Below are 262718 nucleotides of genomic sequence, written 5' to 3'. Positions count from 1 at the left end.
TGATACAATTAAAACGAATCTTTAACAATTGGGGTCACGCGTATTCATTTCACAGTTGACTTTGTGTTGCCATTTCATTGAACAGCTAGGTTACTATACTATAACGCGCAAAATTTTAATGGTCCTTTAGTTATTTTCGTTTATTCAAATACATTTAAATTTACATATAACAAGAAAAAAGGTACACTAATTATTGTAATCCTACTAATATTATAAATGCGAAAGTTTGTATGGATGTTTGTTACTCTTTCACGTAAAAAACCGATTACAATGAAATTTAGCACACATATAGAGGGTAACTTGGATTAACACATAGGATAGTTTTTATCCCAGAAATCCCACGGGAACGGGAACTATGCGAGTTTTCCTTTGCAAACGCGGGCGAAGCCGCGGGCGGAAATCTAGTTAATAATAAATATGGCGATTTGTTGATATGTACCTCTTTCTAATGATACTAAACAAAAAAAAACAAAAAAATTGATTGTGTTCTCTTGTAAGAATAGGTATTTTGTTAATTTCTCAAAACTATCACACAGGTATTCTATAGACTTCTTGTACGTGTTACTGTATCCAAATTCGTAAAAACACACAAGACAAATACCGAGAGAAACACAATATATACTACCACATAATTCAACAACCCAATATTGCTATGTTAACCAAAGTTTAGCATCTTAACCATCGTTTAAACAAAACCCCAAGTAAACCATATACATCAATATTACCTATATAATTATATTTATTGCACACCGTAACAAGGGAGAAGAGAAATCGGTGTAACAACGGGTCAGTGATAGAAAGGTAATCTAGATTCTGTTTAGGTGTTGAACACGTTCAGAAGATAGGCGGTTACACTTTTGTTCGACCGTTTCGTAACATGTAACTAATATTTAAACATACATAAGATGAAATTTACAATATCGACCATTGAATAATGAATAGAATGCATTAATCACGGTATTCTTAACTTCTATAAATATGTTTTTGTAGTACTGTATTTAGTGTACACTAAAGAATATTACATTAATTTAATAAACAGCATTGTTAAATTCATAACATTAACATCTAGTCTCATCTACATTGAGTAACTCTAATTAAAAAAGTGTGTGCGTGTACTAGTGTACACACGTAAGAAGTGAAACTTCTTTATGACCTTATTTTTCAAAAAATAATCTACTATATGCAACTTTACAGAAATACGTCAAATCACGCGTGGTTGGGATAAGAAAAAGATGGCGCGTAACGGAAAAATGTCACGTGTAACGAAAAAATGTTACACTAAATTTTTTTCCAACCTTAAAACTAACAATATTAAATCGCTCCCGCTCATCACCATATTGCTACCTAACAAAGTTTCTCAGAACGCTCGATTGACTCAATAAAAGGGCACTGCCGTAGACCGACGGGACAGATAAAAACTATTTCGCGTATTTGTGATTCATTTAATATTAACTTGATATGCGGAAGTCGGGAAAACATATACCTGTGAACATCTCTATATATGTATAGAATATAAATATATAATACAATCGATATTTGTCGTAGTTTGTATGGATTGATTTTGAGGTGTAAGTTGAGTTTTTTTTTTTTTTTATAACATTTATTTCAGGTAACAGACAATAAATTGTACAGACCCATAGAATAAATACCTTACAGACTAACATACATATAACATTTTATAACTAAAACTATTAAGCACTACACTATATACAATTCACGGCACTGGCAGTGTCATATTTCGTTTGTTATTTTGTCTTGTAACATCAGGTCATGTACATTTTTGTGAATTTTTCAACTCATGCGAATGGATCATTTTGAGAAATTATAACAAAACATGAGTAACAATGTAAGTTTAAATGCCAGTAAGAAGTAGATATGGTAAATTTACTTTTTTTTACAGTTAGTTTCAAATACTTTTAGTTTTAGTACTACAGTCTACAGAGTATCATGGCAGTTATTCTCTGTACAAATGAGACTTTCCTGAACTAAATTCCAAATTCCTTACTCTATTTAGAGAATTAAAAAGCACATCATATATTATTATAATTGAATCAATAAAAGATATAGAATAAGATTTGCTAGAGTTGCAGACAATCGAATTCTAGTTTGAGTTTGAGCTCGAACTAGAGATTGAGTTTGAGTTTAATATTTAATCTATACGCAAACAAACCGAATACCTACTCCCGCATCACGCCACATTATCACCAGGAACCGGAAGTGCAACTGTTGTAATACGATAACATATACAGTTATTTTTATTTGGCGCTTTAGAGTTAACCGACTTTGATAAGGTATGTTATTGTTTATTTATTAATTTTGTGGCATATATTTATTTGAAAGACATAATTTCAGGATATGTTCGGAATGCTTAAGAGACTCACTTTTAAACTATTTTTGTTTCTGTGTCTGACTATCGCATCTACTACCTACATCTATCGTTTCATAGATGATAGATCTGGTAAAAAGATAAACTAAAAAAAGAAAAATCGTATTTCCATTCAGTTAAAAGACGTCTTTTATATAAATGTAAGTTGAATCAGTACATATCAGTTATACTGACTACTTTTATCTTTATATCAAGTCGTTCTCATTCACTCTCAGAATTATGTATTTTCGTAGTTAAAAATTTACTTCTGTATAAACTGTGTAAATAGATGAAAGCTGTAAAGAGACTATTCTCCACAACACAGGGAATCCTAGTGTGGAGATAAGTGCATTGTATTATCTACAAAATGTTTAAGTAACAATAAAGATTTTTGTATTTTGTATTTTTTTTTTTGGTTATCAAATTTAAATAGCACATACACCTATTTATTAAACCTACTTTATCTAAAAGGTGCATACATACTAACATACATACATCTAGATTCTATCATCCAAGTTCCAACATCCACATTATCCACGTGAGACGACATGCCATACAACTAACGGTTGATAAACAATTATTATCTTCGAACATAATATTCCCACGTCACACAATCACACATACATACATAATACATACATGCTGTGTTTATAAAACTATCGTCTTTCGTTGTTACTTCGTATGTTCTTAATTGGGATTCTCGGAATTTCGTGATTATCTCTGAGTGTTTAAGTTTTAAAATAAATAATGTTTTAAAAAACTGAAACGTACACGAATACGATCAACTCATGAATTAAATCTGGCTGTTTTAACTGGGCCAAAATCAACTCAAAAGGAGTCATTTAATAACAATTCAGTTTGTAAAGTAATTTTTAATTCAATTAGAGCCGATTTTTTAATCCTTGTTTAAAATTTATCCGTCCAATAAAGTCATGAACATATTAAAATGTCACCTGTAAACTGTCATATACGGACAATTAGAATACATTTTTGAAATGGTAGTTTAATACGTTATTCGATGAATAAGTTTTAACCATGGATTGAAAAATCAGCCCTTCATTATATAAGAATAATATCAGTTTTGTAATTAATTTTAAAAATAAATAAAAGTTGCTCTTTTCATTTCAAAAACTTAAAAAATCTCCATCAATAAGCAAAAACAACGTACATAATACATCTAACATCTACATCATGTATATCTAACTTATAATAATAAAAATAATATCTCGCATTGACCTCTCCTTGCGGTTTAGTGGTAAGTGTATCGGTTGGAATGAGGCTACTGGTTCAATACCGAGTTAAGGTCAATATGATTGAGAATTATAAGTAATTACTAAGACATTGGAAACATGTTATATATAGATATTATAATATTTATTCGGTTTTGTGTGTAATCTATGGATTAATGCCCGGTTCCTATATTCAACGGATCGTCATAGTATCAAAGCTACTATCCGTTTTTCTAGAACTAACTACGAGTCGTTATTACCGTTCCACAATTTTATTTCTTGACGTGCTATCGACGGACATCCGTTGGTCATAAAAATACCGAGCCCTCTTCACTCACAGATGTGCGTTTCGTTATAAGCCAAATTGAAATTAAAATAACACAAAATTCAGGACAAAATAATTTAAATATACAGCCGAATTATAAACTTTAAGAATAAAGTTTCTTATTAATAAAGAACTAATACTAAAGAACTATATATTTGTAGACATCTGCGTGATAATTTTCCTTCTAATAAACAACCTAATGCGTTACACAGAAAGCAAAAACGGAACGTTTTTCTCGCGCACGCGTGCATTGCTTGTCAGTTGTCAAATTATTGTCATTCATTGTTGATTGATGATTCATTGTCAAGTTTTATAATTAAAGAATAACAATACAACGACCACTGTTTATATATTTATTAAAAATGGATATTACGCCGGTAAGTACGCCTTTATATTTCTTCTTTAAAATCGTCTGCCGCTTACTTTTTGCTTCGGACACTTTTAAAGTCAAACATATATTTCTGTTACAGAAATCGAAGAAGGCTATGAGTAAAGACGAGATTGCTCAATTATTATAACCAGTAAGGAGACTAATGCTTCTACGAATAAATTAAAGGATGAATGTTGGACTTCGTTGACCAACACATTTAATGCAAAAATTGGTCAAATACCTACCAGGAAAACTTTTTATTTTCAGCCAAAAAATTCAAACATAATAAGGATGATGGACAAATATTATGAAGAAATAATTGAAATACTGAACACACAATAATTGAAATACTGAACACACAATAACTAATTAATTTTTGTATATTATTATGCAATATATCTAGACATACGGTAGAAAAAGAATTTGTTAGGTAGTGCTAAATGTAAATCTTATGTAAAAAATTTATTTAGTTCAGAGAGCCTATTACAGCGTTAAGGAATATAATATAGAAGATGATAATCGATGGAGGGTTGTCGTGTAAGAATCACAGGACAGTTCTTTGGCATATATTATGTAGTTACATATTACTATGTAAAATTAAACTGTAATAAAGAAATAAAACTTTTATTCCATTTTATTATGTACTTTTATTTATTTTTTATTATTTACAATACAATGTTTAAAAAATTGATTTCTACATTGCAAACATAGACATACATATAAATATACTAGTGGTCCGCCCCGGCTTCGCCCTTGAAATACTGAACACACAATAACTAATTAATTTTTGTATATTATTAAGCAATATATCTAGACACACGGTAGAAAAAGAATTTGTTAGTGCTAAATGTCAATCTTATGTAAAAAATGTATTTAGTTCAGAGAGCCTATTACAGCGTTAAGGAATATAATATAGAAGATGATAATCGATGGAGGGTTGTCGCGTAAGAATCACAGGACAGTTCTTTGGCATATATTATGTAGTTACATATTACTATGTAAAATTAAACATAGTTATAAAGAAATAAAACTTTTATTCCATTTTATTATGTACTTTTATTTATTTTTTATTATTTACAATACCTACAATGTTTAAAAAATTGATTTCTACATTGCAAACATAGACACATATATATACTAGTGGTCCGCCCCGGCTTCGCCCTTGGTACATGTTTATGTTTTCTTTCCATAATAACCATCCTCGTACTTCAAGGAACATTATAAAAAAATAATTATCGAAATCGGTCCACCCGTTCACGCGTGATGCCGCGGCCGTGACCAAGGGAAATAGGTCTGCCACTGATATCGATATTGTGCCTAAAGCATAGAACCTCAGCGTCAACAGTAATTGATGTTATGGAGATACCCCATGATTCCTGAAATGACAACATAAATTAGGTATGTAATAAGGTTAGACGTGTTTGGTATAATATTAATGCCTCCATTAAACTAACCTGGCTCCTTTTATTCGTACGTCTGGATAAATTTCAAGAAGTAATTGTTCAACAGATTCTTTATCAAGTCGAAATCTCAATTGAAATTCGTGAGAATCCAGGGTCGCAAAAAAATCCACTCCTTCTCTATAATATATACTCTTTCACGCCCACTATCTTCTTCCGAAATTCGATATAATATTAAACACTTCTCTATCACTATCTGAACTCCACATTTCGATACTGAAGCGGAAACAATGAAATAGTAAGAATTTAACCGCCCGAAATCGACGGGTAAGCAAAATGCTATACGAATAGTAACTTTGACAGCATAATGACATTAAAAATATTTATAGGAACGCGATAAACTGACTTCTCCATACAATATGCTTACCGTTCGTTAATAGTAACCCTCCCATCCGTCAGTAGGAAGCCGTCGGTAAGTTGCTTGACGAGACGTTTTTTATAGGAACGATTTTCGCTTACGCTTGGTTAATTATACTACTATTCGTAACTAAAACGGATCGTTTTTCAAATATAGGAACCGGGCATTAAAAGACCAGCCCCCCTAGCCAAGTGGCTTTCTGTTAGCGTAGCGTTCAATAGAATAGACTACGAATGTATGAGATTGACGTAAGCTGTAGTCTATACGTTTGTCTACAGCTTACGTCAATCTCATATACATTCGTAGTCTATTCTATTGAACGCTACGCTAACAGAAAGCCACTTGGCTAGGGGGGCTGTTCAAATAATTTTAAACCTAGTTATCAATGTTAGAACTTATGAAAATCATTTAATATTATAGAAATAGATATAAGCAGCCTTCTAAATTTTCGGGTTGTCTGGCAGAAATCGCTTACAGCGATAAGACCACCCTCTGTACATGTTATTACTTGTATACCTCTTAGTTTGTAATCCTGTATTCATTTTTCATTCATTCATTCATTTATAAGCAACTAGCTTTCCGCCCGCGGCTTCGCCCGCGTTTTCAAAGAAAAACCCGTTCCCGTAGGATTTCCGGGATAAAACCTATCCTATGTCCTTTCTCGAGTATCAAAATATCTCTATACCAAATTTCATGCAAATTGGTGTGATTGAGTAACAGACAGACTGACAGAGTTACTTCCGCATCTATACATATACATATAATAAATCTGTAGAAGGGTCAATTCTGTACATTGAAAATATTGAAAAAATAAATAGCAGGGGGTGTTACTGGATCGATACCAAACCCAAATATGTGATTAAAAAAATTTTTGTCTGTCTGTCTGTCTGTCTGTCTGTCTGTATGTGAAGGCATCACTTGAAAACTAGCGGTTCGATTTCGATGAAACTTGGTATAATTATACCTTATTATCCTGGGCGTAAAATAGGATACTTTTTATCCTGGAAAAATACGTAGAAAAAAATTAATCTTAATTTTTCAGTTTTATCCATAGACGTTGTTCCGTAGAACCGCGAACACACGTTGCGTATTATTATAGGCCTAGCCGTATTTGGGAATTGGGTCCAATTATTTATAAGATGTTATTGACAGAGGTACTCAAAGTGGAGAAATAACCATCCACGCGAAGACCGACATCCGCGCGGACGGAGTCGCGGGCGGAAGCTAGTTTATAATATTAGTATGGATTTAAGGAATGATTGACATTTGACGTCTCAAATCTTAAATCCACCAAGACTTAAATTTTTTAAACTACAGTGTGAAATTAAACTCGAAAGTCGAAACCAAACATTAGAAAATATGAAATAAAATTGAAGCTACTTTTTTCGTACTAAAGTTAAGTACTTAACACAAATTTTAGTTCATATTAGTATATTATAATCTTATACAAAAAAGCAAATTTAAGTAATTATTTTTACAGTAAATAGGTACCTACTACAGATTGGCAAAAAATTACTGTAATCTGCAATATCATTCATACTCATACATCAAGCTAAAGCAAGTTAAACCACACTCCATAAGACTTAATCCGAGTTTAATTATCATCCAATATTAAACCCTTGATTGGCCGCTTCCCGTGCCATGTCCGGCCACACTACCGTTAAAGAGAACAAATCAATTGCTCATTTAACTGTACTTTCCTTTCAATTATTGTTTTTAGTAGCGGCTTTCAAATTGTGTACTTTTTGAACGAATTTATCGAGTAATTGACGATAGAAATACGCTTGCATTGGTCTTTTGTTGAAGTTAGTGCTGATTTACACAGGGTCAGTAACTGACTACAAATTCGAGGCAAATCAGTGCTGACCCGAAAAAAAACCCTGTGTAAACAGATTTGAAGTCTCTTCAGAGGCTTAAAGTCTATGTAAACAGTTAAAGTCAGTCAGTAAGTTAACTGTTTACATACTGACTTGTCTACTGACCCTGTGTAAATCAGCACTTATACTTCTTTTGGCGCGATGGAGAAAAATGATGAGAGTGAATTTTTACTAAATTTAACAGCATGAAGTTAGTTCTAGGTGGTATGAAAATTGATACCTATGTTCAAGTTGTATATTCTAGTATTTTCTATACGCCAAAGAAGTATAACTTCTAACGCGTGTACATAAGTACACACACTCTTTTTTGTTTGTACACGCTAATCTTAGGAAGCACGGGCCGATTTGAAAAATTATTTCACTATTACATTCATAGAGGCACCGCGGGGCACAGCCAGTATTCCACATCAAACCCAGACGAATACAGGGCAAATTTAAATTCAGATATAAAATAGAGAATAATAAGAAAGAAAGATAATAGAATCAATGCGATAAATTTTTACTGCGAAAATTCAAATTCAAATTCAAATTACATATATTTATTTGCAAGAATGTAGTTACAGATTCTAGATGTTTTAATTACAATGTTATGTGGCTAATACATTCTACCCATTGATTGGGTGTGCAAATATTAAAAAAGAAAGTTAATTAGTCTAATTATTTAAATGTACACACAATTCAATTTTCACAATTACGCGAACGCACTACGACACACACACAACCTTAACTATACAAAACTAATCACCATCCATACCAATCTAGTGCCCAATTTAGAATCTAGGTAACCTAACAACCCAGTACAATGAATTTCGCATTGTTACCACAACAATGTGCCTCAACGCAAACTCAAACTCAAATGTTACGTGAAATATGATCTATTGTGATTCGTCTTTACCATTGTGCGAGACCTTTCGACTTTCGTTTTGCTATTTTTACGTTTTATGATTTATCTATAATAATATTATAAAGCTGTAGAGTTTGTTTGTTAGAACGCGCTAATGTCAGGAACCACTGACCCTATTTGAAAACATCTTTCGGTGTTAGATAGCCCATTTATCGAGGAAGGCTATATAATATATAGTATAGGCTATATAATATCATCACGCTAAGACCAACAGGAGCGGATCAACGCGGGTGAAGCCGCAGGGCGCAGCTAGTCACAGATTATTATAATATGTAATACTTTGCTAGTAGTTTTATCTAATGTCCATCTAAATTCATTAAAATAATTAAAATCATTAAAGACATAATTATTGTAATTTGAAATTATTGACATTCTTTGCCGGGAAAATTGAAAACATGGATCGTAGTGCAAAAATATAAATGCATAATCTGTTATATTAATATGTGCTAATGAATCACCGTTCGCTGTTTATAAAATTGGCACGTATTGTATTCACCAAATCTCTTATTTCATTACAAAACCCACAACATAATAAACAGGTGGCTAAGATTGGGAAATTGCAACTATTTATACTGTAAGTGATAACATTAAAAAACCTTGTTTATTATCTATAGGTACTAATATTGTGTAATATTGTACTTATCACAAAGCTGAACCGTTTATTTGTTTGTTTGAACGCGCTAATCTCAAGAACTACTGGTCCGATTTGAAAAATTATTTCTGTGTAGTGTGTTGGATAGCCCATTTATCGAGGAAGGCTATATGCTATATATCATCACGCTAAGACCAACAGAAGCGGAGCCACGCGGGTGAAACCGCAGAGCGCAACTAGTAGAGCGTAGCTAGAAGGTAACATTGGTCTGACTTCTATCTGCGTAACTACCAAATATTTTATACTAGCCGCATGTCTCGGCTTCGACCGAGTTCACCGCAGATTTTAAAATACAATATGTTCGTATGTAACGGACAACGGTGTAGCTTTCTAATGGTATGAGTATTATCAAATGCGTTTTAGAACTCTTTGAGTTAAATCACAACAAATGTACAAACAATCAAATCTTTCCTTCTTATAACTTTAGTATATACTAGCTTCCGCCCGCGACTCCGTCCGCGCGGATGTCGGTCTTCGCGTGGATGGTTTATTTCTCCATTTTGAGTACCTCTGACAATAACATCTTATAAATATCTATTGGACCCAATTCCCAAATACGGCTAGGCCTATAATAATACGCAACGTGTGTTCGCGGTTCTACGGAATAACGTGTATGGATAAAACTGAAAAGTTAAGATTAATTTTTTCTACGTATTTTTCCAGGATAAAAAGTATCCTATTTTACGCCCAGGATAATAAGGTATAATAATACCAAGTTTCATCGAAATCGAACCGCTAGTTTTCACGTGATGCCTTCACATACAGACAGACAGACAGACAGACAGACAGACAAAAATTTTTTTAATCACATATTCGGGTTTGGTATCGATCCAGTAATACCCCCTGGTATTTATTTTTTCAATATTTTCAATGTACAGAATTGACCCTTCTACAGATTTATTATATGTATAGATTACCTATATAGAAGGAAACAAATACTAAACAAAATGTTACCTGTAGAGTGTAGGTATAAGATTTTTTTATACATATATGAAGGTAGTTGGAATAATCCATACTAATATTTTAAATGCGAAAGTAACTCTGTCTGTAAGTGCTGATTTACACAGGGTCAGTAGAGAAGTCAGTCGCGGCGCCGAAATTCGGCGCCGCGACTGACTTTAAACTGTTTACTTAGACTTCAAGCCTCTGTACTGACTTCAAATCTTAAATAAATAAATAAATAAATAAATAAATATATAGAAATAAATATATAGAAATTACTAACAAGTGGACCTATGTTGTTCTATTAATAAATAAATTATTATTATTATATTATATTAAATAAATAAATAAATCTGTTTACACAGGGTTTTTTTTCGGGTCAGCACTGATTTGCCTCGAATTTGTAGTCAGTTACTGACCTGTGTAAATCAGCACTTACTCAATCACGCCTAAACTACTGAACCAATTTGCATGAAATTTGGTATAGAGATATTAAGATACCCGAGAAAGGACATAGACTACTTTTTACCCCGGGATATAGGATAGGTTTTATCCCGGAAATCCCACGGGAACGGGAACTATGCGGGTTTTGCTTTGACTTCGCGGTCGAAGTCGCGGGTGAAAAGCTAGTTTTAAATAAACAAAATAATTACCTACACAAATAGGTGCATAATAACTTTCCTGTCCGCTAATCCAATGACACATACATATATAAAGGATGCAACATGATGTAACAGTCAGGAAAAATATATATATATAGTAAAGAGGAAAAGATCGTTTGTCCATCGAGGTTATCTACAGTCAGTCTGAAAGGGATTTATTGCGTGTACTAGCTGGTAGCCCGGGTTTGCGTGGGCGGAATGATAATTAAACTAACTATAAAGAGGAACGATTTGATAGTTTGTAAAAGTTGGAAACCTACACCAGAAAAAGCTATTTTCAATTCTTGGCTGATTTTATTGCGGTTCTGGAACAGTTGAAGACAAGACTAGGGTTTTTTTATGATGTCTTAAAATAATATTACTTCCAGAATCTAAAAGTGATGGGCGATGGCGCAGGACGACATAATTAGTATATCTGCCATTGTAAAAATTGCAGAGCTATACACTGGAATTAGCTTCTTTAAGAGATCATGCAGGTAGCCGCTCTAGTGATATATGATGTACTAGCATACCGCCCGCGGCTTCACCCGCTTTGTCTAAAACCTAATAAATTATATACTAAAACCTTCCTCTTGAATCACTCTATCTATTAAAAAAACCGCATCAAAATCCGTTACGTAGTTTTAAAGATTTGAGCATACAAAGGGACATACATAGTGACAGAGAAAGCGACTTTGTTTTATACTATGTAGTGATTAACCACCGATCTATAGTTACCTCCGTTTCAGACCTATACAACGTATGCTGTAAAATATAAAAAAAAAATTATACTTAACATACAGAATGTATTTATTCCAGCCATTATACCTATACCTACTATAATCCAACAAACTTAACATAGTACAAAAATGTGGCGTGATCATATTATGTACCGTAATTTAAGATATTTTAACCGTAACTACATTGTTGAATGAAATAAATAAATAAAAATAAATAACACCACAACATTAGTCGGAATGTTAAACATACAATTCGTTCCGACGCAACATCGGCACGCGTGACCGTCGACGTGAGAAACTGTGCGGCAATCGCGTGACATTGAATGTATTGTGACGTGATATGATGTGATATGATGTGATGTGATGTGATGTGTTGTGACGTGAAGTGACGTAAAAAATACAAAAAAAAGACGTGTGGCACTCGGGGACTGTCGCGGTAAAGCTATAATATCAAGCATGCCTTCAAGCCACACCTCCGATCGGAGTGGGGAGCGTGAGGTTTTTTCGTTACGGAATTCTGTCCCCGCGCTCAATACTCCAGTCAGTTAAAACAATCAATTCACAATAATTCCAAAAGTTTTCTAACTTCGGTGAAGTGAATGGTACCTACATTGGGGCGACAATAAATCTCATTTTGCAACCTTGTCCGCAGTCCGGATAGATGCAATGATAACGCTACAGAAGATACTGTAGAATTCAAGAAGGTACTGACTGACAACAAAAAAATCATAAAAAAGTACATCGCCTTGGACTTGGAGCATTTATTCTCCGGAACACTTTAAAGTTTAAGCTTAACCATACATTATCTACTATATTAAATCAATGATTGATATACGTACCAAATATTAACATGACAGCTGTCTCTGATTTAATCGTATGCAACATTAATTAACCACAAATATTGCACTATTAACTAATACTAAGTGCTGATTTACACAGGGTCAGTAGACAAGTCAGTCGCGGCGCCGAATTTCGGCGCCGCGACTGACTTTAAACTGTTTACATAGACTTCAAGCCTCTGTACTGACTTCAAATCTGTTTACACAGGGTTTTTTTACGGGTCAGCACTGATTTGTCTCGAATTTGTAGTCAGTTACTGACCCTGTGTAAATCAGCACTAATATCAGTGATCGAAATACGACTTACTAATTCTACTATCACCTGCATAAGTGCAATACTTATCATTATGAAACATACTTGAAATAAAAGCTGGACAAGTGATAACTGCGTTAAAAACAACCGAACAATCAAACTTGCACTTGCAACATTTACATATACAGACAAAAATGCTCATAAAATAAAAACTACTGGGCCTATCCGAAAAAAAATTTTTATGGGACCAACTCGACACCATCCCGCATCGAACAAAAAAAGAATCATGTAAATCGGTTCAGAAACCTCGGAGTAATCGGTGTACATACATAAAAAAAAAACATACCGGCTGAATTGTTAACTCCTCCTTTTTGTTGAAGTCGGTTAACAAACAAGTAACAGATTGTGAAAAAGCTATCTGTATTCTGTTGAGCTTGACTTGCAAGCATCTAAAACATACGTAATTCAAATTAAAATTATATTTATTTGCAATGTAGTTACAAATTACAGATGTTTTAATCACAATATTTTGTGGCTAATACATTCTACCCATCGATTGAGTGTACAAATATTATAATTCGTGCGTAATCTATGTAGAAAGTAGTAGAATAGAATATGTTTATTGTCACAGTTTTTTTTTACGGTTTGGCTTAGAAGCAACCGATAAATATTTTATTACATTGAGACCAAATATCACATTATGGTGTTTTAGTGTTTTTACTGAAGAAATAATCATATTTTTATAGTTAAAGATAAATCAATATTATATATTTCATGTCAAAATTATCATCATAAAACCATCATAATACAATAAAACAACATTAAAACTAACAAGTTTGACCAAAACACCTACCAATTAAAGATTAGTCATTGCTAATAAAAAACACATTTCAGTGATAGCGAAAAAGGTGTTTTCTCCATTTAATTAGCGCCGTTTCTAAATAAGGACACGTCCGTGCGCTTCAGCCGCCAACGCGCGACTGACCCGACCTTATATGTTTCATGCGATTGTTTAACATTCTACCCACATTACAAATAAAGCGTAGGTTAAGCTTTTTAGAAAGGTGTTTCTAATTCATTTGAAAAACAAATGACGTACCGTGACCTTTTATTGTCAAGTGGAAAATATTATAAAGTTTTAAAACTTCGAAGTGCTTTATAAAGTTGTATTCTGTATTTTTAAAATATTCCAATTTTTCCTCGTATTAAGGGCACAAACAAATTAAAAGTCTAAGTAAGTAGTCGTCCAATTAAAATCATAAGGCATTATCTATACACACAGTCTACATTTACTAATATTATAAAGAGGAAAGGTTTGTATGTATGTATGTATGTATGGTTTTCACGCATAAACTACTGAACCGATTACAATAAAATTTAGCACACATATAGAGGGCAACTTGGATTAACACATAGGATAGTTTTTATCCCGGAAATCCCACGGAAGCGGGAACTATGCGGGTTTCCTTTAAAAACGCGGGTGAAGCCGCGGGCGGAAAGCTAGTAATATTATATAACGACTAGGTATTCGTAAATTATATTGCTACTAATATATATAATGGTACGTTCAGACGCGTGGCAAGCAGGCTGGCAAGCAGCCCGGCAAGTAGCCTGGCAAGCAGCGCGTGTGCATATGGTACAAACAAATAAACACGGGCGCACGCACAAACAACATGTTTACATGCTTTTGCCCATGCTTGTGCTCGTTGAACGTCACTTTGAACGCAAGCGGCTGAACGCGGCACAATACAGACATTGACATAGTCTTTGCTTCTAAGGGCTGATTTTTCAATCATTTTCAACTTATTCATCGAATAACGTATTGAACTACCATTTCAAAAATGTATTCTAATTGTACGTATAATTTGACAGTTTACAGGTGACATTTTAAAATGTTCATGTACCTAATACTTTATTGGATGGATAAATTTTAACCAAGGATTGAAAAATCGGCCCTAAATATTTTATCGACTCTCATTCAACACCAAATACAGTAAAGCAACTCAACCATATCCCAGTACAATATAACATTATAAAAACGCGAATCAATCACAACGTACAAAAAACTTATTTACTTACAACAAAGACACTGATATTTCCTTACAACCGAAACATAACACTGTACCTATTCTAAAACTCAAACATTTTATTTATCCAACTAGACTTCTTTTAGAAGCACTTTTGTATCATTGAAATACAAAGATTCATATTTCAAAAACAGAGAAGAACCAGCAATTTGTATAGTAACACCTTAGATATATTTCTCACCAAATACTATTTTATATTGTCACATGTTCAAAAGCTCACCAGTTCAAATTTTTTCTACAATCTACAGAGATGACTGCGCAAGAATCTGCGCAACAGCTAAGATACCCTATGCACCAAATACTGTTTTATTTATTTAACCAGATCTCTTTCAGAAGCACTTTCCAATCTTCACAACCCACAATACCTAACAAAAATTAACCAGTGATTCAATTAACAATTTCTACAGAGACCGAGCAAGAAACTCCATAGTTACAACTTACCATACCTACCTACATAGTACATACAACTGTAACACCCCCTCCACACTACTCGCGAAGTTGAACGAGGTTAGACGAATAGAATAATGTAGAGAGGTACTTCGGCTTACTTCGTCCAACTTTACCTCGCCTCGGCCGACTTCCGTTTGTTGTCGGTTTTTGCGCCCGAGTCAAAGGACACGAAGTTACCTGAAGTTCGTTCTGAATATGAACGTATGCGTTCCTCGCGAAGTTGAACGAGTGTGTAGTGTAGCACCGCGGACTTCAGTCAACTTCGGCCGAGTACTTCGCCGAGGAACTTCGCGAGTAGTGTGGAGGAGGCATTACGATAAAAATCCATCACGGAAACGGTTAAACCTTGAACGTATCACAGTAACCGCGGTACGTTTGCGGTCAAAACCGCACCGCACTCCGTCCTACTATATCAAAGGAATGTATGAAAAACTGGATCATTGGACACATAGTTACTGGACATGGCACTATTTTTTCTTGAGCTGAATAACCGGCATATTCAATGAAATTTTGACAACCCTAATTAACTTTGATATTAAGTTTTATAGCATTCTAATGATTTTTTTTATCGCACCATAAAAGCTATGTTGCTTGGTCACAATCTCGCCTGATGGTAAGCTAAGATGTGGCCTAAGATAGAGCGCGCTTCCCTAACATGTACCTACCTGTTCACTCTAAATTCATAAATGAAAAAATTTTAAATATTAGGATAAAATATATATTACGAGGTGCCTTTACGTGGCGAAAGATGCAGGCTCGAATCCTGCCTCGTGATCGAATTTTTCGATCGAAATTTCTCAAACTTAAATAGCAATAGTATAACCCTAATATTTTTTTTTACTAAAATTATCTGCCTGAAAATCTCATCGTTACAGGCCCAACCAAACTGAACATATAGGCCAACGTAGGTACTAAAAATATTTTTATGTACAATTCGTTTCCGGAGCGACAAACAGACAGAAAATATCACCATAATCATCATAATCGTTGATATGTACCGTATATCCTTTCGAATACGAAAATCTTTTATTCCGATATTCCAAACAGGCACTAAAAATGTTAAAATTAAACCACACGATTGACAACTTCCTATCTTACTTCCTTCGACCATTATACACGCGCATGTATGTGACGTTTGTTGTATGTTTGTTACTCTTTCACGCGAAAACAGCTGATCGGATCTATTTGAAATTTGGTATTGCAATAGATTATAGTCTAAACTACTTGACACACGCAACTTCGAAAATAATATTTTTGGAACATTTTCTATGCTACCTTGTTGTTATTAGCCTTAGGGTGATGTTATACAATTTACATATCTAAAGCCTATACTATACCTATAGCTTTCTTCGATAAATGGACTATCCATTATCCAACACAAAAATTATTTTTCAATTCGACCCAGTAATTCCTGAGATAAGTGAATTCAAAGAAACTCTTCAGCTTTTAGTTAATACTAATGTATAACCTAACACATAGTAAAAAAAATTCCCGGTAGGTAGTAGGTACTTCTATTGCACAAGCGAAGCCGCACTACAAAACTAGTTTATCTAAATCCAAGATGGCCGCCGGCACACGATCCCGTAAATAGGACGTGGACAACAGGAAATTGTTTTCCGTTATTAAAAACTCATTTCTATGTAATAAACCTTTTTACAGTAGGAAAAGCAATCATTTCACTGCTAGTGAATAGAACAGTTTTTGTATCAAAGTACCTACGTGTGAAAAATCTAATTGAGTAGTTAGCCAATTTTTATTTTAAATAAAAAGTGTGTGTGCCGAGCACACGTCTCAGAAGTCAGAAGTGAAACTTCTTCGGCAAGATTCAAAGATATCAAATTTATTTTATTTATTTATAATAATTAAAATCGTCGTCGTCGTCATCGAGTAATGACGTGACGGTATTGCCATGACGCAACCTTGAAATTTTACTCTAAACGCGCCTAAAGAAGTTTCACTTCAATAAAAACGATAAGCAGGCAGGTATAACTATTCTAGGATTTGGAACAACAAACATTTTATATATATCTATATGTTATGTAAATTATAACAATGATATGAGCATTGAATAAACAAACATTATTACCTATGTATATTGTAATTTGTAGTACATTAATAGATTAAAAATAATTGGACTATATCTACATTTGTTTCCTAAAAAATTTAGTTTTGACTCTAGCAAAAAGTACTTTATATTCTTGTCCAAGATGTCATTTTTTATGCATGTAAAATCATTCTCAAATTCATGTTTCAGGCATCTCATAAAAAAAATAGAATTACGTTTACAATATTCAAACTCATTCAAACGAACATTTATTTATTCAATTAGACTTCTAGAAGCACTTTTGAATCGTCATTACCTACGTGGTCATTACAAATTTTTAACATTTACCACCCTTGAAATTAGTACTTAACTAAACATCGATTTGGTACGATTTGTCGTGCATAATTCATACGAGTATTACTAACATAATTCATAATCCTACCAATCTAAATGTACTACCAAAAAAACTCTTAAAATAGGTACCCTGCATTTAAACCAACCAAATTGTACTTCCGCCCCACTAGTTATTTACAAACACTAAAACAATATATTATGAAAACATCGAAACCACAGGCAGATATCAAAACAAACAATTTGAACAGAGTCGTGTTGACTCTAGTGTTATCAATAATGAATATAGCATTTATATACATATATTGTATAGTTATTAGTTATTATATTATGTGGTGTGGAAATGTACCGGTATAATAATCATATTTCTATAATTATTCAATTAACAAAGGACTATGGTAATGGATAAAAACTATATACATATTTTGTAAAAAATAGTCGAAACTGAGAGAGAAAGTTATCATTAAAAAATATTGCTTTTGGATTGTAATAACTACTAACTACTTATCTAATATATAAAAATCAATGCCACTTTTCGTTGTAATTCCATAACTCGAGAACGGCTGAACCGATTTCGATAATTCTTTTTTTATTATATTCCTTGAAGTACGAGGATGGTTCTTATGTAGAGAAAACGTTAATATGTACCACGGGCGAAGCCGGGGCGGACCGCTAGTATATTTATATATCTTACATGTCCTTTATTTTAATGGTTGCTTAGAAGAGATTGCTTGGATTGAGATTAAGCAATAAGGCCGCCTATTGTACACTTTTCAATTTTATGTATTCATTTATTTTAAATTTCTCTTACATGTACAATGAAGTGTCATAAATAAATAAATAACTATTTATTATTCTATTATTTCTTTTTTTTTATACCACAGTCCACAGACCACAACCGACAAAGGAGCGGGTGAACTGATGAAGGTGATCACCGCCGCCCATAGCAATTGCAACGTTAGGTAACCTTGCGATTGTTTTGCCGTCCTGTGAGGGACGCGTAGGCTCTTTTTTTGAAGGCATCCTTATCGTAGGTAGATGGAAACACCGAAGATGGCAAGCTGTTCCACGATTTTGTTGTTCGGGGCAGAAAATGACGTATTTCTATAATGTTTATCGATTACTCGAGAAGATTATTTAGTTTTGAGGAAAAAATCTATTTAAATAAGATTTGGTCAATGTAATTGTTTTTGCAGATGGACACCGTTAACGTTGTTAAATATTTGCACATGTTACACAGAAATTACACCATCTTTTGAATCCTTTAAACTCTATTCTGACCTGAACATAAACCTACAGAACACGAAAATCCTCAACACAGTGTAAATGTGACCATTATAAAAAAATACATACTTCTACGACCTTTATCGTCATTTTACAGTTAACATTACCACGGTTAAGTTAAACTGCATCAGTTAACATAACTACAGTTAGTTAACATCTGTACAGCCACCTGTCTTAAAAATGCCATGATTAAACGAACTATATTTTTATTTGAATATTCATAATATTTTCTGTACCGCATCTTATTTTCTTTAGTTCAGATAATTTATGGTGATGTATTAATTTTAATTGCCGTTTTGCTTGATTTATTTCCGAAAAAATTTTTCTTTCTTTATAGTGTCCTGTGTACCACCAATCTATATTATCATTGTAACACTAAAAATATATCAGAATAAATAATTTCATCGTCATCAATAATTTTCTCGGACAAATAATAGTAATTAATAAATAATCAAAAATAAATCAGATTAAAGAACATTTAAAAAATAAACCAACGTTATAATATCACGATAGAATTACTGGAGAAATAAATTGTAGAACTCCGAAAAACGTAGCCAATTTGTTAAAGTTACTTTTTTCAGTCCAATAAAAAACTGCATCATCATCTAATAAGAGAAATACTTCACTTGTAAAAGGACCGCATTGATCTCAATATACACAATAAAAGAACCCATCAAAAATAATACAACGATTACCGACCACAGCACAATGCATTCCACACATATACGACACAATAAACTATTGTCAAACTATTATATCATAACAAACAGTCGTATGATCTATGGATCAATGATCGATGCGTCGACGCGTGCGCACGATCCACGATTAACTAAATAACTAGATCTCGCAGGGGAAACTGTAAACAACGCGAAAAAGGGACGGATATCGTTGCGAGAGCGGGACGTACATTGATTTGTTTATGCGGTGTCAAAGGACTGTTTGTATAGCGGGGCATAGATTAATTAATTTATTAAAACAGATACTTCCTCTGCGTTCAACTAATTTGATTTTGATTTGTTTAAAATATCTTGAAAGTAGATGTGGAATATGATTTTTAGAGTATCTACACTAATGACTTAGACGAAAAAGTGTACACTAAAATAGTTAGATGTAAATTGTAATAAATATAATTGAAATTATGTTCAAGAATTCGAATTAAAGTATCAAGTGTAAAAATAAGCATCTTATATGTCAGAAAAGGCCATTGAGTAAGATTTCATTCGCTGATTTTCAGAGGACGCGTTTTGACGTATTGACAGTGAAAGCGGTCAGGCTCCTTTTTGATAAATAATGGATGAAACCTTATGGCTATATAGGCATGTGCATAAATATAGGAATATGTACTCGTGTTGATCAAGAAATTATGATTACATAAAGGTGTGTATGTATGAAGATGTATTAATGAGTCTGCGTGTGTAACTATATACCTTTTCCCCTGTAAATTAATCACTAATAATAATAAACTATCAAAAAAGAGGGAGGATAGTTAATAAATCATATGAAACTGAATCAGTTTTAAAGCTAAACTCGGACATGAAAGATGTATTAATGAGTCTGCGTGGGTAACTAACTATATACCTTTTCCCCTGTAAATTAATCACTAATAATAATAAACTATCAAAAAAGAGGGAGGATAGTTAATAAATCATATGAAACTGAATCAGTTTTAAAGCTAAACTCGGACATGAAAGATGTATTAATGAGTCTGCGTGGGTAACTATATACCTTTTCCCCTGTAAATTAATCACTAATAATAATAAACTATCAAAAAAGAGGGATGATAGTTAATAAATCATATGAAACTGAATCAGTTTTAAAGCTAAACTCGGACATGAAAGATGTATTAATGAGTCTGCGTGGGTAACTATATACCTTTTCCCCTGTAAATTAATCACTAATAATAATAAACTATCAAAAAAGAGGGAGGATAGTTAATAAATCATATGAAACTGAATCAGTTTTAAAGCTAAACTCGGACATAGTCGCGGGCAAAATATAAGTTGACAGAAGAATTAATACATCATTACAAACACAACATTGACAATAGTTCTGTAATTTATACTTAAGATTAACTAAACTTAATCCGTGCTTAGAGGTAACTGGAAACGTTCTGAAGGATAAGCTGCTGAACTTTAAAAAGAAAACTTGGAGTAACCTTATATCTTTGATGAAAGTTTTATCGAGTTCTCCAGCGAAACCTATTCCCGACTAACCGTTACCTAGTTTTATTCTGAAAATTAGAACTTGAAACTTGGCCTGAACCTTGGTTTGCGTTTTAGAGTAGTTTTAGAAACCATTTCCATTATCATTTTTTAAATTTGAATTGAAGAATATTCACGTGGTATCTAGATAATTTTTATAAACTATATATTATAGCAACATACCAAAGTGTACATTATAAACATTAATACATATAATAAATGCATGTATGTTTTATAAGCCACGTGGTGTTTGTAAAAAATCCCTCTATAACTTAAATTACACATCACGAAGCTCTTTTACATACATTTCATATACATTTGAGTCCCTAACAAAACTTCATTCCTTTCAATTTACATGCAAGATCTTTTCAATACTTTGAGAATGACGTAAAATGAACAACTTCCATACAATTTTCAATATTGAAGCACGTATTTTATGCACTATGCATTCGTATCAAGTATTAAAGTCTAAACTTTGAAACATGGCATACATAAGTAGGAAAAACTTCACTCAGTTCTAAAAAAACATTCACATTACATCCATTTGAAAGGTACGCAAGTCAAGTTATAACTTATAAAGAGTGCATTTCTAAACATTTTAGTATAAGTTACAACAGGGCTGTCCAAAGAACGTTTTCTTATTAAATCTCAAGAACTAAAAAATCTTTCTTTTGATTTATCTTTGATTTGGTAAGGCACAAATTTACACAATTGAAAACAACCACCATTCTAAATATAATTTTTATATAATAAAATAAAATATAAATAACTTGTTGCCAACCCTACACCAGCTCTCCTACAGACAGCCCTGAGTTACATTAATCCAATAACAAAAGCATATTTGAACCGTTCAGTACTACTGCAATGCAGCTTCGCTTATGACGAGCTCAAATTAAGGCCAACCTGTATAAACTTTGAAAAGCTATGACCACTCGGATTAAGCTTTCACGCGTATTCACATATCTTTACAATACTAATACGATTAATAAAGCTATTTTTTTAAACGAAAAATGAGTCAATTCTTACTCCACCTATCCAATAGTCAATGACAGAAAATGGCGCTAAAGACGCCACTGCTAATGAATTAATATTTTCCTCAGTTTAAATATCATTTCTACAAGCTTAAATACAATGAATACTTCATCATCATCATTCCACCACTGGTATAAGTTCTCTTTAAGTTTATAGGCATTTAACACAAAAAGACTGTGTCACATCTGGTATAACTAATCTATGACGTCTACCACATGACAAGTCATTATTGAGATATTCTGCGTGTAAGTTTCAGACAGTTAAGTACCGCTAAGTAATCAAGTGAAAGATATTAAATCTTACATCTTAGTGGAGATAAAAACTACTCAATCGTATTAAAAAAACTGTTTACGTAATAATTCTGAAATAAGACTATTGAGTACGTCTACGAGGAAAAGGGATGCTTTGAAATTGTAGCTATTTTCATAGATAATATAAAACTATACTTGTACTATTATTATATTATATACTAGATAGTTTTAGAAATAACGAAATACTTAATTAGGGACGTTACAATAAATTTAACCTAACGATCTTTATTTTGGCAAAATATACCAATAGGGGTGGAAGGTTAGGGACTAATATGTTTTAAAAATAATTTGATGTGATTATGTAATTGTTATAAAGCATTTACAAGCACTCATATTTCAGGAGTTTTTTATTGGTCACATAGACCCCTAAAAAGCGTAAACAGTAACCACATTACTACAATCTCAACACTAAAGTGACAACTTAATTGCTGCAGCGCTTTAGATAGCGTTTATCAAGCGCTGATAGTGCTTACTTCATTAAAATATTTTTAACTAAATTCTTTTCTGTTTTCACTTATAGGTTAAACTCACTGTTTGACGTTTGTTAAGACGTATCTAATGGTAAATATTAAATAATTAATATAAGTAGTAAAAATTTTTTTAAATACAGGTGTTGTCCAACGTGCTGGATTATGGAGTCTAAGCAAATCCATACTTACTAATATTATAAATGCGAAAGTAACTGTCTGTCTGTCTGTTACTCACGCCTTAACTATTGAACCAAATTGCATGAAATTTGGTATAGAGATATTTTGATACCCGAGAAAGGACATAGGCTACTTTTTACCCCGGGGGAATAGGTTTTATCCCGGAAATCCCACGGGAACGGGAACTATGCGGGTTTTTCTTTGCCTGCGCGGGCAAAGCTGCGGGTGGAAAGCTAGTATAGTAATATACTAAGCCTGTAGTATAAGCAGATAGTCTGACGATGTTTATAATTACCTGCAACAAACAAACATTATTTGTAAGCAATTATATTATGATTAGGGATTACAAAATAGGAAATATATGAATCTGTTGAGTGTTTACTAAACCTATTGAAAAAAATAAATATTTTCGCGCATGCAGAAAACATTGAAACACGTGACGGAAGGTGGTCCACCATATACATATTTCATTTTAATGATCATATATTAAGTTTGCTTTTCCACCAAATAATGTGCGAGTATGTGTAGCGAAGAATGTGTTTGTAAATAAACAATATTATAGTATCGCTTCAAACTTCAAACTAAATGAAAAAAAAATGTGTGCGTGTACACACGTAAGCAGTGAAACTTCTTTATGACCTTATTTTTCAAAAAATAATTTACTATATGCAACTTGGCGAGATCTGGGAGAGGCCTACGTTCAGCAGTGGACGGGTATAGGCTGATGTGATGATATGCAACTTTACAGAAATACGTCGAATCACGCGTGGTAAGGATAAGAAAAAGATGGCGCGTAACGGAAAAATGTTACACTAAATTTTTTTCCAACCCCGATAAAGAAGTTTCACTTCAATTATATGATTGGTCCACCGTGGTTCCTCGTTACACATACTCGGACATTATAGGTGGAGAAGAACCCTAATAAACATTAACATTACCATCAAAACATTTGCCTCTCACAGCCCAATTCATAAACTACCCGCTTTTACACCACAGAGTATAGTGTATAGGCAGATCGGAAAAGCCTAGGCACAAATTGGGTCGCCGACTGCCCTACATCCGACCTTATGAGAGGCTGGGGTGAAATCATTTTTAAATTACATCGACACTTGAGCCACAGTATAGCTTTTTACGAGGAATAACTGCGTTATTTTGCTGAAGTGAATTTTAATGGGTCGTTATTTTAACGTATGTAATGTTTTTGCGGCTTGTTTTATTTATGTGTAACTATTATGTATGCTTATCAGTTCACCATGTTATATCTGTTTTACTGGTCGATATTTTTATAGGCAATAAGTTATTATAGATGAAGCAGTCCACAGATATATTTCTATATTGAGATTTGAGACGTTTTTTCGCAATCTCAACCGGCAACCGAACCCATTTCCCCTATATTCCAGGCGTACTGTCCTAATCGTTATGATGTAAAATAAATATATACATGTAATACGAACGATAAGAAATAGTCTAAGTACACTAGTAAATAAATAATTTCTTCTTTGAATTATACTAGAATTAAAAGGCTAATTACTATTCTACACAACGCATACCCTTTTATGAAATAGTGTCCACTTACTATAGGGCTATCACCGAATAGAAAATAAAAATGCTAATTTTTAAAAAGCCACACATTCAACACAAATATTAATCGTATGGACGCTAGTATAAATCATTCAAAAGCCCTTCTAAAAGAACATTAGTAGAATTAATAATTAAATATTTCAGTTCAACAATATTTTGAAGTATAGTCGAGCCAATTTAATAGGCAACATTTGACGTCTATCAATTTTATCTTCGAAGAGATGTAACTTGTATAAAAACATCGATTATAGTGAATTAATCGATACGGATTTGTAACATTTGTCAATCGAATTTATTAATTTATGATGATTATTATTCACAAGTAATCAATGCATTCGATTCTAGATGTCAGATTTCGATTTTTAGAGTAACATCTCTGGTATTTAAAAAGAAAAAAGGTTTATTGACATAAAATTGTAGCGACGTTAGTTCTTCAATTCAGAAATTGTTAATTATGTTTAGAATGGTTTATCAGTAAAATGAAATCTTAAAATTACTTGTATTGGTCATTATTATTATAAATATGTAATCGTAATTGAAAAAAGTTAAGCAAATGTGCAGTTCTAACAAAACGAATTATCATGTTATTCTATGTCGTCGTTACTAGGTTACGTTGTTGAATTTTGTTGAACTGTCAAATGTTGCCTATTAAAATGGCTCTACTATAAGAGCTGCCAAAAAGTATTACAAGAGCATCCTCTCTTCATTTGAAGTGACAGCAGCCCTAATTTTAAACAAGTAGCAGCCCTAATTTGGAGCGAGTGTCAGCCCTATCCAGAACATTGCACCCGCGGGCCGCGTAGCAACAATAGACCCGACTTTAAATATACAAGAATATTTCTAAAATATACAGAGCTGCCAAATTGTATTAAGTTCGTAGGTATCCTTAATTTGCAACTGGCTGCTACCAGAGCCCTAATTTCGAGCGAGTGCCAGCCCTATCCAGAACATTGCACCCGCGTAGCAACAATGGGTGTAGCATTAAAAATACAAGAGCGGCAATCGCCGGCGGCTACGCGCTGATAGCGTAGCCGCGGCTAGAGCCAAGATGGCTGAATCGCGCTTTCAGTGGAAATGAAAACAAATAAATAAACTAGAAATCATCCTTTCAAATACGTTTATTCGTAACAACTCGGTATGTAAAGATTTCTACTGATAAAAGAATTTTTAAAATGTAATTTTTGAGTTAAATCGAACAAACATATAAAAATATCTTTAGGTATAATTTATTTGTATATTAATTATTTGTATGGTCTAGCTTCGTTTTTTTTTAAATATAACCTCTTATAACTCAGCAAAGATCTTTCTTCGTGAAAATAATTTCTAAACTCAACCAAATAATTTCCTTCCAAAAAACCAACCAACCCAAAACCCTTTAACAATATTAGCACCGAAACACAAATACCATCACACTACGCGATCAAACATCTGCCACCTACACAATAAGGTTTCCCAAATATTTTTATTTTTTATTTTTTTACATTTTTCACAGTTGGCGGGTGCGCTCGCGCAGCGCCGGCTCCGGTGACACCATCTGGTTCATGAGGTCTTGTGTTCTAACATACGTATGGTTAAATTGCTAAGATTTCTTTGTGAGAGAAAAAAGGTGACCCTTTTGTTAAAAAAAAAATGTTGGTAAAAAACTAGAATATTATTTGACTAGCATTATTTTACAAATACATGAGGGAGGAGGTCAATAAATTATCAAAAATAACTAAATTACTTCAATGTTTTGATACCTAGAGGGCATTATATAAAAACGATTACATAATTTCAATTCTCGAGCCAACTTTGAACCATAGCTAACTTAGTTTCTAGTTTTATTTACTCGAATCACAAACATTGGATAAACAGATAAACGCTGTAACGTCTATCCACATTAAAGATGTTCATTTAAATTTTAAGATATCTCAGTTTAAAACTAATTATATTTTTTATTTTTAAACCTATGTTAGCTATAATATATAGCTTAAAATCCATCCTACCCTACTTCGTTCAAACATTCGCAAAACAACAACACTTTACACTCTCACGTCTCACGCGGTCTATGAAAAAACAAAACACAATCACCAATCAAATCAATAATTACTGACCTATAAGCGTACAACCTTATACAACAGCATCCGTATGCAATAACAATAACTTGCCATAACACCCACCAATACCAAAAAAAGTCCACGACAGGGTTGCCACCTTTTCTTAAAGATAAAAATAGTATATTTTTGAAAACATTGCAAAAAATAATGCTATTGGGAAAGTCAAGGAAAGTTAAAGTACACCTATATTTTTGGGAATATTTAATTATTTTCTATGTCCGGTCCGCCCCGGCTTCGCCCGTGGTACATATTTCGCAATAAAAGGTAGCTTATGTCCTTTCTCGGGTATCAAAATATCTCCATACCAAATTTCATGCAAATTGGTTCAGTAGTTTAGGCGTGATTGAGTAACAGACAGACAGAGTTACTTTCGCATTTATAATATTAGTATCTATGGATTTACTATTTGTTATTGGACTTTCAATTACGTATATCATTCATACTATTTTATTTTTCTATAACATATATGTATAGTACAATAGAGTTAAATATAACGCGATACTTTATAATATTATAGTGAACATACTATATAAATTATATAATACAGTACAGGTGGCAACCCTAGTCCACGCACACATTTGCATACAATACGTGTAAATGTCACTTGGAAGCGAGTGCGCCACCTTCATTTGGTCGGTTAGCCTACTTCCATATAAGGCCGTGTGCACAATAGTTTAAACCTTTAAACATTTATTCATTGATTTTATTTTTATCAGCTGTTTTAAAAAATATATTTTATTTCTTTAATTGCTACTTTCTTAAAGGGAAAATGACACATTTCAAAACGAAGTACCTTATTATATTTAGTAAATGCTATTTACACCGGCCAATCGATAACGATGTTTATATTTTGTTTTAACCTTGAAAACAATAAATTGATGCTTAAAAGTTGCGGCTTCATTATTTTAAGGACATATATTTATTAATTTTCAATGGTAAAAACATGAAATATGCTATATTAATTGTGGGATATTAAATAGAATTGTAGATAGTACATAATGTTCAATCGAATTTAAATAAAAATTACAACAACAAAAATCTTATACATTTTTTTCTATTAGTTACTAACACCGGAAAGAATTTATATTCGCAGTAGGTACTTTATTCATGCATATTTAATTAATAAATTCCAGTAATGTACCACGTTTTAAACCTATTGCTTAAATTTGGCATAACCCTATCGAACAATACAATAAACTAACCTAATACTTAGTTATGTCGGGGCAACCCGCAGTACATGCATGTGATATCGTATTTGTTAACGCAGCATAACTACGGCCACCCTGCATCGCCTTAATGCATTTTGTATAATTCTTAGAACATAGATTGCAGCGTTGCATTTTTGTTTAACGATAAGTTTATAGTTTAAGTTTTCATTCTGGATGTAGAGAGCACATATTAAAGACGTTTAAATTAAATCTTGTCTTTTTAAAAAACGTCCTTCGGTCCGTCGAAATTTGAGTGGCGCAGCCGGTAGGATACTCGATAATATCCTGCTGCCGAGCTAACACTATAGCCTATAAAAGGATCTGTGATAGTGCGGTGCTTGTACGAGTATCCTCGAACCAAATAAATAACTCTCCCGCGACGCGTACGCGTAAAACTCAATCGCTGAAGTGAAACGCGTACTGTGACCTCAAGGACGAGCATCCAGGATCATAAGTGAAGGACATGGGAGCGAGCAGTCTGTGAGTAAACCTCTTCACTCCTGTTTTTCACATTCCCTGTTTTCACGAAATCCCCGACCCAAAATAGTCGGCCTAATCATTACGATTATTTGATTTTGTTCGTTACAATTATCGTGATAAGTCGTAATTTTTAGTGTTTAATTTTAAGTGTTAGTTATTAGTAAAAAATAGTGTTATCTTTATTATATTTAGAGTTTTAATCGCTAAAACTTTATCTTTATTACATTTAGAGTTTTAATCGCTAAAACTAACCAAAATAACCAAAATGGAAGAGATTAAACTCATACCAAGAGAAATACTATGTATCATCCCCAAATTTGATGGAGATGAAAAACTGTTAAACCTATTTATCAATAAAAGCGAATACATTATAAGATCATTCCAAGATGCGAACAATAACGCACAAAACTTATATGTATATCATGCCATAACGAGTAGGCTTATCGGTAAGGCAGCTTCACTGCTTAGTGATTACCAAAATATAACTTCATGGACTGAATTAAAGGAAATACTTACCCAACATTTCGGAGACCCGCGATCGGAAGAATGTATCGCACTAGAATTAGAAGGGTTAAAAATAAAACAAGGTGAAAGTTACATACAGTTTTGCCACAGAATACAAAATGTTAAAAGCTCCCTATTTTCAAAAGTAAACCGCCTCACGGATGAAGGAGTTAAAGCCGCGAAGATGATCATATACAATAATACTGCGTTAAATGTTTTTCTGTACAACCTCCCGGAGGACATGATCCGGATTGTTAGATTAAGGGGTTGTACAAACTTAGAAAATGCACTTAGCGTAGTTACAGAAGAAGTAAATTTTATACAACAATATAATGCAAAGATTAGTAAGCCAAAACCTATAACTCAAAACACTTTCCAAAATCCATTAAAACCTAATTTTAGTACGATGCCTTTAAATCAAAACTTTAAATACGGCAGTCCTCAACAGCCAATTGGTTATAGACCGAATTTCGCTCAACAACCTCGACCAAATTTAATGCAACCACCTCGACCAAATTTTATTCAACAGTTAAGGCAAACACCACAAGCCCAAGGCTATAAATTTGGCACACAATCTAATAATAACCACCAATTGCGACCTTTTCAAAATTCCGGTTATCAACCAACAGACCAACCTCGTTTTAAATTTGGCATACAACATGCCCAGGCACCGAACCCCGGCTTAAATAGCGATGTATCAATGCGTACGGCACCTTTGAGGCAAAATCTATACTACTGCGATGAACCAAATTATGAAAATTACGGTAGCTCAACTTTCGATTATAACGAAGACACCGCGAACGAGTTATACGAATATCCGGAAGTAACTGAATGCAATTTTAATGACAATAATGAATTTCCCGTAACCGGCCTCCGACAAGACAGTGAAATAATAAATTTAAATTATTGCGACAGCATCTTAAAATTACCACATATTATAATTCCTGAAATAAAAGCAAAGTTTCTCATAGATACAGGAAGCAGTCGTTCCTTTATAAGCCCGGCCAAAGCAGAAGAATATTTTAGAGATCATAAACAGGATGAACAATTTACAGTTGTTAGTACCCATGCGCAAAGCACTCATGATGAGGTTGTAGTAATTCCGTTATCAAAAACTTTTAGAAGCTCACTTTCCCACAAATTTTATGTATACAATGTAGACAGTAAGTATGATGGATTAATCGGATCTGATTTACTTAAGAACCTAGATGCAAATATCGATATGAAACACCAAGTTTTAGAAACATTTAACGCCAAAATACCGATTATTTATAACCCTCCGTTAAAAATCACCTTAGAGCCTCGATCAGAAACTAGAGTATCAATTCCAACTAACTTTCAGAACGGTGACTCTACATTAGATTTTCAGACTTTTCGTGAAAGCGTTCGTATGCCAGCAGCAATAGTTGACGTGTCAATGAAAGTTAATGTAGATAAAAAGGAGCGAAATCTTCAAAAACACTTAACCGATGCAACAGACGAAATAGTAAAAGTTAGTAACGATCAGGCTGGAACATGTGACCCGCGACCCCTGACGCCGAATACAATTTCGTCTGATTCAGACCGAACAGTGCCTATTACTAAAAATAATTGCCCGAGATCCCCATATTCGATTCCGTCACTCGATAGTAGTATAATAACCGCGGAAAGCAGCACCTTGACCGCGTCTAGCAATAATAGCGAAAATACAGATACGGTTCACTCAGCTCGCGATCTTGATACGGAAGGCATACTGATTCTAGATGAAGCTGTAGATTTTAATAAACAATTAACCGAACAATTTGTAAAAGATCACCACAAACGTACAACATTTTTATACAAATATCTTACAGACAAAATTGTTCATAAGACACAGGTTATTAAGGATAAGCATGGCGGTGAAAATGATTTTAACATAGACATAGGAGATTCAGTTTACATTAAAGGAGTTAACACGGGACGTGCTATAGATAAGGCTAGGTATCAGAAAGCGATAGTCACGGGACCGATCCATAAAAATATTGTGCCAGTAACGACGCACAATCGTGAAACTAAAGTTCCCATTAAAAACATTAAGCATCCTCCACAGGTTACTAATTTTGGCGATCCACGTGATCCAAAACCAGGGTCTTCAACTGCACCAGATTAAACGGAACCCCGGGATACTACCTCTCCGTGAAGGCTATGCAGTCGTCAGCAATGACACATGGAGAGTTATTAAGGTTTTAGATTTAAAGTTAATATATGACGATTTAGAATTTAATATAAATAGTTATCTATCATTTAGGAATCAGGTGCATAGTTGTATTGATATAAAAGCGTTAGGTTCCGATTTTATTATAACCGAATTGCTAACAGATTATCATATGAATTATACTATTGATAAATTTGAACAATTAATTCCGTCTTCTAGATCTAAACGTGGTTTATTAAATCCACTTGGTTCAGTTATAAAAATTATCACCGGTAACCTCGACAACGAAGATGCTATAAAATTTGAAAACACTATTGATAAATTAAAGACTAAACAAGACTCTATAATACATAAGATGACAATAGTTACCGAGATGGTTGATTCGTTATTAAATGTAGCTGAAATATCTAATAACAATTTCATTGCAATCCAGAATAAGCTAAATGTAATTGATTCGCTTTTAAATGACACAAATTTACATCAAAGGACTAATGAAATTATACATACATATTCTGCATTCTTACATAATTTTATGTCTCTTTACGTTAGATTAAGTGAAATAGAAACTGCTGTAGCTTTTAGTAAAATTAAACTTTTACACCAACCCGTTGTAGATACTAAGGAATTATTACTTTTATTAAAAAACATTGAAACTAGCTCTAAGTTGCCATTTCCAGTAAATTTAGATAATGTTCTTAAAATTGAACAATTAATAGAAGTACAAACTTATGTAAAACAAAGTCAAATAAAATTCGTAATGACTATTCCATTAATTACTGACGACATTTATTCATATTTTAAAATAATACCTTTACCTATATTTAACGAAGAAAAAGGTCAGACTTCCCTTATCCTACCCAAATACCCATATGTCCTTGTGAAGGGGTTGAAAACCATGCCACTTTCACAACCATGCAAAGAAATAGATGAAGACCGGTTCCTATGCCCGGAAATACTGACATCAACATTATATAAAGACGATTGTTTAGCTGATCTTTTGCGGCTATCTACAAATGTTTCCAGTTGTCAGCCGATTCCCATTTCCATAGATGACGTGAAAATCGACAATGTTCTGCCAAATAGATGGATACTATACGTAAATGTGGAAACAGTACTTACCAAGGTCTGTGAAAACGAGGTAACCCAAGAATTCCTTCATGGTACCTATTTATTGACGTTAGACGAGACTGGCTGTTACGTGAAAATCGGAGATATAACACTAAAGAAATATGAAGTAAATGGAATTGATATTATATACCCAAGTTTACCAAAAATTATATTACCAAATTTGATGAACTTCCCGACCGACAGGAAGCCTGTTAACCTGAAGGGTGCAAATTTAACTGACATAAATATGGTTAGGCATTTAATTGAAAATAGTGAAAATAGTGAAAACCAGTTTAGTAGTACAGTGAATAGTGCCGTCGGAGTGATTAACATTATAACTTTTGTATTAATCGTAATTATAATTGTAATTGTGGTAGTAATTAAGTCTAAATTAAGAAAAATATGTATTCAAGAAAATCCTTCAGATTTTCTTGAAACTGAGGATGGAGGAGTTATGTCGGGGCAACCCGCAGTACATGCATGTGATATCGTATTTGTTAACGCAGCATAACTACGGCCACCCTGCATCGCCTTAATGCATTTTGTATAATTCTTAGAACATAGATTGCAGCGTTGCATTTTTGTTTAACGATAAGTTTATAGTTTAAGTTTTCATTCTGGATGTAGAGAGCACATATTAAAGACGTTTAAATTAAATCTTGTCTTTTTAAAAAACGTCCTTCGGTCCGTCGAAATTTGAGTACTTACTATTCATAAAAAAACACAAAAAATACACCACAAACAACGCACATCATAATATGTAGTATGTACGAACCTTTACCACCTTTACGCACAATTACGTCACCGACCGTCTCAATTTGGCCGGTTAATGCCCGCGAACGGACGTACACATTAAATCATACATACGAACCAACGCGAACGTGGTCACGGCCTAACTGTACATTGTGTTGAAAGATTAAAGATATTGCAAATTTAATTTTCTTCTTTGTATTGTTATAAAAACTGGGCCACAATATCATGTTTTTTTAGTTATAGATATTGGTCCATGGTTTTAGTAAATTCGTGTAATTAAAGAAATTACAACATTTAATCTAAATTATAACCCCATATTCTCCAGGTAAACTTTCGATTTTAACATTTTAAATTTTCAATACAAACAAAATAAATCTAAAAAAAAACAAACCATATATACCTAGGTATTATAATATTCTAGCTGCTCCGCGCGGTTTCATCCCGTGGCCCGTAGTGTGATGATATATATACTATATTATACCTTCCTTGATAAATAGGCTATCTAACACCGAAATAATTTTTCAAATCGGACCAGTAGTTCCCGTGATTAGCGCGTTCAAAAACAAACAAACTCTTCAGCTTTATAATATTAGTATATAATATATAATATGTACAGAAAACTAAAACTAAAACCTACTGCTGTGAACCTTATAAAAACTACTTACACGCCCGTTGATCACGTCTTCATTAATTAATTAGTTATTTGCTATTTAATCTGCGCCGGCGCAATTACAACTTAACTAGAAGCAAAGAATACGTAATCCAAACTAATTATGGAAACAGATTTTTTGTTAAATTACGATTTTACTTAACTGATTCTAAAAAAATTTTAACCATTTGAAAACTAAATTTTAACCGTGTCACATAGGCTAAAACAACATTCACATTCACCGTCATCAACTATAAAACTACTAATTACTATTTCTTCTATTTTCTGACTAGACCACTGCTCCACTCCTGATGGTCTCAGCGTGATGATAAATATAGCCTAGTCCTCGATGAAAGGGCTATCCAACACCAAATAATTTTTCAAATCGGACCAGTAGTTCTTGAGATTAGCGCGTTCAAAGTTCAAACAAACAAACAAACTCTTCAGCTTTATAATATTAGAATAGATTTAAGAGAAACCGTGTCTCCTAGGGCAGATGCATGTCACATCTGTTTCACTGATAACATATCTTGTATGTGCAAGCAGGTGATCAAGTCGAGCTTTCTTCAAAAATTCAACAGGAACTAGTTAATACTTAGAAAACACAGAATCATATTTAGAGAGAACATCAGAAAATGGTTATTAACTAATTAGGTATCTACCTACGTAGTTCGTCATAAAAAAATGCATAGCTATGTTGCAGGGTATATCGTAGATACTTTAAAGTTTAAAGTGTTCCCTCCACGTATCGCTTGGCTACATATATCGTGGTTCCCGTTAGTATAACAATTCGGATTTGTCGAATGTGTGTTTCATCGCGATACGTGCAGTGGAACGCGGGTGAGAGACGTCAGTGTGTGAAGGTCCGAATTTCGACATCCAGACCATCGTAGTAAGTCATTGATTGATTCTGACATCATTAAAAATGCTTCAATATTTTATGCGTCATGGTGTAACATCTCATTAACATAAATCAACTTTCGTAATATTACAAAAATCGTTCCAGACGACGTCAGTAAGGCAAGGTTTACGGAGCCAGTCATTGCATAATCCAACTCAATCTTATTCAATCGATGTAAAGATCGTCATGGTTGTAAAATGTAGGCCATAGACAAAAATGAGATTGTAATAATTATAAATGTTACAAGATGTTATTAATTATTTTTACCCTTTTACACACATATATTACACTAGTGGTCCGCCCCGGCTTCGACCGTGGTACATATTTCGCAATAAAAAGTAGCCTATGTTCATTCTCAGGGTCTAAACTCTAAAGATTGCCTGTGCCAAATTTCATCAAAATCGGTCCAGTAGTTTATGAGCCTATTCATTACAATCAAACAAACAAACAAAGTTTTCCTCTTTATAACATTAGTGTAGAAGTGTAGATCAAAGGCGACATAAGATAGAACAGATCTTCATTCATAACCATCTAATCGTCCAAATTCGACATATATTTTATAAAGCATGCAAAATTGCAAATTTTCTGTAACAGACAATACAAAAGGAATATACATCTAGATAACTATTCAAAAGCAAAAGATACAGCTGCATTTCATCCTAGTTATTTCATATTACAATGGATACAATTCTACGATTCTCCCTACGTACCTACATTGAAATCTATCCTGACATTGAGAAGATATATCGCAATAAGGAATGATATGAATTTCCTTATTCATAGTTATATTGCATAACTACTCTATCAGAAAAGATAAGTCTGGATAGATGTACCTTAAAATATATAACCGTCTTTATGAAAATCTTTTAACTTGCCTTGATTTGTCACTAGATATTTTATAACTGTATTTTATGTCATCTTATCTTTTTTATTTATTATCGAATCATTATCGATACTGAAGAAACCAATTAAGTTTGTGTGTGTCCCTTTCAAAACATCCTCACCCTACATTCAGACGCAGGACCCTTCAGGACATTTTCCTGTTAACCTAACACGATGCACTTGCTATCATTTGACTTACCACAACATTTTACCAACGTAGACTAAAAATAAATGCATACAAAACTATCATGCCACGCTTCACACAACCACAATCCACTATACACCTCAAAAGCAATTCGCGACAACGCGTCACCAAAATTCAAACGTCACCTACCGTAGACCGTAGTGCGAAGCTAAAAGTCGTGTACATTTATTGAACAAAAGGATGTACAACGCTGGACCGTTTTGTGGACAATAGACGAGTGTCGGTTTTGGTTGGAATAACTGTTCAATTTTGTTACTTTCTTTGGACAATAGTTAAACCTTGATATGTATCATGTAAATGGATGGAATATGCATCTTGAATTTAAAAGAATAAGATAAGAAATAATAACTAGTAACTAGTAACACGATATTCGAAAAATAACTTTTATCTATTAGGATGGAAAAATCAGCCCTTATTGGGAAACGAATTATATTTTTAAGTAAGTAAATTAATAATTTATCTTAGCTAGAGAGTTAGAGACTGAGAATCTTTATGTTATAAGAGGAATTTACCTATATATATAGGACCTATTTGAGAACCAACATTTTTTGGAAGCCGGAAACAAATATCTACAACCACAGAATATCCACAGAATAACCTACGCTACAACTAACAAATGAATTATGATATTGCAATTTTATCTTTCGTTTCCCAATAAATCGTCACCTTAACCCGTCAATTCCCAGTGTCACCTGTAGGTGACAGTAGTTTAATATTTTTTTTCTACCACATGACAATTAATTTTTGAATTCTACCATGTTTGTTGCAAAGCTTATTAGTTGAACTATTCATGTTTTTTTTCTGGCAAAGCTAACTTTATGATTTTTATCAAATTTGCTTAGTTGTTTCGCGCGTACTTGAAGTAGTCAGAGTTTGTGTGATTCCTTGAAGTGTAAAGTGATATAAAAATGTCCCGACAGTAAGTATTGTTTTTTTTCTTATTGCACATAGTAAATGAAAGTATTATCTATAATATAAATATATTTTATGATAAAAATAACTAATAGCATCTTCACTACAGCACTGAAAATATGCCGTGTCACCTGGAGGTGACACTGGGCATTATAATAACTTTATTATTCCGAATTCATTGTAAGTAATACCAAGACTGTTGTTTATTTTCTTCTTATTGCTATGTGGTGATATTGTTTTAGAGGTTGTTTACGTATTACAGGTTGACGTTAGATGAGATTGCCTAGGAGTTGCAAGCCGGAGAAGACCCAGGCGATATTATTTTGTTTCCTCCTGATGATGGTGTGGGGACTGACGAAGAAAGTGGAGACGAAAATGACGCTAGTATTTTTCATTTTTCTAGTCGCATGCTTTGAGCACAATTAGAATGTAAAAATAAACCTTCCGTTTTTGGAGAAAATTGTGTACATGACGAAGAAGAAGTCGAAATACCGAAGAAAAAAGATCTCTTTTGATGAAATTATTGCCGTCATGTGGCATCGTCACCATTGTATCCAACTAACACGGATTGGATCCTATCATAAAAGTAGATTGCTTTAGATTTGTGGATAAAAAACATGTTTTGGCATAGAAGCATCTTACCAAAATGCATGGCTGATCAAAGGGCTGATGGCAACTAACTGGACCTACTAAGATTTCCAACGGAATGTGGTAACCGTAATTCTGCCTATATATTCTCAGTACAAATGAGAATGCCCACAGAAATGAGGAGAGCTGGAACCGCGGACGACCATTCGGTAGTTGATCTCTCACAGTGTAGATGCAGGTACGCACGGTACCAACGCACTAGAAAAATGTGCGCCAAGTGCAATATCAGTTTACATATAAAGTGTTGGTACATGTTCCAGAATAAATAAGTAATGTATTTTTTCTACTTGTTCATAAATAAAAATTATTATAATAATTTATTTTTATTCCCAACAAAAAAAAAAGAACAACCTCGTTAACCCTTTAGAGTCCTAAGTTAAAACAATGCCCAGTGTCACCTGTAGGTGACACCCTCATAAAAAAAAATTGGGGGGTAGTATTTTTTTTTGTTTTTTGTTTTTGTCTTCGCCAGATGTATTTTAACTATTTCAGTAAAAGAGAAATGCAAAATTGCTATTAACTTAGACATGGGAATTGAAGAGTTAATGTCCAGTCATTCACTAACTCGTCAAGTATAAAAAAACACCATACTAATCTTAAAATTAAACAGTATTACTTATTTCCCGCTAAAACATCTCACCATGCGCGCGCGCAGTGATTCAAAGCGTGAGCAAACCCGGGTGACTCACGTCGCAAAAGCGTCACATAAAACGACATTTTATTCACAAGAAATTCCGTTACCACACTTAGACATGAGTGAGACTATACTTGGTATTAATTTTATTTTTTGCAAAGCTTAACTTGCTTCGCTCGAAACAAAATGATGGCTTAAACGACATTCCGACAGGAAAGATTTCCTATAGTTATTCGGCATAATATAATTTATATCCTACAGGATTAAGATTGATAAAGAATACATGAAGAAATGTTCCTTATTCTTTAACGCAACAGCTGATCGGATCTGATGTAAATTTACCCGGAATCCACGATTCCATCCACGCGTTTGAGCAAAATAACTTGTCTAGTTGTCTCTATCTGCTACGGCCTACAGAATTCAGATTGGTATACCAATCGATATAACGACCATTTCGTGAAATGATCAATCATTTCATGAAATGAGCGAATCTACGATATGGCCACGACATAGATACAAAAACAAAATCGTGTGTATAAAACATTTGTACATATTCTATGTGTCTATGGTGTTACATTTCAAATATGTACTGTCCTAATTGAAATATTCATGGAATTCTTATTAGTTAATGGCTTTCCTAGAAATATAATCCAAAAATTAGCTATAATTCCGATCGTATAGCTGTTTGTGAATGCTACTTGACTTTTAACGAGGTTATTTATTATAGTACCTTTATTCGACTGTCAACTTGCCTAAAAATACGTCAGTACCTACTTACAAGAATATCTAAGTACACAAGAAATATCTAAGATATTTTTTCGCATTGATCGCGAAAATCGCATCGCCAAATTCGATATAAAATAAGATGTTAATTATTATTAATTATATGAAAATTATCAAGAAATTAAGACGGATAGAACCTAGCACATTCCATGAGGTTCATTCGTTTCCATAAGCTTCGTTAATTTTTCATTCCTTGGTGTAGTTAAGACCAATGTAGACCACAGAGTCAGTGTAGAGAACTGTGCGTGTCCAACAGTCGATTACACGGGTCGATTATTTCAATTTCCAACGTCGATCACATGGCGGGAAACAAATGAAATAATGGTTGAAATGCGGATGTCACACTTGCTCGTCATACCTACCTACATCTTCTATCATTGCTTATTCCTTGGTAGGTATCATCAGAGTATATTTACGTAATGACATAAGCTGTAATATTAGGTACCTAGTTGGTACTTGGTTGGTTGGTACTTCACTTCAAAAAGATCATAAACAAAATATAATTATAACCAAAAAAATATTATCTCGATTATCAGCAACATTAATTAATATAATTATTACGTCTGTCTCTCTATCTGTATCTTTGTTCATGCATCACGCTAAAACTATTGCATGGAAACGAATGCAATTTTTCATCGATTTATTATTAGAGGTCTTAGGTACTTTAAATTTAAAATACATTGAAGATCATGTGGTGGATTTTTTTTAATCTTAAACGGAGACAGTTACATACAAAAGACTAGTGTTTAATAATAATAAATGTATGATTTAAAACTAATATACCTACTACTTTTGTATTCTAATTGAGAAATTTTCTGTGTAGCCGACGCTAAAGTGCATTCAGATGAATTTTGCAACAGAGATAGTTGAGAGACCTTGTAGAGAGACATAACATGGGCCAATGTCGCAAATATAACTGCTAGTTAGTTAAGTGCTTTCACGTATTTTTAACCGACACCAAAAATGCAAATGAAAGTTTTGCATCACGATCAAATCGTAGGTACTGATTTATGTGATGCTTTATTATATTTTCATGTTTTGTTCTTCTATTCTATTAATAGTAAAAATAAAAAAATGGTAAAAAATAAGCCCCGTTATAATTTTGCAAGAGTCCAAAAAAGATACAGAACTATTTACGTGTAGACGAGTCAAGAACAAAATATAATGACATAAAGACATTATATAACGATTGTATAGGTATATCCTAGATTGCAAATTATAAACTACATTCACAAGTGTATAGTTAATTAATCACTCATGCGTAATACGTAATCATTTAATAATCCAATAATTGCATTGATGAAAGATTAGTCATTGGAACATTATGATAAATTATTATCGCACCTCCGTTATGAATGGGAATTTTTATCTTTATCGTTGTTTTTCATTTAAGGGGGGTTAGGCGGTCAGCGAAAATTCAGCTATTCGGGCCTGAGGTAAGCGGTGAGGGGGTCCGCGTTTAGTATGGAATCAACGTGCTCGAAACTAAAAATCGTAAGCGCCATTCACATTTTTATCAAAAAGTGAATGAAAATATTTAACTAGTACTTTCAAAATCTAAAACAGTCACGAAATCGACAAGGTAAATACCTATGTATTTGTGATTTTATACGAATTATTATCGTAAAATACGGTTGTAATGAGCATTTATATGATATTTTAGAAGTAACTTCAGGATTTTTTTTTATCGAGCAAAATTTTTCCAATCGTGTTTTGGAAACAGTCATCCCATCACACATACGTTCTGTAATACATATTAGAAATTCCAGTGCGAAAAAACTTCAATATTTTCAATTATAGCTCATAGAAAACAGTCCATTTTGCCGTGTTCACCTACTAAGGGCCCTTAAAATAAACAGCTCGTTAGAATACTTGAAGAAGGACTATGTCTAAATAGAAAGAAGCTCCTCTTTTTTTTAAGTGCGTAGAACACCTACGTTTAAAACATCTACGTTTTATTTCATGTAGGCAGGTACCTATATTTTGAATTTTCATTAATTTCATCCTACCTACATTTTAAATGGCAAAGTTTATATGTTTGTCATTTCTTACACCAAAACTGCTGAACCGATTTTCATGAAATTTGGCACATAGAGAGTAACTTGGATTAACACATAGGATCACGAAAATTCCAAGGAACGGGAACGCGGGAACTATTCGGGTGTTCCTTTTACAACGAACAGCTAGTAAACACATAAAGCAAAGAAAATAACAAGAAAACCACCCCACACTACATACAAACCTATTTAATTAAGAAAAATAATGAAAACAACTACGCCGCACGCGGTAAACTCATTAACGGTCGCGTCCTATAGGGCGATTTGAAAATATAATTGTCACCAATTGTTGCATGCGTGTAAATTATATTTGTCGGTAGGACGTAGTAATTTAGGTGACAATTTAGAAAACGCTGCCAACAACATATTTTATAGTTATTGTGACGTCACGATCGTTGCTTACTACGAAGCTTCGTGAAGCAACTAGGTACTTGCTTCATCCCTACCGAAAGAACTAGGCATAATAACTTACATAGTAAAATGCCCTCTGTAATATAATATTTAAATGCTTAAATTGCTGAATGGGAATGGATAAGTTTTTTTAAAGCAATAGATTCAAGTAATAATCATAATAAATACGATTTCGTAAACTGTCGCCTAAATAATATAAAAATATGATTGTGTAACTAATAATGTATATATTATCTATAATATAAAAATGAATCACAAAATGTGTTGGTAAGCGCATAACTCGAGAACAACTGAACCGATTTCGTTAATTCTTTTTTTATTACATTTCTTGAAGTACTAGGATGGTTCTTATGGAGGGAAAACGTAAAAATGTACCACGGGCGAAGCCGGGGCGGACCGCTAGTAACATGATAATAGTAAAATTATGAAAGTGAGCAAAAACAGGGCAATAAACTAGCTATTTAACAACGCATACAATTAGGTATTGCATCTTCCATTCACTTTTAAACTTCAGTTAGGTATATCATCCTATTTCGAAACTAAATCAACTTCACCAGCAACAAGTCTCACCTTCAGTCATAAAGAATGCCATACAAAAATCAATATCCGTCCCTCACCTTTCAAATCATTATTATACCATTACTAGTGGTCCGCCCCGGCTTCGCCCGTGGTACCTACATGTTTAAACTATCCTATCTCTCAAGTTGGATCGAACTGCACATGGTGTGCGAATTTTATTATAATCGGTTAAGTGGTTTAGGAGTCCATTGAGGACAAACAGAATTGTGACACGAGATTTATATATATTAAGATAATGTCAAACTTAGTCATATAACTGAGGCCATCCTCAAATAGCATAAGCGAACTTGCAATATGCACTATCAATAAATTATTTATAGAAGATTACCTTGAAAATGACGAACAGCGACTTATACGGCTGAATAATTTAACGTACATTAAAATGAGCATATCCGGTGAGAAATGTTAAACTGAATGGACGCAAAATGTTTTATTGAAAAAAATACGTCAACCTTGATATTACTAGTCCTGCAAGATACAAGATATATGCGTAAGTATGTTTCGATAAATTTGATACAAAAAGTTGGTCCATAAAAATTTAAAATTATTCTGATATGTCTCGTCTTATTACTTAGTACTTTGTGAAGCTACAGTTTTTCAATTTACTTAATTGAAAATTTTACACATTTGTAATGAATGTATTATTAAACATCTAGTTCAAGTAACTACAATCCTTAATCCTTATAAAGCTTTTTAACAGGCCACAGCTGACATCACATCATAACTCAATATTTAAATTATATGAAGCTTTTGACTAAAAGCTTTTGAACATTTAAATCAGCATTTTTTAATGTGGGTATTGAAAAATTCAAACAGTATATGGGTCTTCAACTATTTTTCAAAATTTCATTGAAATTGCTAATTTGCTTTCGAAGCCTCTGCAATTAAAGTTAATAGATAAACTTTTGCATTAATAATATTAGTGAATAACATTATAATCTATATAATAAAAATTAATCGTTAAATGTGTTGGTAAGCGCAAAACTGGAGAATAATATTTTTTATAATATTCCTTGAAGTAGAAGCCGGTGTGGACTGCTAGTATTCGTATAAATTATTTTGGAAGATAGACCATTTACTAAAAAAATAGATGATATAACTTTAAAAACAATTTATTTAATGTATTACCTGTTAAATGAATACCCAAGAGACATTAAATTGTATTAGAACACAACCATTTGCTAAATTAAGTCATAGGTTAATTGTATTGTGTAGGACATGACCTAGCATAACAATTAATTAATGATAACAACAATGGAGTAGTTTCTAATTTAATTTTTTAATCTATTCATATTAAGGTCGCCTCTTCAGCACAGTAGTTAATGCATGAGTGTAGAACGCACGGTCCTGGATTCAATTCCCATTTGGAGACAAAGACATGATTTTCAAGGGCGACTATGGAGTTTCTTGCTGGTTCTTCTCCATAGATACTGCTTTCTGAATCGGTGGTAAATGTTAAAAATATGTTATGACGATTTAAAAGTGCTTCTAGAAGAAGTATAATTGAATAATTAAATGTTTGAGTTTGAAGGAAAAAATAATGTCTTAATCTGGCAGGACACAAAAGGCTACTTGATATTAAAGAAAATTGATCAGTGAAACAGATGTATGTATAATGCATCTGCCCCTTGGGTGGTGCCCACACTAGGGGTGAAGACACAGGACATCACTATATTTGTATTTAGGAAATGTATTTAGGTAGGGTCATTGCGCTGGTTTTCGTCCAATTATAGGAGTTGCCAACTTTGTGATACGAAATAAATATTTTGGAGCACCCTTCCTTAAACATATAATTTTTTTTTTAAGTCCTTATATAGTCTTCTTTAAGATAATATTAAGGGAAAATAAATCATTTTGATGTATCTTTTTATTTAAATTATTTTCTGCAAAAGTAGGGTAAATGCTAGTTTTCGTCCAAAAAAACTGGTTTTCGTCCTAGTGTAAGCTAGTTTTCGACCACCGTGTAGAAAAAGGAGGGTAGGTCAACTATTAAGTTTAAAATCAATTACAGGTAAATATATACGTTTATTTAATTAACATTACAATTTCTCACTACCCAGGTTTAGTTTTACTTGTGGTTTTACTAATAATAATCAATATAACTAGTCAACACTGAGATCTATGTAGCACTTGGCAGTCCTTATAGGCGTTAGTGATGACTGTATAATCATTCGTAATAAAGAAAGGAATGCGTTCCTTACAATGTAAATGAAACAAGTAATAATTACAGGACTAAGAAATAACATAAAAAAACAGAAATATTCATTCTAACAACAAAAATTTTCATTCTAATACTTTGTTTATCAAATGAAACGTACTATAAACACACAGCCATAATAATAAGTTTTAGCTACAGAATCTTCAGTGTACGCAGCGTCTTTTTTTTCTAGATTTCTTAGACTCCTTCGAGGCCATCTAAAAACAGTAAGATCTTTCTGAGGATACGTTGAGTAAGTATAATAAAAAAATACTGCATTGGCAAAACAGACCTAGAATAAAAGATGATACTCAAGTGAATGATAATCAAGAAAAATACAGTGTATTATGTCTGACCTACCCCCATTTATGCTACGAATAATTGACTCTACTTCACATAAGGAGAATGATACATGACTGAATGAATGACAATATTAGGTACCTACAACACTCTGGCCCTCACCAATTATTTATAAGGAAGATACTGAATAGAAAACTTTTCAATACGTAAAAATAGACGAAAAGTAATGCAAAAGAATGGCTATATTTAATTTTTGGATACTCCAATACTCATTCATGGACGAAAACTAAAACATTTAAAGCTAAATTTAGTTTTCGTCCACTTCTTTAAATATTTTTTTATTTTGGCAGCACTGACATAGCAGTGGACGGAAACCAAAAAAACTAAACTAATAGCAATAAAGATCACTTCGGGAGAAACTATTCAGTATTTTAAAGGTCCGATAAAGTAAAATGACCCTAACAAATATTCACGTAGCTGTTTGAGTTTCCGTCCACTTGGACGAAAACCAAATATTTTGAGAATTTGGTAACCTAGTATCCGTCCACTTAATATTTCGAAGAGTATTATAAAAATGTATGATAAACACTTATAATTGCGTTTATTATGCTTATAAATAAACATACGTACCAAAAACATTACGTAAACTAGCTAAAACAGTGATTTACCTTACCATGAACTTTTCTCGCCGGCAAATTTTTCTCTCGCGCGATGACATCTGCAAGGCACGTATGCGAAGCGGCCACTTTTACGTTAATTTTTTGAACTCTCTTCTTGTCAAATCAAATTTTAATGTTGATAGTACTGTTGCTTAAACATTATGGACCGTAAAAAGTGCAAACTTGCGCGGGAAGGTAGGTTTGTATTCAAGTTTTACGCACGTGATTGTAGCAGGTCAGTCAAATGGACGAAAACAGAAGCTGGACGGCAAACCAGCGCAATTACCCTATTATGTTATAAAAAATTAAAAGGCCAACAAAATAGATATCTACCCAGGAGCCGGGGCAAAAATATAGCGTATAAAAATAATGTTTTGTTAAAATTCTATTGTCTAAAGTTCAAAACAGTCATTACATTAATAACTTGTACTTTATTACACAAATTATTCATAGAATAGATTAACTTGACAATGTATAATTCAATTTGGAAATAATGTTTTCCATGAAAATGAGTACATAATGCAATAATTTTACAATGTAAGTACGTATAGATAACTGATAAATATGTGAAAAATTGGCAAAAAATAAGAAAAATGTTAAAATGTTTGTTTTCAGTTACAGACTATTCTTTATATATTTTATTTCTATTTGTTGCATATTGTAAATCGTAATTAGTTACGAAAATTACAATAATTACCTATAAGCTCTTATCAGTTATTCACCTTCCCTATCCAATGAAAATGAGTTCGATTTGATAAATACAGAAAAAATAATTCGGTTTTTAAAAGCAACGAGGGCGTTAGTCACACCGACTTTCCCTTCTCATTGGGCTCACCCTAATTCAAAGAAAAATTACGTGTCGTCCTTTCAGAGTCATTCTCATAAATTGATCCCCAAATTCAAGGTCAACTCTGCATGTTCAGCCCTAGGGAGAAACGAAAATAATCTATAAAACCAACGTGTGGGGTACATTACCCATTAACAGAAACAAAATCAATAATAATTGCAATCGGGTACTATTTTCATTCATTGTATACCGTAACAATGTATTTACTAAAAACACCGAGCTTTATACAATTTCATTCATAAAACTATAATTATGAGCATAATTACTTGATCGATGTACCATGACAGGGATGTCTGTTTACGTTATATTAACTCGGTCATAAACCTAGCTAGAGAACAAACAGATGGACGAGAAAGGGTAAATATTAAAGTTTAATTATAGATCGACGCGTGCGAGCTTATTAAACATTATTTATTTGTTTTCGTCGCGAAAGCTCTACGAAATGTACATACCTCATTTTTACTATGTATCCTTTGTCAGAATCAATTTTGATGCACTATTGCACAGCACGGAACAATTGTTCACTTAAAAACAGCATATTTTCACAAACACACGCGAACATTTCAAAATTATCGACTCAGATACACGGCTGGCACTTTGAAGGTGGCCATTTTTGTCAAAAATCAAAGCACTGTCTGTTTTTTCGTTTACGTTCCGATTTTCACACTTTTCGGCGAATATTTGTGCGAGAGGACGCTAGCACTGCAAGCCGACGACAGTAGCGAATTAAAAAAAATCACCGAGATCTGCCGGTCATACACCTCCTATTTAGAGTAACATCCGTACAAAATGTTACATTATTTTTAAAATTCACCAGCGTAGCTATATTTAACTTTATTTCACATACTAATTATCTTGACTATCATAAGGAAATTAACTTCGATCTCATTTGCAAAATGTAGATTTAATTTAATATAAAACAGGACATTTAATATAATTTTCGTCCTTATTTAGAGCCTCTTTAACGGGGTCGCGTTATAGCTGAACAATGACCGACCAATCAAGTTTGAGAGGTTAATAGTTGAAACTGACACAAAATCATACAAGTGCTGCCATCTTTTGTATAACTGTGAAATTATGAAAGTTTTTTAAAACCTTATTTTTTAACAGGGCTGCCATAAACATAAGCCGTTGCCGCTTTCTACGGCAGTTTAGCCCAACAAAATAGGTTTCCAAAATTTCAACATCATCATCATTTGGAATATTATTAAGATGAATATCAAGATAAGTAGAAAAACGACGTGTGGCACTCGGGGACTGCCGCGGTAAAGCTATTGCATGCTATGCCTTCAAGCCACACCTCCGCCCGTCGTAGTGCGGAGCGTGAGGTTTTTCGTTACGGAATTTCTGGATTCGGTCCCCACGCTCAAGGCCCGCGATGGAAGCTTTGCAATAGCTTAAAAAAAAGTTATCCTTTATACCTACTTGCAAATACTTTATTATCGTTCTTATGAAGTTAAAAATATACCAATAATGTTATTCAATGCTAGTCTGTTCATAATTCGCCAAACGGGAATCTCAGGAAAATTTCAACTTAATCTATTAATTGCTTGGGCACTTTTTCCAATTACAGCACTAGAGCGCAATATGCGGCATAATGCTTAACGTTGAATGTTTCAACTACAGCAACGCTTTGCACAATCGAGCACTCTTAATAGTAATGTTTTCGCGTGATGTGTGCAATCGATTTATCGTTAGTAATATTATTAATTGTTGGAAAAATTCGGCATTGTGTGCCACTGAGTCGCGTCTGTAATTGGAAAACTACCAATATTTCCCTAGATCTCATTAAACTTTATGTGTTATGTGGTAATATTAGTAGGGCTAATGTTATGCAAATGTGGCAAAATTATTAACTTCTCTTGATGACTTATATATCTATTTACAATGTCAGAATATTCTTGTTAGAAGGTATATAGGTGAAATGTATAATTTATTTTCCCAATGAATAAGCATTACTTGCAAAGGAAATACTATTTATGGCAGCCCCATCCCATAACGACAGTCTATTGACTCCTTTGTTAAATGTCAGCTTGACAGTTGTCATACGCAGAGCTTTCCGAAAAGAGATCAATCTGTTTTTCTTTTGATAAATAGTTCCTTTTTCGAAAACATAAAAATAATGGTGGGCGCTATGCCTGTAAATTTAATACCAAAATTTTGTAACGGCGCGATGGATAGTCGTAACGGTTCCGATGAGAACGAAATTCAAGTGACCATTGGTAGTAGGGTAAAAAGTAATGACGATTTTGGTACTGTGAAATATATTGGTGAAGTTCAGGGATATAAGGGGATTTGGTACGGAGTCGAGTGGGATAATGTTGAGCGCGGAAAACATGATGGATGTGTTGATGGGATCCAGTACTTTAAAGCGACGACGCCTGGAGCAGGCTCTTTCGTGCGCCCGAACAAAATTTCTCCCATGAAAACTTGTGCAGAGGCTATACAGAATTATTACGGAGATCGCGAGGTAAAATCTAATGTAAAACTAGACTTTTTAATTTGATTTCACTATTAAAGTTAATAAAACTTTGTCATAATGTTCAATACACATACAATTGAATTATGAATCATCCACACCCACACAAAGACTGTTTTGATAAGTGTTGTTATTGTTTTATTAACAACAACTGTTAACATTTGATTTATAATGTAGGCTAAAAGTATGCCACGAGTTAAACTTTGTTTGTTTTATTATGAAAAAAAATAATTAAAAAAAAATTAAGGCATTTAGTCATATATTTGGCTCGTGTGATGCATAATAATTTCAATTCAACATGAATATACTTGCCCCCCAACATGAATATTATTATTATAAAAGTTCAAATACCGCAAATAACTGAAATTATGAACTTGAACTTATATATTGTTATCTGTTTTGATTCACGAGTTAATACTTAAAACAATTTTCAATAAACTTTTTTTAGATGTTCAGATAATATACACACATAGCTATAAATTATGTTTTTAGCTGACATGTTTAGGGTATATTAAAAGTAAATCTAACTTTCAAACTCAACAATTTATTTACTTGATTAGACTTCTTTTAGAAGCACTTTTGAATTGCCATAACATATTTTTACCATTTACTACCGGTTTAGAAAGCAGCTATTTCTTTTGGAATGTACTTATATTTTCTTTAATTCTTATCTAAAATATCTTAAAAGTGAATAAGACAAAACAATGAGAATATTTATGAATGTCAAGGTGGAGTAGTTTTTGAGTAAAATCATAAGAAACAAACAATTATTAATAATTAAATTGTATTTGATATAATAATAGTATTTAGTTTAGATTAGTTCTGTCAATAATTGTAATAGTAATTAATAGTAATGTAATAGTAATTGTACACAGACTGCTTAAAGCAGTTGAGACCGACTGCTTATGCAGTTGCGAACGCTTCAAGCCGTCGACTGCGGTTGGTAGCAACAGTTCGAGCAGTCAATGACCGACTGCTCAAGCAGTCTATGTACATCGCTCATCCGTTAACTGCTCGAACTGCCCGTGCATGGCAATACTCTTTCAATAAATTGTGGTAGAGCTTCAGGTTATATACTTAAAAACAATTTCCAAAAAAAGAAAACCCAGCTTTCTGATTTAACAGCACTGAAATATTTTGTTTTTTGACTGCTCCTTTTAACAAAATTTATTTTAATTGACGTAGTAATCTGTAAATTTACAATATAATTGTATGGAATTTATAAATTTGGACTATTATTAATTTAATTATTATATTAGCAAATAATTATGTTGATTTTGATCATATTTCAGGATGAAACAGTAGCTGCTCACCGCAGGACTGTCATCAATGAATGGAAGCGAGAAATGGGCGCTCCGTTTATCGAAATGGTTGGCTTTGAGAAGATTCATCAGAAACAGTATGTGAATTTAATTAGCAATTTCAAATAGCATAGGGACTATTATATACAAAAATAATCTTTAAATTAAAACCAACCATTCCAGCAATTAATTTGTTGAATAAAACTTTTCAGATAGGTATACAAATTTAAACTATTTCAACCAGCAGTATTACAAATAATAAATCGACTGTTATCTTTAGGCATAAAATGCAATTTTACAACTATTATGTTAAAATATTTTTGATCATAAGATCAAAATGATTCAACAATCTTGGTTTCCAATTTTATGAAGAACTAGCGGTCCGCCCCGTCTTCGCCCTTGGTACATATTTCGCAATAAAAAGTAGCCTATGTCCTTTTCGGGTATCAAAATATCTCCATACCAAATTTCATGCAAATTGGTTCAGTAGTTTAGGCGTGATTGAGTAAAAGACAGACAGACAGAGTTACTTTCTCATTTATAATATTAGTATGGATTAGTTAAAAAAAAAGGCATGAAGTCAATACAAATCACATATATTTTATTCTTCACAAAACGTTTCAGAAAATTCGACCGCCTCCTCGAAGTGTGCGTCCACGATCAAGCCATAGCGAAAGCGGGCGACGTGTTCTCTCTATGCCCCAATGTAAGGAGCTTGGATGTGTCGCAGAATCTGTTCTCGAATTGGCGGGAAGTGATCACGTTGAGCGCTCAGCTGCCGGATTTGAGGGAGTTTGATGTTAGGTGAGTGAAAATACATAGCTTGACCGCAGTGGCTGTAGGGCAGTGTAGGTATGTGCGGTGAGGCGGGGAGCGGGTAAGGAAGAGCACGAATTAGAAGTAAGAAAGAAACGGAACAGTCGGTACTCTCCCCCGCCTCGCTGCGCACTTACCTATACAGGCCTACAGCCACTGCGGTCAAGCTATAGCTGTGTCCTGCGGTTTCATCCACGTAAATTTTTTCCCTTTTTATCCTAATGTTCCTAATCCTTATGAAATATCAGAAAAACATAGTCTAAGTTAGTTCTTATTACATTGGTTATCTGTCAGTGAAAGTCCCATCAAAATCGGTCTAGCCGTATAGGAGGTTAGCTGGAACTAACAGACAGATAGTAGTTATTTTCAAGATTGTTGAAATTGACCGAATACATAACTTCTTTTAATCCTAATTCGTTAATCTCATCTTTTAATTTTTATTTTTAGCGAAAAAAAACAATAATTTACGAAACCTTTATTCTTATTACAGTAAAAACCGCATGGCCATCGACATGCCGACAGAAACGATGATCCAACTATCGAAAAACTTTGCAAACCTTGAAAAACTGAACATCTCTGTATGCGATTACGAATGGTCCGACCTCCTTGCGCTATCCCACCTCTGGCCGAATATAAACGAAATCATAGCCGCATACAATAGAATTAAAAAAATAACACCGCCACATGACACTTTGAGCACATTGACAGTTCTGCGGTTAGATGGCAACCCCATAGATTGTTGGCGGGAAATTTTGAATCTGGGCTGTCTGTCAAATTTGACAGTTCTAAGTTTGAACGATTGCTTCATTGAGGATATTCGGTTTAACGACGACCCGGGAAACGCGAAGGTGGATGTTTTTGAAAATTTGGAAGTGCTGTTTTTGAACAGGAATAGGATTCGTGATGTAAGTATAGACTACATATTTAAAAAAAATAAACATTTCTTTTTTCATTTACTTAATTCGAATTATTTCAAAGTTTAAAAGACTTTCTTACATATACTTAAGTATATTATTGTATCCATATCATAAATATTTTATAATAATTCTTAATTTCTTAGTAATTAAAGAATATTTTTAAAGTAGGTATAATATTATAAATGCGAAAGTTTGTGAGGATGTGTGTGTTTGTTACTCTTTCACGTAAATACTACTGAACCGATTACAGTGAAATTTAGCACACATATAGAGTGTAACTTTGATTAACACAGGATAGGTTTTTACCGAAAATCCCGAAGTTCCCACGGGAACGGGAACTGCGGGGTTTTCTTTGAAAACGCGAGCGAACCCGCGAGTGGAAGGCTAGTCCTACATAAACCAATATTATTTTCTTTACCTGATTAAAAAGTATTTTTAATATACAAATTAATTTTCAGTGGCGGTCAGTAAGTGAATTGGACAAACTAAAGAATCTCAAAAAGCTATATTTCTTAAAGAACCCAGTGCAAAATACTGAAGATTACGACTCTGCATCACAACTGATTATTGCGAAAATTGGAAACTTACAGGTAACAAATATCTATTCTAATGAAATGTTTGTTTGTTTGAATGCATTAGTCTCAAGAACTACTGGACCAATTTCGAAATTCTTATCTTTACTTCTATACTAATATTATAAAGCCGAAGAGTTTGTTTGTTTGAACGCGCTAATCTCAGGAACTACTGGTCGGAGTAGAAAAATTATTTCGGTGTTAGATAGCCCATTTATCGAGGAAGGCTTATATAGGCTATAATATATCATCACGCTAAGACCCACGGTTTTAAAATCGGGGATTTTTTTATGCTGGGTGATTTCCTTTTACTACTCGGGCGAAGCCGCGGGCGGAAGGCTAGTTGCAATATACAGTATGTGATCCCTGAGTGCTATAGCACTATTAAAAATCTAATATATTTGTACCTATATCATCTGTGCCCCGTGGTTTCTCCCTCTAACAAAATGAGCTGAAACTTCGGCATTTAAATCTGTTTAGTGGTTTTTGCTTAAAAGCGTACAAACCTAATATTAAACGTGCTGATTACCTTCTGCCCTGGTTGCCTGGAAGAGATCACTACTAAGTGATAAAGCCGCCAAATATACTAAATTGCTCCTTGCTTCTATTTTTGTATGTTCTAGTATGTAGGTCTGTTTAGTTGTATTGAAGAGTAAAATAAATATAAATGTCTGATTAATTACAGGAATTAAACGGATCAACAATAACGCGGGAATTACGTAGAGGAGCGGAATATGATTATATGAAACGGTACGGCGCAGAATGGAAATTGGCGCAAAATGACGTTAACATGAAGAAAGCATTCGATTTGGAACACTGTAGATTCCAGGAGTTAATTGATAGTGAGTATTTTTAAGTTTTTAAGCAATTGCATAGCTTCTATCGCGGGCCTTGAGCGCGGGGACCGAATCGAGAAATTCCGTAACGAAAAAACCTCACGCTCCCCACTCCGACGGGCGGAGGTGTGGCTTGAAGGGATAGCATGCAATAGCTTTACCGCGGCAGTCCCCGAGTGACACACGTCAATTCAAATGTAATCCAAAGCAATAATCCAAAATTAAATGTTGGATTACCAAAATAAATAAAAAAAAAAAAAAATGACGTGTGTCACTCGGAAGCTCATAGGCTTATCATCACGCTAAGACCAATAAGAGCTGAGCACTGTGGGTAAAACCGCGGAGCACAGCTAGTAATAAATAAAACGAAATACTTAATATAATTCACCCTAAAACATAACCTTGCAATTTTTTAATTTTCAAATATAATATAAATCGTATTTTTTCCAGAATACGGCATCCCAGATGACAGTCTTCTCGTGAAACAGCAAAAAACAGTAACACTCACATCCCAACTATTAGAAATAACACTACAAGATGAAAACGGAAAAATCATCAAGAAAAAATTTCCCTCAACTATGGCAGTTCAGAAACTGGTAACACTAGCGCAAAGGCTATTCGCAAAAGGTTTTACGGGATCACCTAAATTATATATAATGGACGACCAAATGCAAGGCGCGGAAATACAACTCGACAATGTCATGAAAGATTTAGCATTCTTCTCAATCAAAAATGGCGACAAAATTATTGTCAGATTCAGATAATGTGCAAATTTGAATTATGGTACTAGCAAGTAGCAACACTCAATATGGCTGCATCGTTATTATTGGCGCGTAATTAAAATATTATTTCAAACTTAGCTTTGTAAATAACCAGAAATTGTACCTGTATTTATTATTTTATTTTGAAAATAAATGTCCTATGTATTTTTAAACTTTTATTTCATTTGCTAATAAATGGTGATGCATCATAGATTATACACTTGTGATGCGTGATGTGTACTGATTTTCCCGCCAAAACTTCAAATATTATTTCAGCTATACTACTACAAAATAATAATGATTACAAGTTTAAATATTACTTGTGTGCCGACCGTTAATAATTTGTTGACCTTCATAACATTATTAAGGTTATGATTTTCTTTTATTTTCAAATTACCTTGCACAAACACATGTCACCTTGGAGACAAACTTATTGTTTCAATAATTTGTGAATGAGATTATCATATTGATCGTGATATAGTTAAAGCGTCAATTGTATTATTAAAAGTTGAAAGAATTAAGAATTATGTATAAAATAACAAGAAAATAACGATTAAAATAAAATAAATTTTCAACAATCTTTTTTTTAATACGTTTGTCAATGTTTATTTTGACATAACACTGGCCACCTAGAACTCGATCGCCATTGGTAACCGTTGTGTCAACAAAAAAAAAGTATACACAGGAATGGCGGCGGGCGACAAATTCAAAGTTGATTGAAAATTTTGTGATGAAAATCAGTGATACTATCGCCAATTTAGTGTTATAAGTTATTAAATATGGGTAATTGTTGGGGCGTGTTCCGTCGGCGTCGAATACGTCGTCATATTGTGCTCATATTGATAGGTTTAGACAACGCGGGTAAGACGAAAACTGTGAATAATTTAGCTGGAGAAAATGAAGATAAAGTTTTACCCACGGTTGGTTTTAAGGCTGTGAATTTAGTACATAAAGATACGCCTGTAACTATTTACGATTTGGGAGGCGGGCCGCAGTTTCGGCAAATATGGTCGCAATACTATAGTGAAGTTCATGGTGTTATATTTGTGATAGATTCAAGCGATTATTCGCGCTTGGATGAGTGTAAAGTAGTATTGGAAGAGGTATTATCGCACGATAAAATATCAGGTACGTTTATTGTACAATATATCCCTTATCAGTGGTGTTATGGAGAAATAATTGGATTTGCCATGCCGCTAGCTTTCATATTAATTAAAAGTATTTTTAACATACCTACATTATTCAATGTAATCGAAGAATTTAATTAGTATACTATTCTTTCGTTCCTTTTTTCATTATTTTTTCATTTAATTTAAATTTTCATTTAAAATCATTTATTGACAATTCGTTTATTATTAAGCATAGAAAATATTTTTCTAATTAGAAAATTTCTATGTATTATCTAGTTTCTTTTGATCATTAATTCATTTACAATAACATAAATTCTATAATACGCCTGAATTAACTGTGATAAAGTTGATTCATTATTTCTTTAATAATTTTAATTATAGGGAAGCCTGTACTAGTGTTGGCGAACAAACAGGACAAAACAGGTGCTTTGGATGACATTGATGTGGTGGAGAAACTTAATATTGAACCGTTAGTTAATAAGTAAGTATGAGATATTATTTATTTAATTCTTTGTATATTTGAAACAATATGAAGACGGATAAATTGTTTTACTAGGTACAGTGATGTAGTGGCATTTATGCGTAAAATAAACTAAATATTTAAAATAAAGTGTCTCATTAATTCAATATCCACTTGATTTGGTTTATTTTTATTCCAATAGGAATATTTAATGGGAAAGTTATAAATATGGTAATTTGGACTTTTGGATGGTAACAGACAAACTGCATGTGCAGTTTTGTGGGACTTAGACTTAAGTTATTGTTAGTAATAATTTGTAATAATAATTTCAATAAAACAAATAAAAAACAAATCCTAATTCGAAAATAATTAATGATTAGCATTTTAATAATGAAACTTTTTTAATCAAATCAATTCATATTAACACATAATATTCTAAATTAAAAATTAAAAAAACAATTATTTTTCAGTTTTCCTAAGATCATATTATGTAAAACACTGATCATTAATCAATAAGATATTATATTCCACGATTAGCTAACAAAGACAGATATGAAGACGCACATAACTATACACAAATGTGCACGTTTTGACATACGCACACATACAAACACACACATCCTCGCACATAAGTACACGCAAACACACTCGAAAACGCGCGCGTTGTACATTTTCTATTGTACATAAGTACTATTCAATACACATCTTTGTAAATATATTTTTTTCTGTGCGTGTGTCTAAATTTAAAATCTCTTTACAGATACAGATGCCCGACCCTAGTCGAGTCGTACACTGCGGAAGCGACGCCATCAAAATCTAAAAAGATCGATCCCGGCCTCAAAAAGGGCTACCACTGGCTGCTAAACTATATAGTGCGACGTTACGGAGATATAAACCTGCGCGTACAGACAGACATACACACAGAACTCGAACGCAGGCGACGTATGACGAGATCGAACAGAGGTTCCCAAACTTTCACAGCGCTAAGTGATGATATAGCCACACAAACTGGCTTTGAGAACCCCAATTTTGAAATACCTAGCCAAAAGGATAATGGGCTAATTGTCGTCAAGCCGATAAAAGTTAACAATGATTCGACGATCACTATAGAAAGTTTAGATTCAGATAGTACGTCCGTTAAGCCAAAATTATCTCCGTTGTTTGGGAAAAAGGAAGCAGAAGGCAGTAATTCTAGTGAAATTAAAGTGGAGTTGGAAACTAGGAGTGAATTTAGGAAGTTATCGCCGATTGTTAGGAATAGGGGTGTGAATCATATAGATTTCAAGAATCGGCCGCAATCCAGCCCGACGTATAAGAAAAATACGGTAGTTATTATAGTCTTTATTATAATTTTTTAATTTATCCAAAAGAGATCAGTACCATAGAGATAGGGGTTAAATTTTAATCTCAAATTATGTATTTGTTACGAAAAGTGACGTGTATTTAAAAAAACTTCTATCATAATAATTGATGTGTATTTGTGTGGAAATCTCGAAGAAATAAAAAGACATACTCAGTATAGCATCAGTATATTTATATGTCTATGTTTTACGACTACCCTCAACAATTCCAACATTTAAAATATTTGAGGGTAGTCCAAATCTAATCAGATATCAAATTATTAGTGACTTCATTAAAAGAATTACATACATTATTTAAATTGTCGCTTCTTAAGTTACAATAAAAGACAATTATTTTAGTTACAAAAAAAACATCTAAAATTAAAATATACAACCCTTTCAGCTACCACTCAGCAAAAACTCCTCGCTCATGGAAGACAAGATCACAAAAGACAGTGTCACAGAAGGGACACGAACCCTGGACTCTAAGAAGCATCGTGTTTTGGTCAACGATGTTGAACTTATGCAGATGCATCGAGAGATTGTGCTCACTGAACGAGGTATCATTTTAGTTCAATAATCGGTTTTACAGAAATTAAATGTTTTTCTTCTTTTTCATAATTCAGAATTATTCAATGCTTAGCTATTGCCCGCGGCTTCGCTCGCGTGTTGAATGTAAATTATCAGATGTCATACATTTCAAATTTATAATATAGCGCCATCTATCGTAATTTATAATTCTCTGATTGATTCAAATGCGCATTATAATCGATCTTCTTAGGAATGAGATGTTTCATAACTGTACAAACTAAAAAGTAGCCAATGTCACTGTCATATCTTCTATCTAGATACAAAAGTGAAATTATAAAAAAAAATCCGTTGCTATGGTTTTATGCCTGTTAGAGTTATCCCATATTATTTTCATACAATCTAGAAAATTTTGCGTTTGTAGTACATATAAAATTACTTCATGAAATAGGGTAAAAAGGAGGACTAAAAATGTTATATTAAAATTATTATGCTGATATTATCGCCATTTTAATGCTTTCTAATTGTTAATCCAGTCTGTAGGTATTTATGCTCTACAAAAGGTGGCTACCTAAACAATATTGTTTCAAAACATTTTCTACGCCACTTTTTGTAGAGCAGAGGCTTTTACATTTCCCCACAGACTGGACTATTTGTTAATTGATACAATACATCATACAAACTGTTTTTTTTTGCAACCGTTTCGTTTTGAAAATGAAAATGTCTAAACACGTTAAGAGAACTATCATAATCTATCTAATCATCTATCACAGAATGCACGAACCGATTTCTACGGTTTTGCATTCGTTGGAAAGGTCTCGGGCTCCGTGAGGTTTATAGCAAAGAAAAGGTGTCTCTGGTGGCGAAACGGATTGCCCGGTTTGCTAGTTGTCCTTATAAAAGAATATCGAAGTTGTTTTGAATTTATATATCTAAGTAATAATATATAATTGTTATAAATATTATATATATCGATGTTGATTAAAATTAATTTAATTAAGTTCCCTTACAAACTAATAACGTTTATATTCCAGAACACCCAAAAGCTCTATCGGACACAATATCAAGTGCCCCGTTCCCGCTGAGCGCCCGACCCGCGTCCGCGTCGCAGTGCGTGCGCAGACAACTGGAGATATCCTCGCAACAGAGACGGAGACTCAGCTTGAGATGTTAGTGCCCGTACGACCCGACACTAAAACTGTTTAATCTACACCAATCACACTACGACCCGACACTAAAACTGTTTAATATACACCAATCACACTACGACCCGACACTAAAACTGTTTAATCTACACCAATCACACTACGACCCGACACTAAAACTGTTTAATCTACACCAATCACACTACGACCCGACACTAAAACTGTTTAATATACACCAATCACACTACGACCCGACACTAAAACTGTTTAATCTACACCAATCACACTACGACCCGACACTAAAACTGTTTAATCTACACCAATCACACTACGACCCGACACTAAAACTGTTTAATCTACACCAATCACACTACGACCCGACACTAAAACTGTTTAATCTACACCAATCACACTACGACCCGACACTAAAACTGTTTAATCTACACCAATCACACTACCACCCGACACTAAAACTGTTTAATCTACACCTAAATACACAGTGAATAAATATAAAAATTTGTGCGTGTACTAGTGTACACACGTAAGAAGTGAAACTTCATTATGACCTCATTTTTTCAAAAAATAATTTACTATATGCAAATTTACAGAAATACGTCGAATCACGCGTGGTAGGGATTAGAAAAAGATGGCGCGTAACTGAAAAATGTCACGCGTAACGAAAAAATGTTACACTAAATTTTTTTCGAACCCCAATAAAGGAGTTTCACTTCAATAAAAAAATAAAATAAATATTTCAGGACAATTTTCAAACACGACACGATCTGGGATCAGATCACTAAGCTTTCGCTTGTGTTATGGAAACCAGATGGCTGATAAATATACATATATAATTTTAAATAAATACTTGTATAGATAATTAACACCCAGACACAGATATTGACAAGGGTCTATTCTTGGTCCTATACTCTTTCTTACATACACAAATGATACATTACCTCTTTAAAGTTCTTTATTAGCTTCTAAAAATTGAAATATTAAATTTAATAATTATAAAAATACAATTATGAATATAACAGATATGCAACGCAACAAAACAAGTCCGGAGCGTACGTCCATGTTGTTATACGAACCGACGAAACAGAAACAACTGGATAAAGGGGATTTTGAACATGCCGCCACCATTAATTGAATGGTAAGGTAATCTCATATCCATACTAATATTATAAATGCGAAAGTAACTCTGTCTGTCTGTCTGTCTGTTACTCAATCACGCCTAAACTACTGAACCAATTTGCATGAAATTTGGTATGGAGATATTTTGATACCCGAGAAAGGACATAGGCTACCTTTTATTGCGAAATATGTACCACGGGCGAAGCCGGGGCGGACCTCTAGTTTACTATATATTTGATTTTATTAGCCTTATGTGAATTTTATTATTATGTTCATAACAATAATTCTACTAATGTCACATTTTGATGATATCTTTCTTATAACCTGCTCTATCTGCTAGTAAAGTCCCTTAAAATCGGTCCAACCCTTTCGGAGATCTTTACATTTTTATCTTTAACTAGCGGTCCGCCCCGGCTTCGCCTGTGGTACATGTTTACGTTTTCTCTTCATAAGAACCATCCTCACACTTCAAGGAAGTATTATAATAAAATAATTATCGAAATCGGTCCACCCGTTCACGCGTGATGCCGTGACCAAGGGAAATATGGATTTATTTTTATATATAGAGATAATTGTTATTTTACCGTTACATATTTTAACTTTGCAGATTTTTTAATTAATTTATTTGTGTATCACTAAATATTTAATTTTGTATTTTTTTCAGATGGCGTTTACTACAAGCGAAGTCTATTAATTATTTTTAATTTTTATTATAAGGGCCGATTTTTCAATCCTTGATTAAAACTTATTCGTTGAATAACGTATTAAACTACCATTTCAAAAATGTATTCTTATTTCTGTATTTGACAGTGTACAGGTGACATTTTAATATTATCGTGTAATACTTTATTGGACGGATAATTTTTAACCGAGGATTGAAAAATCGGCCCTAAGTCAAAGATTTGTTTTCTGTTTAGATGATTTTATATAAGAGTAAATTTTTTGTTTATTTTAATACAGGTTGTTCCAAAATTCATGCAAAAAATTGAGCTTTTTAGAAATTACATATTATTAAATTCGCATTATTTGAACATTAAAAGTTAAATTTTGGGACACTTTTTATCTATGTTTTGTTATATTTGGGACCAATAATAATTTTATACAAATATTTTTGTTCATACTATAAAGATGTCAGAAACTAGAAAAAGTAAAATCATTGTATTTTCAAGACGTTATGAATCATTTTTGAGATCAAAATAAACATCCAAATAATTGTTTGAAAAATCTTTCACACTTATGTATTTATTAAATATGTTAAAACAGGGTATTGAAAAATATTCACAAAACAAAATTTATATTTGTATTGAAGTTGAAAGCACATCGAATTTTTACTATATAGTAAGTTTAATATTATATAAACTACTATTTTAGAAATTTATGATCAATATTTTGTATAAGTACTATAATTATTATTATTGTAAAAGAGGAAAAATTTGTAGTGATTTAATAGAAAAATAAATAAAAATAGTACAATTATTATTATATCTAAGGGCTGATTTATCAATTCTTGGTTAAAACTTTCGTCGAATAGCGTATAACTACCATAGTTATGATTGAAAAATCGGCCCTAAATGTATAAGATCTATTTCTGAAGAAATAATAGAAATTAATATATAACCCGAGTAAAGCAAGGGCCTATAATATGTATTTATATATTATATCTATTAGTTAAGAAATACAAATTTGTATTTCAAAACGTTAAAAATGTAAATGTTTAAAGAATATATTAAATAGTAATTTAGTTTTGTATTTTGAATACGAAGTTTATTAATAAATGATTAAAAATATTTTGTGTTTTATTTTATTCTTCCCTATTTACACTTAGGTGAGAGATAATTTTATCATTACACAACCAAATACCTACATTAAAAGAGACATCATTAAATTATCTGCATAAAATTATCTTGATAAAAAAATAATTTACTTCGATAAATATTCGGTTTTTGTTCATGAAATAGACACATCTCAGACTCACATGAAACATTATTTCTTTCATTTACCAGAAAAACATTATAGATTTTTAAACATACAGTGCACACTGATAGACACAATATGATAAAAATGAAAAAAAAAAAAAAAACGCTTTTTTAACGTTAGCACACGCTTTAATCGCACGCAGTATCTTATAAATTTACAATCCCAGACAAATTGTATGATTTCGCCGTTTATAAAAACTCGCAGTAATGTATCATGCAAAGAATTTACTTTCTCACACCTCCGTTTTAAATTTTAGTTCTTGCCTAACCTGATCAAAAATTCTCGATTCCAAATTCTCTGCTTATTACATACCTACTCCGTTTGTTAACTGACGACGCCGAATCCTAACGGCAAAATTAATAAAATTATACAATTTGCCTGCGACTGTAAATCGATGAGAGATATTGCGTACGATTTGAACGAACTCATTCAGGGCAATACAAAATTTCTGCCTGTAAACACGATTCGCTTCTTTTTTTGCAAGAGCGCGTGTGTGAACTCGTGTATTGAATGCAGTACGACCGGATCGGTTTGTAGTCGCAAAATCGTATTTGAAGTTCAGCAAGGTTATCTTTTGTCGTGTCTTGGATTTTGGAACTGAATGCATTTGTGAACGCTTTCATTGATATACTGGTACGAATTCTGCAAAAAAAAACGATTCAGTTGAGAAAACCGCGACATCGTCTGAACGTAGGGTTCTGGGTTGGGATGAGTAGTAGTCATGATGAGTAACTCTTTAAAAGCATCAAATTTTTAAATTTTTATCCCTTTGATTCATTCGTTTGAAGTTACGTTACATTGTATTGAACTTGAACGTGCAAGAAACTTTTTTATGGGAATAGTTAAAAACGAGTAAGTACAATAAGTTCAGGATTTTTTTGTAAAAAGTCAATTCTATGCCTGAACCGGATTTTATGTAGAGAATGAAATGGAATGATTTAGAAATAACAGACTAGCTTTATTGGCGCATGTTTGTGGTTCTTGTTGGAGAAGTGGTGCATTGTTGAACTTTACTACTTAGTTATTCTTATTTCAACGACTGTATAGTTTTTTCATCTCATCATAATTAATATTATGGTACTTGTAACTTGTGATATTGGTTTGGTCAGTAGTTTGTTAGTTACGCCTTTTGACAACTAATGTGCCGCACAATATTGTGACTATTTTTTTTTTGTTTTGTAATCGTTTTATGTGTGGTATTTATATGATGAGGAAAATAAATTCTTTCTTCCTTTCTAGTTGAATGAGTAGAAATCTTATATAGTTAGTTCAACGCATCACGACGTGAACATGTTATGACTAAAATTAGGTATCGAAGAAAATAAAACACCAACATTTTCTACACTCATTTATTTCACAATATAAATATATTATACAATAATTAGTACTGGCAGTGTACCTGTCACAATTTTCAAATAAATATTTCACGCTGCAACATTTTTAAACTTGTCAAATACATTCTAACCGTTATTTTTTTTTTGAAATTAACAAAATAATGTGACACTGGTTTTGACCGATACATAAATTGGAGTTGCCACAAAAAAAAAAACTTATTTAACTACATTTCTATTGCATTATTGGGTTAATCTATAAATGCTAATAATACTACTTGTATCAAAATCTATGGCAACTAGGATACAATTGGATATTTTGGCGTTTTCACATAAAAAGGTAATCTCAATAGTCGTTCGTCTGTTAAAATAATAACGAGACATTTTTAATAATGCATTGAATTTTGAAAATGACTGTGGAATCTCGATTTTAGTAAATACATTGGCTAAAGTTTAAATAAATTGATTTTAGTAAATACGGTCATGGAGATTTTTATTGGAATTGGTGTATTTTGATCTAAATTTTTATTTACAACTGAGTGCACCCAAAAAATTATAGTTTAGACTACAATTTCGAATCTTACTCGATTTTAAACAAAACTATACACAAGTTTTTTTTAAAGAAAGATCATTTTAGCAAACGAATGAGATCTTCATAATATCAATAAATAATCTTATACTATATTTACTCTAACGGTTCTCTATATAATATGCTGCAGCCAACAGGTTAAATCAGCCGTTTCATGAATAGCCTAGGCTGTTGATTAAAAGCTTATTAATAAATTACCTAAGCGATATCAAGTTTTTTTTTATATATTATAGCGTACTATTATAGCGACGTATCGATTAAAATAATAAAGAGCCCAGGCTATTTACCAAACGGCTGATTTAACCAATTGGCTGCGATATACACGTACAAATCCACCATATTGAATATGCTGTCTCGTTCATTCTAGTTAAAACTGACATTAAAGTGAAAGAGACAACATTAGCGATTTAATACAGCGAACCGTAAACTTATAATTATTTGTGACAAGAATAATATAAATGAATAAAAAAGGACGCGTGAGCATTTAATTTCATTTCAGTCTAGGAACTTTGGATCAAATAAATTGGAATAAAGGAAGACATTTACAAATATTTCATAAGACAATCAGGTAAACGTGTGAGATCACTAATCTAAAATAGGCTTTAGACAGAGAATACTATAGACTTGTATTTCATTGTAAAATAACTAGAACAACGACGTGTGTCACTCGGGGACTGGGGCGGTTGCGCTATTGCATGCTATGCCTTCGAGCCACACCTCCGCCCGTCGGAGTGGGGAGCGTGAGGTTTTTTCGTTACGGAATTTCTCGATTCGGTCCCCGCGCTCAAGGCCCGCGATAGAAGCTATGCAATGGCTTAAAAAAAATTGTGATGCTTATTTTGTACAGGCTTATAAGGTTATTAATTTTTATATTGAACAATTCAATTTTTTTATATATTTAAAATATATGTCTTGGTCTGTTAATGTGTGAGTAAGAGCAATTATTATTAGCCAATGGTTGGCTAAAATGTTTTTCTAATGGTGCATTTACATCAAGCGATGCTAATTCTAACCCCACTATGTCAAATTCATATAGTGTAAACAGGTGTAGGGCATTATTTTAGTTGTTCTTAATGCGTTAGAAAAGATTCTATGCAATGTTCTCATAATGAACAATATTGAATACGAGTTAAAAGATCACGAAAGAATTCTCTTGCTCTAGCTTTTGCTCTATGTTCGTTTGATGTAAACGCACCTTAATAGTTACTACAGAATTTTAGAAGATTTTTTTTCAAGTAACAATAAATTGCTATGAAAAATTAAATATTAGAAACATATTATAGCGAGCTTTAGAAACTTAATAACTTTTGTTACTAAAACAAAAATAACACAATTTTACATTTAGAAATTAAAGACTTTTTAACGGATTTTAAACGCGATTTAATCATTATATTATTTTCCCATACAAATTTTTAATATATCTTTAATTTCTAAATGTATAATACTCGCGTAAAATCAAACCCTAGAAAATACAATTTTACATTTTTTTTGTCTATGATATTCTCTATCTATTCATAGCGAGTTGAAAACGTCTAAATAAGTTGTATAATTGACCTATTTTTTTCTAATTGGACAAGACTGGAATGCGTAGTCGCAAAAGTAAAACTAAAAATACAAGATTAAAAAAAATTGTGCTAAAGAGTTCTGTTACATTGTCATTAAACAGGGTCACTTGTAAAACACCAGCAACCTCGCAGGACATGATAGCTAACATCATAAGTAACAACATTTGTTCTACGACTTTTGGCATAACGCAATAAATTATTTTATGATTTTTTAAGTTTTAATTGTACTCTCCTAACATTTGTAAGTCTATGTTCTATTCATCGTCGATCGGACGACGCTTCTTCCCCCTCTCGTTCCTTGTTTACGTAATTTTTGCGAGTAGAGTAATATTCAAACGGAAAATTAAATGAATATTTATTTTTCTATGAAAATAAAATGTAACAAATTATCAAAAGTCGTAGAACAAATGTTGTTACTTATGATGTTAGCTATATTGTCCTGCGAGGTTGCTGATGTTTTACAAGTAACCCTGTATAAAAAAGTCATATTTATACATATTTATATTTCTTACTTATAACTAATACACAACACAAACTTAATACATGCAATAATTACACTATTGTAAAATAAATAGGTATTTAATAATCTACTTTTTAAATTAATATAATATAAGAAAAATTGTAAATTTATTTTAGATCTGTGATTTTAGACCTGTATAATAAAAGGGATTACATATTGTGCTAGTAAATAAAGTTATGGTATGAATAATTTAAATGCTGTTTATTTAAAAATTGTCTATACGAAAAAATATTTCAAGATAACAACAATCAGATATTTAAAAAAAAATGTGTGCGTGTACTCGTGTACACACGTAAGAAGTGAAACTTCTTTATGACTTTATTTTTCAAAAAAAAATTACTTTAAGCAACTTTACAGAAATACGTCGAATATAATAAGATGGCGCGTAACGAAAAAATGTCACGCGTAATGAAAAAATGTTACACTACATTTTTTTCCAACCCCGATAAAGAAGTTTCACTTAAAAAAATTGTAATTCGAATAAATATCAATAAATTTAAATTTGATGGGTGTTAAATAAATTGTTTTTTTTTTTTTGCATTTTAGTTTATATTGTGATTGTTTTTTTTCTATTTTGCACCTATATATTTATACACTAACTACGAATTTTATGTGACGTCATAGATTTACAATACATTACATTTATATAATCCATTTTTATGGAGAATAATAATATTTCACAAATTTTTACAATGTTGACAGAATCTCATATAATATGGCAAATTACAAATGTGATTTATTTTGAGCAAAAATCCATACAAATTTATTGGCAGCCTTTTTTGACACTTTTTTTATAAACTCCACTATGTGCGACAAATAAAAAAATGTATTTAATTCGCTAGCAGCAATTAAAAAGTACCATAAACTTCGATTTATCGTAACTATTTTTTAAATGGCAATGTTTTATAGCAAAAAAAAATGGCGCGAAAGAACTGTCAACGTCACTTTGACAAGCTGCCAACAGATGGCGTTACCCGTTTTCATTTACCGCGAACTATTTTGTATCGAAGAATCGTCATCAGCAAAACTAGCTCTATTCCGTCTATCGCATCTTTTTTGGTGCTGCCGAATAAACGCGCTAAGTCGATTCAACAAAAACTGTTTATCGTGACCTTCTAATACCAATTGATTTTTCAAAACTGTCACCATATGCCTATTAGCTGTCGCTACTGCCCAATAATAATAAAGAAATATTAATAAAACCGCGAAAGCCGGTACGGCGAACGTTGACGTGCCCAAAAGGAATATCGTCTCTCGAATAACGTTCGGAAACGTTTCAAACGTTAGTACTACGTACTCCCAAACCGTTGTATAGCCTCTAAAGGGTCCACAGTTTATGGAGGGCATTAATTCCGCGATAGAATACGCGACTGGCGCTATAGATATAACGAAACCTAGTAGCAAAACCGACATGAAAAGTGACTTGGATTTTGACGCTTTATACACTATGGGCGAGGGAGTACTATTCACTAAACACGCGAATTTCTTCACATAGAATATTAAAAAGCAGAAAATAGTCCCCATTATTGGTAGGAACGGACAGAAAAACGCACCCATCCATATAATAGTCTGCACGTACACGATATCTAACACATGCTTTGGCAGATAGAAGTCCTGAGTCCCGATAATTTTTAAGCAAGTGCTATGCGAATGCCGCGCTATAAACGACCGTGGGAAGTTAATGAAAAACGTCATCACAAATTGCACAGCAAAATCTGTGAGGATCAGTTTGTACAATTGCTGACCGACATACGTTTCCCAGCATTCGAGACGGTTGTCGTCAGTAAATACTGAGCACGTCACTCGATTCGGGTCAGTCACTTGTATGTAGATCTGACTGAGCAATACTGCGAATGAAGACAATCGCAGCAAGACGGTTCTCAGCAAAGATATCAGTATTACGTGCGCGGGATTGTAGTTTTCATACTTAATGAGGTGTCCAAATATTTCTGGGACTATTAAATTTAGCCCCACTATGCATAGATACGGAACAAATTCCAGAAAAGTGTTCTGGAACCTTCCAAACGTGTAGTTTTCCCTATACAGACCTAGGGTAAGCCTTTCCGCGCTTCTATTAACGAACTCACTTTGGGATATCTGTTCGTCTAGCATATCTAGGGAATAATTGAACGTAAAATATATCAAAATACCGGACGCAACTAATATTATGAGCACTAGAAAATTGACTAGCAAGCGTCGTAAATGCATCAAGATATGGCTCTCTTTACTACGCAGTTGTTTCTCTTCGTTGAACCTTTCTTCCTCCAAGCACCCTTTTATTTCATTATACAGGGCTTTGTGCTTAATTTTGGCAGATTTTTCATTGTGAATACAGAAGTCCCAGCCTCCGAAAACTAGATTACAATACATGTAGAACTGCCCTTCACTCTCCACTAATCTTTCTTTGAAGCCCTTTGCCCCAGTTTTCACTATAGCTATTAAGGAAAAAAGTGCCCAAGATATTGGCACTAGAATATATGCCATCGGCATATTATAGAACATTTTGGCTTCCCACAAGTTTCTTAAAAAATACGAATATATCTGATTACTGTACACCCCGTAGAACAATATAGTTCTCTCCATGCTCCCAGTTCCCTGAATTAAATCTAACATCACATTATTTCCCGTCACATTTCTGCTAAAATACGCCTCAGAACAACAAATGGTCGAATTATTGTAATCTTCAGTGCAAATTAGGGTATTTTCGACTAGCAACACTTTGGGTAAAATTAGGAAGAAAATTACGAATAGAGATATGGCAATGTTTAGGAAAAATAGCCATCGTAAGAAGAGGAAATACGCGACAACCCCTGTACCGAATTTCCCCTCGATTTCCCGTAATGCAGATTGCCATAATTCCAATTTTCCCATTATTTCGGCGAAATTTATCCTAAATCGATGCCAGACTTTCCTTTGACGCCATTGAAGTTGCTCGAAACCTTGTAGGCGTAGTTTTGTTGCATTCTGAAAATAAATATGTATTTTATTCATTATTATCAAACATCAGGAAATCCATACTAATATTATAAATGCGAAAGTAACTCTGTCTGTCTGTTACTCAATCACGCCTTAACTACTGAACCAATTTGCATGAACATTGTATACAGATATTTTGACACCCGAGAAAGGACATAGGATAGGTTTTATCCCGGTAATCCCACGGGAACGGGAACTATGCGGGTGGAAAGCTAGTATTACATAAAAATTATTTTAATTCATTATTATCAACTATCAGGAAATGTTACATAAAAATTATTTTAATTCATTATTATCAACTATCAGGAAATGTTACATAAAAATTATTTTTATTCATTATTATCAACTATCAGGAAATGTTACATAAAAATTATTTTTATTCATTATTATCAACCATCAGGAAATATTACATAAAAATTATTTTCCTTATATGCTGTTATATATTTAGCTTGCATGATTTATTCCAATAAAATGAAATACGGCTGTACCGATTCAGATGAAACTCATTACACAGTTTTAACCACTGTGATTTATAACGATCATGCTATATAATATTAAACTCAAGTAAAATATTTGTTATATTTAATCTTTAACGAAGTTACTTAATATGGTATTAACTAATTGTGTTAATTGTATATGAAATCTATACTAATATTATAAAGCTGAAGAGTTTGTTTGAACGCGCTAATCTCGGGAACTGGTCTGATTTGAAAAATTCTTTCAGTGTTAGATAGCCCATTTATCGAGGAAGGCTATAGGCTATATATCATCACGCTAAGGCCAACAGGAGCAGAGCCACGCGGGTGAAACCGCAAACGTATACAGGGTTAGTTTTCAATGACCGGCCAAATTTTTAGAAATGGTTCAGAATCGTTACCCTCGTAACGCCCAGGCTATTTTTACCAAACATGGGCTTGCAGCCCAAGTACCTTTTAAAAGGTTCACATGGTGCAGACCCGGAGGTGTTGAAATCTAAAAAAAGTGCCTTATTATTTCCGTATGAGCGTGGGATTTTTTCTGCGTGTAAATGTATATCAGTGGAAGGTTTTGAGACACTAAATAACCCCAAATTCGTTATTCTTTATTTAGGCATATGGGCTTTAATGTATTACAAAACTCGATTTCGCAAAAGTCGTATTTTTTAAATTATTGATTAGCGGTAAACAATATAGGGTTTATTTTATAATACAAAAAACAATGAACATAAATATTTGGATTAATAGATGTCTTCCAAAATTTTAATGACCAAAAAGATATCTCACACTAACAATCTGAGAAAAAAATATTAATTTTTGAGCAATATGATCATTATTTTCTGTACTTATTATTTTTAAAGGCTAGTTTATCACGTGTTTTAGGATTTCTATCAGAAGAAATCCACTTCCAACAGATGACAGAAGCAAAAATTAACAAGTTTCTAAATTGGAGCCAAAAACACGATAGCAACCCATATACCTTTTAAAATCAGAATAGTAAATTGATATATTTCTATAGAAATTTTAAATAATTTTGCAAATAAGAGTTGGTTTTTAATAAAAAAATATTATTTTCAGATTCTTCAGAACTTGAAGAGCTTTCTTAGTTTTGGTTTATGTTGAAATCCTCATCTCCAAATACATAGTTCATACTCTTCTATATCTGACTGATTTAATTCCTCCAAAATTTTCTTCGATATGCTCGTCTCTCATTGGGTTACCTGAAAAGGATAGGTACTAAAATATTCTGTTACGGACTCAATAATTTACTATATATTATGAAGGAGAAAACGGTCTAAATCATAAGTTGCAAAGGCAAATCAAATTGATTAGTGGTTTATTCCCTTATACCTTTTAAAATCCAATAATATGTTAATACTCTTATACCTTCTAAAAGGTATCCAGATTTTACAAGGTTATTTCACACGCATATTCTTTATTTTCGCGTAAATCTAAATGTAATTATAATATTTACATATTTGGCAACAAGCAGAGTAAGATACTCTCAGTTAAAAACCTAAGATTGCATCAATAATCATGGATTGAACTTACCACGTCCTCTAGTCAGTCAAGATGGCCAGACTTTTCGCCGGAAATTAGATATATTTTCTTTTTCTATTGACACTATTGCTTAACCATAGACAAAAACATACTTTCCAGTAGCCGGATAAAAAACAGTAATTAGATTTGGCGCGTAATTTAAAATGTTACGGCGTTTTCAAATCAGATACTGTCAGATACCTTTAAAAAGGTACCGTGGGCGTTTATGTCATAAAGTTGGATAACAGCTTGGGCCGGTACCACTATCGAGCTGCATGCCTTTTATTAGGTATCTGGGCGTTACGAGGATAACATTTTAGATCTAATGAAAAAAAAAATTTTTATTTTTAAATTAGATTTCATTCCTGTCCGCCACTAAAAAGTGAACGTGTGGACATTACAAAAGCACAATTCAGTTCAACAACCTAGATAGGTAGAAGTTGGCACACACATAAATTTGGCGATACGCGCACGCACACAAGTGCATTGATTCTGGCGGTGTTTACGATTTAGGAAATTTTTAAGACAATTTATTTTATTTTATTCGACAATAATGTTTCAAATGTACCTTTGGTTTAATATCTAGATCATAATTTTAAATTTTGGCTGGTAATTGAAAACTAACCCTGTATAAATAAAATAAAACTTGAACTTGTCTTTTATTTACTTAACTCAAACTCAACTTAAGTAACATACCTGAAGCCTAGCCTTAAGGTCTCGCTTTTGGTGCATCGGTACCGGCATAGCTTTGATCTGCATAATTTCTTCCCAAGTACGTTCTTCGTTCGACAGGTTTTCTGAAATTAAAAAATATAGAAATTTTACCTGAAAATAAAATTTGTATTATGTTTCCTAAGACGTCCGTAGTCCATTATGAGAGAGTACATCGCCTTTTTCCCCGTGAAGTCGCTAGATGGTGCTAGTTTTAAGCCCGTCACGTGGTACCGCCGCCAGCGCCGCGAGTGGTGGGGACAAAACTCACCACAGTTCCGGCAAGCCACCAGAAATATCCTCATTGTTCGTCTCATAAATGATACGGTAGCACTGGTGCAAAAATAACACCAGGAAGACCTTATCTGGACTACGGACGTCTTAGGAAACATAATACAAATTTTATTTTCAGGTAAAATTTCTATATTATGTGTTCCGTTTGACGTCCGTAGTCCATTATGAGAGAGTTGTTTGTTATCTCCTGGTGGCTTGATAAATAAAACGCAACAATGTGATAGAGTAATGCCCCAAAAAGGTTATAAATATCCTATAAACAAAGTATATACTTAATGTATAAAATCATGACTTTGATAATTATTGAAAATTTGTCTCAATACCTTATACATGGTACATAATACATCATAAATATACTACAAGTACCTATATCTTGTCAACATTTTAATCAGTATATGCCTTTCAACCTGAGTAGGCTGAAAAATCTCGATTGTGATTACTAATGACTTCTATTTTGATTAGCATTATATACACTACGACAATATAATAATAATTCCACCATGTGGCGGAAACACGGGGGTTCGAATCCCACCTTGTGATCGAATTTATTATATTCTTTAAAAAATTTGTATGTAAATACTAAATAATAATGTTTATAAACATCTCTCTAGTTTACTTTTGCAAGAATGTCATTAACTAGATATTTTTCCAAATAGATTGATGATGCTACTATAACTATGTAACATCACCCAGATTTCGACCTCGACTCGAAAACAGCTCGCTTTACCCTGCCACCTATGATAGCCGCTGTAGCTGGTCTCACCGGATGCTGTGTAGTAATAAACAAATTAGTCAGAGAACCTCTTATGGATTGGAAATGCAAAGAAACGTTCTTATGTGCCTTGAAACTGGATTTATATTTACATAATAATTGCTAGTATGTGGAAGAATATGTTTTGAAGCCCAATGCGGAATGCGAGGTTAAAACGCGTCTTCACTATCGACCCATTGTTTTGAATTGTAATGTAAACAGGAATAAATAGAGAACACGTCCAAAAGCTAATAACAGTAATCACATAGCTGCGCGATAATAAATGCAAACAATTTTTTGTTTATTTTATTAATCACATAGATAAATAATTATTATGCTGATTTATTTGAAAATTATTTCGATAAGAGTTCTTGAATAATCTTCCTTGCCTTCCGGATTTGTAATTTTGAAAGATTTGTTCTAGCTAAGGAAATACCCTGAGGTAATGTTTGCTTAAATGATCAGATGAAATTTTTATATAATTTTATTTTAATACAAACTGACTGATTTTATGTATAAGAATAGTGTACTAAACCGTCAGTTATACATAATTTAGCTAAGCATTTAGCATCCTTTTATAGCCTGGTCAGTAGTTACCAGCAGTCTATGTATGTTTATTTTTTTTTTTTTTTAGCTGTCCATCAAGGTGTACAACAGATTGACCTATCCAAAATGAGCCAGACTTTCAGCTGTAGGTTCTGTATTTGAGTTGGTGCTGAACCTGTGCGTGTTTGTCAGTGAACGATTGAGAAGACTTATCCTGATAGTAGCACGGCTTTTGAGGTCTGGGTGCAAAGACCGGTTCTTCCACTTGGGTAGTATTATAATGAACTCGAGGCAATAGAGCCGGTTGTTTAAGTTTAAGTCTGTCTTACTTGAGATGACGTAAGCTGTTTGAGCTGTGATTAAAATTTATTTGTAGAATTCCCCTCTGAATGGAAATGTTTGTGTCGACTGTTCGAGCACGTTGCATTAGGAGCCGGCGCGATTGCGCGAGGATTCGGCTTCCTAGCTGTACAGCTTGTGAAGTGTTCAAACGTTCAAACTAATAACTCTTGTCGAAGAGATCTCGTTCTGCCTTTGAATGAAATTTTTTCTTACTACCTCGACTGTCAAGGTTAGGAAAGCTATTACTGCAAACATTTCAATTTCCATACCAACTTTTTTGACACTGGGTCCAAGGTCCTTTCATTCAATGCTTTGACTTTCCTGTGAATTGGATACGGCTGGTAGATATAATTGTTTTTACACTTACTTGCTTTTAAAAGATGTTTTTGAACTAGATCTTTAACAAGTGCGGCAGTTCATTCTTCCCCGGAGGGAGACAAAGGTTTCAAAGTTGATTAGCCCTAAGAGGCGTTCCTGTAGCGCTGTGGCGTGTGTCAGTACATCCTTCCCCGGAGGATGATAAAATTTGCAACGATGACAAACCTTGATAGGCGTTCCTGTGGCGCTACAGCGTGCGTAAGTGCATCCTACCCCGGAGGGTGATGAAGGTTTCAAAATGAAAAGCCTGAGAGGCGGTCCTGTACCGCTGCAGCGTGCGCCACTGCATCCATCCCCGGAGGGTGATGGAGGTTGCAAAAATAATAAGCCCGTGGGGCGTTCGTGTAGCGCTGCAGCGTGCTCCAGTGCATCCTTACCCGGAGGGTGATAGAGGTTGCAAAAGTGCTAAGCCTGTGAGGCGTTTCTGTAGCGCTGCAGCGTGCGCCAGTGCATCCTTCCCCGGAGGGTGATGAAGGTTGCAAAGGTAATAAGCCCCGAGAGGCGTTCCCTTGGCGCTATAGCATGCGGCAGTGCATCCTTCCCCGGAGGGTGATGAAGGTTGCAAAGTTGAGAAACCCTAAGAGGTGGTGTGCCTGCTTGAGGGACCAACTGCCTGCTATTAAGCCTGTTTTTAGGCACTGACACTTTCAATTTACCATTTCCATCGCCTATTTCCAACTTGCTTCCGTGCTCCAAACCATTCGTAGAAAATCTTAAACGCTCGGGTGTCAGAATAGATTCTATCGGATTGATATTCCAAAGTAGGTTAGAGACGAACTTTATTTCGAATTGAGTTGAATTGCAATTCCAAAGTCTCTGCAAGCCAATCAATTGGCGATTTGTGCTGAACAATGAAACAATATAACATAATATGTAAATTTTTTACATTTCTTGCAAAATAAATAATTTCATTTCATTTCAATGTGGTATACATGCTGTTCTGGTGAATGCAAATCATTGCCCACGTAGATCACCAAGTAAAGGCCACAGTCCCTTGGTTCTTGAGCAGTCCAGTTTGTGACTGTCGCAAACATTCTATGAGCTGACGCTAGCCCGAAGGGCTGATACGTTATCTTAAGTAATCGACCTTCGTTTATGATGTATTTATAATATCGATATGGTATTCAATAGTGATACAAGGATATAGGAGGCGTCGATACGTACGGGTAGTCGATAGCCTCGCAAATACAAAAATTATAATTTTAAGTAGAGTATGTCATGTCACAGTTAACAGTGGGTGTGAAATTGAAAATTACTCTGTATTTGCAGAACTTGCTTTTCTTAATTATAAAAAGGGGTGATTAACAATAGAGTCATGGTGTTCGATTGACGAACCCCTGATGTTCAATAGTGGCTTGAATCTCCAAAGACATAAAATATGATGTCCGAGTTAAAGAATAAATAAATATTATTACCTCTAAGTGAAAACTATGGCTGGTTTTCGAATTACATGGTATTCGAGGGTGATGAGATTAATTTGAGCTTTGTTTGTTGAAAATCTCTCCCCCCCCCCTTTTTATTCTTTTGGTGTTTCCCCTGATTCTAACTTTTGTATTGATGAAATGATTTGAAACGACTTAAAAAGTCGATCTTAGCGGTTATTGAATGTACTGGTAAAAACTGATTGTGACGAGTTTTAAACCAACTTATCAAATCCGCCTATCTGCGTATGCAGATAGGCGGATGGCGTATGCCATGATTAGTAAGTTAAAAAATACATTCCACAGCGGGAGGAATTTTATATGAATTTAAACTTATCAATAATCTCCTTCAAAGCATCTCTATTAATTCTTAAACATTTGTATAGAGAATAGAAATCGCATTTAAATTTAGCAGTAATTAGGCACAGAGTCGCGGACTAATTTAATACGTCAGGCAAAAATTATTATTTATATATTTGTAAGAAATTGATAATAATAATTTACCTATTTCTATTGTGCTTACAAGATATAGGCAACTTCATTCTACTTGATTCGACTCGTATCGGATGGATTTTCTAATCTAACGATATTAAGAAATCGTTTTTTTTTTTTTTTTTTTTTTAATATTTACCCTCAATTCGGAAAAGGAAGGCACAATTCACATACATTTATAATGTCCGCGTAGCGAATACGATTCAAGGAGGAATAAAATCAAAAGATCGAAACACGTTTCCGATCTGCTTTCGGCAACTAATACTATCTTAAAACCGATATTTGTGAAAATGGATTATCTAACGTGTAACATCCAGTAATAACCATTCACGTTGAAAGATTTGTATTGAAATCATCGTAAATCACGTATAATTTATTAATAACATGACTCACCGTGTTGAGACAATATCTCAAACCTGCACACGAGCGGCTGAGCGCGCGCTGGCGGCGCCATACAGCTGCGGCGGTTCCTCGTCGTCGCTGGACCCCGAACAAGTAGAACTCAGCTCGGAAACACGTAGAAAGCGCACTGTTAAGACGCTCAACACGATTCGGTAGGCCCTTGGCCTGCGCTATAGACCTATGGTCGCGATGCCACGCTCGTGGTTGCAGATTTATACTTCATATAAATCCGAATTTCGTTCTTCGTTTGAAATAACGATAACGCAGGTAACACTTGAATATTCATTTCACTATGAAACGTAACGGACTTTTTATAAAACTATAAAACTATTTAAAAATAAAAAACTGAACTTTCTACTTCAATCTCGAAAGTTCGTTTAAAATTGTTACTTAAATTTAATTTAAATTATGAATATATGTATTTTAAAATACAGTATTTTAAAATAACATATAATCTAACGACTTGCGTACGGTTTGAAAAACGACGCAACAATGAGGATATTTCTGGTGGCTTGCCGGAACTGTGGTGAGTTTTGTCCCCACCACTCGCGGCGCTGGCGGCGGTACCACGTGACGGGCTTAAAACTAGCACCATCTAGCGACTTCACGGGGAAAAAGGCGATGTACTCTCTCATAATGGACTACGGACGTCAAACGGAACACATAATATATAATTTAACAGGCTTTTTACGTTTCTATATTAAATAGAGTATTTTAATCAACTTCACCGAATGTAAAATCCAAAATTGCATAGTATTTATAAACTTAGTTATTGAAGTTATACTTCTTTTGGCGCGATGGAGAAAAATGATGAGAGTGAATTGTTACGATGCGCGCGCACACCGACACCTAAATTTAACAGCATGAAGTTAGTTCTAGGTGGTATGGAAATTGATAACTATGTTCAAGTTGTATATTCTAGTATTTTCCATACGCCAAAGAAGTATAACTTCTAACGCGTGTACATAAGTACACACACTCTTTTTTAGTATAATATAAACTAGTATTTTATCCAACAAAAATCAGTGTAATTTTTGAAGTGAAATTTATTAACGTTCATCTTACTGGCAAAAACAGTTGAATCTATATGAAACTTTGTATAGAGAATTAGAGATAGATATAGTCGGGATAGTCACGTTACACGTAGCAAGGAATCTATATTATAAGATTATGTGGTTATTTAATAACTAGCTGTGCCGCGCGGTTTCACCCGCGTGGCAAAACTCCTGTTGGTCTTAGCGTGATGATATATAGGCTATAGCCTTCCTCGATTAATGGGCTATCTAACACCGTAAGAATTTTTCAAATCGGACCATACTTCCCGAGATTAGCGTGTTCAAACAAACAAACAAACTATTCAGCTTTATAATATTAGTATATCTAGTAATAAAAATGTGCGGGCTTTTTCTACCTTTCATATAAACTTTTGAGTTTTGATTGTGATTAAATAACTTTTAAACAAATAAATTTCACATACTAACTACTTCTACTCATTGAGACCACATAGATTTTTAATTTCATCGTTTAAATTTAATCAAAACCTATTTTTCAGTATGGAGACCGTATTTATTATGTACATGAAGTATTTTTAAATAAATAGTAAATACTTTCAAAAGTCATTTAAAATGTGTATGTAAAAGGTAAGAGCAAAAATTTTCGTATTTGTTATTTCCATATTGATAACTAGGTTTCCGCCCGCGGCATCGCCCGCGCAAGCAAAGAAAAACCCGCGTAGCTCCCGTTCCCGTGGGATTTCCGGGTTTGCGTCATTTTCCCGGGATAAAAAGTAGCCTATGTCCTTTCTCGGGTATCAAAATATCTCCATACTAAATTTTATATAAATTGGTTCAGTAGTTCAGGCGTGACTGAGTAACAGACAGACAGACAGAGTTACTTTCGCATTTATAATATTAATAATATAGTATGAATGTTTATAAAACTGACATACCCATTGTCACGATTATGACCAAATTAAGACGAATTTAACATTTAAAAAAAATAACCCTCCTTTCGTAGTCAGTTAATAATTGTTTTTTTCACATCGTAACACGTGTTTTAACTGTTAAAAGTGAAGTTAAACTAACAGTTTTTCATTCAATTAACTGCTTGTAATTAGATTCGTTTATATCGGTCAATGTACAGAGTTTTGGCGATCCGTAATTTTTGACGAATTTCAATAATAATGAACTTTTTTATGAATCTGAATTTTTTTTATATTTTTGTTTGTGATTTAACTCCTTCCCGACCGATTTTATAAGTGCACTAGCTTCCGCCCGCGACTCCGTCCGCACGGATGTCGGTCTTCGCGTACCTAGATGGTTTATTTCTCCATTTTGAGTAACTCTGACAATGACATCTTATAAAAAAAAATTTTAAATATACTCCACACTTCACTACATAGTATAAAACAAAGTCGTTTTCTCTGTCCCTTTGTATGCTTAAATCTTTAAAACTACGCAACGGATTTTGATGCTGTTTTTTTAATAGATAGAGTGATTCAAGAGGAAGGTTTAAGTATATAATTTATTAGGTTTTAGACAAAGCGGGCGAAACCGCGGGCGGTAAGCTAGTATATTATAAACCTGAAGTGTGTGTTAGTTAGCTGGGTCCGATTTGAAAAAAAAAATCACTCGTAGATAGTCTATTTATCGAGGAAGGCTATCATCACGCTAAGACCAACAGGCGTGTACGGGTAAAACCACGGGCCAGTTTTACGTGAAATAAAATATGAGAACCTCCTCCTTTTTTTGAAGTCGGTTAAAAATAAAATAACATTTATTTGCCAAAAACATGGTACAGAGAGGTGTGAAGAGATAATTGTTCAACATGTTTCGCTTTGTATAAAGCATGCAAATAATAATAATCTAAATTTTTTGGTTAATAATCTTTATTTACCAAAAAATTTAAACATTACATCATTACAGGAGATCCAAACTACTAAACTAGGCTGTTGCCTGTATCTTGGATATCAATACGGTGTACAGGTTTCTAGATATTATGTCGAATTATACCTTAACTATAACAAAATTTAAAATATAAAAAAGATAAGTAAATTTAGCGATATATGTGCTTACAACTTAAATATATGCTTACAACTTAAACTTACCAGACAAATCCGGTAACATGGACAAGTGTATATCCCGGCTTTGCATCGTGCGGGCGAATGTTGATTGTCGCCTTTCATTTTGGGATCTTGTGCGTTTTACTGTCGTCGCTGTAATAATACAATTATGACATTAAGCTACGTTAGTTACATTGCGATTTTAAAATTTAAGCTTAAATTTCATTTTGAGATCAATACAGACATTTTTTTTAATTCTTATACATCGACTATTGATGTTCAGTATAACAACATATACAAGTATCTATTAAAGTATCTATCAAAAAGAGCATCTGTGCCGATCACATGTGTCGGAGGTGAAACTTTTTTGGCAAGATTCAAAAATACCAAAATCGTCGCCTCACTCCATGACGTGTCGATATTGTCATGACGCGACCGTGAAATTTTGCTCTCAACGCGCCTGAAGAAGTTTCACTTCAAAAAAAAAACAAAAGAGACTCACTTCGCGCCTGTTTCGACGGCAACAATGTGGCCAATTTAGCCGCATCTGCCCTTTGCAAGTTATCGAATAACTCCTGCTCCCCCCCCGGGTACAGTTCCTGATAGAACTCCCCCCCCGCCTCCTCCCAACCCTCGTGACGTTTCGACCGCTTGCTCTTGGAGTTGCCCCCTGACATTATGTCATTTTATCTGGAATAAAAACAAATATTTTAAAATTATTGTTTCAATTACTTACATTAATAATCGAATTAATCGAATAACTGCGTTAAAAACAATTAACCGACTTCAAACTTGCACTTGCAAGATTTACAAATACAGACAAAAGTGCTCATAAAATAAAAACTACTGGGCCTATCCGAATAAAATTTGTATAGCACCAATTCGACACCATCCCGCATCGAACAAAAAAAGAATCACGTAAATCGGTTCAGAAACCTCGGAGTAATCGGTGTACATACATAAAAAAAACATACCGGCCGAATTGATAACCTCCTCCTTTTTTTTTGAAGTCGGTTAAAAATTTTGCAGAATATTATTTACAGAATATTATTACAAAATATTTACAGAAAATATAAGCGAGCGTGCAATAATCTTATTTAAAGTTATTCAATTTGTCCATAATCGCCATCCTCACTGCTCTAATGGTCTCTTAGTAGGTAGTATCTGTGGTAGTATACTAAGAAATTGGTATACTACCAATAGAATTTCTTAATATATCTTCTAGAAGTATATTATTTAATCATTTTTTCCAGAAAAACGTTCTAAAAAAACACGCGAAAAATAACCCTCCTTCTGACTTAGTGAGAAAAGACCTGAATTCTTTTTAATAAAAAATGCAACGAGATAGCTCGCTTTCAAGAGTCAAGGTCGCAAACTATCAGATTGGATTCACTTTGACTCATTAGATGGCTTAAATTGTGCATCCATCTCTGCATCTTTACTAATATAAAGCTGGATTTTGTTTGTTTGTACGCGCTAATGACGGGAACTACTCGTTAGGATTAAAAAAAATTTGAAGATAAATAAACATAATATAAAAACAAGTAAGTACATGTACATAATACTTATTATAATGTAAGGCGGAAGAGTTTGTTTCATTGTTTCGTTGAACGCGGTTATCTCAAGAAGTATTGGAGCGATTTAAAATATTCTTTCACCAGGGAAAATATGCGGTGAAACTGCGAACTTTAGTAAGTAAGTATGTTTGTCACACATGAACTGCCGAACGATATTATTTTACGGATAAAGTTAAGTCCCAGGTCCCCTAGTGGGGTTTAGGGCAGGCATTATATATGTATCTGTTTCACTGATCGATTTTTCTTTAGGGACAAGTAGGTGATCAGCCTTCTGTGACCTACAAGACCGAGATATTTTTTTTTTCGTCTCCACCGGGAATCGAACTAACCTCACCTGTTAACCACTATACCAAGGAGGCGGTCATCATTATTTTACAGATAAGTAGGATAGAAATGTGTTAATTGGCTTAATTAGTAGTGAATAAAGATTTTTAAAAACTATTGTGTCGTTTCTTTTGAATAACCTTATCTATTACATTTATAGGTTAGATAAAATCGAATATAGTCTACTCCTACTAATATTATAAATGCGAAAGTTTGTGAGGATGTGTGTGTGTGTGTTTGTTACTCTTTCACGCAAATACTACTGAACCGATTACAATGAAATTTAGCAAACATATAGAGGGTAACTTGGATTAACACATAGGATAGGTTTCATCCCGGAAATCCCACGGGAACGGGAACTACGCGGGTTTTTCTTTCAAAAACGCGGGCGAAGCCGCGGGTGGAAAGCTAGTAATTCATAATTGTACTTTATTTCACCTGTTAACCATAAGGTTCATTATTCCTTTAATTTTTTTTTATTTATCAGCTCGGGCGGATCCGCGGCGAAATCCTAGTACTCTCTCAAACTAAAGCAAGGCATAGAATATTTTATAAGCACTGATCCGTTGAATGTAGGTGACCTGCTTTACCGGAAAACATATGACGACCCTTCACGTGTTTTCAATATAAAAATAGTATTAACGAACATTAGTTTATAAGTTACTAGCTTTCCGCCCGTGGCTTCGCCCGCATTTTCAAAGAAAAACCCGGGACAAAACCTATCCTATGTGTGCCTATGTGTTAATCCAAGTTACGTTCTATATGTGTGCTAAATTTCATTGTAATCGGTTGAGTAGTATTTGCGTGAAAGAGTAACAAACACACACATACACATCCTCACAAACATTCGCATTTATAAAATTATTATAGTAGGAGTAGGGTAGGATAGGATTAGTAGGACGAGCCTTGCACACGCGGCTTCGCTTGCTTTAATACTTGACATATCACTACATAGTATAAAACAAAGTCGCGCTTTCCGTCGTCTGTGGGTTATGCTTAGATCTTTAAAACTACGTTCGTTCTGTAGGTGTGTTGAGAGTAAAATTTCAAGGTCGCGTCTAGGCAATACCGTCTCGTCATGGAGTAAGGCGACGATTTTGGTATCTTTGAATCTTGCCCAAGAAGTTTCATTTCTGACAAGTGTGCTCGGCACACACGCTCTTTTTTATACAACGTACGATATTTAAAAGTAGCCCCGGTTTTGTCTGGGTTAAACAAATTCATTAACCGGAAAGTATATCGTAATTCGTAAACTATTTGTGTGCCAAATTAAACGTTCTGACGTTTTACGAAATTGGGTTAAAAATATCCAGAAATATTATTTTCACATTTCACAGAAAATCGATAGATATACCGTATGTATAATGTAAAAGTTAACCATATCTGTGACAATCTGATTTATTTCCTTTATATTATTGATTATGATCAATGTATTTTATCTTATATTAAAATTCTTAGAATCTAATTACTATCAGTAAAATTTTGAATGATTTATTTCCTTCTTTAGAAGAGTACATTTATTTAGAAATACGTTTTTTATTTTAAAATATGGCGCCAAATTCACTTTTGCCCTATTCATGCAAAACGATAAAAAAAAACTTCACACAAAAAATAACGGTTAATAACTACGTAAAAACAACTGTACTTCTTACTTAAATAGAATTAACCTTGAAAGTAACAAACTTTTAAATGTTTATTTTTGGTAAATTTAAACATTTGTAAAGAATAGGTGAATGTAACAAAAGTTATACTTATTAATATATACATATACAACTAGCTTTCCGGCCGCGGCTTCGCCTGCGTTTTCAAAGAAAAACCGGCCAAGTGCGAGTCGGACTCGTGCACTAAGGGCTCCGAACAAACCTATTTTTAACCGACTTCAAAAAAAAGGAGGAGGTTATCAATTCGGCCGGTATATATATATTTTTTTTTTTTTATGTATGTACACCGATTACTCCGAGGTTTCTGAACCGATTTACGTGATTCTTTTTTTGTTCGAAGCGGGATGGTGTCGAATTGGTCCCATAAAAATTTTATTTGGATAGGCCCAGTAGTTTTTATTTTATAAGCATTTTTGTCTGTAGGTATTTGTAAATTTTGCAAGTGCAAGTTTGAAGTCGGTTGTTTTTAACGCAGTTATCACTTGTGTATTATATGATAACTAGGTATTTATAAAATTTATGTTTTATGGGAACCTTTTTTTCCTTTTGAAGTATGGAACCATAAAAAAAATTTTTGTGCAAGAAGAATGTTATCTAGTGCAAAACTAATCAAATCTTTTACATATTTCTTGGAATATACATACAATTTTCATATCATTATAAACACATAGATAACAGATAAACAAAATTAAATGTGATTAAGCTAAAGAATCTATAAAATAAAATTGACTCGCAAAATGTGTTGGTAAGTGCATAACTCGAGAACGTATGTCATCTGCGTAATAAAAATAATTCAACATTACACTAACAATATCCCTACCTGGTATAAAACAAAGTCGCTTTCTCTGTCCCTATGTATGCTTAAATATTTAAGACAATGCAACATATTTTGATGCAGGTTTTTAATAGATATGATTCAAGACATGGCATATAATTTATGAAGTTTAGAAAAAGCAGCCAACGCCGGGGGCGGAAGCTAGTAATACAAAAACAATAGAAGCTATTTAAACATGCGGTTCATCAATAAACAATGATAAATTACTTAGAATTAACTATGTTATTATGGTAAAACCCTTCTTATCTGATTTGCTGATACAATATAATCTTATAATTGCTTTATTGGCAATCTAAAATTGTTTACAGTATTTATTGTTCACATCTAGTAAATTAAGATTATGCCTTTTCATAAAATACTAGCTGTCCCAGCAAACGTTGTTCTACTTTACTCTTCATCACTTAGGGGTATGAAAAATAGATGTTAGCCGATTCTCAGACCTACCCGATATGCACACAAAATTTCATGAGAATCGGTCCAGCCGTTTTTGAGGAGTATGGTAACTAACATTGTGACAGTGGAATTTTATATATAAGAAGTTCTAATAATATTATAAATGCGAAAGATTGTGAGGATGGATGTATGTGTAGTTATGTATGTTTGTTACTCTTTCCGATAACAATGAAATTTAGCACACATATAATAATACATAGGATAGGTTTTATCCCGGAAATCCCGAATCCGGGTTTTCTTTGAAAACGCAGGCTAAGCCGCGGGCGGAAAGCTAGTACATTATAAAATTAAATGTTGTCAAAAAGCATACCTTACCTTACTTATATAGAAATTGCTAAGGGGTGATTCTCAATCCCATGCTTAAAACATATCCATTGAAGAAAGTAATACATAATATAGTGAAAATATTGAATACATCTCTAATATCTAACAGAAAACATTTGTGAAATGCATTATATATGTTACAGTCAAAACCCTGAACCAGTCAATAACGTTATTGACCGGTAAAATCAGTTAATAAGGATATTGACTAAGGGCGTCGGTTAATATCCTTATTAACTGATTTTATCTGATTAAACCAGTTAATAACGTTATTGACTAAGGGCATCGGTCAATATCCTTATTAACTGATTTTAAGTCGAGACATCTAGTCAATATAGGTTTTAACCGACGTGCCCAGTCAAAACTCATAAAAAGTTAAGGACGTCTTCTTCGAAGTACGAAGTACACCTGCAGGTCACTCCATCAAGTCCGGAGGTAAGGTCTCAACATAACTAACAAAACGAGCCCAAACTCGGTACACCTAGCTCTACTCGTATAATAGTTCCAGTAGCAGTCTTCGAAGTACACCTGCAGGTCACTCCATCAAGTCCGCAGGTAAGGTCTCGACATAACTAACAAAACGAGCCCAAACTCGGCATTCCTAGCTCTACTCGTCTATTAGATCCAGGAGCAGTCTTCGAAGTACACCTGCAGGTCACTCCATCAAATCAAAAACTAACACAATCCCGGAAATCCCACGGGAACGGGAACTATGCGATTTGTCTTTGACTGCGCGGGCGAAGCTGCGGGCGGAAACCTAGTTGTTATTAAAACACAATTGCCATCTTTAAAAATATTTTGGGGCACGTATTCTAGCGCGGTTGCAGTTTACAAACAATACCCCGAATTAATTAATAAAACATAAAACTAAAATTAAATATTAAATATTGCACTTTAAAAAGTTTTATGCACCTTTTTAAAAGATTTTATAACAATAATAAGAATAAGAATAAGAATGTTTATATTTTCTAGTATAATTTCACTAACGTCCTCAACTTTTTATGAGTTTTGACTGGGCACGTCGGTTAAAACCTATATTGACTAGATGTCTCGACTTAAAATCAGTTAATAAGGATATTGACCGATGCCCTTAGTCAATAACGTTATTAACTGGTTTAATCAGATAAAATCAGTTAATAAGGATATTAACCGACGCCCTTAGTCAATATCCTTATTAACTGATTTTACCGGTCAATAACGTTATTGACTGGTTCAGGGTTTTGACTGTAACATATATATGACTTACCGCCCGCGGCTTCGCCCGCTTTGTCTAAAACCAAATAAATTATATACTAAAACCTTTGCGTAGTTTTAAAGATTTAAGCATACAAAGGGACAGAGAAAGCGACTTTGTTTTATACCTATGTAGTGATATATAGATATATGATAAAGTAAATATTGACTTGATGAATTTTAAGTCAAGTATAGAAAAATCAGGCCCTATAGAATAAAAATTGGAATTGCAATGTACAAAATAGGTAACATATTTGACGTGAATTGAATCTAGGAATTTACATAATTTTATGGATGCTAATTGAATAAATTTTAATGTAAACAAGTTTTTATTGACATATGTCTTGATAAAATATGGTTAACTGGCCCTTTGTCCATTTATTATAGATGCTTTATTGTTACTTACATATTAATTATTGTGAATAGCGATAACGTTCGATTGTTATTGTTTTTCTTCATTAATTGTTAGGTTTTTTAAAACAACGTACAAAAAATGTTTATTTTTTTCGATTCAAATTAAGAATTCCATATTCAAACCGCCGCGGCCGGCGATATTCTTTCATCTTCGTTTAAAAATAGTTTTTAGTTTTATACACTAAAGCCGGATACCGCGATCTTTCATTAAGAATTAGTCCGTTTTTCTAATTATTTTTCATTAGTCATAACAAACGGGATGCATTACTTACCTTTCAATTGTTGAAAAATCCAAAATTTCACAGAGTATAATGCACAAAGGAGTTCACTTCAAAAAAATGACACATTATGACTATATTACGGGGTTTCTTATTTCTCACAACTAATTAATTCTTATTTATTGATACGGCCAACAAGAAATGTCGACCAAACCAAAATAATCCACAAGGAGTGGTGCTGTGCCGTGCGTTCTGAAATTCGCCCCAAATGTCAATTGTCATTACTGACAGCTTGACAAGTAAATTACCTATACGTGGGATAATTTGATTATTTTGATCATTTTAAAGATGATCAAATTAAATTTATTCCTTTCTTCTAGTAAATGAAATTAACAGAACTCTGTTGTTATTACTGCAAGCAGACAATTTTTATCTATTTCAGAACGTAGTCGTGCATTTAATTTTGTGTCAATCTATTGTTGTCTGGATCGTGGTCCGTGGACACTGGACATTAACCTTTTACACCCTATCTTTAATTACGGCCAATTAATAATGAAGTTATAACTCTTATAATGAATTCATTAATTTTCAAATAAAAAAGTCTTAGAGCTTAATTAAGCTCTAAGACTTTTTTATTTGAGCAAAAAATTGTTAATACTTGATGAAGTGTTAACATTTTTTTGCTCATTCAATGTAAAATTCATGGATTTATTGCTTGATTTTCATAGCAGGCGTTCAAATCGTTCTAAAAATGTACAGTAAAAAGTCGGATGGAATCAGAGAACAGTCTTTTATTGAATTTCCGTAGTTATTAAAGAAGTAAACGGCAGCTTGCCGTTCACGTAAATAAATTTGCAAGGAAATATTCCAACAGGGAGTCCTATGAAATTTCCGGTTTGCGAATCTATTGGTGTAGATTGGTGTAGTTTCGCGGTATTTTTTATTCCTGCCAATAAATGCTTCTGTAACACTGAGCCGACCAATCAGCGACGTCTGACGTGAGCACTGATACCGTGTTGGCCAATACTATTTCCGGTGTTTGACGCAGCGATTTTCTGCGCAAAAAGCCCGGGAATCCGCTGTACACGAGTTGTCACCTGCGCAGCATCCCTTCGCTCCTTCAAGATCGCATCTAAAGTAATGATTATTTCGGTCCACGGCCGCTTAGTTCCGCAAATTCCCGTCGCAGCGCTGCATTCACGGGAGTGGAAATATCGGCTTATATTTTACAGGCCAGTTAAAACGTAATTTTAGACCTGAAAAATTGAAATAAATCTCACAATATCAGTAAAAGTGTTTCCATCGTCCGCGTAATTGTTAAAAGACGTTGAAGTGGCCGTGCGGGTTGAGTGTCGCGATTTCGACGTCCCTACGTCGTCGTCCATTTATGAGATTTCCTGGGACATGGAGGCCAGAAGGATTGTGCTAATTTTATTGGAATAGTCCGCGTTGTTTTGTGTAAAATGTGCACGTTTATGTTGTTAATGTTTCGATACAACGTTCCGCACTGGCGGGATTCCAACAAAACGTTATTTATCGTGAGTAGCGACAGTCTTCGCTAACTAATGTGGACACTCCGAACCCGATGATCCGTTTCGACGATATATTTGATGCGGAAAATGTTAATCGTTGCACGTGCAAAGCCTGCCGCGCCGAGTGGAGCCCACGCGATACCCCTATAAAGACGACACTAATGGAGTTCGTAAGGTTCCTCCTCCTCATCGCCGTGGTAGCGACCGTGGGTGCGGAGCAGTATGATCTCGAAGCGAAAGACAAAGCGAAGACGGCCCTGGCGGCGAAAAAGGAGCAAAAGTCGAGGTCGGCGGCGCCGGAGCCCGTGCGCGGCTCCTTCCAGAAGCTGTCGAACCTCATGAACCGGAGCGAGGAGATGAAGAGCCGCCGACGCGGGAAGCAGCACATCACCAAGCTGCTGCAGCTGGGCCCGAGGAGCGCGCACGAGAACATGATGAACGACAACGAGGGCGCAGTATCGACCAATCAGAAATCAATCGGCGATAACGACACCAACTCCTTGACGAAAAAGATGAAGGAGTTGCGTAGGGGCGATCCCGCGTATGAGGCGCTGTCGAAGAACACATACGTGCCGCAAGTGACTGGTGTGTTTTGTAACTTTGAACTGATGAATGGATCTATGGATATGTGCATGTGGCAGTGGAATTCGACAGTCTCAAGCCATGGGCTGGGCTTCAGGGTTGTGACGGCAGCTGATGTGGAAGAAATGAACAGGACCACGCAAGGGTTGAAGTTCTCCGCGCCCACAGTTGACGCGGATTATAATAAAGATGGTAAGATCAAATATGTGCTTTGTGCTATCTACCTACTTCTTTTGATATAAGAAAAAGGCGTAGGTATATTTTTTCCGTAATTAGGTACCCGCATACTTTCACTTTCAGTGAATTTTTATTATTGTTTAAAATCGATAAAACATCTTTTTGATTGAAAATGATGTAATTGAACTGGCCATAGATAAGTATTACACAAAAGAACAAATCGATTCCGAATTCAAAAATAGCGCGAATTTCATAAGGCGTATGTAACAACTTCGTTCGGAAAGGAAAACTGTTGCGCGCTTGAAATGTCAAGGGTCAAATATATCTATTGTATCATAGAAATATTTCTTTATACTGAACGTTAGCGATATCCATTAGCCTTATTGAAAATGGTAAAAATATATGTTCATTAATTAGTGCAAGATATTTATCAAAGATATTTCCGCGCAAGCTTAGTTTCCGTTTCAATTAATTAGAGAAAATATATTTGATTTTTATTTATGTTATATTGAAATAGCTACATATTTACTAACACTAATTATCCCTACTAATATTATAAATGCGAAAGTAACTCTGTCTGTCTGTCTGTTACGCTTTCCCGCTTAAACCTCTCAACCAATTTTGATGAAATTTGGCACAGACAATCTTTAGTCCCTGAGAAAGAACATAGGCATACCTTTTATTGCGAAATATGTACCACGGGCGAAGCCGGGGCGGACCGCTAGTAATATTATAAAGCTGAAGAGTTTGATTGTTTCAACGCGGCTGATTTCGGAAACTACTGGTCCGATTTGAAAAATTCTTTCGGTGTTAGATATTTATCGAGGAAGGCTATCTAATATATATAAATCTCGTGTCACAATGTTTGTCCTCAATGGACTCCTAAACCACTTAACCGATTATAATAAAATTCGCACACTATGTGCAGTTCGATCCAACTTGAGAGATAGGATAGTTTTTATGAAAAAAAACGTAAACATGTAGGTACCACGGGCGAAGCCGGGGCGAACCACTAGTAGGCTATATTGTTATGATGCTCTAATTGTTTTTAATTTTTATCTTAATTTTGTATACTTTTATTATATTATTGTAACTAACTACCATATGGGAACACATGTCCTGAAATAAAACAATTTTATTTATTTTATATTATATCACTACGCACCACCAACAGGAGCGGAGCTACGCGGGTAAAACCGCGGGGCACAGCTAGTATAAAATATTGTTTAATTCCTACTATACACATAACATTTTATGTCTCCCACTTTCCGCCTCCAATATACCTAATACCGCCCTACGCTGTATCCCACACGTCTGTGTGGGATACAGACGGTATTAATGTTAGGGCGGTTCTGTGTGTCAAAAGTCATTGATAAAGATGATAATATACTTACTTGCATACTAATTATGACAGATAAGTTCATGACCTATATTAATTAGATGTCTTACAAGTTACAGTTTCGGTTTATAATAAACTAGTAAATGTCTTAGAATTAAAATTTAAAGCTTAAATCGACTTCTTATTTCATAACGACACTCACAAATCGTAATTAATAATAAACTTGACATAGAAAAGTACTAAAGTAGTAAGTAAGTAGTAAGTAGAGTAAGGTATCCATATATCTAAAACTAGCTGCTCCGCGCGGTTTCACTCGCGTGGCTCCACTCTTGTTGGTCGTAGCGTGATGATATAATAATATAGCCTATAGCCTTCCTCGATAAATGAGCTATCTAACACCGAAAGAATCTTCAAATCGGACCAGTAGCTCCCGAGATTTGCGCGTTCAAACAAACAAACTCTTCAGCTTTATAATATTAGTATAGATTTAAATCTACGTACACATAATTGTAGATAAAATCATGGTAAAATATTAATTACTAGCTTTCCGCCTGCGGCCTCGCCCGCGTTTTCAAAGAAAAACCCGCATAGTTCCCGTTCCCGTGGGATTTCCGGTATAAAACCTAGCCTATGTTGCTCAGTGAAGATGCAGCTTTCTAACGGTGAAAGAATTTTTCAAATCGGTCCAGTAGTTTATGCGTGAAAACCATACATACATACATACATACTTACATAATTACAAACCTTTCCTCTTTATAATCCATACTAATATTATAAATGCGAAAGTAACTCTGTCTGTCTGTCTGTTACTCAATCACGCCTTAACTACTGAACCAATTTGCATGAAATTTGGTATGGAGATATTTTGATACCCGAGAAAGGACATAGGCTACCTTTTATTGCGAAATATGTACCACGGGCGAAGCCGGGGCGGACCACTAGTATTAGTATAGATTTAATTGTTCTCATCAAATTAAAAAGCTAACTTTGATATAAAAATTATTCTAATGATTTTTTTAATATCGTCTCGATTATTGTATTGCAAATATAGACCAAAGAGTTCAAAGCAAAGACTGTTTCTACCAAGGTTTAAAAAGTAGCCAGCAAATTGAATCATTGCGGCGATATCACTTGATTTCCTCACAGACGAGTGACAATTGGATCGGATGTGATAATAAACTGACGTTTGCCGCCAATTTTGTAAGCGGCAAAAAGCGGTAATTTTTTTTTATAGTACCGTTTTTAAACGTTATGGTTACCGAGTTGTATATTTTTGTAATAGTTTAGAGCCGATTTTTTAATCCTTGGTTAAAATTTATCCGACCAATAAAAGTATAACACGAACATATTAAAATGTCACCTGTAAACTGTCAAATATGGACAATATTTACAATTAGAGGATATAAGCTTCTTGATTTACAATCATGATTACAATCAATTACAATACATTTTTGAAATGGTAGTTTAATACGTTATTCTACTTTAGATCATTAATGATCTAAGTTATTCGATGAATAAGTTTTAACCAAGGATTAAAAAATCAGCCCTAAATAAAAGTAATAGAGAGAAATAGTGTGACTGTTAAATAACAACTTAGATTACAGTCAAAATAAAAGAATAACAATAATAATTAATCGGACATAAGTATTCACTTTTGTATTTTTGAATTAATTCGAATGAATGTCTGTCATTGACCTAATTTCAATTATGGCAAGTTGAAAAAAAAAAGCTCGGCGCATTCATTTAAAAAATAATTACAATGTTCGATATTTAAAAGTTTTTTTCGAGATTGAAAATTATAATCATTAAAATTGAAAACTAAGTACATGTAATTTTCCGAAAATTCTACTTAAAAGTATTTTGGTAAGTTTAATCACAATTTTAAATTACTTATGGCTAGAAATTAGAATACTTCATAATATTTTATATTATAAAAATACTTCAAAAGTAAACTAAGTACAAAAGTAAAATAATTTGTTCAAAATTAAAATATCTTTTGTGCTAAATCGAGCATTGTGGTAGGTACTTAGGTTAAACGCGTGCAACGTAAAATGCCCTATAGGTACATTATAGGTACTCTTTGGTAAAATGACATAAAATAACATCAATTTGATGATAGTTATCTTCACAGTTATCTTACTATGATGATACGCATTATACCTACTTACCCTATTTAGATTGTATGCGTTAGACGGCTGTAGATATTATACTAGCTTACTGCCCGCGGCCTCGGCCGTTTTTTCTAAAACCTTATAAATTATATACTAAAACCTTCCTCTTCCATAACTCTATCTATTTAAAAAAACCTCATCAAAATACGTTGCGTAGTTTTAAACATTTAAGCATACAAAGGGAAATGGGGACATAGAAAGCGACTTTGTTTTATACTATACTAGCGGTCCGCCCCGGCTTCGCCCGTGGTACATGTTTACGTTTTCTCTACATAAGAACCATCCTCGTACTTCAAGGAATATAATAAAAAAAGAATTATCGAAATCGGTTCAGCCGTTCTCGAGTTATGGAATTACAACGAAAAGTGGCATTGATTTTTATATATTAGATTGTAGTGACGATAAAAATTAAGATCTTATATCTACATATATATTCTAGAACTAGCTGTGCTCCACGGTTTTACCCGCATTGCTCCGCTCCTGTTGGTCTTAGCGTGATGATTATTAAAGCCTCTATAATCATCGATGGTACATTTAAATATGTTCATCATCATCAGCCCATATACGTTCCCACTGCTGCGACAAGCCATAATCCACCGCGCTGGCCAAGTGCGTGTTGGCGGATGACACATGTCGTCGAACTTTTTTAATTCTTCGACATGTCGGTTTCCTCACGATGTTTTCCTTCACCGTTCGAGCAGTGGTGACATGCGCAGATAAATTGAAAAATCAATTTATTTCTTGCGCGCTCGCCTGGTCTCGAACCCCGGACTTATCGATTCGAAGTCCGAGGTCTCACCACTGAGCCACCACTGCTTAAATATGTTATGACGATTCAAAAGTGCTTCTGGAAGAAGTCTAATTGAATAAATAAATGTTTGAGTTTGAGTAACACCGAAAGAATTTTTCAAATCGGCTCAGTAGTTCCTGAGGGCTGAGATTAACGCGTTCAAACGAACAAACTCTTCAGCTTTATAATATAAGTATAGATTACCTACTATTATTTACCCAGCCGAAGCCGATACAGCGCAATATGACACCGCCAGTGCCGTGAATTGTGTGTAGTGCCTTAGTTTTAGTTATAAATTATTATAATGTAGGTATGTCCATAAGGTATTTATTCTATGGGTCTGTAAAATTTATTGTCTGTTACCTGAAAATTGAAATAAATGTTATAAAATAAATAAAAATAAAAATAAGGAATACTATCCATACCAATTACCACATATTTCACCATATTATTAAAGGCACATGCAGCTACTTCACACGGATCCATCTATTTTAGCCACTGAATGAGTCTAAAAAGGGAATGGATTGGCCATTTGCATTCACTAGATACCTATTGTATGGAATGAAATCCTGTGCTATATTTAGAGCTTTTAGATACAATTCAAACGTTGTTTAATTTGTTTTTGTGCACTGCATATGGTTTTATCTTTTATTGAAGAGTATTGTTGAAGTAATTTAGGTATACTAATATTATAAAACTAAAGAGTTTGTTTGTTTGTTTGAACATCGTTTGTTTGTTCGTTTGGTGGTAAATGTTAAAAATACTTATGTAATGACGATTCGAAAGTGCTACTAAATAGTAGTCTAATTGAATAAATGAATGTTTGAGTTTGAGTTTGAGTTTGAACGCGCTAATCTCGGGAACTACTGGTCTGATTTGAAAAATTCTTTCGGTGTTAGATAGCTCATTTATCGAGGAAGGCTATAGGAGCTACGACCACGCTACGACCAACAGGAGCGGAGCCACGGGGGTGAAACCGCACGGAGCAGCTAGTAACTGATATATGATGGTTAAAGCTTTCCGCCCGTGGCTTCGTCCGCGTTTTTAAAGGAAAACCTGCGTAGTTCTCGTTCCCGTGGGATTTTCGGGATAAAACCTATCCTATGTGTTAATCCAAGTTAACCTCTACATGTGTCATAGTTACGATAAGAAATTAGAGATAGATCATTGGGAATCGAACCGAGGGCCTTATTGATATTATTGATTACATATATTGAAATTATCTTCTTATGTATATTGTATTTTTCTTCTTTTACAGGACACTTTCTCTATCTTCCCGTGGACCCAACTATGGAGAATATGGTGATCAAGTCGCCGCCATTCCGCGGGCTTCGTGAATTTTGCAAGGTAGATACAGTCACGAGAAGATATATAAGAGAAAAAATAATTTTAAATTCCCTACAGTTTAAAAATAAGTAAAAATGATTGCATTATCATTTATTGTTGATGATAAGTGTACAAAGTTTGAATTAAATCTGCCCTTATGGTCAAAATCACAAGATCGTAAATTAAGTGTATGGAGACGGTTACATACAAATTTCAAGCATACAAAAACCTAGGCGAATCTCATAACAGCGTGTTAAAAAAAATGTATCATACATTATTCATAGAACTTAAGAGGAGGCACCTTCTGTCGAGTTGTATTTTTTCATACTTACAATTAGAGCGATAAAATATAATTTTTTATAAAGCCTTTTTAAAATTTTAGCAGACTACCTTCTTTGCGGTATATTATGTCTCAATTTCCATATTTGTTTTGTATTTAACCATGTACATGATAAAAGGTATTATAAATAATAATAAGTACCTAGCTTATAAGAACAGTCCTATTAGTTCAGGATACATCGCCCATTTTTGCAAGTGAGTAGTGACTACTATCAAGCTAATTTTCCGTTTGTAGCTTTATTTTGATGAGACGCCCAATAATTTCGTGTACGAAAGTCTCGATTGTGGTAGCTAACAGAGATAACAAGGATACAAATTTTTGATTTGATGGTTCTCAAATATTTAGGTATTACTAACTGAATTTTTTTTGTTCAATCTCAAGATAATTACCTCAATTATTCGAAAAAATATTTGTCCTACAAAATCTATGGTTGGTTCAAAGAGTCCCCCTTTCCAAAGTGTATCGATAACGAGGTTATCATAAATGATTACTAACAAGCTGATTTTTTTGTTTTCACTTAGTTAATGTTTATATAATTCAACAGACATATTGTCCTACAAATTGCGTAATAAATATTTGAGAACCATCAAAACAAAAAAAATTGTATCCTTGTTATCTCTGTTAGCTACCACAATCGAGAGTTTCGTACATGAAATTATTCGGTGTCTCATCAAAATAAAGCTACAAACGGAAAATCAGCTTGATAGTAGTCACTTGCAAAAATAGGCGATGTATCCTGAACTATATATCCATTTACCTATGTATCCATTTACCAATCACACAAATATGATGCAAAAGCAAATCTTTATTTAATTATAAATATTATTATCTAATAATTAATCTCTTGTTCACAGTTCGAAGTAAAATTGCATCAGAGCAAGATGCAAAACGCAAGCATCAGACTCGTATCCGAATCCACATTTTCTGAAGTGCAGTGGATTTTACAGGAATATGCTGGGAACAATGAAAAATTGTGAGTTTTCTAATAGATAAGAAGATATTTCAGTATATTATGTACAGATGTTTTTTTAGTCTTGACTGTTTACTATTTTCCTTCTAAACAAATACTGAACTCTTAATGACCCCATTAAGAGTTCAGTATTTGTTATGAATTAAATCTGGCAATTTCGATAATATTCTTGTAACGATGCAACAGGTGTTTAATATAATTATGGTACTGTTTATATAAAAGACTTTCTGACTTTTTGAAGTGAAACTTCTTTATCGGGGTTGGAAAAAAAATTTAGTGTAACATTTTTTCGTTACGCGTGATATTTTTCCATTACGCGGCATCTTCTTATCCCTACCATGCGTGATTCGACGTATTTCTGTAAAGTTGCATATAGTAAATTATTTTTTGAAAAATAAGGTCATAAAGAAGTTTTACTTCTTACGTGTGTACACTAGTACACGCACACATTTTTTTATAAACATTAACGTATTGTAAACAACTACACTCACAAGTCATCAAGTCAAGAAATGTCCGAGCGTTGTATAAAACATTCATTGTAATTTACACCTTATTTCGTGAAGATCAAAGTCTATTGTATCGCTCATTCGCAAACTACCTACATAAGTAATCAGAGTTTTGCTTCGGACACTTTTTGAATTGTGTATCTTTTTTTTATACGTCATTTGACGATTGACATAAATTGACATAAATCGTTAATTGGAAAACTCTGCCCAACACATACGTTGGCAGAGTTTTAATTCGGACAATTTTTGAATTGTGACTATTTCTTTATTGTGATAATGGTTTTGAAGAAATAGATTCAACAGTAAAATTCGATCTTCAGGTGGTTACCAATGAGGTTCATGATAGGCAAGGTACAACAAGAGGTCAGGATTATAATAGAGATAACCCGACCAAATTATGTGAGCGTGTCCCAAGTATTGCCGCATATAGCGATAGATAACATTCGCATGGTGGAGTGTTTGCCAGAACCGCCTGTTTATAACGGGGAGTGTCAATTTAGACAAGTGAAATGCAGAGTTATGAAGGTAGGTTGGAATTTTGTTATATTTATGTGTATTTACGAAGTAATCGATGATAAAATTATTGGGGGCTTCAGAATTGGGAGTTATATTGCATAATAAATAACTTTTTTGGGCTGTATGTTGAATGTATGATTTTATTGGTATATTTTGATGATAATTTGGTGAATTTGTAAAAAGTGTCCTAAGAAGTTAACTTCTTTGATTTATGTTTGTTGATCGAAGTTCTTAATTTGTAAATGGTTTGATTTAATTTACTTTTGAACAAATAAACAAAAGATATACAAACAGATCGTATCGAATACTAATTATATTATTATTTTTCAATTTGATGACCATTACAGTCATACTTTTACATAAAAATAATAATGATACAAGTTCAGAAGGAGATATATGGTCTTCTGATACTAATTATAATTATAATGCAATTTTTAGTACATTAGATAATTATGTATAAGTATTTATTTAAAATATTCTTGCAGAGAGAGTCATGTATCAAGATGCAACAAATTTGCGATTTGGTAAAGGACTGCGATAATGGCTCTGATGAACATCAGAGTTGTGGTGAGTTAGAAATTATTATTTAAGAAATTTTATTTAATACATACTTATAAACAGTTTCTTTTAAGTTTAATTCATTTGAAAAAGGAGAAGTTTCTTTATATTTTTAAACATAATAGATACTCAATTTTTTCGTATTTTTAAACGGTTTGTTATGATATTACGAAAGGTTTTTATCAGGTAGGTTAAGGTGGAATATGTGATGTCATTTATATTGTTTTAAGTTTATTTAAACGCGAAATATGTTATGAGACAAGTGTTAAATTAAGCGTTGTGGTAATTTCTTGTGAGTTTAATTACTTTTTAATTACAGATAAAATGCCCTATGGGTCATATTGTAACTTTGAACAAGATGCTTGTGGTTTCGAAAATGTACCTCAGTAAGTATTTATGTCTGTTAAATCCTGAATTTTTAAATATACACTCCCATATTAAAAGAAAAATATAACTACGTTATATTAAATTTTTCTAATCAAATATTTCAATATTTGGGATTTCCGACCTAGATTTTTTATCAATAAACATCCCGAAACAATAATTTATACAGTAATAATCTAATCACTTCTCTAAACAATAAAGGTAATTCAACCTTCCCTTACAGACCAATACTAAAATGGTCCAGACACAGTGGTCCAACACCAACCGACAAAACAGGTCCAAACTACGACCACACGTGCGGTCCTCCGAACCTTCTATACACGACCGCGAGTCCCATTATCCCACTATCCCCAGCACATAGAAATTATTCTCTCTCCGTCTGTACGGGATATTATTTCTTCGTCAATATGAATGTAACTGGGCCGAATAAAAAGAAACCAGATTTCGCGTCCACTGCAGTTATGAAAACTGTCATTTTTAATCCGCCACCTAAAGTGCATGGGAACATCACGTCGAGATATTATAATTGCTGTACGGTAAGTGTTTTTATTGATATGGTATTTATTTTTAGTAAAGTGTAAAATTTGCGATTAGTTCAAAAATTAAAATTTTAAGTCCACATTTTCTAAGATAATATCTTGTAAAGCTGTTAGATTGACTTTGTTTATTTCAGAATTTGCTCTGTAATGATTAGAAATAATTATCAATATCTGTTCCATTTATGTTCCTGTTTCGTATGACGTTATAACTTCTACTTTCCTATAAATTTAATTTTTGCCTCTGCATATGTATGTGATGCAATAACGATAACTACTTTGGCATTTTCTTTTTATCAATCATTGACTTCTAATTTAGAATTATCTACTTCTAAAATATCCAAATTTTCTCCAGATACGTTTCTATTATCAACAAAATGGTCGAAACTACGGTTCTCTAAGCGTTGACGTTGTAGAACTTACCTCTAGAGGAAATATAACTACTTCTCTTTGGTTCTCTACTAAGGACAAAGGGGAGAATTGGTTGAGAGCCGCCATTTTCTTACCTAATATTACTAGCAGGTACGATTTAGTTTTTATGATGTCTTAAGTGTTATTTTCAAATTTTAAACTAGCAATATGAATGGTCTAATAAATTAGGAAAAATGTTGGCAATTAGAATGATGCAATAAATAAAAAAAAAACTTATGAAAACTGAAATAGTGTTGACTATTTTCAAATTTAATGGTAACAATGATCTATTTGATTTTATTGATAATTTTGTGAGTAAAGTGAATAAAATTTACATTTTTTTTGCGAGTGTAAAGAACCAAAAGTCAAAATATGAAAGAGGGTAGGTAGAAATAAAACTAAGACTTGATGCAAAAAAAAGTGGATAAGTAATTTGCATGTTAAGGTAGTAAGTATTTTGTCTAAATTGCAGGTATCTTATTGATTCAATAGCTACAAATACAACCACATTTACTTTATTTTTCACGAATTAATTGAAAACAATTGCTCTATTTCTATAAAAAAATTCCTTCATTCTGGAAAGTTCTTGTAGATATTTCTACATTTATACATTATATATTTATTTTATTTACATTTCCCAGATATTACCTTCTATTCAAAACAAGAATGGGAATGAGGATATATTCGGATTCAGCTATAGACGACTTTTCAATGTCTCCCGAATGTTTTGGATTAAATATAAACGCTTCAGAATTGGGAGATTATAATTATTATGACCCTGTTTTTGAGGAAAAAACCACACCACATGAAGATTTTGCTGAATCTACAAGTAAGTTAATTAATAATAATGACATGTTAGTAATAGATGTTTATAGAAGTGTAAATAAAATTGTAAGATAGAATATCGTAAAGAAATTGATATAGTTAATTCTTTATTTTCTAAACGAAATTGCCTATATTGTTTACCTTTGTTCAATTATTATGAATTAATATTGAAAAAATTAACTGCCGCAGCATAAAAATTCTCGAAATAAAGTTTTGGTTATACTCGCTAATCATTTCACTCTCTATTGACTTCAATAATACGTGTGTATATTTCAACAATTAAGTCTCCATTTATTTGTATTTATAACCTAATTTTGTAGTGCAAGTGTCTTAAATATTATAAAAACATAAATACTTCCAATGACCATAAGTAGTATAGAAGTGAAAATCATAGACGCTGGTTAGAATCCCAAAAATATATATTTATAAAGCTTTTGAATGCCCTAAAACCAAATTATCAAATTCAACAAAATTATAGCTACAATTCATTTAATTTTACACAAAAATAGTCCTTATACCTCTAAAAATAAAACCCCTTACAGTGTACCGTTTCACAACATGCGGTGCGACGGGCAGATATGGACCAAACCAAACAATGTGTGATATAGCATATAACAACACTTCTGTAAGTGTTAACGTGGTACATAATACGCCGTACGCTGGGATACAAGTGTGGGAGGTGCCTAATGAGGGATTGTATACGTAAGTATCAAAATAATTAGAATTTAGAAATATAAAATATTGTTGGACCAAGTGTAGAACCTTGGGGTACACCAAAGTTGTGAAAACAAATTTTTTGGACCTAATATTGATCCTTGAAACAGATTATTGTACATATAATACTTCGTATAACAATACTACTGTAAGCGTTAGCAGTGGCGTAGCTAGCATAGGTGGCACCCGGGGCGGATTTTATAGGTGTCACCCTAAAACTCAATCGAAACTGTTAAAATAAAAAAAAGTTATAATCATTTACGTTTTATTAAAATATGAGTACCTATTACAAATATTTGTTTATTATGTAAAACAAATTTAGTTTGTTAAAAATTAAAATTTCTTCCTTCTAGCTTTGACACTAGCGAACTCCGAAATCACGTCTTCAAAATTTATATTTTGTGTTGCTTCATGTTCTATCGTTAAAATACCAAGATTGTTTAATCTGGTTTCGGTCATTGTAGACCGCAAATAATTTTTAATTAATTTTAATTTGCTGAAACTTCTCTCACATGAAGCTACTGATGCACATATTGTTATAAATAACTTTAGTGCTACCGTTAGATTCGGAAGAGATTCTGTAAAATCCCATTCCACAATAAATTTCAAAAAGTCCAGTATCACCCAATTAGAGACAGTAATATTAGCCGCTTTTAAATGTCTTCTCAATCTTGGTATTTCTAAAAGGAGTTCTGTTTCTGATACTTCATCGTAAAGGTTAGTAAATTTTGATATAGCTAATTTTAACTGTTCAGTGTTTGCCGAAAGCAAGGTCTTTGACTGCACAACCTCAAACAATGAAGCTACGTCTTTAATGGACTTTACTCTTGTTTCGAGTTCAATATTGAATCTGTCAATGCATTCTAACATGTCCTTTTGAAGTTCCGCTCTAAGTGTAAGTCCAGCCTCGGTGGACGACGCTAACTCACCGGGCATGCGTTTCTTGCGACGAATTCGTCGTTCCATCGAAATGTTGTATTTTTCCGATTTTTGTACAGCAAAATCTATTGCCTCTTCTGCTAGATGCAACCGTTTCTCTCCAATGAATAGACGAAGTGCTTCTAGTTTTATGATTATTTCATCAACACATAAACCTTTACTTTGTAATGCGATCTGAGCATTGTTCACTTCCCTTAGCACATCATTCCAAAAGAAAAGAAAACAAAGAAATGAGAAATTGCACACAGCAGGCATAAGATTTTGTGCAGCACCTCTAGTTTCTAAATTTACGTCTTGGTCACATAGTTCCTCAATTGCAGATATTATCCCATCAAAATTTTCAGCCAATACTTTTACTGCACCGTAATGAGCACTCCATCGCGTTGTCGAAAGTCTTTTAACAGATGCTTTGCTGTGATTGAGGAGCACTTCCCAACGACTTGTGGAAGTTGAAAAAAAGTTAAATATTGTTTCCACTGCTCCGAAAAATGTAACACAAGTCACATTTTGTGCGAACGAATGTTGGCCGCATAAATTAATTGAATGATCTATACAACCAATAAAAATTGCTTTATTGTTTTTTTCTTTTATAATAGCTTGTACTCCTCCGTGTATACCACTCATAACTGCAGCATTATCATAACCTTGAGAACGACACATCATAATATCTAAGCCATCGTTTTCAAGCTTCTTTAGTATTTCAGCGCTTAAGTCAGCTGCTTTTTTTCCATGTAAAGGAAAGAATCCTAAGAATACTTCTTTGACTTCTACTTTTCTATTATTAATTTTTACATAACGAATCACTTCAGACATTTGATCAACATGTGAAACGTCAGGTGTGCTATCAAACATGATACCGAAATATTTTGCCGATTTAATTTCGTTTACAAGCTGACATTTTACATGATTAGCTAAAACATTTATGAACTCATTTTGTATTTCTGGCGATAAATATGTTACTTTAGGTGATTTTTCCTGCTCCAAATATAGTATATGTTCTTTGAGTACTGCATCATACTTTGACAGCAGTTTAACTAGTTCTAAGAAATTACCTTTATTAGACGACCCTTTGGTTTCATCATGTCCACGAAATGCTAGGTTTTGTTTAGCCAAAAACAATGTTATATCTAATAATCGAGATAAAAGATTTTTCCACTTCTGTTTTTCCGTATTCATTAATTGCAAGGCTGCATCATCTATTGTGGTGTGAGATTTTAATCTCATTTCCAAAGTTTTCCACTTTTCGAAATTTTCTAAATGTTCACATGAAGTTTCATGGTCCAATACTTTAGGATTTAGTTTCCACCACTTCTGAAATCCAGTTGTAAATGTTGTTTGTATGTTACTGACAGCAAATAAACGACAGCAAAAACAGTACAGGTTATTTGATATAGGAGAAAATACCATCCATGATCGTAGAATTTTTTCACCACTAGGCATCGGTTTATAAAACCATTCCTGTGAAAGATGACGAGAATCACCTTTAATCTTTGAACCATGACGAGATACAGTAGGAAACGGTCCTTCTTTGTTCTGGAAATGTTCACTGCCCTTTTTTATTATGTCAATGCGAACATTATCAGGTACCGGTAAACTCCAATGTGAAACATCTCTCAAGTGTTGAACTGATTCTTCAAAGCTAATGCTATCTCCGAAAGTAGCATTAACGGCGTCATTTTCATTATTTATTTTGATTCCGTCAAGGTCCTGGGTCGTCTTCATTGATTCTGTATTGTCGATGTTGCTATCTGAATGTGAGTCTCCAAGATGTGAATCATTACTTTCGTCAGCAGGAGACTCGGGTACTTTACTTGAACTTTGGCCGCTATCTGCTTTTGTGACATATTTGAAAAGAGAACCGGACATGCTCTGAATTTCATCCATTTTAGCCTTTTTGGCTTTTCTCTGTTGAAACCCGCTTTGTCTTTTCGAAGTATGAATTCCCCGAGGCATATTTCGTTCTGGGTATTCTAAAAAATATTTTTAGTTAGTAAGTGAAACGTTGATTTTATAAACTAATTATAACAGTAAATAAACACCTACACGTTACGTAACTAGCTTTGTGAAATATATTTTTCCCAGACGCAGGATTGTTAATTTATATTACCTAACAATCCTGCGTCTGGGTGTAAATATGTTTTTAAGTATTATTAGAAAAATATTAGTTAAAAACTCCACCGTTAATTGTGATATCCGTGCCACGAGTGCTCGAGCTGCTCATCTCGGAGCAAAATCAACGTACGCGAAGTTGTATGATATGATTATGATAACTTTCAATCAAAAATCTAAACTTAATGTATTCCGTTTTTGTAAACAAATCCCATTGCTATTAGATAGGAAAATATTAAGTAAGTTAATAATAAATAAGAATATTATTTACAATTAAACATTATTACCTAAAGTAATATCGTAAAACGTGTAGAAATATAAGTAAAATCTTTTTACACCAGCAAAGTCTTTAAAACCTATTTTAATAAATAAATACCTTTAGTAGATAAGTAATACTTGCCCAGGCTAAACAAAAAAATATTATTGCAATCCGTCTGAAATACCTTCTTTAGGTACCTATTTATCATTTAGGACGTCTCAATAATATAGTTTAAAATACACAGTAATTAAAAGAGAATAAAATTGAAGGGTTTTTCAAAATAATCTAAGATACTGCTATTAGAAACTAAATGGATAAAAAATGTAAGTATTACCTGTATTAACAAAAATAATTCACTTACCTTGTTTATTTTCTTCAAGAATCGACTTTTATACAAAAAATGTTGTTTATAATATCTAATAATTAACAAACACTTTGCACTAGACTTTCACACGTTCACGTAAGCGAATATTGAAATGAATGCGGTCGGAAACAAAAGAAGCCCAATCCACAATACAAGTGACGAGCGCTATATCGAGGGAATCCCCTGACTAGCGTTGGTTATGCGCGAACGGGGTATTAAATTTTGGGGGAATCCCTGATCGATTGACACTGTGCACATTGTTTTTTTTTAATATCAATTATTATGTTCGTGGTACGATATTATAGTTACCTAGATAATTTTATTAGTGGCGGTTATGCTCTCTGCCGCAGATTTACGATTTTTTATAAATAGAAAGAACTATAACTGATGGTCATAGTCGGGCTCGGGTGTCACCCCTAAACGGGTGACACCCGGGGCGGGCCGCCCCCGCCGCCCCCCCTTAGCTACGCCACTGAGCGTTAGCGTGGTACATAGTACACCGTATTCTGAGATACAAGTGTGGGAGGTGTATACGTAAGTCGAAAAAATATTATCAAATGAGATGTAAAAGTTTTTTGGACCAAGTGTTGAACCTAGGGGGACACCAAATTTTATGAGAAGTTAGTGAAAGAAAGTTTTGTTGGGCCTAATATTGATCCTTGAAGGACCCTATAAAACAGATTATTGTTCCGCGTCTGAATAAGTTAATATGGTAAACTGTACAAACTACGCCGTAAGCACATTTGTATATCTAAAATATGAGGGCCTAATGAAGGTTTGTATACGTAAGATGTTTTTAAAGTTGTTGAAAATAATAAGATGTTTATAATTATAATAAGGGTCATTTACTATTGAAAACGTGATTATTAGAAATTATTACCAATAACTGTTATTGGACCTTGTGTTGATCCTTGAGGTACACCAAAAAAGTAATTAACAAATTTTTTTGCAATTTTTTAATCAAATTAAGTTGAGAAGACCAAATTAGTATTAAAAAAAACTACTATTCAATACCTTGCTTAATAAGGAACGTTTCATTTGATGTACCATGTAAAGGCTCTTCACGATAATTAAAATCGCAGGTTTTAATTGATAAACGTGACATTACTATAACATACGATATAATGTCTAGAACGTACTAAGTACTAATGAAATCGTACTAATCTAAATTATTTTCCATTTGACGCATTTCATATGCTTGAAGCTTTACTTTCAACGCGCTTAAAGAAGTTTCACTTCAACAAGATCACGATATCAATCGAAAAACGAATGAATCTGAAAATGAAATGAAAATGACATCAACTTGTTTCTTTTTTTAAACGAAGAATTCATGAACTATATTTTTAACCGACTTCAAAAAATCTTTGTCTCATTTTCTAGGATAATAGCCACTGGGGCATCAGGTGGTTTAGGCTCAATGTGGGCAGGCGTATCTCACGGGGCACAGGCAAGGGGTCTATTTGAGTTGCATCGCGCTGAGAAAATATACATGCTCGTTGGGCAACAGGGGCAGAATGCTTGTAAAAAGGTCAGATATTTATCAAATTTGTTAAAATTAAGTAAAATTTTAAGTAATATTATTAACTAGCTTCCGCCCGCGACTCCGTCCGCGCGGATGTCGGTCTTTGCGTGGATGGTTTATTTCTCCATTTTGAGTAACTCGGACAATGACATCTTATAAATATCTATTGGACCCAAATACGGCTAGGTCTATAATAATACGCAACGTGTGTTCGCGGTACCTACTACAGAACAACGTCTATGGATAACTGAAAAATTGAGATTTATTTTTTTTCTACGTATTTTTCCAGGATAAAAAGTATCCTATTTTACGCCCAGGATAATAAGGTATAATTATACCAAGTTTCATCGAAATCGAACCGGTAGTTTTCACGTGATGTCTTCACATACAGACAGACAGACAGACAGACAAAAATTTTTTTAATCACATATTTGGGTTTGGTAAGTAACACCCCCTGCTAGTTATTTTTTCAATATTTTCAATGTACAGAATTGACCCTTCTACAGATTTATTATACATATGTATAGATTTAGGTTTGGGTTTGGTTGAAATGTCGGGAATTAAGTAAATTTTTAAAGATAGTATAGTTTTTTTTTTAGTGTAAAGTATAACTTTGAAGATCCGGCTCGAAGGATCTTGGACTTGATATTTTGTGCAATTTTGGTGCAGTCTATTTAAATAACATTTTTTGCAATATATTCCCTATTGTATGTCCCTTAATATTCATAACTATTGTTATACTTCTGTTATTTATTCAAAGTTTTTTTTACCTGTAAGAGATAGTTAGGAAGCCATAAGATCTTCTATTGTGCAATTTATGTTTATTTTGTACTTTTATTTCGTGTAAATAATTCGTCTGAATAATTCATTAATTCATTTGTTGATTATAATTTTCTTTCTAAAGACATTATCAGCCCAAGAAAGCCACGAATGCTCTCGTCGAGATTCCAACGATACATACCAAATATTTACAAGCAAAACACACGAAGTCAGAAACACGCACGTGGTCGATGGTGGGGGAGGGGGAGGGGGTGCTACTTATGTGTTTTTGGTAAGTTTTTATAGTGTAGAAATAAGGAAAGAAGGATAGTTTATTAAGTAGCATAAAATGGTTGAAAAAAAAAATAATGAATATAAAAAAGCTAAGAAAAATGCCAACTACAAAGAAATAGAACGAAATAAAATAGATTAAATCTTTTCATGAGGAACAAATGGCTTGGTATGGGTATTCAACATATTTAGATTAATGGATTTTTAACAATTTTTATCTTCCAGCTGGGCAAAAACGGTCGTCCCATACCCCTCCTCGTAGGTGGTGGGGGCGGAGGGATATCCGTGGGGGTTTTCCGGGATGATAACTCCCAACATGCCCGGGGAAGGACTAACGCTACCCCGGAATCGGGGTATATGTATGGACAACCAGGACGGACTTCGGGTAAGTTTGGGGATATTTTCGAGTTTGGAAAAAAAATATATGTATACTTAGTACCTATTTATTTTTTTAGTATTCAAAAGTTTTATTTATTATTTTTTTTTTATTCTCAAAATTTAGGATTTATTTTTTAATTGTGAAATGTAAAATTGAGGGTTGATTTAGAACTGTGATTTTTGATGCACAATGAACAACTTGTAATTGTAACTCCTAGTAATATACGAACTATAATCTATGAACAAATAAGTTTCCAAGTAATACTTGACCTATTGCTATTTAAAAACTAGAATTTTTAATGATACTGATGATGCATCTGCCAACAAACTGCTCAACAGTTTGGCAGAGGTTATTGTAAAAAATAGATATGGTTTAAAAATAAAATCTAATCTGTATAAATGATTAGTAGTTTCGTAGAGACCAATATAGCGACACTATAATTTTTGACATTTTCCCATTTATTTAAACTTATTTCAAATTGAACTATTTATTTAAACTTATTTCAAATTAATATGTATTTATATTTATGCAGGTGCTGGCGGGGGTTGGACAGGTCGGAGGGGTCCTTTAACCCCAGGGTTCGAAATCGTCCGTGGGGGGGCGCTACAGGAGGGGGGTGCGGGGGGTCGTGCGTGTACTGGGGGTGCGGACGGGGGGTTCGGTGGTGGGGGTGGAGGGTGTTTGAGAGGTGGAGGGGGTGGAGGGTGGTTGGGTGAGTGGAGTAGATATAGATAGGATTGATGTAATTCAATACATACAGAAACACAACATTTATTAATTAAATAGCAAAATATGTTTACATTGATACATTATTATGATTTATAGACAAAACACTAATAATTATTACTACGAATTGTGTTGCATATAATTTTGAATTATTGACTATTCCGTAATTTTATTTATTGGTCAAGATTGTTATTTGATGTAACTATGTAGATTATATGTAGTAGGAAAAGACACTTACACAAATAGAAAGAGAAAAAGCAAAACAAAGAAAATAAAAATAGACTATGAAATTCATATTAAAAAAACACACAAAAAATAAAGCTTGTACAGTGTAATACTTACAACTGTTGGTGAAAAGAGTTTGTATAAACAAATGTGTATGTCAAATACCTATGTGTCATCTTATAATTTCTCTCTTCCGTCTTTACCCTTCGTACTACACGCATCGTCTAATAAAGAATCTTAAGTTTATTTAACAATCTTTGCTTTTTCCTGCCCAAAACCCATCAGGTTATGGGCCCAGGACGTTATCTTTGCTCTGTATATAATTATTTTTGAGTTTTGGCAGAATAAAAGTAATTTTATAAATAAACTAAAACGCCCGTCCATACATGTAAAAATGGCGACATCGACATCGGTTTCGACTTTAGCTCCTGTGGAGAAGTTGAGCGGCATAGAAAACTACAGTAATTGGAAGTTCCAACTGAAAATGCTACTCATTCACGAGGACTTATGGGACGTCGTTTCGGAAGATAAAACTGAAGATGTCAAAGATGCGGCTCATATGAAGAGATCTCAGAAAGCTCTTGCTAAGATCTGTTTGTCAGTAAAGCCCTCGGTTTTTACGCATGTAAGGAACGCAGAGACGGCGCGGGATGCATGGATTAATTTGCAAAAGGCGTACGAAGACAAGGGGTTGTCAAGGAGACTGAGTTTGCTTCGTCTTTTGTTTGCAACAAAATTATGCGAATGTGAAAGCATGGAAGCTTACGTTGCGAAGATTAGCGACCTAAGTCAACAGCTGAACGATATTGGTTCACCTCTGGAAGACGATTTCGTTGCAGTTCTCTTACTGAGTGGCTTGTCTCAAGACTTTGATCCACTCATAATGGCACTTGAAAATTCTAATATCAAGTTGTCGAGTGAAGTGGTCAAAACGAAGCTCATGCAGGAGAAGCAACGACGTGATGAAAAAGGTGACACGAGTTCAACAGCTTTGGTGGCGGCACGTAAGAAAATCAAATGCTTTAAGTGCAAGAAGCTTGGTCACTTCTCGAGGAACTGTAAATCAGTGAAACCAGTTAAGGCGGAGAGCTCAACAAACCAGTTACTATTGACAGCATTATCAGCTTGTGTGCAGAATGATATATGGTTAATAGACTCTGGTGCGAGTAGTCATATGTGTCATGACAAGAATATACTAAATAACTTTGTTCCTGGTTATGTGTCTGAAGTCAAGGTGGCTAACGGTGAAAAATTATTTACTGCTGGTCGTGGTGATGTAAAAGTAAATTTGAAATTAGGCATCAAAACAATCAGTGAAGTTTATCATGTACCGAATTTAGCTACAAACTTGTTGTCAGTCAGTGCGTTAACTAGGAAGGGTTTTAGAGTTATTTTTAATGAAAAATGTTGTAATATATTCTATGGTAAAAAGCTAGCAGCTACAGCTGTACATAAAAATGGTGTTTATCAATTAGAAACTGCAGAATCTGTTAGAGAGCGTGATCTGTGTGTGGTAGGATGTGGTGGCTGTTCTATGTTTTCAGGGAATAGTGTAGAATCTGCGACTACCAAGGTAAATACAGAAGCTCAAGATTTAGTGCAGAAGAAAGCATCTGAGAGCTGTAAGAAAGAAACTGAGCTGAGTTTCCAGGCGGCTGCTAACTCTGTTACGCAGGAGACATGGCACAGGAGACTAGGACATCTCAATATGAGGAGTATGCATTTGTTAATGAAAGGTATGGCTAGTGGTATTACTTATGATAAATCACAGTTCAGTCAATGTGAAGCTTGTGTTAAGGGGAAGCTTAGCAAATTACCTTTTCCTAAGAAGGCACAAAGTAGGTCAAATGAACTGTTAGGTGTTGTACACAGTGATTTATGCGGGCCTATGCCAGTGAAATCTTTCGGTGGTGCTAGTTACTTCCTCACGTTTATTGATGATTGTAGTAGGAAAACATGGATTTATTTTCTGAAAAATAAGAGTGAAGTTTTCGATAACTTCAAACATTTCAAGGCAATGGTGGAGAACCAAACCAATAGAAAAATAAAATTGTTGAGGACGGATAATGGAGGCGAATATGTCAATTCTATATTCCAGGAATATTTGAAGGATAACGGCATCATTCACCAGACTACCATACCGCACTCGCCTCAGCAGAACGGTGTTGCTGAGCGGGCCAACAGGACAATCGTCGAGAAGGCTCGTAGCATGTTACGAGACGCAGGCTTAGATGGGCAGTTCTGGGCAGAAGCGGTCAATACCGCTGTTTATTTGAAGAACCGGTCCCCTACAAAAGCAGTCTACGGTAGCACGCCAGAGGAAAAATGGACTAATGAGAAGGTGAATCTTAGCCATTTACGTATATTTGGTTGTGTGGTTTATGCCTTGACACAGAATCGTAAGAAATTAGATTCAAAATGTAAACCTTACATTTTTGTAGGATATTGTGAAAATAGTAAGGGTTATAGATTGATTGATCCAGAGAATCTCAGCAAAATTATTAAATCAAGGAATGTTGCTTTCTTTGAAAACAAATTCTATACAAAAAACACTGAAAAATGTGAAAATGGTGATTTTTTCATGATGATAAATAATTTACAGACTGAGAATTTAAACTCAAATGATTCTCATGTTGAAGTGGCACAGTCTGAAAATTCACTATCACCAGAAAAAGGGGAAGAAAATGAGATTGTAACTAATCCCAGAAGACAGTGTATTTTTGAGTTAGATGACTCTGACAGCAGTAGTTCTGTTGATCCTTCCGATGTCACTTACATTCCAGGTGAATCGACACTTGAAGATGCGATGGATACATCGGAATATGACAGTGCGTGTACTGCAATGCTGACCTGCATTGGAGATGAACCAGAGACAGTTCAAGAAGCTCTAGGAGGGGCTGAAGCTGTTCACTGGAAGAAAGCAATGGCTGATGAGTATCAATCATTTATTAAAAATAAATGTTGGACATTAACTGATCCATCTAAAGATCAAAAACCGATTAAGTGCAAGTGGGTTTTTAAGAAAAAGAAAGATCTTGATGGAAATCTAAAGCAGTATAAAGCCAGATTGGTAGCTAAAGGTTTTACACAGCGCTATGGAATTGATTACGAGGAAACTTTTTCTCCAGTGGTTCGATATTCCACTATTCGCATATTATTGGCTTTAGCAGCTGAAAAGCAGATGGATATCGATCATTTGGATGTAAGAACTGCTTTTCTAAATGGAGATTTGCAAGAAAAAGTTTTCATGGAACAACCGGAAGGTTATAAAGTAAAAGGCTGTGAGCATAAAGTATATAAATTGCATAAAGCAATTTATGGCCTAAAGCAAGCTTCGAAGTCTTGGTATGAAAAGATAAACCATGTGTTGGTTACAAAACTTTGTTTCAGAAGACTGTCCTCAGAGCCCTGCGTGTATTTTAAATCAAATGGTGAAGAATTAGTCATCATTGGGTTGTATGTGGACGATATATTATTATTTTCAACCAGAAATTCACAAATGAAAGTTGAAATAAAGAAGAAACTCATGCAAGAATTCGAAATGAAGGATTTAGGGCCAGCCAGCCATATACTTGGTATGCGCATCACAAGAAACCAAGATAATATCTATCTTGATCAGTCTAGTTACATAAAGAATGTTTTAGACCGTTTTCATATGACTGACTGTAAGCCAGCTCAAACTCCAATGGAATCGGGATTGAAACTTGTAAAGGCTGATAAAAAGGAGGAGAATTTGGAATATAGAAATTTAATTGGTTGTTTAAATTATATTTCAGTTAGCTCCAGGCCAGACATCGCGCACGCGGTAAGCATGCTGAGCCAGTATAATGATTGTTATGATCAGCGTCATTGGAAGGCCGCGAAACGCGTACTACGGTATTTAAAGGGTACTGTAAACTACAAACTTGTTTTTAGTAGAAGTGGTCTAGACATCAATGGGTATATTGATGCTGACTGGGCTTCGTGTGAGGTCGATCGTAGGTCGTACACTGGGTTTGTGTTTCAAATTGGGAACTGTTCTGTATCGTGGGAAAGTAGAAAACAGCGAACAGTCGCTCTTTCTAGCACAGAAGCAGAATATATGGCTCTATCAGATTCTTGTAAAGAAGCGTTATTCATAAGAACTCTGTTGTATGAATTGTTAGGTAGGCATTGTTCTGTTACGATTTTTAATGATAACCAATCAGCACAAAAATTGTGTAAGAATCCTATGTATCATGCTCGTACGAAACATATAGATGTGCGGCATCATTTTATAAGAGAAGTTGTAAAAGATAATATTGTTAATTTGAATTATTTGTGTACTTCTGAAATGACTGCCGATATTTTAACAAAACCACTTACTAAAGAAAAGCATTATAAGTTTGTAACGTGTTTAGGTTTACAATAAATTTGTTAAATTCTTAAATTGTAAAAACTAAACTTGTTTAATGTTGTACAATAATTATGTACCTACACATTTGTTTAAGGGCCAGTGTTGGTGAAAAGAGTTTGTATAAACAAATGTGTATGTCAAATACCTATGTGTCATCTTATAATTTCTCTCTTCCGTCTTTACCCTTCGTACTACACGCATCGTCTAATAAAGAATCTTAAGTTTATTTAACAATCTTTGCTTTTTCCTGCCCAAAACCCATCAACAACAGCGCAGAAATCAATAGAATACATATATTAAGGCAACCACATAAAGGAAGATAATAACAGTAGTACCAGTTGTAACAGTGGTACCAGACACCAGTAACCAATCACAATACATATATAAATTACCAATCATCTTATTAATCAAAATCGAAATACATTATAATTTAAAATCTCCTCCAGGTGGTAGCACCCACGAAGGTGTAGGCCAGCACGGTGAAGGCGGCTGGTCCTATATTGATAATATAAGAGCTATCAAAGATTATAGCTCTGCTGGTGTAGCCTTACGTACAGGCCCAGGGGAAGTGCTTATAATACCGGCTATACATGTGAGTCTTTCATTTATTTATTTCTTCCCAATCACATAAATTAATCTACATGCATACAAGATTATCAATAGTAAATCTAGATATAATATTAGCAGTAGATGATTTAAAAAAGAAGAAATAACGTTAGGAAGAAAATATGATAAATTTAACAAAGAGAAAGTCAAAGTATATCTGGTTCAAATTTTAGCTTAAAAGAAGAACGAATTGATAATAAGTATATCAGTAGGTGACGATTTAAAAGCAGGAAATGATTAGGCAAATTACATAAATAAAGATAATAGTTTCGAAAATTTGCTTTCGAAAAAGCCTATTGATAAAGAAGACAATATTGATATTAACAATGATCCTAAAAATATCAATGAAATTGAAAGTTACAATACAAAATCATACACCGCATTTATTTTACAAGTCGACTTAAATTTAGATTTCACTCCAGATTTTAGTAAAGTTCTTTACCACCGTGACATCAAAAATGGACTTTAAAGTCTTCACCATGAGAAAAATCCAAAAATAATAAAACAATAAAATAATAAACAATTCCAGGCCTGTGGTTGTAACTACCGCTGTGTAGCCATGAACGAATATAGAAGCGAAGTGAAATGCTACTGCCCCGCGTCCTGGGCTACAGATGCTAATGATGCTACTAAATGTATTTGTGAGTATAATTATTTCTTTGAGATTCAGTTTTATGTTAAGAACTACAGTTTATTTTGGGACTTTTACTCAGAAAAATAAAGAAAATAGAAAAGAAAATATTTTTAGATGCTATTATATTTCCTGACGATTTAAAAGAGCTTTTATAAGAAGTCTAATTGAATAAATAAATGTTTGAGTTTGAGTTTGAGTCTTGAGGAAAGGGAGACAATGTCTTTATAATGAATAACAACTAAATTTCATGTTTATAATTTTATTTAACAAACAATTTTAATTCGTAAACACATTAATTTGTCTTCTCAAAATAAAAATAAAAAAAAAATTGATACATGATTCAGTTCTGTATTTTTTATAATATTTACTACAAAAAATATCTGTATGAAAATTTCAGCTACTTTTATCATTTATCATATATCACCAAAAAACACTTTTTTGAAGTGAAACTTCTTTATCGGGGTTGGAAAAAAATTTTGTGTAACATTTTTTCGTTACGCGTGACATTTTTCCGTTATGTGCCATCTTTTTCTTATCCCTAATAAGCGTGATTCGACGTATTTCTGTAAAGTTGCATATAGTAAATTATTTTGTGAAAAATAAGGTCATAAAGAAGTTTCACTTCTTACGTGTGTACACTAGTACACGCACATTTTTATTTTTAATTAAAATGTATATATATATATTTCTTTCTAGTGGAAGAAACCTGGTCCCAAGGCTGGTGGATTTTGATCATAGTACTCTGCGTCATTGGATTTGTTTGTATGGTCACTGTGCCATGCATTTGCTTACATTTGTGTAAGTTTATTTAGCTTATAATTTATTTATAAGGAATTTTATTTTAGTACGAATAATTAAAATTGTTCAAGTTGTGTGTAAATATTCATAATAATATTAAAAATCGTAGTTATAATAGATTTATTGGACAATTACAGTTGACTTAATATACAGGTGTTCCACAAGGTACCGTTATAGGGCCCGATGTTTATATGTTGTTTAAAAGTTGTAAAAACAAAATTAAAACGTAATGTTTATTTTCTGTGACATTGTTTATTGAAGTACGCATATTTTCAGTGGAAATGGATTAAGGAAAAATATTATAGTTTTAAGTGCCATTACATAATATTATTATAACATGACAAATTGCATATACTATAAAAAGTATTAACTGAATGATTATAATATGTTAATATGCAGCTATAACTTGATTATAATTTGCTTACAAATATAAACTTGTCAGTACCTATTTTCATTTTAAACCTAATTTAAAATTAAAATAAGTTTACACAGTTTCTTAACCAAGCCGTTTCCACAGATAACAAATACCAACGCAAGAAAGAAGCAGAGTTACACCAAAAGCGTCTCCGTGAACAAGCTGTACAATTACACAATTTGCCCACTGCCCCCGATGGGGCACTTAGCATGGCTTTCAACCCCCACTACGGGAGTGAAACATTCTGCCCCTTGGGGGTAGATGTAAAGGGATTGCCCCAAGTGGCTAGAGAGAAACTTAAGCTGATCAAGTAAGTTATGTGTATATTAGGACAAAATTTAAAATTAGTGATATTGTCAATAAGAGAATTTGACAAAAAAGAGCGTGTGTGCTGAGCACACGTGTCAAAAGTGAAACTATAAAAAATATCCATGGCAATACCGCCACGCCATGGAGTAAGGCGACGATTTTGGTATCTTTGAATCTTGCCTAAGAAGTTTCACTTCTAACATGTGTGCTTGGCACACACGCTCTTTATTTTCCCTTTTTATTGTTTATATAGTTGAAAATATATTTATTAATTTTCCTAGGGCCCTTGGTCAGGGTGCCTTCGGTGAGGTCTATCAAGGCCTCTACAAACACCAGCCCGGTGACACAGTAGAAATGCCGGTAGCTGTTAAAACTCTGCCAGAACTATCTACTGGTCAGGCAGAGTCAGACTTTTTGATGGAAGCCGCTATTATGGCGAAGTTTAATCATCCCAATATTGTGCATATTATTGGAGTGTGCTTTGATCGACATCCGAGGTAAGCTGTGAAGGCAATTAATTTATAATGTGAACTAGATTTCCGCCCGCGGCTTCGCTCGCGTTTGCAAAGGAAAACCCGCATAGTTCCCGTTCCCGTGGGATTTCCGGGATAAAAACTATCCTGGTATGTGTTAATCCAAGTTACCCTCTATATGTGTGCTAAATTTCATTGTAATCGGTTCAGTAGTTTTTACGTGAAAGAGTAACAAACATCCATACATCCATACAAACTTTCGCATTTATAATATTAGTAGGATGTAAGTAAGAATGGAGAAAACAATAGAAATAATGGTTTATGTATAAATGTTGCAAAATTGAATTCGGAGGTGGTAGGTAAATGTAAACAGATTGAATATCACATAATAAAAATAAAGTAAAAAATGTGATAGTAGATAATGAATAGTTAAAATACATAGGAAATGTTAAAGTAACTTTCTAAATTTAAAGGTATTATATGTATAAAAGTAATCATTAATGTTTTACACTTTTTAGTGAGTATTGCGATAGTCAATAGACTTTTTCTTGCCTTGATAACATTTTCCCTACTACATTTCTTATAAATAAACCAATAAAAATGCGTTCGATTTTTTCCCCCAATGAGCATTTACGACCTTTGCACGTGCTCATATTATTTGTTTCTATTTTTAGGTTCATAGTACTAGAACTCCTCGGTGGGGGGGATCTAAAACAGTTCCTCCGGGACAATCGTCCCAAACCCGATAGAGCAAGTGCCCTTACTATGAAGGACCTTATTCTATGCTCGTTGGATATATGCAAGGGCTGCAAATATCTGGAGTCGCAGCGGTTCATACACAGGTTGGTCCTTCGAGACGGATTTGTAGTTTAATAGTTTATTTTTATCAATTACTAGCGGTCCGCCCGGCTTCGCCCGTTGTACATATTTCGCAATAAAAGGTAGCCTATGTTCTTTCTCAGGGTCTAAAGATTGTCTGTGCCAAATTTCATCAAAATCGGTCCAGTAGTTTATGCGTGAAAACCATACATACATACATACAAACCTTTCCTCTTTATAATATTAGTATAGATTTTTTTAATGAAGGTTTAAGAGTTGTAAAAGATCTCTGCTTGATGGATATATGGAAGGGATGCGAATATCTGGATTCTGGAGTCACAGAATTCATACATAGATTGGTCCTTCGAGCCGGATTTGTAGTTTAATAGTGTATTTTTATAAATTATCTTGTAAAAAGGTTTATATTAGTTATGTGTATGTGTGTCTATTGTGTTAGATGGATATATGCAAGGGATGTAAATATCAGGTTCATACAGATTGCTCCTTCGAGTCGGATTTATGTGTTTTATTGTTTCTCAATAAAATGTTAATAGTCAATTTGGTTTGTTGGAAGTTTGTTTTTATAGTGCAAATGGTGTTTATTTGTCAGTTGTTTAAGATTTCTTATTTTATATAAAAAAATAACTATATATTGTTAGACGTAACTTTTGATTTAATATTTTTGTGGATGAGTAGTTGTCAACATAGTTGTCACTGTTTCCTGTCCGAACATGCTTAGCTGTCGTATACTATAAATTGCCGCGTTCCTTTGACTCGTGGCGCATTCGTACGAATTGTGCCTAGGGGCTCGGACGTTGTTTATACGACGGCGTCCGACTAACGTTACGACTAACCTAACCTAACCTAACCCAACTACCCACACTTTGCTAATAGTCGTTGACTCGCTGCGATTTGTTATCAACTACCTACATCAATTAGGTAGCTGTGTAGAATCTCAGTACATTCTTATTACATTCAAACTAATATTTAAACCGGCCTCGCTTTTTATTTCTTATAATATTTATTTATTAATTTTAAATAATTATATTTACTTTTTGTATCACAGGGACATAGCAGCCCGAAATTGCCTACTAACATCCCGCGGGCCCGGCCGTGTGTGCAAAATCGCGGATTTCGGTATGGCGCGAGATATTTACCGCGCTGACTACTACCGGAAGGGCGGGAAAGCCATGTTGCCGATAAAATGGATGCCGCCGGAAGCTTATATGGATGGTGTCTTTACTGTCAAAACTGATGTGTGGTGAGTATGGTAAAAATAGCTAAATTTGATGGTTGGATTGTGGATGGTTGTATGTTTCAATATGTTACTTAATTATACAAAAGGGAATGTGATATCATATTATGGAGTTATTTTTCTCTCATCTGTATTTAGTATTTACTATCATAGAACATTTTGAAATATCGCTATAAGGTAAACGCAGGTATTAACGACCCCTCTAAGGCAATTTCAAAATCAACCATATTTTTTAAGTATACTTGTTCTTCTAAAGATTTATAATTTCATTTTATATGCTAGTGTTATGTATAAAAAATGTATTTATTGAAGCAAATACATTCCAATAAAGGATTATCTTGTAAAAAATAATTTCCAATGTGACTTAGTCGATTGTTGCTATTACCGACCCATAAAAACGGCTGTGAAGCTATAAACGATTTTTATGCAGCTATTCCCGATCGTATGTGAGAGGAAGCCTTTTTCCAGCAATAGAATGTATAGAAGCTAGTGATGATGATGATAACCGATCTTAATAAAATGAAATAAAAATGCAAATATATTCGTATTTTTTTGTTGTCAACATAATACTATTAATATATGTACATATATTAAATTAAGGATTTCAAACTCTAGGATATTTCGTTATGCTATTTGATTGATTGCTTCGGCGAGTTGTGTTTTACTGAATACTTTTCGCCGCTTTCGTGGCTCCATATTTCTGGAAAAAATATACCTAATTATATGTTTTATGTTAATTTAACCTTAAAAAATATAATTTTTAATAGGCACCTATTATGTCATAAAAGTAATAAAAATATATTTGCACGCTCAATTACGAGCAGAATGTTTAAGGATCAATATTATCTGTATATACAAACATCTTTATTCTACATTCTGCAAATTTGAATTTGTAGATGAGAAACTAAACACTCTATATTCGATCGGTAATAGCTTCCTATAGTTGCTATTGCCGACCCACATGGGTCGGTATTAAAGTATGTAAGTATAAACCTAAATTGTATTACCGACCCATAAAAAAATGGTTATTTTAATTCATTTGACCATCAGACTATAAAATAGATTATAATTGATTAATGTCATACAAAATATGAACAAATGCATATTGTTTAAACAAAAAAAAAACAATGATTTACTACTGTAACTATTCGATAGGGATCCTCGAAAATATCATAACTTTGTATAAATTGACAACGCTAAAAGACACAACACTAGACAAAAAAGTTTAGTCGCTAATAGATTTTTATGAAGACTCATAGCTTAGATTTAAACTGGTCCATAAAACCACTTGTGTTAGTGTGATATAATAACATAAAAGAAAATAAAACAAAAAGTTACGTTGCTGCCATTGCCGACTTACGGGTCGTTGATACCTGCCACGACTTAAACTGGTGAAGCTAACACCGTCCCATTTTAATTTTAAGTTTTATCGTTTCAAATTACTTTTTATTAATAAAATGTTGTAAGAAATGAAAAGTTGACACTTAAATGCATTGACATTTAGTAATATAAATTAAAGTATAGATGTCATTTGTTTGTAAATGTCTTAAAAAGATACTCACAGTACTTACCCGAAGGAACAACGGAACAGTACGACACGTCCTGCTTCCACGCTACCCCGCAGCAACTTACGCATTTTAACTCTTTTTTGCTCAGTTACTCACTCTAACGTTAAAGTATACGATGCTCAAGTAATACATTCGTGTATAACTTTGCCTACCTATAGCTAGAATAGTTCTGGAAACGTTTAAATTTCGAATTACTTTTATAGGTCGGTAATACCTTCAGATTTTCGATGGGTCGTTGATAGCTGCGTTTACCCTAACTTCATACATCTCAATATAAAAAATAGGTATTCCCCCAGTCTTCAAATCTTGTTTGTAATAGAAAAAAGCTTATCTGCAACAATGCTCAATCCATTTCTCTATACTAAAAACTTGTGCTTTAAAGCTATCCTATGCTCAATCCTTTTCTTATTTTCAGTTTAAAAACCATTTGTCTTTTTTTTACCTCAGATCCTTTATATTTAAACTAGCTTCCGCCCACGACTCCGTCCGCGCGGATGTCGATCTTCGCGTGGATGGTTTATTTTTCCATTAACTCTGACAATGACATCTTATAAATATCTATTGGACCCAAATACGGCTATAATAATACGTAACGTGTGTTCGCGGTTCTACAGAACAACGTATATGGACAAAACTGAAAAATTAAGATTAATTTTTTTACGTATTTTTCCAGGATAAAAAGTATCCTATTTTACGCCCAGGATAATAAGGTATAATTATACCAAGTTTCATCGAAATCGAACCGTTAGTTTTCACGTGATGCCTTCACATACAGACAGACAGACAGACAGACAAAAATTTTTTTAATCACATATTTGGGTTTGGTATCGATCCATTAACACCCCCTGGTATTTATTTTTTTAATATTTTCAATGTACAGAATTGACCCTTCTACAGATTTATTATATGTATAGATAATTGTCCAACAGGTCGTTCGGAGTACTCCTCTGGGAGGTATTCTCTCTGGGGGTGATGCCGTACACGGGCTGCTCCAACCGGGAGGTGATGCAACTTGTCTCTGGTGGGGGACGGCTGGATAAACCTTATGGTATGGTCATCATCACTACATAGTATAAAACAAAGTCGCTTTCTCTGTCCCTATGTCCCTTTGTATGCTTAAATCTTTAAAACTACGCAACGGATTTTGATGCGGTTTTTTTAATAGATAGAGTGATTCAAGAGGAAGGTTTTAGTATATAATTTATTAGGTTTTAGACAAAGCGGGCGAAGCCGCGGGCGGTAAGCTAGTCGACAATAAATAGAAATAGAAATAGTGTTTTATTTGCCACCATGTAACTCTTAGTAATATAATACACAAAACAGAAAAAAAATAGATAGCAATGGAGGCAAAAAGGACTCCCCGTCAGCAAAGCAGCAACCATTATTTAAAATGTATTGCTGCACTGATTTTCAGAGGAGACCACGTGGACACAACGTGGTCAACTGGACTTACAATCACGTTAAAAAATTTTCGCGACAAAACTCTGCCTAGGCGCGTATTACTTAGGCAGTTTTCTTATAATCAAAACAATGTGTTTAAAAACACATTTTTTGATGACCTTTTAATGTGCATTTGTGAGTATTATGTAGTATGCCAGTGTTTCTTTATTTATCTGTTTTGTGTTATTAGCTTTTTCAGATTAAAATGTTATATTATGTCGTAAGAATTGTTATTTATTAAACTTTATTGTACAAACATGAATGGACAAAGCAGAAAAAAAGAACAATATCACAAAAAGGCATCATTTGTACAAAAGGCGGCCTTAATGCTGAACAGCAATCTCTACCAGGCAACTTAATATAAGAATAGCTATATAATAGTGGAATAGTATTTCAAAAATATACAACAATAAAAAGCAATACAGATGAACAAAGAAGCTCCTTTGGTATTTTACTACAAAACCTTTATTGTATTAAGATTTTATTGTAGATTTTTCTTTGATGTATTCAAATGGGGTATTTAAATATACATAATACATATTATATTATGTAAATATTTTCACGCAGGATGTCCAGCAGATGTATATCGTCTAATGTGCGAATGTTGGAATCCAAATCCCGAAGAGAGACCTTCATTTGCGCAGATGTTTGACAGGCTGCAGAGATTCTTGCAGGTAATAATACAATTATTATATGAAAATCTCAAATAAAATATAAATTGAACTTAACTTCTTCAAGTTAATGTAAAAACAGAAATATAAATAAAATATCACGTAGAACATCTGTGTTATAGTAACAGCAAAAGAAATCAAAATGTAGGTTATAACATTTTTATTTATTCTTCTTTTACTAAGAACTATCATAAAGTCATAATCGTACAAATGGGACTTTAATGTTTCTGCGTAAAAAAATTGATTGAAATTAATAAAAAAATTTGCAAAAGTCATAATCGAGAAAAAGTAATGGACCAAGAGTCGAACCTTGTGGAACACTTATTGTGTCTTTTTCTAAAAATTGCTGCAAATGCTTCATGGAATTTTTCCTTTTACCATTGTTGTTCTTTGCATGTACAATGTACATGTGGTTTGGTTTACGACGCTTTAAAATGACATAATCATAAATCTTTCTACACTAGATCTTGGTTAATAATTCAAATGCTTCATACAACTCAATTACTTATTACTATAAATAATAAATAATACTTTTTATTATACTCATTTTTTATTACATTTACGTAGATTTGCGAAACAGTAAGAGCCCCTCATAAGGACATTTAAAAACGAAAAAAGAACGTGTGTTCCGAGCACACGTGTCAGAAGTGAAACTTCTGTGGCAAGATTCAAAGATACCAAAATCGTCGCCGTACTCCCTAACATTACGATATTGCCATGGAGCGACCTTGAAATTTTACTCTCAACGCGTCTAAATACGTTTTACTTCAAAAGTTGGATATTCTCCATATCGTATCTAAAATATAATTATTTCACGAGGACCTTTCTTTTATATATTTACTTTTGTAATTTTTATTTCTTGGTGCACAATAAAGTGTTTTTGTTTGTTTGTTTGTTAGGACCCGGAAATAACAAGCGCCCCCCTCCCAATGATGAGGTCACTGATACCTCTAACTAACGACTACTTCGAACATCTCAACGGAATGCCGGTATGTACAGCTTTATCCTGAGTTAAAGTGATTTGGTATTTTTAGATAGCAACATTGGTAATAAATGTCAAAAGTTAGATTTTCACGGTGTGGAAAAATTTTTAGATCATAGGATTTCACAGTGTGTTAGATTTCTGTATCTTGTGATGATTGCATTTAGTTATTAAATGATTTTTAAGAACTGACTTTCCACAAATTCAGAGATTGGAAATTTGCATAGATGTTTAAGAGAGGACATTCGTTTAAGATGGTAAAATGTTTAAATAAGACACAGAAGTTTTCCTTTCGACGTTATTTCAATTTGAACAAAAATAGATAACAAATTACAGCCCAATCACAGAAAAGGAGAACATAATATATAATAACCTAACAACCAAATCACTTTAGCAGTTCGTTTAGAAATAAACCACAATGAAATAGAAATAATCACAATTCTTTGACAGTTCAAGTTAATATTTTATCTGTACAGATTTTTACATCATGCAATCATGAATACATTCACTTATCTTTATTAATACTAATTAATTATATTAAAATGAAACTTAAAACATACTAATGGATAACCGTGTTTTTCTTCCAAACGTTTTCGCTCTGGCTACTAGAAGCAAGTAAATAGCGTCTTTTTATATAAAAATCGATGTTAGCGTAAATGATTGGCTTGGGAGTGGCGCATGAACTTGCCTTAAATTTTTTCTTTTTTAACTTTTCAATTTCCCGCCCTTTCCTTGTAATAAAATTGCATAGATATAGCAACCCCGTAGTTAGAGAGATACGTTGAAACGTCACTGCATGGTTTTTAAATTAACGGTCATTTTGAAAATCGAATTAACACGAACCATTTCATTTTTCAAAGTATCTCTTTTATCGGTTTTGAGAAAATAATTGTTTACTTGCATAGTAGCTATAGCGGGAATTTACCTGTATTTTGAACCCTTTAATATCAAGCTTTATAAAACTTTAAATATGAGATTTAAATAACATTTTAAAGAGAAAATAAAATATTTTTATAAAGCCTGATGTTTTTCTAATGCACGACTAGTTTTAAAGTGAAGATATAGGGAGGTCAAAATAATAATGGTCTATGGTCTTACTTATCGTGATTTTCAATATATATTTTGTATCTTTACGGATACATTTCATTTAAACGACCTTAATACACGAATACGAATATCTTACGAAAAGTTAAAAACAGAGATAATATAACAATAACTAAATAAAATTGCAGTATAAGCAAATTATTCATATCTGATTCAAAAACACAAGCCTGAATTCAAATTCACAATTTAAGCCATCGCGATCGACACAAAACCTAGAGAGATTGACGTACTATCGACGTTACCTGCCTACTTGACAGCGAATCGAATCGAATAATAAGACGTATGTTATTGTTATTATTAGTTTGTTTGTTTGTTTGAACGAGCTAATCTCAAGAAACGATTTGAAAAATTCTTTCGGTGTTGGATAGCCTATCGAGGAAGGCTAATATAGGCTGTATATCATCACGCTAAGACCAACAGAAGCGAAGCTACGCGGGTGAAACCGCGGAGCGCAGCTAGTACATCTTAAAAACACCAATATCCTGTCACTGTCAATGTCACACTGACACAATACTTAACACCAATATTCTATTTGTCACTGTCAATGTCATACTGACACAAGACCACAGATTACAAACACCAATATATATGTAAAACAAGACCATAGACCATTAGCCCTCCCTGCATATTCACGTGCGCTGTGTTGGCAGCGGTCGTCAGCGTGTGACTACCTCGTGCCGATGGTGCCGCAGGAGAAGCAGACGGACGATAGGTAATATTGTTGTGGGACGCTGATTATATGCCTTTTTCAGATAAATGAGATTTAAAAAAAAGCATTTTAGTAGGGAAATTTCGCGGTAATTTAAAAAAAATCAGTCGTGCTTATCTTTTTATTTAGAGGGTTCTTAGGGACACCCGCAATAGTTTTCAAAAAAAATTGTCTATCGAGTCTAATAGAGATTATATCTATTTATTAAGAGATTCAAATAAAATTACAAGTATAAATTAAGAAAACTCGCCACAATTTAAAAAAAAAGTCGTTATATCTCTAGCGATTATACAGAGTTTCGATAATAAATCGAGACACAAAAATATGTTATTAAATATATAGATAACATGTTTTTAGAAAAGTGATGGGTATATTAAGACAAGGCTGTTATTGTGAGAGTATAATGTCAAATTTACTTTGAGATAAATATTTTGTATATTTTTTACAAGATGAATATGTGGCATCCCTCAAGGATCTATCATTGGTCCATATTAATTTCTTCGTTTCACTAATGGCAATAATCATTAAATTTAACGTTACACATCAATTCTTGGCAGTGATCAGCGTTCAACGGGATTAACTATTAATATTTCTTATTCAATAACATTCTCAAATACATTTGGCACTCCCTTTACAATTTGATGTTGTTTAGCTAACTAGGATATGCTGAGATATCTTTTCCTGCATCTTTCAATCGAGATTTTATTATCTTTTTCACAATCTTTAGACGTGTGTTGTTTAATCAATAATTTAGAAGATAGCCCAGCAAACAGGATGAAACTAAATTTTCCCAATATATGAACATTTTAATTACTTTGATTTGATATAACTTATTTTCGTATAATTATAAATTTGGGAAAATTTAGAAACAAAAATATAGCTCCTATGACAGAGCAAAATAGGAATGCCTAGAAACCCTGCAGCCTTTAAACTAACAAATAAATGGTCAGACTAATACAATTAATCTAAAAGTGATTTAACTAGACAAAAACAGGTTTTATTATTTTAAGCGTAGAATTTTGACAATTACCCACTTTTAGATATCTATATTTTAAACATAGGTCAGAATTGTTAAACATTCAGTGCATTTTTTCAAATTATAAAGGCTTTAAAGTTTATTTTTGTTCAATAAAAGTGCGATATTATAGAATAAAAAAATCAATTATAGCCCAACGGAACCGTTGGTACCTCATAGCAAAGGGCCAACGGCGACATCGGACAGCCAAGAAATGGAGGATTCACCATATCCACCTCTACTGAAAGGTAAGATTTAAAATAATTCTTAGTTTGAAATATGTAATATTATTTTATTTGTGGTTTGAGTACAATTTTTAACGATTTTTGACTATCAGTGAAGTCTACTCTTAAGTAAAGAGCAGAGAGAAATAATATTTTAGGCACTGCTTACCTATAGACAAACTTATACGGCATTTCGATTAATAACTCATATTGATAGATATAATTTACTGTACCGTAACTCATATCACTGGTGTTACAAATTAAATATTATGTGCATCAGGCTCTTTATAGTTGATCGCAGGCATCGCGTTACAAAATACCAAACTATAATATCGAGACTTGCCGTATTCATGTACAATGAACTTGTAATGTTTCTAAATACAAGTACCCACAGGTGTTTTTAACTGCAAGGTTAGGAAAGAAAGAATAAATATACTTACTCTCATATGAACTTATATACTAAATTACAAATTATACAACAGCAACAAAGAGAGAATTAGCTAATTCCAAAAAATGGTTGTCTGTTAAGTCGGTTTACTGACGATAGTTGAACGTGACAACGTCTTAAGGCCGATTCACCGATTGTGCTTATTTGTCGTTCGTTCAGCGCTCTCGCTTGCACTTCAAGCCTTACATGGAACGCCTCAGAGCGAGTTAACGCCGCATGAGTCATGTTTTTTCGTGCGTGCAACCGGCTCTATCGAATTATAAAGCGCGTGTCGAAATTTTGTGTCAGTGTTTGTGTCAGCGGGTCATTTGTAACAGGATGGCGGTTCTACAGGGGACTTAGTACGCAATGAAAAAAAGAAAAATGATGGTCAGAACGCTGATACCGGATACCTTAAGATACTGTAATATTTTATATTTGATAATCTTAACATAAAATATTATAGTATCTTCACCGTATGTGTGACGCGCTTAAAACGTTGTCACAAAATAAATTTATATTACAACACTCTCACATAAATTTTAATACCAAATTACAAACTACCCGCACTCTACCAGCATCACCAGGCTATGGCAACATTCGGGCGCTAGCCGCGGGCGCGAGCGCACGTCGCGAGGGCTGCGCTGTTTCTGCCGGAGAGACGAGGACAAAGTTTCTGCCGTCTAACTCCACCGATAGGTTTGTATTAATTATCTTGATTTTTTAAGCTATTGCATAGCTTCAATCGCGGGCCTTGAGCGCGGGGACCGAATCGAGAAATTCCGTAACGAAAAAACCTCACGCTCCCCACTCCGATGGGCGGAGGTGTGGCTTGAAGGCATAGCATGCAATAGCTTTACCGCGGCAGTCCCCGAATGACACACGTCTTTTTTTTGTATTTACCTGTTTACATACAAATGCATAATGGGTGTTATTGTTTTGCTGGGTAATATATAATGTAATTTTTTTTATTAGGTATGAGTATGGTTTACTTATCTTTATGTTACGAAAAAAGTAATATATACGATTTGATAAGGTGATCAATGCTTATCTATTTCTGAAGATTCTGAAAATGATATCGTCTTTTTAATCCTGTCATTTTTCGATTTTATGTTCGATAGAGATAAAATATGTTCTTTCTCTCTAGGTGGAATCTTCAATTTTATCTCAACAGTTACTTATTTTATAAATTCGATGAATTTTAAAGTCCTACCACGATGACTCGTAACAAAAATTAAGTAAAATTTTGATATATTTTTGAACTAAAATAAAATGAATAAATCCTCAGGTTGCTAAGTTCAGTAGAAGTGGCATCATTGGACGAAGACTCACCGACAGACAGCGACAAGCCGACCATCTGGGAGACATCATTTATCGAGAAGAAAAGTGCTTCAGAGAAGGCACCGAGCATCGAACCTGGACCCACTGTGAGATCTATGTTTTTTTAGATCTAGTTTTAGTAATAAAAAAAATTGAATAGGGTTAGATTTGTGATGGTAATTCTTTTTTCTGAATTTTGTTTCAATATTGATTGTAATGATGGAATTCTAGATGATGCTTGTTATTAATTAATTCGTGTTTAACAATTTTGGTAGTAGTGCTAAGATTAAATATGTAAAACATGTAATTCAAAATGTATAGAAATATTTATTTCTCCCCTTTTAGTCTATAGTTAAATTTCTCAACCTTCCTAACCTACCATATTTCCACAGGTCGAAAAGCTTATAAGCATCACTCCCACCTCACCGAAACCACCAGAAAATGTGCTCTCACTAGCCATAGAATCGAAACCAGACAATAAAATATCACCCGATAAAACCAAACCAGTCCCAGATAATAAAATACCAGATAAAAAGCCAAATACCCTCACAATTGAGAAGAAAACCGCTCCCATCGCTTCACCAGACCCCCCGCGCATCAACGCATGGGCCAAAGAACCACCCAAATTGGTCCCAAAACCAAAACCTCTATGTCTTGACGCAGCACAACTAGAACAAAACCTAAATGCACTTAAAAAGAACAGCGGATCTGTGAACCTAACAACCATGAATATCCTACCCCCATACATAAATGTTGTCACTCCAAACAAACTATCAGAGTCGAAAACAATTCAAATTGACCCGAAAAAGGCAGTCATTCACGACCTACCTTCAGAGGAAAATGAAGATAAAAAGATAAAATTGTCAAGTTCAGCTGCCAGTTTACTAAATGGACCTCTAACGGATGTGCCATACGCTGACAGCAGTGATAACACCTCATCCGGTTCCGGGAGCATACAAGGAAATTCACGAAACAAAAGCTATCCCGACATTAACATCGTGAATAGCAAGAATAAAGTTAAGAAACAGGGTAGTGAAGGCGATAAGGTCGATGTCGAAATCAGTTGTTAAAAACCTTTGCCGTTAATTAAAAAAAAGAAACGTCAAACTGTCAAATGTCAAAAGCCGAACTCCTAAAAAAAGTAAACGTCAAACGTCCCAAGATGGCCGCTTGACAGCTGTCAGTGTCATGTTTTGGCGCCGTGTTGCCGTTGCAAAGACAATTCGTTGTAAATATCGATTGATCATTTTTGATTTCGATACATAATACATATATTTTTGTTAGACGATTGTACAAATTGTTTATCGTTAAGTTAAACGACGGCTTCCTGTTGCTTATAGAGATAAATAGTTTTATGTGGACGCTCAATTTGCTCAATGTTTTGCATAAAGATTAGAACAATAAAAATTTTCTACGTGTACGTTGTTTTCTACTTTTTTGTATTACCATTGATTCGCTTGTAGCATTTGTATTATTTAGCGATGTAGAGATATAAATGAATGTTTTATATCAATACGAATACGCACATCGCATCAAGTATTTAATGTTAGTGCCTGACGAAATCTCCATTGTTTATGACACGGATTATTGGTTTGAGAACTCTTCGAAGAAAACACTGAAATGCGTTTAGAAATTAATGTTTTATATTTTATTTTTATCAAACGTCGAAGGTTCTCAAATCGACGCACATCTCCACAATTAAATAGGTATTTAAGTAGTGCTTAAAATATTTGTACATAAAATAAAAAGTAGTGAATTGTGTAAATCCGCCCTAAAAATGTGAAAAAATAGACACAAGATTGTCATAGTAGTTGTAACGTAGATATTAATTGCATGTGTAATATTATGTGTTACGCGGGTACGAAGTTGAAACATTGTTGTCTCTTTCTATCACATTACATTGGTATACGCATAGAGAGAGACGGCAATATTGTGTTTTTTTTTTATTTTAACTACGCCAACGCCCGCCCGACCTGCAATTTAAAGTCAAAAATTCGAATATACATAATATTTATTGATATATGTATCAAGATATGTGTTAAATCACAATGGATGCTTTAATTAAATTTTAAGATAGATTAAGAAGAGTTGAAGAGTATTATTTAAAAATATATTTTCTGTTTGTAACAGTAGTGCCAAATTTCAAGCCTCCAAGCATTTATTTATTTCGAGGCATGAAACGACAGGGTATAGCGTTATTTTGGGGTGTTTCCAAACAAAATCTATTCGTATTAATTATAAATTAATTTTGAAATGTTTACTGTTAGATGAATGTCATAATTGTTATTTGGTTCCTAATTTACAACGGTTCCTATCTCCCAAATTTATTTTTAACGTTATTTATTTTGCGATTGTTTTAAGGAATATTATTGTGTTATGAACATAAAATGCGGAATATTGTGTAGGAACTAAAAAGTATGGTGTCTACATCATATACAAAATCTTTTTCTATAATAAATTATTTATTTGACAATCTACTTTGAACCGTTAATGTAAAGTTTATTCATAAGTTTAATTAAATGTTTAAGAATATTTTTTATCTACACTATCAAAAACAATTTATTGAACAGATAATAATTTTATTATCTATAATTTTTTAATTTTACATTACCGTTTTAAAATTATTTGATGCAATTTCACGAATAACGTTTTATCGTCACTTTCATATTGCTCAATATAATTATTTTAATGAATATCCTTTAGAATGTAATATTTATTTTGTTATATTGCTTACGAAGGTTGTGATTAAGACGTAGTACCGGTTGAAAGAATTACAGTTCCTTTTTTAGGTGACTTTAAAATGTTATTCTTTTTTTTATCTGTCAAAGTCAAATTTGGCGCGTCGGGAAAACATTCCTTGCAGTGTTTTTAAAAGCATCGATAATCAATAATCGTAATCGATACCACCAATTTTTAAACTATTAAAATATGTATTGTCATTTTATTTCTACTAATAACCGAGGAAAAATGCAGTAATTTAAAACGCCACAATAACATTGCTTTTAGGAGTATTATCAAATAGAAAATTGTACAGGTTTAATTTTCGATGTAGCTTTTTCACAATGTTTTTAAAAAGTAAGTTACTTTGATAATTTATTGTCTCTGTGTATATAAAATATATGAGAGACAGCTGTGTAAGCTGAGAAGTGATTTACCTAATTTAAGTATCAATTACCACACTTTGTGGGATTTTAAAGATGAATTATAAATAATTTTATATAGTGCATTGAGGTAATGGCGAACTATGACGTTATTTTATGATTTTTATTCAAAACGATGCCAGTATAGTATTATGGCAAAATGTAAATACCATTTTCACAACGTTAACAAAATTTACCTAATAGATTTGCATGCAAAAAATTTCATATTACGCAATTACAACGACGCACTAAAATATATTATTATAAAATGAGTTTATTGTTGTCAATATTTATTTTATAAAATTATTAGATAAATGAAGTAGAGTATTTAGTGAATGTATCGAGTTATATGTTAATTTGTACCTAAGAATATTAAGTTTAGGAATAAAATAGAGGTTGTTAATGAACAGCTTCTATAATTACTTTAAAAACGTTATAGAAAACTTATCCTTTTCTTAAACAGAGACAATTTATAATTGTTACTCTATGCTCCCTTGCTATGAGAGATGAAAAATATTTATTTAGGTAATAAATACTTTAAAAGAGTCCACGGTACATAATCCTTTTATGTAATTGTTAATTATGTATTGTACTGGATTTAAATAAGGACAACGAAATTACTTTACATTGCAAATTATTTTATTTTCAAAATATGGAAATGTAAACATGTTAGATATAAATAAATTAATATTATTATATAAATGGATAAATTGTAAAGTTCATAAAGTATTATGAGCGAAGTGTATTGGTTATCGCAAATAAATGATAAATTAATGTATATGTCATGTTGTTTTATTTTACGACCTATACTTACCTACTTCCCTTTCTACAAACCTGTATTTCCTTACCAATGACATACTAAAGACCACAAATAGGTAACGTACTTATTACTTACGTGAAGATTCAAATACATAGCAAATGGGACATTGTAAGTTGTCTACTTATTTATAGCATAAAAAAGTACATAACATTCTTACCGAAACAGAAAAAAAATTAGCCATTAGTGCTCTAATCATGGCTCAAAGGCCAAAGCCTCAAAAGTTCATGAAAAATACGGAATCATACATAATATATGTAAATATGTTGGAAAACACCAGAATTCAAAATGTTTATTTTGCTCGATAAACCGTTAGGTAACCGACTCACCGACTCAGCCACCCTTATTTTGTAAATGACAAAATGTGGTGGATGAAGCAGTGTTTATGATTTCGTCATCTACAAACGGCGCCGTTAAATTAAAAACACTCGCAGTTTTGTTATGCAGAAAATTCATTTCAATTCAGTCAGTCACCTCTGTGTACTTAGTTTAAAAAAAACGAACCTCATCTTTTTCAACCTTTTCACAATTTCGTAAATATTGTCCATAAATTTCTGCTTCCAAATTCTTTGTATATTATGTAATGGAATTTTCGGCCTATAGGTACATATGTGTTTATGTGTATCGGCATAATATAAAACTGCGAACGTTTGTAAACAGACAACGCCGTTTGTAAACGGCGAAATCGTACAAATTGGCGAGCAAGAAAAACAAGAATTCGTAGCATTATCGTAGCGAGGCTTATGCCAGACCCTACGTTCACACGGTGTCGCGATTTTCTCTACTGAATCTGTTTTTTGCAGGATTCGCAATGCAAGATGTGTTGTGTGAATTCAACAATCGGTTTTTCCGATGAAAATAAGATTCGGCAAATCGCGTTTCCGGGTGAACGTAGGTTAGAATTTAGATGCTAGGTACATTTGGCTGCGACTTTTTTACGTGTGTTCAATGCCCGATTATTTGCTATTAGTTTTACATATTTGTGTGAAAAGTACCTAACCTAAAACTTGGTTGGAGTGGGTGGATTTGTGTCGGTGCCACGAAAGTTGGTTCTTAAAGAGTTGAAACGTCTATTTCAAATTTTCTAGTCTATCTTTATTATGATATGAAGAATATGAAAATAAATAGATATATTTTGTGTTAGTGAATTTCTGTGCCCTTTGAAGGGTATGGGGCAGATGCATTACACATATCAATTTCACTCACTTCACTGATCGATATCCTTTATTGGCAAGTAGGTGATCACTGTACACTGTCAGACTCCTAATTGTTTTTATTGTTAGTTCTCACCGGGAATCGAACCCGGACGGACCTCTATGGTTCTACAAGTCAGCCATATTGGATCGTCTGATATTCGAGTTTTTGTGCTTGTTTGGATATATTCATATGTTTGTTACATATGCGATCGGTTATCACAATTACCTACCTACTTAATGTATTTTAAACATAAGGATATTTATATACAAAACATATTTTGTTAGGTAGCCTATTTTAGGAGGATAGGGATTGTTAGTAAGGTTGGATAGGAGGTAAGGTTGGATTGCGCAGTCACGCTAAATAAAAACCAAAAATTCATTTCAAATTTCCTTTTATTTTCCTTTTAAACAATTATGAAATGCTTAACATTGATACAATTACAAAACTTCTACTTACGCTTACAGCGAATACAATAATAATTTAACAACGAATTAATAAAAAGGCCAGGCTTATGTTGAAATTCTACCTTTTTAATTTTTTATAGACATGACAAACATAACATAGTCTATGTTAATTTTTAGGCGGGAAAATAATTTATTCATTTTAGCACAGATAAAAATTGCATTTATTTCCCGTGGGAAAATAAAAAGAAAATATATTTAATCTCATATAATAGATAATAATGTAAATAATAATTTGTACAAAAATACTGAAAGCTAAAAAAAGGATTGTATGTACTTACTTAATTCAATTCTAACACGAGTACATATACATAGCTAAATTATAATTCATTTTCGGCTGAGTATTGATTTTAAATAGAAAAATATAAATTGTTCGCATCAAAATAAATCATCATGACAATTTTCTAAGCTTATAACAGGAATATAAAATGTTTTACAATAATCGGAACATGTGCAAGTTGTAAATTCTTAACGTACTGGACATCGTTATTAAGCCAAATAAAAAACTTATCCAAGTAACCATAAACTTAATACTTTTGGGTCGCTATACAGGGTGTCCCACTATCGGTATACTAAGCGCGAAGTGACTTGTAGTCTTGCATACACTGATCAAGTAAAAAATACTTAAACAACAAAATTACGCCAAAATTTTTTGCTAAATTTTTCCTTAAAAATAAAATTTATGTTTTCTTCTCTAACTTCGCGCAGCCGGCATATACCGCTTCTCTAATGTGAGCATTTTGTCTATGAAAACATAATCTTAAACGCTAGCTCACGTGCTGATGGCAAAGTTGGGCGGGTTGCTTGTTATGGATGTACACAAAGAGTTTTAAGAATTCATCTATTTCAGAAAAAAATGGGTCTGGAATTTTATAAGTATTTTTTACGTACTCAGCGTATGCAAAACTATAACCTCCATTGAGCTTTGAATACCGATGGTAGGACACCCTGTATAAGAAAGTTTGCAGTAGAAAATCGCGATATTCTAAGCAATAGTGACTTAATAGATAATAAACTCGGTGTTTAGGACTAAAAATAATGTGATGTATAATTATTGCACTAAGTAAAATAATCTAGCTATCAGTAAAGTAAAGTAAAGAAATTAATCGATGTATATGATATGAGCGAATATAATCTACAAATTCATTACTGCATTAATTATTATCCGACCCTACTACAATATATTAAATACCTACATATACCAGAAATGTATATTTAAGATCGAATCTTAACATAAATTTATCCGTATTTTAAATCATTCGATACATCAACCGTGTAAATACTATACAATAAAAAGAAACGTGCACGCATATTGCATATTTTGTGCGATGTAATAAAAAAAAAAAAGATTGCAGCATCCCTATTTCATATTGCGTAAAATCGGCGGCAAAACTGACAGCTACAAGTAGGACAGATAAAGCGAAACACGTTCGGATACACGCACTAAATAAATATTTTAACACAACACTATCACATTGGCGTTTATTTATTTTTTCGCCTAGAAGTCGTTATCGCTCGAAGCGTCGTAAGACTCGTGGATGAGTCCGGGCGGAGGTTGGTAGCGCACGCTCGGCGACAGCACCGGCCCGTGGAATGACTGCGACCGTAGTACGTTACTGGAAAAGTCATCATTTTATGTAAATATTTAATAAATTAAGTAGAGTTATAGTCATTGAAGTATTATAAACAACTAGACTTACAACCACCTATAAAAAGATTCTCAAAAATGTCTGCCAAGCGTTAAAAACATTCATAGAAAATTTGAAATTAACACCGTATTTCTTGGTGAAAAAGTAAAAATGCGATTGCAAAAACGTGATTGTGAGTCTAGTTTTATATAATAGTGTAAAATAACACCATGAATTTGTTAAATAAGACAGATTTAATAAAAACAAGTTTAACAAGGTTGTTAAGATTAGGCGTATATACAAAGAGCTTTAGACATATTAAAAAAATATCTTTCCCAAAGAAATTTTTCAGAAGTGCTACACATGATTTGTTTTTACGTTAATTTTACACTCTATTATTTCACCATTCTTATGTGGTGAATGATGTCTGTATTTAAAAAGTTATTTCCGAAAAATCTCCTTTGTATTTATAAGCATAACGACACGAGGTAACAACATAATATGAAGTATAGATTTATGTAATATACATTTATAAAATACAAATAAATAAAAATAAATACTAAATTAAAACCATAATAATAGAACTCCTGAAATGGTGAAAGCCAATGACGAGGTGATTCAATTTGAAAAGTGTCATGAAGAAACCACTAATTCAACACCACATTTTTTTGTGTATTTACATAGTTTAGAAAATATGATAAACCCACACTGTCTAGCGGAATGAATAGCAAAAATATTAATAAGCATTGCGATTAAAATTTGTGCGGATTAGTAAGTACGAATATCCAATTTCCCTCGAAATGTCAATTTGACATTTAACTAACCTCAATTACACAAGATGGCCGCCGTGGCACTTTAGCCAAAATTGCATGCATATTGGCAACTGTCACGCTCTAAAATTTGTAAGATATATTGTATTAAACATTTATTTTTTATTAACAATTAATTGTACTCTATATTTTTTATTTATAATCTAATTAATCACCAAAAATAGTTTTTAATCGAAATTTACAACAACACAAAAGAAGGAAAAACAATAGAAACACAAAAGAAACAACTCAAGTAGGAAGTATAAAGCTATAGTTGAACATAAAAGTATACTACATTCTTGTATTAAAAGTATTATATCTACAGGTACATTTTTACAATTAAAATGCAGATATTTACATTTTGATTCAAATACAATACATAATTTTAAAATGGACTCTATAATGAATAAACACAGCTGTTAAAACTTTCATATTGGATTTATGTAACTTTTATTTCACAAATATGGCAATTTCAATGATTTTCATAAAGTCTGATCTATCCTACTAATATTATAAATGCGAAAGTTTGTGAGGATATGTGTGTGTTTGTTACTCTTTCACGCAAATTACACTGAACCGATTACAATGAAATTTAGCACACATATGGAGGGTAACTTGGATTAACACATAGAAAAGGTTTTATCCCGGAAATCCATCGGGAACGGGAACTATGCGGGTTTTGGCCGAAAACGCGGGAGGAAATCTAGTTAATTATTAAAAAATAACCATAGATGACATACAATATTAACAAAAATAAAACAATTTTTCTAGACTTGCTCAATAGTCAACGAATTTTTGAACAAACTACTAAAGAAGTAATGTAAAAATTTACAGGAACTTTAGTTTGAGTTTGTTTTAAATAAAAAGCATTAGAGCACTTTAGTTTGAGTTCAAACTTGTTACGAACTATTGTAAGGTTTCATTTCTTTTAAATAATACTACTTTGACGTTCAGTTGAAATTGTAAATAGTATTTGCGAACCTCAAATAAGTGCTGATTTACACAGGGTCAGTAGACAAGTCAGTCGCGGCGCCGAAATTCGGCGCCGCGACTGACTTTAACTGTTTGCATAGACTTCAAGCCTCTGTACTGACTTCAAATCTGTTTACACAGGGTTTTTTTCGGGTCTATTTATTTATTTATTTATTTATTTATTTGGAGATCTTACAGAAACAATTAAACCCGTGTAATATATAAATTAATGACATACAATGGTAACATTAACAATTGTTTCCTCTACGTCTCACAGTGAACATAAATAGAAAAAGTAAAAGAAAAAAAAACTCACTTGTACAATAATTGATAGGTATCTGTTGCAAGGGAGCCAAATACTTAAAACTAACACAGATTTCTGAAATATTAAACTAAGGGAAAGCATTAACTAAGCATGTACATTATCGAACGTTAGAAAAATTATACATATAATTGGCTAATTGTACATTTGAAACTATATCGGGAGCATGAAAACATATCTATTTCATTCAGTTTGTCATTGTGTAAGACACACATTCTGTGAAGTGGCGCGCGTTGTCCTGCGTTGGTTCTGGTATGTTGTAAATGGAAAAGACATTTCGAACGAGTTGGTCGCGAAGGCACACGAAAGGACAAGTCGGCTAGTAAGTTCGAAGAATCAATTTCACCCACGCAAATGCTTCTTAAAGTGACAGCATCAGTTACTGAACGTCTGTTGGTCAAGGACATCATGTTATATTTTTCTAAGAGTTGGTTGTATGAGCATTTGGGAGAGCATAAGCGATAGTTAAGTGTGCGCAGAAACTTCTTCTGTATCATTTCCAATTTATTTACATAGCAATTATAAAATGGATTCCATATAGGAGATACATAATCGAGGTGTGATCTAACTAATGATTGGTAGAGGCAAATAAATGTGTCCTTTCGTCTGAAATTCTTAGTAATTCGAGTGATGAAACCTAACATACGGTAAGCTTTCTTTAATATGTAGTCAATATGTACGTCCATTGTGAGTTTAGCATCAAGATAGACGCCTAAATCACGAATAGTCGAATCGGTATCAAGAATGTGTTCTCCTAGTTTAAATTTTGATGGAATAATATTTATATTTTTAGTAAAACGGACATGTTTGCATTTATTGTAAGATAGGTATAGCTTATTGTGTTTGCAGTATTCGCTAAACCTATCAAGGTCATCTTGTATAAGACGAATGTCATTTTTATTTGATATGGATGAATATATTTTTAAGTCGTCGGCATATAATAGAAATTTTGAGTGTTTAAAGCAACTGGAGATATCATTAATAAATATAGTGAAGAGCAAAGGGCCGAGAATAGATCCTTGCGGAATACCAGACGTTACAACTACTGGAGAAGATTTAAAACCGTTCATTACTACCACCTGGACACGATTTTGTAAATATGAAGAAAACCAGCGGAAAAGATTGCCTTTTATGCCATTGAAGGACAATTTTTTTAAGAGCAACATGTGATCCACCTTGTCAAATGCTTTTTTAAAATCAGTGTAGATGGTTTCTATTTGACACTTTTTATCCAGACCTTTAAAAATATAGTTGGTGAATTCAAGCAGATTTGACAAAGTGGACCTGCCTTTAACAAAGCCATGTTGTTCTGCAATAATAAAATGTTTAAGGCTAGAGGATATTCGACCGTGAACCAATCTTTCAAATACTTTTGGAATTACTGATAGTATAGATATTGGACGATAATTTGCAATATCATTTTTGGATCCAGATTTAAAAATAGGGGTTATAAAAACTGTCTTCCACCTATTCGGAAAAGTTCCTGTTTTTAAACAATTATTAAATATTATTTGTAATGGCAAAGATATACTTCCACTTACATTTCTTAAAAATATGGGACTAATATTATCAGGTCCTGAGCCTTTATTAGGATCGATATCCTTTAATGCTTTGTATATTTCATTATTAGTTAAGTTTATATGATGCAAATTTAGTATACTTTTATTGTCTAAGAGTTCAATGGTATTGTAAGCTCCAGGGGTAATAGGTTCAAATACAGATTGAAAGTAATTGGAGAACATTTCGCAAATTACGCTGGGATCGCAAGATGAAGAGGTTGCTAATTTCATGATTTTAGGATAACCTGAGTTGGTTTCTTTTAAGTCAGACGTGTATTTCCAGAAATATTTGATGTTCTCCTTAAGTGATGATTCCACGTTAGCTATATATTTGGTGTAACAATTCCTAATAAGTAATTTTACTCGCTTTCTAAGCAGATTGAATTCCTGATAGTCTCTTAGTGATTTATAGACTTTCCAACGCGTCCAAACTTTAACTTTCTTTCTTAGAGTAGAAATTAAACCTTTAGAAAACCACACTGGATAACGTTTAGATTTCGTTTTTACTAAGGGTACCTGTTCCTCAATAATTTTATACATATATTCATAGAAAAGATCAACCGCATCATCAGGAGTGAGGCTACTAAGTTCCGATATCCAGTCTATATTCGAGAGATCTTGGTTAATTAAATCATAGTTAGCTTTAAAAAAGTTTCGTTTCGTTTTGGGAGCGCTACACATAAGGTCGAGTTGAGTATCTATTTCCAGTATGGTATCTAGGGGAGGATGGTGGGGAACTACGTTAAGCAACGGGTCATCTGCAACACAAACAGAAGTTCCTATAATGTTACTTAGGATAAGGTCGAGTATTTTATTATTTTCATTTGAAATTGTGTTATATTGTTTTAAATTAAGGTAGGACATTGTGTATGATAATAACTTAGCCGTATCCGTGTCACATGATAATGGGCCCGACGAGGGGCATTCCGATGACCATTTGAGATAGGATAGATTAAAATCACCTATTATAAGATAATTACTGAATGTACAATTTGTATAGATGTCATGGAGTTTGTAAAAAAATCTATCGTAAATATTATTTCTAGAAACTGGTGGAATATAACAAGTACATAAAAGTAAATTTGAGTATGATGGAAAATGTAAATATAATTCTTCTAGGTCATCGGCCTCCAAGTCAAACCTCCTCAAGACATTAATTGAACTTTTAACCATTATTAAAACGCCCCCACCGCCTTTTTTATTAAATATACTAAGATTTCGATCTCGACGAAACATAGAATAATTATTAACCAGTATTTCCGAATCAAGTATACTATTGGAAAGCCATGTCTCCACCAATATTACAACATCGTAATCAGCCGCAAGTAAATTTAATTTTAATTCATTAAGTTTTGTTTTTAAGCCACCACAGTTTTGGTAAAATATAGACAATTTACTTGTTTGCATTATTAAAACAAAAATAATATAATATGTCAGAAATATTTGTAATACTTTTTTTGAATTTTGCTTTCATGCTTCCGGTTAGTAAGATGTACATTACATAATGATTTAAATAACGATACGCTTTAAGAGTGTGACTTGATCTAAACAATGATAGTCACTTTATTTTATCTAGATCACAAATATCTTTTATATGAATAGCACGAGATTCATCGGTTTTCCTAATAAGAATACAAGCATTTTTTACCCACACGTATTTATAGGACATATTTTGCGCATGTTGTCTCACAGATCTAAATAACATTTTGTTCTTGAGTGTTAAATGTTCATTTATATAGAAACGCGCACTTTGAGAGACTGTGGCGGTGGCAGATGTTGGAGTACCGAGCAGGGCCGCGACCGTGAGTGTGCGGCGCGCCCGCGCCGCCGCTATTATATTGTCACGTAGTCTTCGGGAGGAAAGTTGCAGAATAATATTTTTTGGACGATTGCTAGCAGAACCGGGAGCCACACGATGTACGGATCTTATATCAGTCTCAGTAATTTTCACGCCGATTAATTTACCAATCTCAATGGAGAGGTGAATGAGATTTTCAGTCTTTTTCTCGGGCACATTTTGGATTTCCACGTTACAGTTACGGGAAGCTTGATCCAGATCGTCGAACTTGGACTGGAGATTTTTCAGGTCAGCGCGAAGTTGGGTATTCTCCTGAGACAAGTCGGGCGGATTAAAAGATTTAGATGTACTTATTACTTGCTCCAGTTCAGTAATACGTTGCTCCGACTCCAGCAACCGCGACTCTAACCTTTCTATATCACATTTAAACGATGAGGATACCTCCCGAATTGCTGCAAGGAGGTCGTCCCGCCACTTTTGTTGCCAGCTTTCGAATTTTTCGTCGAAATACTGCATAAGCGTTTGCGAGTTCATATTGAGAATTGGTGTCGATGCACTGTTTTCTTTAGGGGAAGAAGACCCACTTAACAATCCATGTTTTTTAGATTTACATAATAGACATTTCCATTTAATTTTGTTCATTGGAAGTATTTTTTTAAATTCACTTTCTGATAAATTAGCACATTGATAATGCAAAAACATATCACAAGAATTGCATTTCATCAAGTCTTTATCATTTATATTCTTCTTACACTTCCCGCAATCCATTTTTAATTTATATCAGGTAGAGATTAATCTTCCAGAAAATTGGGCAAAATTTCTTGGTATGGCAACACTGCGACTCCCTAGTCCGTTCTCTTTGCACAAATATCATTCAGATATGACATATGCCAAATGCGAGTGACAGAAGGTGAAGGTCGTTCCAATTATAAATTATTTAATTCACCTACCTCCAATAAGATTAATAACGGCCAAATCGTGAAATAAATCTTCTAGTTTTTAGCCACAATACGGAGTCTAAACACTGATTATAGTTGTTCACTGTGTTTTTCAAAAGTACTACAAGTGATGTTACGGCAGTTATAATAATATAATCAAATTTGTGATTTTAAAAACGCTTCGACAATTGCAACAGGTGTGTACCGTAAGAGTGACTGCACTGATTTGCCTCGAATTTGTAGTCAGTTACTGACCCTGTGTAAATCAGCACTTACTTTAACTGTTTGCATAGACTTCAAGCCTCTGTACTGACTTCAAATCCGTTTACACAGGGTTTTTTTCGGGTCGGCACTGATTTGCCTCGAATTTGTAGTCAGTTACTGACCCTGTGTAAATCAGCACTAATATGACTAATGTTTATTTGAGTAGAGTTCTTTATTTGAGTAGAGTTATTTATTTGAGTAGTGTTGAGTTTGAGTGTGAGTGTGAGTGTGAGTGTGAGTTTGAGTGTGAGTGTGAGTTTGAGTGTGAGTGTGAGTTTGAGTGTGAGTGTGAGTTTGAGTGCGAACTCACCTCGCAGTCTTGGGCGGTGTTTTGGACTTGCCGAGCGCCGCGGCCTTGCGCGGGTCGTACGACGCTCTTCGTTTCCACTTCTCTAACTCTTGTTTCTTTTGTTCTGTAAAATTAAACAGTTAAATTATTATTAAATTTTTTGATATGCTCTAAAATTTTTACGTAAAAGATTTGATTAATTACTTTAAATACCTACGTCTAATATGTTAAAGTGACATTTGTCATGTCAAACTTTAAAAAAAAGTAAGATGGCGGATTCTGGCGCCGAATTATTTATGATTACGCCCTATGGGCAAACTTTTTTTATTCAACATCTATCAAGTACGTAATAAAATTACCGATACTTTAAGTGACAAAAATTACAATAACTACATTTTTTTTTTGTTTTGAAATTAATGATTATACAATTATAATAATTAGTTTAAACTTACCCATTTCATAATGCTGAGCGCTACCCTTGCTAACGTTTTTCTCGTTATTATTAAGAACGCCTACATATGTTTTGCTCGGGTCCCGTCTTAAGAAGTTTTTCGGCGAATTCTCCGATTTATATTTGGATATGTCAAGATATCTCGGTTGTATCTCTTTTGGCTTTTTGTTGCTCGCTGACGTTGTTGATGACGACATTGAGTAGTCACCACTGTACCTGTAATATAAAGTTTATTGATCACTAGCTTACCGTCTGCGGCTTCGCCCGCTTTATCAAAGCAAAACCAGATAGCATAGGATAGGTGAACCTATCGTATGTGTTAATCCAAGTTACTTATGCTTTTTATTTAGATGAAAGAATAAATGATTATTGCACAAAAAAATATGAATAAATTGCTGTACCAGTTACTTCTATTTTACACCATAATTATTTGTAGAAAAATCTACCAAAATGACGACTTACCTTAATTCATCCCGAACCTGGAGTTCTTTTCGGACTAAATTGAACGTAAAATGCTACAAATACCTATAAATTTATAAATTACCTGAATCTGCCACCACCCCTGCACCATCTACCACAAAAATTTCCCACTTCCCACCGCATTTTCCCAGTTTTCTCCCCATGATTTCCACCCCAACCCACCTCTGTTTCGCTTGCACTTGCGTCCTGCTCTGCCTCATCACGACCGGGGCACTCTCCGTCCCGCTCTCTCCCTCCGTGTCCGTGAGAGACTTCTCCTGGCTGAAGATGGAGCTGTTCCGGGGACTGCTGCCGTTGGTCGTGGAGTCGCTGTCCAGGATGAACGTCCTCCGCTTGTCCAGGTTGTCTCTATCTGGTTTTATTTTGCGCGTGTGTTTCTTGTCTGGTTGGTTCACCTTGAATCAATATAGTATATATTTTAATGGTGACGTTAGTTATCCCTACTAATATTATAATCCCTACTTAATATTATAAATGCGAAAGTAACTCTGTCTCTCTGTCTGTCTGTTACGCTTTCCCGCTTAAACGTCTCAACCGATTTTGATGAAATTTGGCACAGACAATCTTTAGACCCTGAGAAAGAACATAGGCTACCTTTTATTGCGAAATATATAACCACGGGCGAAGCCGGGGCGGACCGCTTGTGTATATATCAATGCTCATATTATGTTGTATGTGATAATAAAGTTATTACAAAAGCAAGATTTATATTTATTGCTTCTTATAGCAAGTTTTTAAAGTCATAAAAATACCGTTAACTAATTTTAAACAACACAAAATTTAATCACATATTTGGGTTTGGTATCGATCCAGTAGCACCCCCTGCTATTTATTTTTTCAATATTTTCAATGTACAGAATTGTACCCTTCTACGGATTTATTATATGTATAGATTACCTACTAGGTTATAAAAATAGATAATAATCTCCTACTTGTAGATATTTTAAATCTAACACTCGTAACATTTGTTTCATAATAGACTATATTTATTAAATAAGAAACATTTTACACCTATTTTTTGTTAAAACATTACGTTACGTATACATATGCAAAAAATAATGTGTGCGTGTACTAGTGTACACACGTAAGAAGTGAAACTTCTTTTGACCTTTTTTTTTCAAAAAATAATTTACTATATGCCACTTTATAGAAATACGTCGAATCACGCGCGGTAGGGATAAGAAAAAGATGGCGCGAAACGAAAAAATGTTACACTAAATTTTTTTCCAACCCCGATAAAGAAGTTTCACTTCAAAAATACTATTGAAGTATTGAGCATATTATTCTCACCTTAAAATTAGCCACATACTCCCTCCCCAGCACCACATTGTTCACCCGTCTCCTCACATCCAGGATGTCCGAATGCGTGGATGTGACCATGGGATCTATTGGCAGTGTGAGCTGATCATCCTCCGTACCCTCGGAGGAGTAGTCCAGGGTCAGGTCCGCTATGTTCGTCGTGTGGAACGATTGGGAGCGGTGGACTGGTGATGATTGGCTGCAATGGATACAAAATTAATAGTAAAAAGTTTTTTCAATAGTAAAACAGTAATAAATATGAAACAAGTGATAACTGCGTTAAAAACAACCGACTTCAAACTTGCAACATTTACAGATACAGACAAAAATGCTCATAAAATAAAAACTACTGGGCCTATCCGAATAACATTTTTAAGGGACCAATTCGACACCATCCCGCATCGAACAAAAAAAGAATCACGTAAATCGGTTCAGAAACCTCGGAGTAATCGGTGTACATACATAAAAAAACATACCGGCCGAATTGATAACCTCCTCCTTTTTTTGAAGTCGGTTAAAAATTAAAAATATTAAACATAATAATATGAAAGTATAGTAACAAAAAAAGAGCGTGTGTGCCAATCTCACGTGTTAGAAGTGAAACTTCTTTGGCAAGATTCAAAGATACCAAAATCGTCGCCTTACTCCATGACGTGATGGTATAGCAATGACGCGACCTTGAATTTTTACTCTCTATGCGCCTAAAGAAGTTTCAATAATTAATTAATAGAAATATAGTTCGAAAAAACATGCTTTATTATTATAATTTTTTTTTAATATAATTCATGTATTCTAAAATAAAGTTAAACATAAATCTATAAAAATATTGTTCGATAAACATAGGCGTTTTATTTCTCTGTGTTTGGGTGTTAATCTATACTAATATTATAAAGCTGAAGAGTTTGTTTGTTTGTTTATTTGAACGCGCTAATCTCGGGAACTACTGGTCCGATTTGAAAAATTATTTCGCTGTTAGATAGCCCATTTATCGAGGAAGGTTATAGGCTATGTATCATCACGCTGCGACCAACAGGAGTGGAGCCACGGGGGTGAAACCGCGCGGAGCAGCTAGTTATCTATATTAGTATTTATTTAGAATTATACATGTATGTTTATCAGTCATCTGGTTTCTATAACACAAGCGAAAACTTAGCATGGTATCAGATCGTGCCGTGTGTGAAAATTGTCCCGAATTATTTATTTATATTTATTTATTTAAAAAAAACATACCTAGGCGAACTAAGGTCGTCCTTGTTACACTCCTGCCGTTTCGCAATCTGCTGTCTCTTTCTCTCTCTCTCCGCCTGCGCGGCTTTCATAGGGTCGTAGGATGCTCGTTTCTTCCAATTTGAAAACTCTATCTCTTTTGAAGCAAGAGCTGATGACGAACGGTGTTGGTTTGGTTTCTTTTGACCTGGAATTGAAAAAAAAATGTTTTTTAATATTTTTTTTTTTTTGGTGGAATAGCTTTGACCATTATGCGTTCAGAATATTGTGATTATATCCTACTGGATTGTTTTGATACTGTTTTTGTAGCGATAAAATAAATAATAGAATCGCCCTGTGGCAAAATACTAACTACAATAACTAGCATTGTACAAACTACAATGAAATAAATTTTATTTTAATGATTTGATGCTAAAAAACGTAAAACATACATAACATAACATAATGTCAATTACACTAACATACCCTTTTTACAGGTAACTAATCTACCATTACAGATAATGAAACGATTATTTTGTTAATGTTGTTTTAATATATACTATACATATATAGCGGTCCGCCTTGGCTTCGCCCGTGGTACATATTTCGCAATAAAAGGTAGCCTATCTTCTTTCTCAGGGTCTAAAGATTGTCTGTGCCAAATTTCATAAAAATCGGTTGAGAGGTTTTAAACAGGAAAGCGTAACAGACAGACAGACAGAGTTACTTTCGCATTTATAATATTAGTAGGGAAGTAAGGATTACATATTTCAAACATACATTCAGTTACATATAGTTACCGTATGAATAATTTAATAACAATATCTAAATCTAGGTATACTTAATATTATAAAGCTGAAAAGTTAGTTTGTTTGAACGCGCTAATCTCAGAGTCAGGAACTACTGGTCCGATTTGAAAAATTCTTTCGATGATAGATAGCCCATTTATCGAGGAAGGCTATATATCATTACGCTAAGATCAACAGGAGATGAGCCACGCAGGTGAAACCGCGAAGCGCAGCTTGTCTGTTATATATTTAAACGGGAGGGGGCTAGTGTGTTTTATATTTGTATATTATCCGTCTCTAACACATGTTGTCTATATATGTGTATAATCAAAAATAATCTATAATACAGTCAGCACTTAAATTAGGTATAATAATATTATGCTGTGTTATTACAAAGTCGCGGAAATATAGATTGATAAATCATACGATTAGCATTTCCCTTAGGCATTTCCTAATTATTTAAAATCTTTATCAATAATCAAAATAAAAGACAAAGGATCTTAAAGTACTTCGAAACAATAAAATCATAGACAATGATTGCAAAAACAATGGGTCCTTCGATAAATTGATTGTGTATGGTTCTTGGTTAATGTCTTGCACTTTATGGTTATTATGCTGTGTGTACATAGCATTATAATCATTTATTAACTGGCTAGATTACCGCCCGCGGCTTCGCCCGCGTTTTCAAAGGAAAACCCGCTTAGTTCCCGTTCCCGTGGGATTTCCGAGATAAAACCTATCCTTTGTGTTAATCCAAGTTACTCTCTATATGTGTGCTAAATTTCATTGTAATAGGTTCAGTAGAACTTGCGTGAAAGAGTAACAAACACGCATACACATCCTCACAAACTTTCGCATTTATAATATTAGTAGGATTTTTAATTTAACTAACAATTAGAAAAAATTACCTTTATCTTGTTTCTGTGGTTCCCGCGTAGACGATCTAGATTTCGAGAGCCTAGTCAGTACAGCTTGCCGCGTTGGATCAGCCGCTCTTCTACTCTGATGATTGGTCGGTTTAGCGCGCTCCTCTCTCCCCATTGGTGGTTCAGACATGCGCGTGTTCACCACTCGCTCCTTATTGGTCACTCGCACCGAATTCCTGACCAATCCCGGCCCGAATTTCCTCTGCATCTCCGGCGTATTCGGACATCGCGGTGAATTGGCGGGAGCTATCGATTTGAAATCTGGCGAATCGATTCTGCCCCTGGTAATCTGCCGCTTGTACCTAATATCTTGCGATTTATCGAACGACCCATTGTCCGATTCGTCCGAATAATCTTTGTATTCCTCTGACTGACCACTTGATCTTCTTGACACCAATCTTGGATCGATGATATTATTGTTTTTGTTGACCGTATTAAAAGAGCTGGACCGTCTGATTGATAAGCCAAAAGCGGCGTTATTATACGCCGGTTTAGCTTTACTATCGCTCAAAACTCTCTGGTGCTTCTTCTCGCCTTGACTACGAGTTTGATCGATCCTATACTCCTTGGTATCTAAGGCGTTGTTTTTCAATACCGTCTTGAGACACACTTGAGTCGCGTTATTGTTATCGTTGGCAAATTCTGTGTTTCTGCCGCCGAAAGATCTGTGCCGTGTGTGCGTTTTCCTGTGCGGTGATAGAATAGTGTCCACATCGTATGGTGGACGATTTGATAGTGTTTTGTCATCTGAACTATTGCTCAGTAGGCCTCTGTCTGAACTGGGGCTGTTCATGTTGGAATCTCTTCGCGCTTCCGCGTCGAGAGATCGGGACGCTGAATTGAGGAGGATTCTAGAATTTTCTGGAACTTTCGATGACCCGGTGATGACATAGTGTCCCGGGCTGCGTAGGGGGCTGCTGTCGCTGCCGTTGTCTTTCCTTCGTAAGCGGTAGTTGAGGGAATTAGATCTGCTAAGCTGGGAGAGCGGCAGACGGGATACGATCGTCTTTTCACTGATGAGACTGGTGGTAAGTTGTGAAGGTATGGTAGACGCATTGCTATTTCTAGCTGAATGTAGTTTTGCTTGTAGATTTGTGATCGCGTTCTGCGTTTTTAGAAGATACGACTCCGTGTCTTGTGGTGGAATGAGATCCTGGAACAAGGAAATTATAATATTAGTTGCATGAAATATACGTTTATTTGTTTGTAATATAAAAGATGGTAAAAAAAACTTGCTAAGACGACAAGTATGAAAATAAATAATTCTCATTTAATGCGATTTCTTGAAACAATTATGCCTTTAATTACATCTCTACTACTCGATAGGTATATCAATTACAGTATAAACCTCTTTACAATTGTTATTATAATAACAATAAGATAAAGAAACAATACAATCATTTTATTTCCGACTTATTCTTTGAACTACTTTCACACGCATTCATTCGTACGGCATCAATAAGCTTATCAATGCATTTAGATGACTGATAATAGCAAGGTCAATCGGTTTCTTTGAAATTGATAAAGTATAAACATAATAGTGTGTTATCAATAAAATAAATAATAATGAGCACAGTAGTTTAAACCATAAACTTGTATGAACTGCTAAAATAATTTTATTTGCGAAAGAAAGTTCATAGTTTGTGATACATAAAAATCGTACAGATGATAACTTATAAAAAATAGACTTTATTATATTTGTAAAAATATTTATAAATGTAACAACTAACAAGTAACCTATATTAAGATTTAGTATGTTATTTATTGCATTTAATATGTACATTGTACAAGTCATGCACTTTGGCTAATTAGGTAGTAATAAATATTTATTTATTTATTTATATAAGGCACAGTTACAGGATATAATCCAAAACATTTGCATCAACTTACTAAATTAAACAATATTAAGATTACAACCCATACTATTATAATTAAGATAAACTGTTTATAGGCTTTTATATAGAATTATAATAACATTCTAAACTAGCTTCCGTGTCCAGCTGCAGCGTGTCTTGTTAAATGTAAGTATTTCGTAATAAAAATCAAACTGCCGTGGGTCACGCGTTATCTTTAATATAAAACAATTATGTAATTTGAAGTTAAAACCTGTTATTTTTAAGACACTGTATACAATATAATTCTAGCGTAAATGAAGTACTGGAAAAAATAATTAAAAATCAATTCAAACTCAAACTCAAACATTCATTTATGCAATTAGACTACTATTTAGTAGCACTTTCGAATCGTCATTACATAATTATTTTTAACATTTACCACCGATTCGGAAAGCAGTATCTATGGAGAAGAACCAGCAAGCGAGTTCGCGAGTAGTGTGGAGGAGGCATAACATAATATGTAACTTGTATCTAAATACATAATATATCATAATATGCCAAAGAACTGTCCTGTGGTTTTTACGCGACAACCCTCCATGGGTTTTTATCATATATTCCTGAATACTGTCGTAGTACGCTCTCTAATCTAGTACATTTTTTATATAAGTTTTAAATTTAGAACTACCTACTAAACTCTTTAATATTATGAGGAATTCTATTGTAAAAGCTAAAGTATATAATACGCAATATCGTACATAGTAATCAATGACTGGATAAAAAGTAGCCTATGTCCTATCTCGGGTATCAAAATATCTCTATACCAAATTTCATGCAAACTGGTTCAGTAGTTAAGGCGTGATTGAGTAACAGACAGACAGAGTTACTTTCGCATTTACAATATTAATATAATTATATAATAAATAAAATAATATACATAATATATATGCTTCAAAAAGTTGTATCGATATCTGTCATTTCATTTAAGATTCAAAACATACTCAGAGTTACTATAGTAATTATAATGAACAAAATTAATTGTCTTTACATAGGAAAAACATTACAATTTTATAGTTGTAGAATCTAGATATTTTAGGTCATACGACCACAAAGAGCAGTTACAAAATAATGTCTTGGACGTGGTTAACCAACGTTAGAAAGTCTAGTCTTAAATCTGAGATAGGGTTTAGTGTCTAAATACTTAGTACTTTCGCTTCAACATGGTTAGGTTCCTGGACTTACTATATAGTTTTTATTTTTTATTTATTAAATTAAATTATAATAATTAAAAGCAATACATAAATAAAATACACATTTAGAAAAATTTTATTTACATTAAAAATAGTAGGTATTTAAAAAGTAAATGTGCAGAGATATATGTGTAACTTAAAACTTTTTTGAGTTTAAATTTCAAACAGTCTATGTATAGGTATGAGAAAAATGTTATCAAAATCAGTGTTCTAGTATACCTATTTGAGTAATAAACATCTCTACAACATTATATGTTAACGACAACAATTCCAAACTACTTCAAACTAACCTATTAGTCATCGAATTGTATCCCATCCTACTAATATTATAAATGCGAAAGTTTGTGAGGATGTGTGTGTGTTTGTTACTCTTTCACGCAAATACTACTGAACCGATTACAATGAAATTTAGCACACATATAGAGGGTAACTTGGATTAACACTAGGATAAGTTTTATCCCGGAAATCCCACGGAAACGGGAACTATGCGGGTTTTCCTTTGAAAACGCGGGCGAAGCCGCGGGCGGAAAACTAGTTCATTATACATATAGCTATAGAAATTAATTCAAAATACCAGAAATAAAACGTCTTACAAAATTGCATCCAAACATGAAACAACAACGAGTGGCTGAGTTGGTTAGGCATCCGCCCCGGAATGGCGCGAAGGATGCGGGTTCGAGTCCCGCCTCGTGTTCGAATTTTTTCTATTCTTTATAAATTTATATTTATAAAGCATTTGAATGCCATAAAAACAAAAAAAAATATAAATGAAACAACCTATCATTTAAAAGTTAAAAATGCCCTCAAGATCGACTATTTTTAACCATTACCCTTTTCGGTAAGGACACATCAAGTCAAGTTCATACATATATGGAGAGTGAATCACACTTGACTCATTGTTTGTATATGATGTCATACAGCCTCCGTAGATGCATTATATAGTACTCAATCTTAACTAGCTTTCCGCCTGCGATGTTAAATTAAAAAAAAATATATATACTTAATCATTTATCCACGCTATCATGGGTGAAAACAGGATGAATAATAACTTAATAAGACATAACTTTGTTTTATAATAAGTAGTTAGTAATTTTTTTTCATATCCAAGTTCATATTAAGTGAATTTTTAACCGATTTTAAAAAAGGAGGAGGTTCTATAATGTATATGGAGAATAAAGGTTGAAGCTAGAGATCGCAAAATTGTGAACCGTTGATAAATACCTACTACGTAAACTTAGATACGATTTCATGTCTCAAAGTTTACACCGTTTCTTTTTTCATAGCATCTTCTCATATCGCTTTAAATAGATTACAGTATAAAGATGCATGTAGTATTAATAAAAAATGCATGCTTTGTAAGTTTTGCGTTATTATAGTTCACAATTTAAAGCCCAAAAGTACCTTAAGCACTCTTTATAAAATATGCCTAAAGCTTACATTCCATTTCAAATCATAATCTACACGCACATCAAAATCTAATCAAAGAGGTTTAATGCTTCTCGCGTGAAAGTGCAACACACGTAAACATTCAAATACGTAACACATCATAATCTATAATAATAAAATTCTCGTGTCATTGTTCGTAAGTTTGTAACTAAATTCCTACGAAACGACTCGACCGATTTTTATGAAATATTTTGGATAATAAAAATAGGTCGGAAACGATTTTATTACCTCTGAAATCTGAATGATAAGGTTTAACAAAATTGCCAGATTGACTGGTAATAAATATAAAATCATAAATATTATTTACATTACTATATAAAATTCGTAATAAACATAGTTATAACTCGTATTACAAAAACCACAAATCATAGACGAATATAATAGAATTTTGTTTATGGCATTCATAAAGTTATAGTAGCAATGATAGACTATAAAAAGTTTTAACGTTCTGTTGAATTAATTAACAGGTAATAAATTGTATTATTTTTTTGAACAATACGTGGTAATAAAATTGAAGTGTTAGTGATTTTAAAATAACTGTTAATTGTTATTTTTATTTTATATCTTATGACAAGCTGCGCTCCGCGGTTTCACCCGCGTGATGAAGTCTAAATAAAAAAAATGTGTGCGTGTACTAGTGTAGGTACACACGTAAGAAGTGAAACTTCTTTATGACTTTGAAATTCTTATTTTTCAAAAAATAATTTACTATATGCAACTTTACAGAAATACGTCGAATCACGCGTGGGATAAGAAAAAGATGGCGCGTAACGGAAAAATGTCACGCGTAACGAAAAAATGTTACACTAAATTTTTTTCCAACCCCGATAAAGAAGTTTCACTTCAATATTTTTTGTAGATATACATAGGTGCTTTTCATTTTTCTCTTCACTAGATTTAATTACCTATCTCTCTAAACGTGCCAAACTATTTAAAATCACCCAACACCTAACCACAAACAACCTGTAACTTGCATGACGTCACAACCCCACCCTTCAAACTGCGCGGCCCAAAACCATCGCCGTGTAGTGTTACAAGTGTGGTGTATGAGATAAGAGAAAGCGTAACGCGATACATCCTGCCGCCATAAAATGACACAACGTGGAGAGAATTAGGTTATGGATAGAGTAGACAATATTAATCTAATCTAATCTAATATAATAACGGCTTCGCCCGCTTTCTCTAAGACGATTTGAAATTTAAACTATCCTATCTCTCAAGTTGGATCGAACTGCACATGGCGTGCGAATTTTATTATAATCGGTTAAGAGTCCGGCGGAGGCCGCTGCCAACTGCAATTCGAAGTGAAGGCAAAATACGCTCGAATATTGTTGTCTCTGTTGCACAATTCCCGCCGAAGCCGCGCGTGAATTTGTGTGAATAGTGTGTAGTTGTGTGAGTGTACCATTCATTCATATTGACAAACGCATTTCTTTATATTTAGGAATATAATGTTTCTTATTTACTTTATTTTTGCAGCAAACTTTGGGCAATCGTAAGTGTATGTGCAGAATAGCAATGCGTTTTAAGGAAATTTCTCTACAACACTTATATCCTACTAGTAATATTATAAATGCGAAAGTTTGTTTGGATGTATGGATGTTTGTTATTCTTTCACGTAAAAACTACTGAACCGATTACAATGAAATTTAGCACACATATAGAGGGTAACTTAGATTAACACATAGGATTTTTATCCCGAAAATCCCACGGGAACGGGAACTATGCGGGTTTTCCTTTGCAAACGCGGGCGAAGCCGCGGGCGAAAATCTAGTCTTCAATAATATCTCAACATCTAGGCTTTGTAGAAAAAAAATGTAGCTGTAAAAATCAGGGTACATTTTTTTCGCAAATATAATCTATATCTACTCTATACATATATATAATAAAAAAATCTGTAGAAGGGTCAATTCTGTACATTGAAAATATCGAAAAAGTAAATAGCAGGGGGTGTTACTGGATCGATACCAAACCCAAATATGTGATTAAAAAAGTCTGTCTGTCTGTATGCTGAATTGCTGACATCACGTGAAAACTAACAGTTCGATTTCGATGAAACTTGGCATAATAATTATACTTTATTATCCTGGGCATACAATATATACTTTTAGATACTTTTTATCCTGGAATATCACGTGGAAAAAAATAATCTTAATTTTTCAGTTTTATCCATAGACGTTGTTCTGTAGAACCGCGAACACACGTTGCGTTACCCGCAGTGGATTCTTTTTTTTTATAAGATGTCATTGTCAGAGTAACTCAAAATGGAGAAATAAACCATCCACGCGAAGACCGACATCCGCGCGGACGGAGACGCGGGTGGAAGCTAGTCAGAAATATTACAATACAATTGGCAAAAAATACGCACGCACAATGCACTATATGTTTTTACTTTTAGGCGAAAAAAAGTGACATCCTTTGACCCTTTTTTATCGGAAATATCTAAGGAGCTTCTCTTTACACGAGTAGAACACCCAGAGTTTTATTTTAAAAACACGATTTTTAAAAAAATATTTAAAATATTGGGATTTTCGCGGCCGACTGAGCTACCTAAATAAATTCGTAGAAAAAAAAATTGATACACTAGAAAATTTATTATGTTGCTAATATATGTAGTGATTACAGGCGCAAATTATTTTAATTAAAATAATTATTAAAGTAATTATTTTAAACCAGAATTAACAATACTTGTATTTAGGTATACCTACTTAATTATATTTAAAACGATAAATTAAATTAAACTAAAAAACACAAAATATGCAAAAATAAATTAAAATTATTATTATACGAGCATAGAACCTCCACCTTTTTGTTTTAGGATGAAAAAGAAAATAGTTTGACAGGCTTGTGCTTGACAAAGTGGTGACGTGGTTTTCACACATCGAAAATATTACCAACACATACAAACTTTTTTCTATACTATGAAGTTTACTGTATGTATCTGTATATTGTGCTTGATGCGACAGCACGACGACCGATGAAAATTTGTGATTAATTTGAACGTGTGCCGTAATACCAAAAACGATGAATGAAAACTCAATGCTTTTCCAATTTTTTTTGCATATTGTGTAACTTAACAATGTAAACCATGTTTCGAATTACATTACATTAAGAATATTGCCGTTTTTATTACAGAATGGATGAGTAGAAAACATATCATTTATACTTTAAAAATGTGAGAAATACAAATCGTTTACAATTCGTTGTATTTAAGTATTTTGCAATAAAAATAATATGGGAACCTAGATAAATACTGTCTTATTCCGAATAACAGCACAATAAAGTGGAAATATGCTCAAACTGAAAATTATTTTGGTATTACGTTTGTATGGAAAAATTGTCGTCCGCCGGCCTCTTAAGTGGTTTAGGATTCCATTGAGGACAAACATTGTGACACGAGATTTGTATATATTAAGATAATCAATATGACGAACCCAAGAGCAAATGCAAGTATGTATTAATTCTTTAACTTATATGTGTTATTCTAGTAATCTAGTACATAATATATCACTGCTAAATATCATCGAAATACAACAGAATTACAAACACACATACATACATTAGCATAAACTTTATTCGTAAAATATATATACCAAAAAAACATTTTTTTTTTACAATCAAAAGCAATTAAACACCAGTAATATATACCTGTATATAAAGCTGAAAAGTTGTTTCTATAACTAATGTGTTCAACTTGGGAAAAATTGTTCGAAAATGTGTTTGTTCGTCTTATTATCACGTCGCTTGTATCAATGGAGATTTTCATCGCAGATTTTATGGTAAAATTTTTGTTTGGAGATAGTACGGAGGTTAGAGAGTGATACAGACTAATTTTCGATAACACATCCCATAGGAATTTCCTTTAACCTAGCGAGCGATGCCCCGGGGGAATAGCTTATGTTAGTAAATTATTCTGTATTTAATCTGTCTTCGAATTCTAAAATTGACATTTCATACCCACACTGTCAATTAGGAGATATGATTTTAAATATTATGCAAAGAGAAAAGTAGGTTATCAACACAATTACATACATTATTATTAATTATACATTTCATTTAATTCAATATTATAATTTATGTGAGTACTGGGTTCGTTGACGTCCAAAAAGATTTCAATTAGCTTAATTATTTAAATTAAGTGCAGTAATTATATAATTGTATATTTTACCTCTTTATTTTACATGATATGTCATACAATGTCAAACTGACATTTCACGCATAGGTTATGTACAAGAAGCTTATATCTAATACACGAGGATATAAGCTTCTTGGTTATGTAGCTTACGAAACGCCATTTATTTTATTATTTTTTGTCATTTATATCAATTTATCAATTCATTATAATAATTTGTTACAATTTCCACACAACCTACAAGTAGGTATCTAATTAAAATATAGCTACGTATCTAATTCATTAGCTGTATTTTTCCTATAATTCCATAGATCTTTATATCATCGCATTATAAAAACAAACATTATAGTGTTTCAAATGATATAACGCTAAATAATTAAATATAAACTATAAATTAATCCATCAAACGCAAAACCGCAAACCACATCTGCTGCACACCTGTCCCGCTCGCACTATTGCTATCTCTGTCTGTATCAAGTTTCCCGCCATTTGCAGTTCGTTGCCACAATAATTGTTATTAAGTACATGAACTAATAAAGCTATTACGTATCAGACATATGGACACATTGACTTATTAAATAACAATTTATATTAATTGCTAGTAACAATTAAAAGTACAGTTAGAACGAGCATGTGATCACTTATTTGATATTTCATGTAATGAAATGACTAATGAGTGTCCTTTGACCTTTACTCGATTAGTCGATTGTCTTTTTAAAATTCCAAATTAGAATATGTATTTGCAAAACTGCAATCAATACATATAATAAAATCCTAGAAAAGTCGTGTCTGTACAATCAAAATATATAAAAAAAAATTAGCAGGTGCTATTATTAAATCGATCCCAAACCCAAAACTGTAGTTAAAAAAATTTTTGTCTGTTTGTCTGTTTGTCTGTTTGTCTGTATGTTCGTGCACGCTAATCTCAGAAACGGCTTATCCGATTAAGATGCGGTTTTCACTAATATATTGTGGTAATCTTCATTTAACATTTAGTGTTTATTTCATGTCAATCGGTTCGTAAATAAAAAAGTTATGATCATTTAAGTATTCACGGCGAACATTAGCTAAGGCATTCTATACACTGTACGATAAAACGTAAGTTATCTGTTACAATAATTATTATTCCTGTAAATGTCCAAGTGATCATATCGAAAGTGCCCAAGGGTGGGGGGGGGTTTTTGGTCAAATTATAATTATTCTTACTTCTAGGTAAATTATATACATAAAATGTCCTTTAAATTATGTCGTATTATATTTTTAACCCCCGACGCAAAAAGATGGGTGATAAGTGTTTGACAGCTATGTGTGTCTGTGTGTGTGTGTGTGTGTGTGTGTCTGTTTGTGCCACCGTAGCTCGCTAACAGGCTCGTTTTTCTTCGCCTCTTGGCAGCTCCGATCACTGTCTGGTGAAATCTGTATCTGTCTACTCGCCGCCCGATCCCAGTCCTAAGGGCTCTCGGCGCGTGTGGCGATACAAGTCAGCAGATTGGGATGAGATGCGTTCCTTCTTTGCGTCTTATCCCTGGCGGCCTGTCTGCTTTTCTTCTGATGATCCTTCGACCTGCGCGGATGCTGTGACAGATGTGCTGCGACAGGGAATGGAGTACTTTATCCCATTCTCGGACGTGGCCATGTCCGGCAAAGCTCAGCCCTGGTTCAGAGCCGATTGCAGACGCGCTGAAGCGCTAAAGCATGAAGCATATCTGGCATGGGTTGATGCTCGACACCGCAAGGCCAAGGACGTGTCAGACAAGAAGAAAGCCTTCAACCGGGCCGCCAAGTCCTGCAAAAAGGCTCTACGGAAAGCTCGATTTGACCACGTCAGCCGTATAGGGAACAAACTAGCTTCTTACCCCTCTGGTAGCAAAGCGTTTTGGTCCCTGGCTAAGACGGTTGAATCGAATTTCTGCCGCCCCTCACTTCCTCCACTGCTGAAACCGGATGGGTCGCTGGCTCACACCGCCGTAGAGAAAGCGAACCTTTTTGCTTCTCTTTTCGCGGAAAATTCTCGTCTTGATCCCGCAAATGCGAAACCTCCCAGTCTACCTGGATGCGAGGTGAATATGCCGGAAATTCGCATCCGTCAGACTGAGGTGCTTAAAACGCTGCGGAATCTTGACGTGAATAAAGCCAGTGGCCCTGATGGAATTCCAGCCATAGTACTTAAAACCTGTGCGCCTGAACTTGCTCCTGTTCTGACACGCCTCTTTCGCCTCTCGATGACGACTGGAATAGTACCGAAATCTTGGAAACTTGCCAACGTGCAGCCCGTGCCCAAAAAAGGCAGTCGTGCCGACCCCTCCAACTATAGGCCAATTTCAGTCACGTCCATACTCTGTAAGACTATGGAACGTGTACTGAACAGTAGGCCCCTGGCACACCTAGAAGCGAACGACCTTCTCAGTGACCGACAATACGGGTTCCGCCGAAACCGGTCCACTGGGGATCTTCTAGCGTACGCCACCTACGTCTGGAGCGAGGCCATAGAGAATCATGGTGAAGCACTTGCTGTCTCCCTTGATATCTCAAAGGCCTTCGATAGGGTCTGGCATGATAGCCTAATTGGCAAGCTTCCATCCTACGGTCTGCCTACCGGTTTCTGCGCCTGGATCTCAGATTTTCTGAGAGACCGGTCGTTACGAGTAGTCGTTGATGGCTGCTCGTCCGACCTAATGGCTATCAATGCCGGGGTCCCTCAGGGATCAGTTCTCTCCGCAACACTCTTCTTGCTACACATCAACGATCTGCTGAAACCCGGTATCTATGGGTACGCAGACGATAGCACTGTTGTGGAGAGATATGTATCCAGCGCGCGAGCCAGTATGGCACAAATCCAGTCTCTACGGGAGGCGATGGTCGATCGCATGAACTTGTCCTTACAGGCGGTCTCCGACTGGGGCGATGCCAATCTGGTCAAGTTCAATGCTACTAAGACCCAGGCGTGTCTATTCTCCGCTAAACGGAGTCCATTCCATCTGACTCCGACTTTCCAGGGTGTATCCGTGCCGATAACCAACCACCTCGAGCTTCTTGGCATCACCTTCACGCCTACTCTGAACTTTGGTTCCTATATAGAATCCAAAGCCCAAGTAGCCTCAAAAAAGCTTGGAATTCTGGCGAAGGTGAGACAGTATTTCAGCCCGGGACAGTTGCTCAACCTTTATCAAGCACAAGTCCGATCGTGCATGGAATACTGCTCTCACCTCTGGGACGGTTCCGCCAAGTACCAGCTGGAGGCGCTTGAGGCGATAGAGAGGCGTGCCAAGAGGCTCATAAACGACGATGAGCTAGTAGGCAAAAAACTCCAGAGCCTCGCTCATCGTCGCAGAGTGGCCAGCTTATCGGTTTTTTACCGGATACACTTTGGTGAGTGCGCTGCGGAACTTCACGAACTTGTTCCGCCATCCCCGTTCTTCCATCGATCGTCGAGGCGCACAGATTCTAGGCATCGCCATATGGTGGACGTTCCATGTACCCGGACTAAGCGGTTCGATTCTACATTCTTCATTCGAACCGCAAGGGACTGGAACGCGCTTCCTGAATCTGTGTTCCCCGACGAGTACAATATGGGGGTCTTCAAGCGAAGAGTGAACCGGTACCTACTAGGGAAGCGCGTACCATCTTAGACCGCATCTCAGCTTTCCATCAGGCGAGATTGTGGTCAAGCGCTTCCCTATCCTAAGTAAAAAAAAAAAAAAAAAAAAAAAGGTAATCCGAATTAGATGCGGTTTTTTTAGTTAGGTAGCATATTTTCCGACGCTGGTTCTTAGATAAAGTGTATCAAAATCGGTTCATCCATTTATTATACCTAGGTATATTATTATAGGGGTGAATGTGGGAATGAAAAAAACGAAAGTTGTCAAATATAAGTACCTAAGTGATATATTAAATGAAAGTGAACGACCTATCGCAGTGGTGGCTCAGTGGTGAGACCTCGGACTTCGAATCGATAAGTCCGTGGTTCGAGACCAGGCGAGCGCGCAGGAAATAAATTGATTTTTCAATTTATCTGCGTATGTTGTAACATCACCACTGCTCGAACGGTGAAGGAAAACATCGTGAGGAAACCGACATGTCGAAGAATTAAAAAGTTCGACGACATGTGTCATCCGCCAACCCGCACTTGGCCAGCGTGGTGGATTATGGCCTGTACCCTCATAGGAGGCCCGTGTCCCAGCAGTGGGAACGTATATGGGCTGATGATGATGATGATGATGATGAACGACCTATCACTAACAAATCGGTTCATCCATTTATTTGATATAGGTATAAAAGTGGTAATAAAAAAATGAATTTGTCAAATATACTCAAGTGACATATCAAATGAAAGGGCATGATGTGTTAAGTAAAATTAGACATACTTTATCAAAATCGGTTCATCCATTTATTATACCTTTATATGGGTAAAAGTGGGAATGAAAAAAAACGAATGTTGTCAAAAATACCCAAGTGACAAATAAAAGTGCATAACGGGTGAAGTACACTTAGTTATATTTTTATCCAATTCGGTTTATCCATTTATTAGATTACAGCGGTAAAAGTGGGAATGAATAATGTGGTCAAATAATATACTCAAGCGGCATATCAAAATATGGAAGGGCAACGTGTGAATTACAATTAGTCATATTTTATCGAAATCGGTTCATCCGTTTATTACATTTAGGGCTTTTTAGGGGTGACAGTGGGGATAAATAAACCAAATGGAGCATCAAACTACAGGATATGACGTGTACATATAGGTACAATTAGATATGTTTTACATCAAAATCGGTTCTGCCATTTACTAGGGATGGAAAGGGAAGGGTTAAAAGTCTGTGAAAGAAGAGGGGATACGGGAGCGAGAGAATAGCCACACCCTGTAAATTTTGAACTCTACTCAAAGCTACATAGGCCTGGCCCTTGGCAATATTTTTTCCTAAGTATACCACTTCTTTTGCCACTGTTGTCCATTACAATTTGTGCACGGTTACGGCCCAACTTAAAAGATGTCAAGGAGCAACAAACTTATAGATATCAATATGATGTAGGAATGTAATATGGAGGTAGAGGTAGGTCTCGCTCACTTGAAAATATTACATGAAAATAAGAAACCGAAAGGAATAAATAATTATTTTACAAACTTCCCTAAGATCTTTAAAATTAAATACCATATATTTTGATAATGAGGTATATTAAGATGATGTTGGCATGGCAGCCCCGACGACATTGTTTTTTTTTTATAAACATTTAAAATGGTATTTATGTTTAAAAATCTTCGGGAAGTTTGTGAAATTATTTATTCATTTTTCTATGCACTTTTCTTCGTAGCGCTGTTTTTTTTTAACTTAATTTTTATTGCACGGTCTAAACGGTTTAGTTACTACAGGCGTGAGACAGGATTCAGGAAAGATCTGATTTGGATTTGGTGCTGGATTTGATAAAAACTGAGTATCGATTCTGCACGATACATAGTTAAAAACATCCATACAAGGAAGGAAGGAAAAGAAATTTGCTCCCCTCCCCCCTGGTGCCTAAAAATAATATGACATAATTTAAAATAAATTTTACGTAGAAAATTAATTAGGCATTTATTTTTTTATTTTTTAGATCAGTTTAGTATTTAAATTTTACTAACAGTTCTTTTAATTATTTATGTTAGGACGTGTTTATTCAATAAAAGTTAAGTAGTAGGTAACTACTATGCAGTCACTATTCCACGCGGACGAAGTCGCGGGCACAGCTAGTAATATAATAAAGATATAATATATCTGGAAAGAAAAAAAATACACTTGACACTGGCAATAGTCAATCTTTTTGGTATGAAGAAAAAAAAATACAATTCGCGCCAAGAAAAATAATAAAAAGCAAATCCGCTCCCACCACAGAGTATAGACCATAGACTACCGTCACGGTTCGGCGCCACGACAGGTGCACGCACTGTTAGCCACTTGCACGTCTTTTGTCTTTGGTTAACTACCAGTGCATTGTTACGTAGTCTTTAAAAATAGAAGAAATGAATGGCGGGCATTAAATTTCCCTCTCAAACACTCATAGGTATTATAAATTATTATTGCTTTTTTATTGACACAGTGATAAGGGGGCGTACTATGACTAATTCATTAGGTACATATACAGTTTAACGCTTATCAATAGTAATATCATAACAAACATTATTTACAAACATAAGGTGAAAAGTTTATATAGAATTTGAGATAGACATAACATTAGTCATTACTCTTTAGCATATTATGTTGATATTTTTTGTCAATTACCCCCTTATTTTTTTGTGCCTTAGGTTTTCCGAAACAACTATGTAGATAACGTTATTATTAATATATTTTTTTATTTATAAATAAATCTAGATAAATATAGTTTTATTTATAAATAAATCTAGATAGTTTTTAATAGAAAAAGCCGATGGTTATTGGACTTCATCGCATGTATTGTGTTAATAAGTAATAACGTTTTAAAATCACTACATAGTACATATAATACAAAGTCGCTTTCTCTGTCCCTACTCCCTAGTCCCTATGTCCTTTTGTATGCTTAAATCTTTAAAACTACGCAACGAATTTTGATGCGGTTTTTTTAATAGATAGAGTGATTCAAGATTAGGTTTTAGTATATAATTTATTAGGTTTTAGACAAAGCGGTCGAAGCCGCGGGCGGTAAGCTAGTACTCTATACAAGAACTATAGCTCTCTACAGAATAAAATAGTGCCTATTTTTTTTTATTAATACAATATTTTATTTACGATAATATTTACGTCTAACTGACCTTTGTCCATTAGCTTTCCATATAATATAATTATGCATATTTAGCAGTGGTGGCTCAGTGGTGAGACCTCGGACTTCGAATCGATAAGTCCGTGGTTCGATACCAGGCGAGCGCGCAGGAAATGAAATTGATTTTTCAATTTATCTGCGCATGTTGTAACATCACCACTGCTCGAACGGTGAAGGAAAACATCGTGAGGAAACCGACATGTCGAAGAATTAAAAAGTTCGACGACATGTGTCATCCGCCAACACGCACTTGGCCAGCGTGGTGGATTATGGCCTGTACCCTCATAGGAGGCCCGTGTCCCAGCAGTGGGAACGTATATGGGCTGATGATGATGATATTTATATGTAGACATAAATCCTACTTCCTATCCTACTAATATAAATGCGAAAGTTTGTGAGGATGGATGTGTATGTTGTATGTTTGTTACTCTTTCACGAAAATACTACCGAACCGATTACAATGAAAAGCACACATATAGATGGTAACTTGGATTAACACGATAGGTTTTATCCCGGAAATTCTACGGGAACGGGAACTATGCAGGTTTTTCTTTGGAAACGCGAGCAAAGCCGCGGGCGGAAAGCTAGTGCCTTATAAATGCACTATAAAGTTGTTTTTCGTACACTTAACGACTATCTGGAACCAAGAAAGCGTAGCTTATAGTGCGCTTTCGAAAATTAATGTTTATTTGCAAAGTCATGCAATTTATCCATACTGGTTGGGTTTTGTGAGCAATATGGTTGACGATTAAATGGCTAAACAATTTTTGATAAATTTTCTCAGGCAACATATCGAAAATTTTATTTGTTTTCCATTCCAATAAATACTAATTTGTTTAATAAATGACTAGGTACTAACTATTATTATGTACAGTACATTATATTACTTAAATATTAAGTTAAGAACCGATTTTAAAATATTAGGTACAGAGAAAACAATAATAAATAACGGCACTTGTGTTTTTCCCAAACGACACAACAATTAAAATCAAAGTTCAATCACATCATTCCCCATCTAGCCGTTCTCTAGGTCACTAGTATATCAAAACGGTATAAAACAAAAACCGTAAAAACTTATTTAAAAAGCTATTAACTCCCACATCTATTGTTCTAACATCACTGTAAATGTAAAAAAATATCTCACGGCCTTGAACTACAAGTTTTAGCTAAATATGGGATCGACCGTTTTGGCTATGAAATGGCCAAATCTTCTTTTTAATTCATACTTAATATTATAAATGCGAATCACGCCTTAACTACTGAACCAATTTGCATGAAATTTGGTATAGAGATATTTTGATACCCGAGAAAGGACATAGGATAGGTTTTATCCCGGAAATCCCACGGGAACTATGCGTGTTTTTCTTTGACTACGCGGGCGATGCCGCGGGTGGAAAGCTAGTCTATATAATATATAAAACTCAAAGGTGACTGATATAGTGATCTATCAACGCACAGCCCAAACCACTGGACGTATCGGGCTGAAATTTGGCATGCAGGTAGATGTTAGGACGTAGGCATCCGCTAAGAAAGGATTTTGATCAATTCTATCTTCAAAAAACTATACCCAATCTATACATATAATAAATCTGTAGAAGGGTCAATTCTGTACATTGAAAATATTGAAAAAATAAATAGCAGGGGGTGTTACTGGATCGATACCAAACCCAAATATGTGATTAAAAAAATTTTTGTCTGTCTGTCTGTCTGTCTGTCTGTCTGTCTGTCTGTCTGTCTGTCTGTCTGTCTGTCTGTCTGTCTGTCTGTCTGTATGTGAAGGCATCACGTGAAAACTAGCGGTTCGATTTCGATGAAACTTGGTATAATTATACCTTATTATCCTGGGCGTAAAATAGGATACTTTTTATCCTGAAAAAATACGTAGAAAAAAATTAATCTTAATTTTTCAGTTTTATCCATAGACGTTGTTCCGTAGAACCGCGAACACACGTTGCGTATTATTATAGGCCTAGCCGTATTTGGGAATTGGGTCCAATAGATATTTATAAGATGTTATTGAATGAGGTACTCAAAATGGAGAAATAACCATCCACGCGAAGACCGACATCCGCGCGGACGGAGTCGCGGGCGGAAGCTAGTTTATAATAATACTCCTGAGCGCGAGCGAAGCCGCGGGCAAAAGTAAAATATAAATTTAATATGAATAAAGGTTTGTGTTATTCCCAAAAAAGTTATCAATCTGCATGTTAATTTCTAAAAAACTATCAGTTTGAACGCTCATTACCCTTTACATTTTTAAAAACTCAAGAACGGCTAAACAGATTTTGATAACTTTACATTTACTTAATAGTTAATTAACATCTCCTGGATTAGTGCTATAATTAAAAAGTTCTATATAATGTTTAATTTTTTAACTTGCATTTTAACATCACTGATGATATAGCGAATTAAGAAGTTAAGTATCTAAAACAACTAACTATTCGCTACTAAAACTGTTTTAAACCCGGTTTAATTCCAGCATACTGCATACTTGATCCTTCCAATCAATACACGACAGTTGGATCGTTTCCAAGCTAGGCTTTTCAGCTGGAAGCACTTTATAAAACTAATGACCATGTTATATTGCCAATTTTGAACAAAACACTATAGTTTCTCAACTGCCATATATAATGTCACTAGCTTTCCGCCCCGTTTGTATAAAACCTAATAAATTATATACTAAAACCTTCCTCGAGAATTACGCGGTATCTATAAAAAAACCGCATCAAAATCCGTTACGTAGTTTTCAAGATTTAAGCATACAAAGGGACAGAGAAAGCGGCTTTGTTTTATACTAGTTATGTATGTAGTGATTATTATTTAGAACTACATAAATCCGGACGTACTACTTTTTTAATTAAATAATTTTTTTTAACTAAAATGGTTTCTACTTCCCCTTTCTAGTCTTGGGAAGTCCCAACAAAGAAGCAATGACCTCTATTTAAAAATTAAATTGACATTGACATTTTGTTCTATTTGACAGTTGACACCAATTAAAGCAATGTTCTTTCTCTTTTTCACTTTCTAGTTATTTCATATAAGGAAGGAAAGAGACAAAATATGATTTGTAGTTTAAAATTTAAACGTCGACTAGCTGTGCTCCGCGGTTTTACCCGCTCTTGTTGGTCTTAGTGTGATGGTATAAATTATAATTTATAGCCTATAATAAAGCCTTCCTCGATAAATGGGCCATGTATTACCGAAAGTTAAGTTAATTGTAATTTACTAGCTGTAGGTACCCTGCGGTTTCACCCGAAGAGCTCCGCTCTTGTTGGTCTTAGTGTGATTATACAATTACTATTATTATACATATTATACAATTACTTCCTCGATAAATGGGCTACCTAACACCGAAAGAATTTTTCATATCGGACCAGTAGTTCCTGAGAAAAGCGCGTTCAAACAAACACGCAATCTCTTCAGCTTTATAATATTTGTATATATTTAAAGGTATTATATGATTAAGGGTAAATTGAAAGAAAATAAATACTAGAGGTGGGTATATCGTTTCTGGATGTCTACATTATTGTATAACAATATAATACACGTTCAAATTCGAATAAAAAGTCACGCAATTTGTTACATGATATAAATATTATGTTCTTCATTATTTTCTAGATAGCTTTCTATTTCAGGCAGCCAGCCAGCCATTGAAATTTACAGGCTGCATAGTATCTACAATATCTATAAATATATACTAATATTATAAAGCTGAAGAGTTTGTTTGTTTGTTTGAACGCGCTAATCTCAGGAACTACTGGTCCGATATGAAAAATTCTTTCGGTGTTAGATAGCCCATTTATCGAGGAAGTAATTGTATAATATGTATAATAATAGTAATTGTATAATCACACTAAGACCAACAAGAGCGGAGCTCTTCGGGTGAAACCGCAGGGTACAGCTAGTAAATTACAATTAACTTAACTTTAAATTAAGAAAATGTAAATATATACAAATGCGGTATAAAATATAAATAAAGATTTCTCTAGACTTGATTTGTGAAGGTATTTCTTAAACTCAATAAATTATCACTCATTACATACACAGTACAAATACTCCTTTTAATTTATACATTTACCACAATATATTCGAAGCACATCTGCATCCTTTCGTTAGTTTGATAAATAGACAGATAATATGTACAATGGTTGTATAAACTTCACGAAGAATTCCGAGACAGGGTTGCCATTTGAATATTTATGTTATCTGTATGCAGATCGCGCGGTGCACTTTAATGATTCTCAGATGTACACTTTATTATTTCAAAACGCAGCTATAGAGGTGATTCATGAATCTTATTTTTAAAAAAAAACTTAAAATTATTAACATTGTTAAAAAAGCACGCTTAAATTCATTAAAATATTGTATGTTTACCGAACCTTGATAAGTGTTCAAAGATTGAATCAAATCTGTCCTTTTAAAGTGGGTCAAAATCGAGTCTTGAGGATTCGCTTTCGTACAAACAGGTGAATCTAATAAAAGCATGTTAAAAAAAATCTAACCGGCCAGTATGTATAATCGACAATCGTTCCAGAGCAAAAAAAAACAAAATCAGAATTGGCGCCAAACGTCAAATTAGCAACAGATTATAAATAAGTTGCCAGTGTCTAAAATAAAGGCACATTACCATTCATTTAGAGTACTATGCAAATGTGTTCTTAGCGTGTTGCATCGTTGATGTTGTAACTATGCGAGTCGTGAAGTAATCAAACGGAATTCGTTTCGCGCCATGCAAATCGTGACGCCATTTTGATTTAGCGACAAAGGATAGGCTAATGGCGCCTGCTGTATGCAATATGCATGTGAATCGATCACGAAGTGTTTAAGGTTAAAAATATCCTGTTTCTAGCTGTTGTTTTTTTAAAGTTAAATTGGAAATCGATTGGAGGCAATGAACGTTGATCGGTTGACATCAAACTTCAACTACTAGGGGAAAATTCTAGCTGCAATTAACTAGGAACAATAAAATGGCTGTAATTTTTAAAATAATCTATTTTCTTTGTTTAGGTATCACTTGAAATCTTACAAACATAATATGTACTATATCGACAAAATCCAAAACATACTATGAATTAAATATTCATGTATTATTCTTATAAATATACACGTGTCTTTAATATATTATGATGTTATAGGTGTTAATTTAATACTTGAAAATTCACGTAAACTGCGGAACCTTTTAACGACTAAGGCTAAAGCGCTTATAATTACGAGTAAATAAAAAGCACTGAGATTAAAAATACAGTAACTAAACTAATTCACACCAAAACTATGTTAACAATTTATTTTTTTATTTATAAATTATAGCATACGGAAGTCCGCTACTGCGTTAAAATTGCCATATATAAAAACAAGTTTAGCCTTAACTCAATGATTTATTTATGTGAATGTCAATGGTTAAACGGTTCGAAATTTAAATATTTTTACAACAAAAAAATGGCCGCCTACAGTCTGGTAACAAATACGGAAAGTAGGTCAGAGTTCAGACGTATATAAAATTAATCAGGGAAGCCTCCGCTCCATATGGCTCCATTTAAAGTTTTGCGCAGAATTTAGACAAAGTATTAAATTTAAAACAAAATTTATCTTAAGTATTAACATTCGTGATTCGGATATTACATTGTAATTCAGACTGCAGTCATTATCCTTGAACTCAATTTAAACTGCCGAACTCAGATGCATTTAAAATTTCAAATTCGAACTTTGTTATTACGCCATTCATAATTTGCACTTATTAAAAAGTAAAAAAAATTGTCAAAAATATCGCTGAATTCTTTATTTACCGGCAAGCCTGTGTAATTTTAATGAAATGATGATAGCAATAATCTGATTTCTACGAAATACGGGTTTACTACGAATTTAAATTTCATACATAAAAAAATAACCATAGACAATTAAAAACGAAACAGCAATATTTTTCAAACACGTTCTGTAAAGGCGTGTCTACACCATACACTCGATTATGATACGTAACCAGCCACCGCTGCAGCTGACCGTGTATCATCGCATAAGGTTGTAACTGACTCATAGAGCGTTGCCCTCTCCCGCGCACCAGGATAGCTTCCGCCAGATTTCACGTCTCACTTCTATTGTTTATGCTTTATACTTTGTTTATGCACTTTATCACTATACTCTATTGTTTATGTTACATTAGTTCGAAATTAGGGCGTAATTTATGGCAACTTTAGTTTGTTTTTTAATTCCGTTTTTGGGTAACGCACATCATTTATCATTCACAATGATATTTATCCTGTTAATGTAAATATTTTCACGGTTATTTTTCCTTCAGATAGGTTTAGTTATTTATTGAACTTAAATACAAAGACAACTTTATTTTTACAAACACAGATGCTAAAGTAATTTTTTTTTAATCTTGTAGCTAAAGACTTAAGAGTAACACCATACTAACTTAATAATTATTTACCTGTTATAACATTACATTATGTCATACAACTCAATAATTATAGATATATATAATATTATGTGCTTTCAACCCTTCGTTTTCCTCTCGCACACTTCAAGTTATCGCAAGCGAACCTTATTAAGTACCCCTGTGTAACCTAGCCCTTTTTTAGTTTTAAGTACTTTCATATTATTAAAATCGATATACATATAACCAGTTTGACACCAAAAGGAAAATAAAAAAAGCGGCTTTTTAGTCATAAATCAGTTTTTTTTACCTAAAAAATAAACATAAAACCATTTTATTGTTCTAGAAATTACTCGTATGTACATTTAAGAGAAAGTGTATACAATTTTCTTCGTTATTTATGAGTCGGAAACACATTTGTAACCGCTGTAAATTTAGTTTAAATGTCATATAAATGACTAATGTAAAGCCTCTGACTTCGCCTGTTTTTTAATTTTTATTACACGTAGAATATTTATATCAATGACATAATCGTCAAAAACGAATCTTACTTGAGCAAAAAATGTGTATTTTTCCATACATTTAGATATAAGAGTTTATCCGCGGTTTTGTATGCACGCACTTATTAAAAAAGAGCGTATGCGCTGAGCACACGTGTCAGAAGTGAAACTTCTTTGGCGAGATTCAAAGATACTAAAATCATCGCCTTACTCCACGTGACGGTACTCGATCTTAAAATTTTACTCTCAATGCGCCTAAAGAAGTTTCACTTCAAATTAAATATAAATCATTTTTATTTAAATTGATAACCATTTTAATGCCATAAAATAATCAATTAAAGTATAAAATATAAATCACACAAACTAACACATATGTAAGACAATATTAACACGGATGTGTCAAGCCGACCCACGCTTCGCCCACACTATCCTACTGTATTTATATGCTGTTTAAAGTTGATTTAATGAGTTGCTTGATTTAATAACGCTTATAGTTGATACATCGCCCATTTTTGCAAGTGACTACTATCAAGCTAATTTTCCGTTTGTAGCTTTATTTTGATGAGACGCCCAATAATTTCGTGTACGAAAGTCTCGATTGTGGTAGCTAACAGAGATAACAAGGATAATTTTTTTTGATTTGATGGTTCTCAAATATTTATTACTAACTGAATGAATTTTTTTTTGTTCAATCTCAAGATAATTACCTAAATTATTCGAAAAAATATTTGTCCTACAAAATCTATTGTTTGTTCAAAGAGTCCCCCTTTCCAAAGTGTATCGATAACGAGGTCATCATAAATGATTGCTAACAAGCTGATTTTTTTGTTTTCACTTAGTTAATGTTTATATAATTCAACAGACATATTGTCCTACAAATTGCGTAATAAATATTTGAGAACCATCAAATCAAAAAATTTTATCCTTGTTATCTCTGTTAGCTACCACAATCGAGAGTTTCGTACACGAAATTATTCGGTGTCTCATCAAAATAAAGCTACAAACGGAAAATCAGCTTGATAGTAGTCACTTGCAAAAATGGGCGATGTATCCTGAACTATTATATTAGATACTATTGTCTAATTTTAAAACATATAAATATGTATATATATAAAATCACCACATAGTATAGAGTAAAGACGTTTCCCGCTTTCTACCTATCTGTCCGGTGTCCCTATATAATATATATGCTTAAATATTTAAAACTTCGCAACGGATTTTGATGTGTTTTTTTTTAATAGATAAATGTTCAAAAGGTAGGTTTATAATTTGTTGACGAAGCCGAGGGCAAAAAATTAGTTAAGTAACTACAAATTTATTCAGTGAAATGTGCTTTTACAATACCAAATTATCTCTTCTCTTGTCTTCTATTCTACTCAATGATATCGAACAATAATTAAGGCCTTGTCAATACTTGACCCCTATTGGATGTCAAAGCAACTACTTGACCTAAATATCAGATTTATTCGCAGCATCATTTATTTCTATAAAATATAACAATACATTTTCTATCATTCCAACTTCCTTTTACTTTTAAACCGCAAAAAATTCAAACATATTATTTTTTTGTCCGACAAAAAGATGGCGGTCGTGATTCACCTGTCAAACTTTCGCGCGCAAAAAATGTGCGATGCACGATCAGCTATGGTACGGTGCTTTATGCGTCATCCACACGATTTTATTTGATCTATATTTGGTGTAGACGCGGCTGTGTGTCATAGTTCCATTTAAAAATTTTAGAACTTTCGTTTTCAAATAGAAGTTTCATGGTAAGTTCACGAATTAAATTCTTTGTCCAATTCAATTTTATTTTGAAATATTAGAGATAGTCTGTTCAATGATATTTTACAATTTTCTTTAAAACTAACAAACATTAAAATCAAACATACAAATTCGCTATTATGTACTTAAAAATACGACAAAATGTTTGCATAAATTACTCAAAACAATTATTACAGGTGTAACATAATATGTCATAACTAAAATAAATCTTACATCAGACAATTAGCACAGACAAGCAAGACAAAACGTGAATCAAACATTACCATAAGAATGTATACTCTGTAAATGTCAGTTGATGACACAAAGTTGGTGTTGTGGAATATTCTATAGTATCGACTATCGATAGAATGATATTATTTTTAAAACAACTTTAATTTAACACTGGTTAAAACCTGAAACCCGTTCGAATTATAGTCTCGAATTGTATTTGTCGATAATTATTCAAAATTCTTCTGTAACAAGCCGGCTCGATAGTGTTATACGTAATATTATCTAGTCACTGAAAGTATGTATACTAACATTTTATCATTATTAAACAGCTTTCAAAACATTTATCATTTATTACATAAATATCGTACTATCATGTATCAAATACTTGTATAACCAACGACATCAAGGACACAGGACATTTACTACATTCAAATCCTTGAAAAAAACTGCAATATACCTAAGAGGAGAAATAAAGGAGAGGAAATATTAACTGTAAAGGACAAACATAATCACAAACGCAATAAACTACGTAAGCATCCTGTATTGAATAATAACTAAATATTATATTCACATTTATAAACTGTAAGAGACAGTCAATACATTTTTAGTCCGTATAAAAGTAGATCAAAAATTACTCGCGGGGCAAGATTCGAATCCTCGTTTTTCTCGTTACTATAGCGACAAATTGATGGGAACCTATGCTACAATAATAAATAGGTAATTAAAATTATCATGAAATAGAATGGTCCAAATCTAAATTCCAAAAGTAATCAAATATCGTATTAGTCGCTAAATGTATTAAAAAAAATATCGACAACATTGCGAACATCGGTACATCCTTAACACACGCCATCTGTGTCAAGAAATATTGATTTAGCACATGCATTGTTTTAACTTCAGCTGAAGCTACACTTTATTATTTAACCTTAGAAAATGTATTATTTAATCTATACTAATATTATAAAGCTGAAAAGTTTGTTTGCTTGAACGTGCTCATGAATCACGGGTCCGATTTGAACAATTATTTCAGTGTTGGATAGGCCATTTATCGATGAAGGCTATAGGTATATATATACCATCACTGTTCGGTGCAATGACCACCGAACACCCTAGTCAGCAATACTAGGTATCGGGCGGCATTTAACATAAATCAAATCAGTCCACAAAACAGCATTTTACCTGGTCTTTCGAGCCGGATATGAACCAGCGACCCATGGATGCACCGAACAATCACGCTAAGGTCAACTGTCAAGGAGCGGAGCACTGCGAGTAAATTCGCGGGGAGCAGCTAGTTATTTAATATTGAAATGTAATTAATTACTTGTTTTTTTTTAATGAATGCATATTTTAAAAGAACGTAGTTTATCCTAATCTATTTGCCTGTTTATAAAATTTTGAATTAATTTCGCAGAATTTTGATAAACGTGTAGATAGGACCTTGCAGTTGAGCATGATATGAATTATTCATATTAAATTTGCAGGAAGACAATATAATCAAATGTTTTTTATCACTACATATTATAATAGTCCTCAGCCGATTCTAAACCGTCTGCTTGCGATAAACTCAAAAACTACTACACTGAATTCCAAAGTTTTCACTAATGGGTAGCGCGGTTCTCGATTAAAGTTATGAATTTAATTTTCATGAAATTTGGTATGGAGATATTTTGATGACCCGAGAAAGGACATAGGCTACTTTTTATCCCGGGAAAATGACGCAATCCCGGAAATCCCACAGGAACAGGAACTATGCGGATTTTTCTTTGACTGCGCGGGCGAAGCCGCGGGCGGAAACCTAGTATTAAATATACATAATATGTAACACTTGTTCCACATTTAGACACAGGATATTGGCAAGTACACTTGCATAATGATATATCTCGTGACAATTTTGCGAAGCTGCAATGCGGATTATTTCGTTTGTTTTATATAATTTTGACGGTTTAAATACACTTTTTTTTTTTATATAAATTTGAATGATTGGGTGTTTAACCTTTAATGCCCGGTTCCTATATTCAACGGATCGTCATAGTATCAAAGCTACTATCCGTTTTTCTAGAACTAACTACGAGTCGTTAATACCGTTCCACAATTTTATTTCTTGACGTGCTATCGACGGACATCCGTTGGTCATAAAAATACCGAGCCCTCTTCACTCACAGATGTGCGTTTCGTTATAAGCCAAATTGAAATTAAAATTACACAAAATTCAGGACAAAATAAGTTAAATATACAGCCGAATTATAAACTTTAAGAATAAAGTTTCTTATTAATAAAGAACTAATACTAAAGAACTTTATATTTGTAGACATCTGCGTGATAATTTTCCTTCTAAACAACCTAATGCGTTACACAGAAAGCAAAAACGGAACGTTTTTCTCGCGCACGCGTGCATTGCTTGTCAGTTGTCAAATTATTGTCATTCATTGTTGATTCATTGTCAAGTTTTATAATTAAAGAATAACAATACAACGACGACTGTTTATATATTTATTAAAAATGGATATTACGCCGGTAAGTACGCCTTTATATTTCTTCTTTAAAATCGTCTACCGCTTACTTTTTGCTTCGGACACTCTTAACAAACAGGTATTTCTGTTACAGAAATCGAAGAAGGCTATGAGTAAAGACGAGGTTGATCAATTATAACCAGTAAGGAGACTAATGCTTCTACTAATAAATTAAAGGATGAATGTTGGACTTCGTTGACCAACACATTTAATGCAAAAAGTGGTCAAATACCAGGAAAACTTTTTATTTTCAGCCAAAAAATTCAAACATAATAAGGATGATGGACAAATATTATGAAGAAATAATTGAAATACTGAACACACAATAACTAATTAATTTTTGTATATTGTTATGCAATATATCTAGACATACGGTAGAAAAAGAATTTGTTAGTGCTAAATGTAAATCTTATGTAAAAAATGTATTTAGTTCAGAGAGCCTATTACAGCGTTAAGGAATATAATATAGAAGATGATAATCAATGGAGGGTTGTCGCGTAAGAATCACAGGACAGTTCTTTAGCATATATTATGTAGTTACATATATTATTATGTAAAATTAAACTGTAATAAAGAAATAAAACTTTTATTCCATTTTATTATGTACTTTTATTTATTTTTTATTATTTACAATACAATGTTTAAAAAATTGATTTCTACATTGCAAACATAGACATATATATATACATATATACTAGTGGTCCGCCCCGGCTTCGCCCTTGGTACATGTTTATGTTTTCTTTCCATAATAACCATCCTCGTACTTCAAGGAATATTATAAAAAAATAATTATCGAAATCGGTCCACCCGTTCACGCGTGATGCCGTGACAAAGGGAAATAGGTCTGCCACTGATATCGATATTGTGCCTAAAGCATAGAACCTCAGCGTCAACTGTAATTGATGTTATGGAGATACCCCATGATTCCTGAAATGACAACATAAATTAGGTATGTAATAAGGTTAGACGTGTTTGGTATAATATTAATGCCTCCATTAAACTAACCTGGCTCCTTTTATTCGTACGTCTGGATAAATTTCAAGAAGTAATTGTTCAACAGATTCTTTATCAAGTCGAAATCTCAATTGAAATTCGTGAGAATCCAGGGTCGCAAAAAAATCCACTCCTTCTCTATAATATATACTCTTTCACGCCCACTATCTTCTTCCGAAATTCGATATAATATTAAACACTTCTCTATCACTATCTGAACTCCACATTTCGATATTGAAGCGGAAACAATGAAATAGTAAGAATTTAACCGCCCGAAATCGACGGGTAAACAAAATGCTATACGAATAGTAACTTTGACAGCATAATGACGTTACAAATATTTATAGGAACGCGATAAACTGTCTTCTCCATACAATATGCTTACCGTTCGTTAATAGTAACCCTCCCATCCGTTAGTAGGAAGCCGTCGGTAAGTTGCTTGACGAGACGTTTTTTATAGGAACGATTTTCGCTTACGCTTGGTTAATTATACTACTATTCGTAACTAAAACGGATCGTTTTTCAAATATAGGAACCGGGCATAAGTAGTGTGCATGCTTAAACTTGTTTAATCGCATTTAAAATCGATTTAAATAAAAATATTAAACTAATTTTGATGTACTTATGTATGTTTATTTAATGAAATTCGTTAGGATATGTTATTTACCTACTTCTTACTACCTTCCTACCTACTACCTTCTAAAACCGTTTTCTACTTCTTATAAACAGACCTTTAGATTCGATTTTGACCTACTTCAGACGGACAGATTTAATACAATAATTTCACGAGTTTATTATCTACTAGTGGTCCGCCCAGGCTTCGCCCGTGGTACATATTTGGGAATAAAAAGTAGCCTATGTCCTTTCTCGGGTATCAAAATATCTCTATACCAAATTTCATGCAAATTTGGTTCAGTAGTTAAGGCGTGATTGAGTAACAGACAGACAGACAGAGTTACTTTCGCATTTATAATATTAGTATGGATTTAATAAAAGCGTGATTTTAGTTTTTACACTATATTATTTATTTTATTTTTAACTCGAAATAACATGAGATACTGAGAAAATTTCTACAAACCTCTTCAAATATCTCTCTCTACTATTTAGAAGTTTCCCTTCACCATTCCACTCCCATGTATAAAAAAGCAATGAGAACCGACAATATTAGACCATTAATTAGTAGATAATTATGCAAACGTGTAACTATTTGGAGTGGAACATACATTTCACTTTTATTATAGCCTCCTTATGAGCTTAGAGAAGAGGCTACTATTAGATAGGTATAGAAGATCAAGGAGGCATCTTTTTTACAAAACAATCCTACTAATATTATAAATGCGAAAGTTTGTATGGATGTATGGATGTTTGTTACTCTTTCACGTAAAAACTACTGAACCGATTACAATGAAATTTATTAGCACACATATAGAGGGTAACTTGGATTAACACATAGGATAGTTTTTATCCCGGAAATCCCACGGGAACGGGAACTATGCGGGTTTTCCTTTGCAAACGCGGGCGAAGCCGCGGGCGGTAATCTAGTATTATAATATGAACATCAAAATATGTTATTTTACATAATATATATATTTTACATAAATAGGATAATTTTTGTCGTACAAAATAATCACGCAAATTAGCTTTTTGTGTTTTTCTTTTGCGTTAAACGTTAGCTATAATTTCTTGTGCCGGAAAAGTTTAACGAGGATTTATAGAGTACAGAATAAGTTTAAATAAGTTATTTCTGTAATAAGACAATGATTTTGATTCTTTAACTATTTTCAGATTTCAATTAACAGTAACATTTTATGTACCCACTAGTAACATTTTTGTACCTAAAATACAAATATAAAATTAAACTAAACTGCCTATAAACTTCAATAGAAAATAGCCCACCAAAATATTTCGTTCAACAGTCACTCCATAGCTACGCAACGGCTGCACATTTCGACAAACTGACTCATCGGCATGCAGCTGTACGTGAAAGTTATATAAACGAGTCCTTTCTAAGTTGGAGGTGTTTCAGTTGAAGGCTTGCCCGTGGCCGCGATGAGCCAAAAAAAGTAAAACTTTCGAATTAAATACGTGATGAACCTAATTTTCTATTATTCCATTTTGTTGTAAAATGTTATGTCAACTTTGTTGATACAATAGACGACCCATGAGACCTTAGCATGAGACGATATGATTAAAATTTATTAAAGGCTGAAATAACAAAGGCTAGGTACCACTAACAAATTTCGAAAACTATCGTGTACTGAAAATAAAACATAACTAAATGATCTACGCACCAAAAATCCTTGACACCCTTCTGCACCCTTATTTTTCATACAGGAAGTTCTTTACTTCAATATTTCCTCTTATTTATCCTACAAAGAAGCTTCACTATGATAATTTATATTTTAAGATTAAAGCGTCCCTTATGAGATCATCTTACAATATATCAAGACCGAACAAGTATTTCGGTCAAATTTGGGTCCAAATTTTTATTTTTTGTAGAATTCTGACGAAACCATTACCAAAGTTTCAGAGATAATTATATATGAATCACTGAGTTAGTCGGTCAGTCAAAACACGTTATTTTATATAAATAGTGCATTTAATCCGACATTTCTCACTGAGTCAAAGTAGCTAAAATTATTACCAAGCATACGGTTATAGATGCCTGGATAGACTATCAAATGCTTCAAGAAATGAATAGTAGGTATAGGCTGTTCCTTCGTGGTTTTACACGATACAGTAAAAGTTAAAATATGTTTATTGTTCTTCTACGTTTTTTTTTGTGTATGTGTAAGACTTATCTAGTTTCTCTATGTAATCTTATTGGTCTAAACTTATATGTGTCCTGTAATTAAAATATTATGACATAATTCAATTCAAATAGGGATTGATTACCGTATAAACTTCACAAAAAATGAATTAAACGGGTATAATCTTTTCGACCAGACGTCTTTTGAGGTGACCCGTTTGCCCCCTATAATCCAATATACAAAAACAAACATTAATAATTACCTACTCAATAACGTATTCTTAAAATATTTTTTACATGCTTTCAAATCATGACTAATGCATTTTCAGCATTTTAAGTCACAAAAACCAGCAAATCCTATAAACTAAAACCCAGTGAACAGACAATCCAAACAAGTGATAACTGCGTTAAAAACAACCGACTTCAAACTTGCACTTGCAACATTTACAAATACAGATAAAAATGCTCATAAAATAAAAACTACTGGGCCTATCCGAATAAAATTTTTATGGGACCAATTCGACACCATCCCGCAATCCGCATCGAACAAAAAAAGAATCACGTAAATCGGTTCAGAAACCTCGGAGTAATCGGTGTAAAATGTAAATACATAAAAAAAAACATACCGGCCGAATTGATAACCTCCTCCTTTTTTTTAAGTCGGTTAATTAAGCTCTCTTACCCACAAAATATTCAACTCAGATGCATAATATTATAAAGCTGAAGAGTTTGTTTGTTTGAACGTTTAATTTCAAGAACTACTGGTTCGATTTGAAAAATTCTTTTGGTGTTGGATAGCCCATTTATTGAGGAAGGCTATGTATCATCACGCTAAGACCAACAGAAGCAGAGCCACGCGGGCGAAGCCGCGGAGTGCAGCTAGTTACAAATAACTCCCACTAAGGTATACCACGTGCCTAGCTACCATAAATTAATATACAGAAAGATCATAAACGGCATTACAAATCATTTGGCACGGTCGCCACATTATTTCGGGGCAAGGTCGCGGAAAAATAGCCCAGTGTTAATTCGAACATTAAACTATTTGTATTATCCCTTTGTACTGTATTATGTGCGCTGGATATTTTTACGTAAAACAGAGCATATGACCTGCTGACATCTGAGCCTAACCTGCACTTGGCCAGCGAGGCGTGGTGGTAGGTGGATGGTACTAACCCTTATGGGAGGCAATGATTTAGATATTGGGTTTGCAATGGGTATGTAGGTAAGCATCTTCTTCATCCTTAGTTAAAAAACGACACATTCATAAAATCCGCATTGTGTTACGGGAACCACGATATATTATTATGTAGTCAAGCGATACGTGGAGGGAACACTCAAATATAATATACTAGCTTTCCGCCTGCGGCCTCGCCCGCGTTTTCAAAGAAAAACCCGCATAATTCCCGTTCCCGTGGGATTTCCGGGATAAAACCTAGCCTATGTTGCTCAGTGAAGATGCAGCTTTCTAATGGTGAGAATTTTTGAAATCGGTCCAGTAGATTATGCGTGAAAACTATACATACATACATAATTATAAACCTTTCCTCATTATAATATTCCTATAGATATAGATTTGACGACGACCCACTTAATATGTACTATTAAAAATACATCGAGTATTTATTTAAATATGTGTAGGTATTGCACGTACATAATCAAGACTTTTAATCTAAAAATACCCGCAATTCTACTAAAGAATAGACACAAAAAATAGAACAAAATTTATTTTAAAAATAACTAACAAAACGCTAAAATCTCAGTCTTGATCCAGAGGCACAAACATTGAAAACATTTTCAAGCTCTTCATTCCGGTCGTGTCCTATAAAATTATAAGTAAATAGATTATTATAGAGCAAAATTTTTGAGTTCTTTGAATTTGTTTTAGTATTTTCTAGACTACTGAACTACTGAACTACAACTGATTTTATAATCTTTCTCTATACATACCTACCACTAAATTCAACCAATGCTTTTTGTACTAGCTTCTCAACCCGGTCAGAGACAGGGCGAGAAGCTACCTACTTCTTTTTTTTTGTTGTGCGATGTTAAAATAAACTTTCTTTTTTCGTTCATACTATACCAAATTATTTTTAAATGCGAAAATAGAATAAGGCTGGTTGCAGAGCTTGACCGACCGTCATACCGATACGCATCAACAATTGTTGTATGACTATGACACTATGCGCATGACAATACGCGTGCGTATGGTCGGTCTAGCTATGAACGGTTTTATGAATTTCCATACATATGACAAGCGCGACCGACGTACGCACTGATGGTCGGTCAAGCTCTGCAACCAGCCTGACTCCTTTTTTTGTTATATTTTAACATATCTACTGCTTGACGGATTTGGATGAATTTCGATTATACAGATACTTTTAACTTTGCCGACGGACATAGGCTATTTTTTGTCAAAACACTAATCTTAAAAGGGGGTAAAAGAGGGGATGTTGTACGCCTATCTGCAATCGCGTGATATATTGAACTGCACGAACGAAGCCGCGGACGGAAGACCAGTAAATTATAATAAAGACATTTATTAAAAAAAGAAAACTTTAATAACATTATGTAGCTAACTAATTTATTACGTGCAAAGGAGAACTTAATGAGCACATAAAATCTATTAATTTTCAGTTTATATCTCTACATAGCATAAAACATAGTCGCTTGTCGACGTCTGGGTGTCTGTATGCACATCTTCCAAATTACACAACAGATTTTGAAGCGGGTTTTTAAATAGATGGAGAGATTAAAAAAATTTAGACAAAACGGGAGAAGCCGCGGGCGGATAACTAGTTTTACATATGTATATATATTAAACCTTCTTTGATAAGAATTTGGTTACCACACCCGCATATATTAAGTACTGTTAAATTTCAAAAGCATACACAAAATCCCGTTATTTTTATCGATAAATAAAAAGCCCACTCCACATAATAAATTATCAATTAGGTCGAGGTCACACTATCTACACTGCAGTGCAATTTTCAGGGAACGTGTCACAATTAGTTTATTTAAAAACTGTATAGTGCATTTTGGAAGCAACGTTTTGCTAATGATTTATTAAAAACATTCATAAACCGAATAGGAAACTATAGTATTAACGAATTTATAGAATTAACGAAATCGGTTCAGCCGTTCTCGAGTTATGCGCTTACCAACACATTTTGGGATTTGTTTTTATATTATGGATGTTTTGAGCAACGTTTATGAGCGTGTTAAAACCATAATCATTATTAATGTTCACGTAAATATACCTTAAAAATTCGCGAGTTTCATACGAAAGAATTACATCTCGTTATTACCACCTGTCTAGAACATTAATTAGCTTCATTTCGTTTCGAAAGGTTATAATGTAAGTCATGTAAATTGAAGCCAACCAATTTACATGATGAATAAATCAATTTGTAATAATTTATACACAGACAATATACTTGTTTGTTATTGCCACAGTTCATTATTTGGGATAAATATTCTATCAATATACCTCCTTCAATTCAAATATGTATTAACTACTATTTAATTTTACGCATTATAACAATGATATTTCAAACGTCATGCAATTAATCGAAAATAAATCTATTAAATTTTCTTCGCTAATTTATAATAATAGACCTCAAACTACAGAGATCATAAATAAATCACATTCACACGATTAAAAGTAAACAAAAACATATTTACAAACTCAAACTCAAACATTTATTTATTCAATTAGACTTCTTTTAGAAGCACTTTTGAAACGTCATTACATATTTTAACATTTACCACCGATTCGGAAAGCAGTATCTACGGAGAAGAATCGGCAAGAAACTCCATAGTTGCTCTTTTTAATCATGTCAGTTTTACAATTTAATTTTACAAAATACATTATATTATGTACATTATAATCATAATATGCCAAAGACAAACACAAGAAGCCGCAATATAATATTTTCTTTGAGGTAACAGTAAAAATCATTACTGAACGCGTAAACCAACTTACAAGTCTCACTTGACGGCCTTAGCATTACTTAACCTAAAAAATAAATAATACCCGTAACTTAATTAGCTAAGTAAACCACGACTCACTTTCGCGTTAAATTAATTATCTAACTTCCATTAATTGCAAACTTAAATTAAATATTTCTATTTATTTTAGCCACAGATACTCTTAAACAGATATTCAAAAACAGATTAAACTTTTTAATTTTTATAGCTTAACAAAAAGCATACATTTTAATATACTGAGTTGGTTCAAAAAAAAGATTAATACTTTATAGTGCAAATTGTTATTTATACTTCAAACGTTAGGTTCAATTGAAGGACCTTAACATACACGCAGTATTTATTATTAAATGACATTCATAATTACTGGAATCGGCATTAATTCAGTCTAAAATAATTTTAGAATAACCCAGCCTTCTACTACAAATCCCACAATCAACTTTCGCAGTATAAAAAGACCCAGTCAGTCTTTAGAGATAATATGTGCTTTTCTAATCGATATAGTGATTTTCGAAGGTTTTAGTTTATAATTTTTTAGGATTTAAACAAAGCGGACGAATTCTTTCAGAAGTATTTTAATTTTCTGGATTATTAAACATTATGAAATTTATTCTTCAGTCAGAGAGAATGATAGTTAATTATTTATTATATGTACAGTAATTACTACATAAGACTATACATACCTATATATTGCATTATGCTATATAAGAATTAATTGTACAATGAGCATCGTATAGTAGTTACAAGGAAAATGGATGTCGTGACTTGAAATCATCGTTATTGTATGAAAATTATTATCCATGTGACAAAGTATGTAATTAAATCACATAATAACAAAGTTTATTCATATTTAAAGGTCGTAGTTTATAATGTAATTATCTCATTTTAATTTTCTTTTTATTGAGACGTGAGTACATAAGTTTTCGACTTCAAGTTCAATACTTTAAGAAGTGAACTCTTTATTTATAAATACCCTACCTAATTTATAAGTCCCACGCCCCAAGGAAATCTTAATTGAAGCACTTATTCTGGCACCATAAATTAATTATAGATAAACTTGGGGTAGGGCAGTGAGAATTACTTCTGTGCATGTTACAAGTGTTCTATCCGTTTAAAACTTATTTACAGTGAAATACAAACGGAGCTTAAATAGTATAACTATTTTTTATAATCAAATTCAGTATAATACTAGACTAAGACTACTTTCAAATAATATCTACACTTAATTATATACACGATACAAAGTTAGATAAGTTACTTGTTTATAAATCAAGTAACTTGACTTACTTTCCACCCAGCGAGCGTATCAAAATAACTATTAAACAAATCACGAAAAACAATTCAACTGAATCAAAATTACGACTAACATTAATTTCTGTACTTAAATCCATTTTCCATCCACTATAACAGCAAATAACTATTTAAAATTAAAATACACTATCAAGTACGAACAACGTACGTACAAACATGAATTATTCTAGTTCTGCTTTAGAAATGTAGTTAATAAATTAATTAATACAAAACTGTGTACTCACCGGTGTCCTCCGGTGTAACAGGGTCCCGACGGGGCTCGGTATCTTTGTGGGTGTGCCGCCGTGCGGGCTGCGGGCTGGACATACATAGTTACAAATTAATTATCTAATTACACTGCTGAACATATTAAATGGGACGCTTACAAATTTTTAATATTTGACAACTTTACATTGCTTGACAAAATTACAAATTAGTTATCGTATTATACTGCTGAACATATTAAATGGGACGCTCACAAATTACCTATTTACAACTTTATAGTTTTAATAGTGCTTTAGTTTTACTAGCTGTTTGCCATCACTCTGCCCGGATTGAATATAAAAAATATACGTTAAATCATTCAGGACGAATGTACCTAAACGAAAGAACTTTCAAAAACGGTTATATAGTGACATTTAGAATTTTAAAATATAAAAATAGCACAAACTTAAAATATCTAAGCATAGAAATAAAAATTCGCATCCAAAACTCTATGTATTACGTAATAAGCATAACCTTGGTATTAACAGAAGACAAAAGAGACGTGTTTTGAAATTCTCGAGTCATATTCATCGCTAAATTACAATATTTACATAATACATTGACGCTAATATTCACGGCCATATGACAATATCCTTGTTTGACAAGAAGATGTCTAATGTTTTTAATGAGCATTAAAAATCGTTAATAAATTATTTTTATTAGGGCGCTTTCAATTTATGCGTTTCGTGTCGGGCGGCTGCGGTGCTGAAGCGGTGTTTTAGACGTAGGGCGCACGGACGATTCTCTCTTTTCATAAAAAAACGCTCCGTGCGGCGCCGGATAGACGCGTAAACGCATTATTTGAATGCGCCCTTAGATATTTCGTATAATAGGTACTAGTTTCAGGCATTGCTTATGAAGAAATAAGTACTTTGATAAGTAAAAGTGTATACTCCACTCTAAATAATCTACTGCTGTGAAAAATTTCCTCCAAATTTGGATCAGCAGATTTTGCATGAAATTGCTATGAACATCTAAATTCACAGAATTTAGAGTTTGTGCTAATATTCAATAGGTATTTAATATGATTTCATTGAATATTTAAATCTGTGTTCAAAATTGCCTTCAATAAATATTTGCGTGCCAATAAATTGTCATTTAGCGTTGGAAAAATTAAATTTTAACATCTGAAATATTTCTATTTTCTGTAAAAACAATATATACAAATAAATATTTTAAATTTGAATTTAAATTCATATTTTGATATAGTATATTTATATAAGTAATTTTTTATAGTATTTATATATATTTAAATTTCTCAATTAAATAAATAAAGAAGATACAAAAAGAAAACTAGTAGGCAATATATAATATATTATGCATAAATATTATTAACATTTATAATTAGACCTTGAATATATTCTTAGTAATTAAATTAGGCCATGAGGCAATAGGTATTTATTTATTATATCCTGAGTTGTACATTTTCTTATATCAATATAAGGAAAATATATTATGTACTTATTAGGCTTAATATTTTTAGACTTATAAAAGTTATTAGTGGCAATCACAAGCATAATTATTATAGTAACTTTTATATAGTTTCAAATATCAAGTGAGGTTTATTTAATTAGATTTGGAAGAATTATCTGCGTTATCCATTTTAAATGAATATTTACTAAAATGTGAAAATTGTAAAATACTCTTATTCATTTTATCCTACTAATACTATTTACCATAAATGGAATAGTTTACAAAATATGAAAAAGGGAGGTTGAATGATTGCAAGTTTGCGCACAAAAACAGCTGATGTATTGAGATATTATTGCTGAGACATTAAAATTGGCATGGATAAATATTATTCGATCTTTTAATTAATCTCTGTTCTATATAGAGAATACAATCCCGAGCATGTTTTTCAATCCCGGGATTACGGGATTTTTGATGGATAATCCCGGGATCCCGGGACTATCCCGGGATCAGCCTTATGTGGGAATTGGGTTCTAATAAAAAAAAATGTGTGCGTGTACCAGTGTACACACGTAAGAAGTGAAACTTCTTCGTGACCTTATTTTTCAAAAAAAAAATTACTATATGCAACTTTACAGAAATACGTCGAATCACGCGTGGTAGGGATAAGAAAAAGATGGCGCGTAACGGCAAAATGTCACGCGTAACGAAAAAATGTTACACTAACTTTTCCAACCCCGATAAAGAAGTTTCACTTCAAAAATTGAAGTATAGTTTCTCAAAAGGTGTTGTATTTTGATATGAGGTGATCGGGTGATTCCCTGTTTGAAAGTCCCTTCTAAGGTCTACTATTATTAGGGCCGTACCAGTATAGTCCGTATCCGTATCGTACCTTAGATTTGTTTTTTATCGTTATATAATTTTATGCTAAGGTATAATCTAGGCTAGGTGATAGTTAAGGCGCAACGGATCGTAGAATGCAAAATAGAATAGCTGTTTATATCAATCTCGAAAATACCGGGATTAGCCAAGTACAGTCCCGGGATTTTCGGGATCAGAAAAGGGTCGGGATCCCGGGATCCCGGGAATCGGGTGTATTCTCTAGTTCTATAATAAGAAGATATATCTAATTTCTATTTAATTGTTTCTGGTATCAAATAGATTATGAAACTTTTATACAATTTGGGAATCCTTTCTATCGCAGATAGCTACTTTATTCCTGAGTGATATAATATTTTTGCCTATATTTCATTTAAATTTTAATTCTATGTCAAACTGAGCAGAGTCAGGAGGAGTAGCTAGGTTATATAACAGGAAATATTTATATTAGATTGTATAGTCATTTCAATTGTTTCTTTGTGATAAATTGTTGATTTTTAATTGTTGATTGGAAATTATCATACTTTGTGTTTACAGCTATTTAAGGAAATCAATTGTTTTGAGTTATCCATTTACAAACATTAAACATTTTTTTAAGCTTACGAAATTGCTTTGGAATCTTAAAATTATTTTTCCGAATTTCAGTTTGATATTAAGTACCAAAAAAGTTAATTAAACATAATATGCATACACAAATGTTAAACCAAAACATGCCTAAATTATATTTATTTCTACATGTTTGCATAGATAACAATAAAACTATTTTATCATTACATACTCATACTCATTAAAACAATTATGAATAAACAAACTAATTTATGTAATTGACTAACTAATAAATAATTAACTTACATTTAGTAGGATGAAGTCTTGGGCTTATCGGTGGACGATCTTCCAGCGAAAATGTACTATTAAGATCTCCGGACTCGTTAGCGATTGTATTATTATTGTACTTCTTAACACTGTCCGCCCAGTCTTGTATCCAAGTTTTGTCGCCCTTACATCTATTCAGACTTAAATATGACAGCTGATTAACAACCTGCTCTGGGGATAGGTCAGGTTTCTCAGCCTGTAGCGCCTTTTGCGCGTTCTTTAAAGCTGTACTCTCGAATTTCGCTTCCTCCAGAATATTCTTACTGCTAGGTAATGATACAGGGACAGATGATTCTCTAGATAATCGATGGATGTAGTCAGTCTGGTCTATTTCCGATTTTGTTAAGCTACACCTCCTCCGCCTGGGTATTTCAACTTTTATCGGATATTTCGAACTCAAAATACCCGACGTCGTCACAGAAGTGAACATACCGACATCACCTTCCTCTCCGTGCTTTGGCGGTGATTTCGGAAACGTCTTTTCCGTAATATTACGTACCCTGTTCTTTATTTTCTCTAAATAACTACGCGTCGATTTGATTTGTTTCGACGTTTGTGCGGCTAGATCGCTCTCAGTCGGTGATTCGTAACAGCACGATATTTCTAAAACGTTTTTGTCTTTCGTCATTTTGTTAGGTAGATCTATGTTTTTTGTGATTGGCAAAGCGCTTCGCAAGCACAGATCTCGTCTGGGCTCTTTTGTAATAACAGCGGGGTTTGTGTAGTCGAATATAAGCTCGGGATTGCTTTCTACGCTTCTACGCTTCAATGTTTCCTCTATTGCTTCATTGAGATAATGTGTCCCAAATGTTCTATCTATACTCATTCTAGCTTTTTGCTCCTCAGTGTAATTATCACCTTCTATTGTATATGTGCCTGTAGAGGAGTTATTTGATTGCCTATCGTCCTCATCATCTATGTACAACTGGGGTTTAGGCGGACATTTCTTGAACAAATCAGGCGTTTCTGATGTCGCTCTTAATTTACGAGATATGGGACTTTTTGATGGTTCCGGTGTTGATAATCCGTTGTCAGGTGTTAATATATCTAATTCAGGGCTGGATATGTCTGTTAGCATGACACCTTCAGGACTGTGATCAACTATATCTGCCATTGGGTGTCTTTGATAGTTAGCAAGGTTACCATAACTGGGACTTTTATGGACGTCTCGTAAATAGGAACTGTTCGCTTTTAACGGCAAGTTAAGAGCTTGACGTGTGGAATAATTCTCACTTCTCGACATAATACTATCTACAATGGGACTTTTGGACGTACATTTCGGCTGGAATATATCTATGGGTGATTTCACTTGGCGGTTAACTGAGCTGATGGTTTTGTCAGTGTTTTGTGCTAGTGGACTACTTCTGAGTTTAACGGACGACGATAAACCACCGTCTTCTTGGTCGGAGGAGAAATATCCCTCCGAGTTGTAGCCTTGAGCCTTTCGCGGTAGCTTAGCACTCATCGACAGTCGTTGCGAGATAGGGCTAGACTTGGGCACGCTAGCAGACATAGACTGCACTCTTTGGTGACGTGCTTGAGACTTTTTCGCTAGCTCTTCAAGCCTACGGTTGTCGAATTTCTTCGCCTCGCCAAAGTCGACCGTAAACGCCATCGGATGCGGTTTTGGGGCGGAAGACTCTGACTGACCTTCCTCAACATTATCAGCAGGTTTCACTTCACATTCTACTTTATCACCCACTTCTAAAACACTACTCTGTCCTTCGGATAAAGGACTAGAAACGTCTTCAACACTTACACTCATCTTCAACTTCAAGGATCTAATAACAGTGACATCATATTCATAAAGCGATTGCTTTCGTTTGAACACGAAAAGGGTGCCCTTTGTTTCACTGCAAAGCAATTAGCGTATCACAGCACTTATTAGCACAGTATAAAAAAACAAAGAAATATTAAAAAGTGGAACGAGAGCGTTGAAAAAAATAAATTAATCTAAAATCTACATTCGTACGCGAATCGACTCGATCGCGATGAACACCACGGAACCGAGCGACGACAACATTCATGACAGCACGAATACAACCAAAAAGGGAAGTTAACTTTTTATTTTTACACATTTAATTCCCTCTACATGGCAACACTGAGAATTAAGTCAAATACCTATTCTATCATCAGTCGACATAGATAAAATTTATAATGCGTTTAAAAATTTATAAAATAGATACCTACATAAACAAGTTAAGTGATTATCATTAAACTCTATTTCAAACAAAAGAACGATTCAAAACCTAATTATTAGTGTTTATTACAATTTTTTGAAGAGGCAGCACAGTTACAATAATCCGTTTTACGCAAAATCCGCTTTAACGTACGTAATAATTTTCTATCAACAAATAACACATTTAGCGCATACTTATATTATATATTCACAAATGACATATGTGAAAGAATCATGCCACCACTTAGATTTTTTTTTCTTGATTCGTTACAGATGATAAATTTTGATGGTGGCACAAGAGTGTGAGAGAGTGTGTGATCGACATTTTTTGAGATAATGGAACGTTGACATCATGTACATGGCAATAAATCGCTATGATCAACGTCAGACGTCAGCACAGGACGTCAGTTATACAATTGAACTTTGAAGGCATAAACTCTCTGGCTAATATATAGTTATCTGTGGCATAAACGTCAAAAGCTCGGAAACATGGTTGAGGCCGCGTTTTCTGGAGATGGAAAATATTATTCTATAATAAGTAATGACGGTAGATTAAAAATATGGGACACAGAAACAAATGTCCTGAAACAGGAGTATACTCCTGAATTCCATTTATCAGCTCCACCGACATGTTTACAATGGGTAGACATAAGTTTAAATTCGGTAAGTAACAACACGTGGTTTTTAACGCTAAAATTTATATAAAAAACTGTCAATAATATACAAATATGGTAAGCCTTTGATTGTATATTATTGTATGTTAATAATACAGTTGTTTAAGTTACTTTTTATCATTCAAGTCTCAAAATAAAAACATAACCTTACAGGGTCCTCAAAAGAAGTCGTCAAACAACAAACAAGCTTCACAATGCGTAGCATTGGGTACCACACATGGAAAGATACTCTTGTACTCAGTGGCGCAAGCAAAAGTTGAAACTGTTATTGAAAAGGGGACAAAGAAAATCGAGTCGTTGGACTGGCATAGAAACCATGGCTTATTCAGCGTCTCTGTTGATCAAGTTGTTACCGAATGGGACATTAAAACATCATCTGCTAAACATACATATAATTTATTATCTGTGGATGCTAAAAAGGTCTCAAAAAAGCCATCTGTTATCAAAATAGTACCACATAATCAGGTAAGTCTAGATTTTTCGTTTAGGTAGGTAAAGAGAGATAGCATAGTGATTAATTCCGTTGTCATTTAGACTGATATTCAATTAAGTTTTTGTTGGTCTATTAGCCTTGCAAACATAGTATTGCATTGTACTTGTTTTTTATAAAATATGTGAAATGTCATAGGAAATTTCATGATAAGCTCTTTGTATATCTTTATATCAGTCTCTTACAACAACATCTGAACCATTTTTTATTAAATTAAACAGTGTTTGTTGAAGATTTGTAGTCAAATATGAATTATTTATTTTAACATAGAATTTAAGACTTAAAAATTGATGTAACTATATTCTTCATAACTTATTTACACACAAAAAATGTATTCAAGAGTTGCTTTGGTGTGGTATACCATATAAATGTTACCTTATTTGATGAAACATATTCATAAAGGATTCCCAAAACATATTTTTTTTCATTCAAATTCTATGAAGCCATTGTAAAAAAATAAATGTAAAATTATCATATACCTAAATTGATATAACTATGAACTATAAGATTGGCCCAAGGCAACCAATATAGTTAAACACTTAAATATTCTAAAATGCTTGTTTACAGGGTTCAGAAGTGAATTACATGGTGGTAGCGTCAGTTAAAATGAAATTATGGAAGTTTGAGAAAAACAAGTGTTCCATACTAACAACGCTCGGTTCAATGACCTCGGATAAGAATATATTATGTATTGCGACGTTGGGTAGTTCTACATGGCTGTTGGAGGGATCACAGTAAGTTAAAAGTTTATGGTATTACCAGGGGGGTTTCACTCCGAAGTTAAGGTATGTTTCGCGCCATTGCTGAATGAGTCGGCAGTCGAGCTCTGGTTGTCTGCCACTCATCGTCCGCGCGCTCACTGCGTTGGTCGTGTGACGTGTGTTCGCGTACCTATGATAAATCGGCGGCGAGTACCAACCCTAATCTATTATAGCTATACAGCTAGCTATTATAGATGCCTAAAGTTGATGTTTGTTAGGGTGTGAGTTATATATTCTGTGGTATTGCTACAAAACAATTTAAACATAGTCTAACTGTAAACCAGGGATCTGTCACTTTAATAGTTATCTATGTGAAATACGACAAAACTAGACAGATGATGTTTGTTAAGGAATCATTCTTCTTCTTAAAGTGCCTTCTCCTTTGGGAGGTTGGCGATCATTAGGGCTATTTCAATTTTGGAAACCGCTGTTCTGAACAATGATTTAGTGCTCTTCCCAAACCACTGACGAAGATTTCTGAGCCATGATATCCGTCTGCGGCCAGGTCTCCTTCTACCTGCCACTTTGCCCTGCATGATTAGTTGAAGGAGTTCATACTTCTTGCTGTTACGCATCACATGACCGAAATATTCGAGTTTTCTTTTCTTGATTGGAAGGAAGGAATCATTACATAGTATAAAACAAAGTCGCTTTCTCTGTCCCTATGTCCCTTTGTATGCTTAAATATTTAAAACTACGCAACGGATTTTGATGCGGTTTTTTAATAGATAGAGTGATTCAAGACGAAGGTTTCAGTAAGTATATAGTTTATTAGGTTTGGACAAAGCGGGCTGTAAGCTAGTTGATTTATAAATCAACTAACAACAAAAAACAATTTGTGAATCATTATCTGCTATGGTATAATGTTTGTTTTCTTTCCAAAAATAATTGTCCTATTTTGTACAATGTCCAAAATGCTATAAAAATGTAATACACTGATTAAAGCTTTCCTATATTCTCTTAACAAAACAGTCTTTTACACTATTATTCAGTGGCATCTTTATCTCTATTTTGTTTTTATTCTTGCTCTTTGTCTGCATAAGTACAGAGAATTTAAATTGTAAATAACGAAATTTTTCCTTCCGCAGAGACGAGAGAATCCTAGGCTTCTGGGATATAACGATAAAGGGCGAACAACAAAACGGAGAAACAGACACACCCAAGAAGAAAATATGCAAAATGCCGAGTACAATACCGTTGCCAACTTATAATTTCGTGCTCGAAGACGCGCCTAAATTTGTGGACATTAATATGAGTAGCGAGGGGGATGGGAAGAAATTGGCGATCGTGGCTGCTACGAGGAGCGGTGTTGTACATTATTATGGGCATATGTTGAATGGGTATGTATTATATGCTTGTAGTAATTGAGTATTTGAATAAAAATTTTTTTTGTGCTAAATGGAAAGATTATATATTAGTTTTATACCAAAACTATATTTTTATTTTTTTTTTGCAATAATTCAAAAGGTATTTCAAAATAAAAATTAGTCTTTGAATCCAGTACCGAAAACACACCGACAACTCCCGAAGCGTCACCCGGACGCGTGTGACGTCATAATGTTAGTTTTCACACCACAGACATATGTATATTAAGTAGACAACGCAAGTACCGCGATCTGTATGAAAACCAAGCGTGTCATATTTTTTGTACTGACCTTGACGCGTTATGACGTCACGAGTGCTTTTTAGTGATGGGAATTTCATTTTACGCTAAATCGATTAGGGACGACACTCGCGCGGCGATTCTAGTATATATCGTTTTCAGTATATCAATTGTCGGATAGGCTGTTTTTGTCAATAGTCGAAGCTTTTTTCCTTCAACAAAGCTGGCTTCATTAAAATGTTTAGAGCAAATTGTGCTATATTTTGTTGGAAACCAATCTTTATGTCCCGTTGCATCGATCCATTTTTCTTTTATGTTCGGGTTACTTGGAAAACTGAAAAAACAAACATAGTCTAAGCAATAAGGAGTTTTCTTAAAAAACTCCCAAGATGACACTTTAACTAATGGCGTCCATGTCCATATTTATTTTTAGTACCTTTGTATTAAAATACTTAAAAGTTCTAGGTCAAGTCGTATTAAATGACAAAAAAAATCTATGCCTTTTTTTCTGAAAAATTGCTCCTTCAAATTATCATTTTTCTGTCCGATTATAAAATCGATTAGAATCGAGAACTGTTGCATCAAATGAACATCACTAACCACAAAATTGGACAGAAAAATGAGAACAGAAAAATGAGAAAACGCTATTCATTGCTTGTTATCATACGACGCGATCTTTACCGTGCCAAGTAAAAGCCGCAATGTATTCCGAATCATTTCGTATGATTTGGTATCCGTGTTTGTCACGATCGTTTTCCACAGATATTCTTTATTTGATTTTAAAATAAATAGTGCATATTCTGATTAGAAAATTACTTACCGGTGGAAGGAAACATCTCTGCTAACTCGGCAACTCACAGCTGTGGAGTTTCTACAGTTTATAACGGCGCAATTCGGCATTTTACTTTATTCAGCTTCACGTCTTTCCTTGGCGAACTGCAAGCGCGGACTGAGTGTAGGCCAGCGTCAAGTAAGATTCATAAGCTTAGTTTGGACACGGGAAGTACATACACTCGCTTAGTCTATCTTGATACATGTCTGTGTTTCACACATTGCAGTTGATACAAAAACGTATACAACTAAAACATTTTGACGTCACATCTATGGTGACCAGTCATGGTGCGTTTATAGTCACGTGATTTTAATTTAAATTTCATCAATTTTTAATTGCTTATAATTAATAGAAACATTTTTTTTGGAGTTTTTTGCATTAAATATCAATATTATTAATAACTAGCTTCCGCCCGCGACTCCGTCCGCGCGGATGTCGGTCTTCGCGTGGATGGTTTATTTCTCCATTTTGAGTAGGTACCTCTGACAATAAAATCTTATAAATATCTATTGGACCCAATTCCCAAATACGGCTAGGCCTATAATAATACGCAACATGTGTTCGCGGTTCTACGGAACAACGTCTATGGATAAAACTGAAAAATTAAGATTAATTTTTTTCTACGTATTTTTCCAGGATAAAAAGTATCCTATTTTACGCCCAGGATAATAAGGTATAATTATACCAAGTTTCATCGAAATCGAACCACTAGTTTTCACGTGATGCCTTCACATACAGACAGACAGACAGACAGACAAAAATTTTTTTAATCACATATTTGGGTTTGGTATCGATCCAGTAACACCCCCTGCTATTTATTTTTTCAATATTTTCAATGTACAGAATTGACCCTTCTACAGATTTATTATATGTATAGATAAGGTTTTAAAATACATTAAAAAAAATCAATATTTTTTTTTTATTCATATACTCAATTGATGTATTGCATACCATTATTAATTTTAAAGTTATAAAGCATACAGGACACAGAACTTTATTTTTTTAAATATGTACATTCATGTACTTAATTAAAATTTAACATAGTTAGTGAGTTAGTGTAATAAACTTAGTGATTTATTATACTAACTCAAAGTTTTAATTTAGTTTAATACAAACGAAACTACAAGCAACGAGTACTAGAGATTTAAATAGTTACTGAGCTTTTTACCACTTGTAAACTGAATTCTTTCTTGTTTATAACACTTAAAACTAAAAATACTGCAATTTAATCATTAATATATTATTTCTTCTTAATAACATTATTTTTAACTACAATTTTCTCCTACTTAAGAGCGACCGGCTTAACGCGTACCGGCCACAGACATGCCACAGAGCAAGTAATATAGGTAGTACCGAGTGCGAGCGCAGTATTACGATTATGTATATTGTACTACTGTAGCTCGAGTTCATTTGGAAGCTGTATTTAGAGCAATTTTAAAAAATTCGTATACTACTAAATCTTATAAATTGATTGTACATCTTCCAGAACGGCAGTAAAACCAATCAAACCATCGGTCACGATACAAATAAGTACGGCCGATGCACATCCGCTACCACTTGCCTGTTGTCGACTGCCGAATAACGGTGATGTGCTGTTGGGTTATATGAACGGTCCAGCTATGATGTTTGAGAGAGTGGTATGTATTATTTTATGGTTAAGATAGTTAAGTTTAACTATTAAGTTATTACTAAGTTACCCTTTTTTATTGTGTATTCTTTAACATATAATTGTAGACTAAAGAAATCATTTCATGTCTGTAATAACATGCTGGACACTTTAAAATTACTTAAAATAATGTTTGATAGCTTATTAGTTTTTGTATACTGACATGATTAAAAAGAGCAACTATGGAGTTTCTTGCCGGTTCTTCTCCATAGATACTGCTTTCTGAATCGTTGTTAATGTTAAAAATATGTTAAAAAATGATGTTTCAAAAGTGTTTTTCGAAGAAGTCTAATTTAATAAATAAATGTTTGAGTTTGAGTATAGATGGCTTCTTGTTATATATAGAAATTTAATTTAATAGATGAACTTGTATCTAAGATAGGCAATATGAGATCATATTTAATAGAAATTTATTACTACAAATTGCAATTATAGTTAATTATGCACTGCAACTTTAAAAACTGTTTCCAACATCCTTATAACAATCAAGAGATATAGAAAATAGACTTAAAAATATTAATATAATGTATAAAATTTTAGGACATTTTGAAGTCACCATCAAAATTGCGATAAAATAATTGTTATTATAACCCAAATACAAAATAACCTACATAGTAACGCCTATAATTTTTTTCCAGACACCAGATCCATCATCAAAAACGCAAGTTTTAATACGAGGGGAGGCGGAAGCGAAAAAACAAACAAAAAGTAATGAAGCCATCAAAGAAAGATCAGCCAAAAGTTCAGACGTTCAATATGTTGAACCTCTGGGAGGTGTTAGTAGAAAACGGCCGGAGGCTGGCGCTTCTGTAAGTTGTAAAACTTATCACACACACACAGATACATATACAGATCTATGTTAATATTACAAAGGTGAAGAGTTTGTTTGTTTGAACACGCTAATGTCAGGAACAACTGGTTTTATTTGAAAAATTATTTCGGTGTTAGATAGCCCATTTATCGAGGAAGGCTATTGCCTATATATCATCAGGCTAAAATCAACAGGAACGGAGCCACGCTAGGTACAGCTAGTCCATACTAATATTATAAATGTGAAAGTAACTCTGTCTTTCTGTCTGTTACTCACGCCTAAACTACTGAACCAATTTTCATGAAATTTGGTATGGAGACATTTTGATACCCGAGAAAGGACATTTCTTTTACTTCCGACTTTTTATTCCGGGAAAATGACGCAATCCCGGGTTATTCTTTGACTGCGCGGGCGAAGCCGCATACTGAAACTAATATTATATAAACGCAAAAACACGCACGCATGCATTGGAATATACTGAACACCTGTAGATACGCAGTAAGCACGCAAATTCACACACATTTGTTCACGTATGTATTACACAACACACGTGCGCAAACATGCAATATACCCATCCGTAAATACTTGTACAGTCGACTCTCGTTAATTCGAAACTCGAGGGACACTCAAAATATTACGAATTATCAAGAGTTTGAAATATCAAATGGTTCGAAATTTGTGAGAGAAAAAAATAAAACTTCGAATTATTAAGTGTTAATCAATTATTCAAATTCAAATTCATTTATTATTTATTAAATGCTATTCTACAGTAACCGAATGATAACTAAACATACCAATTTATGAGAAGTTACAAAAACAACGGCTCATTGAACAAGTTTGAACTTGTCGCAAAATGTACCTACCTGACTACCTGCTTACAATCTTTTCGCCTCTTTCTCTCTGCAACTTTGAATTGTCGAGTGTTGGACGCCGATGAGTTCGAATTAACGCGTCGTTTTGTTATATAGCAATGGTATTTTCATTCGAATTACCAAGTGCACAAAAATGTATGGATTTATTTCGAAATATCAAGAGATTTTGTAGGGACCTCGTGATAACTTTGAATTATAGAGAGGTTCGAATTATCGCAGGTTTGAATTAACGAGACTCGACTGTACATGGTACATGTATTATTAAAAATTATGTTTACCCTAATTTGTTTAAATTGCACTTTGCAATATAAGGCGTCTTACATTTCAATGGTATTATTCACACATTCATCAGTATTCACTTATATTTTCACAATTTTTAACCGACTTCAAAAATAGGAGGAGGTTATCAATTCGGCCGGTATGTTTTTTTTTTTTTTTTAATGTATGTACACCGATTACCTACTCCGAGGTTTCTGAACCGATTTACGTGATTATTTTTTTGTTCGATGCGGGATGGTGTCGAATTGGTCCCATAAAAATTTTATTCGGATAGGCCCAGTAGTTTTTATTTTATGAGCATTTTTGTCTGTATTTGTAAATGTTGCAAGTGCAAGTTTGAAGTCGGTTGTTTTTAACGCAGTTATCACTTGTCATTTTATCTTAATGATTCCACGTTTTAATGAATTTTCTTACAGGTAGAAGTGACGATGGAAGCCAGGCTACAGAATCTAGCGTTGGACTTAAATAGTAGAAGTAAAGCGCCGGTTAGTCACAATTTAACGAAGTTGTTGATACAGGCCTTGCATTCGGATGATAAAGGGTGAGTTTAAAATTTTTAACCGACTTCAAAAAAAAGGAGGAGGTTATCAATTCGGCCGGTATATATATATTTTTTTTTTTTTATGTATGTACACCGATTACTCCGAGGTTTCTGAACCGATTTACGTGATTCTTTTTTTGTTCGATGCGGGATGGTGTCGAATTGGTCCCATAAAAATTTTATTCGGATGGGCCCAGTAGTTTTTATTTTATAAGCATTTTTGTCTGTAGGTATTTGTAAATTTTGCAAGTGCAAGTTTGAAGTCGGTTGTTTTTAACGCAGTTATCACTTGTCGTTTATCTTCTACTATATAAAAAAAAAGTCGGGTTTTCCTTCCTGACGTTATAACTCCAGAACGCACGGACCGATTTCCACGGTTTTGCATTCGTTGGAAAGGTCTCGGGCTCCGTGAGGTTTATAGCGAAGAAAAGGTGTCTCTGGTGGCGAAACGGAGTTCGCCCGGTTTGCTAGTGTTTAATAGTTATTAACCTCCTTTTAGCAGGAAATTCAAGATAAATGACATATTATATAAAACCTCCTCCTTTTTTTTAATCGGTTAAAAACACGTTAAAAATGTTACATAATTATTGCTAATTCATATATACTGTCCTGGTATTTTATTATGAAAATTTATTTAATTACGACATTTCATTAAAATATTTTTGTGTTTTTGTTGTTATAAAATTGGAAAATAAAATGTCTCAAAGTAAAGTTCACGCTTGAACCGAAAAAGACTTACTGTATCACAAAATTAAGTTTAAAATGAATTGTGTTTATAATAATTATTTTCTAACATGCAAAAAATGACCCTATAAAAGTAAACACCATGCAATAAGGTTCAAAATGAATCGAGTTTTCGTAATTTTATGCTAAAAAAGACGTTTTTCGTAATATAATATAGTTTAAAATAAATATTTGTTTTTTTTTTCAGGTTAATACTAACGGTACTACAGAAAGATGATATTGCAGTAGCCTCAAGGACAGTCAGTTCGCTGCCCGCTGAATATGTGCCCGTATTATTAGAGAAATTAGTCGATATGGCCACTAAGAAGACAAGCCAGTGAGTATTTGAAATGTGTTTTATTGACGTGATAACGTCTTTAAAATCGTTTTAGTCGGGTGACATGTTCAGAAACTTGTGTCACACCAAAACCTCACGAGCGCGATCGCAGGTATAACGAGAGAGAGACGGACCGATCTCCTGTCTCATCTCGAGCGACTCATCTCTTCATAAGAAGTTTAAACATCTCGATCGTAAACCTACTTAACAAACAACCAATTTTTTAAACTGAAGTTATGAATAAGAATTATTTATAATTTTATGAATTTTATGTTTTTATAACTATGTACTTATTTTTTTTTTCTCGATGGATGATAAATTTGATTAACTATGTATTTTTAGACTTAAAACTGAAAAATTTTAAGACCCGTTTTTTTATAATTGTTGTACACGCCTGCTTTATGGCCAATTCAGTTTAGGAAATAATGATTAATGTACTTCTGTAAATTGTATTAATTGAGTCATTATTGGTGTGTCTAATAAATAAATAAATAAATAATTATAGTTGTTGAAAGTAGGATAGCTGTGCTTTTTATATTTTGTTTTATTTAACTGTAGTATTTCAAGACGGAAAATAAATTAAAAAAACAAACATTCATTCAGGAACTTAATTATTTTGTGTTGTGGAAAAGGCAACTAAATACTATAATGTTTAATTTCACCTGCTAATTATTTTATTATCGTGAATCATTAACCGACCGGTATGTTTTTTTTTTTATGTATGTACACCGATAACTCCGAGGATTCTGAACCGATTTACGTGATTCTTTTTTTGTTCGATGCGGGATGGTGTCGAATTGGTCCCATAAAAATTTTATTCGGATAGGCCCAGTAGTTTTTATTTTATGGGCATTTTTGCAAGTGCAAGTTTGAAGTTGGTTGTTTTTAACGCAGTTATCACTTGTTTGCCATTTACTTGAAGGTTGCCCGATAGAGATGGCTATGATTTGTACACAATATATTCTTTTTGTCAGTCGTCTTGTCAGGTTTATTTCCTGATAATTCTTTTTAGTTATTTTTAACTAATAATTCTCCTTTCTTAATTTCTAGATGTTCAGCAGTTTGTACATGGGTATCTGCGTTACTAAAGTCCCATTCAGCATTATTATTAGCGTCTATGAATGCGAAAGCTGCGGACCAAGTTACACAGCTATTGGCTATATTTACACATAGGTGAGTACATACATACAAACAGATATTTTATAGGTATATAAATTGGTTTGAGAATTTCAATTTTTGCACAAAAACTGAAACCAGTCTTTCTTTTGTTCCAAAGTTTATAAAATTCAGTTCAGTAGCTGAATGCTTAAAACACAGAATAATCACTCTCACGTTTCTTAAATCACTACATAGTTTAAAACAAAGTCGCTTTCTCTGTCCGTATGTAAGCTTAAATATTTAAAACTACGTAACGGATTTTGATGCGGTTTTTTTTTAAATAGATATATTGATTCTCGAGGCAGGTTTTATTATTTTATTTTTATTTAACGCTTTATTAGTTATACAAACAGAAACCTTAGAATTACTTACAGCTAAAAACAGAGTACAACTAACTTGGCGGCCTTATCACTAAGTAGTGATCTCTACCAGGCAACCACGGTAAAAGTTTTAGTATATAATTTAAGGGTTGCGCTCCGCGGTTTCACCCGGGTGGTTCCGCTTGTGTTGGTCTTAGCGTGATGATATACTAGATTTCCGCCCGCGGCTTCGCCCGTGTTTGCAAAGGAAAACCCGCATAGTTCCCGTTCCCGTGGGATTTCCGGGATAAAAACTATGCTATGTGTTAATCCAAGTTACCCTCTATATGTGTGCTAAATTTCATTGTAATCGGTTCAGTAGTTTTTACGTGAAAGAGTAACAAACATCCATACATCCATACAAACTTTTGCATTTATAATATAAGTAGGATAGTCTATTGCCTGCCTTGATAAATGGGCTATCAAACACTTTAATAATTTTTCAAATCGGACGAGTAGTTCTTGAGATTAGCGCGTTCAAACATAGAAACAAACTCTTAAGCTTTATAATATTAGTATTGATTAGGTTTTAACTTTTAGACAAAGCGGGCGAAGCTGCACATATAAGGAATTAACAATATTCAATGAAACAACATTACTTTATTTCAGACGATCAAATCTATGCCAGTTGTTAAATCTAAAAGGTAGATTGGAGCTAACGATAGCCCAACGCAAATCTAACTCAAACGAACCAACGGAACAAGAAGCAGTGCTAAACTATAAAGGTAAGTTTTTTTTTTTATTTAAATGTTATTTTTTTTTTCGTGTTTTAAATTTTGAAATGAAACTTCTTTGGCAAGATTCAAAGATACCAAAATCGTCTTACTCCATGACGTGACGGTATTACCATGACGCAGAAGTTTCGCTTCAAAACTATTAAACTAACTGCCAGTAAATTGTTAACAAAATTACTATTTTGAAATCAATTTTAAAATGTTTTACTAAGAATTAACGGAGAAATAAGTTAATTTTTAATAGCGTTTTCCCACATGAGTTCAATATTAATATCCAAAATTTTGCAGTAAAACAATTAAGAGTAAGTAATAAATAATGAACAAAAATTATTAATTTTCTAGATGGTTCCTCCGATGAAGAGATGGAAGTGGACCAGCTATCACAGTCTAGTGGTGATGAAGCAGAATGGGAGGACGGTGATGATGATGAGTCAGCCAGTGATCAGTTAGATGAATGATAATAAAATATTATATTTTATTTGTTTGTTTTATTTTAATTCTGATAAAAATTGCAACGAATCGCTCTTTCAGTCTGTTAAACGTGAAATAAATGTCTTTATTTACACATTTATAATATTACTAGCTTTCCGCCAGCGGCTGCGCCCGCGTAGTCAAAGAAAAACCCGCATAGTTCCCGTTCCCGTGGAATTTGCGGGATAAAACCTATCCTATGTCCTTCCTCAGATCTCAAGCTATCTCTGTACCAAATTTGAAGTAAATCCATGCAGTACTTTTTGAGTTTAACCCCGAAATACATACAGACAAAAAGTCGAAAACTATTTTTAGCTTCGGTATATATTGCAGTCACGCTTCAAGTATTAAAAAAAAATATTAATTTTCATTTACTAGGTAACTAAGTATATTGCTAATTATTTAATAATTTCCGGTGATAACATGTCTCCTTGAATAATTCTCCATCAAACACAAAAATAATGACCCAATCGAAAACCGAGAGATTTATCGATTTATAAAAACATTTTTTTTTTATACCTTACGCCTACTTATATAAACTCGTATTCCGCTCGCGACAAAGAGTAAAGTAATACATACGGAAAGCTCGCGACTTCGCCTGCGGAATCAAAGGAAATCTAGATTAAGAATCACCGTGGTAAAAATACGTCACTCTCTAGCCTTCTTACTATTTCAGATATAAATCCAAATTTAAAATACGTAGATAGTTCAATAAAAAGAAATCGAATTTATAATATTAGTTTTCAAAAATCCGTTCTTATTTTAGCAATTACCTACCTATTACAGTTCTGTTATTTCCTGTGATTCTCTTATAAAGTCCCGTTAAAATTGATCCCTACCGGCTTTTTAGGTATTATTCCGAGTTAGAATAAACAGCTTTATGAATATTTTCAATAGGTATACCGTATATTCCTTGTATGTTAAAGAATTAAAATTGCATTACAATAAGTCCAACAAACATTTTGTGTACGTAATTGATGCAAAGTGAATTTTTATATTAAATCTTGTGACTAGTCGAACGATAAAATTAAAAATATTTAAAATTGAAATGCACGATCGCGTGCAAAATGCTGTTTATGAAATACCTATAATGCCTTGGTAATAATTATGAAATGTAATTCCTAGTTTCATTTATTCTTTATTATTCTCTATCTTTATACCTATTTATTCTTTATTAATACCTAAGTTTCGTTTCAACATCCAAAAAATAATAATTTTTGTGATCCTAAATTTTAAGGAAATAAAAATTCTCACATTTAATTACTTATTTAATAATTTTAATTAGGTATATAGATTTTCAAATATACCTAAAGATACCTAATTGGCTAATTTCAAAAAATATATTTCTATTTTCTATCAACCACGTTAATTTATTCGTGGATTATCAATTATTATTTATTTATTAGATAGATTCATATAAAGTCTAAATTAAGTAGGTAAGTATACATAATAGGTAGGTACCAATTTACCTACCTATACATAATAGGTACCAATTTTTCCCAGTTTTAGTGTTATCATTTACCTAGGTTAGGGTACCTATACCCTTCCTATAACCTAGACCACAGAGTAAGTGTGGAGTAAGTAATTTAATATATCGTGAATATGTCGAAATATATTAGGCTCCTTTAGAGACTAAGCGAAAACCACAATTCGTGACCTATTTTTCTACACAATAAACCTAGCAGGTGATTACAAAATGTCAATTTGATAACTTCATAGAAATCCACGTTATCTCCAGTGCATATCATCTTTCGAACTTATCTGATACAAAAATAATATTATAGTTATGCTTACATAAACACACTTCAGTATACATCTGTAAAACATCTACAAAATCATTACTATTGACAGTAAGGCACGGATTACCCTTGTTTATATTTTAAAATGGAATCGAAAGATTACAAATCAATAACACTAGACCATTTTCGTTGGCTAAACGAGCCAACAAATTGGAATTTATGTGATAGTGTTCTGAAAGTAACTACGGACGATAAAACAGATTTTTGGCAAGGCACTTGGTACAATTTCCACTTTAATACCGGCCATTTATTTGGGATTGATATTAAAGATGATTTCACTTTTGAGGTGAGTTAAAATACATTTATTTACTTGCATTTGTTAATTTAATAGAAACCAAGCATTATTTTAAACCAGTTTAATTAAATAAATGCACAAATACCTATAAAATATAGTGTCTGTATAACCCGTTACAAAATTAAAACAAAAAGAAATTAAACCTGTGTCCACTAAAGCGTGACTTTCTGTAAAACTGGTTGCGACAAAAAAAAACATATTTGACCCATGCTTTCATTGAGTTAATTGGTTAAATTAATATAAGTACATACGTATTTTTGTTATATTGCTGAAGAATACTTTAATATATAGACTTTTAAGTTGCAAATCATGCTACCTAACATTTTGTAATAGTACTATCATAATTCTGTCTACTGTCTAGGTTTATTAAATTATATCTAGAATCTAGATTCGATATCTAGAACGCTTTCACGAAGTGCGTTCCACTTGATGATCACATGCCATTTAATCAAAACAGAAAATTTAAAATAGGAAATAATATTTTCCAATATAATAATTCGAAGAGCATAGAAAGAGCGAAAAGCAAATCTATACATATAATAAATCTGTAGAAGGGTCAATTCTGTACATTGAAAATATTGAAAAAATAAATAGCAGGGGGTGTTACTGGATCGATACCAAACCCAAATATGTGATTAAAAAAATTTTTGTCTGTCTGTCTGTCTGTCTGTCTGTCTGTCTGTATGTGAAGGCATCACGTGAAAACTAGCGGTTCGATTTCGATGAAACTTGGTATAATTATACCTTATTATCCTGGGCGTAAAATAGGATACTTTTTATCCTGGAAAAATACGTAGAAAAAAATTAATCTTAATTTTTCAGTTTTATCCATAGACGTCCATAGACGTTCTGTAGAACCGCGAACACACGTTGCGTATTATTATAGGCCTAGCCGTATTTGGGAATTGGGTCCAATAGATATTTATAAGATTTTATTGTCAGAGGTACCTACTCAAAATGGAGAAATAAACCATCCACGCGAAGACCGACATCCGCGCGGACGGAGTCGCGGGCGGAAGCTAGTCGTCTAATAAATTTGAAGATCATTTTTTGTTGATTTTTTTTTTCAAAAAAACGTGTTGCTGTAATTTATGTAAATAAATATAGTTAGGTAAGTAACTAGGTATATTTAGTTCCGAGTTTTATATTTGAAATTTTCTTAAAAGAATGTGCGCGTGTACTAGTGTAGGTACACACGTAAGAAGTGAAACTTCTTTTCTTTTCCAAAAATAATAGGTATACTATCTGCAACTTTACAGAAATACGTCGAATCACGCGTGGTAGGGATAAGAAAAAGATGGCGCGTAACGGAAAAATGTTACACTAAATTTTTTTCCAACCCTGATATAGAAGTTTCACTTCAAATTATTTTCCAGGCTTGCATAGAAGCAGATTTTGCGTCGCTATATGACCAAGCTGGTCTTATGTTGTATATCAATGAAAAGCAGTGGATTAAAACAGGAATAGAATACACTGATGGGCAAGCAATGATTGGCAGTGTGCTAACTAATGGTGTATCTGACTGGGCTACCGGTAATTATTAATCTATGTATTATTTTTTTAATTGTAATTAAAATTATAAATGCGAAAGATTGATAGATGTTTGTTATTCAATGAAGAAAGATAAGCTGACAAAATTCGGCACTGAGATAGATTCAAAGCATATTGAAGACGCGGGCAAAGCTATTCAATTTTTTTCATATTATGATAGACTAGTTGTGCCGCGCGGTTTCACCCGCGTGGTTCCGCTCCTGTTGGTCTTAGCGTGATGTTATAATATAGCCTATAGTCTTCCTCGATAAATGGGCTATCTAGTACCGAAAGAATTTTTCAAATCGGACCATCTCGGGAACTACTGGTATATAGTAATAATATAGATATGCATATAAACTTATGCTCTAAGATTTTATTATTCTGTGGACTAAACAATTTTTAAAAAATAATCTTATTTCAGGTATTTTCAATGGCAATCCTAAGAAATTTTGGCTGAAGTTGAGTAGTGTTGGAAATATAGTTTGCATTAAATATTCTATCGATAAAGTGAAGTGGGCGCTTCTAAGATTGTGTCCTTTTATAAAAAAGGAAGAAGATTTATGTTTTGTGGGGTTTATGTGCTGTACTCCACAGCGATCGGGTCTGAATGTTAAGTTTAGTGAATATAAAATAACTGTACCAATTGATGATGTTTTACATGGTGATAACTAGAAAATTTTTTTAGATCAATATAATTATGTGTATCTTATTAAAAAACCTTCTCATTCGTTTAACAAATACCCAAAATACACATAAAAATTCTTTCAAGACTCAATACATAAATTGAAAAGAAGTCGATAAGACTATACTGTACATGAACTTAACCCTATAAAGGTTCAGTATATAAAACTAAATCTCGTAAAAAGTGTTTTATTTTGATTGTAATTTATTTTTGAGCGTACAGTCTTTATGTGCAAAAAGGCTTGTATCTATATTTAGCAAATATTTACGATTACATGGTCACCCTGATATCTGACAACGGCAGTCAGCAGTGTGGAGGATTGACAATTACAAAATGGCTTCATTTCCGGCGGCGGTAACACGGCGCGGGCCGTTTGAGCTGCGCCCTATTTTTGATAAAATTTGTTTTTTATTTGATTTTAATAGATAAGTGTTAAAAGTAAAAGTTTATTGAAGAAAGCAGATATTCAAAAGAAAAATGGGTAAACCAGGTAAGAAATTATATTAATTTTTTGTATTCGGCTTCACCGCGTGTGTCATCTCGTGGTTAATTTTAAAATTTTACTAGTTTTCTTTTATCTTTAATTCAAATACACTTTTACTTAAAGGCTCTAAAATAGGTCTTTCATTTTATTAGCGAATGGTATGCCTTTTTTGTTAGTTTCTTTCCACATGGTCCTTTTCAAACATAACCTCAAATCTCCCACTTAAATGACAGAACTAACTAATAATTTGTAAAACTATTCCAAATTGTTCTCACATAATTGGTTTTGTGTTATGGTTCAATTACAATAACATTTTACCTATAGCGTGTTATAAAAAAAACCACGAGGGTCGAGGTATGATATATTCTACAGCGCATTTTGCATTATAACCTCTTACACATTTGTGATTAGACATGCAAGTTTATATTGTAAATAAACTATTTAGAGTTGTTGATAAAGATGTGTATGTTAACAACAATAACACGTGGTAATAATAGAATATAGTATCCACAAGAAAATTATCACACATTTTCATTTATTCGCATTATTTCACATTTTGATTTAATTCTTTAATGTACTTACCTTATTTATTTTAACTTAAATACAATCTGGATAAATTTTAGTTACAAACTACTTCATGAGTGAGCGGGCTCAATATGAGATTCACATGTGATCTTAGTATTAATATTAAAGATTGATCAAATGATAGCAAATATTAACCAGTTAGGGAACTGTTTAGCTACCAATATTCAGGGAAAATTAAAAGATATTCTTCATTTCATTTCCAACAAAAGCATAAGAGCTCATAATTATGGATAATATTATGATCATGTAGAAGTTTTGTATGTCTTTAACTGAGCTGGAACAAATGTATTTGATGCATACTATAGTTTATATCCTGTTTCATTAAAGTAACAAATCTCAACAAAGTTTATCAACTGTTGCTCAACAAATGTTAACCATGAATTTATTTCAACAATATGCATAAATTTTTACTCAATTTTTATGTTAATTTTCCAGAATTCAACAGCCCCGGCGGCGGTAGAGGCGGTTTCCGCGGCGGTCGCGGCGGTGGGGGCGGTGGCGGGAGGGGAGGGGGCGGCGGGAGGGGGGGTCGCGGCGGTTTCGGCGGCGGTGGGAGGGGCGGGTTCGGCGGTGGCGGGGGGAAGTTCGAGAAGAGAGGGGGTGGTGGGGGCAAGTTTGGTGGACGAGGCGGGGGTGGTATGTAGTGAATTTTTAAACTTTAATTATAGTATTATAATATATAGGTAGTGAAAAGTTTGTATAGAGTGAAATAATTAGGAATTTAGGCTGTGTGGTGCTTTGAATGGATTTAAATTTAAAATTGTTAATTTGTTGATAGATGTTAGGTTGTAAGTAGAAATTATTATTTTTTCTTCTTTCTTTCTAAGTCATTTGGTTATATCAATTTTCAGTTATGGCTCTAAGACTGTTCAACTATTGCCGCAGTTTAAGTTACTATTTCAATGATATCTTATTATTTAATATTAAAACAGTGGATTGTTAAAGAAAAGTTAACCCGGCGAGAGTGTGGTGAAAAAATGTAACAAGTAGTATGTGGCAGGGTATTAAATACCCGTATATAAATTTGGCTGTAAAACTTGATTCTTATGAAAAATCATTGTCTGAATTATTTATTATTATAAAACGACTATATAATAAAACAGTGAAAACAAAATATTTCAGCCTTTTTAATAATTTTTATTTTTTATTCAACCTTAATCAAATATCTATGAATTTTAAACAAAAAAATATACCCTTTCAAAAAAACTATGAAAAAAAGAAACTACACAAGTTTTATGAAAACTAACTTAAAATTATCATAGAACTTGAAACAAGTAACAATATAAACTAAAAAAATAAAACAAATAATTTTAGGAACATCTTAGGAACTGGAGTTCAAATCAATACAGTTTTTGCTAAAAAAAATTTTGCATGCTCCATACAAATAGCCTTTCCACAGCTGGCACATGCGTGTTTTGTCTTCCGGTCTTTTTTATTTGGATAATCTCCGCATCTAACGTATCGACCAGGAACATTTTGAGTTGATGAAAGTGGTTCGTTGATCTGGGAAGAGATCCTCTGACGTAAATATGTTTGGATATTCGTTTTGTCTCTTCGCAATTTGAGATGTTCGTAAACTAAAGCCAGGCCTAAGTTACGGATGAAATCTGTTCGTTTGGTGTTTTGGTCCGTATTTTCACGAAAAATTATGTTTGCATTGACAGCAGCTATTTCAGCCATTTTTGACCATCCTTTGACTTGTATTGCGGTGCATTGACTTGATGTGTTGAACGGCGGCGTTTTCTCAAAACAGACAGCGGAATATTATTTTCAAGGTCTTCGGAATCGGCACTATTTTCATTTGTCTCAGCTTCATCGCGATCAGAAATTTCTTGCTCAGTGTCAGATTGTAGATCATGTTCACTGCAATGGTCAGATTCTTCTTCAGAGCTCGCCTCATCGGAAGTATTTGCTAATGCATCTTCCAACATGGACCGATGTCGGCTTTCATCACGTTCAAAGTCTATTTTTAATTAAAATCTATATTTTTAATTTAAAAATAAGCTAAAATAGCAGGATAGTTTTTGTCATTAAATATATGCATTAACTATGTGGCAGGGTATCACATGCCCAAACGAAGTTTGCAGATGTGGTACTCGACTGTACGCTGCCGCGTCACTACGATCACTCCACTATCCCCACCCGCATCTCTTTCATTCCAGCTACTCAAGACGACAAGAACTTTGAAGGTCATAAACAAAAAATATAAGCAAATGAGTAACATGGTGGGTATGAGATACCCTGCCACACTCTCGCCGGGTTAATATAAATTATTGATATAAACAATTAATAATAATTGCTTGTTCTCTTAACAGTCAATTTATTTCTTTTATTTAGACACGTTCTAATTACTGAATTCTAACCCATTGAGCCCCCAGCGGCCCGATCAGTCCACGACACAATAGATTTTCTATTGTGTCTGTGATTCCGGGGGCTGAGTTACTAAATAAAAATCAATTTTAAATGATCCATTATCTCTGGCCAAGTACCACACAATTAAATTTTTAAATTAAAATGATGATAAACTGGTCCCTCTAATCTCGACCTATTCATGAAGACTATGATACCACATACCCACTTCTGACTGCATCACTCATTATAATAAATAAACTATAATTTGTATGGAAAATGTAATTAAATGTATTATTTTAAGGGCGTGGGGGTGGTGGCCGAGGCGGGGGTCGTGGTGGTGCCCGCGGGGGCTTCAAGGGTGGCAAGCAAGTTTTTGTCGAACCCCATAGGTATGTAATTTCATTAAATTTATATATTCAGTCATATGACTCAAAAACTGTTGAAAGCATGTGAAATAATAATAAAACTGTTTCATTTTAAGTTTTGTTGCATTTTTTTCTGTATTCTATGCAAGTAATATAAATCTAATGTAAAGCTGTAGAGTTTGTCTGTTTGAACATGTCAATCTCAAGAACAACTGGACCTATAACTACTATATTTTATTCCAAAGTAATAAAAATGTAGTATATTCTTTTAAAAGTTGAAATGATGCTACCCAAATAACTTTCGTTCTTCTGAAAGCGAACGCTTGAAGCCAACTTTATTTACTGATCACACAACACATTAAAACAATAATAATTAATCAATAATCGTCTTTTTAATACAAAAAATCTTTTTTTTTTCAGACATGCGGGTGTTTTCGTAGCGCGTGGTAAGGAAGATGCGCTTGTAACTAAAAACTTGGTGCCCGGTAGCGAAGTGTATGGAGAAAAGAGAATATCTGTTGAGGTAAGAATTAAGTTATGTTAAGTTACATAAGTTAAGTCCGTAGACGTAGAGGTTTAACTTGGAAGTAGTTTTTTTATATGGTAAATGTACAAATTTTATATATTGTACTGTGTGTTAATAGATTTTTTGTGTGATATTATTTTGAAATTGATATGCATAAACATGTAATACAAACATACATATTTTTTTAAGTTAGAACTATTTTGCAAATCATTGTTTTTAAAACACTTCTTAGAAAACTAGTAATTTAGGCATTTCTTTAACTAGACATTAAACTTCAATAAGGGCCGATTTTTCAATGCTTGGATAAAACTTATCCATCCAATAAAGTACTACACGATAATATTAAAATGTCACGTAAACTGTCAAATACGGGCAATTAGAATACGTTTTTAAATTGGTGGTTTTATACATTATTTGACGAATAAGTTTTATCCGAGCATTGAAAAATCGGCCCTAAGACTTCTAGAAGCATTCAATCGTCAAAATATAGTTTTACCAATTGAAATGCAATGTTCTTTTAAGCATTTATATTCTTTAAAAATATCTCAATGACTGAAATAATTGTAAATAAAGTTATAACTGAATAAATATTTAAGATTTTATAATTCTAAACAAGTTCATAAGTAAAATGTAACTTCTAAATGATGATTGTGGTCCCTCTAATCTGGACCTATCCATGAAGACCAGATCCACATACCCACTTCTGACGATACCCACTAAAACCCAACCGAACCTTCCACATTCCAACACATTCTAAACTGTTCCACGATTCCAGGAGAACGGTGAAAAGGTGGAATACAGAGTGTGGAACCCGTTCCGTTCCAAATTGGCTGCGGCCATCATGGGTGGAGTAGATGGAATACACATAATGCCGGGGAAGCGAGTGTTGTATCTCGGGGCTGCTAGCGGAACTACAGTTAGTCATGTATCCGATATTGTTGGACCAGTGAGTTTATTTATACTAATGTATAACGAAATATATGAATTGATAGCATTCTTATCTATACTTAATATTATAAAGCTGAAGAGTTTGTTTGTTTGAACGCGCTAATCTCAGGAACTACTGGTCCGATTTGAAAAATTGTTTCAGTGTTAGTTAGCCCATTTATCGAGGAAGGCTATAGGCTATTTATCATCACGCTAAGACCAAAAGGAATGTAGCACTGCTGGTAAAACCGCAGGGCACAGCTAGTAATATTATAATGTTAGTTATTGAGAAAAAATTCCAAATTACTAACTTCTCTTAAAAATCTAACGCTACATTTTTATATTTTACAATGACACATGGTTGATGAACAAATACTCAAGTAAGCCTCAAAAACTTACTTCAATTTTCTAAAGCAAGAATTGAATATTATAAAATTTATTGTCTTCATAATTTCGATGATGAAAACATGCGTCCGACCTAATCGTGATGACTATGCATATCACTACCCACTATACTGAGTGACAAACAAACATACAGACAAACAAACTCTCTAAAATATGAAAAATAAATAAATTATTTGTTTAACAGGAAGGACTGGTGTACGCTGTGGAGTTTTCGCACAGATCGGGAAGAGATTTAATAAATGTAGCTAAAAAGAGAACTAATATTATTCCAATTATCGAAGATGCTAGACATCCTCTTAAATATAGGTAAGAACATATAATTATTTATGATTATAATTAGTTTATAATTATGAATATTGTGTGGGTGAAACAAGCAAAAAAAAAAAAACATATATTTTCTATATATAAGCCTATAGGTAGCTTTCTAACTAAAATTTTAAAGTAAAACAAGTTATAACTTGAGATAAATTGTTCGGACGTTTTCATCAAAATTTACATAAAAAGATTTGATCGTAGTACACAATAATTCATGAAATTAGAAAATGTTTTTAAAATTATTTTTAAAATCTATACCAATATTATAAAGCCGAAGAGTTTTTTTGAACGCGCTAATCTCGGGAACTACTGGTCCGATTTGAAAAATTCTTTCGGTGTTAGATAGCTCATTTATCGAGGAAGGCGATAGGCTATATATCATCACGCTAAGACCAACAGGAGCGGAGCCACGGGAGTGAAACCGCGCGGAGCAGCTAGTAATTGATATAATTTCAAAATGATGAAGAACCTATGAACTAAATCTATCATGTTGATACAAATTTGAACTCTCTCTCTGATGCCACTTCAAAATTAAATAAAACTAAAATAATATGAAACACATACTAAATATAAATAATTTTTTTTTCAGAATGTTGGTCGGCATGGTGGATGTCATATTTGCTGATGTAGCTCAGCCAGATCAAGCAAGAATCGTCAGTTTGAACGCACAGCATTTCCTCAAGAATGGCGGACATTTTGTTATTTCTATTAAGGTGAGGTTTTAGTATTTTTGTTGGAAACTGTCTTACCACAAAAAACTATAGACAGGGTTTAACTTTAAGCGCGGGTTCTCTTTAATCTGGTTTTGTCGTATTTCATATAGTCAACTATTGTAGTGACAGATCCCTTGTTTAAAGTTAGACTGTGTTTAAATTGTTTTGTGGTAAATGTTTGTCTTTTGTGAAGGTGGATGTTTGTTATATTTTAAATACTGTGGAATGGATTTTATGCTGTTTCTTATGTGAATAAAATGCAAGTATAACTATGCGAGCTAGAATCTACAATTTATAGTATTTTATTATAATTTGACCAATTTATAACAGATATAACTAGAAGAAAAATATTTTTTTTCATTGGAACATGTTTTTTTATGGCATAAACTTGATTTTTAAACTTGTTACTAACCTGATTTTATCTGAAAATTAATTATAACAAAAATAAACTAATTACTGATTAACTTTATATTAAAAACACTGACTTAACTCTATATTAGAAACATCCCCACAAAAACCTTGACCGTGATGATTAAAAAGTGCTAAATATTTCATGTTGAAAATTGAACTCTCTCACTGAGTTGACGCCCAAATTAATAATAAAATCCCTTATTTTATTAAAATTAACCACAAAAAAACTATTTTCAGGCATCTTGCATAGATTCAACGGCACAACCTGAGGCAGTATTCGCAGCAGAGGTGAAAAGATTAGCAGCGGAAAAGTTAAAACCACAAGAACAACTAACTTTGGAGCCCTACGAGAGAGATCATGCTGTTGTTGTAGGCATATTTAGGGCTGCGAAATAAAATTTTATATAGTTTTAATTTTTCTGTGACCTCCGTTGTTTGTGTCAGATTGTTGAAAACATTTAAAACTTGATATTGAGTAAGCATACAAATGCTTCCTAATTTTTTTTACGAATGTAAAAATCACAATCACGAGGCAGAATTCGAACCTGCGTCTTTTGCCTTGGCGGGCTAAGACTTTTTCCCTTTAAAAATTTCACAATCTTTATAAAATGATTAGCATTTGTGCTAAAAAGTCCGCATTGTATATTTTAAATGAAAAATACAATACATAATATGTATAATGAATTCAGAAAGTCTATTTTTTCATGTACAGGTGACTGTTTTATACATGTGACCAATTTAAGTTGTTAAGTGCCTAGATATGTTAGTATAAGTTAGGTTAAGTTCTGATGAAGAATATATGATAAGAATGATTTTATTGTTTTATTTATTCACACTGAGGAAAAGTTACCCTACCAGCAAACTTATTTTTTGAAGTTCTTATAAACTACATTTTGAATTGCACACAAAATTAGATTACATTACACACTAAAAAACTGCTGAAGAAAGTTTGTAAAAAATTAGCGTTACACACACAACTAAAACTAATTAATTAACAACATTGATTTCGTGGCCCAGTTATACCGAAAGGAGTCGTTAGAAAACTTCGAAGTGCATTTCTCTAATAGCAATCGAAAATATTGATAAAAACCATGCAATAAAGAATAATGGAAATAACACATTATATACAACGTACGCAGTCCTTATGTAGTTTTAAATTTATACAATGAAATGATGCCATAAAATCGGAATATCAATATCCACTCGTCAACATATTTAGTAATTTCAAAAGATTTTGACCATCATCAATCGGCCAAAGACATGTACATAAGACGAGATTGTGGTCAAGCGCTTCCCTATTCACAAAAAAAAAACATATCTGGCACGCCGCATCACACACTGCCATTTGCCTAATTTTCATACCTACAATTTTATCTGTCTCCACTCACCTTTATTCTGACGCACACGGCACAATTCCAATATAGAAAATCAGAGGAGTCTCATACTACTGATACTGCAGAATTCAGAAAACTCATCCACACGCGAGACGTACTGCCAAGTCCCGAGTGCGGTCCATTGTTTGTACTAAAAAAACTAAATAGTAACTATGGTAAAGGCATGGTAAAGTGATGGTAAAGTGATCTATGGTAAAGGCATGCGTAATTTTTGAGGAACATCTTCAATGAAATGAATCGGAGCCGAGTCGAGCTGAGAGAATCACAACCATAGAGGAAGGATGTATAACTGAGATAGAGTGGCTACTCTGTGGTAATAAGTGCATGTATGGAACGTGCTGCCATCTGCAACTTTGTAGGATAACTAATGCTTTAAAGGGGTATATATATATATAGCTATGCAGTATGCATATCGACATTTAGCACCAGATATGGAGCGAAAGTATATTTACAAAAATATTACTAACACCAAGAAAAGCGTCGTTTTCGTGACAACACTCTTTTTGTGGCGTTAGTAATATTTTTGTAAACATACTCTCACTCCATAAGTTGCCTTGTAAGTTGAGTAAATAATAAATAAGTAATGAGGGCAACCAGGGGTGAGAATAAAAAACAATTTCTTTAGCGGTATTCACGTTTATTAAATTGAAATTGAGATTTATATACTATACAATTGCTAAAACCTCTAAAATCTGCTAAAACCAAAAGCTTTAGTTATTTCAGTGCAGTCACTGAAATAACTAAAGCTTTTGTTCTAAATAAATAAATAAATCATTTATTGCATAAAAACATGGTATCTACATACAAAGATATTAAGATCAGAATTAAGGAACATTCATGTTTTTACCTTAGTTTTTACTATAACTACATAGCATACAATAATTATTATTAATTGACATAATGAATGAAAATGATTAGATATTTATAGTAAAAATACGAGTCAGGAGTATTGTCACTTAAAATTAGGTTATACATAAATCATTAGTCATACAGTCAATCAATTAATATCAATATCATTATTTTATATTATTTAGACATTTTTCATATCATACAGAAATTCATTTAGGTTGTAAAAACAATTCTCTAATAAGTATTTATTTAATTTATTTTTAAATCCTGGAAGAGGAACCCCTTGCAAGTCTTTTGGGATTTTATTAAATATCTGAATACCTATATAAGGAACATTTTTTTTGTACAAAGTTAATTTAGGCCTCGGTAAAAACAAATTGTTTGGATATCTTGTTAATTTTCCAATTTCTTTATTAGTTTTAAAATATTGAGGATGTTTTTTTATGAAAATACAAATTTCCTTGATATAAATACATGCAAGAGGCAGGATTCTCAAGTTTTTAAAAAGTTCTAAGCTTCTAGAGTCTGTGCTTCTAGCGTGTTTTCTCCTCCGTTGAAAACTCATGATCACAACGTTCACAACAGTTAACAACAATAAAACAAGTAACAAAATAACAAAACAAAACTTAACCAAAACAAAAACTTAAAAGATAACCAGATATATTTAACAAAAACAAATGAGATAACCTCGAAATCGCATCAACGTCCGTCCGAAAGTTGAAAACTATGGTTGACAATGACAGTCGCACATCATTACAAGATGGCGGCTTTTTTTTTTAATTTTAGTTATACCACTCATCGCCCGCGTCGCTGTCGTCTATGCGTTTACATGACAGTTTTGAGTGTGCCCCCCCTGATCACAACGCAACTACGAACGCAATTTGCAAGCGTTATGCAGGGCAGTGTGCCTATCATTCTTCGACGATGTTTAAAAGAAATAATAGTAGGTAGTTCACAGGAATATTATAGAGTATTGTGTTGAGAATGTAGAGTAAATGTGTTGTGTTTGATTTACGTAGGTATCAAAATTCCTCATTTCATTCTAAATTTTTAACTTACATTTGTTTTGTGTATAATATTTAGAATAGCTAGTATATAATATTGAACAGGATTTAGGAATAACGGATAATCTCTTGTTCTTTTGAGATTTGAAGCAGGCTAGCAAAATCTTGCGCTTTGCAAGAAATAGATTTTTCTACAGTAGCTATCGGTATTCGGTAGTTCGTCAAGAATTTGTAAAATGACTTGGTAAGAGGTTGATGAATTGTTCCATGGTTCAATGAGGTAAACGACCAACTGCTAAGGCCTAAGCGGACTAGTTTTCATTTGATCACGCAGGGTCGGTGTTCATTTTTAATTATGTATTCTAACAATTTATTTACAAGATTTATGAAGTCCCAAGTAGGCTGGTAATTACGTATGTTGCTAAAGCGCATCCGGCGTCACACACGGTGAAGATACTATAATATTTTATGTTAAGATTCCCAAATTTTGTGTCAGTGTTTCGGGTCAACAGGATGGCGGTTCTACAGGGGTCTTAGTACGCAATGACAAAAAGAAAAATGATGGTCAGAACGCTGATACCGGATACCTTAAGATATATATATAATATTTTATATTAGTATCTTCACCGTGTGTGACGCGCTTAAATATCTACTAGAGACTAAACTGAGAAATTTGAGAACGTTTAAGACACCTGCATCATGAAAAATGAAATATAGTGAAATAATTTATGAAATCGATTTTGAGTTTTTTCGTTTGATACAGTGTAGATGTACCTATTGTAGATTAGGTAACAAAAAAATTATGCATAGGTACTATTGTAAAAAAAGGAAGTAGGAAATAAAAGAGATGTTTCATTTTATTCGTTTATTTAATAAAATCACATTCATTTACATATAACATACTTGTAAGACAGATAAAATTTCTTACATTTTGGAATGTACTGTATCGTAAAAACATCAATATTTCAGATATAAAGTACAGCTTCACACCAAGAGATCACATTTCCCATTTTCAAAAACTCGAATTTTCATGTAAAAATCTTTTATATTATAATTTTTACCGTTTAGGTCCGCCGTATTGGTCTCTATTTAAATATTTTCTACGAAATATATCAAATACTGTAAAACCGCCAAAAATACTTCCATTTCCCTCGCTGTACTTTTTTCTACATTATATTTTTATTTATTAATTCCTAACTAACTTAAACTTAGTTAAACTAGAAATGCTTTTTGTTTAGACAACAGTTTTACTATTTAATAGTTAATGAATCACACAACACCAAATATTCGTTTACACATAGATTTTACAAGCATTTAAAATTATAAATAATACCTAGAATAACCTAAAAAAATATCACAATCATCCTGTAACTAATAAACTAAAGAGGAGCACTCATAAACACGTAAATTAATTGTCAAGACAATAAAAAGTGGCTACATACACAAGACATAATTTATTTATAATAGATATTTTATTGAATATTTGATAAATTCGTTCCTTATACATTTGATAGACCCGTATTAATTATAAATATGCATAGAATTGTCACTACTAAAAGAAATTAGAATTAAAAAATGCGGCTACATTCTTAATATTCTTGCAATTTTCCCGCTTTTTTATACACCGTTAACGGCCGCCATTTTAAATTCTAATTTTTGCGCGAAACACTTATCATGATTTTACTACAACACATATTTTTTCTACACATCAACATATAATTTTGAATTCAACACGACATTTAAAATGTGTAACTATAAAATTAAAACAGCAACAAAAAATAATTCTTCTACAAGAAGGAAAAAACATATAAAATATAATATGACATGACATAGACAATTATTTCTAACCAATCATAAATAATATAGAATTAACCATAAATACATAGAAGTTGACATAGACAATGTTTATTTTCTAAATGTGTGCACAGATAAATAATTTAAATTAGATAGTTTGCCTCGGGATAGTCGATTGGCTCAGTTTTGACTGACACTTGCATGTTAGTTGCTGGCTTGGAGCGCTCCAAATTATACATCTGAAAAAAATAGAATTGACATAATATTAATATAATTATGAATTACTTATTTATGATTTAAATTTTAAATATGTACTGCGAATATTTAAAAATAACGTGATGGGAAAGATATCAGACGTGTAAAATTATTTGTGTATAATTATTATGATATAAATAATATATTCTTGTATAATAAAAACAACTATTTAGATTCTAATCTTGAAAATTTCCACGTAAAGCTCGTTTTAACAAACATATTACTTAATTTTTTATACCGTGAACTTCCTAATCAGTGAAAGGTTAATAAAAATTTATAATTGTTAGTATGAACTTGAAAAGAGATTATTATTTTGGTGTTTTGGCATATATTTCAATATGTATGTTGCAGGTGAACTGTCGAACCTGTGATATTACAATTTTACTAGTAATCTATACTAATATTATAAAGCTGAAGAGTTTGTTTGTTTGAACGCACTAATCTCAAGAACTACTGGTCCGATTTGAAAAATTATTTCGGTGTTAGATAGCCCATTTATCGAGGAAGGCTATAGGCTTATATCATCACGCTAAGGCCAACAAGAGCGAAGCAACGCGGGTAAAACCGCGGGACGCAGCTAGTATTAAAAAATATGTTGGATTTTCAATCGACTTAATTGACTGATTTTAATTTGAAAATCTCACGGGAACATTGAATTTTTAATAACGATTGAATCTAAAGTTTGAGTACGCATTTGAGTTTGAGTTTGAGTAAAACTTACCTTCATAAACAACGGAGTAGACAATTGAGCAACACTTGTAGCTTTGCTCAAGGAATCTTCCTCGGGCGTGAGATTGACTTCAATTGGTGAAACTTTTAGCTTTGGGAAGCTCTTCTGTTTCTTGGGACGATCTTCCTCAGAGTCGGAAGGCGGTGGACGGATCTGGAATGTAAAAATTTTGGTTAACTCATTGAGCCCCAAGCGGCCCGATCGGTCCACGACACAATAGATTTTCTATTCTTCCGGGGCCCGAGTTATTAATATAAAAAAATTTTTTTTTCAATAAATTTTTTGATGACTTTTTTTACCTGACTGCGTTTAACATATTATAAATACACCTTTTCTTTGATTTAAACAAATAATATATTTACTCTAACTACATACTTACTCAATAGTAATTTAAAACTTTAAAGTACCTAGTGTCAAAAGTTATTTACTTGTCATTTATTACAATACAAAAAGTTTCCCATCAAGAATGTCTGTATAAATGTTTGTATACTCATAACCTCAAAAATTTCTATTTCTTTATCCAACTCACTTTTCTTGGACGTCCGGGGCCTCTACGTTTCGGCGGCATTGGAAGAGGTGATGGTGAACGTAGCTGCAAAAATATAATAAAAATATACCATCTATTTTATAGCATATGTAAATCTAATTTATTGTAGACTAGCTTCCGCCCGCGACTCCGTCCGCGCGGATGTCGGTCTTCGCGTGGATGGTTTATTTCTCCATTTTGAGTAGGTACCTCTGACAATAAAATCTTATAAATATCTGTTGGACCCAATTCCCAAATACGGCTAGGCCTATAATAATACGCAACGTGTGTTCGCGGTTCTACGGAACAACGTCTATGGATAAAACTGAAAAATTAAGATTAATTTTTTTCTACGTATTTTTCCAGGATAAAAAGTATCCTATTTTACGCCCAGGATAATAAGGTATAATTATACCAAGTTTCATCGAAATCGAACCGCTAGTTTTCACGTGATGCCTTCACATACAGACAGACAAAAATTTTTTTAATCACATATTTGGGTTTGGTATCGATCCAGTAACACCCCCTGCTATTTATTTTTTCAATATTTTCAATGTACAGAATTGACCCTTCTACAGATTTATTATATATGTATAGATATAAGAGGAAACAATTGAATATAATATGTTTGTCTGTCACGATTTTAATAATACCTACTCTCGACCGATTTTATTAATCCTTTGAGGGGGCGTCCATAAATTACGTGAGGTGTTTTTTTTTCGAGATTCGATTTTCCGAAATATTTGCCAAGACCCCCTCTCCCTAACGTAAGGTTAGATGAGATTTGACTCAACCCCCTCCCCCCTAAAACCACTCACGTATTTTATGGACGCCCCCTATACCGTAAAAACCATTTTAATTTTTAACCAAGTAATGTCTTTATCTTTTTTGTACGCGACAAGTGTTTAGACATAAAATATAATTAGTTTCTCCTGTAAGTTTAAAAATTATTTCATAATGAAAAGAAAAAATTGTAAAATTTTCTACAAACTAATATGTGTTTTCACGTGATTTTAATAAAGCATATTTCCTTTACGTTGCTCACCTTTTAATTAAGTTTCTAGCAAAATTTGTACGATGAATATTGAACAGTTTTTTGCCTTATGTGTGCATCGTAAAATCAAAAATGTCATATTTCAGTGGCAATTTATATTTAAGTTTAATAATAGCTTGAAGTTAGTTACTATTTTATGTGTGTAATGTTTAAATTAATAAATATCACTAATAGTATAAAACAAAGTCGCTTTCTCTGTCCCTATGTCCCTTTGTATGCTTAAATCTTTAAAACTACGCAGCGGATTTTGATGCGTTTTTTTTTAATCGATAAAGTGATTCAAAAGGAATGTTTTAGTATATAATTTATTAGGTTTTAGACAAAGTGGGCGAAGCCGCGGGCGGTAAGCTAGTAGTATATAAGACAAAAAATAAAACTTGAACACGATAATCTAATGAAATTATTGTATTGTAACCGATCTTTGATAAGTGTACAAAGTTTGAATTAAATCTGGCCGTATGAAGTCAAAATCGAGTCTAAAGAAGTCGGTTACATACAAACATAAAGGTGAAGCTAATAAAAGCGTGTTAATAAGGAGCGTGTGTGCCGAGCATACGTGTCAGAAATGAAACTTCTTTAGCAAGATTCAAGAAGGTGACGACTTTGGTAGTCGTCGCCTTACTCCATGACGCGACCTTGAAATTTTACTCTCAACGCGCCTAAAAAAGTTTCTGTTCTAAAAACATTTTTTTTTTTAATTTTTAAAGTGAAACTTTTATTACATCGTCTCAAACTTTTTGGTCTGTGTAGCGCATGTCGCGTGACGTACGATAATTATCGTATTTGTAATCGTAAGTTTCACTTTTACCGTGGTTTCATAAAACCACACAACGTTTTTTTTTACACTTACCCGCCGTTTTCTAACCGGTCGGCTGCCATCCGCCGAGCGCGTTGTCATAGACAACGTCGACTCTGTTTTATTTATCACTTCCTCCTTCGACAGTATCCCACTAATACGATTCTTGAAAAAGCTGTCTTCCGCCATTTTCAACGCTTCAAAACATTTGTTCCCCTGCAACGCGTATCTTATTATCTTCAACACTTCAATACGACACAACAACCGGGTGTCATCATCCATTTTTTTAAATAGTGGCAATAGAGAATTCATGAACATTTTGTCGTCATTAAAATTATCATCTGGCAGGATGCTGTTAGCGTCGATCTTGATTTCCAGCTTCTTCTCCGTGTCTATGGTCTGGTTGCACTTGTCTGTTGTCTCTGGCCGTTCCGGCGGGTCCGGTTTTGTTTTTAAATCGAGCGGTTTGTCTATGGCCTCGTGCTTGATTCGCGGCATTTCTTCTGGTGCCGGGTGTTGAGGCGAATTTGAGATCTCCGAAAATGACTCATATTTGTCTTGGGAGTAGCGTGGTTTTCTGAAAGGTGATGCAATATATTAATAAAAGTAATATGTACATTGAATAGCATACATAATTTATATAAATAAGTTAACTTAATAGAATTTTGTTGTGTAAATGAAAAATAAAACATTGTGTATTGAGTAGGTATTGATGTTTCATTTGAGAAGAACAATTCAATATTACCTACTTAATGTACATATATCCTTTTAATTTACGAGTTTTAAAATCACAACTATAAAATGCAGTCCAATCAAGAGGTATACAAAGTATATTTTCAATGTTAATTAACTAGGTAGTTTTTGAATTTTAACCAAAATACAATTTTTTATCATATCAATTCTTTTATAATATTATTGCAAATTAACAATACATACAATAATTAATCTAAACAGGTCAACATTATTAAAGGCTAGTGTATAAACACAATAGGTACTAACAAGGCTTTCCATATTCGATGCAACAATTATAAGATCAAATGAAGCTTTTCTGGGCACTGTATCATATTTAAGCAGGTATCAATTTAATCGATATTAACATGATGATGAAATAAACAAATATTTAAAAAAAAATTATGACGAATATAGGATCTATCATCAAATATCCTCAGATATGACTCATAGTTGAGGAAATTACGTTTTTAAAAGTATGATAGGTAAATAATATTTTAATAAAAATAATAAAAAATAGTAAGTTACGATAATGTGTGTGTGTAATGTAACAAAGTAAAATTGCAACACTCGTGGTAAGACCTGATAAAACACATTATAATATTATGAAATATGTACCTAATTTTAAATGCGGATATGTTAAATACTACATACATATTATATTCTAACATTTTCATTTACTTAAAATTATTTTCATTCCGTTACATTTGTTACTAACAAAGAACGACCAAGTGTTGAATCCTGTAGAACACTCAGTATATTTCCCACTCACACTGCACACAGATATTGAATAGCGAAGGTCCAAATGTTTAACCTTGGGGGACACCCGATACGTATCACTCTCATATACGTTGAATAGCAGCGGACCAAGTGCTGAACCCTGCGGGACACCGCATACAAATCACTCACTTGTTCTTTAGCGCGCGCAGCAGGAAGGACATCTGCCTGTGGTACTGATAGCGGCGGCTGCCCGGCGCACAGTGTTCCGGCGGCGGACACTTGCCTTGCCTGTACGCTTTCGTGTACGAGTCGCGTATTGACCGCCACCTCTTTTGCACCTCTTTACCTGTAAAATTAGATATTATTAATTTTATTAATGGTAATTGGTAAAACTATGTTATGACGATTCAAAAGTGCTTCTTTTAAGTCGTCTCAAGAAGTCTAATTGACCAAAAAAAGGTTTGAGTTTGACAAAATGGTAATTAGGTTGAGCTTCAGTAAGAGTGTTTAGAATTAGATTATTTGGACCTGATCCAAAACAAGTAGTTAGTTAATAGTTTATAAAGTTGATAATCATAATATTATTTAAGAAGGTAGGCTCATACAGAATAATTGATTTGGTAACATAGGTCAAGGCTATCTTTTTGAGTAAAAAATATCGAACTTTTAACGAACGTGGAAATAATTTACTTATATGATAATTGATAAAAGTAACTGAATATTAAACAAAAGGTTTAATTCATTTAAATCTGGAGTGTCAGATTTTAAAAGCTATGCGTAATATGAGTCGTGGGATACAATATTTTGCTGTTATTATTCATTTCAATGGCAACGAATGAAATTGTAAGTATCTCCAATAACAAATGCTAGCTAAGTTTCATAACTTAAGTTATGTTTTATGAACTTAAATTATTTTGTACTCATTTTAGTGTTTTGGCAATCAATACCTTTTCTCTCTTTAATTTTTTAACTTAGGAGCCTCAACTTGAACGGTACAATAAATTAATCACTACATAGTATAAAACAAAGCCGTTTTCTCTGGCCCTATATAGGGATATGTATGCTTAAATCTTTAAAACTACGCAACGTATTTTAATGCGGTTTTTTAATAGATATAGAGTGATTCAAGAGGAAGATTTTAGTATATAATTTATTAGTTTTAGACAAAGTTATTTAAAATATATAAAGTAATAACTAAATTTAAAAATGCCTCTCCCCGCGTTCCACTGCAAGTATCGCGATGAAACACGCATTCGACAAATCCGAAGTTTGATACTGTATAAAGATTTATCGATACATCATCTCTATACGTGTAGAGAACACTATAATACGTAACAGAAGACTTTGACTATAAATATAGATATGACACAATATGACAGGTTACAAACGCATCCAACGTAACGACATCAAATGCCTTCCAAGTTCCATAAATCAAAAGTGTCGACAACAATAAATTTATATAGACATCAGTGGGGAAACTGATTCTCGGATTCAAAATCAAATATCCCCAGTGGATAACATCTATACTAATATTATAAAGCTGAAGAGTTTGTTTGTTTGTTTGAACGCGCTAACCTCGGGAACTTCTGGTTCGATTTGAAAAATTCTTTCGGTTTTAGATAGCCCATTTATCGAGGAAGGATAATATTATCATCACGCTGCGCTAAGACCAACAGGAGCGGAGCACAGCTAGTTATTTATAAAGATTTATATATTATAAAGTTTATAAATATTCTTACAGGGGGTTATAGTGTTCCAGAAAAAATTAACATCAATTATTATTGATTGTTAGCCGAGAGACTTTTCGAATAAAACCTAAGTTTCTTCGCCTATAACGCGGTTCAAACAAAATAAATGCATTACAAGACTAATACAAGCCACATCACAAACAACACATCATTCCCGAGGGTACAATAGAGGTAATGAAAAAATAGAGGTACGAAACTGTGGCTAATATCTTGAGGTAATGAAAAAATAGAGGTACCAAACTGTGGCTAATATCTAGAGGTAATGAAAAAATAGAGGTAACAAACTGCGGCTAATATCTAGAGGTAATGAAAAAATAGAGGTACCAAACTGTGGCTAATATCTAGAGGTAATGAAAAAATAGAAGTACCAAACTGTGGCTAATATCTAAAACAATACATAAAATAATTCATTTGCACCACGTGTTTACGGGAACTCATTTAGTAACCATTGTGATTTGTTATTAATGATTTCACCAGTATAAAGCGATTTATATTTGATATTTATAAAACACTAGCGGTAGCGGTCCGCCCTGGCTCCGCCCGTGGTACATATTTACGTTTTCTCTACATAAGAACCATCCTCGTACTTCAAGGAATATAATAAAAAAAGAATTATCGAATCGGACCGATCCGTTCACGCGTGATGCCGTGACCAAAGAAAACGGGTTTCATTTTTATATAGATTAATTTTTTACTAGGAAAATTTATAAAAATAGTGCTCTGGTATATTACGGTAGCAAATTAAATTGCATATAGTCTCATATTACTATCTTGCTAACAATTTTCCAATATCCTGACAACGGTCGGTCTTTTATTAGCTTTTATTAGCTTCACCTGTATGTTTGTCTGTAAGTTTCTACGTAATCGACTCCATTTTGATCCTCTTAAAATTTAATTTAAACTTTGTATTCTTATCATTGACAATATAATAATTTCATAACTTTCGAAACTTCTTAAGGCGTGTTGAGAGTAAAATTTCAAGGTCACGTCATGGCAATACCGTCACGTCATGGCAATACCGTCACGTCATGGAGTAAGGCGACGATTTTGGTATCTTTAAATCTTGCCAAAGAAGTTTCACTTCTGACACGTGTGCTCGGTACACACGTTCTTTTTTTACACCATTTTAATTATTTAGTTAGATAACTACTATCTAGCTTGTTAGCTTAGCTACTAGAGAGTAGGGGCTTTTAATCTGAAAAATATATCAATACCTATTACCAAAATAAATGAAATTAAATTAAACTCTATTCATGACTAGTTACCTATATAAAAAAAACCAATATCCTGCAAAGTTGATCATTTTTATTATTGTAAGTTTCACATTAGCCCCGTGTGGACGCACCATTATTATATACTAGCTTTCCGCCCGCGGCTTCGCCCGCGCAGTCAAAGAAAAACTCGCATAGTTCCCGTTCCCGTGGGATTTCCGGGATAAAACCTATCCTATGTGCCTGGGTAAAAAGTAGCCTATGTCCTTTCTCGGGTATCAAAATATCTCTATACCAAATTTCATGCAAATTGGTTCAGTAGTTAAGGCATGATTGAGTAACAGATAGACAGACAGAGTTACTTTCGAATTTATAATATTAGTAAGTATGGATAACACAGGGCAGGTGCGTATCACAGCACTATCGAAAAACGATAATATAATAAATATCGTACTTTTTATCTGTGCAAATAGGGTAGAGTCAATATTGTATTATTTTTTGAATATGTACTTAATGTAAAAATAACATTATTATCAAAATGTGTACCTACTTGGTTGGAATAAATATTTTTATTATTTGGAACTAATAAACATCTATGTCATGTTTATAACGGTTATCTTTCTGACCGATTTTGTTGGTTAATTAATTTTTATATTAGTTAGTCAGTAGATAATATCCTTTATGTATGTAAAATACAAATATAAATAAAACTGGATATACGTGTGTTTTCTATAATAAAAAATTAATCAAAATGCGTTGGTAAGCGCATAACTCGAGAACGGCGGAACGGCTTCCTTGAGCGCGGGGACCAAATCGAGAAATTCCGTAACGAAAAAACCTCACGCTCCCCACTCCGATGGGCGGAGGTGTGGTTTGAAGGCATAGCATGCAATAGCTTTACCGCGGCAGTCCCCGAGTGACACACGTCTTTTTTTATAATATTCCTTGAAGTACGAGGATGGTTCTTACGGAGAGAAAACATAAACATGTACCACGGGCGAAGCCGGGGCGTACTGCTAGTTATTATTATTATTTATGTTATAAATGCGAAAGTAACTCTATTGTCTCTCATTAACTGCTGATTGCTGAACTCATTTGGACGCACTTTGATGTACGGATAAACTTGTATCTTGCGTAAGGATAAATCAAACTTGTAGAATGTGTAATAGGGATGTAACTATCTGTTGCGAACGGCCGTTAATCGATAACGTTCAGCGCTTGTATGTATGAAATATCATAACAACATCTTAGTTGTAGAAACCAAATACCAAAAAATATTATAATTGTTTGTTTATGTTTAATTATGTATTTATGACTTTATCTTTATTTGTACTACGAGCGAAGCCGGGGCGGACCGCTAGTATCTAATACCTATTTCTTATATCAAGCTTAGTGCCGGCGCGGCCCCCCAGAATTTATCGCCCTGGGCCATTGTCCCCTCAAGCCCCCCCCCCCTAACGCCGGCACTGATCAAGCTACACCATAACACCTAATTGGAAAAATCCGCTAAAAGCAACAAACGACTATAAAAATAATAATTTATCTTCAGGTATCTTCACTACATATGTAGATAGATAGCCCATTTATCGAGGAAGGCTTTAATCATCACGCTACACAGGAGCAGAGCAATTCGGGTAAACCCGCGGGACACAGCTATCACATTAAACGACGCTAAATACTGTAATAAATAACCTAAGAGCAGAAAAAATGTTATTTATAAACTTTCAATCATCCCTTGAAACAAGAGCTACTCCCAACAAAACACCAAACAAACAAAAAAAAAAACAAAAATACACATCCATCGAAAACCTCTTTTCGCAATCTGATAAAAAAAACTACAGATTTTCCGCGAACAGAAGTACACGTGCCGTGAGCACAGGGACGAACCGATTTACCCGGGAATAATGTGAATTTCCCTTTACAAGGTCTCGAAGTGCATCGATAGAGTATTCGGGGAATTTTGTTGAAAATAGATCGCCTATGAAATACCCTTTTCTTGTTTAATCTGTGACTGTTTATTGTATGCATTACGTATTTGAAAATCTAGTCTTTTATAATATACTAGCTAACCTCCCGTGTCTTCGCTCACTTTGTCTAAAAGCTAATAAATTATATACTTCTCTTGAATTACTCTATCTTTAAAAAACCGCATCATATTGCGTAGTTTTAAAGATCAGAGAAAGCGACTTTGTTTTATACTATGTACCTAGTACTTATATAGTGATAAAATTCTCATGTCATTCGTTGGCCTATTTGATCTGTAGTACCTAGATCATATTATATGCGACCTTACATTTACTTACATCGGGTAGATCAGACAATCGGCCGTCATCTATTTTTCACACCCCTAAGTGATAAGAGAGGCAAACGTTTGCCAGGACAGCTTCTTATTCTACACTAATATTATAAAGAGGAAAACTTTGTTTGTTTGATTGTAATGAATAGGCTCATAAACTACTGGACCGGTTTTAAAAATTCTTTCACCATTCGAAAGCTACATTATCCACGAGTAATATAGGCTAGGTTTTATCCAGGAAATTCCACGGGAACGGGAAGTATGCGGGTTTTTCTTTGAAAACGCGGGCGAAGCCGCAGGCGGAAAGCTAGTATTACATAAACTGATTGCATAAACGATCACTTGTAATTAGTATACTATGGTATTAAAGAACTGGGGTAGTTCTTGTATTGATTGCTTGAAAAGCCTGATAGTATAATGTACTGGATTCGATTCGCGGAGAAGTCTTCTGGGACGGCAAAATCTTGTTTATTTATTTCTTACAAGCTGTTCAAAGGGAAAACACAAAGGAATGAGATGTTTCCCCGCTGTAAAACGTAGCCTATATCACTCTCTAGTCTTCTTACTAAGAAATACGAACAAACATACTTTTGCATTTATAATATTTTAAGTAATCATTGCTTTAGCAATGATTACTTAATAACTTATTCACTTACTAGCTTACCGCCCGCGGCTTTGTCTAAAACCTAATAAATTATTTACTAAAACCTTCCTCTTGTGTCACTCTATCTATTAAAAAAACCGCATCAAAATCCGTTGCGTAGTTTTAAAGATTTAAGCATATTAAAAGGGACATAGGGACAGGGAAATTGACTTTGTTTTATACTATGTACTTAGTGATGATAAACACATAACAAAGAGATATAAAGAGAGAGACGCGAAATTCCTTTCTCTACGGTATTATAAATTTATAAAACCGCAAATAACATAGAGACTTTTAACGGATTTAAATCCCGATGCATTGTTACAACATACCTACATGCGCAAATCGGCACTCTGTGACCACGCCCACTTGTAAACCGCTCAAAACATCAACTTGGAAATATTACTTCTAAGTTCTATTTGCAATCATGTTGAATTAAAAAGTGTGTAAAATAACATAGGTATCCTAACTAATATTTTAAATGTGTCTGTCTCTTGTTCAAGCTTCAACCACTGAACCGTTTTGGAGTAAATCTGCTATAGAGATAGTTTGAAAGCCTTATCTTAAACAAGACAAACAAAACTAGCAATAATGTTAAAAATGTAAAATTTTGTAAGGGAACTACTGGATATATGTACTTTTTAGCTACCTGTTAGTTAAAATGATAATCCATACTAATATTATAAATGTGAAAGTAACTCTGTCTGTCTGTCTGTTACTCAATCACGCCTAAACTACTGAACCAATTTGCATGAAATTTGGTATGGAGATATTTTGATACCCGAGAAAGGACATAGGCTACCTTTTATTGCGAAATATGTACCACGGGCGAAGCCGGGGCGGACCTCTAGTACTTAATACAAATTAAAAATAAAGGCAAAGACTTATTAACTTCACCTGTAATCTGTATGTTTCTATGTCTCCTTTAGACTGGATGTTGTTATTGTTGACCCAATGTACAGATAACATAAATATTATATTCAAACTTTGAATAATTATCGAGAATCGGTGACAATACAATATTTTTTGGCCGATTTGAAAAATTATTTCAGTGTTACATAGACCATTTTATCGAGAATGCTATAAGCTAAACTATACTAGCTAACTAACTAAGCTATGCTTTAGCTACTGCTCGTCCCATCACGCATAAACTAAACTATATCTAGATAAGATGAGAGCAATGCGAGTAAAACCGCGTCCCACAGCTAGTTTATAATAAGAGATGACAATAGAAAATAAAACTCACAATATATTCCATTATATCTTCAACTGCAATAATAACTTTATTTCCAGTCCCTTTAAGTTTACAAACAATTTTGCGCCGGTATACAAAATCGATAACTTGCAAGCGTACATATTTTATACACGAACGTTATTACACTTTATCTTGTGTTTGGTTGCCTGGAAGAGATGGCTACTAAAGCCATAAGGCCGCCATTTGTGCATGTCTCTCTTCTGTATATGTATGTCTTTTCCTGTTTGTAATGGTGTACAATAAAGCGTTTTCATTCATTCATTCATTCATTCACGTGAAGCCAAACTTATTTATGTACACTTGCAAGTTGTTAAAAGGGCCAAATCGTTATCACTATCACTACATAGTATAAAACAAAGTCGCTTCCTCTGTCCCTATGTCCCTTTGTATGCTTAAATCTTTAAAACTACGCAACGGATTTTGATGCGGTTTTTTTTAATAGATAGAGTGATTTAATAGATAGATAGAGTGATTCAAGAGGAAGGTTTTAGTATATAATTTATTAGGTTTTGGACAAAGCGGGCGAAGCCGCGGGCGGTAAGCTAGTTTACTATATACTACAGGGGCCGTATTATGACCTCTAATTCCGAAAAATTATTTCAGCTCAGTAGTTACTAGTTCCTGAGATAAGCGCGTTCAAACAAACAAACTCTTCAGCTTTATAATACATATTAGTATAGATTACGCTATTTTTTATTCCAACTAATACAATTTATATAAAAAACATGCCTTTCGAATATTGAAAGCAATGTCAAACAGGCCGTAACATTCTGTTACTGACTACTGTTAGGTCTTCTAGTTTCGTTATTTTAGTCTTATTGTTTCTAGGGTTGTCAATTCCGAGTTCCAAAAATATTTATAAAGTAACAACTAACAACCCTATTGTTTTAATGGTGCGTTGGTAATTATTTTAAAGAAACGCTACATACTAGCAGTGCCCCGCGGTTTTACCCGCATTGCCCAGCTCCTATTGTTCTTAGCGTGATGATAATGTAATATAGCCTTGAGCCTTCCTCGATAAATGGGCTATCACCGAAAGAGATTTTCAAACGAACCAGCAGTTCCTGAGATTAGCGCGTTCAAACAAACAAACTCTTCAGCTAGTTATAATATTAGTACCTTTTTTTTTTTTTTTTATTGGGGAAATCTTGCATAGATACCCACGGCCTCCGGGGAAGAGGCCGTGGGTTATGTCGGATTCCTACCGACCAAAACCCCACTGTGTTCCGTCAAGCCGCATCAGCGACAGGGCCACGGGTATGTGTAGAATTCATCCGTGACATAATATTAGTAGGTACCTAGGTATAGATTAACTTTTTGCCTGTTATAAGTGTACGTAATCAATAGATAATAATAAATTAATATAATAAATAAACAAAACAAAAATTCACTAATCGATAGAATTAATTTATTATTAATTCATTAATCGAGCAAGAAACAATATTATGAATACAAAGTACAAACCATAATAAATTGGTCTATAAAAATAATCATAATGATACAAAGGAGAGATCAAACTACTGGTTTATAAAAGTTAAATAAAAGACGCATATTATAAAATTCAATTTAACATATTAATAAATACATAACATAATAACTTATAACTATTAATTTATAAATAGCATAATTTCAAAATGTATGTAGGTATCTACCATAATAAATAATAATGTAGAAACATATAAACTAATCTATTCAATTAAAAAAAAAATTACCAACACCTGAGAATGGCTCAATGTATTCGTTTCTTTTTGTATGTTCGGTGTTTTTTTTTGTCTATTAGAAAAAAATATTTCCATATAGGTATAACCGCATTGTACATAACTACCGAAAAGATCAATAAAAAGTAAAAACCTGTTCAAAGCTTTCATATTTATTTAGGTACTCGATACTACCAATCTATACATATAATAAAATCGTAGGAAAGTCAAAACTGTACATTAAATATTTTTTTAAAAGAATACATAATCCATGATCTATAATCGATATAGAAGCCAAAAATATAGTTTTTAGAATTTTTGTCTGTTTGTCTGTTTGTCTGTTTGTCTGTTTGTCGGTTTGTCTGTTTGTCTGTATGTATTTCCGAGCTAATCTCAGAAAGTACTGCATAGATTAACTTCAAATTTTGCATTAATGTTCCTGAGAAGTCGGGTGAGGATAGTTTAAACATATTATCATGATATCACCTTCGGGGGAGGAGCTGTGGACCTTTATTTTTCTTATATATTCCGTGTACTACGACAGCGTACAATCTAAAGACTCATGTTTAAATGTTGGTTTCGAGTAAGCCATGCTATTATCTAGCTTTACAAAATAAAAACTATGTCATTTACGTAATTTGGGCAGAGAAACAGTTTAATGAATTAAATAGTATAAAGACAAATTTGAAACAGCGCCATCTATTGAGATTTCATTAAAATCAAATCAATTTACATAATAAACTTCTTGCAAATTTATAATTTAAATATTATGATGTTGGTGGGGTTTTTTATTTGTATCTTTTTAACCCATGTCTTCCCAGAGTCCACTTCAGGTGCTTATATTTTATGTGAAGTGAGGGTAGATGTTTATTATTTGATGTCAAACAAGACACCATTTAACAGTTAATATTGGTAATAATAGATTGTGTTCATTGTTGACATTTTTAAAAATCCTTCTTGCGTTCCCACAAAAGGTAAGTTGTAGCTTTTATATTTATTCTTTATAATCAATACATATAATAAAATTGTAGAAAAGTGGTGTCTGTACAATGAAAATATGTAAAAAAAAATAGCAGGGGTTATTATTAAATCGATCCCAAACCCAAAACTGTAGTTAAAAAATTTTTTGTCTGTTTGTCTGTATGTTCGTGCACGCTAATCTCAGAAACGGCTTATCCGATTTAGATGCGGTTTTCACTAATATATTGTAGTAATCTTCATTTAACATTTAGTGTTTATTTCATGTCAATCGGTTGATAAATAAAAAAGTTATGACCATTTAAGTATTCGCGGCGAACATTTGCTAAGGCATTCTATTGTACACTATACAGTGTACGATAAAACGTAAGTTATACGCTATAGATATTTCTATAAATGTCCAGGTGATCATATCGAAAGTCCCCAAGGGTGGGGGGGGGTAAGCTGAGGTAGTAGGGGGGAGGGTTCAAATTAGAATTATGCTTACTTACCTATAGGTAAATTTTATACATATAATGTCCTTTAAATTATGTCGTATTATATTTTTAACCCCCGACGCAAAAAGATGGGTGATAAGTGTTTGACCGCTATGTGTGTCTGTGTATGTATCTGTTTGTGCCACCGTAGCTCGCTAACAGGTAATCCGAATTAGATGCGGTTTATTTTGTTAGGCAGTATATTTTCCGACGCTGGTTCTTAGATAAACTGTATCAAAATAGGTTCATCCATTTATTACCTATACCTAGGTATATAGGGGGTAAAAGTGGGAATGAAAAAAACAAAAGTGATCTACTATACTTTAGTGATATTATATTAAATGAAAGTGAACGACCTATCAGTAACAATAAGTCAAATTTTATCAAAATCTTATCCATTTATTTGATACTAGCTGTGCCCGCGACTTCGTCCGCGTGGAATAGTGACTGCATAGTAGTTACTACTTATCTTAAATTATTGAGTAAACACAGACTACCATAAATAATTAAAAGAACTGTAAGTAAAATTTATTACTTACTAAACTGAGCTAAACAATACAAAAAAATGCCTTATTAATTTTCTACGTATAATTTCTTTTAAATTATGTCATATTATTTTTAGGCACCAGGGGGGAGGGGAGCAAATTTCTTTTCCTTCCTTCCTTGTATGGATGTTTTTAACTATGTATCGTGCAGCAACTGATCAGCTTAATCGATACTCAGTTTTTATCAAATCCAGCACAAAATCCAAATCAGATCTTTCCTGAATCCTGTCTCACGCCTGTAGGTAGTAACTAAACCGTTTAGACCGTGCAATAAAAATTAAATAAAAAAAAAACAGCGCTACGAAGAAAAGTGCATACATAGAAAAAGGAATAAATAATTTCACAAACTTTCCGAAGATTTTTAAAAATAAATACCATTTTAAATATTTATAAAAAAAAAAAAACAAAGTCGTCGGGGCTGCCATGCCAACATCATCATAATATACCTCATTATCAAAATACATATATGGTACTTAATTTTAAAGATCGTCGGGAAGTTTGTAAAATAATTATTTATTCCTTTCGGTTTCTTATTTTCATGTAATATTTTCAAGTGAGCGAGACCTACCTCTACCTCCATATTACATTCCTACATCATATTGATATCTATAAGTTTGTTGCTCCTTGACATCTTTTAAGTTGGGCCGTAACCGTGCACAAATTGTAATGGACCACAGTGGCAAAAGAAGTGGTATACTTAGGAAAAAATATTGCCAAGGGCCAGGCCTATGTAGCTTTGAGTAGAGTTCAAAATTTCCAGGGTGTGGCTATCCTCTCGCTCCCATATCCCCTCTTCTTTCACAGACTTTCAACCCTTCCCTTTCCATCCCTAGTAAATGGCAGAACCGATTTTGATGTAAACCATATCTAATTGTACCTATATGTACACGTCATATCCTGTAGTTTGATGCTCCATTTGGTTTATTTATCCCCACTGTCACCCCTAAAAAGCCCTAAATGTAATAAACGGATGAACCGATTTCGATAAAATATGACTAATTGTAATTCACACGTTGCCCTTTCATATTTTGATATGCCGCTTGAGTATATTATTTGACCACATTATTCATTCCCACTTTTACCGCTGTAATCTAATAAATGGATAAACCGAATTGGATAAAAATATAACTAAGTGTACTTCACCCGTTATGCACTTTTATTTGATATGTCACTTGGGTATATTTGACAACATTCGTTTTTTTTTCATTCCCACTTTTACCCATAAAAAGGTATAAATATAATAAATGGATGAACCGATTTTGATAAAACATGTCTAATTAAACTTTACACGTCATGCCCTTTCATATGATATATTCATAGACAAATTCATTTTTTTATTACCACTTTTATACCAATATTAAATAAATGGATGAACCGAATTGTTACTGATAGGTCGTTCACTTTCATTTAATATATCACTTAGGTACTTATATTTGACAACTTTCGTTTTTTTCATTCCCACATTTACCCCTATAATAATATACCTAGGTATAATAAATGGATGAACCGATTTTGATACACTTTATCTAAGAACCAGCGTCGGAAAATATGCTGCCTAACTAAAAAAACCGCATCTAATTCGGATTACTTGTTAGCGAGCTACGGTGGCACAAACAGACACACACACAAACACACATAGCGGTCAAACACTTATCACCCATCTTTTTGCGTCGGGGGTTAAAAATATAATACGACATAATTTAAAGGACATTTTATGTATAAAATTTACCTAGAAGTAAGAATAATTCTAATTTGACCAACCCCCCCCCCCCCCCGCTTGGGCACTTTCGATATGATCACTTGGACATTTACAGGAATAATAATTGTAACAGATAACTTACGTTTTATCGTACAGTGTATAGAATGCCTTAGCAAATGTTCGCCGTGAATACTTAAATGGTCATAACTTTTTTATTTACGAACCGATTGACATGAAATAAACACTAAATGTTAAATGAAGATTACCACAATATATTAGTGAAAACCGCATCTTAATCGGATAAGCCGTTTCTGAGATTAGCGTGCACGAACATACAGACAAACAGACAAACCGACAAACAGACAAACAGACAAACAGACAAACAGACAAAAAAATTTTTAACTACAGTTTTGGGTTTGGGATCGATTTAATAATAGCACCTGCTAATTTTTTTTTATATATTTTGATTGTACAGACACGACTTTTCTAGAATTTTATTATATGTATTGATGATGATAAGTAGGTATAAAAGTGGTAGGTAAAAATGAATTTTGACTCAAGTGACATATGAAATGAAAGGGCATGACGTGTAAATTATAATTAGACATATTTAATCAAAATCGGTTCATCCATTTACTATACCTATATATGGGTAAAAGTGGGAATGAAAAAAACGAATGTTGTCAAGTATACCTAGGTGACATATCAAATGAAAGTGCATAACGGGTGAAGTACAGTTAGTTATATTTTTATACAATTCGGTTTATCCATTTATTAGATTACAGCACAGATTACAGCGGTAAAAGTGGGAATGGACAATAATCGAATGTGGTCAAATAATATACTCAAGCAGCAACGTGTGAATTACAATTAGTAATTTTTTATCGAAATCGGTTCATCCGTTTATTACCTAATAAACGGATGAACATATAGGGCATCTTCCCGGTCCTGTGACTGTCCTGCCCACTCTGGGTAATTGATAAAGAGGCAGAGAAGCCACATAGTCTGGCATATAGCTGCGGGAACTCTGGTGCGTTCTACAAGAGATCCCGGAGTCCCCGCTACCAAGCTTTGGGTTAGGCCGTCGAGGAGGTTTTAGTGGGTAAGAATCCCACATGCTCTCTTTTTTCCCCCAAAAGAGAGTATCTTTTGAAGATTTCCTCCCCGTTACCAAAAAAAAAAAAGGGCACTTTAGGGGTGACAGTGGTTAGATAAATAAACCAAATGGAGCATCAAACGACAGGATATGACGTGTACAATTACAGCAGGTACAATTACATATAGGATAATATGGTTTACATCAAAATTGGTTCTGCCATTTACTAGGGGTGGAAAGGGAAGGGTTGAAAGTTTGTGAAAGAAGAGGGGGATATGGGAGCGAGAGGATAGCCACACCCTGGAAATTTTGAACTCTACTCAAAGCCACATAAGCCTGGCCCTTGGCAATTTTTCTTCCTAAATATACCACTTCTTTTGCCACTGTGGTCCATTACAAATTGTGCACGGTTACGGCCCAACTTAAAAGATGTCAAGGAGCAACAAACTTATAGATATCAATATGATATAGGAATGTAATATGGAGGTATATATTTTGATAGTTCAGTCTCGCTCACTTGAAAATATTACATGAAAATAAGAAACCGAAGTTTAAAAATTTAAAAATTAAAAATAAAATCCCAAAGCAACGAAGATAAAGGAATAAATCATTTTACAAACTTCCCGACTATCTTAAAAATTATGTACCATTATAAAAAAAAATATTTATATAGAGGTATATGATATATTAATTATTATGATAATGTTGGCATGGCAGCCCCGACGACTTTGTTTTTTTTTATAAATATTATTTAAAATGGTATTTATTTTTAAAGATCGTCGGGAAGTTTGTGAAATTGTTTATTCCTTTTTCTATGCACTTTTCTTCGTTGCGTTGGTTTTTTTTTATTTAATTTTTATTGCACGGTCTAAACGGTTCAGTTACCACAGGCGTGAGACAGGAAAGATCTGATTTAGATTTGGTGCTGGATTTGATAAAAACTGAGTATCGAGTAAGCTGATCAGTTGCTGCACGATACATTGTTAATAACATCCATACAAGGAAGGAAGAAATTTGCTCGCCTCCCCCGGTGCTTAAAAATAAATATTATTACATAATTTAAAAGAAATACGTAGAAAATTAATTAGGCATTTATTTTTTTTATTTTTTAGCTCAGTCCAGTAATAAATTTTACTATCAGTTCTTTTAATTATTTATGGTAGTACGTGTTTACTCAATAATTAAGTTAATTAGTAACTACTATGCAGTCACTATTCCACGCGGACGAAGTCGCGGGCACAGCTAGTTTAGTAATAATATGACTTGTGATAAATTACTTAAATTAGAACCAAATACAATTAGTAATCACTCAATTATAGTTAGGTAGGTACATAAGAATAAATAATAATTAGTATGAAATATGTTTAAAAATTACACGACCAAAACTCGAACCCGCATCGCGTCTTACATACTAATCAATAAACAACACATAGGTACGTATAATATAATAACCGGACTCCATTTTGTTAATTTTAATTTTTAACATCAATTGAAATTCCTTCGATTATTCTGCCTGTCCTTGAGAATAACTAGTATCCATGCAAGTTGCCATGTATGAAACGTAAATAAAAAATAAAATAAAATACCTACCCATTTGTTGGCGACCTTAAAAACACCAAGTTTTTATGTGAAAATCATTTACCGTCCAATTATTATAATAATATAAAATCTTATTAAATTTCCACACAAAGCGCACTGCGAATTTCAATTTTGTTCACATTCAAATAGCCTTCGTTTTCCAAAAACTACAGTTTAGTTATCCTTCGAATAATATATGCAAGTTAAAAACTATTATTCACTAAGAAACGTTATATTTCAAACAACACTGAGGATTCTATTTTTAAACATTTCGATTTAGAAATGCAGATTAAATAACAGTATCGTGAAGTAATATTGATAATAATAATGTGTATTTAACGATAATAACGTAAGACGCGTTAGAAATTACAATAAAGAACGAATGAACTCCGCCCGAGCCAAAACATGTCCTAAAATACCAACTTGCAATGAAAGAAAAATAAATAACGCACGAATAATGAGGTCAAATACGAGCAGTAATACAAATACCAAGTACCTAATATGATAAAAGAAGTAACTAAATAATTGTATTATTAAAAATTAAATTGTTTAAAAATAGAACGCCTCAAATTTAAAAACAAAATCAAGTTGGCACACAATTAAAAAAAAAACACTTTCGATGGAACACAATTTTGTCTGTATAGCATGTTTCCATAGCCACTTGTCTCAAACACAGATTATTATACAGACGCGTTACAAAACGCCCGCGCTTTAGCGAGCGCGGCTGCCGCGCGAATGAGAGGCTTCACTCAGTCTTCCCTTGCGTTGCATAGGACAGATGCGCATTAATTTCTAGACATTTTTAATACACTCCGCATATAAATAGATCCATATATAAATGGGTCTGGAAGAAATGTTATTACAACTTCATTCAATTAGTTTACCGAGTTTTTAATTGTGGTTTACGATTTTCTAGAAGTCTGTAAAGCGTGCCCGTATCTATTTTAGTAATAGGTATTAGGTATACATATATTTTCTTGTTGATTTTATACTGTTGCATAACTTATAATATATTTGAAAGGTCATTCAACCACAATACAGCCAAGAAATTGTTAATAAATAATTAATTATAAAACATTTACCTAATTAACTATAATAGTTAATTAATTTAAAAGACGATACTTTATTCAATGACCTATTATACTAGTAGACGCGGCATACGCCAACATCATTGCACTAAAAAACAGCGTAATTAATACATACCTACTTACTAACGCATTATCACCAATACAGTTGTTCTCTCTTTCACTCTCACGCACGAGACATAATACATGTCTCACTCATGTACTTCGTAATAACAACTGCCGATTAAAATACAAAAAGAACGTCCAGCCACGACGCTGAATGGTGCGTGACTAAGTGAAACTCGGGCACTTACCTGAGTTTTTTCTTGCCAAAATAGAGAGCGGGTAACGTATCTAGCTCTTTTATATATATCATAGACTTTATTGGCAACTGGCAAGCATATTTATAAAAACTGTTTACCAAATTTAATTTATTTCTCTTTGAGTCCCATAAACAACAACAAAATTTTATGTATGAACCGTGGACAAAATAATTAGTTCTTCTGCATTATTCTACTGATTATGAATAGGATATAGGAGAAATTTATAACATTATTGTATTGTTGTCTCTATTTAACACATAACCGTTCGTTTTTTACAGCCTTATTACAGACAAAGAAAATGATCAAACTCAGAATAATAAACTGACATATTTAGGGTCAACTCACACCAAAAGAGCGTCGAAGCGCGGCGAAGCGGAGCGCAGTTTCCGTGTCATATGAATTTTAACTTTATTTTCATTACTATAATACTCATTATCGCATGAGAAGCTCGAACGAGTCGCGCGGATGCCCGCGGCGCCGCTGGAATTCCGTGGAATTCCAGCGGACGGACCGTGCGACTGCGCGAGAAGTCGCGGGAATTCCAGAGAATGCTCGAGCATTCGCGAGCGGCCGCTGGCAATATCCCGTCCCTCGCGCCCGCTCCCCGCACGCGTCTGTGCGCGCGAGCATTCGAACTGCGCAAAGAGCGACCCGTGAATTCATCGCGGGAAGGCGCGCGGATTCCCGCGACTGCTCGAGAAGTCGCTGGAATGCTCGAGAAGTCGCGGGCCTCCGCTACTCCGCGCTTCGCCGCGCTGCGCTGCGCTTCGCCGCTCTTTTGGTGTGAGTTGACCCTAACAGGCGGCCTTATTTACACACAGCAATTTCTTCCAGACAAGAATACGTTTGAATCGCTATAATAATATTAATTATTATATCTATACATATAATAAATCTGTAGAAGGGTCAATTCTGTACATTGAAAATATTGAAAAAATAAATAGCAGGGGGTGTTACAGAATCGATACCAAACCCAAATATGTGATTAAAATAATTTTTGTCTGTCTGTCTGTCTGTATGTGAAGGCATCACGTGAAAACTAACGGTTCGATTTCGATGAAACTTGGTATAATTATACCTTATTATCCTGGGCATAAAATAGGATACTTTTTATCCCCGAAAAATACGCAGAAGAAAAATCTTAATTTTTCCGCGCGGATTTTTAGTAAATTAAATATAAGTGAAATCAATAATAGCGTGTATGAGAAGAAAAATATTTAATAAATGGCTCGCGTTTCCAATATAATATAATTAGTGAAATGAGAAATTATTTCTTTACCAAGATACAGCGTATGAAATTTAATTTATTTTAATAATTCCTAGAACATTGCGTTCGCATTTTAATAACTAGCTTTTCCCGCGGCTTTGCCCATTTTGTCTAAAAACTAATAAATTATATAAGTAAGTACTAAAGTCTAAAACCTTCCTCGAGAATAAATCCATCTATAAATAAAAACTGTATCAAAATCCGTTACGAATTTTTTTAAGATTTTAGCATTTACGGACGGACAGCGACAGCCACTTTGTTTTATATTATGTAGTGACTAGCAGTTTGCCCCGGTTCCGTCTATGACCCGGAATAAAAAATAGCTTATGTCACTAATGAATAGAACCAAATGAATCTAATATTATTTCTATTCGTGTAAGAATTTTCATGATCTGTTCAGTACAAACATGTTACCTATTTTATATAATACTAGCTGCGCTTCGCGGTTTCATCCGCGTGGCTACGCTCCTGTTGGTCTTTCTCGATAAATGGACTATCCAACAGCGAAATAATTTTTCAAATCGGAACAGTAGTTCCCGAGATTAGCGCGTTCAAACAAACAAACTCTTCAGCTTTATAATATTAGTATTGATTTTATTACTTTAGCATTTCTTTAAAGAAAGCTATTCTATTTACGAAAAGGAAATAAATAAAGAGATATTTAACCGCACTTGAAGAGGTTAATTAATTTAAACCTAATTAATATACTTAACTAATGAACATAATTAATGGAACGTTATCTGTCACGGAGTTCGAACTCAAATCTGAGTAATGCATAAGTAATGATTTAACAAGTGCAAGTTAAAAATTTAATAAAAAAGTAATACGATTTTTGCTAGTCATAAATTATTAATCTATCTATTTTAAGAAATCTTCACTATCAATGCACCCCCTATCATTCATCATAGGAGGTCGAGGCCCGTGTCCCAGCAGTTGGAAGTTGGAACGTATATGGACTGATGATGATGATGATGTACATCACTATGCAGTTACACAAATTTAGTTTCTTTTACTGTTAGTGTTTTATCTCAATAGTCTCTCTATTTACAAAATTAGTTATTACAGGGAACTTGATATTTGATACCAATAAAAAGATTTTGCTATGAATACAGGATAGAGCCTGCGATCGCAATTCGCAACGCATCTAAGCTCTATGGTTCACGTACTTTCATCTGAATCAGGTAGACTAGTACTATCCCGCGGCTTACATAAAACTACTTAGTAACTTAAACTAGCAACCTAATTATTTAAGTCCAAACGTTAATAGATATTACATTTTCATTTCATTTACATTAAATTTTCATTTCATGTTCATTTCATTTTCATTTCATGTTCATTTCATTTTCATTTCATTTCATTTTCATTTCATTTTCATTTCATTTTCATTTCATTTTCATTTCATTTTCATTACATTTTCATTTCATTTCATTTTCATTTCATTTTCATTTCGTTTTCATTTTCATTCGAAAACTATCTACAGTGTACCCATACCAATCAGCTTTCATAGGTTTCGGCATCAAGAAGGACGAGGCTGAGGAAGAGGCTGTCTCAGACAGACAGCTACTTTTGCATCGATAATAATATCAGTTAGGATCTATTTAGAGAGTTGAATTCTATATCTATACTAATATTATAAAGCTGAAGAGTTTGTTTGTTTGTTTGTTTGAACGCGCTAATCTCGGGAACTACTGGTCCGATTTGAAAAATTCTTTCGGTGTTTGATAGGGAATCCATTTATCGAGGAAGGTTATAGGCTATATATAACATCACGCTACGACCAACGGAGTGGAGTGGAGCTACGGGGGTGAAACCGCGCGGAGCAGCTAGTTATAGATAAATTTAAAATGCAAGTGTTTTAAATATAATTTGAATTATAATAGGACTATAAATTTTATAAACTACCTGTACTTTTGCGGGAAATTCGAACGCGCCGCGTCAGTAGAAAAAGAAACCAATTGTTGTCTCTTTCACTCGTACGCTATTAGAGCGAGAGCAATACAATCTCGTATTACCATGTAAAGCAGAGTGTATGGTGTAAAATTATCCCTTTAAATGCAATGACCTATTATACTAGTAGACGCGGCATACGCCAACATCATTGCACTAAAAAACAGCGTAATTAATACATACCTACTTACTAACGCATTATCACCAATACAGTTGTTCTCTCTTTCACTCTCACGCACTAGACATAACATGTCTCACTCATGTACTTCGTAATAACAACTGCCGATTAAAATACAAAAAGAACGTCCAGCCACGACGCTGAATGGTGCGTGACTAAGTGAAACTCGGGCACTTACCTGAGTTTTTTCTTGCCAAAATAGAGAGCGGGTAACGTATCTAGCTCTTTTATATATCATAGTTTAAATGTGTAAAAATAATTAAACTACATAATTTATCTATACAGTATACACTTAGTCACTGGCCCCGGGTTCGCTTGGGAAAAATGAGCGCGTGTGCCGAGCACAATTAGTGTCAGAAGTGAAAAGACTGGCAACTTGGCAAGATACAAGGATACCAAAATCGTCGCCTTACTCCATGACGTGACGGTATTTCCATGACGTGATGATATTATCTGTATATATCTTTCTTTCTTTCAACCTTACTTTTGTCGCTCTTGGCCTTCATTTCTCTTTAAGGTTAAAGGGATTATCTTGCTCCCTGAGCCAGATGCTATATTAGTCTCCACCGGGAATCGAACTCGAGTCAATGCAAATGCACTTACCACTGTACTTGAAAGGAAGAATTACTTACTGATAATTGATATTATTAAGAAGACTTTTAATAATTATTTTAAAGTCTATAAAAATGATAATAAATAATAATATTTAACGGCAATTTTTAATTTGTATTAAGATATATTTAACTACTACATCATAAAAGAAACGATCATACAATATTACATCTATCTAGACTTTAGCTTTTACGCCAATCATTTTTCAATCTAACCTTTTTTAAAATACTATCCGTCTAGAAACCTTGAAATTTCTGAACCGTGTGCGAGACCGACTCGCACTTGGCCGGTTTATTCGCATCTTGTCGTAACGCGCGTTCGCGTTGGCGTTGCTTGCAGTCATTTAGATTTTATTTTAATAAAATTATTTATTTTAATGTCTAATTATAAAAATAAAATATTGTCTAATTACTCAGAAATAATTAATTTTCTAAAGGTAAATAGTTGTAAATATTCTAGAATCACTAGTCACTACATACCTAGTATAAAACAAAGTCGCTTTCTCTGTCCCTATGTCCCTTTGTATGCTTAAATCTTTAAAACTACGCAACGGATTTTGATGCGGTTTTTTTTAATAGATAGAGTGATTCAAGAGGAAGGTTTTAGTACTTACCTATATAATTTATTAGGTTTTAGACAATGCGGGCGAAGCCGCGGGCGCTAAGCTAGTATTATAATTTATAATATTAATAAGTATGTACCTAATAGGTAACATTTTAAAATTTCCACTAAGTAGGTATACTTACTCAAATAATTTTATCCTAGAAATGTAGATATTAAGTAGATAGGTATTAAGCTTCCTTATATAAGTAATTTTAATTAAAATATCTAATCACATAACTATCACTCGCAACAATTCATTGCAGTAGTTTAATGTAAAAAAATAACCAACATCCTAACAATATTAAAACAGTGAGAGATCTTATTTCCCCTTACCTCATTTATAACAAAGAACAAAGAGGTTAGATAAATTATAAAAAATAAAAATTAAAAACATTTTGCATCCATTATGACTATCAAAGGTTATTTAAAACTGTACATACATAATATTATAATTATAAATTAAAAAAAAACGCGCCAACTACGCGGCCGCCATTTTGTTCAGCGCAAACTAGCAAGTTTCGCACGCAATAATAATTTGCGAATTGCGGTCTAAATTGACCTATTCAACAAATAATAATTATATTAAAATAATTTATACGTACCTAGTCTAAAATAAACAAATATTTCTGTAAAAATAAAACTACAAATTTAATATCACGACTCGTTGCTTATCAATTTAAATTACATGACAATTTAATTATATAATATGTATGAACAAACAAGGTTAAACCATAGGTACATAGTACACCCATCTACGATAGAATAATATCAAAACCGATTCCAAAATCTACAGCAAGATTACGTATCTTTTAAATAAAACTTACTATAACGAACATTGTAATATAACGTACATTGCAGTTTCAATATAATATTGTTCGAATATAACATGAAACAAATACGCAATGGATATTCGACCGCTTTATTTAGTCGTAAATATGATATCACAGAACTGCTTCGGGCCGGTGCGGCCCCTTGCGTCGATTGAGTCACGAATACCGCATATACCAATGCATTCTCGCAAATAATTCACGACCCGACTCCTTTGTGTTAATACATTACTACGCCAACTAGAGAGCGCGGCTACTTGACGTGTACAAACCCAGCCATGTATGTTTATCATAATTTTGTATCCACGTTGAGTACAAAGCGTATTGACACGATATTATTATGTTGAAGTTTTTTTTGTCAAGAGCTCATATTGATATGAATATATAGGTACATTTGTAACGATGTTACGTTTCTAAGGAGTATAGACAATTATTGTTTTGTTTTTGTCTATTGTTATAATGGTTAAACGCGGCTTGAAGTATGACTGTTCGATTTATAAATTTTTAAGAATTTCGAACCAGTTCCACAGATCGAAAAAATTAAATTTCGAACATAGAACGTTGATAATTTTATTTTGGAATTTGTCGTACATTTTGGAATATTTTCGTTGCACGTTACACGTGGAAAAAACAATAATAAATATGTAAGCGTTTGCGAACAAAGTATGCGGCAAAAGTGCACAAGAATATAATACTGCAGTAGAATAATAATACAGTAAGCATTTATATAGTAATCTAATTAGAATTACTTGACTCCAACGTCGTTTCTAAACGTTGCGTCACTGTGAAAAATTGTATTCTCGTTTCATTTTTGGACGAAGCTTAGAACTTGTGAGTCACAAATAAATGTATGAGATACCTAAGTGTTAAAACAGGCTTTTTACCTTAATTAGGTTGATACCGTGATTTTTTCGAGAATATTTTTTGTTGATCATACTATTTTGAGTAGGCATAATATTGATATTGACTAAGACAGTAACAAAAATATTTTTTTTTATAAAATTTATATCATTTGCTAAATATAAATACATAATATACCTGCGTAGTTATAGTACTATACCTATGTAACAATATTTTCATAAAATACAAAACAATAAATTTTAAAACATTATGTAATAATGAACCAGTTTTATTTGTACCATTGATCTCGTTAATATGATTTCTTTGTTTTTGTTACATTTGCATTATAAAATATAATATTTTATTAAATATGATATATGAATGATTAATAACATACCAGCATAATCTATACATATAATAAAATCGTAGGAAAGTCAAAACTGTACATTGAATATTTTTTTAAAAGAATACATAATCCATGATCTATAATCGATATAGAAGCCAAAAACATAGTTTTTAGAATTTTTGTCTGTTTGTCTGTTTGTCGGTTTGTCTGTTTGTCTGTTTGTCTGTATGTTTGTCCGAGCTAATCTCGAAAAGTACCGCATAGATTGACTTCAAATTTTGCATGAATATTACTAACAGGTCGGGTGAGGCTTTTATATACACATTATCATGCTATCACCTCCGGGGGAGGAGCTGTGAACCTTTATTTTTCTAACGTATTCCGTGTATTACACAGCGTACAATCTAAAGACTCATGTTTAAATGTTGTTTTTGGGTAAGCCACGCTATTATCTAGCTTTACACTATAAAAACTACGTCATTTACGTAATTTTGGCAGAGAAACAGTTTAATGAATCTTAGTAGTATAAAGACAAATATGAAACAGCGCCATCTATGAGACTTCATTAAAATCAAATCAATTTACATATTTAACGCTTCTTGCAAATTTATAATTAAGAATTAAATAATATGATGTTGGTGGGGTTTTTAATTGTACTTATTTATTTAACTTTTTAACCCATGTCTTCCCAGAGTCCACTTCAGGTGCTTATATTTTATGTGAATATACTAAATAAAATTTTACAAGTGAGGGTAGATGTTTATTATTTGATGTCGAACAAGACACCATTAACAGTTAATTGTGACATTTTATAAAATCCTTCTTGCGTTCCCACAAAAGGTAAGTTGTGGCTTTTATATTTATTCTTTATACATAATTAATTATATAGTTAGACTCATGTTTTTAATTAGAATTGAAGTTACGACAAAATAAGAAAATGATGAAATTTTATTTTTATGTATAACTTTTACAAGACTATATTATACGCCCAAAGAAGGTCACTTAAGTTCTTGATAGAATTTTATTTGTTAGTAGCTTTTTAATAAAATAAGGTAAAGTAATCTTTTCATTTTTTTTATTTACAGATTCAATGTTCATAAAAAATTAACGATTTGCGTGAGGATGTAGTAGAAATAAGTATCCTGGCGCGTGGTCAATTGTTGACTAAAGTTAATTTCCAACGTATGGTACAATCATTAGAAGAATCTTGGGTAATTTTAGAGGATATTTTTCGGGAATGAGAAAAGGGGCAGCCAACCACGTATCAGCGTGCGTGCGTGAGAATCTACCTACGTTTTAGTACCAAAAAAAATGTTATTTTGAAACGTAAATATTGCACTCACAACTACTGTACAAGTATGATTTTTATTCGTGCTTTACTGTTGTTTTATTATCGTTATGGCTTTCGCGGTACAGATAGTACTGGGATCAGATTACATATTATTTATCAATTTAATATACGTAAAATATTTACAATCATACCAAATGGATTAACACGGTATGTACATAAGGCGGTCTTATCGCTTACTAGCGATCTCTTCCAGACTGCCCAAGGTAAGAGATAAAGAATTATACTCATGATCCAGCAATTTTCAACCGAAAAAGAAGTTTTTCTGTAATTGGTAGTTGTTTCATTTATTTATTTTAAATACCTAATTTTACTTTTATATTTGCCCATTTGCATTACATTCAGCTTCCATAACTTATAAAAATTTTATGTTTATTTCTGTCTAATATAACTACTCTTTTTTAGATATAAATAACAAAAACAACTTTTTTATTAAAATTTAGTACCTTGGGAAGATATTATTATCCATGTGTTAATAGAACAATACATAAAGGAAGTTATGTTACGATTTTATACAATGAAAATATGTAAAAAAATATTAGCAGGTGTAATTATTAAATTGATCCCGAACCCAAAACTGTAGTTAATTTTTTTTGTCATTTAGTGTTTAATTCATGTCAATTGGTTCATTAATAAAAAAATTATGATCATTTAAATAATCACGGCGAACATTTGCTAAGGCATTCATGTACTAGGTGTAATCGTTCAGTGTGCACAGGCGATTTTTTTTTGTAAGTATTACAGTTAACAAAAAACTTTAAACTGATATCGAAAGTACTTAACCTAATAATGGCCGTAATCATTTTTTTTAAATAAATCGAGAAATATCAAAAAAAATATCTTCAAACCCTTACATTAAGTACATATGAAATATGAATATCCCATATACATTTAATATGAAAGATTTTAGCTTTCTTTTTCTTTTTTTGGTTGTCTGCTTTAATTACTTCGCAAATTTGAAGTGGCATTTTCCACGCTTTTTCCGGACATTTTCACGCATTTTTCGGATATTTTCCGGGCATTTTCCGGGCAATTCCTCACGCATTTTCCGGGGATTTTCCAGGCATTTTCCACGCCTTTTCCGGACCATTTCACGCATTTTCCGGATATTTTCACGCATTTTCCGAAGATTTTCCAGGCATTTTCCAGGCATTTTCCACGCTTTTTCCGGATTTTTTCCGGATATTTTCCAGACATTTCCCAGACATTTGCCGGAGATTTTCCAGGCACTTTCCACGCTTTTCCCGGACATTTTTACGCATTTTCCGGATATTTTCCATATATTTCTCAGGCATTTCCCAGTCATTTTCCAGACATTTCCCTGACATTTTCCGGGAATTTTCCAGGCATTTTCCACGCCTTTTCCGGACATTTTCACCGCGAAGCGGGGCTCCGTCGACGCGCAAAATCAATCTTTGAGGGCGAATATCTCGGCCATTTTTGATTTTAGAGAAAAAGTTTTTTCTATAAAACTGGATAAATTAGCGTAATCTTTACGATAAAACAATAAGAAATAGGTGTTATAATGACACCAACTCCATCAAAAATTTTCTAAGTCCTGCGCCCCCTTTGCTTTAGGCGGACCCACGCATTTTTTGAATATTTTCCGGGCATTTTCTGGGCATCTCTCAGGCATTTTCCGGGGATTTTCCAGGCATTTTCCACGCTTTTTCCGGATATTTTCCAAACATTTCCCTGGCATTTTCCGGAGATTTTTCAGGCATTTTCCACGCTTTTCCCGAACATTTTCACGCATTTTCCGGATATTTTCTGGGTATTTCCCGGACATTTTCACACATTTTCCGGGGGATTTCCCAGATATTTTACAGGCATTTTCCGGATATCCCCGGAAAATGCCCCAGATTTCCGGAAAGTACGTAAGTTTTTTAGCTTAGATTAGTAATAAATTCTATTAACAATTCTATGAATTGTTTATGGTAGTACGTGTTTACTACATAATTGTATGTAAAGTAGTAACTACTATGCAGTCGCTATTCCACGCGGACGAAGTCGCGGGCACAGCTAGTAAAATATAAATACAGTCTGCGGAGTGCGGGTTTAAAAGTACGATTAAAATTTAACCAATGTATCAAATCGACATCTTCTAATATATAAAAATCAATGCCACTTTTCGTTGTAATTCCATAACTCGAGAACGGCTGAACCGATTTCGATAATTCTTTTTTTATTATATTCCTTGAAGTACGAGGATGGTTCTTATGTAGAGAAAACGTTAATATGTACCACGGGCGAAGCCGGGGCGGACCGCTAGTTTTTAATATTATTCATGTACAAAATATTTATTCTTTTCACAGAATAATAAGTTCACAGTTAATTTCGTTACGATGTAGATAGAACACGTCGTCATTTGCGCAAGTCTTTTTCGTGTGGGTAGGTGGAAAAGTGTAGACGTTTCGTAATTTTACTGTATCATTTTAAATTGTTTTTAATGTTAAGTGAGTGTGTTTTTACATACATGCATTAAATTATAACTACCACTACCAACCAGTAACTGTCTCCTATAAAATAAATCATATAACACCACTATCTACAACATATACCAATAACCTGTTGGGCAACATAACCACAAAATGGAATCAATCTCACAGAAGATGGCTGAAATGACTGAAATGTTTACTTATAAGATGGATGAGTTCCAACGGGATCTAAAAAATAATAACTCAGCAACTAGAATTCCATCTGAGAAACTTGCATCAGAGTTTCATGTGTTTAGAACTTTTGTCATGTCATCCTTGTCATGCCTCCAGTCGCAGGTTAATCTTTTGAATCAGCTTTATGACCAACAAGAAATGCGGAGTAGACGCAAGATGCTTCTAATACATGGTGTAACAGAGTCAAAAGATGAAAATCCTAGTGAGTGTGTTTCAAAATTAATATCCGATCATCTTGAACTAACTACAATTGTACCCGAGGCGTTCTTCCGTTGTCACAGGATGGGTGTAGCAAAAACGGATAAACCACGTCCAATCCTGGTTAAGTTCCAAGATGCGAAACTTCGTAATCAAGTTTGGCTGGCTAAGACTAAACTCAAAGGTACAGCTATAACATTATCTGAATTTCTCACCAAGTGCCGACACGAAGTATTTATGGCTGCAAGAAAAAAATTTGGTGTGTCAAAGTGTTGGACTAAAGATGGGTCCATTTTTGTGATCAATGCTGATGGTGTTCGCCAACGAATAAGCACAATTGCTGACATAGACGCTTTACAACCACAAAATTTAGATGGTGAGGGACAAACCATTTCTGCTTCCGCTTGCACTTCTCAGAGGTTATTGACTCAACAAAACTCCAGGGCCAGAAGAGTGCAAAAACAAATTAAGTAGTATGTCTTTTATTATTTAACAATGAAGTGTACAATACTGGGTCAAGATTTCTTTTCTTCTTTTGTTATTTCTTTATTCTAATGCTTACTTTTCTACAGAAACTTTTTATATGTTTTCTATAATGATACATACTCTTAGTTTACACATATTTATTTGATTCATTCAATAGTTTTTCATATTCATAGTTTTACCATTGTCATAGTTTCTTTTGGAACTGTTACCTATAATGTTTCTAACATAAATTTAGTTTGTTTAATGTGTAGTAGAATAATACATTGTATGAAACACTATCACTGTCAATCATAGCGATTTATTATTTGTTTTAAAGGTGAAGATGCTGTAATTCTGGCTGAAGTTTAATTAGTATAGATAAAATTCTTCAAATCTGTGAGCACATAATAACTTAGTATATTAGTATTCATAAATCATAAGCATAGTTTATAATTGTTATTCATTTTCTTTTGTAAATTGTTTATTTACATTGAGCAAGTGTATCTTTAATATTTAATGTCTTATGCAAAGTCTTATGTCAAGTGCTGTCAAACTTTATAATATTGTTTAATGTTGTTAGATGTCAGTTGTTATTTGACAATGTGTACAGGGTTCTTGGTGTTGTCATTTTTATAAATTATACTGGAAGGTTCTGGTAAATTCAAAATTTTAGTTTAATTTAAGAAAAAAACTATAATCAAGTTAAGTATTGCAAATATAATATATATATTTTATTAGTATTTCATAGTAACTGCATCTTTTATATACCTATTATTTTGTTTTGCATTTGTAATTTAGTGTTTAATTTTGTTTATAGTATCTATTATTTTGCACTGTAACTTATTACTGTTAAACTTAAAGGATAATTTATTTATATATATATACACATTAAGGTTTGTAATATAAGTATAATAATGTCATCCAATGAGAGCATTATGAGCGACGAGTTCGTGTCATTACCATCAGTCTCTGACTGTTCAATGGAAAGTTTTCTCAGTAGTACGTCCTATATTCCTCTTAATACGTCACTAAATAATTATTTTCCTTCAACCTCTAAAACTTTTAATGTCGTACATATTAACGCACAGAGCATTCCGGCACATTATACTGATTTCCTAGCCTCATTCGAGTCGAGTAATGTCCAAGCTATCCTTGTATCGGAAACCTGGCTGAAGCCCTCCTTACCTTCCTCCTGTTACTCTTTACCCGGTTTCCATCTGATACGTAACGATCGTGCCTGCAGGGGCGGAGGAGGTGTCGCTATTTATCTACGCAATCACATGCCGTTCACTATTATCAGCTCTTCGCCAGAACCCACACCTGCAGCCACGGTCGAATACCTTTTCTTAGAGGTCTGCATTTCCCACACTAAAATTTTATTAGGCGTTATCTATAGTCCTTCCTCTTCCATAGACTATTTTCCTACTTTTGATGATCTCCTTCTTAATCTTTCTCCTTCATACAGTCACACCATAATTATGGGTGACTTCAATACCTGTTTGCTAAAAAATGACTCTCGCTCTAATAAACTACTATCTATTGTGGACTCCTATAATCTTCACATCCTCCCTCTTAATCCCACGCATCATTTCCCTAACTGTGCACCTTCCTTGCTTGACCTTATAATCGTATCCAACATAGACTTTATCTCTCAGCATGGACAGTGTGCAGCAGATGCCTTCTCCTATCACAATCTTATTTTCCTTTCCTACAAACTCCGTCCTCCCAAATCCAAGCCCCAAATTGCTATGCAGCGAAGTTTTGGTCGTATGAATCATGAAAATCTCTGTGCTGATGCGATTAAGATGGATTGGAATGCAGTACAATGCTGTGAAAACCTTAATGATAAAGTAATGCTATTTAACTCCTTTCTTACGCAGCTCTACGACATTCACGCTCCAGCACGTCCAGTGAAGCTAAAACACTTGCCTGCACCTTGGCTCACTGAGGAAATTAAATCGCAACTGAACTTAAAAAACCAAGCCAAATCTCAATTAAAATCGTGTCCTTCTGATGAGGCGAGGGAGAGGTATGTAGGACTGAGGAATCGTTGCAATACTGTGTGCCGGGATGCACAGCGCCGCCATATTCATTCATCCATAGAAAATGGTGATCCATGTTTTGTGTGGAAATTTCTTAAAACGCTTGGAGTAGGCAAACAACCTAAAGCGTCATCTACGAACCTGAATATCGACCAGTTAAATGCACACTTTTCCACTCCTCCAGTCCTGTTTGACAGTGTCGATAAACAGGCTACCCTTAATTTCCTTTCATCCTTACCTTATTCTTCTGATAACCCTTTTAACATCTCACCTTTCACCGAATGCGATGTTAAGAAGAACATATTATCCATATCTTCTAAAGCTGTCGGTTGTGACAATATTAGCCGTGCTATGATCGTTCCTATCCTTGACATCATCCTTCCTACAATCACCAACATCCTTAACCACTCTATCTCGTCCAGCACATTCCCTGAAGTTTGGAAAGACGCCAATGTTATCCCACTTCCTAAGAAATCGAATGCTAGCTCACTATCTGATTACCGTCCTATATCCATTCTTCCTTTCCTCTCCAAAGTTCTTGAAAGACTTATCCATCACCAATTAAGTATTTTCCTAAACTCGAACTCCATACTCAATCCTCTACAATCCGGTTTCCGCCCCGGGCATAGTACGGCTACTGCTTTAGTAAAAATAACTGATGACATTCGGTTAGGTATGGATAATAAGCAGCTCACGATACTAACATTGCTAGATTTTAGTAATGCATTTAATTGTATTGACTATGACGTACTTTTGAGTGTGCTGCGTTCTATCAACATATCTGCGTCGGTGTTAGAGTGGTTTCGTAGCTTTTTGCATGGTCGCCGGCAGAGGATAAAGCTAGACGAGTCCATCTCATCCTGGAGTTATCTGACTGCAGGTGTACCACAAGGTGGTGTCCTCTCTCCTCTTCTTTTCTCACTTTTCATAAACTCCATTACGAGCAACATTTCATCCCGGTACCACATGTATGCTGATGATCTCCAGATTTATATACATTCTTCTTTGTCGGATTTGCCTGCAGCCATTCACTCAACTAATACTGATCTCGATTTTATCGTTAGGTGGAGCAAGCTGTATGGCCTTAAAATTAATCCCCACAAAACGCAGACTATTATTATTGGAAGTCCGCAGTTTAAGTCAAAAATTGTATGGGATAATTTACCATCCGTTTACGTTGACGACACTAAAATCCCTTTCAGTCAGTCTGTTAAAAACCTAGGTGTCCATATAGACTCTACACTTTCCTGGCATGAGCACATGAAACATGTTAGTAAAAAGTTATTTGCGGCATACCACTCCCTTAAGCGATTACGAAACTTTCTTCCGATTCCGACCAAAATTTTGTTAGCGCAATCACTCCTTCTTCCCATCCTCGACTACGCTGATGTCAGTTTCTGTGACCTAGCTGGAATCCAGCTTGATAAGCTTGAGCGATTTCAGAACTTATGCATCCGTTTTATCTTCGGGTTGCGTAAGTATGACCATGTCTCTGCTTATCGTCGCAGGTTGAAATGGCTACCTATCAGATATCGCCGGGATGCTCATGTGCTGCATCTGTTGTACGGAATATTATTCGATCCCAGAACCCCACCCTACTTAAAAAACAACTTTGAGTACGCAAGTAATCACGGATTAAATCTGAGATCCAGTGATACTTATCTCCTTAATGTACCCACACATAAAACTAAATTTTTCAATTCCTCATTTACAGTGAAGGCTATTAGACTATGGAATGACTTACCAATAGCTATACGCAAAGCGAGATCCATCGATGCTTTCAAAAACTTGCTTTTTAATTACTACATCTCTTTAATTAAGTGATGACCTTATATATTTATGTACTTTCCCTTATCTGTATTTATTTGTTATAATTATTATTATGTATATATTTATATTGTATACATTTATTAATGTCGCAAAATGTATAGTTACTATATTTTACTTATTTTTATGTATTTATTGCTTCAGTGCTTCAGTATACACCACCTACCTGTATTCGTTGTTTTTGTCATTTCTTTCCTTGGTTGGGTTACCTGGAAGAGATGGCTCTGTAGCCATAAGGTCGCCCATTGTGCAATTTATGTGTATTCTTTTTTATGTAATGTCTGTAATTTGGTGTGTACAATAAAGTTCTCATTCATTCATTCATTCATTCACTCATTCATTCATAATATATTGGAGAAAAATATCAAGTAGGTATGAAAATAATAAAAAAATAACAACTTTAAATATATTTTGTTTGTTTATTGATTGAGTGGAAAATAACCGTCAATTTAATCCATTCAGTAAATTCTAAAATCAGATTTTTTTTAAGCTATTGCATAGCTTCTATCGCGGGCCTTGAGAGCGGGGACCGAATCGAGAAATTCCGTAACGAAAAAACCTCACGCTCCCCACTCCGACGGGCGGAGGTGTGGTTTGAAGGCATAGCATGCAATAGCTTTACCGCGGCAGTCCCCGAGTGCCACACGTCGTTTTTTTATTTCTAGTAGGTGGGTTATAAATTATAATGAAATAATAAATAGTTTGATACTAATATTAAAATTAATATAAACATCTTAGTTTTACTTCATAGTCTAATAATAATTAGCGAAGGATAAAGTTTTTTAGACCATGAAATAACAGATAAAAAAATATTGCACAATACCTACGTCAAAAATGTATATAAAACCAAAAAAAGGAACTAAACTTAACTGATAAATAAAAACAATAAATGTGTACACAATTTTTTATCTAACATATCTACTATCACTTTCTTTTTTCAGGGGATAAATTATTATTAATTGATTTGTCAATTTTATATAATTAATCCTTATTGGCAGGGGACTGACACATCACACAGGTAATATTGTATGTATTGAAATTAAAAAAATAAAAATATACTAAAAACATAGATACATACTTACTTCATTCTAATCACATTAAGAAAATTGAGGGTAGATTGATGTTATTTTATTGAAGTCGATTATATAATTGAATGGTCATTTATACTTACAAAACAAAGATATATACAAAACAAAGATATAAGTATATAACGTATACAGTTATGAGAAAAGCCTAAAGAGTTCATCTTTAACGTGACTTAAGTTTCCTCATATTTTCTGTTCCGCACAAAAATTTGTATCAACTTTGAACAAGTGTCGAAATCTTCAACGTTGAAAAGAAATGACAACGTGACGTAAGCAATCAAGCTGTTTCCATAGACGAACAAATTGACTCATAGGCCTACACCACAACAATTATTTGTTGTTATATGAATGAGTGAAATGAATAATAATAATAATAAGGATGTATTTTTTTTATCTTTTATTTCTCTATGAATTTTAACAGGTAAATTATCTTAAATTCAATAAGTTAGAGAAATAATTCTGATACATGACAATTATTTTAATGAAGACAAATCTAGACACGCGGCAGCGTGTCAAGCCGAGTTCAAGCGAAGAGAACAGGCGAGCAGCTGCCGTGTGTATATTTACACGAACCATTTCGAGCCACTTTTCACCCCCTTATAACTCGAAAACTATTTAAGTTAAATAAACCAAATTTGGTACATATCAAGAGGACCTTAAGATAAACAAGAACCTTAAATTTCATAAATACAGATTAAACAGTTGCGTAAATATTAATATCCAAAAATCGCAATTTTTAAGACTGACTGACTTATAGACATATACAAAACCTAACCCACTTCCAGATGACCTAGAAAGTTCAAATTTTGTAATCAGCTAGGTAATAGTGAGTGTACAAAGGAAAAAATCAGAAAATACTGAATTTATCTGTATTAAATTTTTTTTTCAATGACATTAATTTTGTTTGTATGGAAAAATGGAAAAGTTTAAAAAAATAGAAAATAGTATATTCACCTTACTAGTCTTAAAAAATAGATCAAAACTAATCAGTGGCCGAAAAAAATTTTGAAATCCATCAATAAATGACTGAGATATAGATTATTGAAGTTTACATATATTAGGACGAAACATCTGTAGATTCGAAGCGCCTCTGACATCACACTCACTCGCGCTAGTATCGCTAGGGCGGATTACTTCGATTGCATGATTTCTTTATTCAAAACTGTTAAAATAAAAGAAAATTGTAATAAAAATATTGCTCATACAGTTAAAAATAATATATAATTTTACATATTCACATTTATTTATTTATTCTTTATTTATGAGTGTTTACTGTTCAGTTTAGTTTTAATTTCAGTGTAAATAAATAAATAAATAAATAAATAAAATCTTTATTTTACTTTAAACATGGTATTCAATGGTGATACAATTATATTAATAAAGCACAAACATGTTTAGCCAATACAAGCATGCAAAAATAATTACCATAAATGGTGTAATGGAAGAAGGCTTCGTCGAAGGTCGAAATGATTTAATTTGCGTAATATTAATATGAGTGAAACATCTTTAGGCGCGTTTAGAGTAAAATTTTAAGATCGCGTCATGGCAATAACGTAACGTCATGGAGTAAGGCGACGATTCTTCTACAACGATCTTTGCATCTTGGTAATAGTGTGTGTACAAATTCACGCTGAATGTTTAGAAAATCATGTAAGTAATCTTTTAAACAGACAACGAGTTTAAAAAATTGCAGATAATGACGGGGCAATGTGCGCTGATATTCATAAAATCTATGAAAATATATAAAATAATACTAAACAAACCATACAGAGAAACCGCAAGAAAAAATAAAAAAAATCGCATATAAAAAGTATTATATTCATAAAGTAAATCAAATTTGCAGAGTAATTTTCTGTACAAAAAGTAATGATATCCCACCAAAAACATAAATGTAAAATTTGGAGCCGAGTTCAATCGTTGACTTAATTTGCCAAAAAAAGAAATGAGATCTAAATGTGTGCCAAGTTCTGCAGACAGTCCAGAAATTTATTTACAAAGATGTATTAAGTTCTTAGGTTGACTGAAAACTCAATTGTTTTATTTTCCCTTAGAGAACAATGTTTATTCCAAAATATAACTTTTTAAATTTGAATAATATAATTATTTTCACAAAGCAAACAACTAATGACCTATTGAACCCCATAATTTAATGAGGCTAGTTTTAGAACCTCACAAAATATAAACAGTATGTAAAACTAGCCTCATCAAATTATGGGGTTCAATAGGTCATTAGTTGTTTGCTTTGTGAAAATAATTATATTATTCAAATTTAAAAAGTTATATTTTGGAATAAACATTGTTCTCTAAGGGAAAATAAAACAATTGAGTTTTCAGTCAACCTAAGAACTTAATACATCTTTGTAAATAAATTTCTGGACTGTCTGCAGAACTTGGCACACATTTAGATCTCATTTCTTTTTTTGGCAAATTAAGTCAACGATTGAACTCGGCTCCAAATTTTACATTTATGTTTTTGGTGGGATAGGTCTTACTTTATTAAGAAATAAATTATCCACCTTGTACATATATGTTTTAAAACTTATGTTAAAGTATCCCCTTTTGTAACACACGCCTCTAAATAATCAATCTTCCTCTCAAGAGATGTGAGTTTATCATTCAATGTAGCAAGACGAGATCTGCATGGCATATAAACAGAATTCGGGCAGAACATTCTTACACAGAATGAACATCCTTTATTAAAATAATATACAGAAAATAAACAAAATATAACTGTAAATATTTAATTTATATTAAAACTGGTGATAGCTCTTCAATATGGTACTTAGTTATAGAGTACGCTTTACGCTCTGTACTACGCTTACTGATAATCCAAACTAAAATCTCTCGAGCCTGTCTATCCAGACTTAAGACTCAGTACCAAATCATATATATTACTTTCCGCCTGCGGCTTCGCCCGCATTTTCAAATAAAAACCCGCATAGCTCCCGTTCCCGTGGGATTTCCTGGATAAAACCTGGATAATGTAGCTTTTGAATGGTGAAAGAATTTTTAAAATCGGTATGAGCCTATTCATTACAATCAAACAAACAAAGTTTTCCTCTTTATAATATTAGTGTAGATGTATAGGTTTGATAAGCCGTTTTGCGTGATAGAGTAACAGACGGAATCACGTTTATAATATTAGTAATATTATTGCAAATAATCGTGGAGAAATTCAATATGAAATCATCCTGCATCCAAGTAGCGAAGCTGTAACATCAGGTGTTAATATTTTAAAAATAAAAGAATATATACAATTAAGTACATAGACAAACACACACACACACACACATATTTAAATTTGTTATTATGCACTTGTCATCATGAGCGTTGCAGAAATCGAGTGACTTGTACCGATTAGTAAGTCCCGCGAAAGTCAGCAAATAACTTTTCAGTCCCCTACAGAGATCACGAGATCAACTCATGCCTGCAGTTCTAAAGTTATTTTTGCATGTTTTACATCATTGTTTATTAATTTCTTAAAAACACCGTATAAATGTTTGTTTATTCAATTGACCTCTTTAAATTTGCTTAATTTTTCCCACGTGTAGAATGCAATGAATTTAATCATATTTTATTATAAATATACTTCAAAAAATTAAAATGTGTGTGCCTCAGCGATATAATCTTTTTGTGATTCAGCTCTTTAAATAAAGATAAAAAAAATTCAAGTAAAACATTAAAAACAGACTTTTTCAACTGATAAGCCGTGGTATTTGGTTTTTCTACGGACGAAGCTAAAATAAATTATCAGCACTACATTTTTAAGTGAAAGTGGAATGCAGAAACTGAACGCTCACGCCTTTGTCTAATCGAAGCGAAGCCATACAATATACAAAAATATCAAATTCCGTCTCAAACATTTATTTAATCAACCTTTAGCACTAATAAACTCTTTAATATTATAAGGAATTCTATTGTTAAAGCGTTTACCCTGCTGGTTATTTTTCTTACTGTGGTCATAAAAATATGTATCACCTATTTTGTGTGAATCGGTTTTAAAGTGTACGTGTAAAATGATATTAAATATGTACTGTGTATATAATACAATATAATAAAATAAAAACAATACATAAAGTATATCAGTCTTCCTAAAGTGATGTCTCAGTGAGTTTCTAGAATTTAAATTTATGAGTACGGTAATTCGTCAGTCCCCTGTCTATCAGTCAAAGTGTCGAATGCAATATAATGGTGTGCTATTCCTCAACAGTCAACGATCTTATTACCCAGATACCAGATACTGACGTATTCTGTACTTAGGATATTATATTCAAAAGATGTACATATGATTTCATTAAATCCAGGTTACAAGAGTACTTATTTAATTTATATAGAAAATACATTATGATAGATTCTATCCAATATGTATTGGATGAAATTAAATTAGCGAATACAACAACAATTAAATAGGTTTGAAGTCGGTGCCAAGCACTAAGCACTTGCACCGACATCAAACCTTTTTAGTAAATAGCACATCTAAATAATGTGTAGTAATTAATAATATCAAATCATTTTTATTTTTTACTTTTCCGTTTTTGAAGTCGGTTGTTTTTAACGTAGAGTAGTTATTTTTATAATTATAAGCTTTCAGATTTGTTCTCCAGGGTATTGACCTCATTACCCTGGTGTCAAGGTTGTAGTTATATATATATATATATAGCTAGATACAGTATTGAACCAATTTGGAGTTTGTTCAAATTTAGAAATCCACATCTTTCTAAAGTAAAGTGACATAGGCACTTTTTCACGAAGGGACAAGGGGCTGTGTTTAATAATAATTCTAATTTTTACCATTATTTTTTTTCCATTATAAAATTCAAATTCCAACTGTTAAATTCTAACATATGTACTTAGACAGCATTTTCATTATAGAAGAAAAATAAAGGTAACTATCAAATTCAACAGACTTTTACATTTATATTAGTATAGCTTTCTGCCCGCGGCTTCATCCGCGTTTTCAAAGAAAAACCCGTTTCCGTAGGATTTCCGGGATATAACCTATCTTATGTGCTTTCTCGGGTATCAAAATATCTCTGTACCAAATTTCATGCAAATTGGTTCAGTAGTTAAGGCGTGATTGAGTAACAGACAGACAGACAGAGTTACTTTCGCATTTATAATATTAAGTATGGATGCATGTGTCACTTAAATTATTGATCGATCGTATTCATAACTACTATTTTTTTTTAAATGTCTCCACTCTTCACTGATTTGGCTCTATTTAATATCTTCTAACATAAAAGGTTTTGAGGGGAGATAATTGAAAACTTGCCAAGAAAAGTAGTTCTTTATAAATTTGATTAGAATTTAGTCTGCATGCTCCGTAATATTATAAATTGTACTTCATATTTTATTAAAGATATAACAACAAAATACTGTCAAAAACAAAACGGTTTGACTAATTTTTTGTATTTGTCATTAAAATTAAATTAATTATTTATGTATGAATTAATTAATATATATGTATTCAATAAGGCGCGTTTTTCTCATCAAAGGCACGTCCAAGAAGAGCAAGCTGCCTCGCGCTCAAAATGCTTCGCGAGGCTGCTTCACTACATATAGTATAAAAACAAAGTCGCTTTCTATGTCCCTATGTCCCTTTGTATGCTTAAATCTTTAAAACTACGCAACGGATTTTGATGCGGTTTTTTAATGGATAAAGTGATTCAAGAGGAAGGTTTTAGTATATAATTTATTAGGTTTTAGACAAAGCGGGCGAAGCTGCGGGCGGTAAACTAGTTCTCTATAATATACCCTATTGCTTTTTAACACGCTTTTATTAACTTCACCTGTATGTCTGTATGTCTGTATGTAACCTACTTCTTTAGACTCGATTTTGACTCACTTAACAGACTATAATTCAAACTTTGTACACTTAACAAGGTATCGGTCATTAAATCATGTTTTTTAGATTTTTTTTTGGTTGTATAATATTTTAATTATTCAACAATTTCCAAAACGTTGCAGGCTACGCGAGGTAAACCCAGTACCTATGTTCCTTATAGTTATATATTTGTTAGATATATAATATATTTGTTTGTCATTGTCTTCAATATATTTGTATAGTTAGTTACGTTTGTATTGGGATTTCCATGTGAATATGTTTCTAAAATAATTAAAAAACACATGACGTGGCAATTAAACGAATTTTCCTGTTCTTTCGATGCGTAAGATAATTAAATTCTATATCATTTTCATAGATCTGTACCTATTTAGTTTTGATTAAGTACATATTAGGTAGCGCGTCGTGACAGATGGTCAAACTAACAAATTTCCTAGTCTATGTATTTATTTATACTCTTTATTGTGCTGCCAAAATACATACAATACAAACAAAACTTATTCTAAAAGAAAAACAGCACAGAAGGCGGCCTTATCACTCAAGAGTGATCTCTTCCAGGCAATGTATGTATGTATGTAGTCTATGTGTAAGTAGATGTTTTTTAATACGTAGCTTCAAAGCGCCATACCTAATTATTATATTAGTTAATTATTTATATTCTTATTAAATCTAAATTATCATTTAATTTTATCTACTAGGTATTTTATGAAACAAACAAAAATTATTAGAAAAATAAACAAATAAAAATTTCAGATAGCGATTTAGAGCGATAACATTTCCGCAAGTGTTTTATTGTTATTTATTTTACATAATTAATATTAATTTTAAATTTTTATGATTGAATTATAGTAAGAAAATAAATTATTAATTTTATTTTTAAGATAAAGAACTTTAATTATTTATTGCATAAAAAACTTCACAATTATTATTATGAATAATTAATTTCTCCATTTAATCTTTATCTTTAACAATAAATATTCTATCATTATTAATTTATTATTATGTAACCATTCCGTAAACAACAACAAGATTCTTGATAAAAATTAAAAAATATCTATATTTTTTTATTAAAAAATATCTATATTTTTTATCTTATATAAAAATCAATGCCACTTTTCGTTGTAATTCCATAACTCGAGAACGGCTGAACCGATTTCGATAATTCTTTTTTTATTATATTCCTTGAAGTACGAGGATGGTTCTTATGTAGAGAAAACGTTAATATGTACCACGGGCGAAGCCGGGGCGGACCGCTAGTTATGTATAAAAAACTTCAAGTAGGTAGGTAAGTATGTACGTGACAAAAGACCACGTACACAGTACACACTAAGACACAAATTAATACCTACATAACGGGTATTTCCTCAGCCCGCGTGTAAATCTATTATCATTATTTTACTTCCTTTCACTTCAAATTACTAAGCGGATTTCAGAACGTTTACATCACAATAATATTTTTTTAAATTTGTAAAAAAATTGTAGCTCTCGAATTGACTATGATATTCGAATTTCAAAATATTCGCTCTATGTTTAAAATTTAGATAATATTCGAATTTCAAAATACCTATTTGCTTTATGGATTTTATAATAGCTCGTATAGTACCTTAGTACTGCAAGATGACGCTACATTACACCGCAAAGATAACTAGGCACCATATTGTTATGTATACTTGTTATCGGCCGATAAATTATATTTGTAGCGCGTACGAATCATACCGCATAACTCCAAAACGGAAAAACAATCGATTATATTTCTCACAACAACCTTGCATTATTGACCTGTACAATTATTATAGAAAATTAATTTCAAATTTAGATAACAAAATGGCCGCTATAAAATTTTCATAAAGTGCGAACAGCACGTGTTTTTACTTAGCGCAAACGTTAATTCGAACTAGGTACGTTTCGAAAGCATCCCGACCGAACAAAGAGCACGCAAGTCGAACGCGCCGTGCAACCCGACCGGTTGCGCGTGTCGTCGGCACCGCACGCGCTGCCCGCGCCAACATACATCCGCAAATGAGCAAGGTAGCATAACATACCCGCCGCCAGCTTCTCCGTCTCCGGCAGCGTGCACCAGCCAGGCACTACGCTCTCGCAAACTTCCTCCCAGCACCGCAATTTTTCAGCTCTATCCCCATAGTTCATGTGGTTGGTATCGAATAGACACGGCCTCTTTTGCACTTCGGACACTATGGAGCAACTTTTTATGCCGCCGTCGCCGTCCTTGGTCCGGACCATGGTGGAAAAAAAAAAAATATAAATTCGAATTTTCGAATTTCGAACGCGGCTGGTTCAGTTGCGTCAGTCGTGACGCGAGCGCGGAACGCGATCGGCGATACGTGCGTCCGAATGCCCGCGTGAAACTGGCGGGTTGAGAAGGCGCAGCGGGCAACATGGCCGCCTCGCCGTATAGTTAGCTTGTTGCGATATCTTCCTCGTACTAATAAATAAATAAGCGTCTAATAAATCTTTATTCAACAAATGAACACATAAAACGCACAAACAATGTTAAAATTGTTAAATATGCGAAAAACGTATTGAAAAGTTAAATCAAATTAGATATAGTTATGTAAAAACGTCTGCATAGAATGTAATGATAGATTTAATATAAAATTATATAGAACAAGTTGAGTCATACGATCGCTACCAAGAGGAAAGGAGTTAATATCGTATATAAACGCTCTTATATACTTAAACGTAATTTTTATAATAGTTATGTAATTTGCTTATGTATAAAGGTGAAATATTAGAAAAACTATAATTTCTTTTATCTAAAGACGAAGCTTATAAATAAAAATAATAATATTAAAACCTATTTTTCTTTACCTAGTATGTTAATAATCTATCTTGATTTACATAACATGACGATAATATCTACACCTACCTACAGCATTGCTTACGACATAAGCAGGCAATGGTAGCGTCAGAACTAATAATAATTAGTACATACCTACTACCGGGCCTCCCGGCTTCGCCCCTGGTACATGTATATGTTTTATTTCCATAAGAACCATCTTCGTACTTCAAGGAATGTTATAAAAAAAGAATTATCGAAATCGGTCCACCCGTTCACGCGTGATACCGTGGCCGTGACCAAGGAAAACGGGTTTAATTTTTAAATATTAATATAGATGTAGTTTTTTTAAGATTTTTATTAAGATAAACCTATGAAATCAGGTACAAAGTTTGATTAAAATCTGTCCGTTTTAACCCTAGCTCACTAAACATATTTCGGTGTTACTTTGTCACTAAACATTCGACTTACAGACGAACAAATTAAAATGCTTGTATTTTATTTATTTGTTATATTCAAGTGAAATATTTAACAACATAGCCAAGTTAGTTATCTAAATATTATTATAAGAAATAAGAAGGTCTTTTATTTCAATCTTTGCAGTCATTTCATGTAGGAATTGTGTGCTCGCCGCAAATTGCCTTTCTGCATGAGTGGCATGAGTTTTTAGTCATTCTGCGTTTTTTATATGGACAAAATCGGCATATTTTGCGTTTATTTGTCCGTCCTTGAGACGTACTAGG

General features: G+C 33.4%; 10 protein-coding genes and 1 long non-coding RNA gene across 16 annotated transcripts; 7 read left to right on the top strand and 4 right to left on the bottom strand.

Annotated features, from left to right (window-relative positions):
• The first annotated feature begins 47954 nt into the window (after positions 1-47954).
• LOC123703636 (tubulin-specific chaperone E) lies at positions 47955-53783 on the top strand. Its single transcript, XM_045651713.1, has 7 exons — positions 47955-48398; positions 49700-49806; positions 50333-50512; positions 51015-51429; positions 51900-52031; positions 52699-52855; positions 53300-53783. The coding sequence occupies exons 1-7, from the start codon at positions 48051-48053 to the stop codon at positions 53611-53613; spliced, it is 1653 nt and encodes a 550-aa protein (XP_045507669.1). The 5' UTR covers positions 47955-48050; the 3' UTR covers positions 53614-53783.
• A 370-nt stretch (positions 53784-54153) lies between these two features.
• Positions 54154-60986, top strand: LOC123703637 (ADP-ribosylation factor-like protein 13B). Its single transcript, XM_045651714.1, has 8 exons — positions 54154-54738; positions 55122-55221; positions 55961-56525; positions 56944-57100; positions 58103-58237; positions 59251-59366; positions 60012-60064; positions 60242-60986. The coding sequence occupies exons 1-6, from the start codon at positions 54390-54392 to the stop codon at positions 59361-59363; spliced, it is 1419 nt and encodes a 472-aa protein (XP_045507670.1). The 5' UTR covers positions 54154-54389; the 3' UTR covers positions 59364-59366; positions 60012-60064; positions 60242-60986.
• A 4838-nt stretch (positions 60987-65824) lies between these two features.
• On the bottom strand, positions 65825-85978 carry LOC123703633 (transmembrane channel-like protein 7). Its single transcript, XM_045651709.1, has 5 exons — positions 85809-85978; positions 79221-79408; positions 78764-78871; positions 71017-71117; positions 65825-68293 (listed from the first exon to the last, which is right to left on the bottom strand). The coding sequence occupies exons 2-5, from the start codon at positions 79393-79395 to the stop codon at positions 66314-66316; spliced, it is 2364 nt and encodes a 787-aa protein (XP_045507665.1). The 5' UTR covers positions 79396-79408; positions 85809-85978; the 3' UTR covers positions 65825-66313.
• An 876-nt stretch (positions 85979-86854) lies between these two features.
• On the top strand, positions 86855-130066 carry LOC123703639 (ALK tyrosine kinase receptor). The gene is made up of 29 exons (XM_045651716.1): positions 86855-88060; positions 93604-93692; positions 94866-94984; positions 95808-96012; positions 96489-96570; positions 96881-96947; positions 97169-97481; positions 97837-98003; positions 98534-98721; positions 99260-99419; positions 104483-104630; positions 105529-105675; positions 105900-106059; positions 106586-106765; positions 111826-111971; positions 112515-112626; positions 113316-113417; positions 113935-114142; positions 114423-114638; positions 115289-115456; positions 116500-116694; positions 119186-119304; positions 120264-120370; positions 121267-121356; positions 123104-123165; positions 124331-124425; positions 125407-125527; positions 126117-126255; positions 126541-130066. The coding sequence occupies exons 1-29, from the start codon at positions 87340-87342 to the stop codon at positions 127216-127218; spliced, it is 5304 nt and encodes a 1767-aa protein (XP_045507672.1). The 5' UTR covers positions 86855-87339; the 3' UTR covers positions 127219-130066.
• On the bottom strand, positions 99608-103561 carry LOC123703632 (zinc finger MYM-type protein 1-like). Of its 4 annotated transcripts, none has more exons than XR_006753027.1 (2): positions 99715-103031; positions 99608-99643 (listed from the first exon to the last, which is right to left on the bottom strand). XR_006753027.1 is itself a non-coding variant. In XM_045651707.1 (2 exons), exon 2 carries the CDS (start codon positions 102321-102323, stop codon positions 99765-99767), a length of 2559 nt encoding a protein of 852 aa, XP_045507663.1. In that variant the 5' UTR covers positions 102324-102340; positions 103100-103561; the 3' UTR covers positions 99683-99764. The 4 variants fall into 4 exon arrangements, 2 of the variants coding, with proteins under 2 accessions (XP_045507663.1, XP_045507664.1); XR_006753026.1 differs by having other exon boundaries at positions 99623-99660; XM_045651707.1 differs by lacking the exon at positions 99608-99643 and adding an exon at positions 103100-103561 and having other exon boundaries at positions 99683-102340.
• Positions 130067-132554: 2488 nt separating the features above from the next.
• LOC123703629 lies at positions 132555-186808 on the bottom strand. Of its 2 annotated transcripts, XR_006753025.1 has the most exons (10): positions 184717-186807; positions 181557-181630; positions 145475-146645; positions 143803-143986; positions 142564-142771; positions 141436-141668; positions 140795-141009; positions 140364-140466; positions 134216-134284; positions 132555-133379 (listed from the first exon to the last, which is right to left on the bottom strand). XR_006753025.1 is itself a non-coding variant. In XM_045651699.1 (9 exons), the coding sequence occupies exons 1-9, from the start codon at positions 186500-186502 to the stop codon at positions 133262-133264; spliced, it is 4092 nt and encodes a 1363-aa protein (XP_045507655.1). In that variant the 5' UTR covers positions 186503-186808; the 3' UTR covers positions 132555-133261. The 2 variants fall into 2 exon arrangements, 1 of the variants encoding a protein (XP_045507655.1); XM_045651699.1 differs by lacking the exon at positions 134216-134284 and having other exon boundaries at positions 184717-186808.
• Positions 172245-172497, top strand: LOC123703642. The gene is made up of 2 exons (XR_006753028.1): positions 172245-172296; positions 172387-172497. It is a non-coding gene; the product is annotated as an uncharacterized LOC123703642 (long non-coding RNA).
• Positions 186809-187376: 568 nt separating the features above from the next.
• On the top strand, positions 187377-199234 carry LOC123703634 (WD repeat-containing protein 43). The gene is made up of 11 exons (XM_045651711.1): positions 187377-187579; positions 187744-188055; positions 188648-188814; positions 189930-190181; positions 192763-192913; positions 193581-193751; positions 195321-195445; positions 196377-196505; positions 197556-197678; positions 198632-198747; positions 199099-199234. The coding sequence occupies exons 1-11, from the start codon at positions 187406-187408 to the stop codon at positions 199212-199214; spliced, it is 1836 nt and encodes a 611-aa protein (XP_045507667.1). The 5' UTR covers positions 187377-187405; the 3' UTR covers positions 199215-199234.
• Positions 199235-200940: 1706 nt separating this feature from the next.
• LOC123703638 (regulation of enolase protein 1-like) lies at positions 200941-203549 on the top strand. The gene is made up of 3 exons (XM_045651715.1): positions 200941-201312; positions 202698-202854; positions 203276-203549. The coding sequence occupies exons 1-3, from the start codon at positions 201112-201114 to the stop codon at positions 203524-203526; spliced, it is 609 nt and encodes a 202-aa protein (XP_045507671.1). The 5' UTR covers positions 200941-201111; the 3' UTR covers positions 203527-203549.
• Positions 203550-206671: 3122 nt separating this feature from the next.
• LOC123703685 (rRNA 2'-O-methyltransferase fibrillarin-like) lies at positions 206672-211431 on the top strand. The gene is made up of 7 exons (XM_045651765.1): positions 206672-206864; positions 207259-207346; positions 207743-207845; positions 208624-208794; positions 209365-209486; positions 210085-210208; positions 210857-211431. The coding sequence occupies exons 1-7, from the start codon at positions 206672-206674 to the stop codon at positions 211013-211015; spliced, it is 960 nt and encodes a 319-aa protein (XP_045507721.1). The 3' UTR covers positions 211016-211431.
• A 3285-nt stretch (positions 211432-214716) lies between these two features.
• LOC123703723 lies at positions 214717-261528 on the bottom strand. Of its 2 annotated transcripts, none has more exons than XM_045651818.1 (6): positions 261221-261528; positions 220660-220816; positions 219076-219598; positions 217175-217237; positions 216637-216798; positions 214717-215899 (listed from the first exon to the last, which is right to left on the bottom strand). In XM_045651818.1, exons 1-6 carry the CDS (start codon positions 261417-261419, stop codon positions 215804-215806), a joined length of 1200 nt encoding a protein of 399 aa, XP_045507774.1. In that variant the 5' UTR covers positions 261420-261528; the 3' UTR covers positions 214717-215803. The 2 variants fall into 2 exon arrangements, with proteins under 2 accessions (XP_045507774.1, XP_045507775.1); XM_045651819.1 differs by lacking the exon at positions 261221-261528 and adding an exon at positions 235705-236256.
• Positions 261529-262718: the final 1190 nt, after the last annotated feature.

This window comes from Colias croceus, chromosome 27 (genome assembly GCF_905220415.1).
Source record: "Colias croceus chromosome 27, ilColCroc2.1".
Taxonomy (NCBI): Eukaryota; Metazoa; Arthropoda; class Insecta; order Lepidoptera; family Pieridae; genus Colias; species Colias croceus.
This window is presented reverse-complemented; position numbering and strand designations above follow the sequence as displayed.

Excerpts from the sequence above, each read along its gene's own strand:
- LOC123703629 (XM_045651699.1), bottom strand. The coding sequence starts at position 186,502 with ATGAGTGTAAGTGTTGAAGACGTTTCTAGTCCTTTATCCGAAGGACAG. Across the intron at positions 146,646-181,556 it reads TGTTACACCGGAGGACACCG|GATCTCATTCCACCACAAGA; the intron begins GTGAGTACACAG and ends TCCTTGTTCCAG. Across the intron at positions 141,010-141,435 it reads CAAGTGCAAGCGAAACAGAG|GTACAGTGGTGACTACTCAA; the intron begins GTGGGTTGGGGT and ends TTTATATTACAG.
- LOC123703723 (XM_045651818.1), bottom strand. The coding sequence starts at position 261,419 with ATGGTCCGGACCAAGGACGGCGACGGCGGCATAAAAAGTTGCTCCATA. Across the intron at positions 219,599-220,659 it reads CTGCGCGCGCTAAAGAACAA|AAAACCACGCTACTCCCAAG; the intron begins GTGAGTGATTTG and ends ATCACCTTTCAG. Across the intron at positions 215,900-216,636 it reads CTACTCCGTTGTTTATGAAG|ATGTATAATTTGGAGCGCTC; the intron begins GTAAGTTTTACT and ends TATTTTTTTCAG.
- LOC123703685 (XM_045651765.1), top strand. The coding sequence starts at position 206,672 with ATGCCCAAACGAAGTTTGCAGATGTGGTACTCGACTGTACGCTGCCGC. Across the intron at positions 206,865-207,258 it reads CCCTGCCACACTCTCGCCGG|GGCGTGGGGGTGGTGGCCGA; the intron begins GTTAATATAAAT and ends TATTATTTTAAG. Across the intron at positions 207,846-208,623 it reads AAAAGAGAATATCTGTTGAG|GAGAACGGTGAAAAGGTGGA; the intron begins GTAAGAATTAAG and ends CCACGATTCCAG.
- LOC123703636 (XM_045651713.1), top strand. The coding sequence starts at position 48,051 with ATGGTGGGCGCTATGCCTGTAAATTTAATACCAAAATTTTGTAACGGC. Across the intron at positions 49,807-50,332 it reads GAGAAGATTCATCAGAAACA|AAAATTCGACCGCCTCCTCG; the intron begins GTATGTGAATTT and ends AAAACGTTTCAG. Across the intron at positions 52,032-52,698 it reads CGAAAATTGGAAACTTACAG|GAATTAAACGGATCAACAAT; the intron begins GTAACAAATATC and ends GATTAATTACAG.
- LOC123703637 (XM_045651714.1), top strand. The coding sequence starts at position 54,390 with ATGGGTAATTGTTGGGGCGTGTTCCGTCGGCGTCGAATACGTCGTCAT. Across the intron at positions 56,526-56,943 it reads CGACGTATAAGAAAAATACG|CTACCACTCAGCAAAAACTC; the intron begins GTAGTTATTATA and ends CAACCCTTTCAG. Across the intron at positions 58,238-59,250 it reads ACGGAGACTCAGCTTGAGAT|ATATGCAACGCAACAAAACA; the intron begins GTTAGTGCCCGT and ends TGAATATAACAG.
- LOC123703633 (XM_045651709.1), bottom strand. The coding sequence starts at position 79,395 with ATGTCAGGGGGCAACTCCAAGAGCAAGCGGTCGAAACGTCACGAGGGT. Across the intron at positions 78,872-79,220 it reads GCCGTCGAAACAGGCGCGAA|CGACGACAGTAAAACGCACA; the intron begins GTGAGTCTCTTT and ends GTATTATTACAG. Across the intron at positions 71,118-78,763 it reads CATGTTACCGGATTTGTCTG|AAAACCTGTCGAACGAAGAA; the intron begins GTAAGTTTAAGT and ends TTTTAATTTCAG.
- LOC123703632 (XM_045651707.1), bottom strand. The coding sequence starts at position 102,323 with ATGCCTCGGGGAATTCATACTTCGAAAAGACAAAGCGGGTTTCAACAG.
- LOC123703638 (XM_045651715.1), top strand. The coding sequence starts at position 201,112 with ATGGAATCGAAAGATTACAAATCAATAACACTAGACCATTTTCGTTGG. Across the intron at positions 201,313-202,697 it reads AAGATGATTTCACTTTTGAG|GCTTGCATAGAAGCAGATTT; the intron begins GTGAGTTAAAAT and ends ATTATTTTCCAG. Across the intron at positions 202,855-203,275 it reads TGTATCTGACTGGGCTACCG|GTATTTTCAATGGCAATCCT; the intron begins GTAATTATTAAT and ends ATCTTATTTCAG.
- LOC123703634 (XM_045651711.1), top strand. The coding sequence starts at position 187,406 with ATGGTTGAGGCCGCGTTTTCTGGAGATGGAAAATATTATTCTATAATA. Across the intron at positions 188,056-188,647 it reads AAATAGTACCACATAATCAG|GGTTCAGAAGTGAATTACAT; the intron begins GTAAGTCTAGAT and ends GCTTGTTTACAG. Across the intron at positions 192,914-193,580 it reads CTATGATGTTTGAGAGAGTG|ACACCAGATCCATCATCAAA; the intron begins GTATGTATTATT and ends ATTTTTTTCCAG.
- LOC123703639 (XM_045651716.1), top strand. The coding sequence starts at position 87,340 with ATGATCCGTTTCGACGATATATTTGATGCGGAAAATGTTAATCGTTGC. Across the intron at positions 98,722-99,259 it reads AGATTTTGCTGAATCTACAA|TGTACCGTTTCACAACATGC; the intron begins GTAAGTTAATTA and ends AACCCCTTACAG. Across the intron at positions 111,972-112,514 it reads TTATAATACCGGCTATACAT|GCCTGTGGTTGTAACTACCG; the intron begins GTGAGTCTTTCA and ends AAACAATTCCAG.